Source organism: Globicephala melas, chromosome 14 (assembly GCF_963455315.2).
Source record: "Globicephala melas chromosome 14, mGloMel1.2, whole genome shotgun sequence".
Classification (NCBI taxonomy): domain Eukaryota; kingdom Metazoa; phylum Chordata; class Mammalia; order Artiodactyla; family Delphinidae; genus Globicephala; species Globicephala melas.
In genome coordinates, this window is record NC_083327.1 from 87,809,694 (window position 1) to 88,098,051 (window position 288,358).

General features: G+C 44.6%; 5 protein-coding genes, 1 long non-coding RNA gene and 1 pseudogene across 19 annotated transcripts; 2 read left to right on the top strand and 5 right to left on the bottom strand.

Moving 5' to 3' along the window:
* Window positions 1–21,724: 21,724 nt before the first annotated feature.
* On the bottom strand, window positions 21,725–174,790 carry LOC115851230 (uncharacterized). Of its 2 annotated transcripts, XR_011376691.1 has the most exons (12): window positions 174,777–174,790; window positions 171,368–171,502; window positions 170,326–170,468; window positions 164,639–164,836; window positions 163,865–163,963; window positions 63,511–65,983; window positions 52,322–63,033; window positions 51,155–51,355; window positions 37,143–37,230; window positions 35,679–35,832; window positions 30,424–30,695; window positions 21,725–24,604 (listed from the first exon to the last, which is right to left on the bottom strand). It is a non-coding gene; the product is annotated as an uncharacterized lncRNA (long non-coding RNA). The 2 variants fall into 2 exon arrangements; XR_011376690.1 differs by lacking the exons at window positions 21,725–24,604; window positions 30,424–30,695; window positions 35,679–35,832; window positions 37,143–37,230 and adding an exon at window positions 48,660–50,789 and having other exon boundaries at window positions 51,155–63,033.
* Window positions 113,321–113,916, bottom strand: LOC115851229 (eukaryotic translation initiation factor 1 pseudogene; annotated as a pseudogene).
* Window positions 174,791–184,379: 9,589 nt separating the features above from the next.
* On the bottom strand, window positions 184,380–207,472 carry WDR27 (WD repeat domain 27). Its single transcript, XM_070043452.1, has 4 exons — window positions 207,095–207,472; window positions 200,062–200,154; window positions 189,968–190,160; window positions 184,380–184,706 (listed from the first exon to the last, which is right to left on the bottom strand). Exons 3-4 carry the CDS (start codon window positions 190,151–190,153, stop codon window positions 184,380–184,382), a joined length of 513 nt encoding a protein of 170 aa, XP_069899553.1. The 5' UTR covers window positions 190,154–190,160; window positions 200,062–200,154; window positions 207,095–207,472.
* C14H6orf120 (chromosome 14 C6orf120 homolog) lies at window positions 207,318–210,308 on the top strand. The gene is made up of 2 exons (XM_030852927.3): window positions 207,318–207,440; window positions 207,696–210,308. Exon 2 carries the CDS (start codon window positions 207,740–207,742, stop codon window positions 208,292–208,294), a length of 555 nt encoding a protein of 184 aa, XP_030708787.1. The 5' UTR covers window positions 207,318–207,440; window positions 207,696–207,739; the 3' UTR covers window positions 208,295–210,308.
* PHF10 (PHD finger protein 10) lies at window positions 209,111–228,185 on the bottom strand. 2 transcript variants are annotated; one of them, XM_030852915.3, is made up of 12 exons: window positions 228,041–228,185; window positions 225,027–225,133; window positions 222,423–222,553; window positions 221,673–221,750; window positions 220,649–220,782; window positions 220,409–220,558; window positions 219,691–219,800; window positions 217,507–217,660; window positions 215,453–215,608; window positions 210,846–210,954; window positions 210,392–210,580; window positions 209,111–209,298 (listed from the first exon to the last, which is right to left on the bottom strand). In XM_030852915.3, the coding sequence occupies exons 1-12, from the start codon at window positions 228,125–228,127 to the stop codon at window positions 209,213–209,215; spliced, it is 1,491 nt and encodes a 496-aa protein (XP_030708775.1). In that variant the 5' UTR covers window positions 228,128–228,185; the 3' UTR covers window positions 209,111–209,212. The 2 variants fall into 2 exon arrangements, with proteins under 2 accessions (XP_030708775.1, XP_030708774.1); XM_030852914.3 differs by having other exon boundaries at window positions 221,673–221,756.
* An 8,345-nt stretch (window positions 228,186–236,530) lies between these two features.
* DYNLT2 (dynein light chain Tctex-type 2) lies at window positions 236,531–251,243 on the bottom strand. Its single transcript, XM_070043497.1, has 4 exons — window positions 251,114–251,243; window positions 242,589–242,795; window positions 239,646–239,804; window positions 236,531–237,605 (listed from the first exon to the last, which is right to left on the bottom strand). The coding sequence occupies exons 1-4, from the start codon at window positions 251,219–251,221 to the stop codon at window positions 237,495–237,497; spliced, it is 585 nt and encodes a 194-aa protein (XP_069899598.1). The 5' UTR covers window positions 251,222–251,243; the 3' UTR covers window positions 236,531–237,494.
* Window positions 251,244–251,316: 73 nt separating this feature from the next.
* On the top strand, window positions 251,317–281,583 carry ERMARD (ER membrane associated RNA degradation). Of its 12 annotated transcripts, XR_009558851.1 has the most exons (19): window positions 251,317–251,383; window positions 254,302–254,470; window positions 255,803–255,942; window positions 256,898–256,999; window positions 257,291–257,380; window positions 259,563–259,660; window positions 260,103–260,239; window positions 261,638–261,752; window positions 262,692–262,794; window positions 266,310–266,339; window positions 266,993–267,061; window positions 268,487–268,660; window positions 271,304–271,390; window positions 272,951–273,027; window positions 273,571–273,696; window positions 274,011–274,229; window positions 275,086–275,199; window positions 276,376–277,854; window positions 278,675–281,583. XR_009558851.1 is itself a non-coding variant. In XM_060283936.1 (18 exons), the coding sequence occupies exons 1-18, from the start codon at window positions 251,378–251,380 to the stop codon at window positions 276,557–276,559; spliced, it is 2,040 nt and encodes a 679-aa protein (XP_060139919.1). In that variant the 5' UTR covers window positions 251,317–251,377; the 3' UTR covers window positions 276,560–281,583. The 12 variants fall into 12 exon arrangements, 11 of the variants coding, with proteins under 11 accessions (XP_060139919.1, XP_030708765.1, XP_069899611.1 ...); XM_060283936.1 differs by having other exon boundaries at window positions 276,376–281,583; XM_030852905.2 differs by having other exon boundaries at window positions 271,307–271,390; window positions 276,376–281,583.
* Window positions 281,584–288,358: the final 6,775 nt, after the last annotated feature.

Consider the following 288,358-nt stretch of genomic DNA (forward strand, 5'->3'; position numbering starts at 1 on the left):
TCCCCCTCTCTGGGACCTTCCCTCTCTGGGACCCTCCCCCCCGGGACCCTCCCCCTCTCTGGGACCCTCCCCCCCCGGGACCCTCCCCCTCTCTATTTCTGCTCTAGTGGGTGGCCTGGGTTCAGGACTAGGGTGGGCGCTCCATTTGCTTGCTTGGCTGGGGGGCCAGCAGCAAAGCAGGGAAGACCCGCATGGAACACCTGCTGAGACAGGAAAGGGAGGGACACAGACAGTGCAACCAGTTCTCGTCAACAGGAGGCACAAAGAGGGAGCCGGGTTGCTGGGGAAGGTCTCGGACAGGAGACCGGAGGGGTTGGTGTCTGCCAGCAGACAGGATACATCAAGTACACCAGGCAGAGCAAGGGCCAGGGTCACTGCGCTGGAGGCGATGGAGCCCCAGAGGAGACGAGGCCATGGCCAAGGCCAGCCCTGTGACCCAGCTGCCCAGAGAAGGCAAGTGTGGGGACAGGCCTGTGCCCATCCTGGGGGAGCAGACACAGGGACAGATGCCCTGAAGAACGCTTCATTCCCAGGAGCCCCCCGGACCTCAGCGCCTGGACACTGCAGGTCTCCACACACGAGTGTTGAGGGCGGGTGTGGGACGGAGCCCTGATGCCCTTTGGAGCTGGGTCTCAGAGGATGAGGAGTCTGATAAGAATCTGTGCCCCAAGCCCCTCAGTCTGTGAGGACTCCCCCCACCACTGTGCCAGGGCAGAGCAGAGGATGCAGTCAGGAGGCCCAGCTGGAATCCTGCACCCACAGCACAGCCCAACCAGAAGGAGGAGGCCAATGGCAGTGCCTTAGGTCCATGGGGTTTGAAGGTCCAGAATTGGGACTCAGGGACCTGCTGTGTCCTGAAGGGAAGGAAGAACCCTACTCCTCAGCTCCCCAGATGATGAGCTATGAGACCCCTGAAGAATCCTGAGAGGCCTGGCCACACTCAAGGACAATCAGGGGGCTCCCTCCCACCACCAGGAGCGGCACAGCCTGGTCTGAGCACCCACCATGGCCTCTGGGAAAGCCGGAGCTGCAACCTCCCCTCCCGCTCCATGAGGTCTGGCCCTGGGCTGCCTCGCTGTCGACTGGGTGTGGGTTAGAGACAGCCGTTGATGCTCCCTCCTTTCCTGGACACTAACCCCGTCTCCCTCAGATGTCCAGGCCACCACCCCTGGGATCTGTGACTTGTGTCCTCCATGCCCTTGCACCATGGAATGTCATTCTTGGGAATTTTGAAAAACGTAGAAAGGATGCTCGGTTTGAGGAAAAAGTCTGTAAAAGAGAGTGAGAAACAGGAAGGCGGCAGGGGGACCGAGAGTCCTGTACTGTCAGGCAAGGCAGGAAAATACTTAAACGCAGATGGAGAAGTAACGGGGCCAAAGTTACAGGGAGTAAGTTAGAGTCTGAAGGGTCCACTGGATTCGGCAACTAGGAGACCCGGTGAGCTTGGCCAGAGCAGTTCCAAAGACACTGCAAAGCATCGTCCAGGCTCACACGTGTTAAAGAATGGACACAAAACACTGGCAAGACAGAGGACCAGCACCCGTCATGTGCAAAGAGCTTTTACAAATAAAAAAGAAAAGTGAACACTCCGATAGAAAAATGGAGGGAAAATAAAAACGTGAGCAGGATATTGACAAAAGAGGAAACGTGAAAGACCGAGATAGTAGCCCCATGGCAGATACGCCCTGGCCCCTCTAACAGGTGAGGAAACAGACACAGAGTGGCGTGATGACTAACCATGGTTTTTGCGCGGATTAAGTGAAGCGACCCCTAGGAAGCGCTTAGAGCAGGGGACCCCAACCCCCGGGCTGCACAGCAGGAGGTGAGCAGCTGATGAGAGAGCTAAGCTCCATCTGCCGCTCCCCATGGCTCCCCGTCACTCGCATCACCGCCTGAGCCATCCCCCCCACCCCCGTCCATGGAAAAATTGTCTCCCATGAAACTGGTCCCTGCTGCCAAGAATGTTGGGGACCGCTGGCTTAGAGTTTCACCACCCGACGTGTTGTATGCACACAAAAACCTTTGTTTATTTATTCACTCAGCTACTACCACTGAGTCCCAGGACGCCTGTGTGCCCTTGGTCACACTTGGCCTCACGTACTGCACATGGGTCTTCCCTCTGGGGCTCGGTGCCGTCTGGCTCCTGGCCTCTGACAGGGGCCTCCCAGAGGAGGGATCACACACTCTGTCCGTGAATGAACCTGCTTCTTCCACACAACATGGTATCGACCGGCGGGGGTCACCCCCTGGTTGTGGTTACCACACTGCACTTTTCTCTGCCTGGCTACACACCACATATCCATCCATCCCGTCAGTTACGGGCATCGGGTTGTCACCAGTCTGAGTCTGTTATGAAGAAAGCTGCCATGAACATTCTCGTGCACGTCTTTTGTGGACCCGTTTACTCACTTCTCGTAGTCATAGTTAGGAAGGCAATTGTGGGATCGTAGGATGGGCATATTGTAAATTTAGTAACTATGGTTGAAGAATGTTCCCAGTGAAGGTTGAACCACTTTCTATTGCCACAGTGAAGGGTGGGAGGTGCTGCCACATCCCTGCCAGGAAGCAGAATTTTCAGTCTCCCGGGTCTCAGACACTCTGGTGAGTGTGAGTTCTCCCTCGTTGTGGGCTTAATTCATATTTTCTCAGTAACTAGTGATCCTGACCACCTCCTCGTGCTCAGAGGCTTTGGGGGTCCTCTTCTGTGAAACTCTCAGATTTTAAACTGGCTTGGTTTTTGCTCATTGAGTTGTAGGGGTTCTTTACTGTGGATACAAATGAAGGGCTCCCACGTTTTCACTTTCTTAATGCTGTCACCTGATGAATAGACGTCCCTAATTTTGATGGTGTCCAGTTTTTAAATTATTTTTATATTTTTAATTATTTTTAGTATTTTTGCGTCCTCCTAAGAAATATTTGCCTCCTGAAGACCATGAAGATATTTACAAGAAGAATTTCTAGAAGAAGGTGGTTAAATTTGACTTGACAAAGATGGGAGGAAGCAGTGGGAGACAAAATGAGTAAGGCGTCTTCTTTTCACTTTACTTATTTACTTTCTCACTCTTCCAATTAATTAATCACAGGAGGAAATATTGGTCTAAAAGATAACCACACTCTTATACACTCTTAAAAACCAGAGTGTTTAGAACACAGATTTTGCACAGGGGCAGGGGACCAAGGGAATTAAAAGCAGACTCTCTCATCTAAGAAGGAGAAGTACCCTGCACATAAAAATTCCCGGGAAAACAGACTGTCTCCCTGCCCAGGATGCCAATTTTAAGGAAATGATTTACACAGGTCTTATAAAAAAATGTTCAATCGAAGGACATGAGTTCAAGTGACTTCTCCAGCCTGGCATAAACAACCACGCCTCCCGCCAAGGAAGCTCGGCCAGCCCAGGCCGTGACATTCCGATGTGGACGAGTCATGGTGAGCAGCCCGGTTTCAGGATTTATACCAAATTCTGCCTCTGGACTTTCTTTTCTCTCCAAATCCCGGAGAATGCATTCTACTATGATTGTTTTGTTGTAAAAGGAATGACTTGGATTTCTGGTGAGGAAAATCTGAACAGACAGTTAATGTTACTAAAAAGTTTCTGCTCTAATCACAGCCCACATTCCAGGGCAGAGAGAGCGAGTGATTGTTCTTTTCATTAAATCAAAATCAAACTGTCCCTGTTGTCAGACCCTTCCTCACCAAAAAGCAAAGATAAATGTATGAAGAGATCTTAGGGCATTTTAATATTGTCTTTGGGGAGAAGCGAGACACTTCGAATCAAAACTGCTTTTTTTCTTTTTTCTTATTTTTCACTAATAGCATTTATTAGAAAAACACTTCAGAAAAGGAAGTCTCACTATGACATTAAAATGTCTTTTTAAATATTAAAAACGCATACTATCAATGCATTCCCCACCTTTTAAATTAAAAAAAAGATTATTTTTTCATATCATGTTAGATTACAACAAAGATATAATTGTAAGATGTTCTTAACCTCCCTCTTTCCTGCTGTCACTTCTCACCGATGTCCCCCCTTTTTACGATTAGGACTTTCTTCTCTTTTTCCCGTTAAACAAACCTGGGTTTAATTCTGCTGACTCTGTCACTCATTCTCGCGGCAGTAACTTGACTGAACCCCATGAGGTGGCGCATTCCTGAGTCTGTGTCTGCAGGTGATTCACATGCTTCCTGACTGTGCGTCACTAACCTGCACACGCCACTGGCCTGACCGTGAGTCCCTGCGCCGCTCTTCTGTCAAAGACGCCTCACTTCCCTCTTCCTGTCTGGCCTCCCTGTGCCAACAAGAAGACGGTCCCCGTGGGAGCCTTGCGCCTGAGCCACCTGGCTCTCCTCACCTGCTCGTCAGAGTCACTGCTGTCTGCTCACCGTCTCCCTCTCAGCCGCAACCTCTGCCACCTTCCCGGATAAATCAGTGTCACAGGGACAGGCGGCCCAAGCCCGCTCGCCTCAGCTGAGCTGGCCTGCCAGCCCCCAGCAGCCCTCAGCCTCTCCTCTTCGAGACAGGCGCGGTCCCTGGGGTCACCCAAAGTTTCACCTGTGCGGTCACGAGCTGAAGAGTGTTGGCTAACTGGTCCCAACTTCCCTCCTTCCTCCCGAACTGTGTGACGGCTCCGGTTTCATTGGCTCCTAAGAATTCTCACCATGGACAAGCTGTATAGTGCGGGCTCTCCAGAGAAGCAGAACGAACAGAGGATTGATCTATCATCTGTCATCTATCTGTCAATCTATCTACCTATCTATCATCTATCTATCATCTGTCATCTATCATCTACCTGTCTATCCACCTATCATCTGTCTATCCATCTATCATCTATCTATCCATCTATCTATCATCTATCCATCTATCATCTACCTGTCTATCCACCTATCATCTATCTGTCTATCCATCTATCATCTATCTATCCATCTATCTATCTATCTATCTATCATCTATCCATCTATCATCTACCTGTCTATCCACCTACCATCTATCTGTCTATCCAGAGAGATTTACTTTAAGGAATTGGCTCACAAGACCGTGAGGGCTGGCAGGTCTGAAACCTACGGGGAAGACCTGTGGACTAGAGAGCCAGAGAGGTATGGATGCCCAAGTCTTGAGTCCTGGAAACTCAGGCAAGGTTTCCCTTTACCACCTGGAGGCAGGATCCCTCCTTCTTTGGTGGATCTCACACTTTTTGCTTAGCGTCTTCAGCTTCTTGGAGAGGCCCACCCACTTGTGCAGGGTCATCTGCTTGACTCAAAGTGGGCTGATTTAGATGCCAATGTCATATAACAATACCTTCACAGCTACCCCTAGATGGGGGCTTGACCGCACGCTGGACACCATGGCCCAGCCAAGTGGGCCCTAAAATTCACCATCACACCCGTGCTGGGTTCTTGCCAGTTAGCACCCAGCTTAAAATCGAGGTCCTATCCCTCCTTCCAATGCCCTAAATAAGGTTTCCCCTACCTTTCATCTCACCCACTTGGAGAAAATCCACCCCTAGGTGAACCCAGCTATTCACGTTCTTTTTTGCCTGCATCTGAGCAAACCGGCCCTTCTGGGGAAAACGCACAGCATGGCGGACATCATGAACACCAGGCCTCAGCTGCTCACTGAGTCTCGCGGCCTCGTTCGCACCTTCCAGGCCTGTGCCCACCCTCACGGCAGCAGGCTGCTCTCTGCCCTGCAGGTCTACGGTTTTCACCCCGCTCTGCTTTGCGTGCTGCAACCCCCCTCACCTCCTCCCAACCGAGTAGATGCCCCCTCTGCGACGTGGGCACCTGCTCACCCAGCTGTGCCCCTTGCCCCCTGATTACTCCTCAGGCCTCAACCCCGCTTCTCCCCACAACTCCCTGGAGGCAGCTCCTGTCAACATCCATTTTGCTCCGTATTTCTAAACCCCCGGTGCCCGTGTCAGTGCGATGCATCCCACTGCTGACCTCTTTGTTTTTCGGGACCCCCTGCCCCTTGGCATTTGGGCTCGACCTTCTACTTTCCTTCTGCTTATCTGTGTGGCTTTCCTTCTACTTATCTGGTTAGTGTTTTTTTCATTTGTTTCCCCAGTTATTCTAAAGGCTAATTTTCCTTTTTCAAGGACTTTTAGTTCCGTCATTGCCTGTGCCCGTGTCCCTCTGAACCTGCCCAGGGGTCTCATCCAGCCTGCAATGTAAACACCATCTACTTGTTGATGAGTAAAATACGTTCTCCCAAATCTCTCTTGAGAATCAAAATGGACTGGATTTTCTTCTAAACTAGAAGAAAGCTTCTAGAAAAACAAAACAAAAACAAAAAATAACCACAACTGTCCGCATAGATTCGCTTCAGGACCACAATGGAAAAGAGACATCACAGAAAACAAAACAAGAGAGACCATCACTCAGGACAAAACAGAGCTTTCAGCGCACTTTCCCTTGCTGTGCTGTGGTCCATCTCCCCACTTTCACCATTTGCAATCTTAGATTTTTTTAGGGGAGTGATGACAGGGTGCCTGGAAAATGCCTGTTTCATGCCCTCTGTCAGTGAGACCAGGAAATGCCTTCTTCGTCTCAGGGAAAAGGACAACACAAACAGTATTCACATAGCAGCTGCCTATGTTGCAAAAAGTAGAGATGAGCATTTTTATGAGGACCGCTGGATAAACCACAATAATGAAAATGCAAGTGTGTCCAGAAGGACCTCACACTGCTGCTGTGTTTACAGGCTGGTAGGACCCAGTAGAGATAAGCCTGGACCCCCAAGGCTGCTGGGCCTGCAGCCGAGGCCCAGAAGTGGGGTCAGAGCCTTGGTGCGCCGTGTGGGGCGAGGCTGGCCTCACACACCCAGTTCTTCTGAGCTGCGATGCAGGGGAAGGACAGCAGTCTGAACTGTCTCCTTTCCTGGGGAAAATCAGGTGATGTTGGCCCCTGTTCATGGGCAAGGTCACAGCCCGGAACACTTTGCAAGCAGCACCCAGAGGCCGACTGCCAGGTGAGAGGCCTCAGCACAAAGATGTAGGACGTCTGCTGACAGTGAGAAGCAGAGGGTGAGCGAGCAGCCAGAGCAAAGAGGGACCTGGTGCCGTGGAGCCGCATGGCGGAGGGGCTGGCAGGGCCCACCACAGGGAGCTGCCACCTTGGCTGTGCCCGGTGAGAGGCCCGGACACTGGCCCAAGAAGCAGGACTGTCCTGGACAGGGTTACAGCCACTCCCCGTAAGTGAGGCCGAGCCAGCTCTCTCCTCCCAGCCAAGTGCTCACACCCAGGCTCTGTCAGCCGGCTCTGGCCCAACAGTGGGGTCCCCTGAGCCCAGCCAGAGAAGAGTGATATTAGAATAGCTTTGAACCTGGACCTTCAATCTGAACTCTTTTATTGACCAAAGGTGACCACAAGCAGGATGACACAGGGGCTGGAAAGGAGCTCCAGCCAAGCAGAGGGAGGATGGCCTTGGAAACACCTCACCTTAAACCCACTGGGCAGGGACCCCTGTCCACGCAGGGCTCGCTTTGTAGATTCAACGGAAGGAGCCAACCAGGCTGGAAGTGGTTCTCCCTCCGAAGCCACGTTGAAAGCCTCCTAAGGCCAACGAAAACTGGAATCTGGGAAATTCAGATGCGTTTGGCAGATGTGTGGATGGAACAGTGTGGCTTCTCGGTTTAGGGAATAAAGCCTCTTACACATTAAATAATGTTTAAAATAGTCATCCAATGCCACAAATTTAAGTTATCCAAACATATGGATCAAATTTTCCCTAGAATTACCATGCTTCTAAAACTAAGCAAAAAAATGCCTGGCAAGACTACTGAAATTACTTTTCAAATGGTTTGTGTTTAATTAGAAATGTTTTCTGAATCCAAAAGATTCTCTCAGCCCACCCATCTCAACCAGACTAATCAGAGCTATCCTCACACAAACCTGAACAGCATTGCTGTCCTGTCATCCTGTAGTGATCAAAATTCCATGGATGGCTAAGGATTTCCAACAATACTTTTTGTCAAACTTCATCCTTTTCTTTCACATTGTCTTTTACAATTAAGTAACTTCAGCGATAACACACTCAATAGTCAACAAGGATTTTCTATTTTTATATTTAGTTTATTACATACTTATGATGATCAGAAAGATGATAAGGCTACATTCTAGGTAAAACTATTAAAATAATAACACCATTGTCACATTTTAACCACAATACAGAATTTTAACTATAGTACAGAATATTCTGGTGAGAATTGGCTGTCAGTGCACTCAGTGTGGGAGTCTATCCCTGTCTGAGAAATAAATTATTATGTTGGATTTTGAGTGAAACTTGTTATAAAACAAGTCAGTGTCTTACTTCATACTCACATTTTACAATCAGTCCCCGACATACAACCTTCAAGTTGGGAACTTTCAAAGATGCGCATATGCATCTGGTTCCAGCAAGGAACCAGAACCTGTGCCATCAGCGTCAGGCGTGAGTGAAATGGCAGCTCGCCCTCCGTCTCCTATTGCTGACAATCCTTCAGCTCTGCCATCTCCCACCTCCTCTCCCTCCTCCAGTCAGTAACTCTTCTTGCCTGTTCACTTGATGCCAGCCCCTGGATGCCAGCTGTGTACTGTACTACTGTACTTTTCAAGGTACTGTACTCTAAGATTAAAAATGTTTTCTTATTTTTTGTGTTTGTTTTATTATGTTTTATTTGTGTGGAAAGTTTTGTAAGCCTATTACATTACAGTCCTACGTAGACAATTGTGCTAGTTGGGTACCTAGGCTAACTCTGTTGGATTTACAAGTGAACTGGACTTATGAACATGCTCTCAGAATGGAACTCATCGTATGGAGGGGACTTGCTGCATTTTGGATCAAGAACAGTAAGACCCAGATAGATAGATAGATAGACAGACAGACAGATAGATAGATAGATAGATAGATAGATAGATAGATAGATAGAGACAAAGAGAGATGATCTATTTATGCTTTGAAACAAACTGAAAAAAACACAAGATTTGAGGGGAGGGAATGAAGGAAAATCTGTTATTGGAACTTATATTTAAGGTTCTAATTTTTAAAGGAGGATTTTCAAGTATTATTTTGTAATCAATTATAAATTTAAATTGACTGAAATTGACAGGAAAAAAGTCCTTCTGCAGACAAATCTTCTACCTTGTACCCAGGTGTGGTCAATATCTGGGTCCATGTCTAAATGGTAACTCTTCCAAGTAAACTTACCAGTTACACATGTAAGTGTGGATGGCTGGAGGGTTGTATCCATCTATTTGTACACATGTAGATGGATACATACACAGTGTGTGTACATGCATGTGCTTGTGTAGGTATCCTAAAATGGATGTGGGTGTGTGCCTGTATGTATAGCCTCTATACACATACACGTATGTGTGAGCGTGCCCAGCTTAGCCACAGGAAACTCCGCAGCCAGTACCCACTGGTGTGTGCAGAGGGGTGACGTCACCTCCCCATTACCCCACTGAAAGCTCCCAGGAAAGATCAAGTCTCTGAGTTATGGTGACCTCAGCTTTCCTGAGATGCACAAGGGCCCCATGAGGAGAGCAGTAAGCAAGGCCTCCGGGCTCTGCAGTGTTTGCTAGGCTGTTTTACTTTTTCCTTTTTTCTTAATTGAGGTATAGTTAATTTACAATATTGCATAAGTTTCAGGCATACAACACAGTGATTCAACACTTTTATAGATTATACTCCACTTAAAGTTATTACTAAATAATGGCTAGATTTCCCTGTGCTGTACAATATATCCTTGTTGCTTATCTATTTTATATCTAGTGGTTTGCACCTCTCAATCCCATCCTCCCAGCTTGCCCCTCTCCCCATTGGTAACTACTAGTTTGTTCTCTACATCTGTGAGTCTATTTCTGTTTTGTTATATACATTTTTTGCTTTATTTTTTAGATTCCACATATAAGTGATATTATACAGTATTTATCTTTCTCAGATTTATTTCACTAAGCAAAATATCCTCTAGGTCTATCCATGTTGCAAATGGAAGAATTTTGTTCTTTTTTATGGCTGAGTAATATTCCATTGCATATATGTACCACATCTTCTTTATCTATTCATCTGTCGATGGACATTTAGGTTGCTTCCACGTCTTGGCAATTGCAAACAATGCTGCTATGAACACTGGGGTGCATATATCTTTTCAAATTAGTGTTTTTGTTTCTTTTGGATACATAACCAGGAGTGGAATTGCTGTATCATATGGAGGTTCTATTTTTAGTTTTTTGAGAAAACTCCATACTATTTTCCACAGTGGCTGCACAAATTTACATTCCCACTAACAGTTTATGAGGGTTCCCTTTTCTCCACACCCTCACCAACATTTGTTATTTGTGGTCTTTTTTTTTTTGCGGTACACAGGCCTCTCACTGTTGTGGCCTCTCCTGTTGCGGAGCACAGGCTCCGGACGTGCAGGCTCAGCAGCCATGGCTCACGGGCCCAGCAGCTCCGCGGCATGTGGGATCTTCCCGGACCAGGCCACGAACCTGTGTCCCCTGCATCGGCAGGTGGACTCTCAACCACTGCGCCACCAGGGAAGCCCTATTTGTGTTCTTTTTGATGATGGCCATTCTGACAGGTGTGAGGTGGTATCTCATTGTGGTTTTGATCTGCATTTCTCTGATGATTAGTGATGTTGAGCATCTTTTCATTTGCCTGTTGGCTATCTGTATGTCTTCTTTGGAACAATGTCTGTTAAGGTTTTCTGCCCAATTTAAATCAGATTGTTTCTTTTTTTTGATGTTGAGTTATATGAGGTGTTTATATATTTTGGATATTAACCTCTTATCAGTCATATCATTTGCAAATATTTTCTCCCATTCAGTAGGTTGTCTTTGTTTTTTTGTCAATAGTTCCCTTTGCTGTGTAAAAGCTCTTAAGTTTAATTAGGTCCCATTTGTATATTTTTGCTTTTGTTTCCTTTGCCTTAAGAGACATACCCAAAAAAATATTGCTACAATTTATTCAGTGAGTGTTCTGCCTATGTTTTCTTCTAGGATTTTTATGGTTTCAGCTCTTACATTTAGGTCTTTAATCCATTTTGAGTTTACTTTTGTATATGGTGTTAGAGAATGTTCTAATTTCATTCTTTTACATGTAGCTGTCAAGTTTTCCCAAAACCACTTATTGAAGAGACTGTCTTTCCTCCATTGTATATTCTTGCCTGCTTTGTTGTAGATTAACTGACCATAAATGCATGGATTTATTTCTGGGCTCCCTCTTCTGGACTCTCTACATTGATCTATGTGTCTATTTTAGGGCCAGTACCTTAGTGTTTTGATTACTGTAGCTTTGTAGTATAGTCTGAAGTCAGGGAGAATGATGCCTCCAGTTTTTTTTTTTTTTAAATAATAGAAAAAATCTTTAAAAATATTTATTTTCATTTTATGCACAGAACTTGTTTAAACTTGGAAATTGTATGCATTTAACCCATTATGCAAGATGGGATTTTTAAAATTGTTATTTTAATATACACAGGCAGGCCTCAATTAAGAATAAGTGAGATTCTAAAGCAACTCAGTTTTGTGAAAGTTATAACATATGAACACATTACCTTATTAGCAATCTCATACACAATATTAACATTTTCTTGTTTTGCCCACCAAAGGCTTTTTTTTTTCAATAATGACCTTGAGCCATAGTTATGCACTGAGTGCTTTAATATCTAAATAACGAGAATGAGTTTATTTCTATGAAAAAATATATTCATAAATTCAGCAAGAATCATCACAAATTCAAACTCTTTAGGCTCCTTAATCAGCTCTCCCTTCTGCTAAGCCTTAAAGCTTCTTTGGTGATCCTTTGTTCTAGGTTAAATCTTGGCTAGTAAAGTCAGATACAGAAGTTTTGGAAGAAAATGCAGGATTCTGAATGTAGGAGATACAGAAGTTTTGGAAGAAAATGCAGGATTCTGAATGTAGGAGAAGACTGACAGAGAAAGGAAATGTGAGTAGATGTTGTGACTAGATCTCTTTCATCTTTCTGAGAGTATCTCTTCCCTGACCTCTCTAATCACCCCCTTCCTCTTCCTTTCCACTCCTCCTCCCAAAGAATGACCACCAGAGTTTCCATCTTGGTTACCAATATGCTCCTATTCATTTTAGAACTTTACTCAATGCAACTGTCATTGAGTTTTATTTAAAATTTCTTTCTGAATGCTATGTAATGGCCTTTAAATTTTATTTCATCTTCTTTTATGATAAATAGCAGAGGAAATAAAAATAGTGTATGCTTTTAACACCTCTTTAATCAGAAAATCTGTATATACAAAGTTATCAATTGTCTTTACAAAAAAATGATTTAATGCAATTTTATTGAGCATACAAGCAATTCTGGGCATTTCCCTATGGGGGTTTTGGCTAAACTCAGCTGTACTCCACATGCCCTTCATCTGTCTTTGGGGACTAGTAGGCTAGCACAGGGATATTCTTCTCACGGATTTTGCTGTAGCACAGGATAGAAATCCCAACTGCACGTGTGCTTTTCTAGCCATTGATCAACTTACTCTTACTAATATTCAATAGGCTAAAGTCAGTCATTTGCAAAAGTCAAGGTCAAGATGTGGAAAAATATATTCAACATTTTAAATGGGACAAACTGCAAAGTCAAATAATGGATTGTAGTGGCATGGATGAGTAAAATAGTGAGATCATTAATGTAATCTACCACAGTCCTTAGACACTAATTTGCTGTGATGCCTCCAGTTTTGTTCTTTGTTTTTTCAAGACTGCTTTCATAATTCAGGGCCTTTTGGGTTGCATATAAGTTTTAGAATTATTTGTTCTAGTTCTGTGAAAAATGCCAAGGGTATTTTGATAGGGATTGCATTAAATCTGTACATTGCTTTGAGTAGTGTGGACAGTTTAACAATATTATTTCTTTCAATCCAAGAACATGGGATATCTTTCCATTTCGTTATGTTATTTTCAAATCCCTTCATCAGTGATTTACAGATTTCAGAGTATAGGTATTTCATGCCATTGGTTAAGGTTATTCCTCGGTGTTTTATTCTGTGTGATGCAATTTTTTTTTAATTTTATTTATTTTCTTATACAGCAGGTTCTTATTAGTCATCAATTTTATACACATCAGTGTATACATGTCAATCCCAACAGCTGAATCCATCACACCATCATCCCCAACCCCCCGCAGCTTTCCCCGCTTGATGTCCATACGTTTGTTCTCTACATCTGTGTCTCAACTTCTGCCCTGCAAACCAGTTCATCTGTACCATTTTTCTAGGTTCCACATACATGCGTTAATATACGATATTTGTTTTTCTCTTTCTGACTTACTTCACTCTGTATGACAGTCTCTAGATCCATCCACATCTCAACAAATGACCCAATTTCGTTCCTTTATATGGCTGAGTAATATCCCATTGTATATATGTACCACATCTTCTTTATCCATTCGTCTGTTGATGGGCATTTAGGTTGCTTCCATGACCTGGCTATTGTAAATAGTGCTGCAATGAACATTCGGGTGCATGTGTCTTTTTGAATTATGGTTTTCTCTGGGTATATGCCCAGTAGTGGGATTGCTGGATCATATGGTAATTCTATTTTTCGTTTTTTAAGGAACCTCCATACTGTTCTCCATAATGGCTGTATCAATTTACATTCCCACCAAGAGTGCAAGAGGGTTCCCTTTCCTCCACACCCTCTCCAGCATTTGTTGTTTGTAGATTTTCTCATGATGCCCACTCTAACTGCTGTGAGGTGATACCTCATTGCAGTTATGATTTGCATTTCTCTAATAATTAGTGATCTTGAGCAGCTTTTCATGTGCTTCTTGGCCATTTGTATGTCTTCTTTGGAAAAATGTCTATTTAGGTTTTCTGCCCACTTTTGGATTGGGTTGTTTGTTCTTTTACTATTGAGCTGCATGAGCGGTTTATATATTTTGGAGATTAATCCTTTGTCCGTTGATTCGTTTGCAAATATTTTCTCCCATTCTGAGGGTTGTCTTTTCATCTTGTTTATGGTTTCCGTTGCTGTGCGAAAGCTTTTAAGTTTCATTAGGTTCTGTTTGTTTATTTTTGTTTTTATTTCCATTACTCTAGGAGGTGGATCAAAAAAGATCTTGCTGTAATTTATGTCAAAGAGTGTTCTTCCTATGTTTTTCTCTAAGAGTTTTATAGTGTCCGGTCTTACATTTAGGTCTCTAATCCATTTTGAGTATATTTTTGTGTATGGTATTAGGGAGTGTTCTAATTTCATTCTTTCACAGGTAGCTGTCCAGTTTTCCCAGCACCACTTATTGAAGAGACTGTCTTTTCTCCATTGTATATCCTTGCCTCCTTTGTCATAGATTAGTTGACCATAGTTGCGTGGGTTTATCTCTGGGCTTTCTATCTTGTTCCATTGATCTATGTTTCTGTTTCTGTGCCAGTACCAAATTGTCTTGATTACTGTGGCTTTGTAGTATAGTCGGAAGTCAGGGAGTCTGATTCCTCCAGCTCTGTTTTTTTCCCTCAAGACTGCTTTGGCTATTCAGGATCTTTTGTGTCTCCATACAAATTTTGAGATTTTTTGTTCTAGTTCCATAAAAAATGCCATTGGTAATTTGACAGGGATTGCATTGAATCTGTAGATTGCTTTGGGTAGTATAGTCATTTTCACAATATTGATTCTTCCAATCCAAGAACATGGTATATCTCTCCATCTATTTGTATCATCTTTAATTTCTTTCATCAGTGTCTTATAGTTTTCTGCATACAGGTCTTTTGTCTCCCTAGGTAGGTTTATTCCTAGGTATTTTATTCTTTTTGTTGCAATGGTAAATGGGAGTGTTTCCTTAATTTCTCTTTCAGATTTTTCATCATTAGTGTATAGGAATGCGAGAAATTTCTGTGCATTAATTTTGTATCCTTCAACTTTACCAAATTCATTGATTAGCTCTACTAGTTTTCTGGTGGCATCTTTAGAATTCTCTATGTATAGTATCATGTCATCTGCAAACAGTGACAGTTTTACTTCTTCTTTTCCAATTTGTATTCCTTTTATTTCTTTTTCTTCTATGACTGCCATGGCAAGGACTTCCAAAACTATGTTGAGTAATAGTGGTGAGAGTGGATGTCCTTGTCTTGCTCCTGATCTTAGTGGAAATGGTTTCAGTTTTTCACCATTGAGAATGATGTTTGCTGTGGGTTTGTCGTATATGGCCTTTATTATGTTGAGGTAGGTTCCCTCTATGCCCACTTTCTGGAGAGTTTTTATCATAAATGGGTGTTGAACTTTGTCAAAAGCTTTTTCTGCATTTATTGAGATGATCATATGGTTTTTATTCTTCAATTTGTTAATATGGTGTATCACATTGATTGATTTGTGTATATTGAAGATTTCTTGCATCCCTGGGATAAATCCCACTTGATCATGGTGTATGTTCCTTTTAATGTGTTGTTGGATTCTGTTTGCTAGTATTTTACTGAGGATTTTTGCATCTATATTCATCAGTGATATTTGTCTGTAATTTTCTTTTTTTGTAGTATCTTTGTCTGGTTTTGGTATCAGGGTTATGGTGGCCTCATAGAATGAGTTTGGGAGTGTTCCTCCCTCTGCAAATTTTTGGAAGAGTTTGAGAAGGATGGGCGTTAGCTCTTCTCTAAATGTTTGATAGAATTCACCTGTGAAGCCATCTGGTCCTGGACTTCTGTTTGTTGGAAGATTTTTCATCACAGTTTCAATTTCAGTTCTTGTGATTGGTCTATTCATATTTTCTATTTCTTCCTGGTTCAGTCTTGGAAGGTATACCTTTCTAACAATTTGTCCATTTCTTCCAGGTTGTCCATTTTATTGGCATAGCATTGCTTGTAGTAGTCTCTTAGGATGCTTTGTATTTCTGCAGTGTCTGCTGTAACTTCTCCTTTTTCATTTCTAATTTTATTGATTTGAGTCCTCTCCCTCTTTTTCTTGATGAGTCTGGCTAATGGTTTATCAATTTTGTTTATCTTCTCAAAGAACAAGCTTTTAGTTTTATTGATCTTTGCTATTGTTTTGTTTCTATTTCATTTATTTCAGCTCTGATCTTTATGATTTCTTTCCTTCTGCTAACTTTGGGTTTTGTTTGTTCTTCTTTGTCTAGTTCCTTTAGGTGTAAGGTTAGATTGTTTATTTGAGATTTTCTTGTTTTCTTGAGGTAGGCTTGTATAGTTATAAACTTCCTTAGAACTGCTTTTGCTACATCCCATAGGTTTTGGATCATCGTGTTTTCATTGTCATTTGTCTCCAGGTATTTTTTCATTTCCTCTTTGATTTCTTCAGTGATCTCCTAGTTATTTAGTAACGTATTGTTTAGCCTCCATGTGTTTGTGCTTTTTACGTTTTTTCCCCTGTAATTGATTTCTAATCTCATAGCTTTGTGGTCAGAAAAGATGCTTGATATGATTTCAATTTTCTTAAATTTACTGAGGCTTGATTTGTGACCCAAGATGTGATCTATCCTGGAGAATGTTCCATGCGCACTTGAGAAGAAAGTGTAATCTGCTGTTTTGGATGGAATGTCCTATAAATATCAATTAAATCTATCTGGTCTATTGTGTCATTTAAAGCTTGCGTTTCCTTATTAATTTTCTGTTTGGATGACCTGTCCATTGGTGTAAGTGAGGTGTTAAAGTCCCCCACTATTATTGTGTTACTGTTAATTTCCTATTTTATAGCTGTTAGCAGTTGCCTTATGTATTGAGGTGCTCCTATTTTGGGTGCATATGTATTTCTGATTGTCATGTCTTCTTCTTGGATTGATCCCTTGATCATTATGTAGTGTCCTTCCTTTTCTCTTGTAACATTCTTTATTTTAAAGTCTATTTTAATTGATATGAGTATTGCTACTCCAGCTTTCTTTTGATTTCTATTTGCATGGAATATCTTTTTCCATCCCCTCACTTTCAGTCTGTATGTGTCCCTAGGTCTGATGTGGGTCTCTTGTAGACATCATATATATGGGTCTTGCTTTTGTATCCATTCAGCAAGGCTCTGTCTTTTGGTTGGAGCATTTAATCCATTCACGTTTAAGGTAATTATTGATATGTATGTTCCTATGACCATTTTCTTAATTGTTTTGGGTTTGTTTTTGTAGGTCCTTTTCTTCTCTTGTGTTTCCCACTTAGAGAAGTTCCTTTAGCATTTGTTGTAGAGCTGGTTTGGTGGTGCTGAATTCTCTTAGCTTTTGCTTGTCCGTAAAGCTTTTGATTTCTCCATCGAATATGAATGAGATCTTTCCCGGGTAATCTTGGATGTAGGTTCTTCCCTTTCATCACTTTACATATATCATGCCACTCCCTTCTGGCTTGTAGACTTTCTGCTGAGAAATCAGCTGTTAACCTTAGGGGAGTTCCCTTGTATGTTATTTGTCATTTTTCCCTTGCTGCTTTCAATAATTTTCCTTTGTTTTTAATTTTTGCCAATTTGATTACTATGTGTCTCGGCATGTTTCTCCTTGTGTTTATCCTCTATGGGACTCACTGTGCTTCCTGGACTTGGGTGGCTATTTCCTTTCCCATATTAGGGAATTTTTCAACTACAATCCCTTCAAATATTTTCTCTGGTCCTTTCTCTCTCTTCTCCTTCTGGGACCCCTCTAATGCGAATGTTGTTGCGTTTAATGTTGTCCCAGAGGTCTCTTAGGCTGTCTTCATTTCTTTTCATTCTTTTTTCTTTATTCTGTTCTGTGGCAGTGAATTCCACCATTCTGTCTTCCAGGTCACTTATCCATTCTTTTGTCTTAGTTATTCTGCTATTGATTCATTCTAGAGTAGTTTTCATTTCTGTTATTGTATTGTTCATCTCTGTTTGTTTGTTCTTTAATTCTTCTAGGTCTTTGTTAAATATTTCTTGCATCTTCTTGATCTTTGCCTCTATTCTTTTTCCAAGGTCCTGTATCATCTTCACTATCATTATTCTGAATTCTTTTTCTGGAAGGTTGCCTATCTCCACTTCATTTAGTTGTTTTTCTGGGGTTTTATCTTGTTCCTTCATCTGATACATAGCCCTCTGCTTTTTCATCTTGTCTACCTTTCTGCGAATGTGGTTTTTGTTCCACAGGTTGCAGGACTGTAGTTCTTCTTGCTTCTGCTGTTTGCCCTCTGGTGGATTAGGCTATCTAAGAGGCTTCTGCAAGTTTCCTGATGGGAGAGACTGGTCCAAAGATATAATTAGCACTTCCAATGAGGAGGAACTCACATCTTCACAATCCTAGGTTCTGCATGGTTAGGCGTCCTGATCCCTCAAACTTCATTGACACTTCCAGATCACTGACGTATTATCCAGTAGAACATCACACTGAGGGCACCTTGGTATCCTGCTAGTGTTGGAGGGTCTCCTGCAGAGGCGGGGGTGGCTGTTGCTCACCGTGAGGACAAGGACTCTGGCAGCAGAAGTTCTGGGAAGTACGCCTTTGCGTGAGCCCTCCCAGAGTCTGCCATTAGCCCCACGAAAGAGCCGAGTGGGCTCCAGTTTTGGGTTGCCTCCTGTGTGATGCAATTTTAAAGGGGATTGTTTCCTTCCTTTCTCTTTCTGATAGTTTATTATTAGTGCATAGGAAAGCAACAGATTGCTATGTATTAATCTTGTATCCTGCAACTTTACTGAATTCTTTTATTAGTTCTAATAGTTTTCTGGTGAAGACTTTAGGGTTTTCTGTATATAGTTATCATGTCATCTGCAAATAGTGACAGTTTTATTTCTTTCCTTCCAATCTGGATGTCTTCTAATTCCTTTTCTTGTCTGATTACTGTGGCTAGGACTTCCAAGAAAAAGAAGAGCAAACAAACCCCAAAATCAGCAGAAGGAAGGAAACAATAAAGATCAGAGAGAAAATAGATAAAATAGAGACAAAAAAATAGAAAGGGTCAATGAAACCAAGAGCTGTTTTCTTGAAAAGATAAATAAAATTCATAGACCTGTAGCCAGGCTCATGAAGAAGAAAAGAGAGGACCTAAATAAACAAAATAAGAAACAAAAGAGGTGAAATAAAAACCAATATCACAAAGGCAGAAAAATCATAAGAGAATTCTACAAACAGTTATCTGCCAACAAATTGAACAGCCTAGAAGAAATGGAAAAATTTCTAGAATCATATAACCTTCCAAAACTAAATCAGGAAGAAACTGACCATCTGAACAGATGAAACACTAGTAGTGAAATAAATTTGTTATAATAAAAAAAAAAAAAACCTGCAAACAAAAGTCCAGAACCAGACAGCTTCACAGGGGAACTCTACCAAATGTATAAAGAGCTAATACCTATCCTCAAACTATTCCAAAACATTGAAGAGGATGGAACACTCCCAAATTCATTCTATGAGTCCACCATTACCCTGATACCAAAACAAAACAAAGACACTCCAAAAAAATTAAATTGCAGGCCAATATCTCTGAGGAATATAGATGCAAAAATCATCAACAAAATATTAGCAAACTGAATTCAACAATATATAAAAAGAATCATGCAACCTGAGCAAGTGGGATTTATTCCAGGGATTCAAAGATGGCTCAATATTCACAAATCAATCAATACGATGCACCACATTGACAAAAGAAAGGATCAAAATCACATGCTCATCTCAATAGTCTCAGAAAAAGCATCTGACAAAAATCCAACATCCATTCATGAGTTAAAACTCTCATCAAAGTGGGTACAGAGGGAACATATATTAACATCAACAAACCCACAGACAACATCATACTCAATGGTGAAAAGCTGAAAGACTTTCTGCTAAATTCAGGAACAAGACAAGGATGCCTACGCTTGCTAGGCTGTTTTATGACCAGGCAGAATGTGGGCTGTGTCCTCTGCTCAAGCTGACCTTCCTCAAGCTGCAGGTCGAAGCAGACCACCTTTTAGGGTGAGCAAGTGTCATCTGCTGATCCAGAGTGTGGTATGTGGGGAAGAGCAGAGCCCTCATCTCCCAGTCAAGCAAACCAGACAAAGTTCTAGCCCAGTGCTCTTCAGAGGGGTGGAAAGGGTAGAATCAAGCCTGCAGGGATATAGAGTGGGTGCTCAGCTGTCATCTGGGGTCCGCTGCACACCTCCCCCACGCAGTGTATCCCATTTTCTTTCCCTTGCATATTTTTTGTTTATCCATTCATTTTACTGGAGCATAATATCCACTAGCTTCTTGAGAAATGGTGCCTGGGCAACAAAGTTTTTTAAGATTTGCATGTCTTAAAATGTTTTTCTTCTATCCTGCCATTTGATGGATAATTTTATTGGGTGTGGAATTTCATGTTAGAAATTAATTTCCTTCAGAATCATGAAGCCGTTTTCTCATTTTCTTCTTACTCCCAAGTGTTTCTTTTGCGAAGCCCAAAACCTTTGTGCCTGCCTGTTTTTTCTTCGCGATCCAGTGTCTTCCTCTTGTTCCCAGGTGTTCTGAAGTTTCACTGTACGTGCATCAGTGTGGTTCTGTTTCCATCCATTGTGTTGGGCCCTTGGCGAAATCTTTACATCTGGCAACTCACATCTCACTGGTCTGGAAAATTATTTTGTTGTTATTTTTTGTTTGTTTGTTTCCCTTATTTTCCCTTTCTATAATTCCTTTGGTTTGGATGTTGAATCTTCCGGGCTGATCTTGTAATATTCTAATATTTTCTTTTATATATTCTATCTTTTGTGATTTTTTTAATCTTTCAAATCTTCTAGTGAGTTTTTAATTTCTGCTAGCAATAAAAAGCATTTTTTTCCTGAGTTGTTCTTTTTTCTGAATGTTCCTTTTCTATAATACCCTGTTCTTGGTTCAATGTTTTCTTTTCTCTCTGAGGATGTTAATGACAAGTTTCCTTTTCTTCTATCAGCATAATTCCTGCTCCTTCCAGGTTGTGTTTCTCTACCTGTGCTTTTAGGTCTTGTCTCTCATGCTAAGGCTTCCCCTCAGTGCCATTCCATCCTGTTGTCTGTTCATGATGAGGACCAGGGGATGGAAAAGCTGGCTGGAAGCTCAGAGGGGACGACTGGCAGTTGTTATGTCTGACTTTATTGTGGGTTATCTGGTTGAGCCAGTTGTCAGGGAGCACCTGATATCTATTATTCCAGTTCTGTAGAGGCTGGTGGGTAGGAAGTCTTCTAATTTCCTGCTTGTACATACTGGCTGACAACCTGGGGAGCTAAATGGTGAAGGGCTGGGGGAGGAGGAATCCCTGCCCACAACCCTCAATATGCAAGTGAGAACTGAGTTATGTTTACAGAACAGCAATCAGGCCCTCAGTAGAACCTGGAATCCCTTAAACATCACAGGTTTCTGCCAAGGGAAGGTTGGGGCAGATGCCCAAATACACAGACTGGAGAGAGGGATGTAGAGTACCCTTTGAATTTCTTTTCAAACAATCTTCCCCATCTTGCTTTGTTTCTAGCTCCACCCTTAGTCCCTGATTCCAGGGGTGTTCATGCTGCCCTGCCTGAGGGTTTTGAGGATTCCGTCCCATAACTCAGGTTGGTCTCAGCTTCTCCCACTGCTGCCTTGGGGTTCTTTTGTATCTGCTAAATCAGTTAGCAATAATCCAACTTCGGGCTTCCCCGGTGGCGCAGTGGTTGAGAGTCCGCCTGCCGATGCAGGAGACACGGGTTTGTGCCCCGGTCCGGGAAGATCCCACATGCCGCAGAGCGGCTGGGCCCGTGAGCCATGGCCACTGAGCCTGTGCGTCTGGAGCCTGTGCTCCGCAACGGGAGGGGCCACAACGGTGAGAGGCCCGCGTACCGCAAAAAAAAAAATAATAATAATAATCCAACTTCTCTCCATCTTCCAAAACTTTATTGCTATTTTATTCCACTCCTCTATATCTCATCCTTGTGGCTTTTTCAACAGAATTCTCTTGTCTTAGTTTGGTGTATTTTTGCAAGAGAATGAGATGCGAGATGATGTGCATTTACAACTAATCACCTCTAAGCTATAAATTGCTAAGTTCCTTCCAAATTCAAACTTTTACATACAACTCAACATATCTGGAGATTATTTTGGTACATAATAGAGATAATATTCCAACCTGATACAAACAAAACTTGACTTTCCCAAACCCCAGCTTTTACAACATTCACCCTTTCCCACACTAGAGCATGATGCTGCCATTATTATAAATTAAGTTCTTACGTCTGTTTAGGGCAATTTTAAGATTATGTATCCTTTCCTATTGATCTATAAGTCAATTATCACACCAGAGCATCCAAAACACTCAAACACATATGCAGGCTCACACGGGCACACACACGTTCACATATGCACACACAGGGGCACACATGTTCATGTGCTCACACACACTCTTACACACATGCACATGTTCACAGATGCACACACACGTGCACACACGCTCGATGACTTGGTGTTTCCTCGGGTAACTGTCTCCAGGAAGAAAGGGAGGAAGGCGAGGGCAGGTGGTAGGAAGAGCCTCCTGTACCCAGAAGGCAGTGCCGACACGCAGCATCATGTGACCTGCTCTCGGGAGTCGTCCTGGTTTCTGATGGTGAGCAGACATCTTCTCTCAAGTACGGAAGAAACACAGTGTGGATGGACTACCAACTAGTTGTTCTCACGTTAGCCTACGGCTGCAGCTGAGCAGTTTGTGGAAACTCGCCCAAGATTTTGGGTATTGAAAGCATATTTGGGCAAACACTCCAAGCCCAAACTCAGCACTTTATCAATGTTGTTCAAGCACAGGCTTTGCCAAACAAACAACAGATAAATACATACATAAAAGGTAAATATTAAGACAATTTCTTCTGATTAGACAAACCCGAAGATTCATGCTGCTAATGTAGAAATGTTTCTAGTCATGATTAGTTGTAATATCTTTTATGGTTTTCTTTGGATCAGAGAGGAGAAAAGAAAACACAAAAGGAACAGGAAATTTAAAATTATTTCCTACGGTCTAGGAGGAAGAAATTGCCTATGGCTGAGTTGGAGAGAAACTTCTGAAAACTGGATTTATTCTGCCAGAAAGGGCTTTTGATTCTAAGCTGTCCTAAAGATACAGACAATTCAGTTAAGCATGCAACACAAAGCAATGATTCAGGATGAGCTGGAAAGAGGCCTTCTTGTGAAGGCTGAGATATATGATTAAAAAGTAATTTAAAATAGTTAAGACCATGAAGAGTTTGGACTGGAAGTCGGGAAATTTGAGTTTTAGCCCCAGAATCTGCTTTTAATTAGTTCTGTAACTTAGGGAATTAACTTCTCTTTCAAAGCCTTGGCTTCCTCATCTAAAACGCAGAAGCCAATGCATACAGTCACCAAGGCCTCTTACAGCCCTAAGTCTCCCTGAGGGAAATTTCAGCCAGGACGCCACTGACACACTGGCAATGGAGAATAGGGTGGTCCCTGGGGTGAATCACAGCTGTGAGACACGGGACACGAGGTGAGCGCATTCTTCTCAACCAAAGCCTCATGGAGTCTTTCCTTCATGCATCTAAGAGCTTCCAAAACGCAAAGAGACAGACAGTCCCATTTTACATTTTTTAATTTTTGAGAGAAAGACAGGCAGAGTGATGACTACCCCACCTCTCCCCCAAGTGCAATGGAAGCCTGGGCCCTCCTGGGGTCCCACATGAGGCTTGGAGACCCTCCCACCATGCATCACCTCATCCCACCCCCAAGAATGAAAGGGGGGTGCTCAGAGTGTGAGGAGAGTGCAGGAGGGAGTCCAGATATTATCAGCTGTGAGCCCAAACCCAGTCCACAGGAACGTGCCTGTGAATTTCTAACATCCCATATTTACCAAAAAGTGTAAAGGTCATAGCAGGTAGGGGCATTGGTTGTAAGAAGTAGCAACCCACTTGTCCTGGCATAAAAATAGGGGGCCTTTATTATAAGAATATGTGGTGATGCCTGACATCAAAGGAGGAGTGGAGCTGGGCCATGTGCACAGATCACTCTGTTCCCTGCATGGACCACTCTGTTCCCCACACAGGACCACTCAGTTCCCTTCCCCGCACGGACCACTCTGTTCCCTGCACAGGCAGACTCCATCATTTGCTTCTCTTGCCCATGTGGGAGTTGGCAGCCACCACTGCTCCAAGGTTCCTCGTCAGTCCTGAGCGTCAGTTCCCGATTTCCAGGACGTGTGATCTGATGGGCCCACTTAGGTCAGAAGGTCATGGTTCATCCAACCAGCTGTAGCCCAGGGGAGGGGGACCAACCCTGTGCCTGAGGTGGGAAGTTCCCAGAACCATGAAGCTTACAGGCCCAAGAAGTCCTCCTGCAGAGAGGCTGCCGCATGGGGCAAGGAGCACACGGCATTTTAGTCTTGAGGGGAAAATTTAGAGTTGCTCTTTTGAAAACATTTTCCCTGTTTAGAAGTATTTTTCTTTCCACCAGGAAATCAGTATGATGAGCAGGAGAAACAATTCACCTAAAAGTAGTCCTGTATGTAAAGCTTTATCCCAAATGTTTGGCCATTCCAAGATTGTGTCATCTGTTCATAAAACTATTTCGCATGTTTGCTTTGGGGACCAGCCTGTGCTGAATCGGTGTCAAACGACTGGGACAGGCTGTGTGGTGACCGACGGCCGGGAGCAGGCCAACCCAGCCTTCCAGTCAGGCCACAGGCCAAGGTTGCAGCACTGGATGGCGGCTGTCACATCCCACGGGAACCTGGATTCTGGCTCCCACAGCGCAGGCCCACTGGGGTCACGACCTGAAGGCGGACAAGAACGGAAAGGGATAGCCATTTCTCCCCTGGGTGGCAGGGCGGTCAGCCAGCAGCCTCGGGTCCAGAGCTGGAGCCCGAGGTGAGCAGCGGGGCTTGGGCCCGCAGACGGGGCTGTGACGGCAGGTTACGGCCCAGTGGGAAGGAAGCTCCTTGTTACATCAGCATACAGTCTGCTCCTGAAAAGACATTGTTTCCACGTGGGATGGGGAGAGACCCCGTCTGCAGGAGGCCTGGGGCACGGAGGCAGGTCCCTCTCCTTTTCCCACACCCAGCCTGGGGCCTGGAGGACAGCTCTGGCCCAGCAGCCCCTCCTCTCTGGACCTCTGCTGTTTCCCCTGGGGAGGCTCCCAGGCCCAGGAGTAGCACAGACCACGCGGAAGGACATGGGGCACCTGTGGACCCCCCTTTGTGCTTCTTCTCCATCGAGCCACCCAGGCCACCTGCTGGGGCCACGTGCCCATGCCCACTGCCCAGTAGACTCTCACTGGCAGGACCCAGGCATTTCCCTAACACGCTTGTGTGTTTTCTGAGATGTGGTGTTAACCTCGTAAATGTCTGGATGAAAGTTTGAATAAACAAATAAAATCACCCGTTGTCCTTGACCCCACGTGGACTGGTCTGTTCTAGCTGAGCCATGAGCCTGTCTCTGGAGTGTCTGTAAGCATGGATGGCTGCATGGGTCCACCTGCTGTGCTTCTCCATGTGGAAGCACCAAGCTCATCCAATGAAGGGATCACTTTTAAATCTGACGTTGGCTGTGATCAAGGACTACAGAGAACACGGTCTAGTCAATGAAGACAGTGTGTGAATAGCTGGGTCTCCCGTGTCCTCAGGGAGCGCCTGTGGTGGGACCACATTTAGTAACAAGACGTTAGGAGTGATGGATGAAGGAACTGAGGATTCCAGTGAAGGGGGGAGGTTAAGGGGGTGAATTCAAAGGACGTACCAGCTGCAGTCGTCATTGATTCTCCTCCCCCATGTTTCCTCTCTTCTTTTCCCTGCCCCACCTCCCTCTGAGAGCCCCCTTTATAACCTAGCAGGTCAGCTGCATAAGCCACACTCTGCAACCCGGCCTAACAGACTGGCTTTATGTTTCCCTAGGCAAGCCCCTCGGCCAGTGGGTGTTATCTCACTAGGTGTGTGCTGAGCGTGTTCAAGAACCTGGTTCCCTTCTGTGTCGGGAGAAAAGTCACCATTGCCACCCTTGTGGGTCTTACTCAGCAAGACAGCCTTGCTTTCTGAGACCAGCAATTACGCTCCGTCTGAACAAATGAAGTCAGCGCCCAGAAGGGCCGCATCCCGGTTCACCTGGTCCGTCACTGGGGCTCACAAACCTGCCCAGAAAAAACCCACCAGATCCTCGGAACCACAGCCACTTCTCAGTCTTTCTGCCGTCTCCCGGCTGGGTTCTGTCTTCTGACGTGAGATATTCCCTGTCCCCAAAATATTTCCTAATATCTCCTCAACCCAAGAAAGTTCAAAGACTCTACATTCAGATACCCATTCCAATGCATTTTAAAACCTTTCTGCCTATCACAATTATTGTAGCTGAGCTAAGCGACAAGGTCTAGCGTTTACAAATCATGTCCAATGTGGGCCCTTCTGCCAATTAATCTATTCAGCTGTTTTTCTGTAACTGTTTTCTCTCTGATCGTAGATAATGTCTTTCAAGGTATTAGGGGGCGCCAGTGCATTCCTTACACACTGCCTTACGGTCCTGCAAAGAAAATTCTGTTTACATTATTACTTAGTGAGAACTAAGAGTTTGCTTGGATTCATTATTTCTTCTTTGGTCATGAAAAATGTGTGAATTATAAAACCTACCTTTCCCAAAAGCATACCTTTCCAAAACGTTGCCCAAATCTTGTTTTTTCTCTGATAGTGATTTTCTAAGTCACTTATTTTGGGGGGAAAGGGATGGAGAAAAGTACATTTTTTCCTTTTAATAGGGACCCTTAATATTTAATGGGAAACAATGATTCTAGTTCAATTTTGCCTTATGCCTGAGCCTAGTAAACATCATCATAATATGCATAAAAGTAACAACGACGTGCCAAATGTAAATGACGCCACCTTAAGTACCAAAGTAAACTCCTTCCCTTCAACGATTTGTGAACAAATAGATGAGGGGCCGCTGGAGATGGATCAGGCCAACTGTGTGTCGACTCCACTCCTGTGGGGGAGGGCCCCCTCTGCCACCCCCGAGCTGCCCACGGCCTGCTCCAGGCTCCCAGGCACCCCGGGAGAAGGTCCTGTGTGAGGGGGGGGGGCTGGACCCCCGATGCTGCCCCATCAAGGTCAAGGTGAGCCGGCAGACAGCCACAGAGAGGCAGCCTGCCCCCGTGCCTGGCCATTCCAGAGAGAGCTAGAGAGACAGAGAGAGAGGGAAAGAGAGAAGGAAGGATGGAAGGACAGGAGGAGGCGGGGCTGCGGCCTCGCTCTGCCTGCCGGATCTCACGCCAATTTCTCGTAGTGACTCCAACCCAGACTCATTACCCAAAGGGAACCCTGGACCTAGCTTGGAGAAGCTGACACCACACAAGGCTTCAAAACACCCTTGAACCCAGAGTCAGCCCAGCGACTCCCTTTGTTCACGTCCCCCCAAGCACATAGCGGCTGCTGGGACGATGCAATACAGGAGCCGGCACACGACCGGCCAGGACAGCTGCCCCAGGGTCACGAGGCCGGGCGCCACGTCCTGCTGCATAACCTCTTGTCCTTGCTGACCTGGTGTACACGTGTATTTCCCAATTCCAAGAATAGTAAGAGATTGCTCTGTCCCCTGATGTCTCACCAACAGTGGAGGCTCAACATCTTTCTGTGACTGACACACGTGAGCTCACCCACAGGTGGACCCACCCAGCCCCATTCTCGGGCTCCCACCTCCCGGTCAGCGGGGTAACAAGACGCAGTTCCATTCTGTGTCCTCTCACTCCTGGAGGCGGGTCTGCTTAGCCAGAGGTTTCAGATCAGACGTGTGGGGCTCAGGCCGAGGGCGCTCTGTCCCCGGGCCGCGTCTGTGACCAGCCAGGGCCCTTCTGTCCACAGCACGAGGCCGGGTGCCTGCCGAGGGGCTGTCATGAAGCTTGAGGGCCCGTCACTCCGAAAGCACGCTGCACCAGGCTACGCCCCACGTGCGTGTTCAGTCTCTGCATCCTACTCGGCCCTCGTGACTGGGGAAGGAAGAGGCACCCACCACACGCTGCATGCTGTTCACCCTGAGTTAAACGTGTTGCCACGTGTTCCTTCGTGTTCCTTCTCTCGTGTGTCTTCTCTAGCGATGACCTCGTCCAGGGTCAAGTTTGATCTTTTTATCGAGATGTCAGTTGTTTTCTGCCTTCTTTGTTAAACTTCTCCCTATAAATACTCTTACCAGCCTGTCCTTGGTGTTTCACTGTTTCACGTGAACACTTGGGATTCGTACATATTCAAGCCTAAATCATTCCCTTGATCACATGACTGACCGTGTCAGATACAGGACAGCCTTTCCCACCCATGACTGTATGAACGTTAACCTGTACTTTCCTCTCTACTTCACGGCTAATGCGCTAACATTTACATTTCTGGTCCCCATGGAAGTGAGTCTATGAGGTTTAAAGCAGAATTCTAGCTTTATTTTACTGTTTGCCCATTATTTCCTGCTGTGCTTTTGTGAAAATAAACCCTTCTTCATTCACTGAGCTGAGGTGTCACTTTACTTTTACACCAAATCCCCACATATTCTGGAGTATCTTTCTAGACTTGTATTCTATTCAGTCTCTGTTGCTTTGGTGGGACCTTACAGCTTTACCTAAGCCCTTCTTAAAGTGTGTGACAGTGTAGCACGGCCCTCACACCCTTCCATTTCAGGTTACTTTTGAAAAGCTTAGCATGTTTATTCTTCCCAATGAGCTGTAGATTAATTTTGTCACTGTCTCCTAAAATTGCATTAGGGATTTTCTTTGAACTGTATAAAAATGTTACAGGTTCCTTTTAAAAATGTAAATCTTTAAATATTTTATGTCTTCTCCATTTATCCAGATCTTCTTGATGAAAATTTTTATATTTTCTTCATAAAAGAACTTTACCCTAGCACAGTCATCCCTAGGAATTTTTCATTGTCACTGTGAATAGAATCGTTTTTATTACATCTTATGGTCACACAAGTCTCTCCAGTTTTCAGGCAGCTAGTATTCTCTTCAGCGTTGACAGCCCGGTTTCTCTTCTCCCCTGGACACACACACCACCTGCTTCCTTCTCTTGCCTCTCGCTTACTCTAAACCAGTCCTGCCATTATTCCGAGCTCACCGCTTCCAGGGCCAAAACGGCGACTGCAACATCATCTGTGGGGTTCAGACTAGTGTCCCCTATCAAGACGGAAAGCTGTCTTTATAATTTTAATGAATTATGAGTTTCAATTTTATTAAATGTTCCTTTGGCTGCTGTCAAGATAATCATAGGTTGTGAATTCTATAAATACATTTTTAAATAACAAACACCTTTTTTTCCTGGAATAAGACCAGCTGTGTTTTAATGTATTAATGTTTATTTATTAATATAGATCAACTGGATTTATGTATTAGTACCTCTGCTGTCTTCCCACCGAAGAGCGGCTGGGTGGGCAGGCCCAGTCAGAACATGCTTCTGTCGTTAGCTGACCGCGTCATTCCTTTATCTCCTAGGATTTACTGTTGCAGAGAGGTCTGCCAGATTTTTGTAATCTGTTTTTAATTAGCTTGCTCTCTCAGAATGCTGAAAACATTTTTTTTCTTCTTTTAAAAATCTTTTGCCATGTTTGCTTACTGTAAGTGTTCTTTTATCAACTTTGGAGAAGCTTCTTCTCCATCCAGGAACAGGCACCTGAGCTGTCCCTCTGTCGCCATGTCCCGTGTTGGGCTCAGCATCCCTCACCTCTGGGTCTCCCGTCCCCTCCGGTGTTTGTCCTCCGGTTCAGCCTGAAGGAGATGCTCCAGTGCATCTCCCACATCACTGGTTCTCGACATCATTAATTATGCTTCATTAATTATGCCTGTACTGCCTCCCATCTGCATTATAAATCAGGCCAATATTAGTTTTATTGCAAACCTCCCTTTTATTATTTAGCTCCATTTACCTCTCAGTACTTTTCTTTGTTTTTAGCTGACGTATCATTTTATATTTTATTAATAATTTGAAATACTCCTTTGAAATAATTTTCTGCATTTTGGAGAACATCAAAATCATACTTTCCCTCTATGCCTTAAATATTTTAGTTGTAAAAGTATTTTTATTTAGACTTTTTAATAATAGGCTCCACATTCTACTGGGTATTTTTTTTCCCTCTTTATACCTTTATAAACAAGATAACTGTTTGCAACTCATGCTGTCACAGCAAGAATAAGTACATCTCTCTTGGTCTCTCTGTCCATTGATATAATGACTAAAATCATTTTTCAAAAATAACGAGAGAAAGTAAGGTATCCAGCTACTAGTCTTTGCAATTCTTTATGCTCCTTTACCGTTCTCAGCTTACTTTGTACACTGAAAACATTACCCAGGATGTATACCCAGATGCCTTCCACCAATTCACGTCTATACGTTTACCTCCCAGAATATAGTGGGTCACCATTGGTTTTCCTGTAGTTTACCTCAACTTATTTCCTAATATCTGTAGTAGTGTATCATTTTAAGAAAATGATAAAAGAAAGGGAAGAGAAGAAAGTCATATGCACTTCAGAATTCTGCCTCACAAGCAGTTTTAAAGGCATTAGGGTATGAATTACTATCTACTGCTACACAACCAATTACCCTAAAGCTTAGTGACCTAAACAGCAGACGTTAGTTACCTCACAGTTTCTGTGCATCAGGAATCTGTGCAGAGTTTATCTGGAGGCCTCTGGTTCAAGGTCTTTCATGAGGTTGTAGTCAAACAGCCAGCCAGGGCTGTGGTCTCATCTGGAAGCTGGATGGGGAGGGGTCCACTTGCACTCACATGGCCTTGGCAGGCTCCAGTTCCTCATGGACGGTGGGGATGAGGGCTTCAATGCTTGCTGAGCCACACGGGCCTCTCCATAAGACTGCTTCCAGTGTGGAAATCTGCTTCCCCAGCACAAGCGAACTGAGAGAGCAAAAGTGAGAGAGCAGAAGTGAGAGAGAGCAAGGGAAGCCCCCAGGATGGCAGTCAGGGTCTTTCTAAAACTGAATATTGAGAGTGATATCTCATGATGTCTTCTCTTCTGCCTCGTTCCCCCTTTAAAAGTGAGTCACTGGCGCCACTCACAGCCCAGAGGCAGGGATCACCAGGGTCCATCCCAGAGGATGACTGCAGCTGGTCACCTCCTTCATGGTTGGTCACAGGCAGCGAACACATGGAGGAAGAGACAGGAAAGTACTTTCTACCATTTTTCAGATACTACTGCCAAGAAGTACAACTGGGGTCTCTCACGAAGAAGACCAAGCCTCGGTCGGCTTCTTGATCCATCTTCGTTACTCCCAGTATCTATCACTGAAAGGTTTTGGTATTAGATGGTCTATTGGTTGAAATTTTTAATTTTGAAAATTTCTCTGTCTTCACTTGTATTTGTTGTGATGCTGGATATAAAGTTTTGCGCTGAAACTTGTTAAACAGACCAAACAGAAGAACTTGCACTTCTTCTACCTTGAACGTGCTTTTAAACTAAATGTCCTTTCTGAGGAATAAACAGAGTTGGAGTTACATATCTAAATCATGTGCGTGTTTATTCTAGAAAGCAATGGCTAAAAGCGTCCACATAATCGAGGGGTGAGTTTTGCTTTTATTTATTCACATGTAATCCCATAGGTAGAGAAATCCCAAATATGATAAAGGCATAGTTGACTCAGGTATGATCTCAGGTATGATGGCAAACACAGCAAGTATCCTCAGGCGTTCTGCTGAATTAAAGAAGAAGGTTAGCCTGTTTAATGTTTTTATTTAGCTAAAATAGATATTACAGTTGATATAAACACAATAAAATTACAATAATATCATGAAACAGAGAAAAAGATATTTGAAATAGTGGTAACTCCGCTGGATTAGGGACTTCACTGTGTACATTCTTTAACAAAGCCAGGAATTTTAGCAACAAGAGGAGCTGTTCGTGAAGAGAATCACTTATCCTTGTGTCTTACACCTGATAGTGTAGGCAGCAACAAATCCACAACATGCCTACCATCAATGTGCTTACCACACCGATGAGGGCAGACACTTGGAGAAGCTTAGCGATGGCCCCAGCATGGCCCCTGCTAGCTGGTGGTACTCAGATTTGAACCCAGGAAGTCATACTGCAGAACGCATGCTCCTAACTTGCTATGAGTTGTTGCCTCAGTGAGGAACATGGGAACAGGTACATGATCAGTATTTGTTCACTTAATTAACAAATTCATGAATGCTTCAATGAATGGATGGACCTAGATTTTTTTTAACAAAATCTGATTCAAATTATGGAGTACTACCTCTTTTCTTTGGAAGGTTCTTATCCTAATAAGTGGTGCCTACAGAGAAAAGCTGCTTCGTTTATTTTTCTTAGTCAACATAATATCATGTTCGTGCTATTTTAAGAGGGGGGAAAAAGACAAAAGGAAAATGCATAATCACTACTGTAAACCAGTTTCATGTGTACAGAGGTAGCCATCTTTACCCTCATCCTTTATCCAATTTCAAAAACTTGGCAGTGTGTGGAGTTACCAGTCACCTCCTAAGACTTCTGGTGTTGGAAGTAAGACCCTAACTCTCACTGAATTATGGACTGGAAAAATCTGGTCTCCTTATGTGTTTTCCATATGGTTAGCTGAAGCTTTCTCTGCTCCAACACTGAGAAGGCCAGCATGTCTCCCCTGGCGGTTTTAAAGATTTTATAAAGTGGAAAATATTTTGCTTCCTTGGACTATCAAACTAGAGAGAATGAAAGACACTGCTATCATGTTTGGTGTTCATTTATTTTTCTGAATGTGGTAACCTCTTAAATCGGTGTGAGCTTAGGGGGCTTAAGGTTTGCAATTTGACCACATAAAACCAGAAATGTGTATGTGTTTCTCTGTTAATATTTTGAGGAAAATATCTCCCCATCTTTATTATAGTGATACCTATTTTTCTGAATTCCATTATCTTCCCCAAAATGTTGTGTCTTTTAGTAGAAATAAGAAGTAGAAAAAATGTAAATTAATGTTTCTCCCTAGTGAGAAACAGGAGGAGGATGGAAAGTCATTCAGGAACTGAAACCAAGCATGATAATTGCCACTTTGGGGCTCTCAGACACAGGGCTTGCTTCTGTAGACTTCTTTACCAGCACCAAGAAAAAAAATCAAAAACTCTTACAGCCAAAGCTCTGTGAATATTTTTCCTTTTTATCTCAAGTAGTTCAGTAACACTTCTAAGAACTGTTTAAAAAATGGTGGATTAGATGATCCTGACTAATGATCTATTAAAACTCAGGGTCTGAATGCAATTTTCATCATTTCCAATTGCTTTCCAACTGAACTAAAACTTGGCAGGATCACTAAAACTGCCCTTAAATTCTTTATTTCATCATGCTAAGTTTTAATTTGTTTAATTTACTTGTTGGCCATTAAAAGTATAATTTTATTTTTCCAGAGGTCACTCACATGTTTGTTTAGCCCATCTGACTTGACAGTTTGCAACAAAGAAAATAGAAATTAAAGATAATGGTATATTAATTCAGGTTTTGATATAGTTTTTATTAATATTATTTTACGTTGAGGAGGGAATATTGTTTCAAAAGGTTTGATTTGAAAAATGGTTCTTTACAACTGCTTTGCCAGATGACAGCAAACTGATGTAGAAAGTGGTGGATCAAGGTAGGTGGGGAGGAAAATTGTACTAAATATGATTTTGCAAAAGACAGGCTTCAAAACTGAAATTTATTTTCTAGGAAACTTTTGAGCAAGGTTAAATAGTGAGTATTAAAGAACTTGAAAATTTATATTTCCAGCCACCCAGTCTTATGACATTTTGTTCAAGTAATATTTATTTTTATATATTCCGGTAAGGGGAACTTAGGTCTAAGTCCATACATCCAATGTAAGTGAACACATGAAGAATTTGCTAGGAAAGGTGAGCACACAACACTGAAGATCACTTGGCCCATAAAGTCAGTCTTTGGAATCAATCTATGACAAAGGAGGCAAGAACATACAATGGGGAAAAGACAGTCTCTTCAACAAGTGGTGCTGGGAAAGCTGGATAGCTACATGTAAAAGAATGAAATTAGAACACTTCCTAACACCGTACACAAAAATAAACTCAAAATGGATTAAAGACCTAAATGTAAGACTGGAAACCTTAAAATGCCTTAGAAGAAAACAAGGTAGAACGCTTTTTGACATAAGTTGTAGTAATATTTATTTTTGGATCTCTCCTAAGGCAAAGGAAACAAGATCAAAAGTAAACAAATGAGACCTAATTAAACTTTAAAAAATTTGCACAGCAAAGGAAACCACTGACAAAATGAAAAAACAACATACCGAGTGGGCGAAAATACTTGCAAGTAATACGACAGATAAGGGGTTAATATCCAAAATATATAAATGTTCATACAACTCAATATCAAAAAAATAAACAACCTGATTAAAAAATGAGCAGAAGCTTGAATAGACATTTTTCCAAAGAAGACATACAGGTGGCCAACAGGCACATGAAAAGATTCTCAACATCTCTACTCGTCAGGAACATACAAATAAAAAACACAATAAGATATAACCTCACACCTGTCAGAATGGCTGTCACCAAAAGACCACAAATAACAAATGTTGGTAAGGATGTGGAGAAAAGGGAACCCTTGTATGCTGTTGGTGAGAATGTAAATTGGTGCAGCCGCTATGAAAAGCAGTATGTAGGTTCCTCAAAAAACTAAAAATAGAACTACCATATGACTGAGCAATTCCACTCCTGAGTATATATCCAAAGAAAATGAAACACTAATTAGAAAAGATATGTGCACCCCGATATTCATAGCAGCATTATTTACAATAGCCAAGAATATGGAAGCAACCTAAGTGTCCATCAACAGATGAATAAAGAAGATGTGGTACATACATACAAGGAATACTACTCAGCCATAAAAAAGAATGAAATAATGCCATTTGCAACCACATGGATGGACCTGGAGGGTACTGTGCTAAATGAAATGTCAGACAGAGAAAGACAAATACTGTATGATATCAGCTATATGTGAAATCTCAAAAATAAAACAAATGAATATAACAAAACAGAAACAGACACACAGATATAGAGAACAAACTAGTGGTTACCAGTGCAGGGGGGGAAGAGAGGAGAGGCAAGCTGGGGAGATGGGATTAAGAGATACAAAAACTACTATGTATAAAATAGATGAGCAACAAGGATATGTTGTATAGCACAGAGAATAGAGCCATTATTTTATAATAACTTTAAATGGAGTACAATATTGAATCATTATATTGTACATCTAAAACTAATATTGTAAATCAACTATACTTCAAATAAATAAGTAAATAAATAAATAAATATATGTTAGTATTTCGCCCTGAATTAACTGGGTCCAAGGGACTCTGGCTTTTGCAAAGAGTTGACATTTTGTTCAGGGACAGTGGGAAAGGCTTGTCGTTATCTCAGAAGAGGAAATGGACTTTCTATAATTCACCTCTAAGTACCAGATTTGGTGTCGATTTTTAAAAAGGTATTCTTTAGGAAGTTCCTACAGTATTTCTATTCTTCTGTCCTTACTTTGCTAAGTATATTTATTGATATACAATATACGATATTTATTGTATGTTTACTGTATATCAATGAACATACTTAGTGCAGTTGACTGTATATCAATTTTACCTAAATAAGGCTATTGAAAGCATAGTCAAACTCATTTGTTGCAGTTAAAGAGTGGTAGGAGAGAAATTTATATCTACAATACATACACTAGGGGGGAAAGCTGAGAAATAACTGTCTAAGCCTCCACGCCAAGAACTAGAAAGGGAACACCAAACGAAACTGAGGAAAAGATAAAGGAAATCATAAAAAGCAGAGGTCAGCGCATTATAAACATATGTTTTTGTTTGTGTTTGCAAGCACCTGTTGTCTATTAATCACCTGAGATTCTACCTGACACAGGTTCCTATGCATGACTGTTCCTTCATGTTCTCATGGAAGGAGGTTGGCATTGCTTTCTCTTCTCAGACAGCTGATGCACCACTGACCCAACTTGCAGACTCTGTAGCAAATTCCAGGATGTTTGAGCTCAAGTCTGATAAGGAAAGAAAATGTAGGATTCTAGATACTGGGAAAACTTGTAACTAAATTAAATGTTTTAGTGACATTATAAATCATGGTACATCAAAGTTAGTAAAGCAAAAGTGGTAACTCAAGAATAACAGAGAGGGGAAATTGGATTAACCAACTGTCATTAGAACAAGGTAAAAGTGGGCAGGAGAAGGATGGAGTGGGAGTTTGGGGTTAGCAGATGCAAACTACTATATACGGAATGGATAAACAACAAGGTCCTAGTGTATAGCACAGGGAACTATATTCAATATTCTGTGATAAACCATAATGAAAAATAAGTTTTTTTAAAAAAGAATTATACTTATGTATAACTCAGTCACTTTGCTGTATAACACAACATTGTAAATCAACTATACCTTAATTTAAAAAAAAGTAAAAGTATCTTGGTAAAGACAAAAGCAAAATCAGAAATGTTGACCGAAAGTATGACCTTTCTTAAGAAGGAAGGTCTCCTGCTCTGTTAAGCAAGTGACTATTAACTTCTCTCTTGCTCTTTTCACTCCCCTTATATACCATGTGCTCCTAGTATGCAGGTTTGGTGTCTCACGTTATTCTTAAATTATCCAATAGGGCCTCTTAAGGAGTGGCTGGGTCCTAATGTTGAGCAATGCAAGATGACCCTAAACAACCTTTTTTTACTTTTGCTTTTATCGGTGGTGGTGGTGTTGAGGGGACACTTTCAGTAAGTCTGGAGATGCTAATGAAGACATCATCTTGTCAAGGCCCCCGCAAATGATCTGAGGGAAGCAAATGGCTACACTTGACTAAAACATTTGTGAAAAACCATAAATTTGTGGATTTAAAATGGTCAGGCAATAGAAAATGTGCTAGAAAAATATCCCTGGGTCAAAAAACCCACCGGATTAACCATGAAAACATATAATAAATGACTATGGTACCTGGATATGACTGCCACCAAGCCTCGGGATGTGGATTATAGAGAAACAGACACGTGATTATGATCCTTGGACCAAAGAGCACCGCCCAGGTGGAAGAGGAACATGCTGCCAGGGGTGAGGTAGGAAAACGGGCTCATTTCTGTGCCCCCAGAAGCCGGGATGCAGACACACCACTCAGTCGCCCCAGGGCACTGTCTCCAAGCCCGTCCTCCAGATGAAGGGCCACCTTGCCATCACTGATGGGGTTCAAGAACTAGGGGGACCTCATGCTGGCAAATACTCCCCACGCTGCAGCCCATCCAAGGTCATGGGGAGGTCATTCGGAATGGTGGGGGTCAGCCGTGAGTGTAAATGTACAAACTTGTTTTCTGACCTTTTAATCTTAGTCGATTCCAGTGGCGATGGCACAGCTGGAAACAGTGGGGGCCACAGAGACATGCTACTCCTCGTTCAGCCAGCTTCTGAGATAAACAAGAACAGACTAAGTTGTCAAAGGCTTAGGGTTTGGTTCTCAAGCAAGTTACTAGGTTATGGTAGTGACTGTCAAAATGTGCTCCATGGAGACTAATTCTGGGTGACATTAACACATTACCCGAAAATAATTGGTCCAATGGCCAAATGTGTATGGGAGGGACGAGGGGAAGATGGCGGAGGAGTAAGACGCGGAGATCACCTTCCTCCCCACAGATACACCAGAAATACATCTACACGTGGAACTGCTCCTACAGAACACCTACTGAATGCTCGCAGAAGACCTCAGACCTCCCAAAAGGCAAGAAAGTCCCCACGTACCAGGGTAGGACAAAAGAAAAAAGAATAAACAGAGACAAAAGAATAGGGACTTTGTCTGGTCCCTTTCCCATCAGAAAGACAAGATCCAGCCTCATCCACCAGAACACAGGCACTAGTCCCCTCCACCAGGAAGCCTACACAACCCACTGAACCAACTTTAGCCACTGGGGACAGACACCAAAAACAACGGGAACTACGAACCTGCAGCCTGCAAAAAGGAGACCCAAAACACAGTAAGATAAGCAAAATGAGAAGACAGAAAAACACACAGCAGATGAAGGTGTAAGATAAAAACCCACCAGACCTAAGAAATGAAGAGGAAATAGGCAGTCTACCTGAAAAAGAATTCAGAATAATGATAGTAAAGATGATCCAAAATCTTGGAAATAGAATAGACAAAATGCAAGAAACATTTAACAAGGACCTAGAAGAACTAAAGATGAAACAAGCAACGATGAACAACACAATAAATGAAATGAAAAATACTCTAGATGGGATCAATAGCAGAATAACTGAGGCAGAAGAACGGATAAGTGACCTGGAAGATAAAATAGTGGAAATAACTATTGCAGAGCAGAATAAAGAAAAAAGAATTAAAAGAAATGAGGACAGTCTCAGAGACCTCTGGGACAACATTAAACGCACCAACATTCGAATTATAGGGGTTCCAGAAGAAGAAGAGAAAAAGAAAGGGACTGAGAAAATATTTGAAGAGATTATAGTTGAAAACTTCCCTAATATGGGAAAGGAAATAGTTAATCAAGTCCAGGAAGCACAGAGAGTCCCATACAGGATAAATCCAAGGAGAAACACACCAAGACACATATTAATCAAACTGTCAAAAATTAAATACAAAGAAAGCATATTAAAAGCAGCAAGGGAAAAACAACAAATAACACACAAGGGAATCCCCATAAGGTTAACAGCTGATCTTTCAGCAGAAACTCTGCAAGCCAGAAGGGACTGGCAGGACATACTGAAAGTGATGAAGGAGAAGAACCTGCAACCAAGATTACTCTACCCAGCAAGGATCTCATTCAGATTTCATAGAGAAATTAAAACCTTTACAGACAAGCAAAAGCTGAGAGAGTTCAGCACCACCAAACCAGCTTTACAACAAACGCTAAAGGAACTTCTCTAGGCAAGAAACACAAGAGAAGGAAAAGACCTACAATAACGAACCCAAAACAATTAAGAAAATGGGAATAGGAACATACATATCGATAATTACCTTAAATGTAAATGGACTAAATGCTCCCACCAAAAGACACAGATTGGTTGAATGGATACAAAAACAAGACCCATATATATGCTGTCTACAGGAGACCCACTTCAGACCTAGAGACACATACAGACTGGAGGTAAGGGGATGGAAAAAGATATTCCATGCAAATGGAAACTAAAAGGAAGCGGGAGCAGCAATTCTCATATCGGACAAAATAGGCTTTAAAATAAAGACTATCAGAAGAGACAAAGAAGGACACTACATAATGATCAAGGGATTGATCCAAGAAGAAGATATACCAATTGTAAATATTTATGCACCCAACATAGGTGCACCTCAATACATAAGGCAAATACAGCCACAAAAGGGGAAATCGACAGTAGCACATTCATAGTAGGGGACTTTAACACCCCACTTTCACCAATGGACAGATCATCCAAAATGAAAATAAATAAGGGAACACAAGCTTTAAACGATACATTAAACAAGATGGACTTAATTGATATTTATGGGATATTCCATCCAAAAACAACAGAATACACATTTTTCTCAAGTGCTCATGGAACATTCTCCATGATAGATCATATCTTGGGTCACAAACCAAGCCTTGGTAAATTTAAGAAAATTGAAATTGTATCAAGTATCTTTTCCGACCACAAAGCTATGAGACTAGATATCAATTACAGGAAAAGATCTGTAAAAAATACAAACACATGGAGGCTAAACAATACACTACTTAATAACGAAGTGATCACTGAAGAAATCAAAGAGGAAATAAAAAAAATACCTAGAAACAAATGACAATGGAGACACGCTGACCCGAAACCTATGGGATGCAGCAAAAGCAGTTCTAAGAGGGAAGTTTATAGCAATACAATCCTACCTTAAGAAACAGGAAACGTCTCGAAAAAACAACCTAACCTTGCACCTAAAGCAATTAGAGAAAGAAGAACAAAAAAAAACCCAAAGTTAGCAGAAAGAAAGAAATCACAAAAATCAGATCAGAAATAAATGAAAAAGAAATGAAGGAAATGATAGCAAAGATCAATAAAACTAAAAGCTGGTTCTTTAAGAAGATAAACAAAATTGATAAACCATTAGCCAGACTCATCAAGAAAAAAAGGGAGAATACTCAAATCAATAGACTTAGAAATGAAAAAGGAGAAGTAACAACTGACACTGCAGAAATACAAAAGATCATGAGAGATTACTACAAGCAACTCTATGCCAATAAAATGGACAACCTGGAAGAAATGGACAAATACTTAGAAATGCAAAACCTGCCAAGACTGAACCAGGAAGAAAGAGAAAATATGAACAGACCAATCACAAGCACTGAAATTGAGACTGTGATTAAAAATCTTCCAACAAACAAAAGCCCAGGACCAGATGGCTTCACAGGCGAATTCTATCAAACATTTAGAGAAGAGCTAACACCTAACACCTATCCTTCTCAAACTCTTCCAAAATATAGCAGAGGGAGGAACACTCCCAAACTCATTCTACAAGGCCACCATCACCCTATACCAAAACCAGAAAAGATGTCAGAAACTGCAGTTTGCGGCCGTGGCAGACGAAGGACAGGAAGGCAGGCTGGTAACGGCAGAGCAGAAAGCTGGGAAGACCGTGGGCATTAATTACCTGGTCGGCAGCTCTGTGAACTCAACTTAAAGCCACTCCGTCACTGGGCTTCTTGTCATGTGAAATAGTGACTTTGATATTTTCTTTAAGTCATTTTCAGTTGGGTTTTCTGTATCCAAAAACATGCTAACTGCTCAGAGTAAAGCCAAGATTATATTTATAGCTGCTTATGAACAGATTAGAAAGTATAGAAAATTTCTGCCTCCACAAACATGCATAAGCCAGAAGCCACCCTGGAAATAATCTAATAAACATAAATTTAATAAGAATAAATATAACAAAAACCTATGTACCCACCATTCCACCCACCTCCACTGAATGTCATTTTATCATATTGCTTTGGGGTTTTATTATTGAAAAATAAAATATTATAGATATAACTCAAGCCCCAAGTTTCCTCTTCCCTGGAAAAGATTATAAAAATTGTATGAACAAGTATAAATAAATTATTCGATACAGATGTAACTTTGATAAAAGAACAACCTAAATGATTTTTGCATGAGAAATGGTGACTGACATTGTGTTTAGGGAATGATTTCCTTGTTTCCTCCACCGCTAACTCTAATAAAATCACACTGACTCTAAGCTCTGCCTCCAAAGAGCTAATACACTCCTTTGCCACCATCTGTAAAATATCTAGAATACTTGAGGAAAATAAAAGTACATATATGGCATTTTTCTTGTCATGATGCCATGGATTAATAGGATTAAACCTTGTGTTGTTTTAGCAAAGAACAGGCCTGGGGTTCAGGCTGTTGGAAGAAAATATGGCATATTATCACACGTAAAAGTACCTATAAATAGTGTACAAGAGAAAAGAACACTGTTTAGCTGTTTAGAAAATACAAAATAATTTAAAACTGAACAAATCAACCAAACTGCTAACATCAGACATAATTAGTAGGTACTGAGAACGTTATTGGAAACCATTTTATCCTCAGACGTACATAGGAATGTGGTAACAAGAAATCAGGGAAGAAAACCATGGACGTGCTCAACTTTCAACTCTTATGGGAATAACACCTAGAAGTGTTCACCGAACTGACCCTCGGTTTCTAAAGCTTATGCAAGTATTTGAATTCTACTATCCCCCGACAATCAGTAGTTAGAAACAAATGTGCAAGTAGATTCCACCACTTCACAAGCACACTTGCAATTTGTAAATCTTGGAAGTCCAGGAAGCAAACCAGCTGTAAAAGTACAGGACAAATTAGAACCAACAAGTCGGTGCCCCTGAGGACTGTTCCGTACGACAAGCCTCGTTAATTCATGGCCCACAGAGGAATCCCTTCTAGCAATATGGTTTTGCTCTAAAGATCCCTAACGGGGATTTGAGCGCGGTCCCAAAGGCTGCAGCTTTCCGAGGCGTGACTGAGCGCTACCGTCACGCATGAGTCACGGCCGGACTCTGCCCCTGAGCATCTGTCCCCACACAGGGGAGGCGGGAAGGCCCGGCTGGAGTCCGTGAGCCAACAGCCATTTGTGCTCAGTTATGGGATTTAGAGATTGTGGGTTTGCTTTCCCAGGAAAGTGAGGGATCATTCCCAATTCTTCCATCTGGTGTGGAATCCCCACCATAAATATTTCATCCTCTCCAGCACTGCACATGGACAGCACTCTGCTTTCATCAACAGCAGCTTGTCCGGAGGACACCTGGGAGGGGCTGAGTCAGCCGTCCCACCTGCAGGAGGAGAGAGGACAACCTCGGCCGGCTTTGCTGGTCGTTTTATTGTTCAACAGTTTTTGAGGTTTCAGTATGAAATACAATAAACTAGGAAACTGGGCAAGAAAGAGCAACCGTGGGAGGGAAAAAGAAGAGAGGAGGGAAGTTCTTACTGTTTCGCTTCTAAAGGAAAGGAAGACTGGTCTTAACACACTGTTCCAAATCACCCGTGTGTTTCTTTCAGGAAAACCGATTCTCTGAACTACCTCAGCAGAAGCCACCACAACTTTTATAGCACCTATGACTTTTGTTTAACTCTCATTTCAGGATGAACCCAGCAAACTCTTATCCTCTGGACTCTACCAGGCAACAGTCCCCTTTTCACCGTCTGAGGTCCCCACTCCATGTACACCGCGGCCTGTGGCCAATTCTGAGTTTTCAGTATGTGCATATGCTTAACCTCTCCTTGATGGGGGTCCCCTCCAGTGACGCTCCCTAGTACACAGGGCCCCCCTGTGCTTCCCTCCCTCATAATGACCCTCTGTGTCCTGGGACAGGAGACTTCTCCAGAAACACCCATCACTCACAGCTGATGCTCAACAACAATGAAAAACGCTTCTTCCAGCTTTGTTCTTAGAAGTGCTCCCTGGTCTGTGAGCTCCTGGACATCAGCAATGTCTGAAGGTCTTTGGGAGGCTCTGGTGCCCCAGCAACCCCAGTAGTTTGCGAATATCTGCTATTTATAAGCCAGGTGTTTGGAAGACACGCAATGTGGTGAGCGCAGGCGGCTGTCCATTCACTGAATAATCAATCACACAAACGCTCCTCTGCATCTTCCCCTGAACCAGAGAAGTGACGGCACATCAGGAGAATCAACATCGCTCCTAAGTGGTAACACTGCCAAGGCCTGAGTTAAAATTACTGCTTTAGGAACTGCCTAAGCCTTCAATGCTTTGCTTAGTATTTCTCCAGTCAGAGTATACAGTCATATTATTGATGTATAAGAATCCATTTTGCTTCAAGAGGTTGAAATGTTAATTATGTTTACAGTTCTTGCTCTGGTTGAGAAGATATATTTGGGTCAAAGCTGGCAGCACTCCGTGAGACTCAGTGGTCACTACTTAACACAGTAGACAGATGCACAGTGAAGAATCCACCTTTGTCCCCAAAGGGGTCTGGTCTTGGTCCTCAGCTCCTGGGAGGGATCTGTGTGTGTCTGGAGCCTTGGGCTGGTCAGGCAGCAGCAATGTGATGTGGGGTGTGGGCCCTGAGGCCTTCAGGGGCAGGGAACTTATGGACAGATAAGCCACGAGGACATGTACTCATGCCTACATAACAGAGCCCCAGGAACAATTCCACACCGAGGCTGGGTGACTTCTGGTTGGCTGGCCATCACACACATACCGGCAGAGTCCTGACTCGACGGGGAGAGGGCCATCGGAGGCCCCACTTGTGCATCTCCTGGACCCTGTGCTACACACATCTACCCTTGACCGACTTTAGTCTGTGCCTTTTCCTTGAATTAAACCACAACCGTGAGTATACAATTCTCAGTGAGGCCTTCTGGGACTCACTGTCAGACTCGATGAGGTTTGCAGGTCCCTGAAGTGGCAGAAGTGAGGGGACTGTGCCCTCTGACCTCCTGGTTGTCTAAGCCCTTAGCATCAGGGTAAGGTTTTGGAAAACTAAGTCAAATTGAATCACTTCTCTGCTCTAAACCCTCAACGGTCTCCCATGTCACCCAATGTCCTCTCAGAGGCCCCATCACAAGTCTGTGCCACTCCCTTGCCGACAGGTCCTCTTTGAGGCCATCACCACCCCTCCCCCTCTCTCTGCTCCAGCCCTGGGGCCTTCCTGCTGCTCACTGACCACACTGAGCAAGGTCCTACCTCAGGACCTCTGCATCCAATTCCTCTGCTCTCCCCCCAGACATCCCAACGGCCCACCCTCAGCTCTGCAGATGTCCCTGTCTGTGAAGCCTGCCTAGCAACCCTGAGTAGACCCCTTCTCCTGTCTTTTCTCCAAAGACTCCTAACTTCACATTTACTTGTCTTGTTTAATGTTCTCTCTCCATGAGTTCTGCTCACTGTTGAGCTCACAGCACTTAGAGCAGAGCACACAGGGGGCACTCAGGGAATACTTGTGGATGGCGAGCCAGTGAACGAACGGTGCCTGCCCCTGCCCCTCACAAAGCACCGAGAGGGAGGGAGATCACACCTGAAGACGGGTCATCGCCTTTGGTCCACCTGAACCCAGGCAGGCCAGCAGACATGAACACACTCAGCTGGGAGACAAGAACAAGGCAGAACGAGAGTGACAGGTTCTAGACCCCAGTGCTTAGGAGGGAGACAGCATTTGACTTGCTACGGATGGGCTCAAAGTTCTCATAAACTCAGAGAGCCTGCCTTGTGAAACCTGGGAAAGGAAAATTGGGTGAATGCCTGGAATTGAAAGTTACTGTGGGAAACGTAACTCAGGGTCAACAAGGGAAGAAGAGTGGAACTGACAGAAGTCAGGGGATGGTCAGGGATGCAACCCTGGGAACCTGCTGCTACAGACAGGCTTTACCCAAATTAAAGCAAAAGGCCCTTTGAGCTTCAACAATAGATAAACTAGATGTTTTGGTGGATGGACCTAGAGTCTGTCATAGAGAGTGAAGTAAGTCAGAAAGAGAAAAACAAATACCGTATGCTAACGCATATATATGTATACATGGAATCTAAAAAAAAAAAAAGTTCTGAAGAACTTAGGGGCAGGACAGGAATAAAGACATTAATGTAGAGAATGGACTTGAGGACACAGGGAGGGGGAAGGGTAAGCTGTGACAAAGTGAGAGAGTGGCATGGACATATATACACTACCAAACGTAAAACAGATAGCTAGTGGGAAGCAGCCGCATAGCACAGGGAGATGGGAGGGAGGGAGACACAAGAGGGAAGAGATATGGGGACGTATGTATATGCATAACTGATTCACTTTGTTATAAAGCAGAAACTAACACACCATTGTAAAGCAATTATACTCCAATAAAGATGTAAAAAAAAGAAGAGTCAATTCATGCAAAAAAACCAGATGTGATAGAGAATGGTAGAACTTTTTTTGTGTGTGTGTGGTTCGCGGGCCTCTCACCGCTGTGGCCTCTCCCGTTGCGGAGCACAGCCTCCGGACGCGCAGGCTCAGGGGCCACGGCTCACGGGCCCAGCTGCTCCACGGCATATGGGATCCTCCCGGACTGGGGCACAAACCCGCGTCCCCTGCATCGGCAGGCGGACTCCCAACCACTGCGCCACCAGGGAAGCCCCAGAACTTTTAAACTAATACAGCTTTCTATAATCACAAGAAAGAAGCATTGGATTCCTTTTAAGTTTTTTTTAAAGTTGCTAAAGTGAACCACCCAAAAATTCTTGACTCAATTTTTATTCCCTGCAAATATGCAAATTAGCCAGTTTCATCACTAACTTCATCTTGGAAAAAATCCATTAGAGCAAGAAAAAGGTGGTTCCTCACATGTAATTGAGATTTTTCTGGCAAAATACAAGATCATTTTCTTGACCTCAAAATCCATTCTGTTCTGCTAAACAAGTCTGAAAGGCTCCCAGCTCCATTTCCTAGGACACCAGAAGTCTCCATGTACTTCCCTACTTGCCTTCCACCTCGAGAGACAGAGAATGCCTTTCAGTGTCTCCCAACGTCTTGACTCTGTTCCCACAGCACAGGAATGTGCACAGCTGCAGTTAAAGGAAGGGGTATTACCTCATGGAACATCTCAAAGCTTGTGAGTGGCAAAAAGCAGGTTGTGAGATACACAAGTTCCTTCCCCGTTCCCACGACCCCTTACAGCTGTATCGCGTCAAGTTGGAGGGGCCACCCTGCCCACTTCTCTGTCTGAAGAAAAGGAATATTTCTCTGGGTATGTGGACGTCCTCTGACAGGTAGAGAACGATGCCACGTCGGGCCTCCTGCGTGTTTGGCCCAGAGATGACCTTCTGGGATGAAAGGGGTATTGTCGCTGCTGAGCAGCTGGAGGGGCTGAGAGCAGGGAGACGCTGAAAGGGCCAGTGTTTGCCAACCCACCAATGACCCAAGGGCAGCTGAAGCAGGAAAACCAGTGACAACACATCAGTATGTGAGGGGTGACTCCCAGGAAGGAGATTTGGGTCAAAAAGCTACAGGGTGACATCACTGCACAGCAGGGCTTGACACAGAGCATTTACTTATGTTGAATCCAACTGAATGCCCACCATTCAAGAACCACTTGCTGAGGGTGTAAATTGTAGAAAGCAATCCATGGGGTAAGGGGACAATCTTCCAAGGGGCTGAGCGCGGACTCGAGTCGAGTTGGGGCAAAAGAAAGAGGAAGGACAGGCTCGCTCTGACCGGCACACGCCGAGTGCGACTTGGCTTGAATCCGCCTTCTCGAGACGCTCTGCGGCTGCCCGTGTGACGGGTGTGCTGTGTGAACGTGCTGAGATGCATTCCCGTCTCATTTTCTGTTCTCACGTTGCCATTTCCACCAGAACAAGGAGATGCTGGCACTCCGCATCCTGCTCTGGAAGCGGAGCAGCAGGACGACGGGAGCTTGCTCCAGGCTTTTTTTCCGTGTTACCTGACCCTGCCCTACACGTCACACTGTCATGAGTCATGTCTTCACCTGGTGCCCTGGTGGTGCACTGTCCCCCGAGTGGCCTCCTGTGTGTCTCCCTGCCAGCATCCATGCGCATGGTGGGGTGACAAGGCCAAGCTCTGAGGGGTTCTCTCTGTGCCACCTTCACCTGCAGGAAGATGACCTCATCAACCCAGGCAGGGCCGTGTCCCTCTTCTCTGAGTTTCACAGGTCACTCACAAGGGACATTTGGGTGTGGGGACCGACTTCTGAGAGTCTGGTCCGTGGAATGCTGTCCATCCCACACACCTCAGCCTCCCTGCCCCAAAGAGCCTGGTCTCCCTGCTCCCGCTGGGGACCCGTCAGTCGTGCTGGAAGCCGTGTCTCATCAGGAAAGGCTGATGGGCTCCTCTCATAAACCAGGGGCATACGCTTTTGCACCCCCGGTCCAACCGCACACACTAGCGGATGGAACTGTTGGGTTAGCTAAAAAGGTCGTTCCGGTTTTTCCATACCATCTTACAGAAAAACCCAGACAAACTTTTTGGGGCAACCCAATATTAGAGGAATAAGGATGCCAGGCTTCCCCTTCACCACCAATTCCTCCAAGGGAGTAGAAAAACTCTTTCCTCTCCTTTAAAAAGCCACAATAGCTATAGTCAGTTTGGGCTAAAACAACTTACTTTTATTGCATAACCACACTGTATAATCATTATATTTTTGAGCAAATTTCAGCTTCAGAATTTGACAAGCCCTTTGTTAACTAATTAAGTGCTAAGTAAGATCTGTCTTATTAATTATGTTCATTTGAGCTATAAAATTGAGGCCTGAGTTATCAAAAGGAAAATTAAGGAAGCTGGCTTGGCCCTGCGTGTACCAACTGAATTACACGCGAGATGCCCCTGGAGGCTTCCGCAACAGAGCTGGAACGCAAGTCAGTTGCGAGCACCAGGTTCCTCTGGAACGCATGACGCCAAGGGGGCTGTGCAAACAGCTGCTGCAGCGGAGCCCACGCGCCCCTGGCCACGCCGACTGCCCGGCCCAAAGCTGCCTGACACTCTCTGCCGTACTGAGCTCCCCAGTGTGGGATTTATTGGTTCACTTCTGGATCACGGACCACCCGGGTGAGACGCCACGCCTCATGGTTTTTCGTTACCAGATGAAGGACCAAGTGGCACCAAACAACAGGAGGAAATGAGAAGGCACACGGAGGGCTGGCCACCAGGCACGGGCCACGCCAGCCTCGGTCCCGGGAGGTGCACAGACCGGCCGACGCGGACGCTGCCGGGACGCTCAGCCCAAACCCTGCAGCCGTGCCTCTGGGTACCTCTGGGCCACCGAGGGTCTCCGGCCACAGAATCCAGGTCTCGTCACTCTCATTCCCAACCCTCTTCAACCGGAGGCGGATTTCAGACAGCCACGAACCCAGGGCCGAAGAATCCTGGGTGGGAAGAGCGGGCGCTCGACCCGAGGCAGCAGAACGTGGAGGAAGCAGGCGGCCGCTGGGGGGCCCTCTGCCGCGGGGGTCCCGGCACGCCCCTCGTACACCCCCAGGTGACAGTGACAGAGCCGACCAGGCCGTCCTCCCCAGGGCCCCGCCTCCGAGCCCCTCACTTCTGTTCCCTCCTCAGCAGCGCCCTTCCCAGACCTCCGGGCCCACCACCCTCTGCCTGAAGCACTGCCTCCCAGGGACGCCCGGAGCACAGCCAAACTCCCCACAGAGCACCAGCCCCGACAGGAAGTGCCTGCCGCGCCTCACCCTCTTCCAGGCTGGATGAAGGACGGACAAGGTCGCCGCCCCGGCGGCAGCAGCGGCACCAGCAGCAGCGCCAGCAGCCGCCGCGTGCGCACCAGGCCCGCACTGAGTCCAAGCGGAGCTGCGGCGCGGCCTCTGCCCCCTGGCGGGTGGGCGGGGCCCCACCTACCCCCGCCCCACCCGACTCCGCCTCTATCGCGTCTCGCGGGACTAGCCCCCCTTGCGCCCTTTCCGGGCCCATTTCTGGTCTCGCAGCCGCTTCTGGACGACGTGGGTGTTGCTTCACCGGGCAGAGCAGATGGCCGCGTGCGCTGCTCCGGCGGCCGTGGCTCATCCGTGATGCCTGGTTGGCCCCAGCCGCTCTCACGGCCGCCTGGCCCACCCGGCAGAGTGGCCCTGGGCAGGATTTGCCCAGTGACCAGTGGACACTGTATGGGCGGCGTCTGGCCCGTGTCCTCTGCCCGGCGCTGTGCGTGGCCCAGGCAAGCCATCCGCGGACACTGGGGTGCGATGACGCCGGCCCAGCGAGAGGATGGCCGTGCGCCGTGTGCCTGACCAGGCGGGCATCCAGCGTGGGCGGGGCACCGGAGACCCGGTCACCCGGCCTGGGCGCTCTGGCTGTCTACGTGGTGCCAGGGAAAGTACATGGCTGTGGTCCTGCAAGAGTCTGGACTCTTCCTTAGAAGCCACCAAGCTGTAGTCTTCAAACAAGGAGCTGCGCCGAGCCACTGTCTTCCGGGTTTGAAGGCATTTGCCCGATGCCAGTGGAGGCAAAGAGAGGTTCCAGCTTGCCGACCGCGGCCTGGGCCTGGAACAGAGGACGGGGGCTGCAGTTTGGGGGGCAGTGACAGTGGTCCCTCGTCCCAAGCCTCCACGCTGCAGTGAATCTACAAGGGGCCTGGCTCCGAGGAAGGCGGCTGCGCTGTGACCGGGAGAAGCGCGGTTCTCCCTCGGCTGGAGGAGCGTGTGTCCCTAACCGCAGTCACCGGACGTCTGGCGGGGGAGTGGAGGGCGGGAGGCGGCGCCCACGGGGGACGCAGGTTGGTGCTCCCGGGGCCTCCGGCCAGGGAGCGGAGATCAGCTCGGCTGGACGGAAGCTTATTAGACGTTTTCCGAAATACCTAAGGTCTAATCCCCGCTTTAAATCTCTGCAGATACAAAATGGAAGGCTGAATCATGGTCTCGGTGAAGTCTTAGGAGAAAAAATATAAAGTGGCTCAGAAAGCATAGCAATTTTTATTTTTTTATTTTTTTTACTAAATATTTAGAGTAGAAGCTCCACCCCTTTCCAGCATAGATTTTTCTCTAGGGGATTGCAGGCCTCTCTCTTGCTCTGTGTTCTCTCTCCTCCGATGTCTTTTGAACTTTCCCTTGCATGGCCTCAGAAGTGAAGAACCAAACACAACAAGCCAAGAAAAGGAAGTTCATCCGTTTCAGAAGGTTTAGAGAAACGTCTAGATTGTGGAACCGTAACAGTTCTGGACACTTCCAGTGCATCACCACCACGGTCTTGAAGCTTTAAGAAAGAAATGGGCAGCATTTCCCACACACATGTGATTACAGGAGCTCTTTCCCAAAGCACCTCCTATGGCTTTTGTGCCGTGGACGCATGTCAGGAAATCCGAGCTGTATGGCAGGTGCTCAGTCCTTCCCAGTCCGTAGCATGAGCCGGCATCAGATGAAGCCCTGGGGGGAGTGAACGCATGTACTGAAGACATTCATAGTGTCACTGTTCTGCTCAGTCCTCCCGTAGGTAGCGAAGTGGGCTTGTGCCTGGCTGTGGGGTGCAGGGAGACAGGGAGGCTGGAGGAAGTCTGCTCTGCTGATCTGAGAGAGAAGGAGACAAGCTTCCAGAAATGCTTTGGCAAACTATTTGAGCTGGTACAGGAGGTGAGCGACAGCGTAGGGCCAACTGTGTACTTGTGGGTCAAAACCAGTTTTCCAGAGTAGTGGCGTTCCTCCAAGCCATGTTTCAGGACCAAGTTCCCTTGTGTCACCTGGGTCCCCTGACCTGACTGCAGAAGGGCAGGACAGGAGTTGTGCCCCTGGAGCTGTAGAATTCAGCCTAGGAGTGCAGTCACCCCACCCCATTCCAGCCCAAACGCAGCTGTGGGCCACTCCCACCTGCAGGAGAGCTTGGGCTCAGAGAGGAGCGTGTGCCCAGGAGGACAGGAGAGACGGTGAGCGTCAGCCCGTCTGCTGTGGGGCTCAGAGGAGGCTAAGTCACGTGACGTCCCAGCCAGAGTGTCGGCGTTTGGATGGCTTACGGCAGTGGAGGAGCCAAGCGCAGCTGAGCCCAGGACACCCTTGGAGGCCACGCCAGCAGGATCTCTGGAGAATCTGATGTGTGGTGTGAGAGGAAGAGGGAGTCAAATGTGGACCAGCGTTTTGGAGATGCGACAACTGGAAGAATACAGCCCTGCAAGAGTGGTTCCAAGGCTTTCGTGTTCCTTCCTGCATCCCCATCCTCTGGGGCCTGATAGGGGTTTACTAAAGACCCACGGAAAGAACGGATGCCTGGAGGACAGTGCCTACGGATGCGTGCAGCCACCGCAGGAACGGGGTTAGGAAATAGCTCCACACAGCACGGGAGACACCTGACTGATAACTTTCAAACTAGCCTCCCAGCTGACTTCTGCCATGAAGCTGTCCCTGTCTACAATAATTATTATAAAATCACTCAGAGAAGTAGAAATGAGACTTACTGGTAGAACTGTGGGCTCCATGATCAGCTGGGGTGGTGTTTCTGGGTCAGGGAGAGGCTGTTGTTGTCACATCCTAGGTGGCCCCCTGAAATGCACATTCAAACACCAGCTCGGAAGCAGAATGTCTTTGAAGGAGTCGGCTGCACACCCACCAGGTAGGCCTTCCACGTATGTGTTTTTCCACACGTGGTTGGGACATTTCTGCTAAAACGAAACAAAGACACGATATTTCACCTGAGCCTTTGCCACCCCTCAACTGTGTCAGTCAGGTCTGTAGTCATAGGTTTCACAGGACGCCTTTCTGTGTCCTCACAATATGCTCTCCTGAGGCTAATAACTTAGACTCAGGTATAACTGCCATCATCGCTGGAATAGAAAACCATGTCTACACGCGTCTGTTACGTGCTCTCCGCCCACCCGTCACTGCCCAGTTCACAGGTCATTTAAGGATGGGTTCCTCTGGACGAACGCTCTGCAGTGAGATTTCATAACCCGCTGTCCTCCAGGAGCCCATGTTTGTGGCTCAGGGCATTCGCAGCACAGGTGTCGGTGGACGGCATCAGGGGCCCCCAGATGTGACTGGGCTTCCTGCGAAACTGGAGAAGCGTTTCTGGGCATCACGTTGGCCGCCCGGTGCAGTGATGCTGCCCGAGCCTGCAGGGCTGCCCGTGTTCCAGCCGCATCTCGGAATCCCGGGCCGAGGTCAGCGCCCTCCCAGTGGAGCAGCTTGTCCTTGGGGGAGGGCAGGCCCTTGGTCTGTGGTGGTTTAGACTTTGAATCTTTGAGGCAACCAGACCTTGTGGGAGGTGAAATCTAGGAAAAGGACCTGCATGGCTGTGGACGGCCATGGAGGGCGGACGCTTTCCGGGTGAGACTCCAGCGCTGCTCTTGGTCTTGGATTGGGGCCACCAGCCAGCAGCACAGGCCCATCCTGCCTCACCTTGTCTTCTGCTCCCCTCTCCTCTGGGAGAGTCGGTGACCAACAAGGGCCAGAGGCCCCTTGCATGCAGCAGAGGCTGTTACCCGCCCCCAGGGCTCCCCTAGTTCTCTGCTCCCCCCATAGGCTCAGGCAGGGGGTTAAGTCAGGGCCTAGGAGAGGGCTGGGCGCACAGGGAGGCATGGGCTTGTAATCATCAGCACCTTCAAATGCAGACAACGCAAGCTTACCATGATGGGCTGGAGCTGGGCTGATTAAAAACACCACATCACCGTCAGAAGAGCAGGGGTCACATGCAGACCATAGCTTTGGGGCCTGCTTCTCACGTTTTTGAATGTTTCTGGTTTTGCCTCAATCCTGAGTGAATGGAAAACCTCAAACGTGACTGTAGTGAGCCCACGGCTCCCTTCTGCTGCCGTGAAATCCCTCATCAATGCTCATTGGAGACCTTTCTGGGCTCTCCACTTTGCGTCGTGACTACAAGCCTGCACCCTAGGTCCGGGCTGCCCTGGCTCCACTTCCAGCTCTCAGGCCACAAGCACCTGCCTTGGGCTCAGTGTCCGTGGCTATAACGTGGGGTCGAGAATAGGCGGGAGGCCTGGCTGAGGTAATATGTGGACAGAGGCATGTCTTAGATGGTGCCTGTCACCCAGCAGCACTATATAGGGTTAGGCACTGTTGTTGTTACTACAGATGGAAATTTAAAGACGAGATTAGTCGTCGCCGTGGAACTTTCCCTCCGCCCCAGCTGAAACTGGAACTGCAGGGGTGAGGCGGGTGGTGCAGAGCACGGCTCCACGCCAGCACCAGCACCCGCCTTGCTGCGCCGTCCTCCCCACCCAGCGGAGCTCTGGCCCGGAGCCTCCCGGCTGCAGCCGGAGGTGGGGCTGTGGACGCTCACGGCCCCCGGGCCCCGTGCAGTCCAGCGGTAGCCGTGACAGCTGAACCCCTGAGCTGGGCTGGGCAAATGGGAAGCTTAATTTCCCTGGACTCATGAGCCCCTGAGTCCTCGCGTGTTGGGTCAGGTGGGAGGGAGAATGTGGCAGTGTTGGGGTCCCCACTCCCTCTGCTACCTGAACTGCCCCCCAAATCTGTTTTCATATATGGGGCCTCCCAGTGAGGTGTGCTTTATTTAAAAGCAGGCTCTGTCACTTAGAGAAAAAACATGGAGCCGGAAGACCAGAGAGCTGGCCTCTCCCACATGCGTGGTGGGGCTGTGTGGAGCGCCGGGCACCGGCCCACCCGGCTCAGCAAACAGAACCGAACTGCAGGCATCCGCCCTGCGTAGCAGCTGGAGATGCAGAGTCGTGACATCCAGCCTTTGCTTCAAGGAGTTCGTGGGCTGCGGGAGGACAGAGCTGAGGGGGGCGGCTGGGGTCCCAGGACGGGGAGGGCAAGCGGAGCGTACACTTGGGCTGAGCTCTGAAGCTGGGGACTCTCATGTGCGGGGAGCGCTATGGGAACGGGGCGACTGTTCAAGGATGGTGGTTGCGATCCCGGCCAGGAGGGACGGATGTGCTGCGAAGGCGGCAGGGAGGCCACAAGGCAGGTCTGCTTTTGCGCGTGCCCTGGGCCTCCCAAGTTTCCACACGGCCACAACACAGAAACGCCTGGCTGGCTGGCGCCCAGGGTGAACCGGGGGACGCAGGAGCACCTACGTGGGCGAGGCAAGCGAAAACGCACTCCTCCTTTCTTTATATTATATGACCTTGAGGGAAAAGTGAAACATCAAACATTAGAGAGATCCTTAAATGCTGAGCTGGAACACTTCCAACAACAATAGTTTCAAACTTTAAATGAAAACTTTAGCATGTGCTTGCAAATATCACTCTTTTATATCAGGCTTTGTAAACAAATTGGCTACAGGAATCTGACTCAGAATTTTTGCCGAATCATTCTGATAATCACCATTGCTTAAAAAACAAGTCTTTGTACTCATGAGCAGACAAGGTATCACTTCGTCCTCTAATTGACTGAATGTCCTGTCTTGCCATTAAACAAAATTGGAAAAATTGATCTCATTAAAATAGACTTAAAATGTGTGATCATTTATGAATCTAACTTGCTTTTCTCTCACTGACTGACGTAGTTGAGATTTGTTTTGATGATGCAAAAGGATTTCTAATTCAGCAGAACTTTTAAATTCAACTATTTCAAAATAAAGAAACTCTTCCACAAGAATATACAGATGTTTCTCTACTAATTTTGTTCTTTTGGCTTCAAATTATAACACCAACCACACATGACTGCAAAGCCATCTTTAACATTACTTTTCCAAAGCTGGACTTTTGCTTTACATTTGTGGACTTTTTCACTACATGTTAATATATTTCAATTGTTTACACTTTGGACCTCACATACGTCAATTAAGTGAACAATTTTTATAAGACACTACTATCATAAACAAATCTTCAAAGTAAGAATAGCTCACAAAATGTCACGTTTTTTTTTTTTTCCTAATTCGTTCTTTTTCTTATAAACATTTGGTTAAACTTCCTTAAGCAGTCAGGCAGCTTAGAAATTCGAGTGGTCTTCAGATTACATTTCCTCTCATAAAGATAAAACTGGATGGACAGCGATGGCTTGGATTTTACTAATTCATCATTTAGATAACACGTGTAGTGTGGAAATTAGAGCTACAGGAATATTTTTAACATAAAGAGCTTCTCTCTTTATGTGATTAAAACTGTGCACTCCTTGAACCTTGGGTTTCCAGAGTGAACTCTTGGTTCAGAGCCTTCCATCTCCTCTTACTGCACCCACAGGAATGGTAGACAGACAGACGCAGGTGGGGTTTCCATCGACCTCATTTGTTTCAAACACTGCTTTTGATATTCATCCAGATGCTTGTTATGGTACCGCCTTCAGGACAAATTATTTTCTTCCACGAATTTCTCTTCAGGGATTCTACAGGGGTTTTTAACAATTACTAATGTCTATACACAGAATCATCCTTCTGCAATAAGGGCTTTTTGACTTAACAGTCTTCTGGATTGGTCTTGTCTCTGTGTCAGCGGATAGATGCCTCTCAATAGCACAGAAGAGGCATCTCCTCTATCCCCTTTGCCTTGCTGGGCCCAAACATGGTAACTTCTGCAATTGTGGGAGGCGTTTTGCTGTGGCCACTCAATGGATGAGCTCGTTTCTAGCTTCTTAAATTCACTTTGATAATCTTGTAACTAATCTCTTAAAATAATTTTGTTTACTGAGAAATGTTCGGGGTGGAGGTGAGGCCCAGCACAGAGGTGCCCAAGGGGGCTCTGAGGTCTCCAGCTTGGTGAATGGATGGGTGATGGGGCTACTGACAGAATGGAACCCAGAGAGAGGCCGGCTGGGGATGACAGATAATGAGTCCAGATTAGGATGTCCGTTTGGATTGCGTGTGGGGTGACAGATGGGAATATCCAGCAGGCATTAAGGAAATGAAGAAAAGAATCGATGTCTACGCCACCAGCACATACGTGATCTTCGAACACATCAGTTGGATGCCATATATATATAAAATGTGCTGCACGTTTGTTGGAATGACAGGACAGATTTTACCTGAGCTACTGCAGTAGGGGAGAGAAACCTCAGCATGGAACCGAGCCCAACTCCAGGTACAGCAAGGACAGCTGGGGATCCATAACCGAGCAGAGGGTCATCAGGAATCAACGGAATCATTCCTTCCTCTAATATTAGTAGCAGTAGTTGGACAAGTATTTCTCCTGTTCCGTATCACTGCCATCTGGGAAGGGAACAGGGTCGCTGTGCTGTGGCTGCACTGCTGCTGTGGCTCCTTACTGTCACACGGACACACGTGAGGATCACAGAGAAAAGCGGTTTGTGCACAAATATTGTCTCATCCAAGCCACACGCCTTCACACCCAGCTGCGCGTAGGCCTCAGACAGCTCTCCTGTGCCCTGGAGAACTGTGCCCCCAGCCCCCAGTCCTGGAGTTCCACTGAGCCTCCACAGGGAGAGGTGAATTGGCCATGGTCCTGTGATATACCTTGGAATATGGAGAGACGTGATGCTGGCCAAGGCCACAAAGGGCAGAGTTTGCTGGACACCTTGCACTTTTGCCCTCTGACCCAGGAAGAGCCATTCCAGGTGGCTGTGCGCCCCAGGTGAAGGGACCTCCGCCTGACTCTCAACTGCCCAGGAGCACGGAGCCAGCAGGTATGCGGATCGTTCTGCAGTGTTATCACAGCAAACTCTTGTGCCAGCACTAACTCCCTTTCCAATATTTCTTCCACCTTTCTATGCCCTTAAGATTCACAACCAATACAAAAATTATCACTCGCTTGAAATAAGAAGAATTTTTAAATGAGCCACCTGTTCTATGATTAGTCAATAATCCGCCTACAGCTCATATCGTTTCAAAGGCTGACATAGTTTCCCCAAGTCCTGGTTTCTTGGCAGTCTGGGCGGTGATTGTCTGGAACTGGGACTCTGCCACGTGGAACGTGGGCTCCATATCACATACTTGATTCTATGCAGATTAACTATTCAGCTTCATTGCATCCTGCCCAGATTATTATTTTCTGAGATTTATTAACTCTCCATAAAGTAAAAGCCATCCATTCAGAGCTCTCCTCTATTTGCAGTCCTTGAAATAGTTTATGTCAAACATGTTTGTCTAATATGAAGGAAAAGAGATACAAAGATTTGGTACAAACTCAAGGGAATTCCTGACAAACCTCATAACATTTGAATCTGTTGAGGCAAAAGAAAAACATGCATGAAGTGGTGATTTCCTCTGGTGCAGCACAGCAGACACACCATCACACGTGGGGAGAAGATGAACATTTAGGCAACGTGGAAACAAAAGGCCTTCGGGCCATGCTGACCCCTGCGCCAGCAACGCCGTGCAGGCCTGTGGTTCTGAAGGGCCTGTGTGAGCGCTGTGCTCCTGGGACCCAGCCCCACTGACTCTTGCCTGAATGTTGTTCGGTCGGCCCTTTAGCATCAAGGACTGAAGACGTTAGAAAGGACAGGACAGGGACGCAAGCAAGTTTTCATGTAAAGACAAGAGAGCAAGGGCTCAGAAAACGTGAACAGAAGTGTGGGCCTTCCAACCTAGAAAGGCGTTCCTGGGGTGGAGAAGAAAGAGGTGCACCCACGTGTCCGTCCAGAACAATTCTGTAAACAAACTAAACTAAAGGACAGGAGATGTAGCAGGAAGGCCCGTGTGCACACAGCCAACTGCAGTGATATTTGAGCAACAGAGAGAGGAAGGCAGCACTAGCCCCAGAGTTAAGAAGCTTAAAATGGTGTCGGAATATTTGGGGTAGAAAATTACTCAACATTTTGAATTTCCCCTTTGCATAATTTTTACTTATTACATTTACTTCTCTTACCTCTTTTCCGGAATGCTCACTCATCAAAATCTATTTTTTGCACTTACACCTGATGGAATTAGAGCTCTGGTTTTTGAATGGTAGGCTGCAGGGTAGTTAAAAACATCATCATGAAGACCCCTAGGACAGAGTCATGGTCGTTGCTCTGGAGGAATGAGCCCAGCTGTCTGAGGTGAGCAGCCCGGATGCCATCAAAGTCTCCCACTGAGATGGAGGCGGGGAGCCCAGCCCCCTTCAGGAAGCCCGTCCTCAGGCTGGCTGCCAGCTCCAGAACTGTACGTCCCCACTGCACCGTGGTCTCCCAAGTCCCGGAACAGGGTCTGGAGCACAGCGGGTGCAGGATGCGAGCTGTTAAATAAGCAAATGGATGAAATATTGCAGAAGTTAGATCCAGTTTTACCACTAAAATTGTTGTTTGGTCACATTCCCCAACCATTACTGGAAATATGCACACACATCTGTGTCTGTTTTTCTTTTAGGAAACATTTTATTGAGACGTCATTACATATAGAAGCACATTCTCTTTTCCAAATGCATTCACTCAAGGAACCCACACGGGTGACAGAAGGTGTCCACGACCCCAGAAGGTGCCTCTGTCCCTACCCAGACAGGCCCCTGATGCCGTCTGATTTCTCTTGTCATAGTTTTTTTTGAATTCTTCTGGAACTTCATGTAATGTCTGTCATAGACTGTGTACTCTTTTCCGTCTGGCTTCTTTCACTCAGCATAATAGGTGAGATCCATTAACGTTACTACGCGTATCAGAAGCGTACGCCTGTATCGGTGAGAAGTATCCCCTGTATACACACACCACAGCGCCTCCGCTTTCCTGGTGACGGACCTCAGGGCTTGTTCTTGTTCTTGATACTACGAACAAAGCTTCGATGACCATGCTCACATGAGGTGTTTTGTGGACCTGTATGTTCTCTCTCTTAGATGAATATCTGAGAGTGGAATTTCTGGGACACAGGGAAGATGCATGTTTAACTTTTTGAAAAAGTGCCAAACATTTTCCCAGACTATTCCATTTTACACTCTGTTGGCCATATTTGAGAGTTAGGATCAAATCCTTGACAACGCTGTATTGTCAATCTTTTTAAGTTATTGACATTCTAATGTGTATTGAAGTATCTCATTGTGGTTTTAATTTGCATTTCCCTAATGATTAGTGATATTGAGCAATTTTCCCTTTCATATTGCCATTCACGTATCTTCTTTTGTGAGGTGCCTATTCAACTATTCTGCCCATTTTTGGTTGTTTGTCTTTTATGATAAATTATAGTAGTTCTTTATATTATTGAGACACAAGCTTTTGGTCTGATATATGCACTGTAAATATTCTCTCCCGTTCTATGGCTTGCTTATTGATTTTCCTAATTAATTCTCCTCTTTTGAAGAGCAAAATATTTGTTATCCATTCAGAAAGAAAAATGGTCAACTTAGTTATCCCCCCCGCAAAATTTTTAAAATATAGTTTACTTTAAAACAACTATAGCAAACTGCATGGATTCATTCCATATCCTTGAAAGAAACATCCTACTTCACTTATTTCACAGAAGGTAAATCAGTATGGTTTCACTTAGGAAGGTATTTTTGTTTTCATATTTTCTCATCCATCTGTGATGTATTTCAGTCACCCAGGGCTTATTCATTGAGGATAGAATGTGATTTGACGTGCCCGGGTACTTCTGTCCTACCATCATGTGTGTGGCTCTCCGGGTCCAAAGGCAAAGTTTCAGTTCTTTAGTGGAAAGTTTGGCGTTTTCTTGGTGGCTAGTAAATATTTGTAAATTACAAAAGCAGGGTCCTTTCTGGATAATAGGAGACTGTTGGACGTCGGAAGATCATTATATAAAGGAAAGGCTGCAGCAGGAGAGCAGACAAAGGGCAGCAGCAGCTTGAGTCTTGGTCAAAAAGGAGACATTTCCAGGAAGATGCTACAGCATGATGGGGACTTGACGGAGCCACCCAGAGAGAAACACTGAAAAGTCCGAGACTGGGGAGCAGAGTGCTACCAACAAGAACCACATCAGAGGAGGGTGATGCTAAACCCACCGGAGGCCAAGCTCCAAACGTGGAAATCATCTTTACTGAATCTTGCATTTCAGAGCGAAAAGTATATGCGGCATGCGTACTTTGCCCTGTTAAATTTGTGTAATTTTCCTCTTCTTCCTGCCAATAGCTTGTTCTGTTATCCAGATGGGTAACTACAAATTTAGTACATAGTGATTCAACTGGGAGCATCTCTCTATAAACAGCTGCTACTGCGATTCCAATGACACGTGACAGCCATTAACGGCCCCAGGGTCGCAGCCCGAGTTCACATCCCAGGCTTGCCCACAGTGGCCCACAGCCTGAAGGCACCCAGGCCATGTGGCTGGTCAGCGTGGGCGCCCCTGACCAACGTACTTCCTTAAAACGTTAGCAGAAGTAGAGAAGAGCTGGTCACTCTGATGATGAGAGTGGTAATCTAGCGACAGCGGTGCAATGAAACACCTGCCTCCAGACGCTGGCGAGTGGAGCCATGCTGCCAGGACAGAAATGCCAGGAGGTTGTGTCCACGTGCCCTGGACCCTGCACGTGGAGAGTTAGGATGCCCCGTTTTCTAAGACTCGGGGGTTGAAAGTATTTGTATGGAGAATATACATCTGCTATTGACGCAACTTCACACGCTGGCAAAAAAAAGAGGAGGCAGAGGAGGGGTAGGATGGTCTCCCCTCCTCGGGCGAGCTGCCTCAGGGTCACATCTGAGTGCCCAACACCTGCGCCTGGATACACGTCTCTGCTCCATCACCAACTGCCCCACTGCTCCTCCTCGTCTGTCCCCACTCTTCCTTGAAGCATTCACGTAAGTGCCCATCTTTTCCACGCAACCTCACTTTTCTTGCCATTAATTCCAAACTTACAGACAAGCACTTGTTCCGAGCCAAACTGTACATTTCTCTTCAATATTGACATTAGCTTTGTTACCATTCAGTTCTTCTCCTGGAATCTTTATGTTCTTATCTTTGCCAGGGAAACATAGGAATTAAATTGCTTCCATTCATTTTTTTTAGTCCTCTGTTGAAAAACTCAAATAAAGGACTGCAGAGGAAAGGGCAGATTTAACGGAGTGTGGTCAGTGAATGTGACATACATAGTTTCGTAACTTGAGGTCTCACACCGCAACTGACTCAAAACCTAAATGGCAAAGCAGGAGCGCCATCACTGGAGACGTGTCCCAGACCAAAACCAGAATCTTCATTGGCTCTCCCGATACCCTGTACCTTCATGAGCCAGCTCTTGTGCCGGCAGTGTGTCAGAGTACCATGAAGTTGTCAATAGAAGTAAAATTAAAGTTAAGTTGGGAACATACAGAAGAAACCAATCAAATACATTATTCCTAAAATTAAAGCCTGAAACAAAGCTGGCACTAAATAAAGTTTTTATCAGAAAGTGGAAAGAAAGAAGTCAGAGAGGAAAGCAAGGGTGGCAGAAAGGCAGGCGTTGTCCATGGGTCTGGATCTGTGTATTACTGCTCCCTCTTTAGAAAAACATATTTGGTTGAGCCGTATGGAGCTGCCATTTTGTAGGGTAAAGACAGTCAAATATTGGTAATTTAATATGGTTCAGTCTAATAGTATCAGCACGAAGATTCCTGCTAGACATGTGAAAAAGCTATCTTTTCAAATGTTGAGTTGTCCGTACCCCACTTCAACCCTTCCTTCCAGACGGATGCATCTGTAGGTGTTAGCATATCCCACAAATTTCATCCTTTTCTCTGTTTATCAGTCAACCATTTGCAAAACTAATAATAGTAACCTTTACTATGAAAACACCCAGGCACCTTCCTCCCAAAGTCTGAAATACAAAGTCAGTTCTGCTAACGACACAGAATGCACTCCCACATCTGAAAAGAATGCCCTTAAACAGAATGTCAAAAAGAGCAGAAACTGTTTATTCCAGAATTTGTTTAGACCACCCCTCTGCAGCGAGGCTTGGGTGGACCACAATCACATTCTTGCTTTGTGCCAAACGTTGTGCAAACCCACGACATAGGCCACATAACATTAGTCATTTGATCATTCAAATACCAAAAAGGAATCTTAATAGCTGTTGTGTGCTGGCCCCAGCCTGTCAATAACCAGCACTGTGGCTGAACCGGCCCTTGTGGTTCTCATTATGATGGCAAGACACCCCTCAGCACTAACTATTGGGAAACTTGAAAAACTAAAGGTTTATTACTTACAGGACCTGGAAATTACACAGCACACCTGGTGCCACACTGCGAGGTCAGGGGGATAGAGAGACAGAGAGGTGGAGAGAGAGAGAGAGGGAGGGAGGGAGGGAGGGAGGGAGGGAGGGAGAGAAGGATACTGTGAGCACAGGCCTGGGGTCCTACTTTTACTGGGGCTTGGCGTGGGGGCCTGGGGTTTTCCTAGGCTCACTCTTTACTGGTGAATTTAAAACATGAAAGCAGGAATTTAAAGTGCAGAAAGAGAAAATAAAACAAGTGCCCCAATGGTCAGTCGCTGCAATTAAATAAGATCTTCCAAACAAAGCCACCTCAGTGGGGAAGGTGGCCTGGCTCTGTATCTGGCGTGGCTAATAGCAATGTGCTTTTCCCAGGTAGCCTTCCTTGAAGCTGATGCCCTATCTGAAGTGGGGGCCTGGGCAATCAAAGCTTAAGTTATGCATTTGCGTTACAAAAAGGAAAAACCCCACCTGTTAGGGCTCACCCTACCACCCAGCCTGTGATGCCAAGCCATCAGAGTCAAAGGTGAGGGTGGTGAGAATGTAACTGCCTCCGTAGCTGATGTGCTAAGTCAGGGGTAGGGTGCATTGTAACTCAGAAAGCACATATCTAAATAGGATTCTAGTCCCAAATCCTATAATAAACACACAGACAGCAGTCTGAAATCTCGTCTGTATCCACGGTCCCAAATTTGAAGTGTCCTGCAATAAAACTAAGTCAGTGACCTTGGGGGCCCGAGGAACCTGGTCAAAGATTTGGGTGCCACTGTGGACTACTTCATTGTCTTGGCCACCTGGTGTAAGAAGGTTTGAACCTGTCCTGAGTTGCTGGGTTGTCTTTATCTCATTGAACCCTCTCTTAGTCCAGAGAGTAGGTCAGTTCAAGTAGAGGCTGTGTCTCATTTCAGGAAGCGGCGATGCAGGTGGCTTCCCCAAGTTAGGCCTACATGGCGCACATACTTGCATCAGGTTTTTAATAAAAGGTGTTTCTACGGAAACAAAGGAAAACCAATGGTTAGTGATTGGAGCAGACTATAATCCCGGTTTCTGAGTCCTGAAAGCAGCCAGGTAAGGCTTCTAGATGTGGGGTTCGAAGCATCTCCAGAGGGAGTGAGGGCAGGCAGTGGCAACCTGACATCTTTTCCCTGCTTGCAGCTTGAATGTCTCTGGTGGTCTTTCTGAGTGGCCACACAGCAACAAGCATGAAGCTGCTGCGGCAACGTGAACTGCTGTGACTTCTCTAAGCTTATATCAAAGTGTCCAACTTCAGCTTGCATGGCTTCAGGAAAAAGGCGGGTTTAGTTCTCAATGATTCCAAGTCAGAGGGTGGGAGAAAAACTGGAAACATTAGTTTGGAGAGCTGAGGCCTGAGGTTAGAGGAAACAGGGAGAATTTAGGATCTGGTCTGCTTTACAGGTCAGAAACAAAACCTCAAACACAATTAACAGAACTAGAGTCTAATATCCCCAGCTGTATATTATTGTTTCTACTGAAACATTGTTTTCTGTCTACAGTCATCCCCTTGCTATCAAAGACAACATATAAGACTAATTTATTTACAAATTAAGTCTAGTTTCAATAAACTGGCCTGATTATTTACATAAGTGCAGCAAGAATTCCAACTGACCATATTGGCTCTTTTTAAGTCTGCTTTGCAGGAACTTTTCATAAAGAATCTCAGACTGAGCTCTTAAAAGCCTCCGGAGGCTAGGAAGCCAAGCCGAGGACTTGCCGTTAGGCTTTGCCTGCAGCACCTATAGATTTGAGTTAATTCCTCTCTTCTCAAGGTCCCCAAGATATCCTGAGGTTCCTGCACCTGCCAGGAAGTGACCTCCTTTACTCACCTGATAAGGCAGCCAGGAACCCTGTAAGCAGGCTATAGGTTGGTTTTCCAAACTGTCTGGTCATATCTGAGTCTATGCACATTCTCAAATAATACCTTCCAGTCAAAGTCTTGGGAATTAAATAATGTTTCCAATGGTGTCCTATTACAAGGAGAATAGAATCTTATTGAACTTATGCAAATAACTACATTGCCATGAAAATAAGAAGACTCACTGAGCGTTTTCTAATTCTGGAGGGATCATGTAGGGAGAAAAAGATAAATGTTTCACCTTTGTTCACAAAGATATACTTTACCAAATCGTTGTAAATCATAGATAGCTTAAGAGAATAGGATTCCCTAAATCTGGAAAAAACAAAAGGTTAAAGAACCAACAGTGTTTCAAAAAAAGTCACAGAACTGTAATGACCCTCATCCGTTCATTCGCTCCCAGGTAATTAATTCTCGTTGACCTTGACCTGTGGTTGGCAGTTTCATGAATATAGTGTCACGTAAACTCCTACCCAGGTCAGCGGTGTGATCTGAGCATTACCAGAAACCTATCTTCCAGAATACTTGTCAGAGACCTCTCCGTGAAAATCTCTGAATATGAAACGCATCTGTAAAAAGCGTCAGAGTAAAACAATAACTGTAAATGACAAAAGACCTAGAAATGATCATGATTAAATATCTAATGAGAATTCATTATAATGCAGTTGGCAAGGAAATTTGGTTATTTCTGTGACATACAACATTTTAAGATGATAATGAGAATTACAAATGATAACATACATATAAGATTTCTAGGAATTTCATATAATTTCTGGAACACATATCAATAACACATATCCATACAAGAATATCCATAAAGAAGTTTTAGCATGATTTCTTCTGATAAAACACAAAACCTTTGCTTTCTAGCCAGATTACTTATGGTAAAGAAAAGCATTCTGTAATCTATCAGAAGCATACCAATACTCCAAGAAAACTTTGTCCTTTCAGCTGATGAAAGAAAATTACATAAGCATACTATTGCTATTAAAACTTAGGTTAAAAAAAAAAAAAAACACCCACCTTATAATAATGATCCAAGTTTACCCAACTTTGCTACACAAGATAAAATTCTTTTTCTCTCTCTCTTCCCAACTGTATACCCCATTTTGTCCTTTATTTTCCTATTTCCCATTCTGAAATAACCAGTTTTACTTTAGGACAAATTTATTTTCTTTTTACTTAAAAAAAAAAAAAATCTTCATACGTTTCGTACCCAAAAACACATCTATTTTCCTTGCGTGTAGACGTTTCCTTATTTCTAGACGTTTTAATAACATATATTACTTAGAATTCTTAACCCTTAGAAGCCCAATGGGTTTATCATTTCCGTGACAGTAGTGACCCTAATGACCCCCTCTTTATTTCCAACCCTGAGGAGGGCCTATTTGACCTTGAGTCCAGAGATTTACTTTTACAGGCTACTCCTCCTAATTACAGGAACTTTAAGAATGTTATAGGGTTTAAGATGTTTAGAGATACCAGCGAGTTGGTGCACTCTGGCAGCTGTGAATAATAAGAGCTCATTCCAAACAAACAAAAAATCCCACAAGAGCCAATTCATTCCCCTCTCTCCTTTCTGCTGCATAAAATCTTCAATAAAAGTTTGCATTTTAACTAAGGTGTAGTTTCTGATCTCAGTTCCTATTTGATTTTGTCCTGTTACCTGAATCTTCTGTGTTGCCACTGGAACATTCGGGATGATGTCACTGTGAGCCCCCTTCATAGGCGGCCTCTTTCCTCTCCAGGGTGTCCCAAGACACCTCTCCGGGATTGGGGTCTGCCTCCATTGGGCAATGCAGAGAGTCTTTGGGAAAGGCCGCCAGGCCTGCACAGAGCAACACCCAGGAGCCTTCCATGGTGTTTTGCATTTGTCAAGGAGCTGATGCACCTCCTCAGGGTTCATAGGAAGTGCTGGCACCAGGTGTTCCGGACGTTATATTTGTCCATTATTTTTTAGCAACATCACACCAGGGACTGGATCCATAATATCCCACTGGGTCAGCGGTGGTGCCACTGGCTTCTGGGTACAAGGTTACTTCACTCTTCTGGGTTAGGACACGTAGTCCGGGCGCAACTCACTGAGTCAGAGGTTGAAGGCAGAGGTCTCTCGTCCTGCTCACCTGCGGAATCCTGTCCTCACGTCCTTTAGCCCAGAGCCTCTCCTTGGACCATGACAATAGCCTTGCCATCCAATCCACCTCTTGGCCTCAAGGCATGGAGAACCCTCCCCACATTAATAGTCAACTAAGGCCGTTATAGTTAGTCATTAGACAGATGGCCTTGATCACACTGCTCTTGGGAGAGTGTCCGATGGTTATGGCAGCCGTGATCTTTGGATCAACACCACCGGGAACACACGACAGAGGCGATAATAAGCAGAAGCACATAGCAGCTTGCAACCCCCGCCAAGCAGTGGTCCTTCCCCAGATGGTGTTACTCACCTGAGTCAGATGGTTGTTAAGCAAGTTGCAGGTAAAGAGCATCACCCTTGGTTAATTCCAAGTGCAATCACTACACCAATTTATTGTGTTGATCTCAGCCTATCAATAATCAATGTTGTGGTTGCACTGGCCCTTGTGGTTCTTATTATGATCGCAAGACATCCTTCAGCAAAAATCTTCAGGAAACTTTGAAAAAAATAAAGGTTTACTATTTACAGGACCCCAGGACACCTGGGGCCACACAGCGAGGTCACAGGTAGAGAGAGTGAGAGAGAGAGAGAGAAAGAATGCATGGGCCTGGGTTCTGCTTTTCTTGGGGTTGAGGGTGGGAGCCCAGGGTTTCAAGGCCTCACTCTTTATTGGTGAATTTATTGATAAAACATAGGAATAGGAATGTAAAGCATGAGAAGAGGAAAAAACAAGTGGCCCAAACGGTCAGTTATCAAAATCAACCAGGATCCTCCAAACAGAGGAGCCTCTGAGAGGAAGCGGCCTGGCTCTCGCTAGTGTGGCCACGGTGTGTTTGCTGGAGACCTCCTGCAGGGGAGCAGATGCCCTCTTTGAGGTGGGTGCTTCAGTCAGGCTCTTGAATCACAAAGAAAAGCCAACCGTCAGGCTGCACAGCAGCCATCTAACGATGGGGAACGTCTCTTCCTACTTTTCCATCCCAGGCCAGGCTCCCTGGAGAGCAGTGCCACTTCCCCTGCCAAGCGCTTGCCAGCAGGCTGCCTCACCATCCTGCCTCCTCCAGGCAGCCCACCTGGAACAAGGCCTTCACAGGAGGCTGCCTCAGCCTACCTGCCCGTAAGATGGGGAATGCCTGCCTAGCAAAATCCTAATGGGGTCAAGACGATGGTCTGGCTCACCTCCTTCCACAATGCACCAGATGCTTTTGAAACCACTGGTTGTCATGTATGAGATGTCTTCCCACGGCCCTCAGGAGGTCACCTCTCCAGTCTGGCCTCCTCAGAAGCCTCCTGTGGGGTCTTTTTCTCTCAGCAAGGATGCCCTCCACCCCCTGGTTTCTACCCTCCATGTCACAAGCATCACCCCTCCCACCTCCAATGCTGGTTCCACCAGCAGACACACCACCTGTGCCATCCCAGCAGTCTTTATCCTGGTGAAAGCATCTTAGGAAGCCTGGTGCAACAATGTCCTTCACATCTACCTGACAAAAGCCAGTTCCTCTCAACCTGATTAAACCTATGAATTTGGTATGTGAAAAGAATGCATTAAAATGGGTTTTCCAAGATGAAATTTCATCACTCCTCTCACTGTGACACAGCCTTTGTCAAGTATTTGGAAAATGAAAATAATTCCTATCAAACTCCAATGGTTATTATAAAAATGGGATAATGAAATGAGATCTAGTTAAAAATTAAAAGTTCGATATAAATACATTATTTTTAATACTGCTTTCTGAGGAAGGCAGAAGAACCAATCACGTTTACTTATGGTACACTTGCTCATTGCTTGAAAATGTATAATTGCTTTATGATGCTGATAAAATACGAACATTATATTTCAACAAGAGAGATTTAGGCAGCACCCAATGACAGCAACACCCTGCCCCTTGCTGGTGGTGTGTGCAGAAGTACTGCTGTGCATCGAGACCAGCCGGGGAGGCCTTCTGAGTGCAGAACAGTCCACCCCTAGCCTGAGTCAGCGGCCCCGGAGCCCTGCTGTCCACACCCTCAGCTTGGCGTGGCTGTCATCTCAGCAGTAGCTTTTCCAAATACACTCTGTCCTGCATCTTCCCTTGATAAAGGTCACACATTAGAGGTTTTTCCTTACTATATTATTTAGCTATTTTTACTGACATTAAATAATGTTAAATTAATTATTTTCTTAAAGTCACATTTGATGTAACGGGACTCAGGACTTACTCTGGAGAAAATTTATATAAAAATGAAAGCAATATATAACATAAACTAACATTTAGTATGAAAGTCATACACAAAACTGGCATGTTAAAAACAATAGAATCGGGGCTTCCCTGGTGGCGCAGTGGTTGAGAGTCCGCCTGCCGATGCAGGGGACGCGGGTTCATGCCCCGGTCCGGGAAGATCCCACGTGCCGCAGAGCAGCTGGGCCCGTGAGCCATGGCCGCTGAGCCTGCGCGTCCGGAGCCTGTGCTCCGCAACGGGAGAGGCCACAGCAGTGAGAGGCCCGCGTACCGCAACAAAACAAAACAAAACAAAACAGAAAAACAGAATCTGGTGCACAGTTGGTGGGAATGTAAAATGGTACAGATGCTTTGAGGTTCCTCAAAAAATTAAACATAGAATTATCACATGATCCAGCAATTCCACTTCCAGGTATTTTTCCAAAAGAATTGGAAGCAAGGTCTTGAACAGATACTTGGAAACCTGTGCTCATCGCAGTGCGGTCACAGCAGGACAGTGGCTGCGTCCTTTACTAGGACAGTTGCAGCAACATCTGCCTGAGTAGAGTCCTAGCCATTAGTTACTGCCAGGTCTGAGGACTCAGAGCTTGTTCCTTGCTCCAAATTCCACCCTTGACAAATAGCTAAAGTGTGGAGGCAATCCACGTGTCCGTCAGTGCAACGGAATAGTGTTCAGACTTAAAAAGGAAGAAAATTCTCACACCTGTTACAACACCGATGGACCTTGAGCACATGATGCTCCGTAGAAAGCCAGTCACAAAGGACAAATACTGTGTGCTTCCACTTATACGAGGTCCCTGGAGGAGCCACATGATGTAGAACGGTAGGAAGAGGAATGGTGGGTGCCAGGGCTGGGGGAGGGGAGGGGAAGTTAGGATTTAACGGTGACCGGATATCAGTTTTGCAAGAGGAGAAAGTTCTGGAGATGGATGTTAGTGATGGTTGCACAGCAATGAGACTGTAGCTAATACCACTGAACTGTACACTTAAAGATGGTGTTTTCTATTTTATGTGTATTTTACCAGAATTAAGAATAATATTGCAAAAATTTCTAAATTTTAATGATGTAACTGAACTTAAGACTATTAAATAAGGTTCTATGGGCTCACTTGCCCATAGAACGCTCCATTGACCTATTTTAAACTAGTTTTAAGTGAAATTTACTTTAACAAAGAAGAACAGTATGATTACTATAAATGGATAAAAATGTCTGGATAACTGCAAATGTTAGAAAAATTAAAATTAGTTATGCTAAAATTTTGCTTCTCGTTCTGCAAGAAGTGTGGATATCTACGGTCAGTGTTTGGAATCGCAGTGAGGAGCTCAGGAATCCAGCCCCAGACGTTTCTGAGGGGCTGGAGGGTCATGTCTCTGGGGAGCAAGGGGAGTAGGGGTAGTTGGGGTGCTCGGAGGGGTCCAGATGGGGCAGGAGACACTAGATCTTCACAGGGTGTTTCCATGTGGATGGCCTCCCGTGTTGTTGGTCATTTGTGCCTGGAATTGCTCTAGAAGCATCCTGACTCTTCTGGGATCTGAAAAAGACTTGGTTGTGGGACCTCTGGAGGCAGAGAGATCTCTGAGGAACTCGTGTTGGGGCGACTGGACCCTGTCCCCACTGGACGGTCATCCACAGCAGCAGGGGGGGGCCCGGAAGCTAAGGTGTGTGAGATGGAGGCCCCGGGCAAAGGCCAGTTCACCCAGTAAAACTAGGGCACATCAACCAGAAGGCCTGGGGTTAGGACCACCACAGCTGTGTTCCCACCACCCCAAAGTGAACTCTCCCCCCTCCCTCCCAACCTCTGTCTCTGTCTCTGTCCCTCTGTCTGTGTCTGTCTCTCTCTCCCCCTTCCCTCTCTCTCTGCAAAGTCTAAGTTGTGAAACAAATACTAGGTTATTTCTTATTGAAGAACTTTCTATTTTAACTTTCCTAAACTCTGGGCACAAGTGCTCGAGGCCATTTCCATTCTTCCAGGGCAGGGATTCCTTCTGAGGCGTGGGCAGGCCACGGATATGAGGGCAGCATAGACGCGGCCGGCCGCTCACAGGACGAGCACCCACACACAGGCCCCATGCGGGCCCCCGGCGGCCTCCCGCCCACAGGTCGGCGTCATTCTGCCTGAAACAGCTGAAGCTTGCCGCCCAAGGTGGCTGTGACAGGCTGCGATGGAAAATAAAACACGTGTGGTTTCGATCACCTTTTATTAACTGAGAAACCTATGGGGAGAGTAAGCTTAAGGGGTACGTTTTCCTTATTGCAATTTTCTAGACCACAGAGCAAAACGCATTAAAAATAGTAAGATCTATATATAGAACAGGTGCTATGCTTACACGTGATTAATCCAAACTGCATTTTGTTGCTATTCTAATATTTGTCACTGCCGAGCTCAGAATCAATCCGTCTACACCGCCCAAAGGGGACAAGGGGTCCTTTCTAAACGTCCCACGGTCCCAAACAACCATGAGAGCTCAGGGACCAGACGCACCACATTGGATCCGCGGTCACTGGGACGGGGCCTCCCGTGCAGGGGGCCCGGGACACCGTGGGCCGGGACCCTCCCTGCACCCACTGCTGCCCAGCGGGCACGGGTGGGGCGGCTGGGTCAGGCCCAAGCGCCAGGGTGCCTGGCCAACCCTCCCTCCCACTCGCTCCCCGGGCCCGCGTGGTGGGGCGGCTGCGGTGGCACCAGCCCCGCAAGGCACGGGCTGCGTCTCCGGGAGAGAATTCGGGAGAGGCCCGCAAGCCTCCGGCCCCAGGCTTATGGGCGCCGGCTGCCCTCACAGAGCACCGTACACCGGGGGGCTTAACAACACATCTGGAGGCTGAATCCAAGGGCAGGGTGTCAGCTCTGGTGAGGCCACTCCCCGGTCATGAGCTGCGCTCTCGCCATATGCGCACGTGGCCTTTCGCCCCTTGGGCACGTGGAGGGCGCTCTTCCTCTTAGACGGCTGCCAGTCCTAGGGCCGATTCAACTCTTCGTCCAAATACGGCCACAGAGGCGTCAGGCCTTCACCACGTGAACTGGGGGCAGGGAGGTGGCGGGACAACACGGCCCCAGGTGAGCCTGCCTCCCATCCGCTTTCTCGGCCGTAAGGCTGCTTTCCATTCTCCGTCTCCCGACTCCCGTGTCTAACCGGCCTGACCTCAGATGGGGAAATGAGTGCTGTGTACTGACCCGGGACCCCAGCCTGTGCTGACCTGGCCATAACCTTGGTAGGAACTGGGACCCAGACCGTGTGGGGCTGGGTCCCTGCAGAGCCGGCGCCAGGGTCCTGGGCTTCACTAAGGGCGCCACCGGGGACTGGACCTGCCAGTCACAGCAGGACAGTGGCTGCGTCCTTTACTAGGACAGTTGCAGCAACATCTGCCTGAGTAGAGTCCTAGCCATTAGTTACTGCCAGGTCTGAGGACTCAGAGCTTGTTCCTTGCTCCAAACTCCACCCTTGACTCCGGGTCCTGAGGGGCTGCGCTGAGTTCACAGTCACCTTCGCAAGGTCCCAGGTTGGCTTAAATGTTCTAATCACACCAGCACTGGGCAGGCTTACCTCAGAGACCCCCAGCTATCTCTTTTCCCCAAAGAGTAGTGGATTTAAAAAAAAAAAAAAACAGGATGGGGGCTGTTTTCATCAACTTGATTAAAAAACAAATAAATGAAGTGATTTTTCCTTCTAAAGGCTAAGGAAGCACTGGAAGTCCGTAGTTTGAACACTCTGTCAGCGGAAAGAGATCTCCGTGGCAGGGCCAGAGGGGCCTGAAAAACATGCTCTGAACCTGCCCTTTGCCAAGCGCCTCGACAGAACTACTCTAACATCAGTGACCTTAGCCTTGTCCAGTCAACGGTCATTTCCGCGTACATGACGCATAGGGCTGCCACTCTGACGTTTTTAGGTGCCTCACAGTGACCTCTGATCTGCACTGAAATTCTATATTTAAAATGTTACTCCATCTATGGCCAGTTGGATGTCACAGTATAACTTCAAATCCAGTTAACTCACACTCATCCTACTGTGATGCCCATCTGTCAAACGATATAAAATCTGGATGAAGCTTTGAACCTTCCCTCTATTCAAACGACACACTGAGCATCTAACCATCACTGCCTCTCCTTCCAATACCTGTCGTCGTCGCCTGCTCCCACCTTCAGACGGCCACTGTGCTAGGCTGGGTCCTGGTCCCTCACACTGGAATCACCCGACCTGCGCCTCAGCTTTTGTCCTCATCCACCCACCCTCCTTCTAGCCCATCTCGCAAACGTCCGCCAATACATCTTCCTAAGTCGCTTCAATACTCCCTTCAGTATTATGGTCAAGAATTTAAACAAAATCCGTTAGCTGTCTCAAGGTCAGGTTGACTTTGATCTTGGGTCCAGTGTTCCTCGTGTCTGCACCTGTGTAATAAACACTGTGTCTGCTGTGATGGGGGCAGATGGACCTTCAGAGTTCCCGCAGTCACATGGGGTGCGGGAACTGCATAGAAACCCGCACGCTCTGGCTCTGGGCCCAGAGGTGCTTTGGAGATGGTGATATGGCCCAGCCCAGGGGCCCTGAGTGGGCTGGTGCCAGGAAACAACGGGAGGCCTCTGCACGGATGGGCCACCAGCAGGGGCTTGACCCACTGCTCTAGCTCACTGTGCGTCCTCCAGACACTTACAAACACCCTGTCTTGGCCAGTTCAGGCCTTAAACAAAGCACCAAATGCCGGGCAGTGTGTGAACAACCGACATTGATTTCTCACAGTCTGGAGGCTGGAAGATCAAGGCCTGGTGATTGTGATGACCTGATATGATAAACTGATGCTGACAGTGCAGATTTGGGCCCAAGGATGCGTACTGTTCTAGAAGGAGAACTTAGTTCTTATTTCAAATAAAAGGCTAAAAGAGAGATTTCACATTGGGGCAGAATTGCACTCATTCACAAGATCCAAAATAATTTTATACTCATGGGCCTGTGTCACATTTATTTTTAAATTTCTCTTGAATTGGATTATATCAGAGACAATGATGATAAAGCACACACAACCAGGATAAAAAAAAATAGCTCCATCTGCAAAACACTGCTACAAATCTCATGCTAACAACATCTTAGAACATTAATGACCCTTTCTTAGAACGGATCTTGAAACAACATAAACAATTTTCAGATAGCAGGAGCACTTCTATTTCCAAACTCTTGAACCACTAAGAAAAGAGAAAAGCAGCAAAATCCAGTGGGTAGAGGCAGTAGATCTTATTCACATGGATTTTGTTCGAATTTGGCCAGGAATTAACCTCAGAATGTCAGGTCTCCCTTGATATACTTGGAATATACACTGTACGACCCCCAGTGACTGCATCGGTCCCTGTGGAGCAGGTGTCACTTGGTGGCTGAAGAGAGAAAAGGAGGCAGCAGGGCAGATGCGGGAGCATCATGGAAAACGGAGCTGTAGGAAGACAGCGAATGACTTAGCTCTAGAAGACGCTTTTTTAAAGACGTATAGACATGACCTGAGTCCCTTTGGAGCCAGGTATCAAAGTGCAACCCAGAATCAAGAAAAGGAAAACTCTCCCAATTCATCTGCAGGGAGGACTGGAAAGTCACTGTGAGAACTCAGAGGGGGACATGAATGACTCCTTTGGTTGCAAGGGACAGAAACCCAACTTGGACTAGCTTAACAGAAGGCATTTTATTATGTGTTATGGGAATATCAAAAGAAGCAGAGAACAAAATGGATTTTGGAGTCAGGAAAGGCCAAAGCCATAGACTTAACTGTCAGCAGGACTCTGCCCTCATCACCTGTGTCTGCTCCTTGATACATGAATTCCTTATTCTCCTTTCCCTTTGGAAACCATGTCTTCCTAATTCTCTGGTCCACATGGCCGGAAGAAAACAAAACAAACACAACAGAAATCTACATCACTTAACCTACCAGGTTTCAGCTCTGCCACTGCTTCTTCTCAGCTTCAGTTTCAAAATTTGACCTGAGTGGGATTGTGTGTTCAGCGACTTGATGCACCTATGATAACCATATGGGTAGAAAGTTCCCAGAACAGTGGGGAGACTAAAAGACAAGCTACGAGGGACAGGGTTGACACCATTCCTGAAATAAGATTAGGATACCCAACTGAAGCAGGGATATTGATTCCACTAGCAAACTCTAGGGCAGTTAGTGTGAAGATTACAACAATTCCAGGGTTTGCCCAGGATGCATGAATGTATATAGTTGAGCAGGCAAGAAAACAAGGGCAAAAATGAAAAAGAGACAGTGTGGTAAGCTTACGAGGCACACTCTGTCAGCCTCAGGAAATCACTGGCTTCTGTTTTAAGAAGGGGAGGGACACAGGCTTTACTGGCCATATGGACACAGAAGGCAAGGACTTGGGATCTCAGGAAGGGAGCTGGGACTGAGGAAGCCACACAAAGCCGGAAGGTTCATGTGTCTAAAGCTGAGTGAAGTGTGGACTAGAAAGACCACCCGGATGCCCAGGAAGACAAGGCTACCTTAGCTTGAGGTGAGGAAATTGCCTCCAAAATCCATAAGCACAGGGCTGCTCTTGCAGTTTTAACTTATGCTACATGAAACAAGAATATCCAAGCCAAGGAGCTCACAAAAACAAACAAATGTGGTCTTGGCCAGGAAGACTCCCAGAGCACCTCACAGAGCAAACCAAGACCCTCCTCAATCATTTCTTCAACTAAAGCCATGCAGGACCCACACGATAAACTCTGATCATGGTCATCTTTGAATATTTCCCCATGAAGTAGAGTTGGTGGATACAATTATCAGCAGAAATGGAGTACAAAAACTTTAGACAATAGAGCCATATCATATACAGTCTTTAAATCAATTGTTTAAAATGACTAGAAATGTAATAAGAGTATAGGCACCATAATAAAAAATGGAAAGATTGAAAAGAACCAAAGTGAAACTAGAAATAAGCGTAGTTACTGAACATAAAGAGTCAATTGATGGGTGAAGAGCTGAAGAGCTGATTAGAAACAGCTGAAGATAGGATTAGTGAACTGGAAAACAGATATGAAGAAATCATCCAGAATGTAGCTCATAGAGTTGAAAGGATGAAAAATGTGAAAGAGAGTTTAGATGACAGACTAAGTCTAATATTCATTTAATAGGAATTCCAGAAGAAGAGAAATCCAAGAAAATGTAGAAGAGGGACTATTTGAGGGGATATTAGCTAGAAATAACCAGAAGCAGGGGGAAATTTAATTGTCATTGATGGAACAAAATGAGTTCTAGAAAAGTTAAATAATAATAAATCCATACTTTATACTCAGTCTCCAGGATGGTACACACAATAATCTTTCTCAATTGGTGGGCTTCATTATGAACCTTTATCACATGGTGGTGGGCTCTAGGTAAATACCAGTGCCCATGTCCACTCCTAGAGACTTGGGTTCATTTAGGGTGGGGTGAGGCAAAAACAGGAACACCAAAACACAGGCCCCAAGTGACTCTGAGATGCAGCAAGAATCCAGGTCCACTTTTTCACATATTACTCATTTGTAAGTACTACTGTCAGCTACTGGCCATTAACTTTGTCATGGTGTTCGTCACTGAAAATAGATCTTTAACTCTGATGAAAATAAATTCACCCAAGTTTTTTTTTGTCTAGTGTTTTATACTTTCCAAATTTTGTCTAAAAAGTCTTTCCCCAAACTACCACTGGCATTTTTCACAGAACTAGAACAAAAAATTTCACAATTTATATGGAAACACAAAAGACCCTGAATAGACAAAGCAATCTTGAGAACAAAAAATGGAGCTGGAGGAATCAGGCTCCCTGACTTCAGACTATACTACAAAGCTACAGTAATCAAGACAGTATGGTACTGGCACAAAAACAGAAAAGATAGATCAATGGAACAGGATAGAAAGCCCAGAGATAAACCCACGCACCTTATCTTTGATAAAGGAGGCAGGAATGTACAATGGAGAAAGGACAGCCTCTTCAATAAGTGGTGCTGGGAAAACTGGACAGCTACATGTAAAAGTATGAGATTAGAACACTCCCTAACACCATACACAAAAATAAGCTCAAAATGGATTAAAGACCTAAATGTAAGGCCAGAAACTCTCAGACTCTTAGAGGAAAACATAGACAGAATACTCTATGACATAAATCACAGCAAGATCCTTTTTGACCCACCTCCTAGGGAAATGGAAATAAAAACAAAAATAAACAAATGGGACCTAATGAAACTTCAAAGCTTTTGCACAGCAAAGAAAACCGTAAACAAGACCAAAAGACAACCCTCAGAATGGGAGAAAATATTTGCAAATGAAGCAACTGACAAAGGATTAATCTCCAAAATTTACAAGCAGCTCTTGCAGGTCAATAACCAAAAAACAAACAACCCAATCCAAAAATGAGCAGAAGACCTAAATAGACATTTCTCCAAAGAAGATATACAGACTGCCAACAAACACATGAAAGCATGCTCAACATCACTAATCATCAGAGAAATGCAAATCAAAACTACAATGAGATATCATCTCACACCGGCCAGAATGGCCATTATCAAAAAGTCTAGAAACAATAAATGCTGGAGAGGGTGTGGAGAAAAGGGAACACTCTTGCACTGCTGGTGGGAATGTGAATTGGTACAGCCACTATGGAGAACACTATGGAGGTTCCTTTAAAAACTACAAATAGAACTACCATATGACCCAGCAATCCCACTACTGGGCATATACCCTGAGAAAACCAAAATTCAAAAAGAGTCATGTACCAAAATGTTCATTGCAGCTCTGTTTACAATAGCCCGGAGATGGAAACAACCTAAGTGTCCATCATCGGATGAATGGATAAAGAAGATGTGGCACATATATACAATGGAATATTACTCAGCAATAAAAAGAAATGAAATTGAGTTATTTGTAGTGAGGTGGATGGACCTAGAGTCTGTCATACAGAGTGAAGTAAGTCAGAAGGAGAAAGACAAATACTGTATGCTAACACATATATGTGGAATTAAAGAAAAAAAAATGTCATGAAGAGCCTAGGGGTAAGACCAGAATAAAGACACAGACCTACTAGAGAATGGACTTGAGGATATGGGGAGGGGGAAGGGTAAGCTGGGACAAAGTGAGAGAGTGGCATGGACATGTATACACTACCAAACGTAAAATAAATAGCTAGTGGGAAGCAGCCGCATAGCACAGGGAGATCAGCTCGGTGCTTTGTGACCACCTGGATGGGTGGGATAGGGAGGGTGGGAGGGAGGGAGACGAGGGAGACGCAAGAGGGAGGAGATATGGGAACATATGTATATGTATAACTGATTCACTTTGTTGTAAAGCAGAAACTAACACACCTTTGTAAAGCAATTATACTCCAATAAAGATGTAAAAAAAAAAAAAGTCTTTCCCAAGCATAGGTCACAAAGTTACTTTCCTATAATTTATTCTACTTACTTACAGTTTTACCTTTCAAACTTAGATATTAACGTTATCAGATGTATGCATTTTTCAATAGAAATACAGTTTTATTTCTTTTCAAAATAGAGAGCTAATTTTTCCTAAACACTGTACAAAATAATCTCTCTTTTCCCTCTTGTTTTGTGGTGCCATATTTAATAAATATTAAATCCACAAATATCTCTGAATTCTCTACTGTATTCCTCTGGCTTTATTTCGGTTATTGAACCAATAACATATTGCTTTCATTTCTGTGGTTTTGACGTAGTTCTCATTATCTAATAGGGAAAATATGAAGTTGACTGAGCTTTTATGGGTCTTTTTTCTCCAATATATGTTTTTTGGAACAAGCTTATTGAGTGCTACTGGAATTTTGATTGAGATTGCAATAAATTTATAAAATAGTGAAGAACTGGCATCCTTATAATATTAGGCTGTAACTTAAATTATAGAAGGATGGGGAATACTATTTAGATCTTCTATGTAGTCTATTAGAGTTTTAAAATTTGCTCCATGGTCATTTTTTATTTGTTTTTTGTAGTTCAGCTCCTAGATAGTTTCAAGAGTTATTTGGTATTATGAAGGAAATCTTATTTTTAAGTTTTGTTACTTACTATTGGTGTACTGGTGATTGTAACTAGTTATTACATGCAACAACCTTGCTGAATCATATTAGTTCTAATAGCTTAATGATTCTATTAGTTTTTCCAGTTGAATGACTCAAATCATCTGCAACTAATGAGAGCTTTGTCTTCCCTCTTTCAAGCCCTTTCACTCTCATTTATTTGTCTTTCCTTGTTCTATAGGCCAAGATCCCCAGTATTATGTGAAAAGGAGCTGTCAGAATAGTTACCCTTGTCATGTGCCTGATTGTAAGGAGAGTGCTTGTAAAATTTGTCCATTATGTAAAGTATTTGCTCTAAAATTTGGCATATAATTTGGCATATAAGGAAACTCTCCTTTCCATTCCTACATTGCTAGATTTCCTTTTAATTTTAAACAGTAGTGGATGTAAATGCTTCTTCTGTGTCTACTGAGATAATACAAAATATTTTCTCTTATCCAAGTAGTGAGTTACGTCATTAGATCCTCTGATGTTGAAACGATCCTGCATTTGGGGATAACTATCAATCAGGATGTATTTTTAAGTGCACAGTTGAATGCAGTGGGCCATGGTTTCCTAAGGATTCACACAGGTCTATCCATAACTGAAATGGGCCCATAATCACTTTTTGCTTTATATTCAGCTGTTGCTAGAATAAAAAATACCCTACCCTCATTGTGAAGCAGGTGGAATTCTCATACAGTCACAGCTGCTGGGAACATAGAATTGCATGGTCATGTGGAAAATGGTTTGGAAGTTTCTTATAAAGCAAAACATATATTTAATATATGACCCAGAAATCCCAGATGTAAGTGTGTATCCAAGGAAAATGAAAACATATGTTGGCACAAAGAGCTGTTCGTGGATGTTTCTGTAGCTAAATTCATAACAGGCTAAAATTCAGGCAACCAGAGCATCCACATCTGGTGAGTGTTTACCCCAAGTGTGATAACCATGCAATGGAGCAAACTGCTGGCAGGTGCAACAATATGAGAAAGTCCCAGAAAGCATTAGGCTACACGGAAGAATGCACACACCAAACACACACCGTATTATCCAGCTTATAGGGCTTCCTGAAAAGACACGCAGGGACAGAAATCAAATGTGGCCAGAGCGGGAAGAGGGAATTGACTGCAAAGGGGCTCAGGAGACCTTGGGTGAGAGGAATGTTCCTCAACCCCATTGTGGTGGGACCTGGGAGAGTGGGACGGTCTCCACCGAGATCGTGGTGGGACCTGGGGGAGGGAGATATTCTCTAGGTGTTTTAATGCCCAAAGCATAAAAAGAGACCTCTTTTCAATATCACACACTTTATGTGCATACAATGGAGCAATCCTGAAAAAATAAATAATAACCAGATGGGTTTTATTCTAACAGTAACAGAAGAATACACCAAAACTAGGCAAGCACTGTAGGTTCTAAGTCCAGACTTGGTCACACTCGGTACACATCTAACTTGTAAATCTGTTGCTAACAGCACAGGTTGCTAAAGCGCTAAGTGTTTCTGTTCGTTGCTTTCCTCATAATCGTGAAACATCGCACAGCCTCCATCTGCCTCGATTTCCGTCATTAGGGAGACAAGTGTTTAAATGTGTCCTTTGTGTCAGTGTTTCCACAAGCTCTGAGGCCCGTTTCTTCATTCAGTCAGAGCCATCTTCCAAGTTTGCAACAAGAGGGGCGAGTCAAACAGCTCTGCCTACTATATTTTATTGTCTAAACAGGTCTGAAAATAGCTGCTTTTCTCTAAACACAAGTTTCTCTAGAAACTTCGTACTTTCCTTGTCCCCCATACAAAAATGTACGGCCCACTGTTGGTAGTAGGTGGCAGAGCACAGGCGCCGGGCACAGGTCGGGTCAGGCTGTGGGGTTCAAACCTCGAGCTGCCCTTCAGCAGCCGTGTCCTCTCAGTGAAGTTACACAAGATCATCTGCCTCAATGTTTTCATCCATAAAATCGGGACAAAGTTACCTAACCTCTCTGCCTCAACTTCTTTATCTATAAAAGGGGGATGAGAACAGCATCTACTTCAGGGGATCTGAGAGCTAAGTTAACATCAATAAAGTCTTAGAACAGTACTTGGCATATAGTAAAGACTATTATTTTATCATCTAAATACCGCCCTCCTCTGTGACAGCCAGGAATATCTCCTGCATTTTGGTTAGAATGTGAGAAGGTGCCATGATGTGTAAGTGAGCTCCACGTGCAAACTAAGGAAAGCATTTCAGAGAGAGAAGGGGCACCAGCTTGAAGACAGCAGGGAAAGCCTGGCTTGGCTGGACATCAACCCTCAATCCTTGGCTGACCCGTCAGGAGCCGGACAGGGCCTTCTGGCCTTTGCCTGCTGTGAGAGCTGCCACCCCCAGACAATAGGACCGACTTGCTTGTGAAGGGTGGTAAGCCCCATGAGCGAGGTCCTAGGTCAACAAGGAACTAGGAGAAAGTGAGTAACAAGAAGCAACCAAACGTAAGCCATAACCGTCATGCGAATAAAATCCAAACATTTCCAATGCACTATTTTTCCTGCATGAATCCAGCATAAGATACAATGTTTTTCTAATTTGGCCTGTGGGGTTATCTACAAACCATCCTTTCACTAGATGTCTTTCCTAAATGTAAGTAAATCCCCAAACTCAGAGCATCCTTGCAAAACAAACAAACAAAAGCAAAGAAACAAAACAAACAAAAGCAAAGAAACAAAAAAAAAAAACAAGAAAAATCATCGCATTTACTCTGAGCAGTGAGCATGAGTAAATCTCTATTTCAATCCTGCTTAGTAGGTTAGAGTTAAGGGCAATTAATGAAAAATGCTGTAAAAGAAGCATGTTTAGTCTTATTTGCTTAAAACTATTTGATTTGAAAATCGTCCCAATAGCTGAACACTTTTACACCCAGAGACCCATGACTCCATGCTCTCCGGAAAACCCATCTACCCCTCCCAGCCAGAGGTGACGAGGAGATCACGGGAACGCCAGATGGGAAATCCACCTTCCACACGTCCTGTGACGTGGTGGCGTCCCTGATCATTAACGCCACCGCTAACAGCATGGACGCAAAGGGAGAGAAAGCCCCTATACGTTGCTGGCGTGAAGGGAGAAAGGCATGTCACTGTTTAATTGTCAGACTTGGGTTCCTGCCTAATTGAAACACAAGGCATATCTGTGCCAAGACGAATCAGCTGCCAGACTCTCCGGCACAGCTGTTGTTTGTCTTGGGCCTGGTAAGAATTTGCTTTGCTCACATACTTTGGGAGACCGTGTGGTAGATGAGGGGGCAGGTCTGAAATCTCCATGAAAAACTTACTGTTCAGCCTTGCCCATCAAAAGAGGAAACTTAAAATGAAAACAGACTTTCAAATGTTCTCTAAAGCAGAATTTTAAGATTATATTCAATGCTGTTCTTATGCAGTTACTTCAAACAGGACAGTGAGTAGAAAAGGAGAAATAGCAGTATGAGAATTAGCTCTCTTTATGGGGACAGTATGATGGGTTGGGTTTGACCTTTTTTAATCCACTATTAAACCCCCCTTATCCTATTACATTTCTATATTTTGTTTGGTAGCCAGCATGAAAACAAAAGGAGAGCTCTCCAACTCTCTTTCCCCTTTTTTAACCTGGCACAAAACTTTAGAGGATAGCATGGAATCAAATCGTAAGAAGACCAAGGATAAAGCAACCTAAACGTCCATCGACAGATGAACGGATAAAGAAGATGTGGTATGAATGTACAATGGAATACTACTCAGCCATACAAAAGAACAAAATAATGCCATTTGCAGCAACATGGATGGACCTAGAGATTATCATACTAAGTGAAGTAAGTCAGACAGAAGAAGACAAATATCATATGATTTCACTTATATGTGGAATCTAAAAAAAAAAATGATATAAATGAACTTACAAAACAGAAACAGACACAGAGAACAAACTTATGGTTACCAAAGGGGAATGCGAGGGTAGATAAATTAGAAATTTGGGATTAACAGATACACACTACTTGTGTGTATATATACATAAAATAAACAACAAGGACCTACTGTATAGCACAGGGAACTATATTCAATATCTTGTTAAAAAAAAAAAAAAGCAAGGATTTCCCTGTGATTGAGGCAGAAATAGTGCAGACTCACAGGCAAGTGGACCAGTTACCAGTTATGGAACCTCTGGTAAATTATCCAGCCTCTCTGTATCTCAGTTTTATCATCTGTCAAGTGGGGTCAGTCCTGTAACTGTGTTCCAGGTTGGGGCTTGAGGTACACATATGGCAAGTACTAATATAGGTGCAAACTAACGTATGTAACACCTCCACAGCAGAAACCTTTAACAGTATCTCCACACAGGTGCTTTGCCTTGACAGAGGCAGTTAAGCGCAAGGATTTAGTTTGGATTAAAAGCTAAAACTAGCTTATATTTGAGAGTGTTAGTTTCACAGGCCATCACGGCAGAGAAAAGCTGGAGGAGGCACCGCACCACTGTTCCCCCGTTGCAGCCTGGATGGTCACCTGTTTCGTTTTACAGATTTCAGAAAAGAAAGTCCCACGCTGCAGCATCGCGCATCTCCACGGTATGTAACCTGTCTCTCCCACAGGGCACCGGTCAGATCATGCCCGTCGCAGCCCGTTGTCTGATCATCCAGGCCTCATGGGGGGTCCTTGGCTATTACTCAGATCCCACTCGTGGTCAGTTAACTCAGAGCTTCCGGGATGGGTCTGGGTACCATGGTTTCTGAAATCTCTCCAGACGGTCCCACCATGGGCCAAGGCTAAGCTCTCCAAAGACTTAAATTCTATAATTTAATTACTTCTCGAAGTCTCTAATCCAGGGTAAATATTTCCACGTCGTTTAAGTTTGCTGAAGTCTGACATGTGGAAATATTTTGTGGTTGTCCTTCTGGCTTTGCCCGTGAGCCGTTCCTGTAACTCAGCTCCACCAGCCCCGGCCCAGCTCGGGTCTCTGCCCTGTGCTCTGCGGGAGGCGGCTCTGGGCCTGGGTGGGATTTGGATGGAGACACAGGGGTCTGCCCTGGCTAGACTCCCCCGCACGGCTCAGCACTGAGCCACTAACCCACGGAGGCGTTCACTGTGGAACAGCCCATCCTCCACACAGAGGCTTCAGGATGAGCGGGGGGGCAGGGTCACCCAGCCATCGGGGACGCCATGGGACATTTGCTCCGCACAGAGGCTTCCAGCAGCTGTGTCCTTCCTACCCAAAAACTTCCTGCGTCGTTATTAGAGGTAGTTTGACCCATGTGCCCTGGACTCCTGCAGGGCAGGTAAGGCCAGGAACTGGCTGCTCTCCACCCGGGAGCAGACAGGCCCTGGGGAGGCGAGGGTTACTTAACAGGTCTGCTTGTCTCCAGGAGGCTGTGGGAGTCTGCAGGGTGAGGCCCAGGGAATGAATCCCTGCTGCTCAGGGTCAGCGTGGAGATCTGGCTGTGTCGGGGGTGGGATCTGGGTGTCAGGGGGGATCTGGGTGTGGAGGGGGTCTGAGTGCAGGAAGGGGTCTGGGTGCAGGAAGGGGTCTGGGGGGCAGGTGGCCGGGGGCAGGAAGGGGTCTGGGGGGGGTGGCCGGGAGCAGGAAGGGGTCTGAGGGGGGCCGCGGGCAGGAAGGGGTCTGGCGGGGCGGTCGGGGGCAGGGAGCTTTTCCGACTCCCAGCGCTGCCTCCTCAGGGCTGGGAATGGGTGTGCAGTGCTTCCCGCTTGAAAGGAAAGGATCCACAGACCTGCCAGAGTCCACTCACGGGCCGGCGTGGGACTCCCGGTTCTGCAGCTTCCATGCAGATAGAAGTGAGATGCTGGACCAGACACCATCCCAAGGGCTGCTCTCCCCACACCTCACATTCCGCAGACGCAGCCCACTTGGCATTCCAGACTCCAGCTCAGAAGGGCAGAATCTGTGCTTCAAATAACTAGAAGAACGTGCGGTATTTCTACTTATCCAATATCTCTAAAGAACCAGCGACTCTCTTCATGGCCTGGAAATCTCCAGAGTGAAGCACTGTAACCTTGACCTGCCTAAAGCTTCACCTGTGTTGATGACAGGGCCCAAGTTCAGGAGCTGAACTTCCAAGTGGATAATCAACTTTATGGGCTAGTTTAAACTATCCGTATATCACTGACCACACACACACACACACACACACACACACACACACACACACACACACACTCACACACACACACATGTACTGCTGCATAAAAAGAACTGGACTGAGATAATCACTCACATATTTTATCGAGTAGAGACCCTTCTCACTGTTACAGAACCCAAGAAGTTTTTCTGAAGGAGAAAAAAGTTACTGAACAGTGTGTGGGAATTTCAGGTCCCTGGGAAATGGATGACGTCGGTTTGCAGCCACCACCTGAGAATGAACCGACCAAGGGAGAAGGTGGCCATTTCCTCAACAATAACGCCCAAAATTTTCATAGGTTTTCACAGACTAAGTGAAGTCAAGTTTATGGCAATGAATCTGGAGATTGCCTATTTTGGGGGTAGGGTGAGGGTGAGATTACTTAGGAATTGTTTTCTAAGTTTGCAGACTACATCTGAAGTGTGAAATCCCAAATTCCTAACCTCTCTTACAGTTCTATTATTCAATATCTAAATGAAACTTCTAGTTAAGATCAAGTTTTTAATTAAAGCTTTGAAGCAGCTCCTTTATTTCAAACATATAGAAAACTATATTTAAAATATAACAAGAGAAAAATAAACTGTCATAGCTAGGCTCCAAACAAGGCAGTTCTTCCATGAGCAGAAATGAAACAGAAACACAAGCTTATGCCTTGAGCTCCCGGCTTTGGGCAGGGAGTGAGTCTCCACAAAAAGACTGGAGCCCAGGAATGGTGGGGACTCCCGGGTTCCTGAAGGGAGGCTGACATTTACACTAGGACCTGGTGCTGCAGTTTGAGCTAAACACATGCCTAACGGAGACCCAGAGTCGTCAAGGGAGAAGACCCTGACATAAGCTGCCCGATGACCAGAACTGGGGTCTTCCTGTCACGGGTTCAGCGCTTGTGTCCCAACCAACTTGGAAAGAAGCAATTGCAAAAACCAAATTCAGGGAGAGAGCAGTGGAGAAAGAGGAAGGGAAAGACCAAGCATGTTTCTTGACCAAAAATAAATCTGTAAATTAAAATCATAAAAACACATTTAAATTGAATGCTAAGACAGATAACCAAATAACAGCTGGAAGATAACTGCATTCCAGGTCAATCTGAAATAAAAAACATAGTCTGAAGAGTAATTGAAAATAAGTTATGCTTATAATCCCCAAAGAGATGAATGAACTATAGCCAAATGTAAAAGAAGAAATTATTTTACAAACTGCAGTAAAGTGTAAGAAGGTGGATACGTAAAAGAACATACTGGAAATTTAAAAATGGATATTAAAAAAGTGGCAGAACATTTCCTGCAAGGACGAAACACATTTGAAAGAAGTTGGTTGGAATATAGTATTGAGGAATCACCCAAAATTCAGCTTAGAGAGACAAATTGATTTTAAAATACAAAAGATCAGCTAAGAGCCATGGATGATACTTTAAGGGTTTCAGAAATATATCTAGGGCTTCCCTGGTGGCGCAGTGGTTGAGAGTCCGCCTGCCGATGCAGGGGACGCGGGTTCGTGCCCCGGTCCGGGAAGATCCCACATGCCGCGGAGCGGCTGGGCCCGTGAGCCATGGCCGCTGAGCCTGCGCGTCCGGAGCCTGTGCTCCGCAACGGGAGAGGCCACAGCAGTGAGAGGCCCATGTACCGCAAAAAAAAAAAAAAAAAAATATATATATATATATATATATATATATATATATATATATATATGAATCCAGAACACAATAATAAAGGCAGTTTTGGAGAAACAATATTTGAAGAGGTAACGGATGGCAAATTCCTTACCAGCAGCATTAGATATCAGGAAGCAATAAAGTAATATTTTCAAAGTGTTAATAATAATATTATTATTAATATGTTAATACTATGTCAATCTAGAAATGTATACCAAGCTAAACTATCATTGAGGAGTGACAGCAAAATAAGGACATTTTCAGGTATACAAAGACCAAGAGATATTATCACTTACTTTCAATACCTCAAGGAAAAAAATAAAGAGATATTATGAAAAGATGTCTTTCAGCAAGAGAAGGTAACCTAGAGGAAGAAACAAGACAAAAAATAACAGAGACAGAAATTGATCAAAACTCTAGACAGTAATACCGCTCATGACACCACATCAGCCTCTTGAGATCTTTTTTCTTGTCCAGGTGGAAACAGAGATACAGAGTAACCTTAAATTCTTTCATTAAAATGTATAGTTAGGTATATACATTACAGTATTAAGGGTAATAGTTAAAAACGGGGATTTCCCTGGAGGTCCAGTGGTTAAGAATCTGTCTTGCAATGCAGGGGACGCCAGTTCGATCCCTGGTCAGGGAACTAATATCCCACATGCCTCGGGGCAACTAAGCCCACGTGTCACAACTACAGAGCCCACGCACTCTGGAGCCTGTGCACCACAACTAGAGAGAAGCCCACACACCACAACGAAGAGCCCGCGTGCTGCAACTAAGACCCGACACAGCTAAAAAATAAATAAACAGATAAATAAATATTTTTTAAAGGGTAATAGTTGAAACAAAACAGAACTACAATCTTCAGCTTCCAACCAACACTGGGAAAAATATTTAAAAATCAACCTCTCAGAGGCAGAAAGGGAAACAAAAGAATCAAAGCACAGGATGAAACACAGCAAAACTGATTTGTAAAAGTAAGTCTAAACGTTATATATCAGTAGTCCAAAATATCATGAATGGGTAAATTCTCCAGTTAAAAGGCAGCAACTATAAAATTAAGCAATTCAACTAGAGAGACTGAAAGTAAACAGATGAGAAAATTATGCCACATAAATATTAACCAATATAAAGTTGGTTTACTGCTGTTAATAAAAGATAAAAGAAAATTAATTTAACTCCAAAAACATAAGTGGGAAATAAAATGAATGAAAAATAATAATACAAAGCAAAATCCCTGGGAAGACCAATGATCACAAACTACACACAGAGTGTCAGGACACCTAATGCAGAAGCTGGAAGGGTTACAAGGAAACACTGAAGAAGCATAAATGCAGAGGCAGATTTTAATTCATCCTCATTACAAACCCACAGGTCAAAGGGCAAATGTAATCAATTATAAGGTTTCAGAAGATCTGAAAAACAGCATCAAGTTTGATCCAAAAGATATGACATAATGGATATTAAGTAGAATCCTGTAACAACAGACATATAATATATGCATTTTTTTCAGAAACACATGGAAATTTTATGAAAATTAATCAAGAATCAGGTCACTATCCCAGGGACTAGGTCAGAAATGTAAACAAAACAAAACAAAACAAAGCAAAGCATTCTTAAGTCATTCATTGACTACAAAGGAAACTGTTATAGAAATTTTAAAATAGTTAACACTAAATGAAGACAGAAGTATTTCGTGCCAAAACTGAAACTAAACTGGTACTTTGAGAGAAATTTATAGGTTTAAATGTGAACATTAAGAGAGAAAATAGTCTGAAAATAAGTGAAATATTCAACTGAACAAGCTAGAAACACAAAAATGAATGGTACTAAACATAGGAGGAGAGAAAAAAGACAAGAGCAAAAATTAAAGAAAAAGTAGAGAAATCCTAGTGAGGATCAGCAAGGCCAAAGGCCGTTCCCCTGAAATGACCAATGATGCCCACACCCTTTCCAGCAGCCAGCACTCAGGATGGAGGATGGAGAGAAGCCTATGACCATGAAACAATACACAGGGGTTGCCAACGGCAGCAAATGCCAAAAGTCGGCTCAGAAGCATCTGTCCCACGGCCTTGGAGGCAGCTCCATCACTGTCTCACGAAGGTCCTGAACTCAGGGCACTTCCTCTCCCACCCAAAGTGCTTTTCTCCAAACCCGCAAGTGTTACCACCACTCAGCAGTTCCTAGGTCAAAAACCTATAAGTTCTTCGCCTTCTGTCTGTGGTTACTTGCGCAATAACAGGAAACTGGATATAAAGGCGAACGTTATTTAAAATACCTTAAAGATACTACACAACTAGCAATATGCTAAAAAAACCTCTTTTTTCTGCATGCAGAGAAGAAACTTTATAAGAGCAACATTCATGCGTATGCGTGCTGTTAAATCATATGCCACGTGTTTAATGTGGCTTTTAAAATAATATGTACAGGTATTTGTGAGTTTTGCAAAGGCTTTTGAAACATGATGATCACATCTAGCAACATTGTTAAAATAGGGAAAGATCACTCGATCTTCTGCCCAGCGGATAACCCGGATGCATGTCCCCTCACCAGACAAACACACACGCTCAGCAAGATGCAGGTGTGAGGTCCTCACCTCCTAGGATTCTGTTACTTCCAGCTGCTAGTTACAGAGCGATACGAAACGAACCAGCTTGTTTCACTTGCTTATGTACGTGGGAATGGAGCACAAGGATGTAGGTTTTCCTTTTCCTTTTTAATCAGCTAATCCAAATCCAAAAATGATTTGGTACATGTTATTATCACGCTGCACTTCTAACTATGCTTGGAGACGATGAGCAGTATATTAGTCTATGAAGCCAGACATGCAATAACCAGGCATTTGCCACATTTTCCTTGGAATATATATATATTTAAAAAAGAAAGCTGTATTTGAGTTACGGTTCCATGTGGTATCTTGGGCACGATACCTTCAAGAATCCCAAGTTTCCCTCACAAGAAGTGGTGATAATGATGCCTTTCCCGCAGTGTTGTCATGGAATTGAACAGGCAGGTGTGGAAAGGTGTGAGACCCTCAGTAAGATGAAGGAAGGCAGGTTTGAGTTGGTGGGGATTAAATTCCAGCATGGAGAATTAGCTAGACTGAGAATAGGCACAGGAATCATCAGAAATGTACTTCCTGTAGCACAGGAGTTTCCTCTAGTAAACGGGGAAGAAAACTGTTAAATGAGGATTCCGAACGCGAATAGCTACAGCACTTCCTCTCTGGGCAGAAAGGTTTACCAGGAACGGTGCTGCAGGTAATCGATACACTTGCTAAAACAAGCACAGGGGCATTTATTAGAATGTGCCAGTTACACACTGGGTGACTCACGAGACATAATCACCCCTTGAAGTACTCGCACTGCCCCACACGATGCTGATGCAGAAATTGTACAAACGTTAAATAAAATGTACACCCAAAACTCAAAATTGTACGTAAAATTTTTAAATGGGTAATGGGATATAAAAATTGAATCCTGTAAGTTATAAGTATATAAGAACAGTGGAAGTTAAATATAAACATATATAGGTAAGCTATGAGAAAAGCGTTTATTAGATATACTGCTGATTTATAATTTAAAGTTTCTTACTTCAAAAACTATTTGAAACTGCTAAAAATAAAAGAGGATGAAAATGGAAAACGACCAGCTCATATATTAACTAATGAGGAAATAAATTTATCAGAATCATGACAGAATTGACATCAAAACAGTTGATATGATTTGTTATTTAAGTTTTAAAGAAGACAGTCAGAATACCGGCAATGATGGCTGATTAGTTGGTATATGTAAGTTCATGAGCTGCGTGACTCAGTCAAGATGTCAACTTTCCCCACGTCGGTCTATGGGTTTAATACAATTGTTCTCAAGCGTCCAGCTTTTTATTTTTTATTTTTTTTGTATATATAGACAAGCTTCTTCTAAATGTTATACGGAAAGGCACAAGGCCTAGAATAGTTAATGCTGAAAAAGAGACATAAAGTGGGAAGAATTACCCTCCCCAATATTAGGGCTCACAGTGTTCAGGCCAGACGGAGGGGGCCATGTGTACGTCGGGCGGTTTCCGGCAGCACCCCAGCAGCTCCGAGCAGCTGAGTCAGACCTGTGCCCGGCGGGGCTGGAGGAGCAGCCCCCATAGAGAAGCCCAGACTCTGTGATTTTGGGGTGTGGAGTCATGTGTAACCAGTGCCACACACATCACCATCCCTCCCCACCTAAAGCAGCCCAGAAGACCTTCCCTCGCCGCAAGATGGGGAACCCATTGGTGAGGGAGAATGACATTTCTGAAAAAGCACGTGCCTGGGTGGCTGGCAAACAGGGCCCTCGTTTCATGGGAGATGCCGGGAGCAGCGTCTGCAGAGGCCACGTGGCCGCCTTGACCCTGGGGAGAGGGGTCTCCAACCCAGGGTCTGACCACGTTGAGGCTGGGGCAGCCCACTGACCACGAGGGGTCCCAGTAACACACACAGCTGGACCCACTCGGTCCTGTGCACACGCCCAGGAGGAGGCTGGAAAGGGGGCTCGGTGACAGGTGGCCTCAGCCCGAAGTCCGCCTCACGGTGGACCTGCTGGCCTGTGACTCCCGGGCTCCCAGGTGCACACGTGCACCAACCTGCACAGCCGCTGGCAGTGCCCCCAGCTCCCTCTCTGCGGGACCGGCCATTGGAGGGAAGGAACTAGACTTGTCCTCAGCAGAAGATCGAAGCCAAAAGCAATAGCGCGTTCCCGGGGGGACGGCAGAGATCAGCGCCGCTCTCAACCACTTGGAAAATGAAGAGCTTCTAGTTCCTACGATCCTGATTTGGCCTGCGTGCAATACATGCCCCTTGGAAAACAAAGGCGTATTTTATATGCTTAACAAGATGGGGACCACTGCACACTTGCTGTTCCGGGGAGTTCCGCGCTTGCCCGCCAAGCCAACCCCTGGCCGCAGGCCGTCAACCTCGGCAGAGGCTCCGTGTGTGTTTTTACCAGGAGCCACTTACCCTCACATCACAGGGACAGCCGTGTCCCTTCAGCATCTGAGCTGGGATGTCTTTCACTCAGCAGGAAACCTGACTGCCTCCCCCGTCCCTGGCCTTGAGGGTGTCAGCCAAGTAGGATCTGGAGCCGGAAGTCGTGCGCCCTCTGGAGGTGAGACGTGTGAGTCAGAGCGGGGAAGAAAACCCCGAACATCCAGGGGGCCCCGTGTTTCTCAGCGCCCACGCTCTGGGGGACGGCTCTCCCCTCCGGGAGGAGGACGTGCTGCACCCCCATCCGCGAGAGGGGGGAAGAGGCACAAGGGGAAGCGATGAGCCCCTCAGGGCTGCATCAGAAGGAGCCCCCAGCTGCTCCAGGCGGTGGCGCCAGCCGCAGGCCCCAGGACCAGATGGCGCCTGGCGATAAGGGTTGAGACGGAGCTCACGGGCACCCTGAGCCCTCTGTGCACGCCTTGCGGCAGGGATGCTGGGTGTCTGGGGTGCTCTAGCTCCTAGGGTTTCTAGAACAAGGTCCCCGTCTAGAACCCGCTGGTGTGGGACGGCAGGGTGAGAGGCCATGGGGCTCCCAAGGTTCGGGAAGCAGGTGGTGGCCTTTGGCACGTGCACGATCCCACCTGCTGCAAGGCTGCAGGAGCTGGAATCCCTGCCATGGTTTCCCAAGATTCCTGCACCTCCCTGCATCTTCTGCCATCCGGCAGGTCAGGTCCACCCACGCTACCTGCAGGTCTAGCAGGAGGGCGTCCGGCGTCCCAGTGGCGTGGAGTCAGCAGGCAACCACATAGCGGGAGAACCAGGGGTCGTTTCAGGCCACTGAGCTCTGGGGGGGGGTTTGCTTACGCAGCGTTGTTTATCTTTTTTTTAGCAATAGCTGAGGAATACCTGCTCCCCACGAGCCATGCAGCATGGAGTATTCAGTCTCCCTCCACATGCCAGCGATTGTGCCAAGATGAATAAAATACTTTAGGCCACAAACACAACCCTCAGAAAAAAATTATGCTTAAAGATCTTGAACAACAATTAACAGCCAACAGAAGAAAACGCGACGAACTTTCTGACAAGCAGGAGCCGCAGTGCAGGAAGGTGTGTGAAGAGACGGACTGTTCTCGGGCACTAAGACGTGCGGATATTCTCGTTAGGTGACTCTGGACTAGCAGGGCGTGAACTGACCCTTTATCTTGCCACATCCTGTTCCATAACTATTGCGGACACACGTGATAAGGTGAAAGCGGTGGCTGGGAGTCAGCTGGTCGGTCACCCAGGAAGCCCGGCGCTGCCCTGTCTGGTGGGAACTTCTGGCAGCCGCCCCCGCAGGCTGGTGCGGAGGCGGGTCAAGCGCTGTGTCCCTGGAGTGATCCCGTCCCGTGCTGGGGGTGGGGACCTGGTTACTGCAGACGGCAGCCGGACACTTCCCCAGCACAAAACGCAAGGACAGGACCAAAAACCACTCCAGGCTGACGGGCAGCCGCCCGTGCGCTCGCCGGGCCGTGGGGCCAGCAAACCTGCAGCCCTCTCGCAGGCTGGAGCCGCAGTCCTGCGCCTGCAGGGCATTAACGATGGGGCGAATGAGTGAGCGGCCCAGCGGACAGGGAGGGAGAAGGGGGCGCGTACACGTGCACAGGAGAGCAGGCCAGGCGCGAGACCCCCCCTCCCCGCAGGCAGGATCCCTCTGAGGACCCCGACTGCACGAGACAGGAGACAGTGGGACCGGAGCCCGGGGCCCCGTGTCCTGTGGCATTTATCCCTGGAAAGTTCTGCCACCAAAACGGAGGCTCGACACAGTGTCTGGAATGCGGGCAACTCACATCTTAGGCCTCACCTGGTGAGGTCTGCTCGACACCGCTTCCACTGCTGCCAAAAATAAACGAGCACAAACTTTGTGTCTCAGACAGCAGCAGTTGTCACCACACAGCTCTGCAGGCCAGACGTCCAGAACGGGCCCCACGGGGCTAAGCTCGAGGTGCCAGCCGGCCGCCTCCCCGCTCTGGGCTGACACAGGCCTTGCTCCACCTCTTCCCCGAGTCCACCTCCCCCTTAAGGACGCTGTGTCTACACTGGGCCCACCTGGATGACCCAGGAAAACCTCAACTTCAAGTCCGGTTGATTAGCGCCCCTCATTCCACCTGTCTTAGTCCCCCTTTGCCACACGCAGTAACATATTCGCAGGTTCTGGGGATTTGGACGGGGATGTCTTTGGGACCCTTATTCTGCCCATTCTTGGATAGCAGCTAAAAACTGAGATTCGGGAGGTTAGCTGAGTCTTCTGTAGGTCAAAGAAAACTTGTGGTAGGGCCCCTGAAATCCCAGTAGCTCGTCCTGAAATGTGCACCTGGCCAAAGGGAAGATCAGATGTTGTCCTGTCCTGAGCTTTATCAGGGCACACGGGGCAAAGACACCTGCCAAGTGCTTCTCTGGCTGTGCCCGTAAGCAAGACTTCTCTGGCCACATCATGAGTGGAGGAGTTGGGCTGAAAATATTGGGATGTCCAGCTGGGAAAACTTCTCAAGCCTTCAGACGACAGCTCAAGTGCAAGTGGAGGAGTGAAGGTGTTCCCGAGGTTAATGAATGTGGTGGGTCACTGAGGGGGTCACATGTACAGCCACCACCAAGAAGACTCTGAAGGGCGTACAGCCAATTGCCACAATGTAACCTCCTGAAAAACCTCAGATCGAGGTGGGTACTAACGGGTCCAAAGCTGAAGACGGTACAAATGTATTCACACTCGGGCCAGGAGGACGGTCCTCACCAAGCTAATGACGGGTGACAGGCCCCTCGCCCGTACGCTGTGTAAACACTTCTGGGAAGAAATCTGAGTGCAGGCATTCAGGGGATACGATTCTCTCTCCGGCTTCCCAGAGCCCTCCCCAGACATACAGCCTGTCATCCATCAGCTCGCTACATGATGAGCTCGTACAAGACGAGAGAGTTGGCAAAAAAAAAAATGCAACCTTTAACGTGTAGCTACACGTCTCGGGGACTTTTCAGTGCCTGGGGCCAGCTGACGTTTTCAATTTCTGCTGTATTTCCACAGCTACATAAAGAATAACCAATGGTCAATTAAACTCGAATCGTTAATAATCTTTTTCTCATTACTTTAAACCCATATCAATCTAGCTTGACACTTACACAAGATTTCAGCCCAAAAGCCATAAATTTAAAAGCCCATCTATTTTTTATTATGTCCTTGGTGTAGCATGCTGGGCTCCTATGCCTTTAAAAGGAAGGTTTGCCAATAAGTGGGACAAAATTCCAGTTTAAAATGGTAGTAACTGGTTAAAAGTATAGACACTGAGGTACTGGCAGGAAGTGTACTGATGTGTCAAATTTGCTTTGAAATGCATCAAAAATCAGATTATTATTGAGTGGATAAAGAGAAAGGCAGATGGATAGTTACGTGATAAAGCAAATACGGTAAAATATTAATCCCAGGATCGAAATAATGGGAATTCAACTGCTTACTGCAAAACTCTTTCAACTTTGATGTATATTAGAATACATTCATAATAATTTTGGGAAGCATAGCAGGCTTCTGTCTTAGATGAAGGTATCCTGTTACCCACGCTTAACATCCTCTCAAAGCTTTTATAAAAATCAATTATTTTAGGCTTAGGGTTTCTACAAAAGAAATGAAAACTTTATGCTCTACTTTTCGTGTAATTTGCCAGAGATCCTCAGATGAGATCTATCAACAAAGACAGTATTACTTGGCTGTCATTCCTCATAGTAAGTGGCACATGGGGTTCCATGTGACGATGACCAGGCTACAGCTGAGCAAATTTTCCTATGACAACGAATACCGATTATATAAAAACGTATCAGCCTTAACTTGCTAGTCACGTTATTGTAGAGTCTTCTTAAGACAGTGATAACTTCCGGTCAGTTAAAAATCACTTGCTAATTGTCAAAATCTAGCTCCATTCAGGGGTTCTCTCTGGGCGGAGAGAGAAAGTTAATGTTGAGTGATTTCCCTGGTGTGCCCGCAGCCACCTGGATGAAGCCACCAACCTCAGCCCACTGGGGCGGCAGCAGCAAGAACCCTTCCTTCAGACGTACATACACACTGACCCCACCGCAGGACTCGGACCATCTAAGTGGTGGGTCGCAGGGCAGAGCTGATACTCAGCCCCAAGTAGACAGCTGGCACTCCCCGGCCCAGGCATCGCCCTGGGCCGGCAGCAGTGAACGTCGCTAGTGAGCTTGTTAGAAAGGCAGGGTCCTGGCCCACCCACATCCATTGAATTAGATCTGTGTCTTCAAGGATCTCAGGTTCTCTGAAGGCACTGAAGTCTGAGAAGTGCCGACAGACCCAGTCCCCTCAACCATCGCACCAGTGGCCCCCAGACGTTGTGTGAGCAGAATCACCTGGAGAGCTGAGTACGTATGGATTGCTGGGCCTTTCCTCAGAGTTCTGATTCAGTAGGACTGGGCAGGGGGCGGGGTGGTGGGAAGAGTCTGCATCCAACAAGTTCCTGAATGGTGCTGACGCTGCTGGCCCAGGGACCACACTTGAAGAACCGCTGTGCTCTGCGGCACGGCCACCCAGACACCGCCTTAGGTGCTACGTTTATGTGGAGGATATAAACGCTACTAACACCTTGCAAGCTGTTAAACTGATAGACAGAGCTTCCAGAAGTTAACCCTATGGTGTACACCTGCACTTTTAGAACATCTTCCTGTCTTCTGTGGAACTGCAATTTCTCTGCAAATGTGCAGTATTTCATCTGAGCTAAAAACTGAAATGCTGCAACTCTAGAAGCTACACCTGGAGGACGTCCAGGCACTGATTTTTCCACTTTAGTCACGTTTCCCTTTGATGGAAGAAAACCGGCATATACACCACGACACCTGTATTTCCAAGGAGACAACCATCAGAAGGCACCGTGTCCCATCACAGTCCGCTGCCCTTCATAACAAACCCTGAGCAGCTGCAAATTCCATCCCATTCACATGCTGACAGGACTCGAAGTAAGGGATCAGAAAAGAAAATTCAAGGGTCTTGTTGGTGCCTATCTGAACAGACAATAGTAAGAACTTTTCCAAATGTCTGAATTATAATCTCTAAACCCTGCCTCTCCTCTAATTGCTGTCTGGAAGCGCAAAGAAATCAGAACATTGTACCAAATGAAGAGCAAGCCTGCTTGAATGAGGGCAACTGCAGTGATTCCAAGACTTAAAAGAGGAAGCAGGGCCCAGTGAGTTTACAAAAGCACATTCACAGGATAGGAATGCGGCGGTACAGGCAAACATAGGTAGAGTAGGTAAAAATACCTACAGTCATCATCTTCAAAAAGTACGCCTCTGTTACACTGAGTCTTCCGGTACCTTGCATTGCTAGACTGTACAGAAGTGGGGTGGATACTGTAGACCAGGTGTGCCCTTTCTAGCCTGGGATATGCGTGGGGCACTGACCGGACTGCTTCCACACTGCTCTTCTGATTTGATTCAGACTCCACGCATTAACTTAATATTCTGAAAATGTGTCTTTATCACTTACTGAGGTCCATGGACTTTAAAAATATCTTACTATGCAGCATATTAACTCTACATTTATTGCATCTCTGCATGGATTAGAATTTAGTTCAAACAACACTGCTTACATTTCTAATGATGTAAATAACATCAAAGTAAACATAACTTTTTAAATTATTTATGATTTTTTTTAAAAATTTAAAATATTTTGGGGCTTCCCTGGTGGCGCAGTGGTTGAGAGTCCGCCTGCCGATGCAGGGGACACGGGATCGTGCCCCGGTCCAGGAGGATCCCACATGCCGTGGAGCGGCTGGGCCCGTGAGCCACGGCCGCTGAGCCTGCGCGTCCGGAGCCTGTGCTCCGCAACGGGGGAGGCCACAACAGTGAGAGGCCCGCGCACCGCAAAAAAAAAAAAAAAAAAAAAATTTAAAATATTTTGAATTCTGAAAAACTGTTCTTTCCATTTAAGATTTGATTTTTCAAATTCTACCTTGGGTCTCTGACCTTCTTCCTTAACAGACTTGGTTAAGAATAAGGCATGCACAAAATTAGACGTGTAACCCCAAAGCAGCGTGTTTTCCTCCTTTCTTGCCCTTTTCTGACCTGACCTATTGAGAGGAGGTGGAAGGGGAGAAAGGTAGAGGCAGAGTGTCCGTGAGATGCTCAGGTTGCAGCAGGAACGTCCACAGTCTGCAGGCTAACGGTGGGCCCGCAAGTGGGCGAGCGATGCAGAATGGAGGTGCCCCACGCAAGCTCCACCCTTCACACTTCCTACAGTTCTGACCTTTAGCTGAGTGAAGGCGGACATGGGTGCATAACCAGAGCGTGTGTGACGCCGGGTCAAGCTCCCGGGTCCTTTACCCGGGATGGAGTCCTCTCCTCCCCATTTGCTGACTGCAAACTGTACCTGACTTCTCTGCGACTTTCCTCCGTGAGTCCGCAAACTGGGCTCAGGAACCAGCCCTGCTCACAGCCTGCTTTTGTACAGGCCAGTGAGCTAAGAGCCCCTTTTATGTTTCCAAGTGGTTGAAAACAATTAGGGAATATTTTGTAACCCACGAAAATGGCATGAAGTTCAAATTCCAATGTCCACAAAGAAAGTCACATCCACATGCTCCCATGTTGTCAGTGGACACTTGCTGCCGTGATGCAGAGGGGGTGGCTGTGGTGGCCACCTGATGTGGGTCCCACGGCTCACGTTGTGCTTTTCACACCACAGGCCACGCGGTGCAATATCAATTGGCAGCGTTTCAAGCCCCCCACACACTCCTTACCATGACGTTCTACTTCCTTGTCAAAACAAGAGGACAAAAGTGGACTCAGTGAGCCAGACTGGGGTGCAGGGGCACGTGGTTAGTTGTGTTACAGAACCGTCACAACATCGTGCTTATTTTGCCATGACACTCAAGCTGAGCCCAGAGGATGCCTCATCCACCCACAGGCCAGACTGAGGCTCATCAGAACCCACAGACGGCACGGTCAGAACACGAAGAAAGTTTAAAGCAGAATATCTCAACAAAGCAGAACAATTAACCAATTGTGAGTTAAACAGATCACGGTTGATTGCAGCAGCCGTGGAAGTGGGCCCCAGCAAATAAGCTCGTGGAAGATTGTTAGCCTTTCGACTCAAGGATGTTGAAGAATTGAGGACATTGTGGCAACATCAATAGTTCACTAACAACAAGGAAAATTATCTCAAGAGCTCTTCCTCGACTCCTGACGAGTCAACAAATGTTACTGATAATATTTTCTCAAATGTTGTTGTTGACTTAAGAAGTCAGCAATTCAAAGTGACTTAAGAATTAGTCTTAGTCAATAGTCAGCCTGGATCAACTACAGACGAGAATATTTCAAAAGAAGTTGAGAAAAACATGGATTTGGTACAACCTGAAGTGGAATCCACTAAGATGTGTTATAACTGCTGGTGGTAAAACCTGTGGAGGGAAAAGCTTGACAACACTTTTGAGAATGTAAATTGTGTGAAGTTTAGGGTTATTTATTACCTACTTTGCAGCAGGTATTTTGATCTATCCTATCTCACTGAACCTGCAGTGACAATGGTGAGCTTTAATGCTCTGGTTACCTAATCTTCCCCAGGGCTGTGAAGTCTGTCAGAAATACAAGCTGAGCACTGAATTGCTCACCACACAGCAGCCCAGCAACTCAGCACCAGTAAAGCTCTATTGCAGCTGTTGAGTTCAAGGTGGAGACAAAGTTTTCTAAATGAGAACTGCCTTCTACCATTTTTATCAAACACTGAAGAACCGTGGAACTAGCTTGATACTGTGTCTTAATAAATTCAACCTAAAATTACAAGGCAAAACAATACTTACATGCAAAAGTTATACTGCACTAAAGTCATTTTGATGACAACTAATGTTTGAATTGAAAGTTACAGAGGGTTTGTACATTTCCCATGCTGTCAGAAGTCAAAACAAGAAGTGAGATCTCCATTCTCGTATACATTTGAAGCAGAACTATTTCCCAAGCTCAGCTATTGTAACAGTTCCAGCAGGGCAAAAGAAATTTCCACATTTCAAAATCCATTTAGCTGCATGTGAAGAGCTCCTACCTAACCTTCAACTGAAGGTGATTAATCTGCAACTTAATGAAATATTAACAAATATCAAGAGTAAAATCTAATGGAATTCTAGGACTACTTGCCAAGGAATGAATATGCTCAATTAAAATCAAATATTTGTGGGTTGATATCAGTGTTTGGTAATACCTATCTGTGTGAAAAGAAATTTTCAATGATGATATATGTAGAATTTCATTACAGATAAGCATTAACAGATGTACATTTGCAATTAATTCTGATATAAGGAATGTTAACTTTGAACCCCAATTAAAAAAATATTACCCCTCCCAAAAAATATTATTTCATTTTTCTCATCTGCAGATCTGTATTACAACAAAAATTGCACTCAATTTTATAATTATATTTTGAAAGTCGCTAGTGAAAACATTGTTGAGATTTGTTTCCTTTCCTTATCCTCAATTTTCCTCCTGGCCCACACCTAAAATATTTTCTATCTGGTCCTTCACCAAAAAAAAGTTTTCTAACCTTTGCTCCAGATATCACCTTAGTCCCCAAATTATACTTAGTATTTTTAGCTAATGCCTGTATCTGTCATCATCTTACATGGTTTTAAATTGTCATTCACAGAAAAATGTGTGGATGGATGGATGGATAACTTCCTGTTTTGTAGTCTTAAACACAGCGAGCCATGGCCAGTAGTTTACTGCTGTCCTGAAAGGGAGGTGGAGCCGTCATAAAACGCCTGGGGAAAGCAGGGCCTGGTCAGGGTCTTCACCACAGCCACATGTCTACAGGTGGCAGTTTACATTATTTATTTCAAAGGGCTTCAGTCCAAATTATGGCAAAAATAGCTTTACTGAGCATTTACAAAATATTATGCTATTTCCTTCTACATAGAGAAGCAGGACTGACACAATATACATTTAAAAATTGCCCTTCCAATGGCAATAGCTCATTGTTTTGTCAAACTACACTTTTTGGTAATTCAATATTTTGCCTTTAGACAACAAAATGCTATTGCAACTTTAAATGCAACTGAAGTAAGTTCCTAAATAACGTTTAACTATTGTAGTTTTTAGAGTTCTTCACCCTGGAATCAGCAGCTCAGCAGAATGTTATTATCCCCAGGTCTCACTCAGGGAACTTTTCTTTAAGGTAAACTGATAAACAGAAATGGAACCGTAAGTGGATTCTCTAGTATCAGCTGTTCAAGCTTCCAATGGTAAGTTTTGAGACAACCTTAAGCAAGCCATTTCTCTTGTAATATATTATTGTTAAATTAACAAAGCAAGTCATTCTGTTGCTTCAGTCTTTAAAAATTATGAAATTATCCAATACTAATTCTTCTGCTCCTCCTGGCTGCTTGTTTGCCCTGATGGAAGGAAAAAACCAAATGTCAAGTTCAAGTCATTAGCAGTTCACACCCAATTTTTTGGCTTAAAAAAAAAGGAAAAACAAAACAACAAAAAAACTAACAGGAAGCTTTCACTATAAACAAATTACACTGTCTTCCTGAAACTAACAATTCAATTCAAGGGTCAAGCCTATGGTGGGTCCTTTTTGTTGCTCTTTCCCATAGGGTATAGGAGAGGTTTTACCTAAGGCATTAGCTTTGTGTTCTAGTTCACAAAGTCAATCAATTTTTCAGATTATTTTCATGTAGGAAAGGCAGAGTTAAAAAGTCAAACATTTCAAAACCTACTCATAATGTGATCTCTTAGATGACCAAAAAGTTAAATTAAATTTTAAAATTGAATGAGTTAACAAAAGAGAAGTATAATCACGGATCCCAGATTGTGTTATTCCAATTAGCTGCCTTATTCTAGAGGAAAATAGAATTAGTAAGGCAAAGAAATGTGTAATAACAGCTAGCAAGAGACTGTCAAGAAATCACACTGGCTTTCCAGACAACACACAAGTAGATTTTAATTTTGTTATTTAAAACTTGTTTAAAGCCTGCAGACAGGGCTTCCCTGGTGGCGCAGTGGTTGAGAGTCCGCCTGCCGATGCAGGGGACGCGGGTTCGTGCCCCGGTCCGGGAAGATCCCACATGCCGCAGAGCGGCTGGGCCCGTGAGCCATGGCCGCTGAGCCTGCGCGTCCGGAGCCTGTGCTCCACAACGGGAGAGGCCGCGACAGTGAGAGGCCCGCGTACCGCACACACGCACACACAAAAACAGCCTGTACACATGAGCACTGCAACACTGGATGCAACAGAACCATCTGTGTCTATTTTTGCTTTTTTAAATATTAGATATAATGGCTTGAATCACCTTTGATTCTTTATTAACAGAAGGTCATGTTCACTGTTTCAAGAGAAAATATGTTAAAATCAGTGCCTGCCTAGTAGGCCCATCATAGTCTCTTCGTCTTAAAACAACGTCTATTAAGAGAGAGAAAAGAGACAGTGTAAAAAACTAAGAAATGGGAATGCCAAAATATGGACAAAATCACCACCAACTCAAAAGGAAATGGAAATAGACTAAGAAAATGTATCTTCACGAAATAAAGAATATGTGAAAAAATATCCAAAGATATTCCAATTGTTGCATTACAAGCTACCCCCAAAACTCAGCCGCTTAAAATAATACCCATTCTCTTATATTTCCTGGTTTTGTGGGTCAGAAGCCGGGCAAGTCCAGGTGGGGGACCCCTCTGCTCCATGTTGCACTGGTGGCTGTCACCTGCTGGGCTCAGCTGTGCTGCTGAAGGGGCAGTGACACAGCCTCTGCACGGTGGTAACCTTAGCCTGGCGAGGCTTCCACGGCGGGGCTCAGAGTCCAAGAGCAAACATTCTAGTGGACAGAGTAGAAGCTGGGTGGGCTTCCATGCTGGGCCTTAGAAAGCATATGGATCCTGTGGTCATGCTTCCTTGGTCAAAACAGTCATAAGAACACCCAGGTCTATAAGGAAGGGACAGGCACTCTCCTCTTCATGAAGAAGCATCAAATACTTCGTAGCCATGTTTTAAAATTCTATGTTCAGAACCCCACTGTCCAGTCCCTGATAAGAATTTGTCCACTTTGACGTATTCACATATATTCAGAGGCAACAACTTCCAGAAAGTAACTAGGCCTAAGTAGGAGAGTCTAGGACTAGAATAGGACATTTTGAGCAGTGCATCACTTACAAATGAGGTTCTAAAGGAAGATCTCTAACAGTAAATGTGCTAGAAATTGTAGTCAGTCACTCACTTGTAGACCTACTTACTATATATCAAGGGTCTACTGTTTGCCAGGTCCTGTACTAAAAGATACAGATGCAGCAATAAAAAAGTTGGACATTTTCTCTGTTCTCACCACTCTGAGAATTAAGGTGCCCAAGAGCACAGGTAAGAAATGGGAAACCCTTTTGTCCAGCAGAGCCCCCACTGGACAGTGCATTTCCCAGTAGCTTCTAGCTGTTATCTCAGAGCCACCTGACAGATAACTAATGAAGAAGTGATGGTCAACTGGCAGTCCACACAGTCTGATTGTTTACAAATTCCAGATCTAGATAAGACTCACTTTACTTCAGGTTGAATTAAGAGAGAAAACAATAAAATCAGCACCTACACAATGAAAACCTAACCAAAGTCTTATAAGAAAAAAATTATATATATACCCCACTCAATTGTGAACATAAATTTTTTAAATGCAAAATAAATTATTATCCAAATAAATCCCTCAGTATATTAAAAGTGTAATACATTAAGACCAAGTTGGATTTACTCTAAGAATAAAGGTTTTAAAAAAAGAAAAAAACACATGATCATTTCAATAGACGGAGAAATAGCATGTGTTAAAATTTAACGTTGAGGGTCTTCCCTGGTGGTGCAGTGGTTGAGAGTCCGCCTGCCAATGCAGTGGACGTGGGTTCGAGCCCTGGTCCGGGAGGATCCCACATGCCATGGAGCAGCTAAGCCTGAGAGCCACAACCACTGAGCCTGTGCTCTAGAGCCCGCCAGCCACAACAACTGAGCCCACGTGCCACAACTACTGAGCCTGCACGCCTAGAGCCTGTGCTCCACGGCAAGAGAAGCCACCACAATGAGAAGCCTGCCCACCACAATGAAGAGTAACCCCCGCTTGCCACAACCAGAGAAAGCCCACGCACAGCAACGAAGACCCAACACAGCCAAAAATAAAAACAAATGAATTAATTAATTAAAAAACAACAACACTAAGTGTTGGTGAGTATATGGAGCTACTGAAAAATCTCATTCAGGGATGATGGGTCTTTAAATCGGCACAACATTTTTGGAAAACTGGCTTTATTTACTATAGCTGAAAATACACAAGCCTATGACCCATCAATTCCTGCCCTAGTTACATAAACAACAGAGACATGTGTGAGAATGTGCAAGATAACATTATTTGTAAGTATAAAAACAAAGGAAAATATACTGTGTATCATGTATAAAAAGTTCAAAAACAAGAATATATATATGCTTTAGGGATGTAAGTTTTTAAAATTAAAAATAAAGCCAATGAGGTGATGATCATAAAAGCTAGAATACCATATATATTTTTGGAGAAATAGATATAGGAAATATCCATTGGAAATATGGAAATATCCAATATCCATTGGAAATATGGAAATGGAAATAGGTTCTGTACCTATTGGAACAATGCTCAATGATAAGTCACTGAGGTGTACACATTTGTTTTATATACATGTCTTCAATATATTATATTTCACAATAAAAAAGAAAAGGGGGAAAGAATAATAGTGAAACAAGATTCTACTTGTAAACAGTGGGAGAAAATTCAAGCCAACAATAAGAAGCACACTTAATTTTTGAACTCTGCAGATATTTCTGCTAAACTCATATATATCATATCTATGGTTATTGAAACTTCTCTATGGTTAGAAATTTATTGTTTTATAATTTTAAAAGCTACATCTAAAACATGTCAGAATCAAACAAGAATGCTTGCTACCACCACACTGATATAATAGTACTTGGGGATGTTATCTAATAAAATATTGGAATAGAAAAAAATAAGGAGCATAAATTTGGAAATTAGGTGTCAAAATTATCACTCTTTGCATGTTTACTTAAAAAAAAACTCAAGGATGCCATGTGAATAAAAATATTGAATGAAAGAATTATCTGCAAATTGACAGCTTTTTCTCATACCAACAATATATTCTTAGGAAATATAATAGAAAAATAGGCTTCATGGACTACTTCATTATTATAAAATAAATATAAATATGCATACATATTTATTATACACTTATCTATTATAAATATTTAAAATAAATAAAATAAAAGAAGGGATAAACTTATAATTTATAAAAGAACTATATATTTTTAAATAACTTACAAAGAGACACATAAGCAGAAAAGCATATCATGTTCTTGAATGAAATCTTCAAAATTATAAAGATCTCAATTCACTGAAAATTGATCTACGAATTGAATGTAATCCAAGTCAAAACCTCAATATGAATAAATAACTCTGACATTCAGCTGAAGAAATAAATCGCAAGAGTAAGAGGAAAGCAGCAGAAAGATAAGAAACTCCAACTTCTGCCCCTCCATAAAAGCAACGAAAACTTGGCCGGAACTGTCAGAATTCGCTTTTCTTCAGAAGTCGGAAAATTAATCAAAGGGTTACAGGAACCATAAGAGCATTTACTCAACAAAACGGCTGAATCTCAGTGAGAACCACATGATTTTTGGTGTCTGAGTCACCCCATTCCCATTGCCAACTCCCTTGCTCAGTGGTAGCCGTGAAAATAATTCCCTGCATCTCCTATACTGGATGGAGCAGAACAGACTCATTTACAAGAATTTTAATCATTTATTTTGACCTATCTGATGTCTCCCTGGAAGACTGGCTCAAAAGGCTTGTCTTTGTTTTACCTGATGCAGAACCGGCCCATGCTAAAGCATTTGTCTAAAATTGTTACAGGGTAATGCTTTCTTTGCTGCTGCCTGGATGACAGATAACATTTGGGGCAAAAAACTCACGAACCAAAAACCTTGGAAGGAAAGGCTAGAGAAGGGAATTGCCACAGTCCTGGGAACTGAGAAGTCCTTGTGCACACCTATGCTGTGCACAGGCTCAGGAAAGGTCCAAAAAGGACCTAAGTGCTCACCTCTGTTCTGATCTGAGGCTCAGTGAAGGAGTGAAGCTAAGACAGAGCTGTATACATCTTGGCTGAGGACTGAAGGTGTGTCCACACACACACACACACACACACACACACACACACACACAGCTCCTGTTCCAAGATGGGAAATGATTTGGTTCCAGATATTTAAGGAAATCTCTGTCCAGTCATTAGTTGACAACTAAGTTAACTGTATGGAGACTTCAACGGCTATAAATGACAAATAATACATACAGAATTTACAGAACTCATCCAGAAAGTCACTAAAACACAAATAAAAATGCCTGCTGTAAGCAGCAATAAAAAATTATCCTGGGAAGGGGAGAGAATCTGGTTTCTAGAGGGATCACCTTATAATGTTCATATAACCCGTTTTCAACAAAAAAAGGAAAGTGTGACTCATGCAAGGAAACAAGAAAGTGTGACCCATACACACGAAAGGAAGCAAACACTAGAAACCGTCCCGAGGAAGCGCACACGTGGAATTGTCTAGACCAAGACTCTAAATGTGTTCAGGGAGAAGACGGAAGCTATGCCTAAAACCGAAGGGAAGTTTGAGAATGAGGTCTCACCAAACAGAAATTGTTCGGTAAAGAGTGAGAAATCATAAAGAGGAATGAAATAGAAATTCTGACGTTAAAAAGTACAATAGGGCTTCCCTGGTGGCGCAGTGGTTGAGAGTCCGCCTGCCGATGCAGGGGACGCGGGTTCGTGCCCCGGTCCGGGAGGATCCCACATGCCGCGGAGCGGCTGGGCCCGTGAGCCATGGCCGCTGAGCCCGCGCGTCCGGAGCCTGTGCTCCGCAACGGGAGAGGCCACAGCAGTGAGAGGCCCGCGTACCTCAAAAAAAAAAAAAAAAATACAATAACTGATATGAAAAACTCACCAGAGGGATTCAACAGCAACTCCAGTTGTTAGAAGAATCAATGAACTTTGAGCTAGGTCAATAGAGTACCCATCTGAGGACTGGATGGAAAAAGAATGAAGAAAAAGGAGAAGAGTCTCAGAAACCTGTGGGACACCATCAGACATACCAGCATGACACATACCGGGAGCCCCACAAGGCAAAGAGAGAGAGAAAGAATCAGAAATATTATTTCAAAAACTATTGGCTGAAAAATTCCCAAATTTGATGAAAACCATTATTCTATACATTCAAGAAGCTCAACAAACTCTAAGTAGAATAAATTTATAGATGTACACCTAGATACATCATAATGAAATTATCCGAAGACAAAAACAAAGAGATGATCTTGAAAGCAGCAAGACAGAAGCAATCCATCATGTACCAGTTATCACAAATGAGATTAACGTCAGAAACCACGGATTCCAAAAGGCAGTGGGGTGCCATACTGAAAGTGCTGAAAGAAAAAAAACCATTTCAACCACCCTATATCCAGAAAGACTACCCTTTAAAACGAAGGAGAGGGGACTTCCCTGGTGGCCCAGTGGTTAAAACTCCGTGCTTCCAATGCAAGGGGGCACAGGTTCAACCCCTGGTCAGGGAACTGAGATCCTGCATGCCGCGCTGTGTGGCCAAAAAAAAGAAGAAGAAGGAGAAATTAAGAAACCTGCAGATAAAAACCAAAAGGGTCTGTCATGAGCAGACATACCCTACAACAAATGCTAAAGGGAGCCCTTCAGGCTGAATAGAAAGACACTAGATAATAACTCGAGTCCACATGAAGAAATAAAGAGCACCAGTAAAGGAGACTAAATAGGTAAATATAAAAGAATAAATGTATGTTTGTTTGTAACTCCTTGTATTTTTAATCTGATATAAAAGACAGATATATAAAGCAATAATTATAAATAATAAATATAAATCTATGTTTATGGGCAAGCAATGTATAAAAGAGAGAGAGAAGACACAAACTAAGGAATGAAAGAGGAGACATTATGCTGACCTTACAGAAATGAAAAAGGCTGTAAGGGAATACCACGAACATTTGTATGCCAACAAATCAGATAGCCTGGATGAAATGGAACAATTCCTATAAATGCACAAACTGCCAAAACTGACTCAAGAAGTAATAGACCTATTAGCTAAGAAGACTGAGTGATGATGATGATGATGATGATGAAAATTACAACTTCCAACAAAGAAACACTGAGCACTCAATATATTTATTGGTGAATTCTGCTAAAACTATAAAGAAGAATTAATACCAATCATTCTCAAATTTTCCAAAAAGAAGAGAAGTGAACGCTTTATAACTCATTCTATGAGGCCAGTATTTCTCTGATACAAAAGCCAGACAATGACATCACTAGGAAAGGGAATTATACAGCAATATTCCTCATAAACATAGAGGCAAAAGTCCTCAACAAAATACAGGAGAACTGAATGCAACAACATATAAAAAGGGTTATACCTTATAATCAAGTGAGATTTATCCCAGTTAGTAGAATATAGAAAAATCAATTCAGGTAATACATCATATCAATAGAATAAACATACGATCATCTCAATAGATGCAGAAAAAATTGAAAAAAATGCAACACCCTTTCATGATAAAAACATTCAACAAACTAGAAATAGAGAAGACCTTCCTCTACCTGATAGAGGCCATTTATGAAAAATTCACAGCTAACATCATACTTTTTTTAATAAATTTATTAATTTTTGGCTGAATTGGGTCTTTGTTGCTGCACATGGGCTTTCTCTAGTTGTGGCAAGTGGGGGCTACTCTTTGTTGCGGTCCGTGGGCTTCTCATTGCAGTGGCTTCTCTTGTTGCAGAGCACAGGCTCTAGACATGAGAGCTTCAGTAGTTGTGGCTCATGGGCTCTACAGCGCAGGCTCAGTAATTGTGGTGCATGGGCTTAGTTGCTCTGCAGCATGTGGGATCTTCCCTGACCAGGGCTCGAACCCTTGTCCCCTGCACTGGCAGGCAGATTCTTAACCACTGTGCTACAAGGGAAGCCCCTAACATCATACTTAATGATGAAAGACTGAACACTTTTGCCTAAGATTTGGAACATGACAAGGATGTTTGCTCTCATAATTTCTATACAACATTGTACTGGAGGTTACAGCCAGAACAGTTAGATAAGAAAAAAGAAATAAAAGCCATCTACAATGGAAAAGAAGACACAAAGCTATCTCTATTTGCACATGGCATGAGCTTATATATTGAAAGTTCAAAAATCCATTAAAAATATCTATTATAGCTAACAAACTAGGTCAGCCAGGTTGCAGCATACTAGATGGATATACAAAAATTAGTTGCATTTCTATATACTAGTAGTGAACATTCTGAAATTAAATTAAGAAAACAATTTAAAATAGCATCAAAAAGAATAAAATATTCGTTTTATTGATTAGTTTAACAATTAGCTTATTCATTAGAATTAATTTAACAAAAGATGTGCATGACTTTTACAGTGAAAACTATGGAACACTGTTGTATTAAATAAGATCTAAATAAATCAAAAGAGAATAAAACTGTACTACTTTCTCACACCGTATACAAAAATAAACTCAAAATGGATTAGAGACTTAAATATAAGGCCTAAACCCATAAAACTCCCAGAAGAAAACATAGGCAGTTCTCTCTTTTAAATAAGTCTTAGCAATATTTTTTTGGATACGTCTCTTCAGGCAAGGGAAACAAAAGCAAAAATAAACAAATGGGACTGTATCAAACTAAAAAGCTTTTGCACAGCAAAGGAAACTATCAACAAAATGAAAAAGTCGCCTACTGAATGGGAGAAGATATTTGCAAAAGATATTTCCAATAATGGGTTAATATCTAAAATGTACAAAGAACATATACAACTCAACATCAAAAGAGAAAACAACCCGATTAAAAAATGGGCAGAGGACCTGAATAGACACTTTCCAAAGAAGACACACTGATGGCCAACAGACACATGAAAAGATGCTTAGTATCACAAATCATCAGGCAAATACAAATCGAAACAACGAGATACCACCTCACACCTCTCAGAATGGCTATTATCAAAAAAACAACAAATAACAAGTGTTGGTGAAGATGTGGAGAAAAGGGAAACCTCATGCACTGTTGGTGGTATTCAAATTGGTGCAGCTACTATGGAGGTTTCTCAAACAATTAAAAATAAAACTACCATACGATCCATAAAAATAAATAAATAAACAAATAAATAAATAGACACCCAGTATTCATGGTATGGAAAACAATATTGTTACAATACAAATACCCCCAAAATTGAATTAGAGATTCAGTGCAATCCTTATCAAAATTCCAATTTCTTTTTATGCACAAAAGTACAACCTGGTCCTAAAACTCATATGAAATGCAAGGGACCCGAATAGCCAAAACAATCCTGAAAAAGGACAAAGTTGGAAGACTCACACTTCTCAATTTCAAAACTTACTACAAAGCTACAGTAACCAAGACAGTGTGGTAGTGGGATAGGGATAGATATTTAAAACAATGGAATAGAACTGAGAGCCCCAAAATACATTCATAATCAATGGTCAATTGATTTTTGACAAGGTTTCCAAGACGATTCAATGCAAGAAAACAATCATCCTTTCAACAAACAGTATGGGATAACTGCATATCCCTGAGCCAAAAAATGGATTTGGACCCCTACCTCACACCATAGGGAAAAATCAGTTCAAAATGAATCAAAGACCTAAATGTCAGCACTAATACTACAAAACTCTTAGAAGAAAACATGGGGGTACATTTCTATAACTTTGGCTTTGGCAAATGATCCTTTGATATGACACCTAAACCACAGGCACCCAAAGAAAAAAAGACAAATTGAACTTCATTAAAATGAAAGATTTTTGTGTATTAAAGGATTTTATAAAGAAAGTAAAAAGACAACCCACAGAATGGGAGGAAATAGTTGCCAGTTAACTGTCTGATAAAGGTCCAATATCCAGGATATATAAGGAAATATTACAACTAAACAATATATGTCAAATAACCCAGTTTAAAATGGACAAAGGACTTAAATAAAATTTCTCCAAAGAATTGGAATAGAATATCTCCAAAGGAAGGAATTTCTCCAGAAAAGACATAGAGATATACAGATGGCCAACCAGCACATGAGAAGGTGTTCAACATAATTAATCTCTAGGAAAATGCAAATAAAAACTATGAGATGCCATTCACACCCACTAGAATAGCTATAAAAAAAAAAGAAAATAGAAGATAATAAGTGTTGGCAAAGATGTGGAAAAATCAGGAGCCTTTCACACTGCTATAGAAATTTAAAATAATGCAGCCACTGTATAAAAGTTCGGCAGTTCCTCAAACTTTCTAAAAATAGAATTACCATATGACTGATAAGTTTCATTCCTACACATACACACAAGAGAAATGAAAAGATATGTTTAGAGAAAAACTTGTATATGACTCCTCACAGCAGCATTATTTGTTATAGTCAAAAATTAGAAACAACACAAAAATCCATCAACAGATGAATACATAAGCAAAATGTGGCATACGCACACTGGAATATTTTTCAGCCATAAAAAGGAACGAAACACTGATACAATCTTGAAAACATCATGCTAAATGAAGAGCACCAGACACAAAGGACATATACTGTAAGATTCCATTTATATGGAATATTCAGAAAAGGCAAAGCCGAAGAGCCAAAAGTAGATTAGTGGCTCAGGGGGTTGGCGGTGCCGGAGTTGACACTGATTCTAATAGGTATGGGGCCTCTTTGGGGATGATAGAAATGTTTTGGAACAGATGGCTGGTGAGAGTTGTACAATATACAAAAACGCTCAAACCAGCTGAATTGCACAGTTGAAAATGAAGAATCTTAAGTCATGTAAATTGCACCTCAATAAAAATATCTAATAAAAATACATACTAAAATATTTACAGATGAAATAACATCTGGGATTTGCTTCAAAATGATCTTGAGGTTAGGGGTTGGAGTAAATAATATCAATAGACTGGTTCAGTGTTGATAAACTTGTAGCTGGCCATGGTAAGAGGGGGTTCGTTAGAGCATTCTCCTTACTTTTGGATATATTTGGAACTTTGCATAATAAAATTATTTTTAAAGAACAACTAAGTAAAATGTTTTTAAAAGGATACTGAGGAATAGTTATTATAAAGCTGCATAATCAGAATCAGTGGACTGTGCTGGAAACTAATGCTGAGAAACAGACCTAAGAACATTATATGAAGGATTTGGAATTTTAAATCAGTAAGAAATAAATGATCAGTAATTGGGATACCTAGATAATCCTTTAGAAGAAAAATAAATGGGTTAATAGCCTTACCTCATACCATACATACAAATATAATCCACAAGGATTATATTTTAAATAAAATTAAAAATATATAAGAACAAAGTAGTAAATATGAAACAAAATTAGGGAAATATCAATGAATATGTAATCCTGGGGGCAGTTCTCCTAAGTCTAATAAAAAAAACAGATCTTGGAAATTTTAAATATCATAAACTGAGAAAAAATATTGCTCACATATGGAAAGAGGTTAATAGTTAAAGAGAAAAAGAGGTGTGTGTTTTTTTTAATTTTTGGCTGCATTGGGTCTTTGTTGCTGCATGCGGGCTTTCTCTAGTTGCAGCAAACAGGGGCTACTCTTCGTTGCAGTGTACAGGCTTCTCATTGCAGTGGCTTCCCTTGTTACGGAGCACAGGCTCTAGGTGGGCAGGCTCAGTTGTGGCACACAGGCTCAGTAGTTGTGGCCCACGACCCCTAGAGCACAGGCTCAGTAGTTGTGGCGCACGGGCTTAGTTGCTCCGTGGCATGTGGTATCTTTCTGGACCAGGGCTCGGACCCGTGTCCCCTGCATTGGCAGGCGGATTCTTAACCACTGTGCCACCAGGGAAGCCCCAAAAAAGGTATTTTAATGAAAAAATAATTTAAAGGGTGAACAAATAATTCACAGAAAAATGAAATACATGCCCAAGATACTAAGCACAGTTCCCTTTCTTGCTGTCTGATAACTGAGACTCTTTCTGCTTTGGAGAAGCCCCTTCGTGAGTTGTGGAGGCAAAAATGAGGAACTCCATTCACAAGAACGGAAACCGTAAGTTACTCTCTCTCCTAGGCCCTTACAGTTTGGGCATAGGCCTGTGATCTGGGCTAACAAATATTTTAAAAATAATAATTTCTATTTTTTGATGTAGACAGTTTCTTCACACTCTACTAGCAGATATATAAGTTGGCCCTACCTTTTCGGAGAAAATTTGTCAATATTTATCGAAAGCTGTTAAAAAAGTGAGGGAACTGACTCAGCAATTACACTTCTGAAAATTATTGTAGGGAAATAATCACACAAGTATAAAAATGCATCTACTAGGTGTTCATGATAGCATTGTACATCTCAGCAAAACAATGAGAAGCAGTCTGAATGCAGCACCAGAAGACTGACTACATGAACCATGGGGCACCCCTGTATGAGAACTAGATGCAAACATCGAAGCTGATGACTTGAAAAATTAGACTAAAAGCCAGTATCTGCAATAGGATCTCATATTCCTATGTCCATATGCATGTGCATGTGTTGTATACACACATATTCAGGAAAAAAATCTCAAAGTTTAAACATTAACATGTCAACAGCGCTTACTTCCGGGTGTGAGCACCTAATAACTAAGAGCTTTTGGTTTTCCCTTTTGTTTGTTCGCTTTGTTTTGTTCACGTATATTTTCTATTTTCCAAAATAATATATACTGTTCAAAAGTGGGCACGTATTTAGAAATAATATCTTCTCTGAAGTAAAAAATAAATTTCCACCAACATATTTTTGTTTATCTGTATCTTAAATGTCCCATAAAATGACTTCATACTCTACAAGTTATACTAAGAATAGAGGGTTTTATTAATCATGGACAAACCACACTCATTATATCAGAGCAATGATCCACTTTTTTTTTTCTGAAAACAAGTTTTATATAAATAAGTGTTTAAATACATTACATAACATTAAAACTGAAGGGGAAAAAACCCCAAAGAAAACCAAAAACCAGCTTGTTACTTCACGTGGCATTGGGCAGCCGCTGCTAGTAAGTTGCGAGCTCTACAGCTACGTTGACTGATACATCGGTTTGAAATTTGTTCCCTTGTCCAAAGTTTAACTCTGATAGAAGGTTGGCCTCACATTCTAGTTTGCTCATCGATCAGCTGGGATATGTCTAGTCAGAAAGACCTTGGTGGCAAGCCAGATGTCCTATCACCTCAATAGAACGAAGGTGGCTGCTCTAAGCTCTGCCCTCCTGGTCACGTTGGAGATACCAGGAGATACCAGATCTGGAGATACCAGATTCCCTGACGATCAAAGACTCCCTCTAGCAGTACAGCTGCCGTCGCTGCCTCACCCCATCCTCCACTCTCAGCTTCACCGAGGGCTGTTCAGGTGGCGACATTCTCTTAGGGCAGGGAACTCTGTAGAGGGATTGCTGGGAGCTTCTGGCCAGACATAGCCGTCTGTGATCTCAGGGCTCTGGACTTGGCTGACACATCACTGTTATTGCTTTGTCTCAGGCCGGACCCTGCCAGGCGCCTACTGCTTGACCTCTGTTTAAATGAGGGACTTCAAGACTACACAGCATGGCTGTTTTCAGTTTATTGCGTGAAGCAGTTACACTCGTCCAAGTTAACAGCAGACCCCAAGTGGTTACATTACACAAGCTGCGAGGTCTGTAAACTTGTGACAAGGGACAGAAGGAAAATTCTACTCATGCAAGGAAATCCTCACTTAAGCTTCAACGAGCCAGGAGCACTTAAAACCCATGAACCTTCAGCTGATCGCCCTTAGCCAGTCCAATCTCTGCGAGGAACTGGCATATGTTCTTGCGCTGGTCACCCTGTAGCTGAATTACTTCTCCATATTCTGGACGCTCAATTACAGTTCCCTCGCAGGCAAATTTCTTCTTAAACGCCTTCACTAGCTTCTTTTTATCGTAATCATCAGCGATCCCCTGGACAGTAGTAAGGGTCTTCCTGCCGTTTCTCTGTTGAATTCTTATACGGATATAAGATCATCACCCTTACTTGCATCAGCAAAGGGGTCGAAAGAGTGGAGGTTCTGGATGGCGGACATACGATACGATTCCTTTTCCTCGGTGGAAACGGCCTGCGGAAGGCGGCGGCTGGAGAAGGCGGGCGGGGGGTACGGAGCGTCGGGAAGCGAGGGGGCTCGAGGGGGAGGCTGCTGGGTTCTCGGCGGCGGCTCAGTGACTGGGGCTATGATCCACTTTTTAATTCAACTCTGGCTTGTCCTTCAGTAAGTAAATGAAAGCAGTGAGCTTTGGACAAACCCCGTTTAAACGGGCCACCATCTTAAAGATTCAGGGAGATTTACCACACCAGCACACTTGCAGTAAGGTCTGTGGGCTTTATATGTGGAAACTTTTGTTATTGTACCTTTTCCTTTGGTATTCTGTTCTCTTGAACACCATTTATCCTTAAATGCAAAAAAAATTTTTGCCATATTTTTATAATTCACAGACTTTGCTAGGACTGTGCCATAACTAGTAATAATAGAATTATGTGTAATAGGAATCCTACACGTTGGACATAACTCCAACGCTGCAACTTATTTAAAGATAGATTTTTTTCAAGTTGGGCTTATAAATCATTTACAAAGAAACTGAGCAGGCCTGAAACTACAGTCCAACTGTCACATTCTTGTAATGTGACCACAGCTGCTCGGGGCTGGAGGCCGCAGCGGTGAGGGAGCGCAGAGCTGAGGGCCCCGCCAGACCGTCAGGAACAGAACTCTCGCACTTGCCAGATATTAGATCAACAACCATTAAATATAATATGAACCATCTTCCGTGGCCAGGGCTCAAAAGCTGCAAGTACAAACAGCTACAGATATGTCACTGGAGACGCGGGGCCCAGCACACCGACGGTCCCCAAGCTGCAGGGGGAACCTCGCCTCCACGGCCTCAAGCCCTCCTGTCACAAAGTTCTGGTTCTCTGGACCCAAATGCACAGATGCGTCCACTCTCCGTGAGTTACGCACACACGTCGGACCCCACGTCTGCCTCACAACACATGTACCCATTTGGCTTTTACGGGGGGAGGAAATGGCCTCAACTGTGCAAAAACCCAACACAGGTTTTGGGCTCTCGCCTGAGGGACTTGGTTCCAGGGTGTGTGAACCTGGTGTTCGCTGCTGGTAAAGAACAGCTCTGTCCTGAAGGGGGTCAGAGGTCCAGCGGCCACGCCTCCCCCCTACCCCGCTTACAATGCCTTTTACCTCTCTATTCTGTGGATCAGATAAAAATAATACATCACTTACCAAAAGGTTGAATTTTAACGTTGTCTGAGACACAGGTCTAAAGTCTATGATTAGAGAATTATTTTTCTGAGAAGTGTTACAAACCTACCTAAAACATAACACACACACACACACACACACACACACACCCCCATGATTTCTGAAACAACAGCAACGTCTTTTGCATTTTAGAGAGTTTATTTGTGCTTTGATTTCATAGTCCCCACTCGTGAGGGCCCCTCCACACCAAACCCCACTGCTTTTGTCAGAGACCCGAACGCTGCCCAGCATTAGTTTGGTTTTTTCACATTTACTGTCTGTGTTCTTCACTAGATTAAGTTTTATGAAAACAAGGATCTCACCAGCCTGTCTGTTACTGTTTTTCATGGCACTAAGTAATTTTGATTGAATGAATGTATGAATGTTTGAATGTGTTACATCTGATACATAAAATTATATTCTCTTGACTTTAATATTTTAATAAAAGTGATTGCTGCCAGTTTCCTTAGGTCAGTTTTCACACGCTCATATTTACATATTTATGTGAAAGAGTTAGGAAGCAATGATGTTTTCTGCAATTAACAATGACCTTCAGCCTTTGTATGTTTTCCTGCTGAAGCTCATCCTTGCTGTGCCCCTCCTTGGACCAACAACGACTACTGCAATGTTAACTCTTAGTGGGGAAACAAGTGCATATTAACAACACCTACATTTCAAAATCCTTGATTTTACAACAAGCATCTTCAAACATTCTCCCTCCTAACAGATATGAACAGGATAATGTCCCCACATCACTACCAAGGTGTAAGAGAGGCACAAAGGAAACCGTTCAGCCTCCTCTGTGTAATCCCACGATCGTGCCATCACACGCACATCCACTTAGCAAAGACTCTGGTCTGTCTTCCATAAAGGATATCTGTCATGTTTTCTCACCACTGAGCACCTTCTGAAGACCCTCCCGATGTTAGGGAATCGGCCACCTCTTGATCTCCAGGCAGAGGCCAGGAGGCGGTTTCCTAGCGCCCTGCACAGACGTGTAGGTTCATGGATTCGATGCAGGTGCCTGCGGGATTCTTCAGTCTGGAAGTGAGCAGCGGGTGGAAGCAGTGCTTGTCACCAAGCCTGGCGTATTTTCCTATTTTTATTCCTATTTTCATTAAGTGAGGATTTAACTCCACTGCCAAGCCTTCAGCAGAACACCCAAACTTGCACAGTAATTATATTCAATTATTTTTGAAATTTTGTTAATTTTAGTCATATAAAACTCAGGGCTTTAAGTGTTTTCAATTTTTGATGTGATAAAGGTGTACCTTTCAAGGTCGATGGGTAGAGTATGTTCTTTTCACAGCTTAACTAAAATAAGAAGCTTAGGCTCCTACTTCTGACAATGTCTCAACCAGGCCCCCAGGACAAGGTAACTTCAGAAAAAATAGATGCCTAGGATGAAGGTACGCCTTGAAGGGGAGTTATCACTGGATCTGTGTCACCATGAGGTCCTCTAACTGTCAGTATCAATTCAGCACATACTTCTGAGCATCTGTGGTTTATGGTAACTAATATGCTAGACTCTGGAGATGCAGAGTTTGTAGGAGATGAAAGTGTAGAACAGAAACAGAAGAGTAAGTTAACAGGTCTGTAAAGGATCTGGGAGGTGATCCTCACCCAGAAGAAGACAAAGCCCCAGGGGAGAGCACCCTGGGTAGGGTAGGTAGGGCTTGAAGGACAAATAAGAATTAGGGAGGGGACAAGTGGAGAGAACTTCTCCAGAAAGAAGAGCTAGCACAGGGGAAGGCACAGCTGTGTGAGAGAACAGAGTCTATGGAAAGGGCGTGGAATTCAGCAGGTTGGGCAAAGAGTTTTGCAGGACAGTAGGACGTGAGGTTAGAGGAACAAGTGGCAGATACACAACGGGTTTTATATCCCACGCCCAGGAGTGATCGGGAATGACTGAAAATGTGTTTCTGTGGGAGTGACAACCGTGACTAAATAGGAATTAGTGGCGAATCCTCCTATATCCTGAGGAAGGTCCTAAGAGAGTTCTGCCCAAGTGGAGTCTAGTGGTTTCCTAAAGACGGCAGCCATGCAGTAAGGTCTCAGACTCCTGTTTCAACAGACCATACATCCGTGTTCAAAGTCAGAAAAGTCAGAGGCAAAATGGCATGGCACTGAGATTCCACTTCTGGGCACCCCAAAGGAAAGGAGCTCTGTGTTCGTAGAGCCACATGGGCAGAAGAGACCTTGGGTTTCATCTATCACAATGACTGTCATTTGTTTTTATCCCGAGACACTTGAGAGGGACGACAATCCCATAAGTAATTGGTAATGGATCACCAGCTGGTAATGATTCTCAAGATGTAAATGTGTATGTGTGTTTCCTGCCTAAGTGCCCCAACTAGAACCTCCAGGACGATCACAAATAGAAGTGGCAGGAGTGGACACCCTTGTATTTTTCCTCATCTTTGGGGGAAAGTATCCAGTCTTTCAAAATTAACGATGATGTTAGCTGTGAGTTTTTCACAGATAGACTTTATCATTTTGAAGAAGTTCTTCTATTGTTGTCATGGTTTGAATATTCATAAATGGGTGTTAAATTTTGTCAAATGATTTTTGTGTGCCTATTGAGATGATCATATGTTTTATTTTGTTTATTGACATAACATATTACATTAATTTACTTTTTTGTTAAGCCAACCTTGCATTCCTGGGATAAATCTCACTGGGTAATGGTGTATAATCTTTTTTATATTTTGCTGGATTTGATTTGCTAGTCATTTGTTGAGTATTTTTGTGTCTATATTCATAACAGATATTGGTCTTAATTTTCAGTTCTTTTGATTTTTTTTTTTTAATCAGAGTAATACTGACCTCACTGAAGGAGTTGTGATGTGTTCCCTCTAATTTCTTGGAAGATTTTGTGAAGAAGTGGTATTAATTCTTCTTGTTTGGTAGGAGTTACCAATGAAGCCATCTTGTCCTGGATTTTCTTTGTGGGAAGTTTTAAAATTATTATTACAATTTAGTCTCTTGTTAGAAATCTACTAGAATTTTCTATTTATTCTTGAGTCAATTTCACTAATTTGTATCTTTCTAGGACTGTTTCCGTTTCACCCAAGCTACATACATTACTGTCATACAGTAGCTCATTTGTAAGATAGTCAGTGATGTCTCCACTTCCATTTCTGATTTCAGTAATTTGAGTCTTCTTTCTTTTTTCTTGGTCACCGTTAGCTCTTATCTTAAATTCCCTCCTTGGTAACTTCATATACTCTAATGTCTGGATATACAAATTTCTCATCCAGGTAAAACTTGAAATCATTTGTATTTTCTACTCATCTACAAGAATATTTTAATGTAAAAGATACCTATGAATATCTTTTTAATTCTGTGAACCATTTAAAGTATAATTTTATAAGATGACTTATCTAAAAATTAAGATAGCTAACCATTCACAAGTAAAATTCTAAATTGTACTGAAAGGCTACCACAGTATAGTGGGAAAACACCCACCTAGGATTCTGGAGACCTCTTATAACACGTGCTCTGCTATGAACTAGCTCCATAATTTTCAATAAGTCACTTATTTTCTTGAGGCTATAAATGTAATTCCCATACCTGGCAGGATTGTGAGCTAATACATTGCCATCAATCATAGAGAACTTGAGGAGCAGCAAATGAACTCTGCTCAGAACCAAAGTCTGAGCATAGGTCTCCCGGCACGCCAAGCACAAGGCAGCACTACTTAGTGCCCATATCCCCTTTCCATAATTTTCTTTAAAGCTCAAAGATCTATTATTAGATTTTCTTGGGTTTGACAATTAAAAGGCATGAGAGGAGACCTCATGAACTATTTATATTTATAAAGGAGACCATGAACTACTTCAAATTCTTAAATTCAGCAACAGGGGAAAAAACAGACTCATCCATCAGAAGTTCTTTTTTCTTTCTTTCTTTTATAATATGACATAAATCATGGAAAGCAAAGGCAAAATTTAAAAGCAATAAGATATTTTCCAGTAGTTCACCTTATCCTTGGAAGTGAAACTTACTAGCTGTTACCCAGATGTACTTAATATAGCTTAAAACAACTGTGCTCTGGTTAAAACGTGGTGTAATAATTTCACAATGTGCTATCTGCCTGAAACAAGACCACCCATACTTGGGAAATTTCCACCTTTTTTGAAGTCAGGATAATACAAAACTTGGCAAGTTAGGAAAGGGCAATGAAGGAGGCCAAAGATGAAGTTCAGAGAATGCAGTTTTCCATATAGATTTGTATGAATTGCTAATGATAAATAGAAACAATTATTGTTTAGTTTTCATGCCCAATACATCCACGTTGGAATAGTTGCTTCCAGCAGAAAATAGCAACATTATTTCAGATTTGTGTCTCCATTTAACCCAATACCTTTCCCAAATACTTCCATCTAAAGGAATCAGGACCAACAACCACACACAAGACTGAGGGATCACTTTACAGAAGCAAACCCAGAAGCTGCCAGTGTGCCTGCAAGTCTTCATCTCTGGAAAATATTAAAGTGTCCTTCTGCGCCAGTAACAAAAACAGACTCAAAGGAGCAAAACTGAGGTTCTGTGCTGACAGACAGACTGCTTCTAGAGAACCGTGTGCTATGGAGACTGAAACGGGGCGATAGGACAGAGAACAAGAGAGAAGACTGTTCAGATCAGGTGGTCAGAGGTCTCTCTGAAGACATGATTAAGGAACTGAGATCTGAAAGGCAGGAAGCCGTTCATGAGAAAATTTCTGGAAAATCATTCTAGTCGGGAAGAAGAGCAAGGGCAGAAGTTCTAACGCAGACGGCTTGGTGTGAAACAGAAATGACTGGGAGATGTTAAACTACGCCTACGCGGGTGGAACTTATTGGGCCAGGAGGAGAGTGGGTGGAGGCGGGCCCCGGGCAGGTCTGAGAGGCCACAGTGGGAAGCTCTTATCTTATTCTAGGCAGCGGGATGGCCACCACAGGGAGTAGAAGACTGACACAGTCTGCTTGATGTTTCAGAAAGATGGTCTGGCTGCCGGGTGGACAAGAGGAGGTCACGTGAAAGTGGTCCAGGAGAGAGATCATGGTGGTTGGACTAAGGTGGTAGAAGAAAAACATGGCAAGAGACGGAGGGATTTGTCTTACCTATCAAGACTATGGCCAGGGGTGTGTAAGTTACACCTCAGTAGAGGATGGTTCAATATATATGGCCAAGAGTCCTTATCTTTTGAGGATATTACTATTTACTGAAATATTTACAGCTAGAAGTATACCGTGCCAGAGTTTCCTCAAAATAAATAGAGCATGTGTTGGGGGCGGGGAGCTGAAACGAGAATTGAGTTGGTAACTGTTGACGTTGGGTGATGGGTGCATGGAGATCTACTATGTATTGAATGTATGCTTAAACTTTTTCATAATAAGGTATTTGAAATGGAAGAGTCCGGGGACCGGACTCCTATGGTCATGGGGTTGTAAAGCAACTTGTGAGTTACTGGTAGAACCACTCACCCCACCCATGGCCACTGTAACCTGTGATGCCTGTCTGCCTAGAGTAGGAGGAAAGTTCTTTTGAACAGAACGCATTCTTTTTAAGCCACTTTAATTGGTGGAAATGATCAATTTCTTTGGTAGTTTGGAAGCTCTTTGTTACACTGAGCTAAAAATAAATCTTTCAGAAACTTCCAACCCTGGGACCTAGTTCAGCAACATGGAAGCCAAGAAGCAAGTGGACTCTTCCTACATGATAACTCTACAGACTTAAGGACAGCTCTCCTGTCTTCTACAAGCTGAAACGCTGATCCTTTAAATCATTCCTAAAACCAAAAGGAGAGATTTTCCTACAAATTGTTCTCTTCCTGTTCCTCCTCCTTTTTTCCCAAGCTCAGGTATTCTTAGCTTCCTTCTAGGACCTTGCAATTTCAATTAAGGCCTCTCTTTTCACTGGTTTATTCACATACATTGGCCCCATATTGAGTAAATCCTAAATATATACAGCAATAGTTCTCAATCAGTTTTCTTCTGCAATACACATAGTGAATAACATTTCTGTGATATAATCTCATACACAAATTAAAAAGTACAAAACTACTCTTTAGACTATATAATTTCTAGCATTGGAGCTTGCCCCTACCCACGGGGTAACAGCCAGAACTGCCATGTCATTTGTCCACAGTTAACTGGACCAAGGACAGCAACTGACCCAACAATAATATTCCACTTCATATTGACAGGAAGTAATAATTCAAAATAAAAGTATTGTAGCCAGTTCTTTCTGTCAGTGTTTCATATTAATCAAAGTGCCCCAAATATTGAACTTCTTTCGTGCTCTCAGAATCATGTTAAACGTTCGCCAGCATCCCTTTAGCACAAAAAATCATCACATTAATGGGATGCTCATGGTGATGATGTGTGCGGTTCAGACTTTGTGCTCAAAATCAACACCTGTTCATCTCAGCTCTCCCCACTCACAAGCCCACCACAAAGACAGCGCCTCTCAACAGCAAGGCTGATTCCGTGTTTATAACCAACTGTGCCTCCTGGCTCTCTACTGCAAAAGAACAGAATGTACCTCAGTTAGAACACAGAACTCTCTGCAGACCTCTCGGTCCCGGGGCTTCACAACTATACTGTGATTCGTTTTGTGTGGTCCACAGCGTGTACATCTGTCTACAGCGAGGATACGGGCCATCCCACCATCACAACCAAGCCTCCCACTTTCACCTCTCACATCTCTTAGCCAAATTTTAAATGGTCAAGGTGTCAACAGTTATGTGGTTTCTATAACTATAACCAAATTTTCTATCCTTAGTTTATGGATGATAAGGAAAAATTCAAAATCATAACCAGCCCTTACCTTATGATACTTGTGTAAATATCATTAATCATTCAGTCACGTAACACTCCTTCTCCAAGACCCCACAGGACAACTATTTAGGCATCAGAAGCAAAATATTCCTAGAATCAAGCTTAATCAAATACACACTCTCACGTTACATAAATTGCTAACAATCATGGTGCTTAAACTCATTTTAATTTCTTTCATACCAGGACCATAAATGCTTTGCTTCATTTTCTTCAACTCTCTAATTTTCTTTTTATTTTTTATTAATTAAAAAACTTTCATCATATCTTGAAGATGTTCTATTTTTCAATATCACTGTTTACTGCCTGGAGCCCCTTTCTTCCTGGAGATTTCCCCAGAACCCTCCATCCACATGCAGGAATCTGGGCCTAGTGTTTTCTAAACCTGATGCACAGCTGAAGTCTGGGGATTCCCTTCATTACATCTCGGGTTGGATTAATCACGTTCTGGATCTCAAGGCTTCCCTTTTTTCCCAACCCTCAATTTATTGGAATATTTACTCAAGTAAATTTCTTTCCTCAGAAAGAGTGTCTTGGAGTGAACTTCATACCTATGTGTTACTGAAAATGACTGTATCTAGCCTGCAAGTCAGTTGATTGCTTGCTGTCTACATGAGTCTCCCTCAGAAAGTAGGATAAATTACAAGGTGAACAAGGAAGAACAGACTCAAATAAAAATGCAATTAACACAGAGGGAATTTACCTCAACATAACAAAGGCCATATATGACAAATCCACAACCAACATCATTCTCCATGGTGAAAAACTGAAACCATTTCCACTAAGATCAGGAGCAAGACAAGGTTGCCCACTCTCACCACCATTATTCAACATAGTTTTGGAAGTTTTAGCCACAGCAATCAGAGAAGAAAAAGAAATAAAAGGAATCAAAATCAGAAAAGAAGAAGTAAAACTGTCACTGTTTGCAGATGACATGATACTATATATAGAGAATCATAAAGATGCTACCAGAAAACTACTAGAGCTAATCCATGAATTTGGTAAAGTAGCAGGATACAAAATTAATGCACAGAAATCTCTTGCATTCCTATACACTAATGATGAAAAATATGAAAGAGAAATTAAGGAAACGCTCCCATTTACCATTGCAATGAAAAGAATAAAATACCTAGGAATAAACCTATCTAAGGAGACAAAAGACCTGTATGCAGAAACCTATAAGACACTGATGAAAGAAATTAAAGATGATACAAACAGATGGAGAGATATACCATGTTCTTGGATTGGAAGAATCAACATTCTGAAAATTACTATACTATCCAAAGCAATCTACCGATTCAATGCAATCTGTATCAAACTACCAATTGCATTTTTCACAGAACTAGAACAAAAAGTTGCACAATTTGTATGGAAACATAAAAGACCCTGAATAGCCAAGGCAATCTTGAGCAAGAAAAACAGAGCTGGAGGAATCAGGCTCCCGGACTTCAGACTATACTACAAAGCTACAGTAATCAACACAGTATGGTACTGGCACAAAACCAGAAATATAGATCAGTGGAACAGGATAGAAAGCCCAGAGACAAACCTATGCACGTATGGTTACCTTATCTTTGATAAAGGAGGCAAGAATATACAACAGAGAAAAGACAGCCTCTTCAATAAGTGGTGCTGGGAAAACTGTACAGCTACATGTAAAAGAATGAAATTACAACACTCCCTAACACCATACACAAAAATAAACTCAAAATAGACTAAAGACCTAAATGTAAGGCCAGACACTATAAAGCTCTTAGAGGAAAACATAGGCAGAACACTCTATAACATAAATCACAGCAAGATCCTTTTTGACCCACCTCCTAGAGAAATGGACAGAAAAACAAAAACAAACAAATGGGACCTAATGAAACTTGAAAGCTTTTGCACAGCAAAGGGAACCATAAACAAGATGAAAAGACAACCCTCAGAATGGGAGAAAATATTTGCAAATGAACCAATGGACAAAGGATTAATCTCCAAAATATATAAACAGCTCATGCAGCTCAATATTAAAAAAACAAACAACCCAATCCAAAAATGGGCAGATGACCTAAATAGACATTCTGCAAAGAAGATATACAGATTGCCAACAAACACATGAAAGGGTGCCCATCATCACTAATCATTAGAGAAATGCAAATCAAAACTACACTGAGGTATCACCTCACAATGGTCAGAATGGCCATCATCAAAAAATCTACAAACAATAAATGCTGGAGATGGTGTGGAGAAAAGGGAACCCTCTTGCAATGGGTGAGAATGTAAATTGATACAGCCACTATAGAGAACAGTATGGAGGTTCCTTAAAAAACTAAAAAATTGAACTACCATACGACCCAGCAATCCCAGTACTGGGCATATACCCTGAGAAAACCATAATTCAGAAAGAGTCATGTACCACAATGTTCACTGCAGCACTGTTTACAATAGCCAGGACATGGAAGCAACCGAAGTGTCCATCAACAGATGAATGGATAAAGATGTGGCACATATATACAATGGAATATTACTCAGCCATAAAAAGAAATAAAATTCAGTTATTTGTAGTGAGGTGGGTGGACCTAGAGTCTGTCATACAGAGTAAAATCAGAAAGAGAAAAACAAATACCGTATGCTAACACATATATATGTAATCTAGAAAAAACAAAAAAATGGTTCTGAAGAACCTAGGGGCAGGACAGGAATAAAGATGCAGACTTAGAGAATGAACTTGAGGACACAGGGAGGGGGAAAGGTAAGCTGGGACAAAGTGAGAGAGTGGCATGGACATATATACACTACCAAATGTAAAACAGATAGCTAGTGGGAAGCAGCCGCATAGCACAGGGAGATCAGCTCGGTGCTTTGTGTCCACCTAGAGGGGTGGGATAGGGAGGGTGGGAGGGAGGCTCAAGAGGGAAGGGATATGGGGATGTATATGTACATGTATAGCTGATTCACTTTGTGATACAGCAGAGACTAATACAACATTGTAAAGCAATTATACTCCAATAAAGATGTTTTAAAAAAATGTAATTAAGAGCATTGAAGAAAGGCAAGAAAACAACCAAAAGAAATGGAAATGGTATAAAAAGAAGTAAAAGGGTTAAGAATGAAAATGGAATAAAGTGGGATGAAAGGCAGATGAAAGACATCTCGAGCAACCAGAACCCGAGGAATGGGATGGGGTAAACATGTAAAACTGTCATCTAGGGAGACTTCCCAGGGGAGGAAAGGAGACCCTCCACCCACATGTGGAGAGCGCTGGCCTGACAGGGAACTGATGGGAACAACGGCCCCTGAGATGCGTGCCAGTAAAACCTCAGGCTTCAAAGCTGAAGGGCAACACCCTCAAGGCCTCGAGGAATCAGACAGACATCTAGCTTCTAAAAACAACCACGTACAAAACAATGGAGCACCATTTGCAAAAGTTCAGTAAGAGAACCTGTGTACCAGGCACAGAAAACAGGGTTAAACATGCAAGAACTGGGGTGTTTTGTCACCATGAGCCCTTCTGAGGAATGTAGTCAAAGATAAGCTTCATCTAACCAGGAGATGACTGGAAAGTTTTCAGCAAAAGTGCCCCGTGAATGCAGCCATGAGCCGACCCAGCAACAGGAAAAGAAAAGGTGTTTATTTGTGTTGACACTTACCCGACAGGTGTGTCTGCAAGGACACAAATCAGACAAATATCTTGAGACTTTAAAAAATTTGAATGCAATAACTAATGATAAATCTTAAAGGCCAGTTAACAAAGATTGATTTTTTTCTTAATGATTGACCATTTCTAGTCTTTCTCCTCTTCCAAATAAACAGGAAAAAAATAATAAATGAAAGGGACAATTTTATGATTCATGAATATAAACAAGCTGTTAAATAACTTCACTGCTACTGGCTCAAAACTTTACATAGAAAAGGGGTATAATTTTTAGACATTTGCAGAAATCCTGAGGATAACACTTTTAATTTGTACTGTTTCATATTTCTCATAATTTATTAGAAAACAAATGAGTTTAAAGAAAGGAAGTAAAAATCTATGCTCCTAAATGGCAAAATTCATCAATGGATGTTAAAATTAGTAGGTAAAAGTTTGATGACAAATGAATATTTATATAATTACAAGGTATCCACCCCCAAAATGTTTATTAATTATAAAAGGAAAAATACTGACTTTATAATAGAGAAACCTGATGCAAAGAATATTAACCAAGTTATGAACATAAACAAGATCATCAAAACAAACCAATCTCGTGTTGCTACAATAAGAACACATCACTCCTGACAAAACAAGCATCTAATCACAAGGAAGAAATTTTGCAGAAGAATTGACCTGTGCTCTTCAAAAAGTCAAGGTCAAGACAAAGAAAGCCTCTTCCGAGTTGGAGGAGACTAGAAGACATGATCCTTACGTGAAATGCCTCATCTTGGAACGGGAAGATAGTTATTAAAAATGTTTAAATGTTAATTGGAAATGAACTGTGGATTAGACAAACAGATGATGGTACACTATGTATTAATGTCACATTTCCTGGCTTTGGTAACTGTGTGTATTTATGTAAGAGGATGTCATTGTTCTTAGGAAAGGCATGATAATGTGCTTTGGCACAAAGGCTATTATGTCTCCAACTTACTCTCAATGGTTTTGAAAAATAAATTTATATGGATGTAATTCAATAGAAATATTATGCAAGCCATATGTATAACTCTAAATTTTCTGGTGGCCACATTTTAAAAATCAAAATAAATGATTTAATTTTGATATTTGCTTTAACCCAGTATACAAAAATATTATTTCAGCACATAATCAATATAAAACATTTTAATGAGAAAGTTTATATTTTTTGTACCAAGTTTCCAAAAACTGTTGTGTAGTTTAGACTTACAGATCATCTCAATTTGAACTAGCCTTATTTCAAGTGCAAATAGCTACATGTAGAGAGAGTAAGAAAGAAGGGACATGAATAAACAATAAATCAATTAAAAACAGTATAAAACAAAAATAAAATTATTCTTTAATCTGGGTAAAAACTATATAGTATGTCCATGTATTATTCTTATAATTTTTCTATAAGTTTCGAGCAGTATCAACATTTTAAAATTATAATAAAAATCAAATAATAAAAATGATACAGGATACGATAAACAATTTCATGCCAATAAATTTTAAATCTTATCAAATGGGCAAGGTTTTAGAAAAATATCTTACTAAAATGAATCCAAGAAATTATTTAAAGCCAGAGTAATCCTATCATAGGGCAATAGTTCCTAAACTTTTTGGTCTCAATACCCCTTCAAACTCTTAAAAATTATTGAGGACCTCAAAGAGCTTTCGTTTATATAGTTTACATCTACCAATATTTAGAAAATTGTAAGTTAAAACTAAGAATTTTTCATTTACTTTTGAATTCATTTAAGTTAACAAATCAATCCATTATGTTTCAACATAAATAATCTATTTTGGAAAATTAACTATATATTCTAAAACAAAAATAAATTTAGTGAAATGAGTGGCATGGTTTTATATTTTTCAAATCTCCTTAATGTCTAACCTAAAATAAGACAGCTGATTCTCATACTTGCTTTTGCATTCAAATTGCTGCACTATGTTGTTTTGGTTGAAGATATGTGTTGGGGAAGGAAGAAGTATTTTTAATAGTTCTTTCAGATAATCGTGAATAATCTTCTTTGATGCTACTCCAAAATATGATGAGTGCATGTTTCTTAAAGGCTATGTGAATTGTAGAATCTGAAGCCATATCTGGAAACTTTTTGTAACCTTAAGAATTAAAATCTATTGGCCTATCTTCCACTTTGAATGAATGGATCTTTACCAGTGCATGGTTTTGTAACACCATGCATTAATCATGTGGAAACACCAGTTCACTGAACTATGCAGATCTTCAAATACTGACACATTACATTATACAAAATCAAAATATCACAATCAACCATATCAACAAGCTAAAGAAAAATCAGATGATACCAACTGATACAGAAAAAGATTTGACAAAAACCAACACATTTATGATAAAAAGCTCTCACCAATCAAAGAGGAAAATTACCTCAACTTGATAAAGACCATGAAGAAAATGCTTACAGCAAACATCCTACGTACTGATGAAAGTTGAATGCTTTCCCCCGACTCTGGGAACAATGACAGAAAACCTGCTCCCACCAGAAGCTCCAGCGGTTACAGCGGGGCAAGAATAAGACGTAAAGTACGCACATGTTGGAGGGACAAACTATCCCTATGTGAAGATGACATGACTGTCTACCTAGAACATCCCAAGGAATCTACCAAACACACACACACACACACACACACACACACACACACACACACACACAACAACAACAAACCCCTAGAACTAATAAGTAAATTCATCAAAGTCACGAGATACACTATCACCACAAAACTCAATCTCATTTCTATATACTAACAATGACCTTATGGAAACCATTGTTAAAAACACAGTATCATTTACAACTACTCTAAAGAAAATTATAGGACTTCCCTGGTAGCGCAGTGGTTAAGAATCTGCCTGCCAATGCAGGGGACATGTGTTCGAGCCCTGCTCTGGAAGATCCCACATGCCGTGGAGCAACTAAGCCCGTTTGCCACAACCACTGAGCCCGCATGCCACAACTACTGAGCCTGTGCTCTAGAGCCCGCGAGCCACAACTACTGAGCCCACGTGCCACAACTACTGAAGCCCATGTGCCTAGAGCCCGTGCTCCGCAACAACAGAAGCCACCGCAATGAGAAGATCGTGCACTGCAATGAAGAGTAGCCCCCGCTCACCACAACTAGAGAAAAGCCCGCGTGCAGCAACGAAGACCCAATGCAGCCAAAAATAAATAAATAAATAATTACACAAATAAATAAGAAAATGATATATTAGACACAACTTTTAAAAACATATACAGTATATGTAAGGTGAAAATTATACTGACAAAAGCAATCAAATATCAAAATAAACAGAAAAACAAACCATGTTCATGGGTTGGAAGACTCAGTGAACTAAAAATGTCAATCCTCCCCAAATTGATCTATAGTTTTAATGCAATTCCCATCAAAACCCCAACTAGGACTTCTTTATTCAAACACAAGCTTATTCTAAAATTTATGTGGAAGGGCTCATGCCCTAGAATAACTAAGACGATCTTGACAGAGGACAAAGTGGGAGGAATCGCCCTCCCTGACAACCTAGCTCACTACAGGCCCACATGAGCAGACTGCCCCTTTCCCTTGTAGTTCAGACACATCCTATGAAACATGAAGCAACTTCAGGCCTCAGGACTCCACGTGCCTCCACTCCCACTCAGAACTCTGAGGCTGTGTCCCTTTTCACATGAGAAAACTTCAGGGGTCTTGAACATAGGGCGGAATGCACCCATGTCTCCTCAGCTCTCCTGAAAAGTTGGAAAACACATCCAAACTCACACTGACCCGCTTCTCTTTGGGGATTTCACGAAGTTCCACTAAATCTTGAAAAGGGGACAATAGGAGCATTTTCTCAAATCAGTTGCTTCATGTTTCATAGGATGTGTCCCCCCCGCACCTCCTGCACCTGCTCCCCTGCACCTGGCCGGCCTGTGTCCCCTCATTCTCTCTCCTGATTGGCCATCCACTCCCCCTCCGTCTCCTGTGTCCACTGCCTCCCCACATCTTTATCTTGACTCAGCAGCCTGCGCGGGTCTCTCACCACGGGCACGAGGCTTCTGTAAAGCCCGGTAAGGAGAGATAGGACCGAGGCAGGGCTGCCAACTCTGCCGCTCTGCACCACGGCTGCTCTGCGCCCACAGGACGTGGTTCGGTCTGCCAACCGCTTCCCTACCACGGAGGTTAGCCTCTCCTCGTCGTCGCCTTCAGCGACTCTGTCTCTGGCTTATCCTTCCCGTCATCGTGAGCCTCGGTCTGCCTCACTCACACCCGCAAAACGCACCCAGGACCTGTGGGAGTCACTGTACCTGTGCACCTGGATTGTGTGGGCGGGTGACGTCTATTCCGAACAGCCCTACGCCCCACAGTAGGTGCTTCATTAATATCTGTAGAATAAACACTTCAACAGTGTGCTGTTGAGGAAACTAGCAATAAAAGAGGTCATGTGACTCCCTCAAGGTCACACAGGGTGACCCACTCTGGTGAATAAACGGCTGCCCTGGAACCTCACTGACGTTATAGTCACACATCACTTTCTCTATTACTTACGTCTAAACATTGTTAGTTGAATTTTTATCACCACGTATGTAAAAATAATTAATCTGCATTTCTCTGCGTATTGGGAGTTTTTAACTATTTGAAAAGACCTCTGTCTCTCCAGTAAGGCTAAAATGGCCCCCCTTCCCTGAGGCCTCGGGTCATCGCGGGAGCCTGGGTTCCAGGCAGCCGACGCCCAGGTGCTCGAGGCGCTCCGTGTGTCCCTTGGGTGGAGTCGGCGGGGCTTGTGACCCGGACGGGGAGGCGACCACTCGCGTGGAGTCCACGTGACAACTGCCCACGGCCGCGTCCAGACGCAGCTGCTCTGCGTGCGCAGGACGGCCGTTCTCCGTCGGGCCGGCTCCACGGGCTCAGCTCCTGGCCTGCGGCAGGCGGCCCAGTCAACACCCATCCCGAGGGCCTCCAGCCTCGCCCCTTCTCGCCTACATGCTCTGTCCCCCTGCAGACTAAGCCCTTCTTCCCTTTCTCGTACAAATGTCAGAAGGAAGTGCTGGTGCCTTTTTTTTTTAGAAAGTAAGAACAATATTACAATAGTCTCTGCCAAAGTTTTCTTGAATCTTTATAATGTACCTGAGAATAGAAATTAGGAATTCATTGTAGACCTTAAATATTCTCACCTTACAAAGACGGTAAGTATGTGACGTGGTGCAGGCATCAGCTCATACGCCAGCAGTAATCACCTTGGAACGTATGTCACGTCAGCGCGCTGAGCCTGCACAGTGTTATGTGTCGATTAGACCTCAGTACAGCTGGGGCAGAGTCACAGAGCAGCCCCCACCTTCGCTGGTAGTCATGAAGCTTACAGTCAAGAGAAAGCACTTGCTGTTTTAATGAAATGCTATTATCCAAAAACATTAGGAATGAATTGTCACAAAAGGATGAATGCAATAAGATGGAAAGGCAGAAAAAAGCAGATCAGCTATGCTATCGTGGGAAGTCTCTGGTTTGGGATATGGGATTTGTGCTTCAAAACTGTCTCCCAGCCACTGTGTGACCCTGGGTCCATGTCAACCTCGCTGTAATTGTTTATTTTTCTATAAGAAATTATGACACCTTTCTAGGATGACTTTGAAGGCTAAAAAGATATTTATTTTATGTGAACATGATAACTTGCTATGGAAGCATAAGGATGATTTCTCAAGGTCCTAGAAAAGTGAAAAGCAAAATGAAAGCTATTTCCATGAACGTGGAGCACAAGCCACAGGGTGTCTGCTAACGTGTCAGGGCTGAGTTGGGGTACTGAAGGGAGTGAGGGGAGGGAGGGCCACAGCCTGGATTTCCTGCTGTGCTTTGCCGCACCTTAGCTCTATGGCCCTGACTCTTCCAAACGTGGGGTGGGTGGCTATCAAAAATGGGAAATGAAGAGATGTTCTTTACAATCTCTCAGTCACTGTCAGCTCTACAGCGCGGCGTTCCAGTTCTGTTAAAACCTAACGTGAGCAAAAAGACTGACCAACAAGTCATAATTATCTGAACCAGCAAAGTAAGAACCGCACGGGACTTTCCTTCCCAGTTAAGGCAATCGTGGAAATTTGATACTGACCCGCGTTTCTAAGCCTAGAACTGTGGGCTGGTTTACACAGCCCGGCGCACAGGCTCCCTCAGCCTCAGGATCTGGAAGAACTTAGTGGCTTGGCAGACGGGCACAGATGTACACAGCCTCCTGACGGAAACTTGATGGGCCTGTGCAGGAAGGGGGGCGGGAGTGCAATTAACGCCGGAAGTTCCTCTGATCAAGACGATGTGAAGAAGAGCTGCACGTGCCCCGCGGCTGTTTGCAGAAAATCACTGATGCGCCATGATGAGTGGCCCTGCTTTATGACCCTCATATTTTTATATGTCATTACTGGGAAAATGCAGTTTTAAACACTGAAAGAGTACGGGTGTACCCAAATAAAAATACTGAAGCAGTGAGTCCTTAGAAAATATAAACATCTTAGGATCCCAGACCTCAAACTTTTAAAGCCACAAAATAGATGTCCCTTGTGCAGCCCCTTTTCCATCCAGACCCTAGCATCTCACTCCCAGGGCTGCGGTGCCACCAGCCTCCGATTTAGTCGGCGGTGGACGCGCTGCCCTTTCCACGCTGGTACAGTGAGAGACCCTCTAGTCACATTACAGCCTACATTTTACACATAAAACTCACTCTGTTTCTAACACCTGATTCACCACTTTAAAGGCTTTCAAAGTAGAACGGCTGCACAGCTTAGTTTCCTGGAATTCTGTGTTGTAGAAGCACACCGTTGCCTCCACACGAGGGAAATACCTGCAGAGGAAAAGCAGTGTAATTCCGAGGCAACACGGAAGCAAGCAAAGTCGTCAGAAGTAACGATGCTATTGCAACACATAACACACGGCCAGTGCACTTCTTCCAGAGTCAGTAAGCCGCTGCTCTGCTGGTGACGGGCCTGAGTCTCAGGAATAAAGATAAAAATGAAGATGAAAACCCACCCTCCCGAGGAACCCAAATTCTAGTGGAGAGGGCGACACATAAATTGATCATTTAGGAATGCAGCACCCTATGTGCTCTTTACAGCCGTATCTAAAGCCTGTTACTGAAGTGCCAAGATAGGCAGCCGACTTTACTTCAGGGGAGATGTCACAGAAGACAGCATTTAGAGGAGGCCTGAGGGGCAGGACGGGGACAGGAGTGGTCCCCGGGCCAGCACGGGACCCGCAGTACACAGTGTGGGGTGACAAAGCTGGGCAGTGGGCTGGCGAAGACCCGTTGACCAAGCCAGGGAGTTTGGATGAAATCCTGGAGGACTTAAATTTTCATTTACATTTTTTCACTAAAACCCTAGAGGGAAAATTATACAGTAATTAAGCGAAACTGTGACCATGAGGTCACATTACATGTAATTACCATGAGGTCAATTACAATATTATATTGAGTTATTTTCCAGAATGACATTGAGCGCTCAGTTTTATAATGGAATCACAGGCTGTAAAACATGTTAGAAGTGTTATTAGGCGCGTCCAGAATTTTCCCCAGAAGCACCTTGGCCACAGCGGTTTCACCACGTGACTAACTGGCCACAAGGCAATTCTGCAGTGAAAGATTAAAGAGCTGGCTGACGTTTGTTTGATGGTTTGGTTTCGTCTCTCCATCGATGCAGTGTTCCCGTTCTCATATGACTTAAGTCGAAGCCCTCACGGTCTACACAGTGACAAGTGCATGTGGCAGCCTTAAAACAGGGGACGATTACAATCGTGCATATCAACTTGATAGAAAACATGGGGATAAAACTCACTGGAGAGTGAAATGAGACGTGTAAAGCCATACTGCACACTCTACCAGAAAATGATTAGCACGTCAGCCTGCAAATTCTTTGGTGATTTGAAGGTGCAGAGTTGTCACACGGACATGGGACAGGGGACAGTGTACCCAGAGGACACAGCAGGGTAGAGGCCCTCAGGACACGATGCAGAGCTCAGTTACAAACACCATCCCAGTATCTGGAAGCTGATACCTCTCTTAATGAAGAAAAAAATATGAGCAGAAAAAGAAAAAGTGCAATGCTGAATGAGAAGAGGAATCAAACAAAAAAAAGGATAACATACTATGAAGGAAAGACCTGGAAGGCAGGTGCTTGGGTACAACCCACAAAATAAAGTCGGTTATTAGCACAGGATCGCCATGAATCTACACACATTTCATATTATTTAAATGTTCTGTATTCCACAATAAAGTCTCTTTAATTTTGCTATTCATTTCTTATTATGTACTTTTAAATGTACCTCTTTTAATTTTTGGTTATTTTATCTTTTATGGCAAAAGTGCCTTACAGCCAGTCAGTTATGCAGCGAAAATGTTTGCAGCAAAAACGCTAAGAGCAAAGGTGCTTATGGCAAAAATACGTAGAGCCATTATTAGAAGAGGCAGCAATTTTCTCTGCTAGACAATTACAATGACAACCATACCATTGCGAGTAAAACCAAGTTAATAAACTTAAATATCTTCGCAAATTATAAAAAGATTAGGTATTAAGCAAGCTATTTTACGCACACTTAGAGAGTCAATCGATGTTCAACAAAGACACTAACGAAATCCAACGGAAGACGAAAACATTCTTAAGGACTGTCTGCTGGATCAAAGGATCCTCGTCCGGGACAGAGCGACTCTGCTCTCCCCCCTTCCCCACCCCCGCAAGCTCATCCAAGACGGTGTGAGGGCTACACGGCTTCCCGGTGCTCTCACCCGAGGACACACCTCCCCCCTTGAGAGTAGGTGGCCTGAGCCTTGCTCCCAGCCTGCACACCAGAGCAGATGGGACGGGACGTAGCTTCACGCTGGAGTCTCTCCTTGCTGACCAAGAAAGCAGGTGGCCTTGCCGTGGGCACTGCAGGGCTCTAGGAGCTGAGGGCGGCTTCCGACTGGACTGTAGCTGCCAGAGGTTGGGGCTATCGGTCCTTCGACTACAAAGGTCTAAAACCTTCCAACGACCCGAGGGGGCCTGAAGCCTCAGATGAGAACACGGCCCCGGCCCTGAGAGACCCTGCGGGGAGAGCCAGCTGGCCATGCCCAGACTGCTGGAGCACAGAGAGTGCGAGATGATAAACGCATGCTGTTTTGCCGGCACTGCCGGGCAGCAATGGAGGCTAACCCAGTGGGTCGCAGACCTGAGTACAAGTAGAAACTGTGGATCTTCTAGAAGAAAACGAGAATATCTTCACGGCCTTTGGGCTGGCGAAGCTGTCTTAGGCCACAGAAAACACCAAGCATAAACTAGACGCTGGAATTCGTAAAAACGTAAAACTTATTTTCATTAGAGGATGCATTGCATTATAAATAGACAACCAATAGATGGGGGGAGTCACTACACGCACATCTGGCACGTGACGGCACCCAGAGTACACTTTTTTAAACTTCTACAACTCATCAATAATAATAATAGGCCTATAAACATATAATAAAGTGCTCAGTACCACTCATTATTTTTAAAATGCGAATTAAAACCACAATAAAAATACCATAATAGCTAAAGTTAAAAACACTAACAAAGCCAAACGCAGCTGAGCATGGGGAACTCCTGGGGCCCTCCTGCAGGGCTGGTGGGGGTAAACGCATGGCCACTTGGGAAGCTAACGGCAGTTGCTTTAAATTGAAGCCCGCACACCCCACCACCCGAGGCTACACACCACACGCCACACGAGAACTTGTTATAAGAATTTTCCTAATCATATTTACAATCACCAGAAGCTGGAAACATCAGAAGTTCCCCAACTGAGAAACGGTTAGCCCCTGCTGCACGCGTGCACTGGAACCCTTCTCCACCACGTGAAGTTAGGAACCATGGCGCAGGTGTCAACCTGCACACATCTCAAAATCGCTGAGCAGAGCCGAGGTCTCCATCCACGTGAAGATCCAAGAAGACAAACCAGCCTCTGAGATGATGTTCGAACACTTTTCACCCCGCAGTGTGGACAGGTGGGTGGGTGGGAAGGGTGTGGAAGATCCTGGGGTGCAGGGTGTTGTGTATCTGGAGGGCGAGCATCACACAGGTGTGTGGATCTGCCCACACCCCAGTGAGCTGTGCCCCAAGCTCTGGGGGATAATCACACCTCTTACAGAAAGAGAGGCGTCATCCCGCGTGATTCACCACACACGCTTATTTTAACACTGCTGTGGATAAACGTTCAAAACTTCGTCCTCTTTTACCTTCGATCTTTCCTTTTTATCTCTTATTTTTAAAGTATTTCTTTCTTTTTTTTATATCTTTATTGGAGTATAATTGCTTTACAATGGTGTGTTAGTTTCTGCTTTATAACAAAGTGAATCAGTTATACACACACATATGTTCCCATATCTCTTCCCTCTTGCGTCTCCCTCCCTCCCACCCTCCCTACCCCACCCCTCCAGGCTGTCACAAAGCACCGAGCTGATCTCCCTGTGCTATGCGGCTGCTTCCCACCAGCTATCTACCTTACTTTTGGTAGTGTATATATGTCCATGCCTCTCTCTCACTTTGTCCCAGCTTACCCTTCCCCCTCCCCATGTCCTCAAGTCCGTTCTCCAGTAGGTCTGTGTCTTTATTGCTGTCTTACCCCTAGGTTCTTCATGACATTTTTTCCTTAAATTCCATATATATGTGTTAGCATACGGTATTTATTTCATTTTGATTAAAAATATCAAAATGTAGAAAAACATCTTGCTTTCCCCTCCACATACGTAAAAAAATGGTCAGAAAGGAGGGTTAGAAGCGAAAATGACTGACTTCACTGTAATTTTCTACACTGTACAATACTTTAGACTTAAAAAATACATTGACTATAGTGTAAAAATGCAAGACATATTTTTCAGTGTTCACAGAAACTTTAATGTCTATAAAGCCCTTTCAAATTTATAGTATTTTATGATTTCTAAAAACCGTGAGTATTGAGTAAATAATGTCATCGTATTTCCCCACGTGATTTAATATTTTCTGGGTTCAAACAAGCAAGTGTGACCTGCGTTTCATCAGAAATTAATCTAAATCCAACGTTCCTCTTGACTTTTCCATTTCCTACAAACTAATGATGGCTTCTGGATATCAAATGCTTTCCTCATTGAAGTAATCTGCATTTAAAGTATATTAATTAGTGATTTGGATCATATCTGAATTTAGAACTTTCTCTTTGTTATTTTAACAGGTCAGTCCAATGTGTAACCTACTGGCCTCGGGCAGCATGGATTTCATGCAGGTAATTACGCCCATGTTGTCATTGGCCAGGCTGGAGACGGAGCCTGGCAAACCCAGACCACTGAGCTCAAGAACAGCCCTGGGCTCAGATCCATGTGGATTCTTGCTATCGAATGATGGATGTGGGTCTTCCTAGAAAAATGGGTAGAAGTCAGGGGTTGAAACCCAGAGTTTGGACAGCTGAGTACTGGCGGTCGATCAGGAAGACAATGGATATGGTGGACAGCCTTGCACCACCATCTAGGTAACTTAATAAGGAAGCTCTCAGAGTAGGATCTGATGCCCAGCTGCAACAAAATGCTGATGTCTGGAGAAAAATTCAAACGTCCAGCCTCTTGCATGGATCTATGGAAACAGCACATCTGGGATGGGACACAAATATCCCTACTTTTTTTAGAAACACTCTAGGAGACTTTTATGCAAGTACATCTTATATACCATGATTTTCCAACCCGAGTACTTGTTGCTCAGCTAAAATAGATCCAGTACTTCTCCAGAACACATGAGCCATAAATCTATAGCAAAAAACAGACTTCAGTTGACTACTGTTGGCGAGAGGTAAGTCGTTCACATTTGAGTCCTGGAATAAATTCTGCTACTAACGGTTCAAGCTGAAAATCCTCTGTCTCGTGCTGTGCAACACGACACCCTGTCCATGTGGCTGTTACAGCCTCGTCGACTCGGGCGGTTTCCAGCACAAACAATAATTCCCTACTAGTTTTAGCGTTGCGTTTCCTTCCTCTTCTGTTGCAGAAATTCCATCAGCAACCAGAAATTGTGAAGTCAATACCTTATTTGTTTCATCTTAAATAATCATCCTGACAGATTATGCCTACATTACAGTGAAAGATCAATTTGTGGTACATTTTTTTGGCCATCATAGAAAATTGCTTGAATATTAAAATAAACAATGCAGGGACCTCCCTAGTGGTCCAGTGGTAAAGAATCCGCCTTCCAATGCAGGGGACGTGGGTTCGATCCCTGGTCAGGGAACCAAGATTCCACATGCCGTGGGGCAACTAAGCCCACGCTCCACAACTACTGAGCTCGCGTGCCTCAACTAGAGCCTGTGTGCCACAAAGTACAAAGCCCACAAGCTCTTGAACCCATGCACCACAACTACAGAGCCCACGCACCCTGGAGCCTGCGCACCACAACTAGAGAAGAGAAAACCCACACGCCACAACTAGAGAGAAGCCTGCGTGCCGCAAGAAAGAGCCGGTGCACCACAATAAAAGATCCCACATGCTTCAGTGAAGACCCCGCGTGCCGCAACAAAGATCTGATGCAGCCAAAAATGAATAAATAAATAAATTAATAATAAATTTTTAAAAAATAAAATAAGCAATGTGACAGTAGCAGGCTTCCTACTCCTCAAGTCTATGCTACATTTAAATTTATGGTTTGGCTGTTGACTTTGCTAGAATCTGCAGAACATTTTCTAAAAGGGAGATACTGTAGATTCTTTAGAAGTGAAATTAACTTTTATGATGTGGGCATGATGGGAAAGTCAGGAAGTGTCTAGGAATAAAATACTCTTCAGAACTAGAACACTGTATATGAAAACACATGTTTGAAAGCACTTGATGGCTAAAAAGAGCATTAATGCCACATTAATAGAATATATATTGCCTCTCATAGAATGGAAACAAGCAACTTTTTTGAAATCTTGGTTTAGAATTCATCTCTAGTCAGATGATCTAAGATGGAGAACACACTGCTGGTGCCCGTGTCTCCACTCTTGTTCCTGCCTCTTAAAATCCTGTGCCTTTCAAGCCTCTTTTCTCCTAGGAGCCTTCCGGTCCTCACTGGGGACACTTAGGATTCCTCTCTCCTGTTCTTACACAGCTCATTGGGTGTGCAGGCGGGCACAGTGCTTCCGAAGGTGGGACCTGAAGCCAGTTCAATGGGAAGCCAATCTCAGCATATCCACTTGCCAACAGTAAGGATTGCTCAAGCATGTTAACCTCCTCATGCCTTCATTTCCCTATCTGTAAGATGAGGATAATTAAGTACCCACTTCTCTAGGATGTGGTGATTAAATAAATAAAGCACTTATAATAGTGATATTACACAGTACCTATCTAATAAATAAAAGGAAATGTTTAAATTGAACTCAAACCATTTTGTCTTTGGCTACAAATAAGAAATTAGGCTTGGGCATGTGGCCAAGAAGAGGAACTCTAAATGACATCCATTTTAGCCCAGTGCACAGGGAGGCTGGCAGCAACTTGACAGGAAAACACAAGTGGCATCAGAGGCAAAATCAGAACTGAGAGTTGATGCCCCATGGGTTTGAATCCAGACAAAGATGGGCTTGACACTGGCTCTGTCACTCACTGGATATCAGACCTTGGTCAACTTACCCCTGTAATCCTCAGTGACCTATCCAGTACATACGGTAATCATTAAGATTGGTTTACCGTATATTGTATATAATTATACATGTATATATAAGGTATGGGGAATAAAGAATATATATACATAGATACAAAAAAATACCACACCCACACGTGCACCTGCACACAGAATTCAACACTATAGCAATCCTCTTAGTGGAGAAGAAAGCTATTCTAGAACCACAGAGATCATATCATTCAACAACCCAGTTTTAGAGGTAAGAAAATCAAGGCTCAAGAGGTTTGGTGAGGAATTGCATGGCAAATATATAAGATTTTTCTGTTATTGTTTAAATCTGTTTAAGAGATAACGTTTGAACAAAATTAATAACAACATAATGTGAATTTATAGCATATGGAAAAGTAAAACACCCCATAATCATAGCTTAAAGACCTGGAGAGGAGAAATGGAGGTGAACTTCTACTTACCTGTAAGGTTCTTACTGTAGACAAAGTGGGGTAATATCACTTGGAGGTGGGCGGGCATAAGTTAAAGTATACACTGTAAAATTAATAAAACAAGGGGTTACACCTAGAATCCAGAAAGAAAGAGTTATAAAATAGAAATACAAAAAGTGTCCAATTGAGCCAAAAGAAGGCAAGAAAAAACCGAATAACAGATGGACAAATGGAAAATAAGTAGGCAAAGTGAGAGTCTTAAACACAACCATATCAATAACCACATTAGGTGTAAATGGTCTAAAGATACCAATTAAAAGCCAGAGATCATCATCAGATTGGATAAAAGAGTAAGACAAACTGAATACCACCTGTAAGAAATGCACTTCCAATATAAAGACCCAAGCAGGTCGAAGAAAAAATTTTTTAAGATATACTAGCCTAATGCTTATCCAAAGAAAGCTGGAGTGGCCATATCAATATCAAGTATAGTTCAAAACAAATAAAGAACGAACACCACTTCATAACAATAAAGGGATCCAATCATCAACTATCCTAAACCTAATACAGGAGCTTCAAAATACATGAAGCAAAAGCTGACAGAATCACAAGGAAAAGAGATCCTCTTAGTGGAGGCTCCTTAGTGGAGGGTCTTTACCCAGGAGTATAGTCAGAGTTCTCAGTACCACTCTCAGTGCAGATGGAACACACAGACAGTTATTCTGGATACGGAAGATTCAAAGAGCACTGTTAGCCCACTTGTCTTAACTGATATTTAGAGAAGACTCCACCACCAACAGCAGGACACATTCTTTTCAAGTGAACACAGAACGTGAATCAAAGTTCAATACATTCCGATCGTGCAAAAAAATGTACCAAATGGAGTTAAATCAGAAATCGATAAAAGAAAGATCTTGGGAAGGCCCCCAAATATGTGGAAACAGAATAGCACACTTTTAGAGAATCCACGAACCAATGAAGAAACCAAAAGGGCACTTAGGAGGTTGGACTAAATGAACATGAAAAGATAACATATCAAAACTGCGGGGATGCTGCTATAAAGCAATGCAAGGAGGGGAATTTACGGGGCAGAAACCTCCGCCAGGACCCTTCTGATCACAAAGAGGACTGAATCCAGGGCAGCAGGCAGACGGCAAGGCCAGCCAGCAGGAATCAGGAGTCTGGTCCCACCCTCACACATCATGGCACACGGGGTCTCATCGTCCACGGCAAGCATGGCCATGATTAAAGGGGAGGGGTGAGGGACGGGGGGCAGGAGGCGCGCGACGGGATCTGCTGCAGAATGCAAGTCCAGGCATGGGGAAGGTGGGTAAGAAGTGTCTGTACAACCTGCCAGAAGTGAAGTGGGGAGCAGAGAGGACGAGTGGAGGAGAAATCACACATAGATTGATAGTCGATTGGATTATGTCTGGTGGCGAGTGAACGAGGTGGGGATGGAGACCAAGGGCACGGCTCCTGAGTGGGTGGCGGTCAGACAGTCAAACAAGGAAGGACCCACGCAGGGGCCAGCGCCTGGGACAAAACACTTGGTCTGGAGTCGGAACGTGGAGCTGGAAACGCTGAGGGCTTCCGGCGGGAAGGCCCAGCAGCAAATGGAACCTGGGTCTAAAGGGGATAAGAGGCCCAGAGACAGGAGTCTAAGGTGAGGGAAAGGACAGAGCACTCAGAATCAGCGCACAACGTACAGCCGCCCGGAGAAAACCCGCACCAAGAAGACGGGGTTCGCCCGGGGCCACCCCACCCCCAGCACCCCAGCAAGCAGCAGCCCAGGACCCCCATGACGTGGCCAGGACTGTGGCTTAATCTCCTTGGCTGGGGGATTAATCTCCTCCTTAGGGACGTCTGCTGGGGACCTCCTGCAATTCTAAGAGCATCCAGGGAGGAGAATCACTGACTCAAAGAGGAAAAGGAGGCAATTTTAAAGAAAGGAAAAGTCAGAAGGTGACAGCAAGCGGCTGCAGTGGCCACAGGTCTGACAGGAGCAGCTGCTTCTGATGCAAAGTGATGCCGCTGCTGCAAAGTTCCAACTACACCAAATCAGACTAAACAGGCTTCAATTTCAGAAGTGTGCGTCTGCTGACATCAGTACATCTCTAACTAACCACAGACTGCTGTCTACTGAAAACGTCAAGCAGAATTTTTTCTAACTGTTGTCACCAAGAATGAAAGGAGTCTGTAAGGATCTGTTTTTTCACAAGAGATAAAAAGATAGGAGAAATGGTTCAAGTAGTTAGACGTGGTAGCAAAAGCCTTTTTCCTGTCAATGTAATTTTTAAGGACTGAGGTTAATTAAAATCTAAAAGTTAAAATCCAAACCATGAGGATAAGGAAATCTATTTTCCAAGTTCACAGGGTGGCTTAACTTTGTGATCCTGGGGGGCAGGAGGGTAGGAGGAAGGTTTAAAAGGATAATCATCATTGCTCTAGCTCTTTCCTCAGAAGAGCCAGGCCGGCACCAAAACTGGACCTACGTGACATTTAACCTCCATGACCAGCGGGCAGCATCCCTCGTAAGGGCTGTGCTCTCACTCCCAGGAGGCCCTTCCTTTCATCGCTGCACTGGACACTTTGTGGGTGATCCGCTCTTCCTCGTCCTGGGAAACCTACGGGCTCCACTGCAGGCACCCGACACCTAAATACAGGTGGCGGCCCCTCCGCTGGGCTCTGGCCACGCTGCCCAGTGTAGACGGGGAGCGGCATCAGATGCGGCCAGACGGCTACACACCTGCGCTCCTGTCTGACTCCAGCACGGAGGGCTCAGCTGGAACCCACCTGTCCTGGGTGTGGCCCTGACCAGACTCTCCCAGCTTCTGGAAAGTTCCTCTGGCCCTTGCTTCCCAGCCCTGTGGACACCCTGGCTTCTGCCTGTTTCCTAGCCCGGCTCTGGTGCTGCCACCAGTCCTGGGAGCTCTTGAAATACTCCCGGTAAATGAACAGATCAACCCAGTGTCACTTAAGTCAGCGCCAAGGCCACTGCTCGCAGCTGAGGCTGCAGACGCCGAGATGCGGACGGGCTGAAGGACACACACACTGTCGCTGCCCACGGAGGGGCTCAGGTCCACTGGTGTCACACACAGAGTCCCCGCTCCCACCTACCACTTCCCAAAATGGCCACGTTTGACAAAAGTCAAGACATGTGAATGCATGGCCGTCTGTTGAAATCCAAGCGCAAACAAAACAGAAGGTAAGCCATTGTCTCAGGCGCCCCCTTGACTGAAGGCACAGTCCAGGAGAGCCACTCCAGTTAGAGAAATTACAGCCACGGTCACTCAGCCGTACCGGGCTTCGTGTGACCTCTGGGGGGTAAGCCGTTGTCTCAGGCGCCCCCTTGACTGAAGGCGCAGTCCAGGAGAGCCACTCCAGTTAGAGAAATTACAGCCACGGTCACTCAGCCGTACCGGGCTTCGTGTGACCTCTGGGGGGTAAGCCGTTGTCTCAGGCGCCCCCTTGACTGAAGGCGCAGTCCAGTTAGAGAAATTACAGCCAAGGTCAGGTCACTCAGCCGTACCGGGCTTCGTGTGACCTCTGGGGTTTTAGAAGACGGCAGGTCTGGGAGACGGACCCTCATGTTGCTTGAACGGCACTGTATTTGTCCTGACATACTTTGCCTGTTGGCTGATAAGAACTGGCAGAGAAATGCAGTGCTCCCTTCCCAACGAAATGTTAACTCTGTTTCACGTGCTTCTGCCTGGACTGTAAGGCCAATTCCTAAATGTAGAGCCTAACTTTCTTCGGTAAAATTTTCAACCAAAATGAAACTTTATCCTGAATCAATCATCAGAAGACTGAATTTCAGTATTAGTTCTCCACAATATTCAGAATTAGAAACACCTCGGGCGATTGATACCCTATTCCGAATTAGAACACTGCCCGCCCTGATCTATTACTCGTTTCATATTTTAAGGGGATCGTTAAGTCCATCTACCAAAAATACCTTCCCCAGATATTAAACATCTATGATATATGCAATGACTTCCTTCCTTCCTTTAGCAGTGGGTGCTGACTGATCCCACGGACACCGGCGGGTCTGGGTCTGCACACAGAGGGGCCTCCTACCTCCTGTAACCGACCTGTTCCTAAAACGCTGAGCGCTAAAAAGTGAGCTTTGTAAGCCAAGCACCAGTTTCCCATCAGCCGATACTATAAGTTCCCTCTTTACCTTTATTATCAAGGTTTCTTCAACAGCCCAGTGTTTTGGTCTGCGAATGACCACACATTAAAAGGAACCCTTTGATCAACTAGGTAACAAAGAAAAGCATTTCGTAACGAACAGAAAATAGCACCACTTAATAAAGTGCTACTTTCGATTTCTGAAAATCTTGGGGTTAATTCTGGGAGACAGCAGCCCTCTTCTCCAGCCTGGGGCCCCTGAGAGGGCAGGGGTCAAGTCACCCGTGGGCTGGTGACCCTGGCACCTGCCAAAGTCACAGAGAGCAGGCGTCTCTCCTCCTCCTGGGTCTGCGGACCCAGACCGCATTCTTACGGTGTTCCTGGCCCTCAAAACATGCTACATTCAAAGGAAAACACAGAACTATTTTGAGGATGACCACTCATAAATTTTCACCGAAGCACCAGGAAGGGAGGCCTCGTGCGCCCACCACGCGCGCATCACGTCCTGGGGACAGAGCTCCGCACGGGAGCCCTTCTCCCCACAACGCAGGTGACGAGACAGGTGCGCAGGGCTGAGCGAGGGAGCACACCTTGACGAGGCCACGGCTCCAGGACCACAGCCGAACCACGTTTACATAAAATGTCTCTATTTTACTGTGATTATTACACAAATCACGGAACACCTCTGAGCCCAAGCTCCTCAAAGAGCAGAAACAGCAGCGCTGCTCGCCACTAACTTTTGCTGACACTGTTAGATCAACCGGCACTACGCAAGTGCCCGGCTCAGAGCCTGGCAGTTATAAAGCAGCTGAGGGGGGAGGGGTAGGCCAGGAGCCGGGGGGACGCACACGCACTACTTCACGTGAGACAGGCGACCTACAAGGACCTACTGCGCAGCACAGGGAACTCTACTTAATATTCTATGATACCCTTTATGAGAAAAGAAGCTTAGAAAAGAGTGGATATGTGTATAACTGAATCACTTTCCTGTACACCTGAAACTAACACAACATTGTATATCAACTACACTCCAATAAAATTTTTTAAAAATCAGTTGATAAATATCACTATTATTAGGTTTACTACCTGGTCCTCATCCTAGCACCTCTTCCTCTTTAGAGAGTGGTATCTAAGAAGCAAAATGAAACTGGAGAAATGTTTTCTAAGAAAAGACATCCGACTTCAGTTTGGAGAACTCAGAATGAACGTACCAGCCACGGTCTGTGCTTGACCATAAGCGTGTGCGTTAACACGAAGTGTGGGAATCCAAACTGAGGACTCGACTCGAATGACAAAGGAACGTTTAATATGCTTGCTTGGTTTCATTGAAAGTGTTTCAAAAAGGCGCACAGTGGCCCGGGCAGAGCAGCCCCTCAGACAAAGCGAGAACTGGAGGGAACTGGGCACGGCTGGGGCGGGGACTCCACGGGGGCCTGTGCTGACCCGGCGGTCACCGGGGGCGTCTGGAAGTGAATCAGGGCAGTCGGGCTGTGGCACGACTCCTCAGGGGGCTGGGAATTCCTGGCATCAGTGGGAAAGGACCAGGGATGCCATGAGCCCTGGCGTGAGGGGACTGCTGTGCACACTTCAGGATTGTCCGCTGAGAAACCGATTGAATGCATTTTCCTACGAAAACAAGAAATCCAGGCACAGGGGGCTACCGCGTAAGGCACCCTGACAAGACTGTTTGTATGGGAGGGGACAGGGCGCGTTTCTATCTTGGTACCAAAAGCATTTAAACTTTAGGAGTAACGAAACAGGAATAAGGAAATTCCGAATAAGGAGATGTGTTAGGTTCTCCAGAGAAACAGAACCAACAGGACAGATATAGACTCATTACATATGAGGAGGTTTATTCTAGAACTGGCTCACGTGGTTATGGCGGCTGAGAAGTCCTAGGATCCACTGTCTGCAGGCTGAGACCCAGGGCAGCTGGTGGCGTCATGCAGTCCAGGGTGGAGGCCTGAGGACCAGGCCTGAGGTCTGAGGCGGGAGAAGGTGGACGCCCACCTCAAGGGCAGAGGGGAATTCATCCTTCCTTCCCCTTTTTTGTTTTTTCCAGGCCCTGAGTAGGTTGGGTGAGGCCCTGCCCCACAGTGGGAAGGACAGTCTTTACTCGGTTCACCAGCTCAAATGCTCATCTCTCCTGGAGACACCCTCCCAGACACACCCAGAAATGACACTTTACCAGCTGTCTGGCATCCCTCACCAGGCGTCGACACATAAAACTAATTATCACAGGAGATGTCCTTAAGTTCTTCCTAAATAGTTTTGGTTCTATGGCGACTTCTAGGTTAAAATGGAACCAGGCTCAGGGTTTCCCTGGTGGTGCAGTGGTTAAGAATCCACCTGTTAATGCAGGGGACACGAGTTCGAGCCCTGGTCCGGGAAGATCCCACGTGCCGCAGAGCAACTAAGCCCGTGCACCACAACTACTGAGCCTGCGCTCTAGAGCCTGCGAGCCACAACTGCTGAGCCTGCAAGCCACAACTACTGAGCCCGTGAGCCACAATTACTGAAGCCTGCGTGCCTAGAGCCTGTGCTCTGCAACGAGAAGCCTCCGCAATGAGGAGCCTGCACAATGCAATGAAGAGCAGCCCCCGCTCGCCGCAACTAGAGCAAGCCCGCGCGCAGCAACAAAGACCCAGTGCAGCCAAAACTAAAATAAATAAATTTTTTTAAAAATAAAATAAAATGGAACCAGTCTCAGAATCCCAAATGGTGCCTCCCTAGCAGTCTCCAACCAAAAAACAAATAAATAAAAGATGAAAATTATAACACCACAAACAGGCACCAGCCACAAACATTCGATGCAAAAATCTGGAAAGTGTTTTCCTGTAACCACGAGACTAAAGGAGGTGGACTGAGAAACGAATTTTGGCCTCCACATGTGCCACCCTCTGAAACAATGCAGCTGCCCTGGGCCGGGCGAGACCTTAAGAAGCCCCCGCCCGTGAGCTGCCTGGCTGGCCTTGGCTCAGCAATGTCAGGACACTCTTAGGAACTTCTCCGAATCAGCACCTCTTTTTCTATGTCATTTTGAGGCTGCAACTCCAACAATAAATGAGGCAACTTGAAAAAGAGACGATAAAGCCAGTCTATTCCAGGAGACGTCGACATACAAATTATGGGGGAGGGGTGCATAGAACAAGACAGCCATGGGCAGACTGAAAATGCAAATGCACCTATACCCGCTGAAATCAGTAAAGACATGAAGTTGGGAAATAAATGATGTCACGGCCACCGCCGTGGGAAACCCATTCTCGTGATGCTGAGGAAGAGAACAGAGGGCTTGATCGTTTTCTCTCCCAGGAAAATAAGGTCAAGATGGTTACTTTTCAATAATGCATATTCCTGAGTGGAAACAAAAAGAGATGAATGATTTCACAATTCCTTATGAATTAAGGCACCTTCGCAATAGCTGATGGGGCCTGAGGGTTTTCTTTCCTATGTGTTCTTTGTTGTTTCATCTAAGGTTTCGAGTCTTATTAAGAAGAGGAGGGGCTTCCCTGGTGGTCCAGTAGTTAAGACTCTGCGCTTCCACTGCTGAGGGAATGGGCTCGATCCCTGGTCGGGGAACTAAGGTCCCACATGCTGTGTGGTGCAGGCGAAAAAAAAAGAAGTGGAACTGAGAGAAAACATAGAGTCCTTTCACGTCAGGTCCCACGTATGCAAGCGTTTCTGAGTGGGATGTGGCACTGCACCTTGGGTGTAAAGGCAGAGCGGTGCCCCTGGCGGCTCTGGGGCTGTGATTCTGCCACAGTGACGCACCTTCCCAGCACCCATTCCAGGAGCAGAAGACTCCGTTCCCTCTGTGTGGCCCTCTTTCACCCACACGGCACGCAGTGAATCGCCATCCCACAAAGGAAATATTAATGCCAGAAAGACCAGCAATGCAACCCAGGGTGGTGCTGGGACGCCATGGCAACGTGAGTTTTTGACGTGCCAAGAGGGTTCATACAGAAGAAAATGATTTGTGTTCATTTTCATTTTCTTAACTTATCGTCCAATCTATTAAGGGTTTACATTTTAAAACCTAGTTTCCTAAATTTATGAAAATCTGTTAATAGTGTGGGTTAGATGTACTTATCTCTACATTTAATTCTAAGCACTAAAGAAACACTTTCTGATCTGAAGGAAGTTGGGGTCTCATTCTGGGGGAGCCAGGCCACATGCAGACGTGCAGGTGAGCCCTCTTCATCACGGCGATGATGGCGGGGTCCTCAAGCCTACGCCCTGGAGGGCTCTGTAAGTCTGAGGTCAGGGCACAGCTGCTCCTGACTCCCCTGACCTGTTTGCAGGCAGCTCACTTGCTCCTGACCTTCGGTGACCTTTGCTGTATTTAGTCTTCCTGAGGTGTGTTGCTGTCTCCCCACACTGCCGAGAACAGCTTCGAGTTACGCTCACACATAACTCTTCGTGACCCCCTCAACTTGACCACGTGCTTGAATGCTGCTTCCCTCTGAGCTACTTTTCTGGTCTTTGTGGTCACAACGCACGCAGATCCAGCTCGACTCTCCTGCCTTCTCCTGATTCCACGATCAAAGTCACGGGCACAAGGAACCCACAGGCAGCTTTCCCAGAGAATTTGGGGAAGAGCACAGCCTTCCAGGAAAGTCAACGAGTGAGGACCAGGTAGCGAAAAACCGAACTTTGAACCAGGACAAACACAAGGAGTAAGACAGAAATAAAACGCAGACATTTCAGCACAAATGAGTAATCTAGACCACGCGACCCAGAGAGAAGACAGGGCTTGGAAACGGGGCGTCTTTCTTACCACTTTGCAAGGAGACAAGAAAATCCAGTGTGCCTGGTGCCTCCTGGTCTGGAAACACTTTCAGTAAATCATCTATTCTCTTTACGGAACACAGATGTACTCATTCTCAGCCAATCCTGTGTGTTGTCTTTGAAAAGCAGGACATCTGTCTGCCTGCGGAGGGAGACCAGGACCAGGAGCCCCGGCCGCGCAGCGGTGGTGGGAACAGCACAGCCGGGCAGCAAGGGTCTCGAGGAAGCTCCCCGCGCCTGCCCTCGGCTGCTCCAGACCGTCACAAGAGCAGCTCCTGTGCATTACGGGCGCGCCTGCCCTCGGCTGCTCCAGACCGTCACAAGAGCAGCTCCTGTGCATTACGGGCACTTAGACGGGACTTACAGATCCAAACTGACAAAACAATCATAAATATCACAAACTTTAAATTTAATTCCATTTAAAAATGCCATCATTTCATTAATTATTTTATAATTGACATGTACAGACTTTTTCCACGTATAGACTTAGGTTCTTTTTCCTTGGAAGAGCTAAACCATAACTCTCAAAGTAACATGGCCCAATTAAAACAGGCGATTTAAATTTCATCCTCATATTCTTTAGTAAATAAAATTTTTGAAAGAGAAAACAAGATAATAAAAAGCAAAACCAAATCTGGAAAAAGCATTGACTCTAATACAAAGGACAAAGTGTCAATTTTAAATTAAAAGCTAGAACAATCAGTAAGCAAAACTTTGGGCCCAAAAGATAAAGATATGAAGGATATAACAAGTAATCTAAAAATGAAACAAAGGGCTTCCCTGGTGGCGCAGTGGTTGAGAGTCCGCCTGCCGATGCAGGGGACACGGGTTCGTGCCCCGGTCCGGGAGGATCCCACATGCCGCAGAGCGGCTGGGCCCGTGAGCCATGGCCGCTGAGCCTGCGTGTCCGGAACCTGGGCTCCGCAACAGGAAAGACCACAACAGTGAGGGGCCCGCGTACCGCAAAAAAAAAAAAAAAGGAAACAAATACTCAACAGCATATGAGATAATGCATATTCTCCCTAATAGTCAAAGAAAGGCAAGCCAAAATAATGGGATACTATTTCTTGATAATGAATTTAACAAGATAATGAAGGTATTAATAATCGAAGCTGGTAAGGAAACAAAAAACTCTTCGAGAAATATTTGTCTATATTTATCAGAATCCTTTCAAAGTTTCACTATTTTACTCAGCACCACTACTCCTAATAATCTTGAGAAGATACATCTAGATACAGAAACCCCTGTATACTCAAATATGTACATCAGAATATTACTTACAACACCAAAAAACAACTTAAATGTCTACTGTAAGAAGATAGTGAAGTATCACTTTCTTAAAGCGAAATAATTTTTCAGATTTCCATTTCTTTACTTTCTCCTCTCTTTCCCCGGGTACTGCCAGGCTGCAGGGGAAGGACAGCCGTCCCAGCATCGGGCGCATGTCCCGTAACTACTCCTGGTTCTTCCCCCACCAGGTACTAAACCACGCCGCGCTCTGGACTCCACCTATATCTTGTCTCTTTGCATAAACTATTTGAGGTCTCCCGTGTTTCTCCTCTGTGTTCTAGGGTAACATTAGCGACATGGTTAAATGCAACCCAGTAACGCTGGAAAGACCAAAGCAGAATATTCCATAGTAAACCCCACATGATACAGAAATGGAAAACTGAAAATGAATACCTACTAAATACCCTAAAAGCCACTGTCAGCAAGAAAGGGCTCTTATATTCTTTCATTAATGCCATCATTTCATTATTTTATCATTGACATCAGATGAAATTGGTGATTGTGATATTAATGTAAGATAAATTTGATGGCATAAGGTATATTTGTGACTCTCTGTTATACCTGCCAACAAATTTCATGCACTTTTGTCCTCGGAGGAAATCGTGTGGAGCGGTTTTCCTCCGTGCCTCACCTACAAGTTCCCTGACCTTCTTTCCTGCACTTCTCCCGGGTCTGCAGCCCTACCCCAGACCACACTCTCACCAAGGGCACCCATCCCTCTACATCATGCTCCTCTGTCTTCTTTTGATCTCTGGTTTCAATACCATGCATCTTTTTTTGCCAGAAATCACAGCCTTGCTTGGCTATCACCTCAGCAAGGATAGATTAACTATGAACTTATTCCCACCTCAACAGTGAAGTATCTAAATGGATATATCTTTTCTTTTTTTTTTTTTTTTTTTTTTTTTTTTTTTGCGGTACGCGGGCCTCTCACTGTTGTGGCCCCTCCCGCTGCGGAGCACAGCCTCCGGACGCGCAGGCTCAGCGGCCATGGCTCACGGGCCCAGCCGCTCCGCGGCATGTGGGATCTTCCCAGACCAGGGCACGAACCCGTGTCCCCTGCATCGGCAGGCGGACTCCCAACCACTGCGCCACCAGGGAAGCCCTCTAAATGGATATATCTTAAGACAAATACACCAAAGCCCTCCGCATGTCCAGTAAGCCCAAATCTGACAACCGCCCTCCGGGGCCACACTGGACCAGGCCCACGTGGCACAGCTGCGTTTCCCGGCAGGACTGTAGCGGTATCCTAACAGCCTCTCGGGTCCCAGCCGCCCTGCGGAGGCCCTGCTCCTCCTGAGCTGGTAGGATTCCCCTTTCATTTTCAGAGCCCGACTCTTAGCCGCATGCATTGCTAATAATAATTCCATTAGTACAAGTATAATCTTCTTCCAAAAGACTGACAAGTCTTACTCTGACAACTGAGCAATGTCAATGATGAAAAATACTACTTTTGAACCATATCTCATAACTTATTCTGAGGGGCTCAAATCTTTCATTTTTGAAAGGGGATAATATCTCTCTCAATTAAAATTTATTAAAAAAAGAAAAAACTAGTCATGGGATCTGTCTCCTGCTTTCTCCAAAGTTATGTTATGTCCCTGGAATAAAGTCAGCACCATGGCAGCCACTTTGAATCAGCTCCTGAATAAGTCCCAGGAGCTCCACGTCACCCTCCTGACTGAGATGCAGGAGCTAATGCCCCCTTCGCCGACGCTTATGGACACAGCTGATTCTCATGAGGGCTGGACTTTCGAGCACCCCAGCAGGCATGCGGGGCTGGCGGGTCCCTCTCTCCACAGTCCAGCAAGAACAACCTTGGGCAGGGCTGGGCATCACCAGCCATGAGGGAGCGGCCAGCACTGACCACACAACCAGGAGGAAGGGGCTTGGAGGATTATGGCTTAGAACTACACGCATGTATCCAAATCCAGGGAAGTCACCTGAAATTCATGAGATGAAAAATAATAATAAAGAAAATGAGGAAGGGGTTGGAGGGGGGAGGGCAGCCATTTTAGCTGTAGCATTAAATCTGCAAGATTCAGAGGAATTAGAGCCATGCACCTATCCCACTAATCTGTCACGTGTAACTTTCCCTGCGGTAGTGCACCCATGGTATTACTTGCTTTGCCTCTTGTGGAGAGGGGAACGTTTATAAGGCGCCTACCACAAAGCCAGCCCTTGATGTTTTTACCCTCCTGCCCCTACTAGGAGGTAAGTATCAGCACCCAAGACGCAGACATCTCAGCCGTGGAAGGCGAACCTTCCGGGCCCCTCTCTGTTGGTCAGAAAATGGACCAAGCCACCCTCTATGCCTAAACATGCATTTTAAATGTTAATAGGCCTGGATTAGAACTCAGAGCGGTCTTTTTCTACAAGCAGAAATTTCAAATGGTTGTTTGATGGACCATTTAGTATATGTTTTAAAACCAAAGCTTGAGTCCAGTATTTCGTTCTATGGACACAATTTTAAACATCAGTGTGAGGTGCACCGGAGATTCAATAAAACAGAAGAATACTCCATGCTGAAAAGGAAGCATGAGATTCTAAGGTTCACCCTGATCTCGGAAAAATGTTAGTGAACGGATAGCACGTATCTTAAATCAGATAAATACGGTACTAAGAGACAAAGCCCGTTAAACACACCGTGAGTCTGTTACTGAAGAAGTGTTGCTCCTTCACAGAGATCTTCTGACCATTGTGCTCAGACAAAACACAGGACTTTGGAACAATGAGGGGTTTTGTTAGAAATTTCTATTACAAAGACATTTAGCACTGCATTATTTTATCATCATTCCTCCAATTTAATAGCAGTTCTACAAAAACAAGTGTGGTAGAGAGTATGAACGTTTGAAAACCTTCCTGCAGGTTCTGCGTGGCCTCGTGGTTTCCTGAGATGCTGAACGTGAACGTCGGCTTCTCCAACTCCTGGCTCTAGGGTGGCAGCTCGTCGGGAGCCAGCGCGTCCCTAAGAAGTGCTGGTCCTCCTTCCTCCCATGTGACCCAAATGTAGGTCACATTTGCTTCTTTCATTCATGAAAATAACCTCGATGGCAATAGAGACCTACACAACGTTTTCTAATTGAAAATTTTCAAGTATTCAAAAAAGTTCCTCTGATCAGTTATGCTAAAGGGTATTTTGAGGCCAACACTTAATTTTCAGTATTCCACCTGTCAATCACCACACCCAGCCCCCTGCCACACACCTTACTTGCCTCCTAGCCTAGCTCTTCTCTTCTGGCTCTGTCACTCATGACCACTCCTCAGTATTACCGGCTGTGCTACTGAAAGGCTTCAAAAAGGAATCCAACAATGTCAAAGACCACACTAAAAATTTCAAACAGGCAATTGCAATGCATACTATGAACTAAGAAAAGCTGGTACACTACAGTATATGCAGCACAACCTCATTTGGGGCTGAGTGAAGCCTATCCAGGTGCACATCCCAGGATTGTTTATAAGAGGATAGAAAAATTTAAACCTAAGTACCCATCAGCAGAGGACGCAAAGGCTAAACTAGCTCAGTGATGGATGGGGTACAAAGAACACTTCAGGTGACAGCGATGGAAGCTCTGTAGTCAAGGACACAAGCTTCGTTGATTCATTTTTCCAACATTCGATACAAATGGAAGGTAAACTGTGCTGCCAGGCACCACAACACACCCTGTATTGCAGCAATTCAGTGTCAGGGAGAGGAAGCAGGTACGGAAACAGCATCGATGGTACAGCCCCACGTAGTACACACACACACTCGCGTGTGCAATCGCACAACAGTGGCACTCTCGGAATCAAAGCTTCAAACTTAAAGGGACAAAGTGAAATCAATATTCCCAAATACTCAAGTTTCATTAATATCTAACATTGCTTACATCTTTTACCAAAAAATCTCCCTCTGCATTTTTTTTTTTTTTTTTTTGCGGTACGCGGGCCTCTCACTGTTGTGGCCTCTCCCGTTGCGGAGCACAGGCTCCGGACGCGCAGGCTCAGCGGCCATGACTCACGGGCCCTGCCGCTCCGCGGCATGTGGGATCCTCCCGGACCGGGGCACGAACCCGCGTCCCCTGCATCGGCAGGCGGACTCTCAACCACTGCGCCACCAGGGAAGCCCCTCCCTCTGCATTTTAATAGAAGATCATTCACTTTTCTGGGTTGATTTGCAGTTGATGTTACTTTCTCTTAATCTTTTCTCCTAATTAAGATTCTTTAAATTTTGTGGAACTCCTTCTCCATCTAATTCTTTTTCACAAGAATTTCAAAATCATTTCCTTACTTGCCGCGTATTGCTTTCTTCCTTCAATGTTCCTGTCCATGGATGCCTCATTATTTTTTTATATTTCAGTTAGAGCAAATGTCCATCGGCACCGAATGACAAACACTTTCACTGTAAAAGAAAACACTCTCGATTTCTCTTTCTCCCCAGTAAAGGTCTACTTCCTAAGTTCATCTCCCCGCACTCAATGAATGCTGGCATGTAATCTTTAATATTACAAAATTGCACCAAAATACAGGCTGACAGATAGAAAAGCTATGATGTGAGACTTGTATGAAACAGAGGAGACCATACCTGGGCAGCAGCTGGGCTGAAGGCCACGGCCGTGACCGTGTCCATGCGTCCTGCCAGTCTGCAGCAGAAAGTGCTGGAGCTGGTTTTGTACATGAACGCCTAGACGACAGAACGCACAGGTGTTCCGTACTGCAGACTCAGATGAGCCACAAGGAACTGTGCACAGCGGAAGTATGTTCACCAGCTGATCAGGCATCAGAGCAGGAGCTCGTCGACAAAACGCCGCCTAAGCCACGGAAGTAACTTCATGAAACGTGCTTTCCTCTTTTCCCTTTTAGAAGTTTATCATCTTCACGAATTTACTTCATACTTTCTATTTTCTATCATAAGCTTCCACAATACCCTGTGAACAGCTTTAAATATATGCTCATTAGGTGGATGGACCTAGAGTCTGTCATAGAGTGAAGAAAGTCAGAAAGAGAAAAACAGATACTATATGCTAACACATGTCTATGGAATCTAAAAAAAAAAAAAATGGTTCTGAAGAACCTAGGGGCAGGACAGGAATAAAGATGCAGGTGTAGAGAACAGACTTGAGGACACGGGGAGGGGGAAGGGTAAGCTGGGATGTAGTGAGAGAGTGGCACGGGCATATATACACTACCAAATGTAAAACAGATAGCTGGTGGGAAGCAGCCGCATAGCACAGGGAGATCAGCTCAGTGATTTGTGACCACCTAGAGGGGTGGGATAGGGAGGGTGGGAGGGAGACGCAAGAGGGAAGAGATACGGGAACATATGTATATGTATAACTGATTCGCTTTGTTATAAAGCAGAAACTAACACACCTTTGTAAAGCAATTATACTCCAATAAAGATGTTTTTAAAAAAACACTATTTAAACCTTTACATATTTTTTAGCTTTTCAATTCAAATTAGCTGTCTTGTGTTACCTATTTACATCATAAAAAAATGCAAATGCAAAATCTCATTCAGACACAGAAGAAAAGAGTAATAGCCAATCAGATTTTTTAAATATATAAGGAAAAAACATCTGCTACAATTCTTAGATATCAATAAATCATAAAAAAGATTTACATACTTTCATTCTAAAAATAAGCCATTTAATGATATAAAACAATTCAAAAATATGAAAATACGGCGCTCACTCTTTTGTGAACTGGATGATAAAATGAGTTAAATTCTGCTTGTCCAACACAAGGAGACAGCTACAGGGGTAATTCTCGGAAGAGGTCATTACAATGTAGCAGGATGCTTGCAAAAGAGCATCACTGATGCATGATAAATGTGGCTACGCTTCTCAGTAAGCTCAGAAGAAATCAGAAATGACCTATTTTCTATTTTACTGGAAATAGGACATTTGGGCCAATTGTGATCTGTGCTTCCCCTGAATTTGGACTTGCAGGATGACAGGCCTTACGGGGCTGTGGTTAGTTGGAACTCTTTGATGTACACTGCGTAACTGAACAGAAATTTAAGAAAACAAGCTATTAAAACATGGCGTGAACCTCCGTAGCCTCGAACCCCCGTCCTTTCACCCCATCATATACACTCAGATGTTTACTTTCAGGACGTAAAACCAGCTATTTTCGCATCAAAACCCCTCAGAACTGTTTTTCCCAACCTAACACCTCTCATCCAAGAGCACACCACGCTGAGTCCTGGAACCGCACTCGGCGCTGAGAGACCCTGGGGTCTGCGGTGACTTGGCCCCTGTCCAGTCCCTGTGTGAGCACCTGCCCAGCACAGACGACATCCTTAGCCATTTCCTAAAGCAAATGCACTGAAACTCCTAACGAAAAGACACGCGGTTTTCAGAGAGAGGAATTCTCCCCGCGCTGGCATCCCAGACGGTCACTCATGGCCCAGGAGGGAGCATCTGGAAGGAAACTTCCCAGGACCCCTGTAGGGTCACCCCCCTGTAGGGGCACTGGCTCAGAGAGGTGCCCACTGTGAGGGGGCCTCACAGCACTGTGTGAAGACGGGTCTAGTCACGGCCCACCTCCTGCCTGGACTGCCCCCATGCCCTCCCTGCATCGCCCCGTGGCTCTCTGGTCCAGACATGGCCACAGAGCCAGGGACCAGGAGGACAGGGGCCACGGCAGACGCTGGGCAGAGCACGTGGAATCTGGAGGATGGTCTCCCGGAGCTGCTTTGTGCTCTCCCGAGGGAACGAGGGACCCTCAGACTGCAACTGCAGGACCCACCCAGCACGGGGGACCTGGGAACACCCCCGACAGAGGGGAACCTCGGAGGCTGGCGCTGGGTCCCTGAGCAGGAGCCTGGCTGGGGCTGCCGCCAGTGTCACCAGGTGCCTGCTCTTGGGAGCATGAGGAAGGAGCTAAGTGCAAAGCCCCTTCACCCTCCTGCAGCCCGTTCCCGACCCCGGCCCCGGCCCCCAACACGCAGAGCCGCACCCAGAGGCTGAGCCGGGCCCCTGGCGGCACGACTGAGCCATTTCCAATGTCCGCGTAGACAAGGGGACGCGCAGAGCGCACGCACTCGGGCGCTGTGAGGGCACCGGCCTCCTCCTCAACCCCTCCTGATGGCCCCCCGCCCGGAACAAAACCCTATGTGACCAAGGCCCATGAGCCCAAGGGACTGACCCCTGCCCGGGTCAGCGCCCCCAGTCCAACCCCACTCCTCCGTGACCCCGCTTCCCAAGAGCTGCTCCCCCATCAACCTGGCTCCCTTCCCCACGTCACACACCTGCGGCTCAGGTTACCTGTCAGGGAGGGTCCCCCAAGGGGCTCAGGCTCAGGGTGTCTGACCTGCGTTGAACCCACTTGCTTCTTTCTTTGTAAGACTACAAAATTCTCAAGTGTCAGGACCTTGCTGTGTCATTCACTCATGTGCCCCTGTACTTGGAACAGTGCCAGATACCAGTGGCTGCCAATAGGTATGATACAACTAAAGGGATTCGTTCATAGGTAGATTACTATACATGTGCACACGTGCACACACACGTGCAGGCATATGCATATGTACACACACACGTACACATACACAAAGGTGCATGTGCATATGTACACATAAAGCCTGCGCGTGTGTGTGCACACGCATGTGTACGTGTGTGTTACATGGATATACACACATGTACCCACACACTGGCTTTAAGGCGGGAGTTGTTGAAATAAACACTGACAGAGTAAACCACCCTGGGTTATGTCGACTGAATTTTTTACAGAGAGAAAAGAGAAGCACTTGGAAAACCAGATCTTGACAAAACTTAATCTCCTCAAAGTTTCATGTAAAATCCACTATTACTCATTATTTTTGTCAGAGCTACAAAAACAGGGAGGCTTTAAAAGAAATAAGTCGCTTCTTAAGGTGCATCTCCTCGAAAGGGCGCTGCAGGGTAAGTCGGGCGGGGAGAGGCTCCCGGCGCACGGCCCTGGACTCTGCGGGTCCGCCGGCTGTTCCTGCCCTTCTCCCGAGGCGACCCGGCGGGCTCTGCTCGGAATCGAGCTGCGCCCGAGCCCCCACTGGAGAAAGCAGGTTATGGCCCGACCCGGGCGCAAGGAGAGCTGTGCTCCGCTAGGGCCGGGAAGAGCGCCACCGGCGCGTGCGTGCGGGACAGGCGCGCTGAGCGCTGCGAACCCGCGCCTGCCGCCCAGGGACGGGAGGTGCGCGTCGTAGCGACCCCTCCGGTGGAAGTGACACCAGATCCATGCCGAGCCGGCCCCGGCAGAGTGGGGGGAGACACAGGAGCTCGGCTTCCCGCGTAGGACAGCCAGCCGCCTTCATCTAAGAGAGCAGCTCACCAAGCCCACACCCACGGCCCAGGCCACGGGGTCCCTCCTGCCTGAGGCGAGGCCCCTGACGGCTCAGCTGGGCGCTAAGAAGGAGGTGGCGTCCCAGCCTGGTTAAATACTGCGCCATGGACCAAGGAGTTTAACATGAACGAACAGTGTTTGGGAAAAAAAAGGCAATTTAGAAGCGCAAAAAATGTATTTAAAATGCCAAAATGCCAAAACATAAAACGTTCACAGGGTGTTAAAGGGACTTGACTGACCCCTGCTGAGGTTCCAGCAGAAACAGACTCACAGGCCGCCTTTAGGTCGGGGCCGTTGTGAACCTGAGGCAGGATAGACCCTCCCAGTGCCCCGTGGGCAAACAGAAACGTGCCTCCGCACCATGCAGATGGGCCCCTTAAACTACCCGCGGCAGCCCCCTGGGCTCTGACTATGCAAGGCATTTTTGAGCGCCAACTGTATGCCAGCCAGGTACGGCTCTGTCCTCAAGGAGGTCGGAGTCTCAGGATCTCACGGGGAGGGTGCGTCACACACCATCCCCCGGCACGGAGAGCTTTAGGGAGGCACGGCCGCTGGGCAAAGGAAGGCCCCGATTTCAACCAGACAGGCCAGGGCGGCCTCGTGGGGCAGCGATGGGGCCAGTCTTGACACAGAAGCAGGACTTTGCTGCTGGTCCAGGCCACGGAAGCAGGTGGTGGGAGGCGCAGTCGGGCCATCCGCCAAGACCTCCCGGGGGAGTGCTGTAGACGTGGAGCATGTGAGCTCATCTGTGTTCTAGCAACAGCTCCCCGAGGCTGGACGGGAAGAAGCCGGCGTGGGGACCCTCACCCAGTGGCCTTCCGCCAGGGTTAAGAGCATGAGCTCTGCGGCCAGTCAGTGCCTGAGGTCACACTCACGGCCCACAGGTCTCGGGACTTGCCAATGCCAGGGTCTCAGCCGCCTCGTCTGTGAACTAGGATTCCTGTGAGGACACCACGCCGGAACATGTGGCACATAGGAACCCTCGGTGAGCAGTATTTATCACCATATGCACCCAAGAGGGGACAGGGAAACATCTGGGGTTTGCCCTTCTGTCCTGGTCAGTGCCCCTGGGGCATCTAAAACTTTCCAGGGCTTGGTGCATGTCACAGCAGCGCCCACGGGGCAAGAGAAGGGCCTGGGCCCAGCAATTCGGGCCCCCCTTGGATGCCCAGCCTGAGACCAGAGGGTCCACACCCACACCTGAGGAGACCAGGCAGGGATGAGACAAGAGCAGTGGCCAGAGTCTGCCTGCAAAGTTGATTCCAACTCGGAAGCAGCTGGGCCCTCGAGGAATTTAAAGCCAGACGTTGAAATGGTGGCGTGTGTTTTAGCAGCAGGGTGGCTGGGGAAGAGCCCGGTGCAGACGGGCTGCTTGGAGTGGCAGGAGACGGCTGGTGGGACAGGAAGGCTGACAGAGGGCTGGACCGCACACCCCTGTACCTCCCTTCTGAGGGTCTGCACTCACCGCGGTAACACACGTCAACCCTCTTCCGGGATTTTAAATACGAGTCAGTCTGGGAACAGACAGAGGCCTGGGGAGACCCGGGGACCAGTCCAGACCCTCCAATACATGGGAAGTTAAATGAGTTCAGTCAACCTGCTTCTCTATTTTATGTACCTTCAAAGTCCCCGTAAAATCAAGTTCTGTCTAACAATAGGAAGGACGTGGGATTCCAGCCAAACGCAGCCTTCTCTCATCTTCCAGACAGAATAAATGTCCCAGTCCTCATCGCTATGAGGCGCCCTTTCCTCTCATTTTACGACGCTTAAAGAGTCAGCTTTGTATAAATGTTATTCACGCCCACATCTACCACCTTCTAGATGACAATTTCTTTGAAAGCAGAAATCATTTCTAATTCAGCTTCTGACCTTCTACTGCAGGAAGCAAAATTCTGTGCACTTCTCCTTAAACTCGGGGGAACAAACAAATTGTGTGAAATTAGTTGCACGCAAAGATTGAAAGTTTTCTAAGGCAATGTCCACCAGCCTTCATAAATTTGTATTTTAAAAATGGCTTCCAGTTAATGACTTTAGCATACGCTAAGAAATTCACATGCATTATCTTATTTAATCCTTATAACAGAGAAAAGTATTCTATGCAAAAGGTTAAAACATCTTCTTTTATGAAATGGAAACAGAGGAAGATGTCAGACGAAACAGCATCACGTTACTTTTCAAAATGAAATAACTTCTCTGAGAATATGAGTAAAACTGGTTACCTAAGTTGAAAAGAATCGTCTTTACCATTATTCTAAAGCCAGGGCTTTATTTTTATAAGTAAAAGAGCATCTAAAGCTCCAAAATCATATTTTTCATTTTTAACTTAAACAGATGAAACAAATTTGGGAACCAAACTGAAAAAAATCTCACACTAGGCTCTAATATGCCAAGTTTCAATCAAGTCTTTATGACTCTGTGATAAACTCCAGAAAGAAATAAAGATTAGAACATGCAAAAAAAAAATTTATAGTGGAAATGCTGACAAGCCGTTTTCCACACGCAGAAAATGATGACGGTGATGACGACAGTGATGATGATGATAGCTTCGAAATGACCACCTTTAATAAGTCACGTACAATACATTCAAAAGTTAAATGAGCAAAGAAATCTTTTTCTAATTCTGTAACTCATAATACTTCAGAGACAGCAAGTGTCCGAAAGCATGGAGAGAAGTATGTTTTAAATGTAACACTTAACAGCATTAAAGGAACATCACATGGGAGATTCCTATTTATCTTCATGACTGAAACATTTTAACTGAAGAATGGCAATATTTGGTAAACTTAGTCAATTCTTACTGCATTATATTAACTAAAGACTCTAAGAAACTCTGCAAAAACTGATCAAATATACAACCCATGTAACATTTCAAGAGAGACACTTGGATGTTAGAAATATGTATCTTTAAGATAAATTTTATGTACTGCATTTTGAGAATAGTACATTAAACATTCTAAATGCTATTCGTCAAACTGTAACCCCTAGAGTCTGTGTGCAGACTGGTCTTTCCAAGAAACCCATTGCCCTCAGCACGTACATCTCATTTCCTGTAAGGGACTGTATCCTTTGCTTTCTGTTGGTAACAGTCAGTTGCGACTCAGGTCAGCAGATTCCAGGGATGGACAGCTATCCCGGGGCACAAGGACCTGCGTCTGGAGGTGAACGCCTCTGCCCTTTAAGATTCTGTGCCGGGGCTTCCCTGGTGGCGCAGTGGTTGAGAGTCCACCTGCCGATGCAGGGGACACGGGTTCATGCCCCAGTCTGGGAAGATTCCACATGCCGCGGAGCGGCTGGGCCCGTGAGCCATGGCCTCGGAGCCTGTGCTCCGCAACGGGAGAGGCCACAACAGTGAGAGGCCCGCGTACCGCAAAAAAAAAAAAAAAAAAAAAAAAAACACAAAACAGTAAAAAAAAGAGAGTCCTCTTAAGCAATGTGGTAAGACTTCACTGAAATAAAGAGGATACCCTTGAATCATCATGCAGATTTCAGAAGGCATTATACATTAAACCCTTAATTTAGAAAGCCATTCCAAATATATCAAAAAGCAAAATTGTAGCTGTCGTCCTACAAACAAAGTTTTGTTCACAAGTCTCTTAGTTGTTCTTTCGGGTAACAAAGTGTCTTCTGAACTAAACTATGAGGCAATGAATTCATTGAAGGGGCCACCTCCTCAATTCCCCGATTTTCAACCGTCAGCTGTGAGTATTTTTAAACACATCCTCTGTAGAGACAGACTAGCTACATCCTACAGAGAGAACCTGTGGATTCACAAAGGCTGCTTCGCATTCCCGCAGCATCTCCATGGCTGTCACCCAGTCCGCCTAGCGCTTGAAACACCCAAATGCTCCACCACATTTTAAGTGAAAATGGATTATCAGTAAAATCAAAAACTGGGCCCACAAACTAATCAAAGACAAAAGTGTAAACATTAACATTCCATACAGAATTAAAATGTCTTCTAATGTCGAACATCAAGGCTTAGAAGAATTTCATGCCCAGTAAAAACTACCGTTGAACCTGGCAACAAACTGATTGCATCGTACCTTTGCATCTGCTAAACACTTTAAACAAAGTTGACAAAGGCTGTGCACTGTCAAAAACTCACTCGCTTTCCTTTGACAAATTTGGTGGATGGGACAAGAATGGGCTCCCGCCGTGACGGCGGTGCTGCAGCCGCACTGAGGTCGAAACCTCCAGGGTCCTGCTCCAGCCAGCAGCAACCACGAGGCCTGTGACTCGGTTGGGAACTCCTTCCAACCAGAGACGTACAGATGGATGATTAGGTACGATTCTGAGGCCCAACAGGAGAGGCCTGACCACAGCCCCTCCCCTAGCTGATCCCAGGCAACTGGCCGGAGCCAGTGGGCGCACTGCTCAAACGGTGGGGAGACCCGGGCGGTATGGATTTCCAGGTGGGAAGCCAAGAGTCTACTTAGAGGTAAGTGAGGCTGCAGATGTCAGACACCCCATAATAGAGGTGGAACGGCCGTCCGGCATGTAGGTACTGAGCTGGAAGACAGGTCTGAGACAGAGGTTAGACAGCAAGGCCGTGGGCGGGAGAGACCCCAGGCACAGGCTGCACACATGAAGGACAAGCCCTCGACACAGCACATGGTGGGTAAACTTCATCAATGTGGCATAGGAGGGACAATGTACCAATGACCTAACCTTCAATGTTTAGCCCAGAGCACTGTCTTAAAAAGTATATGTGGGAGGGCTCCCCTGATGGCGCAGTGGTTAAGAACCCGCCTGCCAATGCAGGGGACATGGGTTCGAGCCCGGGTCTGGGACGATCCCACATGCCGCGGAGCAATGAAGCCCGTGGACCACAACTACTGAGCCCACATGCCACAACTACTGAGCCCACGCTCCAAAACAAGAGAAGCCACTGCAGTGAGAAGCCCGCACACGGCAACGAAGAGTAGCTCCCGCTCGCCGCAACTAGAGAAAGCCCGCGCACAGCAATGAAGACTCAACGCAGCCAAAAATAAATAAATAAAATAAAATAAATTTTTAAAGGAAGTATATGTGGCAGAAAAGTACAGAGTAGAAAGAGTACTAGGTTCAACAATAAACCCAATGCTAACACCAAAATACGCAGAAATCCTCACTCAAGGCCAGAATAATCAGGGTGACACATTTCTGCTATAGGTGCTTTTTGGTTGGTTGGTTTGGGGTTTTCTTTTCGCAAAAGGTTCTAGCATAAAAATGTCACATTTCTAACCAAAATATACTAGAACCTGTAACACCTTGTATCAGTCCTTCTGAAATTTCAAGTATAACACTTTTCAAAAGAATCTGACTTAGACCTTTGAATAAATTAAAAGTTTATAAAATGAGTGTCTGAAGCTCAGAGCTTTGCTTCTAAATAAATTAAAATCAGTGCTCTTTAAGTTAAAATGATGATGTTAGCCACAAAAGCTCAAAACTTGAAGTTTTGGAATCAATTTCCTATCAACAGCAACTCCTATAATTTTTCCATCTTCCACATGAAATGGGGTAAACTGTTCAATTCAGCACAGGACGCACATACTAAGTGTAGCAGTTTACTTTTTAAATGTACTAAATTACTACGCTATTTAATAGGCCAGCAGCATCAGGTTATATCACCCTGCTGTATGTCATATGCTCTATTGCCTCCAGTTTTATTTTTCCTTTGAGGCTCTTTTCACGACTGAGATGAAGCCATTACACAAAGGACCATGAGCTCCCCGAGTTCCCGGCGCTCAGCCCGAGCCTGGGGCTTGGACCTTCAGCACATGCTTTTGCTGGAAGGGCAATGGTAAGGATGTGATGGGAGGACAGCAGGAGAAAGGATACAGGAATAAAAATCACTCACTGCTGATAAGCTAGTAATCTTCTGCTGCATCTGTCATGGGGATCCTGAAAATAGGTGTGCACCTGCTCTTCTGTTTATACCTGGAAGAGAATGAAATATGATCCATCATTTTGTTTCCCTTTCACTACAACTAAAGATTCTACCTTTAAAAAACTTGAAAATAAAAAAAAGGTTTTCATGCCACTTAATAATCATATTTTACTAACACTAAAGGAATAAGCGCAGCTGTAAGCACGAAAGGCGCGTCACACGCGACCCCTCCATCAAACCACAAGGACACCTGGATGCACAGCAAATACAGAGCAGGGATGGGAAGCGAGCACGCTGGTCTCGGGAAGAGGAAAGCGAGGGGGGGAACGGGGCTCCGAGGGGAGGCCTCCAGTTTTCTCTGCAACGTTTCGTTTCCTCAAAAAGTTTTGAAAACAAAGACAGTAAAGCATTAATATCTGCCAAAGTCAGGTGTGGCCAGGCAGGTGTTCAGTAGCCCACACAAACGTTCATCTGTGGATATATATGAAATATTCTGCAATTTCAACTTATTATAAACAGTAATGGTTCTACATACGAAATGAGTTAAATATATTGCTGAACCAGGGTGATGACCCCCTTTCCTGAGCACTGGCCACTGGCAAGATCACCCCAAGCCCAGGGACGGCCCTACAGGGAAGCTCCACGTGTGGAAAAGGGGGATTTCTGGTAACGGGAGGCTATTATCACATTTTGGATGGCATTTGTAAATGTAAACGCTTATTTACACATAACTCCTTGTTGCAATGCGGCACCCCGAGTCCAGAGAGGACAGGCCCGAGAGGAGATGACTGCCTTCATGCGGCGCCTTTGCCGGTGTCGATGTGATGCTCGAGCAGCTGAAACTCAAGGCCGAGGACGACAAAATAAACGCGTCTATGTAATAAAACTGCACAGACTGTACAGGCTTAGGAAATGTCTTTGCCCTGCAATGAAAATCAGTAATCATTACTAACAAAATAAATGTCAATAAAAACTCTACTGCTCTAAACATGAAATCCTTTCATCTTAACACCAAACATCTATTTATTCTAACTGTATAGAATGTACTTTGTTAGAACCAGCTTAGTTTTTGGTTTTTCTTCCTGACTTTCTAAAAGATGTTACATGATTAAATTTTACTGTAATGAATGTTTTGAATTCTGGCCGTTTAAAAACTCTAAAATAACTGGGCAGTAAACATATTCAAGCCAAAATTCTAAACCTGTTTTAAAACATAGTTCTGAGGTGTCTGCTGCCTCATTGCACAGCCCATGTCACAGGGTAGAAGCTGATAGGACTAAGGGCCTAAAACAAATTCCCTCTCTCTTCACTGCTGCCGAGCGCCTCACCCTGCAGAGGCCTGGGAATTAACCAACTTTCCCTTCCTGATTAGTTTCCCCAGGATTCAGTCCCTTTATACAAGACTCATAGAAAATAAATGCTAACAGCTTTCTTGAAAATATGCTTTTTGCCAGCACATAATCTGATGAATCGAAGCCGCGTCTCCTGTCATCACCTCTTTTCCGGTCATCTTCCTGTCCCCCTTTCCCATTCTATTTCCAAATGATCTCCTATAAGTTCACTGAAACACGGCATTTTTTTTCCCCAGAAGGTACTTCCTCCACATAGTATCCCTTGGGCATATTTTCATCTGTACTATAAAATCACGTTGAATTTATATTTAAATTATTCCAGTATTTTAGTATTAATTGCTATCATTTTTAGGCCACACAAACAAAAGGCTTATTTAACTGTGTGTACATATGTGCACGCATGCATGTACTTGTGTGCTGTGCACGCATGCGTGTCACGTATGTGTACACACACACGCACGCACACACAGAAGAAAGTCCTGAACCATCGATCAGTGTCACTGTGCTGCCCAGCTGCCCAGGCTCCTGGTTAGGGTAGGACATGGGGACCCTGGAGAAGCTCTGCCCGGACAGCGGACTGCCCGACAGTCTCCCTGGGGTCACCATTACCAGACGCAGTGCCAGCTCTGTCCTGCGGACCGACCACACCTTCAGCGTCCGTCCCAGGAAGCGGACAGTGCTCACTGCTCTGTCGTGACCTGAGTGGGACAGAGCAGGAAGGACCGAGTACCTTCGTCCAAAACACCAGAACCGCACCTCGTCCAGGAAGAAGTAACGCTGGAAGCCAGAGGCATTTCCGAGCCAAGCAACCCAGGGGAACCAACACCCAAGGAGGTGGATTTTACTTCATTTAAAGGCTAAATATGGTTTCTGAAGAAGGTGTTGAACTGTGACGTAACCCATCGGCTTGACCAGCAATTACAGCATCAGAATAATTAAACTTGCAGATAACGGACCGGTTATCACTTACTGCATCCATCCCCTCCTTTTACAGGAAAATAAGCGTCTGCTCAGGAAGGGACAGGCAGTACTGCCCAGGTCATGCCGCTGGCCAGCGCGACGGCCGTCCAGACGAGGGGTCCCGCGCCCCATCGGCCCCAGCGCTGGGCTGCCCGGCCCGTCAGCTCCGTCCTGATGAAGCGGCCGCAAGCGCTGTGGCTTCTGTCTGGGCCCCGTCCCGCCCCGCCCTAGTGACCAACTCGAAAGGCCTTCACAGCGGCGGCGGGGAGGGGCACCCTTAAAGTCATCCCCAGACGCTGCCACCGCCTGCCACGCTGAGGAGCCCGTGCGGCGAGAGGCTTCTTGGAGGTGGGTTCTTGGAGTCTGGGAAATGAAACTGCCGTCCTGCGAGAAGGGGTGCCAAACGGAAAGGGCAGGGCTGGGCTGCCCACTAGACTCCGGCGGGTGCGCCGGCGGGCGACGGGGAGACACTCGCTCCAGAAAACCAGCGATGCTCCCTGTGCTGCAGCAAAGCTGCGCTTCTGAGCCGCTGCCACGCGCTGGGAAGGGCTCCAGCCCCACGTCCTGGGCGCCGTGATCCTGGGCGATCCAAGGCCTCAGATCTCCCGAGTCTGACACTTCGTGACTGAAATCGCAGGGCTAGGAGACATCCTTGCCGTCGCAAGGAGCCTGTGCTCACGTGGGCTCGGCGTGTGAATTACAGATGGTAATTTAGAGATCAGACAGTGACTTGCAACATCACCACATCACACCTGTCAGAAAACTAACAGGAAGAACTGGAAACCCCGGGAAAGATGCACACTGCAGCTCTGTGACATGCCCTCGAGAAAGCTGAGCGCTAAAGTGTACCGAGCAGAAAACTATCCGAAATGGCTCTGCTGCCCTCTGGTGTAAGTTTCCGGGAGCTTCGCCGAAGCACCAAGGCCGGAGAAGGGGCGGCACCTCGGCGCTTCCTCGGGACGCCGCGCCCCCGCGCCCCCCGCGCAGAGACGGCGCTGCGGCCCCCGCGTGGGCGCGGAGGGCCCGACACCGTCCCTTCGGACCTCCAGACGCGCCCCTGTCGCGCTGAGCGGCCTTTCCTCGCACGTCAAACGAGGGCGCTCGCACCACCCACCTCCCCAGGCGGCAAGAGGCCGCGGGGCCACGCGTGGTGGATTCAGCGGGGCACCCAGTCATCCACTGCGGAGCGGGACACCCTCCTCTCGTCCTCCCAGCCCTCCCACCACTGACTAGCATTCCTCCCCAGCTCCCGACGGCGCGGCTGCGGTACCCAAGCAGGCAGGGGCGCCGCGGAGCAGACGCCGTAAGGAGCCTGCCCGGCGCCTCAGGACAGACCCGCAACTCCCAGTGACAACAACGGGACCCCAACGGGACCTTCTCCTCCAAGCTCCGCCTGGGCACACGAAGGGCGGAGCCGGAGGCCTGTGCCGACGCGTGGCCTCGGGGTGAGCGCCGGGACCCCAGGGACCGCAGCCAGGACGCGCTTTCCTCTGTGTCCACGTGGCACACACGTCTTCTCTTCTCTCGCCTCCGAAGAAGACCGATGTGCCAGGTGTGGGCTGGGACACGCTCTAGAAACAGAGTGAGCGACACAAAACCCAGGCCCGCAGTCTTCCCTCCCCCAGGGAGGAGGCTCCCGCCCGGCCGAGGAGCAGGACGGACGGTGGGTGGACAGGGACGGGGCGCGAGGTCCCCCCCAACAGGAAGGGCAGCGGGAAGGGGGCCAACTCGGCAGCGCCCAGACAGACGAAGGACTCGAGACCCAGAAGCAAGAGTTCTCAGCTCAGTTGCATCCTTTTGTAAGAATTCGTGTTCATACAATTCCATAATACTTAATGAAATTTTAATTACTTTAATCTGGCTTTACACCCCTTGCCCTCAGCCCGACATGAGAGGGGGTGGGCCCCCCAGGGACGCGTTCAGACCCACCCAGCCTGTCCCCGCGTCTGCCCGGTGCCAGGCGCAGGCTAAGGGGAGGCATGGGGCCGGGCTCCCCACGTCTCCGTGCCGGACAGCAGCGTGTGGTGGGAAACGACGTTCTAAAGCCTAAAGCATAAACACAGACCCTGTTAGCAAATTAAATATCATTGTGATCCGTGGTTTTCACACGGGACACACCACCTGCTTGTGCTCTCAGAGGTCAGGTCCTCCAGGAGGGAATTTTAACTTAGCACCTAATACTGACCACAATCAAACTATCCAGAACACACTTCTCCTATTTCCCTTAGACGATGATGGAAACAAAAACCCACTTTCCTGCCTTCCGGGTAAACGCTGAGAGACCAATCCTATTTTCAAAGCTGAACCGTGTGCCCATTAACCAACTACCCGCATGGGGTAAAATGCTGTGCTGATAACGGGAAAGGGGGCTAATGATGACTCTTTTCCCCAAAATGGAAATAGAGCCCATTTTAAAATGCAAGCTGGACTATCTACTGCATTTTCTTAACTCAGCAGAAGCCCTTTTGCCAACAATAAAATCCACAGAGAGACGTCCACAACCAACGCAATCACCGTGGACACCCATCATGGGGGTTGCCCGGTGTACGTGCACAAGGGCCCCTAAGAGCGCACTCCCGACACAGGCACTGAGCCCGGCGGAGCCACGGGCCGTCCTGGAATTACATGGGCTAGAGGCTGGGTGGGTGAGGAAAAGAGACGCTGCAAGAAGCACGGCCCCCAGGCCCTGGTCTGCCCTTGGGAAGGGCCGCTCCTTCCCTCTGTCCGGAGCCGGCTGCAGACTCTGGGAAGGGCCGCTCCTTCCCTCTGTCCGGAGCCGGCTGCAGACTCTGGGAAGAGCCGAGGCCGGGAACCCGGAGAGAGGCCAGGGCGTGCTCTCACCCACTGCCGGGTGTGGCCTCCCCACCGGCTGGGGCCAGTGACCCCTGGTTCCTCCTCTATAGTTCGCAAAAACGCACGGACTAGTGAAAGCTATTTTGCTTTTTCGGCTGTTGTTACAATAGCTACCGAGTGTATGTTCTGAAGCAATGCAAGCAGCACAGGAGCCTCACGAAGAGGGGCGAGACCTCAAGGTTTAGGACCAGGAGCCTGCAGGTCCCGGTTACAAGGCCAAAGCGGCAGTGCTTTTAACATCATTGCCCTCAGCTCAAGCCTGCCTGCTTAAAGAGGTTCTTTGCCTTGTTCCGTTCATAAAAATGTTTATTTACAAGCGCTGCCGACTTCCAAACCATGTTTCTGTCCCGTCTGTAAGACGACGTCACTCCCCCAAAACCTCGGGGCCCCTGCCACAAATATGCCCACGGTTCCGGTCTCACAGATTACACTCACCCTTCTTGGTCTAGCGGAGCTCAGTGGAATCTGGTTTGTTAAATCTCATCATTTCATTCCCCAGTTCAAGCCATGGTTCTAGTCTGTCCTCGTCTTGAAGGGAACGAGAGTTGCACTTAGCAACTAATAACAGGACCATAATGAGGCCGAAACCATGCCCCATAGGGTTAAAAGGCCTGTCCAGAAACCATGCCCACAGGGTTAACAGCAATGGGTGACCAACAGAAACCCTCGAGCTCGTCCTACAGAACAGCAGGTGAGGGAAGAGCTGGTCAGGACCCTCACGGGTAACGCGTCCTGACCAAGCTCGCCTGATCTTTGACTCCCTAGCCAGCGCTATAGGTAACGCCTCTGACGTACGGGTTCCTTGGTTACTGGGACTTCAGTCCCCAGCCTTGGGGAGCGAATCTGAGATGTGCTCTCCCGTCTCGTCATGAATAACCCCACGGCATCTCAGCGTCTGGCAAACGGACCTAGTTTGGTAACAAGGCCCACTCATAAATCCACATGAACTAAAATTCTACATTTTACCTGAAAAAACAGCAGGTGTCCCTGATCATCACTGAAGATCGTCATTGAAGACCAGGGACAAGTGGCTGACTAAGCCACAGGCCAGCTGCCGTCCATCTCCTGCTTAAAAACGTGAGAGGAGCTCCTTATAAATCATAACTCAGAGGAGCCACACTTGCAGCAGATAAAATGTAGAATCTCCAGTTAACCTGGTGCTCGTTTCCTCAGGTAGTGAGGAAGCCTGAAACAGGTAACAACACTTTCCCCATCCCCGGCCACCGAGGGCCCGCCGGGTGCCTCACGTCATGGCCCGACTTCTACAGCGAGGAGCCTGAGGGCGGGGAGCCGAGGGTCACGCCCAGGACGCAGGTCTGAGCCCAGGCCGCCCACTCAACAGCTCTTGAGAGGCGTATGCTCGCCTAAGCCATTCCATGTGAACAGTTCCCTAAAACAAGGGAGAAATCAGTTATAGATCCAACATTCAAACTTGAGGGCCCACTTTTTAATCAAACACTCTGTAAGCAAGCACGTTGAGTATCACAAAAATATTCAGTTTCCTGATAACACTACATATCTAATTTCCTAAAATTATTCAAAACACGTCTTTGGCTAGAATTATATGAAAAACAGAAGGAAGTCAGCACAGTTATAAATAACCGTGAGCTTTAGGGATCTGCTCTGCACAGATGGCAAGCACTCATGGAGGTTAGGGTGAGGGGGTGCTGGTGCACGACAGACCCTGGGTTGGGAGCAAAGGCATGTTCTCACCTGTAAGCAAATCTAGGGAGCAGAAATGACGTTTACTTCTGAAAAGAAGAGCTCAGAGTGAAGCTGCCTGGATGAAAACTGCCTCCCAACTTCTTCCAAACCTCACCGAGAAAATTGCTGAGGTCCCAGAAAGGAATTAAAGGCATTCTGATGCACCTGACATCACGGTGCTGCCACGAGGCCAAGAGTGCCCGGCCCTGCGTGCCCTACTCCACCTGGGGGAGGAAGGGCTCAACCCACTGAGGAAGCAGAAGACCAGGCCTCCAGGGGGCAGCTGGTGGCTATCCTGCAGCTTCCCTTTGTCTATGAATAAGCCTCTATGTGCAGCCCTCCTGCCAGGCTCCCTTGGAGCTTATGAAGGAGACGGCCCCACACACGGAGTGCAGACCTGGACCCAGTGCTCGTGTTGCAGGAACTGCAGGGCACACACAGACGCTCTGGGCTAATTCTAATAACGTTCCAGGGGAAGTGAGTTTTGATTTTAATCTCGACTCAAACAATGTCATATAACTTCAAGTAACCAAGATTTTTAAAATCTGTTTAAAATGGAACAGTGGGCAGGTAAGAGACTCTTACAAATGCAGAGAAGCGTGGCTCCGGCTGGACTGTGCACCTGAATACTGAACACAGAGCACGGCAGCTCGGTCGTGGGCCACGGCAAACTGCCTGATGAGCCTGCTTGACAGAGGACTCTCCAAAGGGCACTCCTCACTTCAAGGAGGATAAGAGAAAATAATTGAGATAGTCCAAAGTGGCGTTAGAAATAAAAAATAAACCAGAAACAAGGTGAATGTTTCCCTATTTACATGTATAACTTTACTCCATAACATTTATTAATATGTTTACATAAATTTATATATATATACATACATAAACTCTTATTCAAAACCATGAAATACCACCTATATGCTGCCTACAAGAGACTTACTTCAGAGCTAAAGACATACACAGACTGAAAATGAGAGAATGGAAAAAGCTATTTCATGCAAAGGAAACTACAAGAACACAGGAGTAGCAGTAATCGTATCAGACAAAACAGACTTTAAAACAAAGGCTATAAAAAAAAACAAAGAATGGCATTATATAATGATAAAGGGAGCAATACAAGAGGATATTATACTCATTAACATATATGAACCCAATACAGGAGCTCCTAAATATATAAAGCAAATAGTAACAGATACAGAGGGAGAAATTGACAACAATACAATAATGGTAAGGACTTTAACACCCCACTGACATCAGTGGACAAATCATTCAGACAGAAAATCAATAAGGCAACATTAGTCTTAAATGACACAACAGAGCAGTTGGCCTTAATAGATATCTACAACATTCCAGCCAAAAACAGCAGAATACACATTCTTTTCAAGTGCACATGGAACCTCCTCCAAGATAAATCACGTACTGGGCTACAAAACAAGTCTCAACAAGAGACTGAGGACAGAAATTCTATCAGGCATTTCTTCCAACCACAATATCATAAAACTGGAAATCAATTACAGGAAGAAAAATGAGAAAAGCACCAACATGTGGAGACTAAGCAACATGCCACTAAAAAACAAATGGGTCAATAAAGAAATCAAAGAGGAAATCAGAAAATACCTCAAGACAAATGAAAATGGAAACACAACCTTCCAAAATCTATGCGATGCAGCAAAATAAGGTCTAAGAGGGAAGTTTAAAGTGACACAGACCTTCCTCAAGAAACAAGAAAATCTCAAGTAAACAGCCTAAACTTCCATCTAAAGGAATTAGAAACAGAAGAATAAACAAAGCCCAAAGTCAGCAAAAGAAAGGAGATAATAAAGATCAGAGAGGAAATAAATAAAATCGAGACCAAAAAACAATAGAAAGGATCAATGAAACGAGATTTTTTTTTTAAAGATAGAACAAAATTGACAAACCTTTAGCCAGACTCATCAAGAAGAAAGGAGAGAGGACCCAAATAAACAAAAACAAGAAATGAAAGAGGAGAAATTAAAACCAATGCCACAGAGATAGAAAAAAACATTAGAGAATCCTCTAAACAGTTATGTACCAACAAACTGGACAACCTAGAAGAAATGGACAAATTTCTGGAAACATACAATCTTCAAAACCTGATTCAGGAAGAAATACACAATCTGAATAGATGGATCACTAGCAGTGAAATTGAACTTGTAATTTACAAACTCCCAGCAAACAAAAGTCCAGGACTGAACAGCTTCAGGGGGGAATTCCACCAAACATATAAATAGCTAATACCTATCCTTCTCAAACTATTCCAAAAACTTGAAGAGATGAAACATTCCCAGATTCATCCACAATGCCACCATTACCCTGATCCCCAAGCCAAAGATACTACAAAAAAATCACAGGCCAGTATCACTGATGAATACAGATGCAAAAATCCTCAACAAAATACATGTAAGTTGAGGGCTTCCCTGGTGGCGCAGTGGTTGGGAGTCCGCCTGCCGATGCAGGGGACGCGGGTTCGTGCCCCTGTCTGGGAGGATCCCATGTGCCGTGGAGTGGCTGGGCCCGTGGGCCATGGTCGTTGGGCCTGTGCATCCGGAGGCTGTGCTCCGCAGCGGGAGGGGCCACAACAGTGGGAGGCCTGTGTACTGCAAAAAAAAATATATATATATATATGTATATATATATATATATGCAAGTTGAACTTAACAATGTATAAAAAGGATCATACACTATGATCGAGTGGGTTTATTCCAGGGATGCAAAGATGGTTCACTATTCACAAATCAATCAATGTGATGCACCACATTAACAAAAGGAAGGCTAAAAATCACATGATCATCTCAATAGATGCAGGAAAAGCATTTAACAAAATTCAACATCCATTCATGATAAACTCTCATCAAAGTTGGTATAGAGGGAGCATATCTCAACATAACAAAGGCCACTTACGGTAAACCCACAGCTAATATCATACTCAAAGGTGAAAAGCCTGGCTAATACACGACACCGAAGAATCCCTGCTGGTGCGGATATGCTGGCACCGAAGCTGGGTAAGGAAACGGCAGTGTGCTTTAGAAATGTACATGCAGGGACTTCCCTGGTGGTGAGTGGTTAAGAATCCGCCTGCCAATGCAGGGGACACAGGTTCGAGCCCTGGTCCGGGAAGATCCCACATGCAGCAGAGCAACTAAGCCCATGCACCACAACTACTGAGCCTGCGCGTCTAGAGCCCGTGCTCCCAAACAAGAGAAGCCACCGCAATGAGAAGCCCATGCACTGCAACGAAGAGTAGCTCCCGCCTGCCACTACTAGAGAAAGCCTGTGCGCAGCATCAAAGACCCAACACAGCCAAACATAAATAAATAATTTTAAAAATTAAAAGAAATGCACATGCAGGACGCAGAAGTAGCATCATGTCTGAGATTCGCTTTAAAATGTGAAACTCTTTGGGCTTCTCTGGTGACGCAGTGGTTGAGAGTCAGCCTGCTGATGCAGGGGACACGGGTTCTTGCCCCGGTCTGGGAAGACCCCACATGCCGTGGAGCGGCTGGGCCTGTGAGCCGTGGCCGCTGAGCCTGCGCGTCCGGAGCCTGTGCTCCGCAACAGGAGAGGCCCCAACGGTGAGAGGCCCACGTACCGCAAAAAAAAATAATAATAAAAATAAAATAAAATAAATAAATAAATAAAATGTGAAACTCTTCAGCAAAGGGAAACAAGAACAAACTTTTCTCACAATAAGTCTACTCTGTGCTGGCCACTAAGGAACCACCACCAGTATTTTTCACGTTTTGAATTCCTGTGAATTATACCCAACTCAGGAGAAGAAACGTCAGCACATTCCCCACCACAAACACCGTGTGAAAACACGCGAGAGGCACAGAAAGGAAGGAGTGAAGGAAGAAGAAAACGCTGAATTTGCACTTCGACGAACGTAAATTCACAAAACGACAGAGCGAAGCTAAACAAAGGTAACTCAGACAAGGAACCCCTCTGCATTTTGTATTTCAGACTACATTACACTAACCAGATTGTTTGTGAGTAGCCGGCTTAGTACTTTTTTCCTTAACAAGTCCAAAATACAGCGGAGGAGTCGATAAGACACAGGAGCTAAAATAAAAACACAAAACTGGTCTATGAGAGCAAACTTATATGACGGAGTTATTTCAAGGAGACGTGCAACTTAAAGGCAGTTTTGGACGATTAATTCATGCAGATACAGATGTGCAGCATTTGGAAGTGAGGAAAACCGTCAAGCTTATTCTTATCCTGCTAAAAAATGAATTCCTATTTTTAATAAAAGTCCTGTTGTAAAGTCTACCTTCTATCCTGAAATAAAATAATGTTTCACATGAAAATAAACCACAAGCCATTTAGTTTTAAACAAGATAGGAGCCATGGTGTGAGCAATAATTTCTTTATTGCTGGTATAGCTGGGAGTTTACTAAACTTTACTTCTATTTCTTAAGATAAAAAGGAATCTAAATTCTCCCGAGTGATAAACCCACACGTACACAACCTTCCTGAAAGACTGTACCGGGGTGGCACTGACAGATCCCTTCCCACACCAGGGCGCTGCTGAGACCTCACCGGGGCGGCAGGGTCGACCTCCACCAGGGCCATCTGATTTTCGAACATGTATGTGAGCAAGCAGAAGGCCTGCACGGACCGGTCGTGAGAGAATTAATGATGAACTCGAACTGTGGACACAGCTTTAGCTGTGCTGATAGTCACACGGCTTGCAGAGCCCCGTGTGATCCCCTGAACTCTCACACCCACAGTCTCAGTAAGCAGCCACTACAGCGCCGTTGGGAGAAAAGAAGGATAAAGCACAGTACAGACAGGTGCACTGTGCAGACTCTACGCACAGTGAATGGCTACGACTCACCTCACGACCACTGGTTTTGTTCATCACAGCACACGAGCCAGCAACGTGAATGCGGAGGCTCCTGAAATCTTAATTTCCAGCAAGGAGGAACAAACAAGCAATATGGCAGGGGTGCTCCCTGCGGTCTCCCTGAGTGCCTGCTGCACACAGGCTGGGGCCGGGGGCTCGACATCAGGACACCAGGACATTAGGAGGGAGCAGACAGGCCCTGCCACTGGGGCCCGCAGCTCAAGGCCCGGCCCACGGAGAGCTGACCCGGCCCAAGCCCGCGGACTAAACACATAACACGGCTGTGAAAGTGCTGGGAAGCGCAGCGTCCCTGTGAGAACACAGAGCCGGGTCTAGGGGACATCCAGTTGGGTCTTAAAGGATAGACCAGAGGGATAGGGGGGCAGGCGTGGGCACTGAGGCCAGTGGAGGCTTGGAGAGTTCAGGGACTGTCACATGAGCGGACAGATGACAAGGGAGGGGTGACGTCCCACGAGGAGGTGAGGTGTGGCCTGGGCCCCACCCCAGGCCGGCAGGGATCCCTCAGGGCGCAGGGCACAGGCAGTCGGCTCAGAAGTGGCCTCGGCTGTAGGGCCCATGGGGGGCCGGGGGGGCGGGCAGGAGTCGGTCATCCCCGCAGCTCAGCGGACACCAGGAAGGGCGAGGAGACGTCGCTCAGCCTGACAGGTGTGAGGGTGACCAGGCACCACACGAAGACTGCGGCAAGAACACGGGCAGAGCCGACTTCAGGGTCCCTGACGCGGCCTGGCCGAGCCCCAGGACAAAGAGGGAGGGCGCCGGGCTGCCAGCGGGACTGGGGACGCCAGGAGAGGCCAGGGCGGCGTGGCGGTAACCCGCCAGCCTGGTGAGAGCAGCTGGCGCTGGGGACCAGCGCATCTTGTCCTCCTCACCTCTGACCTCCACACGTGGCAGGCAAAGCAAACTTTTAAAGTTACACAAAGTTCACACCAAAGATCCTTTGAACGTAGGTCTTACCCTTGCAACGTAAAATGGCCTCCAGTTCAAAGTCTGCCAACTTAAATATGAATAAACCCGCTGAGCTTCCAGTCTGCAAGCAGCTGGCATTCTCAGAAGAAAGACTAATTTTAAAAGAAAAAGAGAAAAAAGTGTCCTGATCTTCCCAGCTCCAGGGCACCGAGAATTGCGCTGGACCCACATGAGAGGAACAGGTGATGCACAACCTTGGCGACCTGAGGGTCCCTCTGCCTGTGTCCCAGGGGCCAGTCCGATCACTTATAACCTCTCAGCACATCCCAGGGTCTGGGTTTCCTAGACACCCACTGTCCAGGGAAGACAGGGAGCTCAAAGGGCCACAAGCTGGGCCCAACTCAACTCTGGACGGAGGTTTTTCTCCCCCCTGACGTCACAGGAGGTCAGCACATCGGCCCCCGCGAGACCCCACACAGGTGGGCTTCCCCGCAGGCGGGCTCCATGCCTGCGTGACGGCTGCACAGAAGACCCTGCCGGGCGGTGCTGACAGGCTGGAGACTGACTGACAGCAGCGTGCACATCAAGGCACACACAGATCTGCCATTTCTTCTTTGTTTTTCCGTTTACAAACTAGACGCAGGCTGTAATCTGATTGATCAGCCGCCTCTGGTTTCATCAGACCTGGACTCAGAACGGCCTCCACAGACACCTCTGTCCCACATGCGCCTTGGCATGAAGCCAAACAGCAGCCTCAGCCACTGCCCAGGCTGTTATCGGGTCCTCAGCCTCCAACACCAGCCCCAGGGAGACCAAGCGAGTCTGAGCAGAAGTGGGATCACTGCTCCCTGAGGGACGGTGGGGACCCAAGGCCTCAGACCCACTAGTCAGCTCAAGTTCGGGCCAGGCGCTGTTCCGGACCAGGCAGGGGCACCTGTGCAGAGACATGACTGTCTGCTGCGCAAGCACAGAAGGGCTGCAGCCGCACCAGCAGCCTCCTCAGGTCTCCCACACCAGCAGGGCCAGAGGCTGCTCTTCAGTCATCTCCAGAGCTCTCCAAACTCTGTGTGGAGCCAAGGGGAACGAGGTCACGACATCACCCTTTGCCCTACTGCAGAAGTCAAGATCTGCCTAGATTTGGGTGAAGAAAATTAATCTCGCTTTTTTAATAAAATAGACTTTAAAATAACTGGCTGAGATTATCAACCTTAAGACATAAAATATGCAGTCCTAAGAACACTTACACTTATGGTTATGTCAGACAAAGATAATTCGGTTTATTTTAATCGTTCTAGAAAAACAATGAACCTAATTTAGGAAGGAGGCTTTCTCCATACGGCCGTGGCGGAGTCCATGGTACTTACAAACCACAGTCACAGGGCGCCAGGCTCAGGACAGGAAGTGTCACTTCAATCTCTTCTCCTGTGTCCGGTGCCTTTGTGGAGGGAGGCTGACTGTCTTCTAGGGACAGAATTACTGACAATCTGAGAGGTGACGTTAAAATGATTAGTCAAGGTCAAGGCTAACAGCTGACCCAGTGGGATGTTGTAGGAAATACATGTTGCTGGAAAGCTCAGATCACGAAACAAGAAAAATCCTTAGGCTTATACATTATAAAGCACAAGGTTAGAAATAAACATTAGACCCTATATCATGAGGCCTGTGGGAGAGAGATGGAGTCTCAAGGACAGATCCACAGAAAGGGGGTGAGGAGGAAGTGGTCTACTTAGAGATAACTGTGAATTCCTAAAGTGGGCTTACTACTTCATAATAAATGAGTATTTACACAAGAAATAATGAAAGCCAAGGCAAACACATTAGGAAAACATAGATCTAACGGATAAAGGCAATTTCTGACCTGCTTTAAAAAGAAACCGCTTACAGCCATTTACCTATATATACACACATATACCACAAACTGAAAGAACACCAACCACGATAAATCTGAAGGCGAGCAGAGCAGAGACACACCTGCTGTAACAAGAAAGTGAAGGACGCAGGTGCCTAGGAAAGAGAATCCATGGCGGGATTAAACAGTAAAAGCAGTAGCTTCCCCAGCTCCTCCGGGGGCAGAGCGGCAGACACTCGGCACCTGGCGACGGGGACAGGCGTGGGGACGGAGGGGTGACGAGCGGGCTCAGTGGAAAAGCCGCGGACCCCTGGGCAGCCCCCGCTGTGACACTGCCAACGGGCTGGAGAGCCGCGGCCTGCTGTCCACTAAGACAGGCCTCCACCCGCCCCACCCCGCCGCTCCCACAGGACCTGCCTCGTCCGGGACCCTGGCTTCTCCTCCCCCTCCCTCTACCCCCTGCTAGGGAGGGGGTCGCTGTGGGCCTGAGCCCCGTGGGCAGGTCTGCAGGGCATCACCTGGCCAGGTGCATGGCTTGGACTCCACCCCACTGGTGCGGAAACTCTCTCTTTCCTCAGGTCAACGTGTGTCACACAGTGATAATGGTGTCCTTCCACCAAACCGAAGGTCCGAAGCTGGAAAAGCAAAACACGTCTAGACACGCAAGACCACGTGTAGACACAGGACTCTCACCAGGTGGTCGGATGCAAAGCAGGAAGCCAAGGAGAAGAGTGAGCAGGGAGCTGACAGGGTGAGAGGCGGTGCCCTGGCTGCTCTCCTCTGGCCTCCAATCCTTCCCTCCCTCATGCCCCCACCCGGGGGCGTCCTCCTAACGGCACATTGGGGGGCAGTGCCGACTTGAGGTGCAGACACAACCCAGCGGTCACTCGTCTTCTGCAAAACACTGGACCAAGCACGGTGTGCTCCCGTCCCCAGCACCACACGCCTGGTCTCTCCAAACACAGCACGGCGGACGTAGCCCACACGGAGCTCCTAAAACCCTTGGAATCTCCTGATGAGAGTGACCACGGTGTCGCCTGTTATGTTAATGAGGTGACTTCTGGAAAGCCCTCAGGTCACCTAAGGATGGGGACTGGTTGCCGGGGAACCACTGCTGACCTCGGGGGAGGGGTGCAGGGGCTGGAGACGGACTTCTATCACCCACCGCCAAGGATCGAATCAATCCTGCCTAAGCAATGAGCCTCCGTAAAAACCCCAGAAGTACAGGTTCAGGGAGATCCAGGAGGGCGACAACATCCTCCCTGGGGTGCGATGCCCCCCACGTCCATGGGAACAGAAGCTCCTGTGCTGAGGACGCCCCCAAACCTTGCCCTGGTAGCTCTTCCTCTGGCTGCTCGCCTGTATTAATCAAGCAGAGGAAGGGGCCGTGGGAACCTCTGATTTGCAGCTGAGTCAGGCGAAGTTGTGGGTGACCTGGGGACCCGCTACCTGCGACTGGCATCTGAAGTGAGGGGCAGTCTCGTGGGACTGAGCCCTTAACCACCTCCAGGTAGACAGTGTCGGAACTGGGTTAACTGTGGGACCCCCGCTGGTGTCGTGCTGACTGGCTTCCTGGGGGACCCCCTCCCCCCGGTCTGGGGACAGAAGCATCAGAAGAGTGCGATGTGAAAGCCAAGGAGACGCACAGGAGGAAGACCTGGGTTACCTCCTCACGCGAGGTCTTTCCCAAGTTATATCAACAGCCACTGTTTTTAAAAGAGAACAGTATCCATGCTTTGTGAAGTAAACCTCAATTGCTCACCTAAAATCTGGTAAATGGAATATTTATAAATGGAATATTTCCTGCCATATCAATAAACAAAGGATGTCACAGTCACCAAAGATTGCAGCCCTGCCTGCAACTTGAGCGGAGGAAGCTCAGGGCTGAAAAGAAAGCTGCCGTCTAGCAGCCATCAGGCTGCAGCCACTCCCTGCGGCGAGCCCTGAGGCGACTCAGCGCGAAAATACTGGCCCCAGGTAGCTGAGGTCACGTCAAAGGAATGACTTCACTGAGGCCAGACTCTTGCGTCTTCCCATACATAGAAAAGCGCTGAATTCCTTAACTTGAGATGCCTGGATTTCTTTATTTAACGATAATCCTTTGAGGTTCCGACTAGCTGCCCTTTGCTGCCAAACTCCTGCATACCCTGGCCCTCAGCCTCCCAGCCCCTCGCCTGGTCGGAGCAGTTCTCAGAGTTACCTGAAATGCCACGTCCCGGGCCGCAGTCCTCATTTTGCCCCAAATAAAACTTAACTCACAGCTCTCACGTTGTGCATATTTTTTTAAGTCAACAAAACTAAGTTTTTAAAAATATCAAGTATCTTCAAATTTCTCAAAATATATAAATCTGACACTAGTGGTTGTACGCGATTTTACAGAGGACCGAGCCTCTCTGCAGGCGAGGCCCCGCGGGTATGAAAACCCCACCAGGCGCTGGAGGTACGGCCTCAGCAAAGGATACAAAGCAATAGTGAAACAGAGACCTTTGTGCACGTGTTCACTTAGTCATAACAACGTCTGAAAACTGGAGTTAGCCTGTGGTTCTCACCTGGCCATCCACACAGCCCGTGACCGGCTGCAGCCTTCGCTGGTCCACAAGGAGACTCAGGGGGGGAGAGGCTATTGGAGGGGGCACGTGCGTTCTTAGCTTTAAAGGTGGCTGACGGAGTTTAAACTGGGAGCCAGCACTTTTACTGATGGTATTTCTTTTAGTCACATGTGAACTATTCCAAAGTAAGTTCTTCACCAGGAAGTAGAAACTGTAAGTGAACAGAAATTTTGGAAAGTGCATGAGTGTGGGAAGACAGTGGTCGGAACGGCCCGGGGGAAGCCTGGGGGGGTCATCCCAGCCCCTCCATGAGTCACTAACTCCCGGAGTGAGAATAGCACCAAACAACATTAAACACGCAGCAACAACGATTCTTAAGTAAGAAACAATAAGACTACGGAATTAGTGGTGAAAACAGCAATTAAATGAATGTCTCTTTTTTAAATCGTTGCCTAGGATGTCATTTCATTTAAAACTTACTGTGAATCCAGAGTGTCAAGGATTTAGAAGGAGAGTTAGGATACATGAATATTGAAAACACTGCACGTCCTAAATAAACTTTATAGATGACATCAAAATCAAGTTTATAATTGTTTTCTTAACAGTCAAATAAAGTCCCCATAGTTAATTTCAGGAAAATAATTCCAACATAATTCCAAGAAGTATGCTCTATCCCTGAGACTGATAAATGGATTCAGACCGCCTTGACTGTCACAGCTCTGGCTTACAGGTTAACATGTATGTATTAGGTTACACATAGCCCACGGACAGAAAACAGGTAAAAGTTTTAAGTTACCTGTTAACACTGATGAGCTGTATGTTAATGATTCCATACGATGGTCCCAAACCTTTGGACAGACACACGTTTCTTTAGAAGAGGTAAAAATTTTGCCATTATTGCTATAGTTTGAACTAATACTTCTACCAAATTACAAGTTAATTTATGTGAATGGTTATCTAAAGGACAAAATAATAAGCATATAAATAATAAAACTACAGAAATACAATTAAAGATATCAGCATCATACATACAGGAAATAAACATTTCCAAAAATAACAACCTATAGGTTTGGAAGCCCCAGACAAGAGAAGGTAGGAGACATTTCCAGCACTTCATCAACACTGCCGAGAAGAGGGGACAAGGTCACTGTCACCTGTATCCTGACGAGAAAGGACCAGTTACTAAGCGACAGGCGCACCCTCCTGTTTTCCAAACATCCGCTCTAATTCTCACACCCCTTGAGGAGACGGAGGCCATCATTTCCATTTTCCAGATAAGAGGGGTCAGGCGAGCTCGGTTAATCTGTCAGCAGCAGCTGGTAAGTGGCGAGCTGGGGTTCTGGCCCCAGCAGCCTGCTGCAGAGCTTTTGCAAGTGCGAAATTTCAAGGTGACAACAGAAGCATTTTTACAATCTCTCTCCTCTCTCGCTCTCTCTGCAGATGCCTGTTAATCACCCCCAACTTTTCTTCAGCCACAACATAGGACATCCTCACTTTGTCAGTTAGAAAATACTCACAGTGCACTGACTCGGAGGTGGATGGGAACTGAGCTTGCGTTTTGCGTTATTTCCTTCTTAAGCCTAATTTAGCTCTGAATGAATCTTTCGATATTGGAAAGTGGCCCTGCTGCTGGGCCCCTAGGATATACTGTGGAGGTAAATTAAGGTGCTAGCTCTCCAGGGCCCTGGATTCCAGGAGAAGGAGGGTCCCGTCACTGACTCAGCCCACCTGGAATGCCAGGCCACCAGAACGTGCCACGAGCCCCGGCCCCCAGAGCCGCCCAGCAAGCAGCCAAGACATCGGGCTGAGTCCAGGACAGTCACCCCTCGGACGTTACGCGTGTGGCAGTGACCACGAACCAAAAGCACAACACAAATCGTTCACACACCACCACAGTCTAACGCCCGTCCCGTACCTCGAAGCTTCTGTCCTCGGACACCGCGATGATGACACGCGCCTGCCAAGTGCAAAACGCGGCCGCGGTCACTGGGCCCTGGGGACCCTGCAGCTCGGCTAGGGCAGACCGGCTCTGGGGGAATCGGTGAGGGAAGACCAGGCACCGAGTGTTCTGGTAATTATTATGTTTATTAAGAAGTCCTATGAATCTCACAGAAAATAGTTTCTATTAAAATTAATTCTACTTTACATAATCTCCTGGTCCGAATTTGGAACTTCCTGTGCATAACGCTGGAAGCTAAAGTTCAGGGGCTGAGCCGAGAGGGAAGCGCCGCGGTCCTGGCCCCGGGAGCAGCGACTGAAGAAATGAGACTGACCAAGGCCGACACCCCCGTCACGCCCTGAAGCAGCATCTGGGGCGCCCCACCTCCCCACGGCCCACACCCCGCACACGCTGCCCCGCCGCACCCGCCGCCGGGCCGGCCCTGCAGAGGCGTCCGCACTCCATGCCAGGCTCATCATTTTCTCTTTCGGGAGCATCTGCCTTCCTTCAAACACTGTACGTGCTAAGTGTCGTCCTGCTCATCCTGGTTTACCTTCCCCTGACGTGAAGATGGTGTTTGTTAGGTATGGGGGGTGACCATCAAAAGGTGTCTGCACAAAACGTTTTAAATATTTACAGCTCAAATGCCAACGTGTCGCTGAACAAGCTCACAGCCCTGCCCTGATCCTAGGTCACCTCCACCATCTGACCTTTCGTTATGTGCGACCCTCAACTTCACAATCTGGCCCAAAATTGTTTGAAGACAGAAACGTCCACTCTGCACCGCAAACTGCCTGGCACACCTGAGGCCCCATGGCTTAACCATCAGTGAAGGTTTGGTGCACTAACGTCCCTCCTACGCTAGGTTTTGACAGTGGATAATGGCAAGAAAACGCCTTGCAGGCAACTAGCTTTGCTGACTGCATTCATCTGGCAAACGGAAGACAAGACACGACACCAGGCCCTGGAAGGTCTGTCTCCAAGCTGCGTCTCGGGCGGAAGGTGAGTTCTGAGGAAGAAGCCGCCTGCTCTCCAGGCCTGGCGTCCGGCCAGCGCGTAGAGCAACCAAAGCACAGAACCCGCAAGAGGTGGCAGGCCTACTTAAACGCAGCCCAACTGAGAATTAAGGCAGAAGAGGCCAATTCTTGATGAACAGCGAATTTGCTAGAAGAGATAAAAGCACTATGCTTTCCAGGCCTTGAAGAGACCGCTCAAGTGGGAGCCGACCAGAGAAACACAGTTTACCACACGTGTGCTCAGTGAGCCTGGTGTCCAGACTTCCTGGAAAGGTTTCCTAATTTACACAGAACAGCAGTATCTGGGTCCAGTGCTTTCCAATCGCAAGATAAAGAAATGATTTCATTCGCTGCCCCTCACATCTTTACAAAAACAGGCCCAGTTACAAACCCTGCTGAGAAGAGGCAGGTGAGGCCCAGCACCGGGAGCCGTGGGCGTCGTGCCGGGGAACTTCACGCGGTGTCGGGTCTTAGCTCAAAGTCCAGTGTGAATACTTTGTTTCCAGCACACACCGCAGTAACATGATCGGTGGGACTAGGCCTTAAACACAGCACCTTTCCCAGGAGGGTGCCGAGGACGGTCCCTCGTGGAAATCGCCCTGGAGGGAGTTGGGTCATTAGTGTAATGTCCGAGATGACCTCATGGGAGATGCTGAGAGCGTAACCCTCTATTCCAGGATTACGTGCAGAATGACGTGAGCTTTGGTTTGATTTTGGCTCTTTGAGAGCATTAAAAACATTGAAAAGTTCTTCTGGAAACACGTGGAACACGGGCACTGTCTGTAGGGAAGACACTGCATCACGAGGATGACGGCGTGTCTTGCGGAAGGCCACGCGCACAGACGCCAGGTGAGTCGTGCATCCCGTCCTCCCTCCTCCCTGCATCCGCCGCGGCTCCACGCCTGGCCAGTGACCTGCTATGGCCCGTGGCAAGCAGGCAGAAGGGACACTGTGCCCGTCTGAGCAGAAAGGTACTCAAGGAGACAAGACCATTAGGTCAAAAACAAGAGAAATAAGAAATGATGGAAAACACCCACAAGTCGTTTAGACCTTGAAACCAAACCAGAACTGATCCAGGTGTCACAACTACTAGATAAGGACATTTAAACAGTCATTATAACTTCATTTCATATGTTCAAAAGGTTAAACAGAGGCTTAGAATATATTTTTAAAAGACCCAATTCTAACTTCAAGAGATGAAAACTAAAATGAAAGATGAAAAACACACTAAGTGGGATTAAAAGCAGATTAGACATTGCAGAAAGAGAAGTAGGTAGTCTAAATAGGCCTATATCTGTTAAAGAAAATGAATCAATAATTGATAACCTTCTGAAACAGAAAGCACCAGGCCAAGATGGGCTCACTGGTAAATTCTACTAAACATTTAAGAAAGAAATCAGACCAATTCTCCAAAACGTCTTTCAGAAAATAGAAGAAAAATAAGAGGAAACACTTCAGAAGCAACAGAGGGAATACCTCCTTACTCATTCTATGAAGCCAGTATTACCTGAATACCAAAACCAGACAAAGACATGACAAGAAAAGAAAATTACAGACCAATACCTCTCATGAACAGAGATGCAAACATCAACAAAATATTTAAAATATTAGCAAATCAAACTAAACAATGCATAAAATGAATTATAAACCATGACCAAATGGGATTTATTCCAGGTATGCAAGGCTGGTTCAACATTCAAAAATCAACTAATCCACCATATCAACAGGCTAAAGAAGAAAAATCACACAAAAACATCAATAAAGGTAGAAAAAGCATTTTAAAAATCCAACAACAATTCATGATAAAAAAAAACTCTCAGTATACTAGTATCTAAGCATAATAAAGAATAGCTACAAAGTATCAAAAGTTATCATATTTAAAGGTGAGAAACCAGAAGTTTTCCCACTAAGATCAGAAACAAGGCAAGGATGTCCCCCTCACCACTCCTTTCACCATCATACTGGAAGTCTTAGCTAATGCACTAATACAAGAAAAGAAAAGGAATAGTGTCTGAGAAGGAAGAAGTAAAACTGTCTTTGTTCACAGATGTTTCCATGACTGTCTATGTAGAAAATCCAAAAGAATGAACAAAAAACTCCTGAAACTAAGCAATTTATAGCAAGTTTGCAGGACACAAAGTTAATATATACAATTCTGTTGCTTTCCTATACTAGCATTAAACAAGTGGACTTTGAAATTAAAAATACAATAACATTTACATTAGCAAAAATGTAATATGAAATAGGTACAAATCTAACAAAATATGCATAAGATCACCATGAGGAAAATTATAAAGCTCTGCTGAAAGAAATCAAAGAGGAACTAAATGAATGGAGAGATACTCCATGTTTGTGGACATGAAGACTCAACATTGTCAAGATGTCAGTTCTTCCCAACTTTATCTACAGATTCAATGCAATCCGAATGAGATCAACAAACTTACTCTGAAGTTTACATGGAGAGGCAAAAGACCGAGAACAGCCGCATAATACTGCAAAATAACACAGTTGGAGGACTGACCTACCTGAGTTCAAAGCTACTCCAAAGCTCCACCAATCGAGACTGTGTGATGTTGGCAAAAGAAAAGACAAACAGATCACTGGGAGAGAGCAGAGAGCCAGAAAGAGTCAACCGACCTTCAACAAAGGAACAAAGGCAATACAGCGGAGAACACTATACACTTCTAGAAGGTAACATAGGAGAAAATCTAGACGACTTGCGTTTGGCAACGACTTTTTAGATAAGACACCAAAGACATGAGTCATGAAAGTAAGAATTAATAAGCTGGACTTCGTTAGCATTAAAAAATTCTGCTCTGTGAAAGACACTATCAAGAGAATAAAAAGACAAACCACAGACTGGGAGAAAATATTTACAAAAGACATATATAATAAAGGACTGTTATGCAAAATACACAAAGACCTCTTAAGACACAACAAGAAAATAAACAACCCAATTTAAAAATGGGCCAAAGACCTTAACAGACACCCCACTAAAGAAGATACACAGATAGCAAGTAAACATATGAAAAGTATATGTCATCAGGGAAAGTCAAATTAAAACAGCAGTAAGATACTACTATCCACTTGTTAGAATGGCTAAAATTCAGAACACTGACAACACCAAATGCTGGCGAGGATGTGGAGCAACAAGAACGCTCATCCTTTGCTGGAGGGAACGCAGAGCGGTGTGGCCACCTTATTAGAGTTTCTTACAAAATGAAGCATACTCTCATCACACAACTCAGCAATCCTGCTCTTTGGTATTTACCAAAGGAGTTGAAAATTTATGTCCACACAAAAATTTGCACAGAAATTTATGTTTATAGCAGCTTTATTCATAATTTCCAAAACTTGAAAGCAACTAAGATGTCCTTTAGTAGGTGAATGAATAAATAAACTCTGGTCCATCCAGACAGTAGAGTATGATTCAGTGCTAAAAACAAATGAGCTATCAAGTCGTGGAAAGACATGGAGCAAAACCTTAACTACACATGACTAGAGAAAGGGGCCAATCCGCATGACCCCAACATACAACATTCTGGAAAAGGCAGGACTCTGGAGACAGTACAAGATCAGTGGTTACCAGAAGCTGGGGTAGGGAGGCGCGAACAAGCAGAGCCCAGCGGAATTTCAGGCAGTGAAAACACCTGCGTGGTGCTAGAGTTGTGGCTACATATCACTGCGCACTTGTCCAAATCCACAAAATGCACCGCACGGCGGGGGAACTCTAAGGCGAGCGATGGACTTCGTGTGAAAACAATGTCAATGTCGGTTCATCGACTGTAACGGATGTACCATCTGGAGGATGCTGAGCACGGGGGAAAACACGCATGTGTGGGCGCATATCACGGGGATATAGGAACTCTCTGTACTTTCCCCTCAATTTTGCTGTAAACCTAAAACTGCTCTTAAAAAATAATGGCCTCAAAATACAAAAAGCAAGTAAAAAGTAGAATCCAAAGAGAAATGGGTAGCCAAAATTCCACAGTAAGAAACGTTACCAGGGATAAAGCATGTCACTCCATAATGTTAATGGGGCCACTCCACCAAGAAGACGTAAAGGTACTGAACATCTACGTGCTTAACGACAGAGCTTCAAAATACATGGGGCAAAACGGATAGAAGAGAAATAGACGAATTCACATTCAGAGTCATAGATTTCTATATGCCTCTCTCAATAACCGATAGAGCAGGTGGTCATAAATAGAAGACTTGAAGAACGCTATGAACCAGCTCGATCTAACTGACATTACTAAAACAAAAGACACACAAGTATTCATAGCAACTTTCTTTATAACAGTCAAAAGTGAAAACAACCTGAACGTCCACCAACAGGAAAATGGATAAACAAATTACAATATATATCCATACAATGGAATACTACTCAATAATCAAAAAGAACAAACTGTTGATACATGCAACAATGTAGATAAATCTCAACATAATTATTCTAAGTGGAAGAAGCCAGACGAAACGAGAAGCTGCCCGATTCCACTTACATAAAACTCTAGAAAATGCACACACACCAATGCAAAGTTTACATTTAGGTACATAAAGAACCCCTTCAAATCAACAGGAAAAAGACAGATAATTCAGTAGAAAACTGGCAAGAGATTGAACACATACATCACAAAAGAGAACGGCCAAATGGCCAATAAACGTGCACAAAGGGAACTGCAAATCATCATTAAGTACCACTACACCCACCAGAAGGGACAACATTAAAAGGACCAAGTGTAGGTGAGGATGTGGACCCACCATGTGAAGAAGGACAGGTTGGTACAACCACTTTGGAAATCTTAGCTTTAACTTTTAGACTAAATATATGCATTCCTTAAGACTCAGCAATTGCATATACATGTGCGTCAAAAGACATATAAAAGAATGTAGCAATCAAAATATGGAAACCAACCAAACCTCCAATAATAGTAGAATGGATAAAGTGTGGTCTAGCCATACAACGCAATACTGCACAGCAATGAAAACAAGCAATGTGGATAAATCTCATAAGCATAATGGCAAACCAAAGAGACCAGCAAAAAAGAATGTGTGATGTGTGACACCATTTATACAAAGTTCAAACACGAGCACAGCTACATGCTGGAAGTGGGGCCAGAGCCACCTCTGGGGACGAGACAAGGGAGCACCAGCCGAGGCAGAGCCTGGGCGGTGCCGCCCGGCTGTGTTCACTTTGGTATTATCACTACAATGTGCACTTAACACCTGGGACACATTTTTCTAAGTATTTTATGCTCGATAGAAAAACAAGAGAGATCAAGCCAGAGACCGGAATGTAGGGTCAACTCATCAATGCAAGTTGTGTTGAAGAAACACATAAAAACCTCTCTTAACTAAGCGGGAAAGAAATCAAAATACAGATTTCCCTTCAGCAATGATGAACAGCTTCCACTATTAGTAAAGTGTTTGCCAGCATAATTGAAAGTTAAAGAAAATTTCAAAGCAAATACGGTTTTGGTTTGCATGTACTGTCATCACTGTTCTCAAACCCCTGAAGCCCAAAATGAAGATTAAAACTATCCCAATACCAAAAACGTTGATAGACTTTTGCTTTTTTATTTTTTACAAAAAAACCTGTTTTTAACAGTATTAAGATAATTATATTAGTCATAAAATAACCTTTAGAAAGAAAACTGATGTCTTTAAAACCCTATCAGTTTGATGTTAAAGATTCTGCAATAAACACAATAAACTCCTTTAAATGTTGTATTAAAAATCTACAATTAAAATTAAAAGTTCAACTTGTCTTGATTGTGTTAAGAAGAACCTCTTCTTGTTTATATTCTTACTCAAGAAGAAATTTTAAATGATTTTAAAGTATTTAAATTTATTTTTAAATAAAGTGATTCCAGTTTATTTCCTAAGTCAAAACTTAATATGCTTTGTTTTGTTAGCATTTTTCTCCCGTAGCTGGTAACTGAATCCATAAAGGGCAAACTCACCCAAACAGCATCAGAGGAACAGGGCTTGACGGCAAATTTCTGTGACTTAACAAAAAACATGTATAACTTTTTAAATACCTGGTGAGGAGGTTCCTTGGCGTCCCATACACAAAGTGCGTTTCTATCTAAGGCGAAAGCACAGGACTGCCCACTGCAGGCGAGCTGAACGTGGGATGCGGACTTCTTGGAATCCACCAGGTATTCCACGACTATATCACCTGCGTGGCCATCATTTATGGAGAAAATCTCTTGTGGTTCTTCCATCTTCAACCTGAAACACAAAGTACATATAAGCGGACTATGGGTATGGTATTTCATGCAGAGGACAGTCTGTTGTTTACTCGTAATTACCAGTATGATCACACACACGTCACACCTGGTGACTCGTCTTCCCTCCCCACCCCCAAGAAAAAGAAAATCACTGACATCCCGGAAGTTCCCTGTCATGACTGCTCACTGCTCCCACAGGCTTTCAAGTTAAGCAGACCTCGGTTCCAGCGCCACGGCTCCCACTGAGCAGACCTTGCTTCGACGCGGAGCGCCTGCTCCCCCACTGGGAACGGAGGGAACGCCAGCCACACTCACAGAGGCCTCGCGAGGACCAAACGATGCTCCAGCACCGGCACCAAGAAGTGCTTTCAGAGAGCCACGACCAAAATCGAAGACTGTCAGCGACGATTAAGATGCAAAGTTATGGGCTTCCCTGATGGCGCAGTGGTTGAGAGTCCGCCTGCCGATGTAGGGGACGCGGGTTCGTGCCCGGGTCCGGGAAGATCCCACGGGCCGTGGAGCTGCTGGGCCCGTGGGCCATGGCCGCTGAGCCTGCGCGTCTGGAGCCTGTGCTCCGCAACGGGAGAGGCCACAACAGTGAGAGGCCCGCGCACCGCAAAAGAAAAAAAAAAACAAAAAACAAGATGCAAAGTTATGTTCTACACTGATGAACAAAGTCAGTGGTGAACTACAAAACAAATCCATACCCGTTGTGCATCTGGGACTCGTTCAACTAGTTCACAACATTCTAGGTCGTTAAAGTTGGTTATCTCGGCTTATACAACCACTGGTTCACTGGCTATGTCTTATAAAGCATCAATCAGCGACACACAGACAGAAATGAAAACAGTCTCAGACCTGTCCCACTTCACAGTCAGTAACTCCGTAACGGCTACCAGGTTATACACGTGCGGCAGTAGCCCTGGGTCACCCCTGATTCCGCACCGCCTCACGGGCACCAGACACACCTGAAGCCTCAGCTACAAAGTCGTGAGCAAAGCACCTCGCCATCCGGCCACCAAGCTGGTTGTTTAGATTCAGAGAACCCAGCCACGTGGTCACCATGCTGGCTGTGTGGACTCGGCCTGGACAGGCATCATGGGGGAAGTGGTAGTTAACACAGAAGAAGACTCTGGACAGTTACCAGCAGAGATGGGGTGGGGCTAAGAAGTGGGGGCAGCTGATGCTCCCAAGGGGAGATCCTGGGATGGTCGCTGCTCAACAGACCGCAGAGCAGGGCTCATCCTTATGCTCAGGTGACCCTGGGGAGCTAAGAACTGAGTCAATCAGGGCTGCCCGTCCGGAAACACACACGTCAATCTGGCCGCAGCGCCGGGGGTCAGAGTTGAGAGGGGCTGGGTGGGGACGATGGGGCTCAAGCCAAGTCCAGGCCTGGGGTCTGGCCCAGAGAGCCTGGTCAGTAGCTCTGCGAGGACAACGGAAGGTCAGCCAGCACCTCAGTTTCCACCCTCTCCTTCCCTTGCAGACCTCTCCTGTCCCCACATTTCTCTTAACCGCACAACCGTTTTCCTAGTTTCCAAGTTTCCAGGCACAAAGCTTGAGTGAATATTAATTCCTTCCTTCTTTTGCCCTCATATCCAATCCATGCCCAGCCCTTTCTTTCTTCGTGGGGAATTTCAGATTTGTCCCTCAAACACCCAGTGAGTGAAGGGTCATGCCAATCCTAAAGGTATAATCTGCTGCAGACACCTGGTGGATTACCTGCTAAAATTGCAGTGATTCTCTCTTTCGGGGGCCAGAATCCCATTAGCACAGAAGCAAAGAACGCGGAAGCCAAGGGCAAGCGGGATGCTGCCGTGGGGTGTGGAGCGGAGGACGCGCTGTGTAGAGAACAGCAGGACTGGGTCTGGGCCACTGGGTCCCAGCATTTGGTTCTACTCCTTCTGTCTTGAATTCGGTGGGGTTTCCCTTCATCTAGGCTATTCTGTTATTTCCAACCAGAGAGCCCTAAATAATGGACTATCTGATTTCATTCCAACTGTGAAAAGAAACAGCACACAATCTGAGACAGCGGGAGCGCAGGACCTCAGAGGTGGGAAGTTCACCGCCAGAGGGGACCGGCCGAGGGGCCTCAGGCTGGGGCACCCACGCAGCACGCACCCTCACGACGAGGAATGTACAGATCTAGACTCCCCAGGCCACTTCATGGAGGGTGACCCCCCCAGCATACACCTCCTGGGTCGATGGGTGGGGCTGTAATCACCTCCCAGCCTACAGGTGCAGGGGTCGCGATTTAACAAGACAAAGGAGACAAACAAAAACATGCTACCTAAGAAACTCTGTTGGAAATAACCCCAAAGAAGGCAGGAAGCACTTCCAATAGGAGGTGGATAGGAGGCCTTATTTTAGCACCTGTAAGGCCAGACACAAGACCCAGTCAGGCCTTGTGTGCTCCCCGATCTCCCCAGGACACACATTCTCTGTAGTAATAAATCAGAGACTTTGAAAGACTTGAGAAGCCTGCGATGTTTGGAGAAAACAAAAACAAAAACAAAAATAAAATGTGCTGAATATTTTAAAGCACATTCTTCTCTAATTTACAAATTGGTTTTACTTACTTATTTTACATTTTCCAAGGTACAGCAGAGAGCTTCATATAAAAAATAGCTAAATGTTTCAAAGCTACCATGATTTGCTTTGCAAGTTTTATAATTGTAAAGTACCCAGTGCCTAGCACTGCTGGCACGTGGAAATGATGGGTGTACGTGTCCCCAGTGGATGAAAGGAAGTTACTGTGCCTCCTTCCGCTGTGTTTTGAAAGCATAAACATTTCAAGAAACACATGAAATAATATATCAAAAGTCACAATTGTTTCAAAATTTTTAAGAATCCATCCATCAAACTGTGATAAACTGTATTGTATTTGCCTTATTTCAACTGTCTTAATCTCTTCTGTAATTCCTATAGAGTTTATCACCATGATTTGCAAATAGTACTTTCATAGATATTAACATGTAGATTTGTGTTTATCAATAATACATTATACCACTTAATTCTTACAATAACCCTTTAAAATGGTTATATTTTTTCCCATTTTCCAGAGAACAAAATCAGAAAGATTAGAAAGTGTTAAGACTAGTCAGTGGAATCGCCACACCTACACTTTCTGACTCGTGGTGGGTAGCACCTCCACCAGGTGCTTTAATGTAACCTCACAGCCCATCTGGTCCCAGAAAGCGTTGCCTCAGCAGAGAAGGAAACACACTGAGGGGAGGAGCGTGGGTCTGGTCTGCCACTCAGGGCCACCTCAGTGGCTTGGCATCTATGCCCACGGCGGCAGGTGACCATGCTCGGAGCTGCCACCTCCAAACCTACTCACCCTATTTATTCTGACTTGAGCCCCAAGAGGATTTGCCAACCCTCAGGACCAAATGCACGGTTTGGGCTGGTCTCTCCCAGGACACAGATGTGGTTTTCCTTTGCACTGAGTTGCAGCCCATCCCAACTAATTCTAACCAACAGGCTGAGCAGAGCCCAGGACAGAACTCTGGACAGACAGCTGAGCTGGGATACAGTATGAAGGAATATCACCCTGAGTGTAAGAAACAGACCATTTTAATTTTCAGGGACTAGACAAACACTTGGGAAATAATAGCAAAAACAACTGAATTTCAGATGGATTGCAGGTTACCAAACACAATTAAAAAATAAAAAACAACGAAGGGTTCAAGATGGTGGAGTAGAAGGACGTGTGCTCACTCCCTCTTGCGAGAGCACCGGAATCACAACTAACTGCTGAACAATCATCGACAGGAAGACACTGGAACTCACCAAAAAAGATACCCCACATCCAAAGACAAAGGAGAAGCCACAATGAGACGGTAGCGGGGGCACAATCACAATAAAATCAAATCCCATAACTGCTGGGTGGGTGACAGACACTGGAGAACAATTATACCACAGGAGTCCACCCACTGGAGCGAAGGTTCTGAGCCCCACGTCAGGCTCCCCAACCTGGGGGTCCAGCAACGGGAGGAGGGATTCCCAAAGAATCAGACGTTGAAGGCTAGTGGGATTTGATTGCAGGACTTCAACAGGACTGGGGGAAACAGAGACCCCACTCGTGGAGGGCACACACAAAGTAGTGTGCGCATCAGGACCCAGGGGAAGGAGCAGTGACCCCACAGGAGACTGAACCGGACCTGCCTGCTAGTGTTGGAGGGTTTCCTGCAGAGGCGGGGGGTGGCTGTGTCTCACCATGAGGACAAGGACACTGGCAGCAGAAATTCTGGGAAGTACTCCTTGGCGTGAGCCCTCCCAGAGTCGCCATTAGCCCCACCAAAGAGCCAGGTAGGAGCAGTGTTGGGTCGCCTCAGGCCAAACAACCAACAGGGAGGGAACCCAGCCCCACCCATCAGCAGACAAGCGGATTAAAGTTTTACTGAGCTCTGCCCACCAGAGCTACAGTCAGCTCTACCCACCACCAATCCCTCCCATCAGGAAACTTGCACAAGCCCCTTAGATAGCCTCATCCACCAGAGGGCAGACAGCAGACGCAAGAAGAACTACAATCCTGCAGCCTGTGGAACAAAAACCACATTCACAGAAAGACAGACAAGATGAAAAGGCAGAGGGCTATGTACCAGATGAAGGAACAAGATAAAACCCCAGAAAAACAACTAAATGAACTGGAGATAGGCAACGTTCCAGAAAAAGAATTCAGAATAATGATAGTGAAGATGATCCAAGACCTCAGAAAAAGAACGGAGGCAAAGATGGAGAAGATGCAAGAAATGTTTAACAAAGACCTAGAAGAATTAAAGAACAAACGGAGATGAACAATACAATAACTGAAATGAAAAATATGCTAGAAGGAATCAATAGCAGAATAACTGAGGCAGATGAACGGATAAGTGACCTGGAAGAAAGAATGGTGGAATTCACTGCTGGGGAACAGAATAAAGAAAAAAGAATGAAAAGAAATGAAGACAGCCTAAGAGACCTCTGGGACAACATTAAATGCAACAAAATTTGCATCATAGGGGTCCATAGGGGTCCCAGAAGGAGAAGAGAGAGAGAAACGGCCCAAGAAAATATTTGAAGAGATTACAGTCAAAAACTTCCCTAACAGGGGAAAGGAAATAGCCACCCAAGTCCAGGAAGCACAGAGAGTTGCAGGCAGGATAAATCCAAGGACAAGACACATAGTAATCAAACTGACAAAAATTAAAGACAAAGAAAAATTATTGAAAGCAACAAGGGGAAAATGACAAATAATGTACAAGGGAACTCCCATAAGGTTAACAGCTGATTTCTCAGCAGAAACTTTGCAAGCCAGAAGGGAGTGGCACGATATATTCAAAGTGATGAAAGTGAAGAACCTACATCCAAGATTACTCTACCCAGCAAAGATCTCATTCAGACTCGAGAGAGAAATCAAAAGCTTTACTGACAAGCAAAAGCTAAGAGAGTTAAGCACCACCAAACCAGCTCTACAATAAATGCTAAAGAAACTTCTCTAGGCAGGAAACACAAGAGAAGAAAGGACCTACAAAAACAAATCCATAACAATTAAGAAAATGGTAATAGGAACATACATATCAATAATTACCTTAAACATGAATGGATTAAATGCTCCAACCAAAAGACACAGGCTCTCAGAATGGATACAAACACAAGACCCATATATATGCTGTCTACAAGAGACCCACTTCAGACCTAGGGACACATACAGATTGAAAGTGAGGGGATGGAAAAAGATATTCCATGCAAATGGAAATCAAAAGAAATCTGGAGTAGCAATACTCATATCAGATAAAACAGACTTTAAAATAATGTTCCAAGAGACAAGGAAGGACACTACATAATGATCAAGGGACAAATCCAAGAAGAAGATATAACAATTGTAAATATTTATGCACCCAACATAGGAGCAACTCAATACCTAAGGCAACTGCTAACAGCTATAAAAGAGAAAATTGACAGTAACACAATAATAGTGGGGGACTTTAACACCTCACTTACACCAATGGACAGATCATCCAAATTGAAAATTAATAAGGAAACACAAGCTTTAAATGACACAATAGACCAAATAGATTTAATTGATATTTATAGGACATTCCATCCAAAAAGAGCAGATTACACTTTCTTCTCAAGTGCGCATGGAACATTCTCCAGGATAGATCACATCTTGGGTCACAAATCAAGCCTCAGTAAATTTAAGAAAATTGAAATCATACCAAGCATCTTTTCTGACCACAAAGCTATGCGATTAGAAATCAATTACAGGGGAAAAAACCCACGAACACATGGAGGCTAAACAGTATGTTACTAAATAACCAAGAGATCATTGAAGAAATCAAAGAGGAAATCAAAAAATACCTAGAGACAAATGACAACAAAAACACAATGATCCAAAACCTATGGGATGCAGCAAAAGCAGTTCTAAGAGGGAAGTTTAGAGCAATACAATCCTACCTCAAGAAACAAGAAAAATCTCAAATAAACAATCTAACCTTACACCTAAAGGAACTAGACAAAGAAGAACAAACAAAACCCAAAGTTAGTAGAAGGAAAGAAATCATAAAGATCAGAGCAGAAAAAAATGAAAAAGAAACAAAAAAAAAACAATAGCAAAGGTCAATAAAACTAAAAGCTGGTTCTTTGAGAAGATAAACAAAATTTATAGACCATTAGCCAGACTCATCAAGAAAAAGAGGGAGAGGACTCAAATCAATAAAATTAGAAATGAAAAAGGAGAAGTTACAACAGACACCACAGAAATACAAAGCATCCTAAGAGACTACTACAAGCAACTCTATGCCAATAAAATGGACAACCTGGAAGAAATGGACACATTGTTAGAAAGGTATAACCTTCCAAGACTGAACCAGGAAGAAATAGAAAATATTAACAGACCAATCACAAGTAATGAAATTGAAACTGTGATTAAAAGTCTTCCAACACGGCTTCCCTGGTGGCGCAGTGGTTGAGAGTCCGCCTGCCGATGCAGGGGACGCAGGTTCGTGCCCTGGCCTGGGAAGATCCCACATGCCACAGAGCGGCTGGGCCCGTGAGCCATGGCCACTGAGCCTGCACATCTGGAGCCTGTGATCCGCAACAGGAGAGGCCACAACAGTGAGAGGCCCACGTACTGCAAAAAAAAAAAGTCTTCCAACAAACAAAAGTCCAGGACCAGAGATGGCTTCACAGGTAAATTCTATCAAACATTTAGGGAAGAGCTAACACTCCTGCTTCTCAAACTCTACCAAAAAATTGCAGAGGAAGGAACACTCCCAAACTCATTCTATGAGGCCACCATCACCCTGATACCAAAACCAGACAAAGATACTACACAAAAAGATAATTACAGACCAATATCACTGATGAATACAGATGCCAAACTCCTCAACAAAATACTAGCAAACAGAATCCAACAACACATTAAAAGGATCATACACTATGATCAAGCGGGATTTATCTCAGGGATGCAAGGATTCTTCAATATATATGCAAATCAATCAATGTGATACACCATATTAACAAACTGAATAATAAAAACCTTATGATCATCTCAATAGATGCAGAAAAAGCTTATGACAAAATTCAACACCCATTTATCATAAAAACTCTCCAGAAAGTGGGCATAGAGGGAACCTACCACAACATAATAAAGGCCATATATGACAAACCCACAGCAAACATCATTCTCAATGGTGAAAAACTGAAAGCATTTCCTCTAAGATCAGGAACAAGACAAGGATGACCACTCTCACCACTATTATTCAACATAGCTTTGGAAGTCCAGGCCACAGCAATCAGAGAAGAAAAAGAAAGAAAAGGAATACAAATTGGAAAAGAAGAAGTAAAACTGTCGCTGTTTGCAGATGGCATGATACTGAGAATCCTAAACATGCCACCAAAAAACTACTAGAGCTAATCAATGAATTTGGTAAAGTTGCAGGATACAAAATTAATGCACAGAAATCTCTTGCATTCCTATACACTAATGATGAAAAATATGAAAGAGAAATTAAGGAAACACTCCCATTTACCATTACAACAAAGAGAATAAAATACCTAGGAATAAACCTACCTAGAGAGAAAAAAGACCTGCAGGCAGAAACCTATAAGACACTGATGAAAGAAATTAAAGATGATACCAACAGATGGAGAGATATACCATGTTCTTGGAATGGAAGAATCAATATTGTGAAAATGACTATACTACCCAAAGCAATCTACAGATTCAATGCAATCCCTATCAAATTACCAATGGCATTTTTTACAGAACTAGAACAAAAAATTTTTAAATTTGTATGGTAACACAAAAGACCCCGAATAGCCAAAGCAGTCTTGAAGGAAAAAAACAGAGCTGGAGGAATGAGACTCCCTGACTTCAGACTATGCTACAAAGCTACAGTAATCAAAACAATATGGTGCTGGCACAAAAACAGAAATATAGATCAATGGAACAGGATAGAAAGCCCAGAGGTAAACCCACACACCTATGGTCAACTAATCTATGACAAAGGAGGCAAGGGTATACAATGGAGAAAGACAGTCTCTTCAATAAGTGGTGCTGGGAAAACTGGACAGCTACATGTAAAAGAATGAAATTAGAACACTCCCTAACATCATACACAAAAATAAACTCAAAATGGATAAGAGACCTAAATGTAAGACTGGACACTATAAGACTCAGAGAGGAAAACATAGGAAGAACATTCTTTGACATAAATCATAGCAAGATCTTTTTTGATCCACCTCCTGGAGTAATGGAAATAAAAACAATAATAAACAAATGGGACCTAATGAAACTTAAAATCTTTTGCAAAGCATAGGAAACTACAAATGAGACAAAACGACAACCCTCAGAATGGGAGAAGATACTGCAAACGAATCAACGGACAAAGGATTAATCTCCAAAATATATAAACAGCTCATGCAGCTCAGCTCAATATTAAAAAAACAAACAACCCAATCCAAAAGTGGGCAGAAGACCTAAATAGACATTTCTCCAAAGAAGACATACAGATGGCCAAGAAGCACATGAAAACCTGCTCAACATCACTAATTATTAGAGAAATGCAAATCAAAACTACAATGAGGTATCGCCTCACACCAGTTAGAATGGGCATCATCAGAAAATCTACAAACAACAAATACTGGAGAGGGTGTGGAGAAAAGGGAACCCTCTTGCACTCTTGGTGGGAATGTAAATTGATACAGCCACTATGGAGAACAGTATGGAGGTTCCTTAAAAGACGAAAAATAGAATTACCATATGATCCAGCAATCCCACTACTGGGCATATACCCAGAGAAAACCATAATTCAAAAAGACACATGCACCCCAATGTTTATTGCAGCTCTATTTACAACAGCCAGAACATGGAAGCAACCTAAGTGTCCATCGACAGACAAATGGATAAAGAAGATATGGCACATATATACAATGGAATATTACTCAGCCATAAAAAGGAACGAAATTGGGTCATTTGTAGAGACGTGGATGGATCCAGAGACTGTCATACAGAGTAAAGTAAGCAGAAAGAGATAAACAAATATCGTATATTAACACATATATGTGGAACCTAGAAAAATGGTACAGATGAACTGGTTTGCTAGGCAGAAATAGAGACACAGATGTAGAGAACAAACGTATGGACACCAAGGGGGGAAAGTGAAGGTGGGGGGGGGGCGGTGGGATGAATTGGGCTATTGGGATTGATGTGTATACACTAATATGTATAAAATGGATAACTAATGAGAACCTGCTGTATAAAAAAATAAAAATTCAAAAATTCAAAAATAAAATAAAAAACAAAAAGTATTGAAAAAATCTGAAACAATAAAGACAAAGAATCAACATCCTGTCAATTGAAGAAAAACGCACAACCTAAAAGTTGAGAGTTAAGTTTTATTCAGGGAACTTACTGAGGACTATAGCCTGGGAGGCAGCTTCTCACATGGGTCTGAGGACCTGCTCCAAAGTGGTCAGGGAAGAGCCAGGATATACAGGAGTTTTTGCTGAAAAACAAAACAAAACAAACGAACAAGAAACCTGTAGTCGAACAACGAAAGATTACTGCTAATCACAAAGAACAGACATCTCAAGTTAATGCTTTTCGTGCTTTTATATATATAGGAAGATGCAAGAGTCTAGGCTCGTTGAAATCATTCCTTAGGTATGCACCGTACCTACCTAGGGCCAGTACCCTGGTTTTCCCCACCCTGAGTCCCCTCAGGGTGCACCGTGGCAGATGGCTTGATGGCAGACAACATTCACTGTTTACTGGGATGGCAGGTGACATTCTTTATCCACTATCCTTAAAAATTAGAGAGCTATTATAAATAAGTGAGAAAAAGCTTAAAACCCATTATCATGCAGCCAGGAAAACATCCCTTTTGAGGCTAAAATCTGTATGATTTCTTTCCTTCTGCTAACTTTGAGTTTTGTTTGTTCTTCTTTCTCTAGTTCCTTTAGGTATAAGGTTAGATTGTTTATTTGAGATTTTTCTTGTTTCTTGACGTAGGACTGTATTGCTATAAATTTCCCTCATAGAACTGCTTTTGCTGCATCAAATAGATTTTGGGTTGTTGTGTTTTCATTGTCATTTGTTTCTAGGTATTTTTTTATTTCTTCTTTGATTTATTCAGTGGTCTCTTGGTTATTTAGTAGCGTATTGTTTAGCCTCCATGTGTTTGTATTTTTTACAATTTTTTTCCTGTAATTGATATCTAGTCTTATAGTGTTGTGGTCAGAAAAGACACTTGATATGATTTCAATTTTCTTAATTTACCAAGGCTTGATTTGTGACCCAAGATATGATCTATCCTGGAGAATGTTCCATGAGCACTTGAGAAGAAAGTGTATTCTGTTGTTTTTTGGATGGAATGTCCTATAAATATCAATTAAGTCCATCTTATTTCATGTGTCATTTAAAGCTTGTGTTTCCTTATTAATTTTCAATTTGGATGATCTGTCCATTGGTGAAAGTGGGGTGTTAAAGTCCCCTACTATTATTGTGTTACTGTTGATTTCCTCTTTTGTGGCTGTTAGCAGTTGCCTTATGTATTGAGTTGCTCCTATGCTCAGTGCATAAATATTTATAATTGTTATATTTTCTTGGATTGATCCCTTGATCATCATAGAGTGCCTTTCTTTGTCTCTTGTAATAGTTTTTATTTTAAAATCTATTTTGTCTGATATGAGAATTGTTACTCCAGCTTTCTTTTGATTTCCATTTGCATGGAATATCTTTTTCCATCCCCTCACTTTCAGTCTGTATGTGTCCCTAGGTCTGAAGTGGGTCTCTTGTAGACAGCATATGTACAAAAACAAGTACAGTCTTGTTTTTGTATCCAGTCAGCCAGTCTGTGTCGTTTGGTTGGAGCATTTAATCCATTTACATTTAAGGTAATTATTGATATGTATGTTCCCATTACCATTTTCTTAATTGTTTTGGGTTTGTTTTTGTAGGTCTTTTCCTTCTCTTGAGTTTCCTGCCTAGAGAAGTTCCTTTAGCATTTGTTGTAGAGCTGGTTTGGTGGTGCTGAATTCTCTTAACTTTTGCTTGTATGTAAAGTTTTTAATTTCTCCATCAAATCTGAATGACGTCTTTGCTGGGTGGAGTAATCTTGGATGTAGGTTCTTCCGTTTCATCACTTTAAGTATGTCCTGCCACTCCCTTCTGGCTTTCAGAGTTTCTGCTGAAAGATCAGCTGTTAACCTTATGGGGATTCCCTTGTACGTTATTTGTTGCTTTTCGCTTGCTGCTTTTAATATTTTTTCTTTGTATTTAATTTTTATGCTTTATTAATATGTATCTTGGTGTGTTTCTCTTTGGGTTTATCCTGTATGGGACTGTCTGTGCTTCCTGGACTTGACTATTTCCTTTCCCATGTTAGGGAAGTTTTTGACTATAATCTCTTCAAATATTTTCCCAGACCCTTGCTTTTTCTCTTCTTCCTCTGGGACCCCTATTATTCGAATGTTGCTGTGTTTAATGTCCCAGAGGTCTCTGAGACTGTCCTCAGTTCTGTTCATTCTTTTTTCTTTACTCTGCTCCCTGGCAGTTATTTCTACCCCTTTATCTTCCAGCTCACTTACCCGTTCTTCTGCCTCAGTTATTCTGCTATTGATTCCTTCTAGAGTATTTTTAATTTCAGTAATTGTGTTGTTCATCACTGTTCATTTGCTCTTTAGTTCTTCTAGATCCTTGTTAAATGTTTCTTGTATTTTCTCCATTCTGTTTCCGAGATTTTGGATCATCTTTACTATCATTACTCTGAATTCTTTTTCAGGTAGCTTGCCTATTTCATCTTTATTTATTTGTTCTTGTAGGTTTTTACCTTCCTCCTTCGTCTGTAACATATTTTTCTGTCATTTCTTTTTTTTTTTTTCTGACGGGTGGAGCTGTATTCCTGTCTTACTGGTTGTTTGGTCTGAGACGTCCAGCACTGGAGTTTGCAGGCAGTTGGATAGAGCCGGGTCTTGGTGCTGAGATGAGGACCTCTGGGAGGCCTCACATCAATTAATACTCCCTGGGGTCTGAGATTCTCGTCAGTCCAGCAGTTTGGACTCAGAGCTCCCACCACAGGCGCTCGGGCCTGACCTCCAGCCTGGGAACCGAGATCCCACAAGCTTTGTGGAAGGAAAGAAAGAAAGAGAGAGAAAGAGAGGGAGGGTGGGAGGGAGAGAGAGAGAGAGAAAGAAAGAAAGAAAAAGAAAAAGAAAGAAAGAAAGGAAGGAAGGAAGGAAGGAAGGAAAGAATGAAAGGAAGGAAGGAAGAAAGGAAGAAAGAAAGAAGGAAAGAAGCAGTACAATATCAAAGAATAGAAAACAAAATAAAATTAGAAAGATAAAAAATATATTAGGAAAAATAAAACTATAATTGAAACAACCAGTCGCTCGGGGTTCCTCCCATCCCCTTTGGTGTCCGTGGTCCCCCACCGGTGCCTGGTAGGTGCCCTGGCTGTGCAGAGACGCGAATTCCACGGCCTCCTAGTACTCCATCTTCTCCTGCTAGTTTTTCACCAAAAAACCCCTTCCACTTTATCCCTACAGCCAAACCACATTTCCCGGCCTCTCTGGAAGTCGCACAACCCAGCTGAATGCAGGGAGAAGCTGCAGCCCTACGCACAGGCTAGGCCCCACCGGCACGAGCCTCCGTCCACCGGAACACCAAGAGAGGGCGCTTAGTGGAAAGCACCTGGTCACCTGAGCTGCTACCCAGTAGGGTTCACCCGACCAGCAGCACTGGGCTGGAGTGGTGAAAAGCAGGAAACGAACTTCTACCGTGTCAGGCACTGAAACGTGAGATTATTTGCAAAAGCCCGCCCAGACGCACCAGAACACGGTATGCAGGTGGTCCACGGTGACGGAGCACCTGGTTAAACTCCACTTTGTAATGACCTGGAAGGCAGACCCCTCTCTCTGATCCTGCAGCCCTCAAGGAAATGATGGGAAAGAACCAGCATTGGTAGCCCACACTTAAAGTTGGCTCAAGCAAGCAGAAACGAGTGGAAACAGAAAGTATCCAGAAGCCTGGGGCCTTCAGGGAGGCAAACTGGAATGGGCTGCCCCTCAAAGCTCCAAAGAGACCAGGGACCATCTAGACTCAGCCTTCCCGGGAAGGTCAGGTCAAGGATGGTTACCTTCCCACTCAAGCCTTTAGTTCCACATAACCTCCAGGTCTCAGCCATTCAGTTTCAAGAGAGACAAGAGAGCAAGTACGCACAAAGAAAAGAAAAAGTCGGGCTTGAACAGCACACCCGGCGGGACTGAGGTAGAGCTGCCGGCTGGCAGGCGGAGCTGACAGGACGAACAGAGCCAGGAGCCCACGTGCTCCTGGGAGAGCCAGGAGGCCAGAGCAAGGGCACAGCAGGCACGACGGCTGACTGCTTAGGACTGAGCGTCTCTGGGCCCCCGTCTTCACGGCTGCAGGAGGGGGACCACGGCAGCCCCCTCCTCACAGACCACTTTACACGAGGCCATGGAGGGGAAGGTCTGAGGGGAGGACCAAAGGCTTCAGAAAACAGCCGTCCCGTCCCCAGGCAGCAGAGTCAGGGTCCACTTGGGAAACTCCTCCAACACCCACTCCACCCGATTTCAGCACTGCTATGGCCCTGTCTCCCTTAGGAAGGGGAGAGTCTCTGGAGGGGGAGCAGTTCATGGGTCACTGGGCCCTGAGGAACCACGTCCGGGGCTGACGGGGAGAGCAGTGCATGCTGGGAGTCCTCTGTGTCCCGCTGGACGCCCTGCCCAGGTTGTGCCCCGGGGAGGTGGGTTCTGCTTGTGGGCTCGGAGCCGAAGCGGACTTCTGGCTTTAGTCAGATAACGGAGGCTGCCCCTGTTCCCCGAGCCATTCCCTTCCCTTCTGGAAACTACAAGACCCAGCTTCCTTGGAGCTAAGTGCCACCACGCGGTTGAGTTCTGGCCAGGGCAGCAGGGGCAGGGAGTATGTGGGATAAGCAATGTAGGCCACTTACAAGCCCAGCCCAGAAAACCCTCCCACCTGACTCTCTTCCCTCCCCCCACCCCCTGGCTAGGTGGAGAGGCCTTGGAGGGCCTACTGAGGAGGGAACCACCAGGGGAGAGATGCTGAGGAGTGACATCCGGCCTGAACAGCCACAAGGACCCTGTAGGCAGGGAGCATGCTATTATCTGTCAGGGTCCTGTGCTTCTGCACTAGTCTACCCACACCGACAGAAATCGTTTAACCCTTTTCATGTACAAAAGCAATACAATGCAAAATATTTAAACAATGCAAAAATAATAGAGTTGGCCTTTCCCTCCCTACCACCCCTCCTTGCTGTGTCTTCCCCCGAGGAAAATCAATGTAAGAGTCCAGTATGCGCATCACAGGAACAAGTCTGAGAGGACACACTACAGTTAGTTTTAATAAGGTTCTCGTGTATCTCAGGCTACAGAAGCACCTTAGGAAAATCTGGAGACAGTGGCTGCTAGAGAGACCATTGTTTTAAAGTTAAGTCAGTAAATCCCAGACAGCTAGAGGCTGTATATTCAAGACCCTTTCACTGATACAGCAGAGCATGTAAATTGCACAAAATTAGAAAATCCAGACTAGAAAAAAAAACAAGGGGCACCACTGTTAAAACCTGGCGCATCTCCTTTTTTTTTTCATTTGTATAAATGTGTATATGTATATTTTTTAGAAAGAGAAAACTACTCCGCTTTGAGTAAAAAAGATCATAATCTTTCTCTTTTAGCAGCTAAGCCAGCCAGAGATGTGCCAATTTATTCTTGAGTTAGGAAAACACAGTGTGGTAGTCAGACAGCAGGTTGAGTGCCCACAGGCACCATAATTAAAGTACCCTTAATGGCTTACTTTGTAGCAAAAGAAAATATAAAGTTCTACACATTCGCCAGAACCAGAGACAGGTTCTAATTCTAGCTACTTTGAGGACAGAACTAGTATAAAAATGGAGTAATGGCTGATCACAGAGGTATGGGAACACTACCAAATTATACTCAGGCATTCCCGTGACTTTAAGTCCTTTCCTAAGTTATTAAACACTTTAAAAGGTATTACTACTCTTTATATTTAGCTGCTTTAATTAAAAATAAAACTGATACACTCTTTCTGTTGGTCAGGCTGAGTAAAGCCTGATTTCACAAACCTGTGGTTCTTGAAACACGAATTTTGTACTTCTAAGCCATGTGAATGAAGAAAGCTGTCTGCCATATCAGTAAACACAGGATGTTGCAGCCATCAAACCGTCACATTACAGCATCCCAACGGTGCACCCTGAGGGGACTCAGGATGAGAAAACACAGGATACTGGCCCCAGATAGCTGAAGTGCATATCAAAGGAATGATTTCAGTGAGCCCAGACTCTTGCACCTTCCCATACATAGAAAAGCACTAAATTCCTTAACTTGAGATATCTGGTTTTCTCTAATTAACAGTAATCTTTTGATGTTCCAACTACCTGGTCTTTGTTACAAAAGTTCCTACATATCCTGGCTTCCCCCTTGCCTCTTCGCAGCCGTCCCTCAGAGCTATCTGAGAGTCCTGTCTCCTGAGCTTGAAGTCCTCAGAATGTCCACCGAATAAAACATAACTCTCAGCTTTTAGGTTGTGCTTTTTTTTTCAGTCCACACCACCATGACTTGTTAGGCAAGCACAAATCACTGACTACCAATAGCAGTAATGATGCTAAAGTTTTAAAGTCAATCTTTTCCAATGATTTAAAACAGATCCAGATGTATCTCTATAACCTACACACTCCCTTGTATTCCAGTCTGATATGCTTTCTTGACAGGAAAATGTTAAACTTGGAACAGCCCCGGTTCAGCGGGTGTCACATGTAACCAGATACTTCTTGCAGGAGGAAGTGTTGAGGTCCACTAGTGCCATCTCATCATCAACCCAAACCAGTAACTACCCACCTGGATACAATTTCTCCTAACTTCAGGCAAATCAACCCCCCCAAAATAATCAGCCTTAAGTCTGTCATGTCTCTTTTACATGCCCAAAGGTGACAGCAAATGTAACTATTCAATGCGGCAACAGACATATTCTTTCACCCAACACATGACAATCTCCTTAGCAACATGACCAACCCACATCTTGTAGCTACTTAGCAGAGTTCAGGTTTTGTAGAAAGGAGCACAAGGGTCACTGCCTGTTTTTAATATTTACACTCCACCTGTTTCCACAAAAGTGATTCATTAAGTTCTAAAATGAAACACAGGAATTGGAATCAACACGAAAGTGTGATACTAAAATGCACATAATCTTTCTTGGGAGAATCTTTTCCAATGGCCAACAGGCGTCCATTAACACCATATTCCAAATTAACAAAATAAATGCTGAATATAAATACAACTTCAGTCTGAAGCCTCTCTTAGGAGCATTTCGAGAAGTAACACAGTTAAGAGAAAGAGAGAACAGGTAACAGGCGCCCGGACAACGGTCCCTCGGGCGCACCTGTTTCTTACCTGGGGACCCTCTGGGACCTGACGCTGAACTCACCAAGTGGACGCGCAATCCAGGTGAGCACCCTGCGGCGTAGGGCTAGCGCCCCGCCCCCGTCGCCCTGGTTACGAGCCCCCGCAGCTCGGCGCCCTCACCACCTCGCCATTCTCGCGAGAACCCGGAGTCTACGCCCTACCCCATTTCCGGGCTTTGCCTCACTTCCGGGCGCCGGCCAACTACCGGCTTTCCTCACTTCCGGGCGCCGTGCCACCTCCGGACGCCTTATTTCCGGGCGCGCCTCACTTCCGGCTTCTCCGGCTCGGCCGCCCGGTCCTCATGCTGCCGGCGCGGCGCCTGCGGGGAGTGGAGGTGAGTCCAGGGGCGGATACCGGACCTGCCGCCCGCGCCCACCCCGGCGGACCCTCCGCCCGACCCCGCGCCCGGTGGGTCCCCGGCCCACTCCCCTCCTCTGCCCCTCCCGCCCCGCCTTCGTGCGCGTCCTCCTCCCTGCGGGTCCCTCCCCCGGGCCGGGGGCGGGGCGGGCCGCCGAGGTGGCCGGGACCCGCCCGCAGTCTGCGGCTCCGGACGCGCTCAGCGTGTCCTTCCGCTGTCGTGTGTCCGCAGGACAAGTCACAGATGAGGAAGGCACCGCACTAGGCGCCCCAGTCATGGCAGCTCCGTGGAAGAGCGCTCTGCTGCTGCTTCTGGCATCTCAGGCTGTCTCCTCGTTGAACGCCTCTGACGAGGAGGAAGTTCCAGAAGAATGGATCCTTCTGCACGTTGTTCAGGGTCAGATAGGAGCTGGGAATTACAGCTATTTGAGGTTAAATCATGAGGGAAAGATAGTTCTTAAGATGCAGAGCTTGAAAGGTGATGCGGACCTGTATGTATCCGATAGCACCCTGCACCCGAGCTTTGATGACTACGAGTTACAGTCTGTCACTTGTGGCCAGGACGTGGTTTTCATACCAGCGCACTTCCAGCGCCCCGTGGGAATAGGGATTTATGGACATCCATCTCACCACGAGAGTGAATTTGAAATGAAAGTGTATTATGATACAACGATCGAACAGCACCCCTTCGGTGAGACTGCTTATTCAGACGGTACAGATACGAGTCGGAAGCAGGCTTATGCTCCAGAAGATGCATCTCAAGAAGAGGAATCTGTTCTTTGGACGATATTAATTAGTATTTTGAAATTGGTACTTGAAATTCTTTTCTGATTCTTTGAACATACTGTGGAGTATAATACCCTTAATCTGTGAAGCTGAGTGCAGTTCGCTGTGAACCTAGCTACTTGTACCTGGTTGGAATTCTGGTTACCTTTCCTAGATGGGGGATGGAAAAATAAAGCCATACAGTTTTGTTACCTCAGTCACCCCAGAAGTATGAACAGCATCAAGCACGATATTTATTTTCTCTCTAAACATCAAAATTCCTGTAAAAGGAATGTGCATAATAAAATGTTTAAACCCCATTTTGATTAGTTTGTCAGGTGACTAAACATGATTGCAGTGACTTATGAAGTTACAAAGTGTCAGCGTTGAAGAGTTAACTAAAAGCAAGTCTGAAATGTAATGATTTCTCCACACTTGCCTGAGCATGGACTAAAGTCCCATGCCTACACCCCAAGCAGGGACAGCACCTCCTGTCCAAACGGCATTTCCTGGTAGGCAGGTCCCAGTTAAAGACGGTTCTAAACCCAGCTGCACCAAATCTCATCAGGTCATTTGTAATTTTATCATCTTGGGCTCCTATTAAAAGTCTTCCGTTATTAAATAACTTTGCTATGCTACCTACCCATGGTAGACAAGAAAGGCTATAGATTAGGAAAATTTCATGAAAATAATAGTAACTTTTAGGCTAACAGAGTAATAAAGTATTTCAAATTAAGCTGCATGATATTACCACTGAATTTCTGGAAAGAGACAGAGTACTAAGATAAAGCCCTTTTGGAAGATGGAACTATTCTTCTGCCTGAAATTGGTTTCAAGGGTAAGAGTAGCTTATAACAAAATGAATGAACTTGCAGATTTTAAGCACACAGTTTCAGAAATCTTTTATTGGCATAAAAATGAGAATGTTGTAAACTGGCACCAAATACTTCATTTAAATGCACGTTACAGTATTGGGGTCAAAACCTATCCCTCTTTGCTGTTCTTCCCCCTTCTGCCCACCTTCCTGGGTGTTGGGGGGGCTTGCTGACAACAGGCACAAATCCAGCGACCTAGGAGAAAAATTGTTAGTTAATACAGGATGGAATTTAACTTTTTAGGACTGAATTTTAAACCCAGTTAGCTCTCCTTCTTTAGCAACGGCTACTGATAATCCTCACTGGATTTCTGGTGGGACGGGCACTAACGAGTTCCTTAATTTAAGGAGAAAAATGCAAACTTCCCTTAAGGTAATCAGTGTCATCAATGCCCTGTGAAATGCACAGGGGGAGGGAAGGGGTCATGGGAGGAACTAAATGGTAGGGACCTTTAAACAGTTGAAGTCCTTTCTGAAATTCAAACACTATCATACTCTGAGAGTTCAAGCATACAAATCCCAATATAAAACCTGTTACTGACTTTCGCTTAGTTTCAGCCTGTGCTGCTCAGCGGCAGCTGTGCGCTCCTGGCATCCTCTCAAGTGCTGGTGTGCTGCAGTCACACAGCACTGTAAAGTGTGTCAAGTATCTGACGGCATTGTGATGAGCTCTACAACATACTTGATCTCAATCACTGAACAACTCTGAATAATTAAGTTGCTTGCATCTCAACAAGTCCCAGGAAACCTAGGCATATATTTTATAAAGTATGAGACAGTGTCACCCATGCAAATAAGTTCTAAAGTTACACAATTATGTGTGTAATGTTTTAGTCCGATTACTGTAATTTATTCTTTGATTCTGTGTTCATTCTGAAGTTACCTGGAATTGTTATGCTGCCTCAATTTACAAAAATCTGGTTTAATATGTATAAAGGCATAGCAGTCATTTTGTTAAGTTTCTAAATGACTTATAAAATCAAGGCTTTGAAACAAATTGATGCTACTCCTTTAGCTATTTCAGTAGAACACTGGCTCAATCTATATACACTGAGCTCTACTTCCAAAACTTATAGGCAGTCTGATATCTCACTTGTCCTTTAGTCAGCTTGTCTAAGGATGAAAAACAGGTGGACATGACCACAGCTTTGGTCACTTCTTGTAAATAAAAGGATCTCCAGGCCCTTCAGGTGATTATGGTGTTTATGCAGCCTCAAAAAAAAAAAAAAAAAAAATGCTGGAAGAGTCCCTTCACTCAAAGATAACATTCCTTCTTTTTTAATCTTTACCTGATGGAATAGCACCAAGGCCCACACAAAAAGTATGATAACCTCTGTCACACACATCACAGAACATCATTTCTTCTTCATGGTGGGGTTGTCCACATATAATGCAAGTCTTACACTCCATACACTGCCATGGGTAGGTCTTAATCATAGAAACAAGCTCCATGGTCATATCCAGGCAAGAAGGATGGCCTAAACCAAAACCAGTATTAGTTGTATTTCACACAAGAATTTGTAACTTAATATGGCATAATAAAATGCTAGTTTGCTTGGACGTCTCAAGAATGGCTACAATGTTTAACTGCCAAAGAGGAATGAAAACACACAAAGTCGAAAAAAATACATGGACTTTATATATTTGATGACTCTTTGGTTCAGGTCTAGCTGACAACTAAGAATCCTAGTTTTCGAAGCAACAAATAGGGTGGTTAAAATGTGAAGCCATGTCAGTACTTACCACTGTTATCACACTGGGAGCAGTGTATAAGTGATTCAGCTTTCCCTTTCTTGTTGGACTCCTTACCCTTCAGACAAATTCCACATAGAGCATTTGGAATGACCTTTGGCTGGAAGGGTAGAAGAGGGCTATAAATTCATGCCAGAAGAACTTACTATGGGTTCAAAAGGAATTATCACTGTATTGCCTTATCTTTACTCTGGTTAACTTGCTAATGAGGACCTTCTTGAAGGACATAACCTGACATGAATCTGCCTTCAACATACAACAGCCTACCGACTAAAGCCTTAGATTTCATTTTTAAATTTTGTCAATGGCATGATCTCATGTTAGGATTAGATATAGCATTCTACACTCCCTACATGCCCAGTAAGATCTGTATAATGAACTGGAAGGGAAGACTAATACATTGTCAAACTGCAGTATTAACTGAAAGAGAAAAATCCAAGTACTGAGTGACCATTACACGGAAGTTTTAGGCTTGTTCCCAAAGAGAAGACTCCATTGTAAGCAGCTTATATGCTCATTTTGTTTAAAAAACCTGATATTCTCCAAAGTTGCAAAACTAGATCTGTAAAATCTAAGTTACAAAATCAATGTTTTAACATTTTTAATTGCAAGATGTCTCAGCATACAATCGTGCGCAAAAAAGGTTTGTCGGAATCCGAGTTGTGTCATTATTCCCTTTGCATATCTAATACATTAATAAAAGAGCCTATATTTAAGAGAAAAAGCATTCACTATGACATACAAAACATGAAAGAGAAAAGTAGTTCTCAGACAGGCAAAATATGAAATTATCACTTAAAAGTATGCAGACACCCTGTTTTAAGTACCATTCATTTTTCAGATTAAAAACAGGCACTATCCAATGAAGGCATCTGGGCTTTAAGAAAACACTTGGCAACACATGGAAAAGAACAAAGAAGAAGGTTCACTACACCTGAAATTGGGAGGGGAAGGGGACATTGGAAGATCACAGCCTTGACCGTGGTAACATGATATTCACTGGCTCCACATGAACATGGGGCAGTGGTAGGAAAGGAGAGCAAGCCGGGGCCAGGTAGGAAATGGGGGCCGGGGGCATGTTCATTCACTCATTCATTCATTCATTTATATAAAAACTGGGAGAAAAGGCATTTTAAGTAGAAATATTGTATTTCTGTTTAATACAACCCAGCCAAATGCATCTTATGTTTCCCTTTCCTAAGTTACTGAACAAAAGAGGAGCCTAAACAAAATTCCAACTTTGCATACTGTATTATTCCAGCTTTGAAATGTCTCACTGCCACCTTCAAAACCTGCACAGCCTAATTTGTTCTTAATTCTTTAGGTTTTTTTTAATTTTTTTAATTATCTTTCTCTACAAAAGATGACAGAGGCATTCAAAAATAATTTTTGGCTTATTTATTTAAAAAAGTCAACCTTATACATAAATATAATAAAAACAATAACTCTAAACAATCACAAATGTCTCTACAAAATAATAAATATCATGGAAGTTAAAACATACATATAAAACTTTACTGTTGACTATTCTACATCTCCTGTATATCTTTATACCCTGCTCCCCAACAAAAGGATAGTGTCACATGCTCAAACCTCTTAAGTCTTGCAGTGTAGTTACCCTCTGTTGTTACTGCTACATTCTAAGCATAAAAGGTTCTCATTGTGTTTTCTCATACCTAAATAAAAAATAGCTAGGAAGTGCACTTCTATGATCCAAATTCTGGTTCGGTTATGACCAAATCTGTAACCGCCATAATATACAGCAGAAAGCTACCTCTCAATCCACCAAAAAAAGAGATATCTTTTGGTTATGGTACCTGCACTAAACGTAAAAGATACACCTATTTAATACTTATAGTTCAAGTTAGATACTGGCATACTAAGTACTTTAATATTTTTCAGTAAAGTCAAGGAAGTAACCACACAGTATTGAAATCTAAATCAAGAACTCCTCATAGGAGATCCTTTACAAAAATTCAAAAAGAATAAAACACAAAGCTAGTCATTCACATTCTAGAGCAGTTCAAGTTCTACAATCATTAAAATATACATTGAACACCTATGATAAAAGGGATACCAAGAAAATTCTAGGTTTACTTCTAAGCTTAAAATCATAATATTTTGTTAAACCACTTAAAATTTTTCTTACCCAATAGTCTTCATCTTGATGAAAAGAGGGAGAGACGGGTGGAGAGGGAGGGAGAGAGACAGAGAGAGAGACAGAGCTTTGCAGCATTTTCTATGATGATGCCACAGCTCAATATAAAAAAATACTTTGTTCACTCAAGCACTCTCGAGCTCTCTCAGAAGCCACACTGCTCACATCGAGGACTGTACACGTCGGGTACCAATCGCTGATTGGGAAGCTCGTCTCTCGGGCTTTGCAGTGGTGTGGAGGAAGGGAACAGTGTATGGAACTCTCTGAAGGTTAATGAACGGAACCCTCCATACATGTCTGATGGAGACAGCCCTACTTCGTAACAGCAGAACATCAAAATTTCACTGCTGACAAGAAAAAAATAATCTCCCTAAGAGTTCTCAGCATCTCAAATAAAAGGCTCACAATACACTTATTTTCCTGCTTGAAAAACAACCAAAGATAGTGAGACTTTCATGTTAGCATTAATATAGTATAGATTTTAATTATATACTTTTAACATAGGCCTGAATCCTAATAGTTATGCTGCAATTTCAGGTTAATGTAACCTAAACAATACTGTCCTACAAGATTAAGGGCAAGCACTAGTGAATCTTATTAAGCAAGACATCAAATACATTATAATTTTTCTTAACTCCCATATTTTAAAACATATTTATATATATGACCTTCAGCTTAAAGTACCCTAATATTTAGGCACATCTTGGCTTATTAATACTTTTCATAGAGAGGGTAGCTTTTAATAAACATGTTCACATTAATGTATTGTCTAGATACTGGTTATTCCAAACTTTGAAATAACTGAAACATTTTTAGGTACTAAAAATATTCACAGATTATAAAATGTGCATTCTGCGTATCGACTCCCTTGAGTACTACCAATTTAGGTTAATCAATTCATTTCTTCTACCTTAAATCAATGATAGCATTGAATAGTTCTTCATTTTCAGCCTCTAAACATCTGTTTCAGTATTTTTTCTTTTTTAACCCATGATTAATCCAGGCTTACTTTCGGAAAGGTCTATGTAACACTGACAGTGTGCTTTGAGCTGCAACTCCCATTCCAAGCTCTTCCAGGACCAGAAGCACACTGTTTAGCAAACACAGCAGGCTAACTTTCCAAAATTTAATCTCTGGAGTTCATTTGCTTTCAATTATTAAGCATTAATTTAAATCTTTAGTTTAAAACAATTAGATTATGTATGTAAAACAAGAACAAAAATCACATGGCTGCAGCCTAGTGCAGCCGTCCTTGCTGAATGAAGCTGGGCTGAAAAAATATATACTTGAAAGCTGATGACATTTTCTGATTAGGCATTTTCTAATTAAATATGGAATATGCTAATTTGTGAAGTTGCTTTTTTACTTCAGGAAAAGAAAGGCAATGGACTGTTAGCAGGGCTCTGCTTAGGCTGAAGGGACACTGGCCAGCGCCCACTTGAACCCGTGCTTCTGGATTATACACCACAACCCTGACCTGACATACACAAGTGTTCAGCAACTCCGCTCAGCAAAACTTTCTGATCAACTTACTCTAAAATGCTCCTTCAAAACACCTTCATAACCACATAACAAGCATACTGATACATGCCAGACTGAAAACTGGGTATTTTACTGTTACCACTCAAAACATAAAACTTGCAGCTAATTCTACTCCTTTTATGATCCTCTTAAATCCCATACATGAATAAGGCTACTCATCTCTCACCCGACCCTCTGAAGGGGAAGGGGCAGACGGAAGGAGGAAATGATCAAAATAAACCTATTGCTGACAGCATGCTACCTGACTCTGAGAATAACCGGATCAAAAAGTTAACAAGTGCATCTAAGCCAAAGCACCTGCTAGATAATGTGTAAATCCTTGTCACAGAACTGCACAGGCTACCTGCCAAGGTTAGGCTGAAAGCCACCACAATGTAGACCAGTTTTACTGTTTTCCACCAGAGGGTTAGCTCAACGTGGCCAGTGAGTGGACCCAAGAGTTCCTAGACTGAACCCAGATGGCTCTTAGTGAAAGGCACTGCAGAAATGCAGCCTGGCCTAGGGGCTCCCTCCCCACTGCATGGCTCAGCGGGCCCAGCTTCACCAGTACCAGGGCACTTTCAGCGTCAGACCATGATGCTTTTTAGTCTGAGGGAACAAGTATAAAGTTCTGCCTATTAGACCACTCCTTAAAAACCCATACTTGCCTGGTTATTATTTAAAAGAACAATTGTACATATACAGAAAACAGAAGCTGAACCATAGCCACAGTGATAGAAAAGCCACCAAGAAGATAAAGCAAAAAGGAAGGGAGGCCGACAGAGGGCACACACCACAGAAGAACAGCTAGTGAAGTGCAGCAGGCAGGAGCTCCACGACTTTGAAATTCAAAGTTAAAATATTTCAGGGAGAGAGGCTGGTCAGGAAGGAAGCTGAGTCAGGGGCTTTTTTCTTCTACCTTGTACCCAGGAACTGACTTGGACAGTACAGAACGTTTGGAAGCATCTTTTCGTGGAGGAGCAGCCTTGTCCCTGGACCTCTGTCTTCCCTGCAGAGGCTCCTCCTGGCCTTCAGGAAGGCCTTCCCCCTCAGACACGTTGCCAGAGGAGCTGTCCTGCAAGCCAAAGGCACAAACAGAGGTTCCTTGGAACTCATGCAGATTTGAAAACTACAGAATATATCCAAGAAAAGTTTTAAAGTTCCATCAATTCAAAAATAAAAAGATAATTCTCATCTATGAAAACATTTTCCAGTGTGAGACTGAAAGAAGTCATGGTAAGAATCATTTATCCATCTTACATTATAGCTAGTTCCATTTATATCAGCAAGTACCTTAATCGACTTTGTTTTCTGACCTAAGTCAACAGTAACAGAATTATCTACTTCAGCTATTATTACACGACACAGCTTCAACACCATTTTACCATGTCACAAGGGAGCATATTTGTTTCACACAAAAATATTCTTTAAAAAAGAAACTACTTTAACCAAGTGTGGGTATTTTTACTGAGTAATAAAGGTTATTAAAGAAGTTCTTCAAGCCCACACCTGTAACCTCCTAATGTTAAACTAGGCAGAGGGCCAATGTCGGCAAGCATTTACAACAGTATCAGACATATTGTACATGTTCAAAGTTTAGGAGTTCAATAATCACTTAATTCTTCATTTTTTCATTTAAAATTTTCTAATTAGAATAAAAATGTTACATTCATATAAATTATGAAAATTATAAAAGACCAGGTTATCCATAACCACCCTGGTAAATATCCTGAGACAACGCCTGGGAACGTGATGTATCTCTTTTCTAGTTACGTGTTTGTACAAATACCCAGATTCACACACTAACACACACACATCCTACCTACATGTGTGCCCTCATTTTTTAAAACACAAACACAAAGCTGAATTACATTGTATGTGTGTGTGCATCTGCGTTTTACTATTTTTAAGTGTTATGTGCATTTCATCACATCATTAAATATTCTTGGAACTGCATTTCTACCATGTAAATGTAATATATAACCCACTGTGGACATGATAGTTCTAATTTCTTCTATAGAAAATAACACTCCAATGGACATTTTTTCATTGGATTTTAAATTTTGTTACCATCTGATCAGGTTCTTTGGATAAATTCTATTAGTGTATTTGCCAAGTCAAATTCCATGGAAGTTAAAAATCTTGGTACAGACTGTGAAAACACTTTCCCAGAAAGCTGTATTAACCAACACTCCCACTAGCAGTGTAGGAGAGTGTCAACTTCATCACACCCTCGTCACAACACAGCACCCCTGTACCAACGTGACGGAAGAAAAGCAGTGTCGTCACTTTAGTATCTGAAGAGCATCTTACTTTAATGTGACATGTATCAGTAAATATGTTTTAGAAGCTGTTAGTGACAAAGTGTAGTGCCCATTAATGCTAACACAACCCCACGTTCAGGTCGGCTAGAAAGATATAAAACGGCCAGCTGCTTAATACGCCATGCTAAATAAAAATCAAACCCCTGACTACTGTTTTCTTTGTTCTCCTTCAGTTCCACAGAGCACATCAACTTCCCAACTGTCCTGCAATTGCATTTTGCTACAAAAAAAAAAAGTCATGCAGGAAAACCTAACTAACAGCACAACATGCTGGTAACCTTAACATTATCCTAGAAGAGGCCGAAGACTATTAATTAAGCAACAGGAACACAAGTTAATGTGCTCCCCCTAACCCAAGATGGTTAAGCATCAGATTGTAAACCAATGTCTAGTACCCCACCTAACCTGCTCGTGAAAACCAAACAGGGGTAACTTTAAGGATAAAACTTACCAAAGGCCACACACAGATAGTCCGTATCAACACACACAATCAATAACTTTTCCTGATGGAAGCTTTTGGAACTTATATGCAACTGTCCTTTTTCAAAAAGAGGGTAGTGATACAAGTTCAATTTAACACTCCAGGAAAGCTACCAGCAAAAGTTCAAAGGAAAAGGAGACACCTCCTACTGAAGATAAACGTTCTCACCGAAGTGCCTTTATTTTTCCGTTTCTCATCACCTCGACCATCTTCGGCATCATCTGAATCACCATCGCTATCGAGAGCAGGGAGCTCAGGATCCAGGGGGGGCTCATAAAGCGCTGTGTTTAATGGCAAATACCGCAGTTCATCTGGCGAGTACCTACAGTTCAGAGAGAGGATTTTCAGTTTTCGTTTTTTTTTTTTTTTTGGCTGTGCCACACGGCTTGCAGGATCTTAGTTCCCCAACCAGGGAGAGAACTGGTTCCATCCCGTGCCCGTGCCCGTGCCCCCTGCAGTGGGAGCTCGGAGTCTTAACCACTGGACTACCAGGGAAGTCCCCAGTTTTCCTTTATTGTTAAATATATATGGACTCATTTTGAACTACGATAATAGCCTTAATATTAACCACAAATACTTTTGAAAAATGATTAGAGGCAATAAATACTTTTTTCATTTTGGTACTCAAATAGGGGCAAGGAATAAAAAAAAGCCTAAACATTTTTTCACCAGTCTAAGAGTATAAAATGTGTATTTGATTCTTGTTATCAAAAGATTATGTCTCTCTCCTTTACCCTCAACACCCTCCCCCCGCAAAAAATGTCAGCAGACAAGGATGAAACTGTGGCAATACAGAATTCTGCCTGAGCACCTCCATCCTCCCACTTTCCTGAGTCCTCACTGCCTGTGCACTGCTGCTGCTTCACCTGTAAAGCAGGTATGGTAACAAGTGCACCTCACAGAGTGAACGTGAGCATCAAATAAATTAACACAGGTAAGTCACGGCGGTGCACGGTACAAGATACCATTTAAGAAACAAAATTTCCAGCAACAAATTATTTTAAACCAATTTGTGAAGCATGTATTCTAACAAATGTAATCATCTCTTTTATCTGAAACTAGGGATCGGCAACCCCTTCCCCAGGTCAATCAGCACACGGCCCGCGGATGACGTCCGAGCCATCCCCACAGGATCGCACCATCCTGTGGCGGCTATGATCTCGGAACCTCAGTAGGGAGAGGACACTGGATCAGCATCCTGCTCACCTAAGACGTCACACCAAAAAGCACAGGGGTTGGGACACAGGCCTATCACTCAATAATGTGCTTTGCCCAAAGTGAGAAAATGAAAATTTGCTGACCCATGATTTAAGTTTGACTTTCAAATAGTGTGATTGTATAGTCTATTTTTTTAAATTTTATTTATTTATTTATTTATTTTGGCTGTGTCGGGTCTTTGTTGCTGCGCATGGGCTATCTCTAGTTGTGGCGAACGGGGGGCTACTCTTCGTTGAGGTGCGCGGGCTTCTCATTGCTGTGGCTTCTGTTGTTGTGGAGCATGGGCTCTAGGCACGTGGGCTTCAGTAGTTGTAGCACGCGGTCTCAGTAGTTGTGGTTCTTGGGCTCTAGAGTGCAGGCTTAGTAGTTGTGGCACATGGGCTTAGCTGCTCCACGGCATGTGGGATCTCCCCGGACCAGGGCTCGAACCCGTGTCCCCTGCATTGGCAGGCGGATTCTTAAGCACTGCACCACCATGGAAGCACGTATAGTCTATTTTAAATACTACTGTCTAAAGAATATTCGCTATCCTAGAAAGCATAAGGTTTATTTATGAAGTAAAAGCTGAGATTTTGACACAAGTGACGCTGTGGGCCCTGTTTTCAGTTATATCCAGCTTGGAAAGGAGAGACAAGCAGCGTTCTTGCTACAGGAACGGAAGCAGTGGCAGGCCAGGGTAGCAGAAGCTCCCAGGTGGCCATGCCTCCCCACAGCCACTCTGTGCCTTCCTTCACGCCCTCTACATCTGTGAAAATGCAGACGCCCAGGCAGAAGGTCGGGGGCGTGCTTGAGAGTCTGCATTTCCAATAAGCTTCCACATGACACCAGCAATGCTGGGCCATGGACCATACTTTAAGGATGGAGGTCTGGAGAACCCCTGGCACCTGTCCACAGAAACACAAACAGGTGGGCAGTGAGATGGCACCCCAGGCTTTGTCAGCAGATGTTCAAGTTCTGTAAAGAGCATTCTTCACCACAGAACCATAGAAGATAGAAAAGACTGATACAAATCTTATACATCTTATGGTGATGCTTATAGAGCTAAAAACTTCTAGAAGACAAACACAAGGCTTTGAAGTCCCTCACCAACACTGATGTTCATGGTAAAAAAAAAAAAAAAAAACCACTAAGTACCTTTTGTAATATTCCTGGAACTGTCCAGGGATGAGGGCCACCGGGTAAGAACTGACCTTGGTTCTCTCTGTCGGCAACACTTTGTACTTCCCTTGAGGCACCTGGATAACCTGGTTTAACACAAAGAGAAAGACACACCCGACTCCATGCGAAGAATCAAGGCTTTAGGAAAACAGCTCCCTCTTGCTCTCTACAGTATTTCTCCCCCCAAAAGCTAAAAATATAAGAGACATTAGGAGCTATGACCTAAGGGGGTTGGTATTCCTAGTTCTAGTGAGTTCGTCTGGCTGTTTACCGTGGCCATCATTTCTGAGGAAAGGCAGTGTGTCTGCTCACCACTTAAGGGCTACTTATAAAACCTCTGGGGCTCAACGTCCTCATCTATGAAACGGAAATAGTAAGTTTTAACCTCATGTGGTAAGGGTGAGAAGTATGTGAACTACTATGGAAGTCTCTTATACCTACCCCTGGGACACACAAGGATGCTATACAGCTACTAGACTCCTTCAGTAGCATGCCAACCAAAAAGCAAGAGACATATCACACACACGCAGAGAAGTGAAGCAAACAGTATCAGGCACATTAAAAACGACAGCTTCGGTTCTGGGGAAGAAAAGGACATACTGCTGGTACAAAACATTACGGTAAAGGTGTTCAGTAGCCTACAGTAAGAAGCAATTAGCGAGGTTCAGGGATTAATAAATGTAAGAGATCCTACATGTGTCTGTAAGTCAAAATAAGCTCTTCTTTCTTCCATACGTTCCCGGTTTAAGTTGCTGTTAAATTCAGCTGCTTTTTTGGCAGCTTTCTTAATGTACTCAGGCACTTTGCTGGCTTCAACTTTCTGAGTATTCTGTTGTTGCATTTGCTGAAATAAAAATATTAGAGTTGGAAGTCACATCTAACTTTATAAAACGTCATTCCCCCAAACCAACACGGTGGTCACCTAGATACTTACAGAATATTCTTTATAGTGATCTGTAATTCGTTGGCGCTCTTTTTCTTGAAGAATGACAGAATATTCAGCATGTTTGGCTGGATATTCTTTTATCATTAAATCAATTACTTCATCACTGCGCAATGCTGTTAAGCCTGTTTCAGACCAAAGAAAAGGTAAGGAAGCTTTTTCAAGGCTAAGTGAACATACCACTTTTCAAAATTTGCTTTTCCTTCAAACTACTCTACATTTAAGAAGTTTTCCAATAGTCAAAGCAAAATAGTTTAATACATTCAAAAATAATAAAAAATAATACTCATAATACAAAGTCAAACAATTAAAAAGAAATAGATTACCAAAGTTGCAAAGGCAAATAAATCAATTTTTCAACCAAAACTTTTTTAAGATTCTACATACTATATATAAACATATATCCCTTTACTAGAAACAATTGCTAAATAATGACACACACTAACCACTGGCAATCAACATGGGACACTAGAGGAGAAAAAGACTTTTTCAATATACTTCAGTTCTTAGTCTTCAAATTCGATATACTAGAAATATTATAGAGTCAATTCAAATTTCACCAAAAGCATCAGCACACACACATAAGTCACACAGGCAATTTCTGAAACTCATGGTATCAGATTATACCAACTGCTGAGATGAACTCCCATGGTTTTATATTAAAAAGTTGCCTTAATATATTTATGAAGGGAAAATTACAAATAAAGCAGGGAGATAGATAACTATACATAACTAAAAATTGAGCAAAATTTGCCTTTTAAGAGACAAGGACCAATACTTTTAAAAAGTACTGTACAAATTTTGCACACAAAACATACACACACTTTGACACTTCTGTTAAAGTTATTAGAAAATGATAGTTATAAAACATCATTCTCTTTTGTATTTTAACAATAATCAAAAATGAAGTTAACAGCTTAGCATTTAAATAATTCAATCTATTTATTAATTCTGTAAAATATTTTGGGAAAGAGAATAAATACTCATCCGGTATCGCCTAATTAATGTTCATTACCTAGAGTGCACTGTGTTTCTGTAATGACATTCAGCTCTCTCAGGTACAGTTTCTCCTTATGAGACAAATCTCGTCGCTCTAAATCTCCAAAAAAAAAAAAGAATAAAAGACTATCAAAGACTTTTGTCTTTTGCATTTGTAAAACTTTTAAAAGCTTAAAAACTTTAAAGCTTTTGCATTTGTAAAACTTTTAAAAGCTTAAAAACCTTTAAAAAATGTTTAAAGTTAAAATCTTCATGGATTTAAAAAAGTATTCCCTGTTACATATTCCAAATATTATTAAAAGACTACACAAAAAAGCTTACAAATTAAAAAAATGAAAGTTAAAATAAAACTGAAAACAGAGTAATCCAAAGCCAGAAGGTAAGACAAATAACTGTATTAAACTAGCTGATGAAACACAGCCTCTCCAAGTTTAGATATAGCTGATGTGGCTACCTCCATCCCTAAGGCCAAGAAGCAACAGTCAAGAAACAAAGCCCTCAGTTCATTCATGTGGCTACAAAATGATTTCTCCCTGAAGTTTTTCCAGGAAATTCATCTTCCTCATTTTGCTTGTAAGTCAGTTTACAAGACATAAGAGAGATGCTGAACGAATGAAAGCTGCAAATAAAAATCAGCCAGCAGACGAATATAAAACACGTTATAGACAATCCGTACTCAAGTATTCAGCACTTGACAACCTATCAACAAGAATTACTATTAGTTAAAAGCTAGATTTAATCTGTTATATAAACTAAAACTTAATACCTGGATATTTCCGTTTAAAGGAGGTCACACCCAAATATTCACTGACTTGTTCCTGAAGCATATAGTATTCTCCTGTTTCATCAGGCGGCCATTTGTACTCTATCAAATTTTCTGCTGGATAGTAGCTAAAGCTAAGCACAGAAATATATATTATGCCTTAAATGTAGCTGTTATAACACTTTAATCATTTTTGTTTTAAAGGATATTCATTTTTAAACATTTTTGAGAATATGTTTTAAGGATTTGGAAAAACTATTTTAATTATTTAAATTCTCAGTCTTCTATGATTTTGTAATACAAAGAAGTTCTTATGATTTCATGTGCATCAATGAAATTACAAAAGAGGTAGAGATAAAAGAAACAACCATCTGGAATACCAAAGCAAAAAAGTACACTGGAGGACTTCCCTGGTGGCACAGTGGATAAGAATCCGCCTGCCAATGCAGGGGACACAGGTTCGATCCCTAGCCTGGGAAGATCTCTTCCCACATGCCGTGGAACAACTAAGCCCATGAGCCACAACTACTGAGCCTGTGCTCTAGAGCCCACGAGCCATAACTACTGAGCCCACATGCTGCAACTACTGAAGCCCGCATGCCTAGAGTCCATGCTCTGCAACAAAGAGAAGCCACCGCAATGAGAAGCCCGTGCACCGCAACAAAGAGTAGTCCCCACTCACTGCAACTAGAGAAAGCCCACGCACAGCAACAAAGCCCCAACGCAGCCAAAAATAAATAAATGTTTTTTAAAAAAAAGTACACTGGACATAACATTTTCCACATATCACAAAGAACAAAGTCTCACAACTGTCAGGAACAAAGGCAACGTTTTTTAGCTTTTGCAAATCGGGGTAGTGATACCAGTTCTCAATTCTTTCTCATGGGTTAGCACCCATAGCCACTATTTCATGCACCCAAAGGATAAAGTAATCAACTTCTGTTTCCCATCTTCTGTTCAGTGAGTCACAAACAGCAGAGAAAGCAGAACTCTAAAAACCCATTTCTCAATAAACTGAACTATAAAGCACATAGACTCCACATACCCAGTGCACTGCAGATCAATCCCCAATCCTGAACAGTAAAGACTACAGATGTCTGGACCTGGACCAATGCAACCTCTGAATTTCATCAGTGGATAATACAGGCAGAATATAACACCATGTTATGCATCTATCCAATTAAAAGTAACAGGCAAAAGAACAGTTTTCTCAAAAGTGGTGCTAGGAATTTGGACAACCAAATGCAAAAGTATGAAATTGAACCTTTACCTCATATCACACAGAAAAATTAATTAAAAAATGGATGGACGACCTAAATGTAAGAACTAAAACTAGAAAACTCTTGAAGAAAACATAGGGGTAAATCTTCATGATCTCAGATTTAGCAATGGATTCTAGATATGAATCCACTGCTAAATCTGAGCAGTGGATTCATAGCATGAGCAACAAAAGAAAGAGTAAATAATTTGGACTTGAGCAAAATTAAAGATTCTGTGTATCAAGACACTATCAACAGAGTGAAAAGTCAACCCACAGAATGGGAGAAAATATCTGCGAATCATACATCTGATAAGAATGTCTAAACAACAACAACAACAAAAAAACAATTTAAAAATGGGCAGAAAACTTGGACCGACATTTCTCCAAAGATATACAAATGGCACATGAAAAGACGCTCAATTTGACTGGTCATTATGGAAATTCAAATCAAAATCACATCAAGATTCCACTTCACACCTTTTAGAATGGCTGTTATCAAAAAAAAAAAAAAAGGGAATACAACAAGCTGGTAAGGATGTGCAGAAGTCAGAAACTTTGTACACTGCTGGTGGGAATGTGAAATGGTGCATCCGCCGCGGAAAACAGTTTGGCAGCTCCCAAAAAGTTAGACACAGAATTGCCATGTGACCCACCTGTTCCATTCCTAGGTATATACCCAAAGAAGTCTGAACAAATATATTTATACACCAATGTTCAAGGCAGCATTACCCACACCAGCCAAAATGTGGAAACAACCCAGCGTCCATCACCAGATAAAGAGATGAACATAAGATAGAGTATATTTATAGCAATGGAGTATAATTCAGCCTTAAAGAGGAAGGAAATTCTAGCACAAGCTACAACATGAATGAACTTTGAAGAAATTATGCTAACCAAATTAAGCCAGACACAAAAAGACAAACACTGTATGATTCTATTTACATGAGGTAACTAGAATAGGCAAATTCATAATGACAGAAAGTAGAATGGTGGCCGCCAGGGGCTGGGGATACGCGAAATGGGAATTTTATTATGTAAAAGTTTTGGAAATGGATGGTGGTGATGGTTACACAACACTGTGAATGTAATTTATGCCACTGAATTATGCACTTAAAAATAGTTAAAATGGTGAATTTAAGTGTATTTTACCACAATAAAAAAATTTTTTTTAAATTGCACTAAGTAGCAAAAAGCAACTTTGCTGTCACGTTGTAAAACACAATTAAAAACATTCTACAATCTTTAATAATTGCCTTTGCCAGGGCTGGGGGATGGGGAGCAGGGAGCTAATGCAGAGAAAAGACACGTACCACAAAAAACATTATTAAGCAATAAAATGACAGTACCCAAGATCCTGACTGGAAGTGTCACAGCTCCTAGAGCTATCTCCTGAGCCCATTCGCCTCCTTTTGGATGGTTGGGTCCCATCATTTGAATTATCTTCATTATCATCCTAAACATTTAAAAGATTCAAAAGATAACAAGACAAATAAATAAGGAAAGATTTAATTATGTATCCTCCCAGACTTGCTAGAAGGCTCAACTTAAAGGCTTTCTAAGGACTATACAAATGTTAACGTCCTACTATAATTAATGAGGGACAAGAATCTGGAATGGGCAAGATCTGGGAAAAACTAAAAACTAATCTTCAATACAAATCAAAGTAAGAAAATTTTCAATAAACTTGTAAGTCTAAATCTACTTTTGCTTTCTTACCAAGAGGTTAAAATGCCTCCTGCTTTAGAGAAACACATAAAATTGCTGCAATACTCTGAAATTAAAGCAAATCCTCCTGCCCTAGCTAGGATAAAAATGTACGGATCATGTAGTGTTTAACTCAACTTATAGCTGGTTTATTGGACTATTCTAACTGGCTACTTTAGGTACTTATATCCCTGTGAAAAGGGGACACAAAAGGACTGAAAACAGACGATCAATCCTGTCAATTTTTTTTCTTACATTGCAAAAATTTAGCAAAAATATACCCTAATAAGAGTCATCAATCTATATAACACCACACACTACCTCCCAAAAAGGAGAGGCTTAAAAAAAATTTTAAGCAACATCTTCCACTACGTGACAATATGAAGAGCTGTTAAGTTAGACCGTTTCATTAAGGCAATGAATGATGTTATCAAGTGTCAGGAAATTAATTTAATCGCATATTAGTTAAGACTTTAAAAAAATAGATTAAAAAATAAAATCAAGGTAATGTAGCTTCCTAAGACAATACAATTTTGTTAAATACCACGGTTCTAAGAATACAGAGGTAGTAAGTATGTTGGTCAAGCATGCCAAAGCTGGACTGCCTGGAATCTTACTGGGCACTGCCCTTCACGGGCTGAGTGGTTATCCTCTGTGATCAGCTCCTTATCTGTAAAACTGGGACCCTAATACTGCTTCCAATACTTGGCTAATGTAGAGATTAAATGAGTTAATACATGGGAAGCCCTTAGAGCAAGGCCAAGCGAACAATTAAGTGCCCAGTAAAAGTCAGTTAATATGATTATGATGATATGATTATAAAGTGTTAAAAGGCTCCACCTGGGCTTCCCTGGCAGCGCAGTGGTTGAGAGTCCGCCTGCCGATGCAGGGGACGCGGGTTCGTGCCCCGGTCCGGGAAGATCCCACATGCCGCAGAGCGGCAGGGCCCGTGAGCCATGGCTGCTGAGCCTGCGCGTCCGGAGCCTGTGCTCCGCAACGGGAGAGGCCACAACAGTGAGAGGCCCGCGTACCGCAAAAAAAAAAAAAAAAAACTCCACCTGTTAGGAATTTACTCAGATTCTTTACCAAATAGCAAAAAACGGGGAATATTCTCCTCTTCAGTTCTTACAAAATAAGCATTCAATTGAAGAGCTCTGCATACTCCTATAAAGAAAAGCAACCAGGTAGGAGATGGAGAACAGTCTAAATCCATTCTCCAAAAACTTACACATAACAGTAATTCTCCCAAGTGAAACATTTCATATTCAATAAGCATTCGAGTATCATTTATATTTTACTTGCTTCTGAGCACTTTAAGGATTTTAATATCCATTGAAGCACATTTCCCTTGGCTAAAAAATTTAGACACTCAAAAAGAGACAAAAAGTTAAAAATGCTAAGTCCTCAGAAAAGCTGAAACCACAATTTCACAAGTAGTGTTTGAATTTACTATTATAAATTCTAGGCAAATGTGCTATTACATAAGGTGAACAGCAATATATACCTCCTAATATTATGATGGAATACAATTAAGTTGAAAGAACTTCGCTTGCAACCTCGATATTGACCCAGAAGTCCTAAGCTTTAAGGCTGCCGAAATCTCCGGTATCAGCTATCTGCATTTCAGAGTCACAGGCGGCTCCCACCTTGGGATTAAACCCGTTTCTGGGGGTCCCACACTTGCTTCAGACACGCTCCTGCAGCTGGGCCTGGACTCGGGGGGCCCCGCCACACGCAGGCCAGGCTTCAGGTTCTGCGAGCACAGCTGCGTGGAGACCCACCGCTGTCACCGGTCGGGGCACCTGAGGGCCCTCGTGCACAGAGGACCGCACAGGAGGGGCTCCTGGCAGGGGCTGCCTCGCCATAGGACCGAAGAATCGTCCCTATGCCAACGCTGACCCCGGATCAGCGAAGACAAGGGTCCTCGGGGTTCCGGTTCCCATCACGTTGCAATTCCAACTTTTCACTTACAACTGAAACACTGGGGTTGTACAACTCATCGCTCCATTGGAACCTTCTGTCACAAACTAGTAAACTAACTTTGAAAACAAAATGTTTTAATGCACGACATCCTACCGCTCATGTCGATTCCTCTCCACTCCTCTCGGACTTTAAAACACTAAGTCTGTTTTACTTCCTTAAAACAGTGCAAACTACAAAACTTGAAAACAAAAAAGTCGGCCTGAAAATAACAGAACGGTTATTTGTTCTCAAACCAAGTTCATTAACTGGCTGGCTTGTTTTTCCACTGGAACACATTTCTGTTTTTTAGGAAGAGCTCAAATATTTCAGAAAGATACTCCTCAAATGAAGGAGCTTTTAAAAATACAGCATCCCAGACTAACGTGAAGAAAACTCTCTCCGTTTCTGAGGAAAGTTTTATTTCTACGCGGAGCAGAAAGTCCCCGGGGGACGTGCTCAGAAGCTCCTTCGGCGCAGAAACCGCCAAAAAGACTTCGGACCGAGGCCGACTCGCCCCCGGACCGCGCGGGGCTCCGCGACTGTGCCAGGGCTCGGTGGGCCGGACGGGCCAGCCCGACGCCGGGTCCCCGCCGCCCCCTCACGGCCTCCTCACGGCCGCCACCCCCGCCCCCGGCCCGAGGCCGCCCCCAGGCCCCCGGGCCCGAGGCGCCGCCGCCGGTCCGCCGCTCCTCACCTTCGGGGACTGCGCTCCGGGGGTGGCCGGATCGCTGTCGCACGGCCGCGGGGACAGCGCAGCCCCGGGGCCGCCCGCCGCCGCCATCAGCCCGAGCGCCCCGCGCCGCCGCCTCCGCCGCCTCCGCCGCCTCGTCCCGGCCGCCGCTGCCGCCGCCGCCGCCGCCGCCGCCGCAGCGCGGGCCGCCCGCCGCCCGGGCCCCGCCCCCTCCGCCCGCCCGCCGCCCGGGGGCCGGCCCCTGCCTCCACGCGCCCCGCGGCCCGCCAGCGCCGCCGCCACCGCCATGGCCGCCGCCAGCGCGCCGCCCGCCGCCGCCGCCGCCGCCGCCGCCGCCGAGGACGCCGCCCGCCGAGCCCGCCGCCGTGCGCGCCCGCTGGGCCCTCTGCTGCCTCGGCCGCCGCCGCCGCCGCCGCCGCCCGCCGCGCCCGCTGCCGCCGCCGCCGCCCCCCGGCCGCTGCCTTCGGCACCGCGCGGCCCTAGCCCGCCGCTACCCCGCCTACCAGCCGCCGCAGCCCGGCGCGCTCCGCGGCCCCACCTCCCGCCGCTCCCCTCGGCCCCCAGCCCCGCCCCGGCCCGCCACCCTGGGCGCGCTCGCCGCCGCCCCCTGCCCGCCGCCCCCGGCCCAGCCCCTCACACGTCAGCCCTCTCCTCCCACCTCGCCCCGCCCGGGGCTCCCCGCCCCTCCCCCTCCTCCTCCATCCCGAGGGTCCCTCCCCGCCCCTCCCTCCCAGGTGTCCGCGACCCTGTCCCCACCCCCTCCCTCCCGGGGCTTCCCTCCCCTCCCTCCCCTCCCTCCCCTCCCCTCCCCCTCCTCCTCCTTTCTGAGGGTCCCCGCCCCCTTCTTCTCCCTACAGGGGTCCCTCTCCCGCCTCTGCCCTCCCCTCCCTCCCGGGGTCCTCGCCGCCCCGCCCCCTCCTCCTCCTCCTCCTTCCGGAGTCTTCACCCCCATCCTCTTCCTCGTGGGGGTCCTCTCCCTTCCGGGCGTCCTCTCCCTACCGGGGGTCCCTCCCCAACCCCCCTTCCCGGGGGCCTCGTCGCGGTGGACTGTGGGGGCCCTGCCTCATCTCCCGGTGTTCCCGGTTCCCAGTCGCTGCCCGTCGTCCGCCTTTGTTCTCTGCTCGCGGCCTCGAGCTGTCTGGGGCTCCTGAACCACCTGCCATGGAATGTGTACTTTCCAAAGACATCCTCAGCTTGCTTTCATTTGAAAAGTTTATCCACATTCACCTCAGTGCGTGCGGAAATCATAAAACTTACAAGTTCACGTTCGACTTCGTTGGGATGTAGCTGCTGCAGCAGCTCCCACCCAAGACGGGAGAGCGAGCCTGCGGAGAGGGAGGACAGCGCTTCCGCAGCGGAACATTTGGGGAGTATACTGGCCTCCGCTGGATTCTGCCTCGCTTTTTCTGGCTGCATAGCCTAGCCGATCATTTATTGAATCTTCAGGGTTGTTGTAAAGTGCGTACAATGGTAGACCCATAAAAGTCACCAAGAAAGAGACCTATTTTATTTGAACTGAATTTATTATTAATCCGAGTTCTTAGGCTTCACCTGGTCACTTTTGGACTTCACCAAAAATTAAAAGAAAAAAACAAAGTAACTGAACCTTAAAAGAACACGAGAGACAGCTGTGTTAAGATGACAATGGTATATGACCCAGCAATCCCACTACTGGGCATATACCCTGAGAAAACCATAATTCAAAAAGAGTCATGTACCACAATGTTCATTGCAGCTCTATTTACAATAGCCCGGAGATGGAAACAACCTAAGTATCCATCATCAGATGAATGGATAAAGAAGATGTGGCACATATATACAATGGAATATTACTCAGCCATAAAAAGAAACGAAATTGAGCTATTTGTAATGGGGTGGATGGACCTAGAGTCTGTCATACAGAGTGAAGTAAGTCAGAAAGAGAAACACAAATACCGTATGTTAACACATATATATGGAATTTAAGAAAAAAATGTAATGAAGAACCTAGGAGTAAGACGGGAATAAAGACACAGACCTACTCGAGAATGAACTTGAGGATATGGGGAGGGGGAAGGGTAAGTTGTGACAAAGTGAGAGAGTGGCATGGACATATATACTCTACCAAACGTAAAATAGCTAGCTAGTGGGAAGCAGCCGCATAGCACAGGGAGATGAGCTCGGTGCTTTGTGACCACCTAGAGGGGTGGGATAGGGAGGGGGGAGACGCAAGAGGGAAGAGATATGGGAACATATGTATATGTATAACTGATTCACTTTGTTATAAAGCAAAAACTAACACACCATTGTAAAGCAATTATACTCCAATAAAGATGTTAAAAAAAAAAAAAAGATGACAGTGGTGCCAGAAATGTGTTAAAGTTGACCTCTCAGCAGACGCTTTGTATCTGAGAGTGTAGATGACTTGTTTTATGGCAACAGAGAAGATTCTTGGATTTAGAATGCAAGATGGCTTCCCTTTCCTTCATTATTTTCGCTTACACTCAGCAGACAAGTTTGGAAAGATAAGACAAAGGGATTGTTTCTAGCCCATCACGTTGACACAAAGGACCTCCTTTGACTCTCCCAGCCCACCCTTTCCTGGCTTCTCCACTTGCATCAGATCAGAGATGGCATCACCAACAACTCAAGACTCACAAGCTGCTGCTAATCTAGACTTTGCTTTATCTCACAACCTCAGTCAGAGCAGCTCCCCATTTCCCTGTCAAAAGCCCACTGAAGAAAATGGCCTAATTGTCTGAATGAGCCAAGAAGAACCAACATCTTTCCCCCAAATTCCCTCAACCCTCAGTTCCCAGACCCTCAGTTAGATTCTCTGGATAGAGTTTAATGTTAAATGTATATTTGTATATTCAATTACTTGGTTCTACTCATGTCCCTTGGGTATTCTGTCTTTAGATCCAATACAAAGTTAAAACTCTTCATTCCAAGTCAATAAACACTGATTCAGCCTTTCAACATGAAAGGTAAGGCATAATATTAAGGTGGCACTGTGCGGATTACAATCCCTGCACATAGGCAGTTTCAACACTGAAAGAATATGATACAAATATACAGTTGTACTTAAGGCAATTTAGGTGTGTTGACTGAAAAAAAATGCACAACCTAGAAGTTTAGAGTTACGTTTTATTCGGTGGACATTCTGAGGACTTCAAGCCCAGGAGACAGGATTCTCAGATCACTCTGAGGGACAGCTGCGAAGAGGCAATGGGGGAGCCAGGATATACAGGTGTTTTTGCAACAAAGACCTGGTAGTCGGAACATCAAAAGATCACTGTTATTTAAAGAAAACCAGATATCTCAACTTAAGGAATTTAGTACTTTTCTATGTATGGGAAGATGCAAGAGTTTGAGCTCACTGAAAGCATTCCTTTGATGTGCACCTCAGCTACTGGGGACCAGTATCCTGTGTTTTCTCATCCTGAGTTTCTTCAGGGTGCACTGCCGGGGTGGGCGGGTGCTTCAGCACCTGACTGCGGGATGGTGGGGCATCCTGCCGCCATCCTGAGTTCCCCCAGGGCCGACTGTCGGGTGGCCATAACGTGATGGCTTGCTGGCTGCAACATCCTTTGTTTACTGATATGGCAGGCGACATTTTTCGTTCACAGGTGGGAGAAAATTTACTTGCAACCAGAAAAATTAAGATTTTAAGGTTGACATAGAATTTGAAAAGTATCTCAAGAGACTGGTAGGACAACTTCCTGTAAATGTGCAATTAGAAGTGGAAATATGGGTTCAAGCCTGAAAAAGACTGAGAGGTGGGAAAATAAGAGGCATATTCAAGTGCAAAGGTCATTCCATTGTGGCTTGAGAATAGGGTAAATGAAGGTGGATTCTTGGAGTTAGGAGTGAAATATACAGGGAGGCAGTTTGATGTAATGGCAAGAACAAAGATTTGGAATTAAGACCAAATGACTACCAGCTGTGCCACTTATTAGCTGTGTGATCGTGGATAAATTATTTAATCTTTCTGACCCTCCATTTCCTCATTTGCAGGATTAGAATAATAATGTCCATTCAGTTATTTCACAAATATTTTATGGAAACCAACTAAGAACTATGTTAGGTGATAAAAATACAAGGAATCATTTATTCACTCATTCATCAAATACTACCTTACTATGTATTAAGTTAGGCCCTGAGTAAAGCACTGGCAATAGAGTGGTGAAGAAAAAAAGCCACAAAACTGTATGAGGTCACTTAGCATATGTAGATATAGGTGAGAAAAATGCCCAAGTTCAAGAATTCCAGAGATACTGGCGGAAATAGAGAAGAAGGGAGAAAACTATCAAGTGTTGTGAGCTGAGAGGGTAGAGTGCCTCAAACAGGGGACTGATCAACATGTCAGTTGAGAAGTTGAGTAAGATAAGGACAGGAAAATGTCCATTGTATTTAGAAATTTGGTAGTAACTACCAATCTTTATTGTCCCAAGCTGTTTCAATGGTGTGGCGATTTCAGAAGCTAAATTGATGTCGATTAGGGAAGGAATGGGAGGCTAGGAATTGGAACCAGAGTGCTGCACAGAGAGAAGTGTGAGTAATAGAGAAAGAGGGTGGGTGGAGAGGTGGGTTGCTGTCGTTTTTACTACAGAAGACACTAGAGCATGTTTGCATGCTGACAAGATGACTCAGTAGAATGGGAAAATCATGATGCAAGAGAGAGAGGAGATAGGTGCTGGAAAGTGCCTGCCATGAGAAGGATGGAAGGCAGCACAGACGTTGGGATAAGCCTTTGATAGGAGGAAGCACAGTCCGTTTATTGTAACCAGACGGAAACCAGACTGGCTGCAGATGCAAGTGGCTTTGGAGATCTGGTGGCGGGAACTTGAGGGATTTTTCCTCTGATACTTCTTCTTTCCTTGATCAGGTGTGAGGTGAGATCATAAGCTGAAGGTGAGCAGAGGAGAGGAGTATAGGAAACTGGGGGAGAGAGGAGGTGTGGGGATAGGAGAACAAAGCTTCTAGGATGCCAAGTATTTGCCCACTGGAGGTCTGTGGTCGTGAATTTAAAGTGAAACCAGTCAGTCAAGTTCAGCTATTTGAACTCAGGCTTGGACAAAGCAGACAAGGGGATTCGGGATTGTTCGGGAAGGGGTGTTCCCAAAGGAAGAAGAGGGGCAAAGGAATTTGGAGTGTGTTTGTCAGGGAGTGACTGTACAGCAGTTATAAAGATGGGCCATGAGATCTGAGGCAGAAAACAAGAGAGCTGTGAAAGAGCGAGGAAGGTCAGTGAGCGGGAGGGTTCAACAAGACTGAAAAGTGACTGTCTTCAGGGTGTGCCAGGTGGTGAGCTGGAAGCACAGGAAACCACTGCATGAGAGTAACCTGCTCGAAACTGAGATTTCAGAGGTCATACTGATCTTGAGGCTAACAAGGTCTACAGGATGAACCAAGGAGCAGATGCCCGATGTGTGCTAGATGAAAAGGTCCTTGAATGTGAGTTGGTCAAGGAACTGGGAACCTAGAGCACAGACAGTCCTAGTTGCATGATAGCCCAGGGCCATAAAAACAACCATGGAAGCTGGAGTCGTACAAAGTAATCTTATTAATCAAAGAGAAAAAGTAGAGTTCTTCTACGACTTTAAAAAGCTTTCGTTAAAAAACTGAAAACTCCCTTACTGACAATTATACACATGTACAGAATTTTTTCAATGTAAAACTTCTATTTAGTGCACTGTAATTTGAAACATGACAAACATTGAGAATTAGTATTTTCTTTTAAAAACTTTACCAAGAGTAATTTAAATTGTGCTTGCCTTTTTCTCATCCTGTAACTTATCTTTCCTATGCCTTGATAAATTGTCATACTTCTTTCGAAGTTTGGATGGCTTCCAGCATTTTATCTTTTGCATTTTCAATGTTGTAAGTAATCTCCAAGAGTCTCTTTAACGTGAAGTCTCTTAGCCTCCTTTCCTCTGGACACCTCCAACCTTTTCTCACAACAACTGTCTGTAACTAACCTGTGACATCTGGGTGCATATTTCACAGCAGATTCACCAGATAGATCGACATGAATCAGTTCATGTCGATGCCTAAAAGGATGGAACCAGCCTTTACTTGCAGAAAAAGGTTGGTTTTCTGTCTCTTTGTAATTACAGTTTTCTTTCAACAGAGTAACTAACTTCAACGCTTTCGCCTGAATGCTAGCCAAACTGATTGCGATTTTTTTAAATTATTATTACAGTTGATACTTGAACTGTGCAGGTCCACTTATACAGATTGTTTTCACTAAATATATCTACACTACTACACCATCTGCCATTGGTTAAATCCGCAGGCGTGGAACAGCAGATACCGTACAGTTTTCTATCCAAAGTAGAAGGAAGTCTTTCACAACCACAAGTGGCTTTCTGTTCCTAGATAATTTAAGCTAACAAGATGTTGACGCAACCTCACCTTACTTTTCTTACTTATTGGACTTTCTCCCCATGATTCCTGCAGTACTTCCACGCGGGCTTAGATCTCATCCTATCTTGGTTTTGCTGTTGTCATGTTCAAATTTCCTAACGAATTTCATTTCTAGCATCATCACTTCTTCTTTGATGCACTTTCACCTTATTTTTGCCCCATTTCCTCTTTTGGTGGTCCATTTTTGTAAAACATCATGTGGTTTTGTCACTGGGAGACAAGGAGGCAACACAACTACATGATTTGCTGTCTTGTGACATGAAGAGCTGAATACCAGAAGTGCAGTGACCAGTGACTGACGGACTTTGACAGAAGGCTCGTGACGCCCACCTGCTATTTACGTAGTGACTTGAGGACTGAAGAGCTGGCTGAGGAGTTTGTACTTTATGAAGTTACTCACGGTTAATATACTGTGGTCACTGAAATGTGAACCATGTTGTTGGGGGACTGGTGTGATTCAACTAAACTGTAGTAGCTACAACTTGTGCAAAGCGAGAGCTGCCTTACTGGATGATTATCTACGTGGATATTGAAGTCACAAAGAATGACAGCAGGAGTTGAGTGGAGATGAAGCTTGCAATCCAGTAGCTCAGGTTTTCAAGAAATGAGAAGGAACAGGCCAGGGGACTAGTAGGCAGCAATGACACACAGAAGTAAAGAGCTGTATATCCAGATAGCATAAATTTCCAGGAGCCTGAGCTTTTTAGTCAGTGGGGTTGCCTACCTACCTCCTGGCTCTGAGGCATTAGCGATGAGGGATGAGAGAAAAACTAGCTTTTACTTGAGAGGGCTGCAGTGGGACTCTTCCTCAGGGAAAAGTCAGGTCCTTGTTAAGGAAAGAAACTCGGAATGCATCTGGAGGAGCGGGTGGGATGACAGAGGAGTTCTGTGAACCATGTAAACGATGGTCAATAACCTGCTATAAAGCTTTGAGAAGCAGGGGATCAGATTGGGGGTATTCAGATTTCTGTGGTGACATATGTTGAAAAAAACAATTAACACGTGAATAAATAAAAGAAGGACTATCGAAATAGTTGTGAGAGAGTGAGGACCCAGGCAAGAGATATCACAGCAGGTTTTTTTTTGAGGTGGACCATTTTTTAAAGTCTATTGAATTTGTTACAATATTGCTTCTGTTTTATGTTTTGGCTTTTCGGCCGCGGGTCATGTGGGATCTTAGCTCCCCCACCAGGGATGGAACCCTCACCCCCTGCATTGGAAGGGGAAGTGTGTTTTTGTTGTTGTTGTTGTTTGTTTTTTGCGGTGCGCGGGCCTCTCAGTGTTGTGGCCTCTCCCGTTGCGGGGCACAGGCTCCGGACGCGCAGGCTCAGCGGCCATGGCTCACGGGCCCAGCCGCTCCGCGGCATGTGGGATCTTCCCGGACCGGGCCACGAACCCGTGTCCCCTGCATCGGCAGGCGGACTCTCAACCACTGCGCCACCAGGGAAACCCGGAAGGGGGAGTCTTAACCACTGGACTGCCCAGGAAGTCCCAAGGGGATGATTTTGAGTCACTTCAAAAAAAAAAAACAGAATCCATAGAATTTAACAATTAAGTAGGAATGGGGGTTGGGACAAGGGCAAGAGAAAGCAGAACTGAAGGTAATTCTGAGCTGTCAAACTGAATGATAACAGGTAACATTTCATTTTGGTATGCTCCAGGGTTATGCTAAGTGCTGGGCATAAGTGCCTGACTATATATATTACCTCACTTAATTCACAAACCAACCCTAGGAGGAAGGCATAATTCTCACTTTACAAAGTCACGTTTATAAGCATCTGCTCTATACCAGGAAGTGTGCTTATCCTGAGGAGGTCATCATTGAGGTCATCATTGCTTAACAGAAGCCCTTCGTAGGTTTGTTATTACTGATTTTTCTGTGACCAAAGTTAGCAAACAATAAATCCTGTTTTAAAGATTCTTTGGGCTACAGCTATCATGTCTATGCTGTATAGTATGGAACTGCCAGTCCTGGATTATCCAACGCATTAAAACACACAAGTGAAAAGAAAACTCTCCTCTGTCTTTCTGTTTTCCTGTTTATAGATTATTCAACTAATCAGTATTTTTACTGTCCATTAAGTTTGGCATGCGTTTTCAAGTTCTGACTATAACTTGAAAATAGTATGAATTATCACAGACATTACTACTTGGCTCACCAAGCCCACCCCCTGCCTCCTTGCAGGAGAAGCCCCGATTGACAGTGGTGTCCATTCTCCACATGGCCGTGTGCTTCAGGGAAGGTGAGCTCCAACCCAGCTCAAGGAGTGAATCATGATGATAAAGCCATGAGAACATGGTTTAATTCTACCAAGTTAAACTCGTGTACATAGAATCTGAGGGGAGCGCAGGATGACAGAAAGAACCCGGATCCTTGATCAAATGCCTGAGAAATACAATTTTCTTCTTTTTAAAAAATAATTATGTTAGGTTTTTCGGTTCTTGCAGCTAAAAAGAGCTTAACTAATGGACTAGCAAATAGAAAGACTGCACACTTGGAAGTGTTTTGATTGGAGGGAGAGGTGTTAGGGAAGTATTAAATATATCAACATCTTTCTTTCAAACTTGGTGACTTCTTTCAAAAGAATGCATGTAGTATATTAAGATACCATTCAAAATATCTGCCTTTGGGAGTTTTCCAAAAATCTATCTTAACATTTACTTAATTTGACATTTTACAAGGTTGCATCATAATATCCTGTAGCAAATTCTAATTTTCTTAAACCTAACTAGGATGATAAATAATTCCCCCCTATTATAATCCATCATAAGCATTCATGTATTCGTATATATACATGAAAAAGGCATATACATATACCTCTTATACTTTTATACTTCGGGGTAATACAATGTTAATAAATATGATAACTAGTAAGTATAAAGGTAGAAATCCAGCTTTAACTTTGTTGTTAAAAGAATACAAGTAAGAAGCTTCAATTGGAGATATAAAAATATAGCTAATCAAAACTACTATGAGGTTCACAAATCTATAAATTTCATGTATTTTTGAAAAGTTGAGAAGTAAACACTCTTTAGTACATGTAACAAGCTATTCACAGTAAAGAGCAAATACTAAGGCCAATGCCACGTAAGTTTCAGTTTCGTGTTTCGCAGCAACCCAGCTGTCCCACGCAACATCCCAGATCCATCTGCTGGCAGTCTATGAGAGAAATGTTTAGAAGACCCACTTTAGATCGAACATGTTAAGTAGTAATTTTTAACTCTATACAATGTTTGATACTGTTTAGAAGATGCATCACTATCTCAGAAAGTTATATTTTAAAAGTAATTTGTCCAATTTTCCCTTTGCTGAAAAGACTTGACAGTGATGCTTCCTGGGTCCATCTTTTCTTTTACTGGAGCTGGTACGTTATCTAACACAGAATGACCCTCCCTTAGCAGAGAGTGTCCAGGGGCAGGAACAGGAGGCACTCTGTAATCTGGGTCTAGTAGTTCTGCATGCAGTACTACTCTGCGGTGTTATAGTCCGTAATAAGGAATTATTCTTCCCACCCTTAAAAGATTTTCGACTGAAAGTTTGTCTTGAAATTAAAAAATGGTATTGACTTTGTGAGCAGGCTGTTAAAAGAGAAACCCTAATTCCTTGCTTCACCTGCAAAGCCACACATAATCTTTTTCTGTGGTGGCTCTAAAATGGTCAAAAACCCTCTGTGGCATCTCCCATCAAGAGGCTGTCTATTTTTCCACCCTGTGAATATGAATTGGCCTTGGGACTTGCTCTGAGCAAAAGAATGTAACACTGCAACTTCCAAGAAAGGCCTTAAGAGGTCTTGTGCTCTCACCTCCTGGAATGCTGTGAGGAGCCCCGCATGTAAGGAAGCCCATTCAGTCCACTGGAGGATGATGGCTCCTGTGCAGGGGGACCCAGGTGCCCCAGCCAACAGCCAGCACCAACTGTCACACCTGTGAGTGAGGCTGTCGTGGACGTCTAGGTCCAGCCGAGTCACTGGATGGCTACCAGAGCATCCGTGAGACCAGCAGAAAATCTAAACAGCTAATCCAGGCTAAGCTGACCCACAGAATGGTGAGCAAATAGGCTGCTAAATTCTGGGGTGGGGCTACCTAAATACACCACAACCTCTCTGGTTATTAGTCAAGCACAGCGAGTTCGCCCATCTTAGCGTCTCTGCGCTCCGTGTTTTCTCTGCTTGGACATTCTCCCTGATCTTTGGCACGGCTGGTTTCTTCTTGTCATTCAGACATCAGAGGCCCTTCCCCGTCCCCAGACAATCCCAAGTAGTCACTCCGTCCGTGGAGCACTCGTCACTATCTAGAAGCGTCTCGCTCCCCGAGTGTGCACGTAGGCTGTGGTGTAATTCTGTCCTCCCCAGAGCCTTGCTGACTGCCCTGTGGGCGGCAGCCTTCCGCCCAGCCAAGTCCTCCTGCCAGGCTTCCTCATGGAGCCCCTCAGACTGTCCCACCCCACACACTCACGCTCAACTCGCTAGAAACGCACACAGCTCTCGGGGTATTGCAATCTTACTTGTAAGTAATAGTAATAAGCCTTTCTCATGTAGGAATTGCTCAATAAATATTTATTGAATAAAAAAAATAAGCCTTTCTGTTTATTGAGGACTCTGGGCTGGGCACTCTGTTAAGGATTTTAATACGGATAAGCAAGTAGGTTTTATCGTCCCCATTCTACAGAAGAAAAAACTATGTCCAGGCCAGAGGCAGTGTGTGTTGCTGCCAGGATTCACATCCAGGCCAACTGGACGCTAAAACCTAGGCTATTACATTCTCTGTATCATTTTATTTTCTTACACTCTAAACTGTGTTGCTTTATTTTCTTGACTGGAGTAAAAACTCCTTGGCAATCATGGTCCATGTCATATAATTTTCTGTATTTTCCTCAGTACCTATACCTATTATTTAGTGCCCTAAATCAATTTACTGGTTAATCAATTATTAAATGACATTAAATTGTCAAAACTGTTATGGTCAAGGAACAGAATACCCATACAATTTAATAAATTATTAACAGAAAATTACCATTTCTAGCTTAGTATTTTTCAAATAATTCATAGTGAAAGAAAATATAGTTCACATAATTATCCTTTCAGTCAAGATGCACCTCAGGATCTGGAAGTGCCTTTGAGACATTGCAATAAATATCAAGTCACTTAGAGGGGAGACCTCATAGTTGAACTTGGTAGATGCTGATCAGTGAGGTACTTACATTGATTGCCTGACCCGTCTTTTGAATGAGTAATACTTTTATAATGAACTTATAACGGTGGAACCCAAATTCTTTGACTGCTAACAATATGCGATCTGCTAATTCAAGCGACAAATGAGAGAAGACTTTGTCATCATATTTGACATCTTTAAGATTTTCCTTTAAAAAAATTAAGAAAAATATTTTAATTTTCAAACCAAATATTTTCTAAACAAAAATTGAAGTAGAAAATGTGTCTGATTAATACATATAACTTTTTGAAAAACATACATATTTCTAACCAAGTAATATTAAATGGTTGATATGTTTACCAATTTATTTCAATAATAATTTTGAAGAAAATTTAGTTTTATTTATTTACTTATTTTTTAATATTTGGCTGCATTGGGTCTTTGTTGCTGTGCGTGGGCTTGCTCTAGTTGCAGGGAGCAGGGGCTACTCTTCGTTGTGGTGCCCGGGCCTCTCATTGAGGTGGCTTCTCTTGTTGCAGAGCATGGGCTCTAGGCATGCGGGCTTCAGCAGTTGTGGTGCGTGGGCTCAGTAATTATGGCTCACGGGCTCTAGAGCACAGGCTCAGTAGTTGTGGCACATGGGTTTAGTTGCTCCACAGCATGTGGAATCTTTCCAGACCAGGACTTGAACCTGTGTCCCCTGAATTGGCAGGTGGATTCTTAACCACTGCACCACCAGGGAGGCCCTAGTTTGGTTTCTAAATTATGTTCAGTTGCCCTTCATTAGCAACCCTTAAGCTTAAGTTTTCCTTTACTAGATTACTGTGCCAAGCAGTTACTAGGGAGACACAAGAGGAATTTTAAAACAAAGCTTCTAGGAATTCTTAGGTAGAGAATCTTAAATGTTTTTCAAATTTATGTATTTGCTAAAATTCAGGAGCAGAGCCTGCATTATGTTTTTCCTGTCTCTTTTTTTGGCCACGTGGCACGTGGGATCTTAGTTCCCCGACCAGGGATCAAACCCACACCCCCTGCATTGGAAGGGCAGAGTCTTAACCACTGGACAACCAGGGAAGTCCCTATTCCTGTCTTCTTGTCTCCACAAATTAAAGGCCACTTCTTTCTAATTCTGCTTCTATGGCTTCTCACTCTACTGCTTTTTTCTGTGGCCTCCAGGAGAATATCAAGGAAATCAAAGATTTCTCATGTTTGTTACTAAATTAATATATAGCTGGGGGCAGGCGGGGAGACAGATGTGGGCCATGAAGGACTACATTTTCCTACAAACCATAAGCAGACCTGAACCAGCTGGTGAGCAGGTGGTGCCTGGCTTTGATTAACTGACTCAGACCAATGATAAATTAACCAATGTTCTGAGTTCTAATGACAACAAATGGATGCCTACCTGGTAATTTTCTAGGCAAGTAAAACCAAATAAATTACCCATTTTTTGGTTTTGGTTCCCTCCTAGAATGGTTCTGGATCTAAACTGGGTCTAGAAGAATTTAGTTCCTTCAGGCAATTGGCTCAATCTTTTGGACACTTAGCGACATCCATTCTCCCTTCTGAATCTGCCTAAGAGATCCCAGGCTTTATCTACATTAAGTGTTCATTTTTAATAAATAAAGAGCACGTGCTATAGGAAGATACCTATAAGCTCCATCAGTATATACTGTTTCTGTGTCTAGAACTGTGTTCAATGCTCCCTAAACGCAAAGGAAAATCCCCGGCCTCTCTATGACCCCTAGCCTTCCACCTATATTTCCAATTAGCTGTTCCAGACCCCATCATGCTCAATGCAGTTCTATAAGCTATCACATGCAAACACAATTTGAAATTCTACTATAGTCAATAAACTTGAACTCAGTCTATGTAGTAGGGCTGAGTGACACACCAAAATGTATACTCAATCACAAATGCTTGCTATTAGTGTTTAGATCAGAGAATTAATAATTATTTTATTGTATTGAATTTATTTCCTGAAGTTATGAGCCATAATATCTTTACCAAATATTATCTGATAATTATTAATTCAGCTTAGAAATGTATCTATGTCTATGGTGGTGGAGGGAGGTTGGAGGGTGGGTTTCCTAAATATTCTTCCGTATTAATAAAGGTTAATTCATTTAAGAATTAACTTTGATACAATTAAAGGGCCATTAATCATTTATACAGAATAAACTAAACATATGCTTTCTTCCCAATAGCTAGCTTACATCAGTGATTACTAAAGGAGTGCATCTTGTAAATTAGAGGTGGGGGAGGGAGATTAGGCTGGGTAGAGTCCCACAAAGGGAATCTGGTCATCAGAAAAATCCTGGGTGCCTGGTGCCCAAAGGTGAAAAGGGGATTCAGAAAAAGTGGTCCCTTAAACAAACATTCTATAATTAAAGTTTTTAATTTGGCCCTTTATTAGGAAAGATGGTGAAGGGAATTCTTTCCATCTGAACCATGTAGTCTTCAGATACCAACACTAGCATAATTAATATTGGTATTCGTATTACAGTATTAATTTTGTAAAATTGAAGAAGCTTTGTTGGACTAGCCTGAAAACTTGTGTCTGAGTTTCACACTGTCCTAAATGAACTTTAGATTCCAGCTGGTTTAATGAAGAAGAAAACCGACGCATAAATTGGGGACTGCCTGTTCTTAAGATGTTTTAGCGTCATCATGAATCAATTTTTCACACATACTCAATATGTGTTCTTTAATTCATTCCTCCAAATACGGGAGACACATGGAACCTGAAGGATAAATAATTTATGGATAATTAAGAATTAAATGAAATACCAAAAGAATATTCCTTTTGGTCTAGCTTTAATCATAGCATCAACATGAAGATTATTGAGTATGACTCCAAAGTACTTTCATATTTTCAGAGATAAAAGCTACAAAAAAATCAATCAGGGTAACTATATGGCCATAAATCTTAATATAGTTTATCAAACCCCCAAAGCTAAGATATTACTATCATATGTATCTATCAACCTACCTTTAATATCTGCTGGACTTTCGCTTCTACTGAATAAGCCTGGAATTTTTTCAATGGCTCCATTCTATATGAATTAGCAAACTTTAGTTTGGCCAGGGTACTCTTCCATTCTTTACCTATGTCAGCAATTGCGTCATCAAATGGTGGCTCTACGTACTGAACATCATGAATTGATTCTCTCAGTCTTTCTTTTAAAATCTGTGCATACTGAAAGGAGGGAGAGAGAGACAGAGAGAGAGAGATTACTTTTTTAATTGTAAAATGAAATTTCGTTTTTAAGAACCCTGGTGCAATGGGACAGGACTGACACAAAGCTTGGAAATCCATTATAAGACTTCAATGATTATGTGGTTGCTAAATCCTAGATTCATTTCTGGCTATCAATTTGGTAAAAGAAGAAAAAAGAATATAGCTATCATCTATCTATTTATCTATAAACAGAAATACACACAAACACAAATTTGAATGCATATATTTAGAACATCCATGGAAGATGCAAAAGAACTAGAAACAAGAGTGGCCCCTGAGAGGGCAACTGAGTGGCTAGAAGACTGGTATGTAAGGAAAACCTTTCATGTTCCCTGCCCTGACATTATGAAAATATTATCCTTTATTGTCTTCTTATAATTTTATCTTTGAATAAATAATACAATTATTTACATAACACATTTCTAAGTCTTAAATTGAAAAGATAACAAAAGTGTATTGATTTGGTATATACATCTTTCTGTGCTTTTTACATTCAACATTTATTGCCTGACATTCAACCTGTCTTAAAGAACTACTTATTTAGTGGCTACTACGCTTCAGTTAAGTACTCTAGGCTCTGAAGTTACAGTGGTGAACTTCATTATAATAACCAGGAATTAATTGTTTTACTTGTATTAACTCATAATCAAGGACTCTGCACTCATGGAGTTATCCTTCTAGTGGGGAGGAGGACAGACAATAAAAACGTATATACGGTAATGAATAAGCCAATTTAAATAGTGGTAATTGGTATACAAATAAAACCACATGACTTGATAGAAACTCATCATGAGGGCCTAATTTGGACTGAATAGTTGGAGACGTCCCTTCAGTCCGGTTTGGGCTGAAGTCTAAAAGGAACAGGGAATAGGAAGGACAAAGAACATGTTCTGAGAATAGACGTGTGTTTGGTGTGTCTGGATCGTTTAGAGTGAGGAAAATAGTAGTAACAGAATAAGGTTAAAAAGGTATCATGGGGCTTCTCTGGTGGCGCAGTGGTTAAGAATCCACCTGCCAATGCAGGGGAAATGGGATCGAGTCCTGCTCCCACTTGGCGCGGAGCAACTAAGCTCATGCGCCACAACTACTGAGCCCGAGCACCTAGAGCCCATGCTCCGCAACGAGAAGCCACCGCAATGAGAAGCCCACGCACCGCAATGAAGAGTAGCCCCGCTCGCCGCATCTAGAGAAAGCTCGCGCATAGCAACGTAGACCCAACGCAGCCAAATATAAATAAATAAAATAAATACATTAAAAACAAAAAGGTATCATGCAGGACTAAGAGTTTGAAAAGGAATTTGAAACTTATTCTCAGAACAATGAGGAGCCAGTGGAAGGATTTAAACGGGCAAGTGATATTTTCTAGTTTACAGTTTTAAAAGATTATTGTGGCTGCTGTATGGTGAATAGATTAGAGGGAGATCAGGGTCTGAGGTAATAATTTATAGTTTAAAATACTTGTTTATAAATAATGTTAATGATAAATAACTTCGTAAGTGTACAATAGCGTTTCAAACCAGGAACATGGTTTGCTTCTGCATTTACAGAAGAACTTTTATTTACAATTAATTTTTTATATTACAAGAATTTCTTTCAATTTATTCTGAAGCATTAATTCCTGTGATATTCTTTCAATGTCCCATTTAAGGTGATTTAAAAACACATTTTATGTTTTTAGGAGTTGTATAACATAAAAATACCATTGTTCCCTACTAAAATTTTATTAATTTTAATGTTTATTACATCTTGATTTTCCTACAGTTCTACATATTTCTATCACTCCTCTTCATTTTTCACACCTTACTTCATAGACCAGTAGTTTAAAGTGTATACATTAAACATCATATTCCCAGGAATACTATGGGAAAATATTTATTCTCTACCATTGATGTTTCTATGTGGCAGAAACTTATGGAGCAATAGTTCCCCTTCTTTGCCCTCTGATTTGTTCCTCTCTGAGGGAGCTTATGCGATAAGCAAGTTAGGAAGAGGAAGAGCATGTTTAGTGCAGAATCTCCCCACCTCTCCTCTTGACATCTAATTATAAGTAGTACATATTTTCTGTTCCACCACTGCATATGCTTTACAGAGATAGGACATCATCTTAGATATATGTCATCATCCAGCTAGACCCATGACTGGGTGAGCTGCTTTAATTTAGGTAGAAATGTTACCAATTTCCATCCTATTTTTCATCCCTAATGGTTTGTTAATACGGTGAGTTACATTGATTTTTGAATGTTAAACCAACCTTGCATTCCTGGAATAAACCACACTTGAGCATATTATTATTATTATTTTACTGAAGTTTGTACCTTTTAACCCCCTTCACCCATTTTGCCCACCCTCCAGCCCTTTCCCCACACCCCAACCTCTGGCAACCACCAATCTGTTCTGTGCATCTGTGAGCTTCCACATATAAGAGAGATCATATGGCATTTGTCTTTCTCTGACATTTCATTTAACATAATGCACTTGAGACGCATCCATGTTTTTGCAAATGGCAAGATTTCACTCTTTTTTGTATATATACACCATATCTTCTTCATTCATTCACTCATCATTGGACATTCAGGTCATTTCCATATCTTGGCTACTGAAAATAATGCTGCAATGAACATGAGGGTGCATATATCTTTTTGAATTAGTGTTTTTGTTTTCTTCAGATAAATACCCAGAAGTGGAATTACTGGATCACATGGTAGTCCTATTTTTAACTTTTTGAGGAACCTCTCTACTGTTTTCCATAGTGGCTGCATGAATTTACATTCCCACCAACAGTGCACAAATGTTTTTTCTCTACATCCTCACCAACACTTATCTCTTGTCTTTTTGTTAACAGCCATTCTAACAGTTGTGAGTTTTGATATGAAACTTTCCTGATGATTAGTAATGTTGAGCATATTTTCATGTACCTGTTGGCCATCTGTATGTCTTTTTTGGAAAAATACCTATTCAGATCTTCTGCCCACTTTTTTCATCAGATTTTTTTTTGGAATTGGAATTGGAATTTTGATAGGGATTGTATTATATTAAATCTGTAGGTTCTTTTGATACTATGGAAATGTTAACAATATTAATTCTTCCAATCCATGAGCATGAAATATACTTCTATTATGTCTTCAATTTTTTTTCATCAATGTTTTACAGTTTTTAGTGGACAGGTCTTTCACCTCCTTGGTTAAATTTATTTCTAAGTATTTTATTCTTTTTGATGCAATCATAAATGAGATTGTTTTCTTAATTTCTCTTTCTGATAGTTCATTATTAGCACATAGAAACCCAACAGAATTTCTTATATTGATTTTGTGTCCTGCCACTATACTGGATTTGTTTTTTAATTCTAATGTTTTTTTTTTTTTGGTAGAGTCTTTAGGATTTTCTATATATAATATCATGTCATATACAAAAAGCAACAATTTTGCTTCTTCCTTTCCAACTTGAATGCCTTTAATTTCTTTTTCTTACCTAATTGTTCTGTCTAGAAATTCCAGGACTATGTGAATAAAAACAGCAAAAGTGAGCATCCTTGTCTTTTTCCTGACCTTACAGGAAAAGCTTAGTTTTTCCATTATTTTATGTTAGCTGTAGGCTTTTGATATACAGCCTTTATTATGCTGAGGTACATTCCCTCTATAACCACTTTGTTGAGAGTTTTTTTAAAAAACCATAAATGGGTGTTAATTTTTGTCAAATCTTTTTGTGCATCTATTTGAATGATCGAGATTTTTATCCTTCATTTTGTTAATGTGGTGTATCACACTAATTGATTTGCAGATGTTGAACCATCCTTGCATCCCTGGAACAAATTCCCTTTGATCGTGCTGTATTATCTCTTTAATGTGCTATTGAATTCAGTTTGCTAATATTTTGTTGAGGATTTTTCCATCTATGTTCATCAGGAATACTGGCCTATAATTTTCTTTTCTTGTGGTGTCCTTGGCTGGTTTTGGTATTAGGGTAATGTTGGCCTTGAAAATGAGTTTGGAAGTGTTCCCTCCACTTCTATTTTTTGGAAGAGTTTGAGAAGGATTGGTATTAATTCTTATTTTAGTATTTGGTAGAATCCACCAGTGAGGCCATCTGATCCTGGACTTTTGTTTTAGGTAGGTTTTTGATTATTGATTCAATCTCCTCACTAGTAATCAGTCAATTCAGATTTTTTCTTTCTTCATGACTCAGTCTTGGAAGGTTGTATGTTTCTAGTAGTTTATCCATTTCTTCTAGGTTGTCCAACTAGTTGGCATAGTGATCTCTTATGATCTTTTGTATTTCTGTGGTATCAATTTTAATTTCTTCTCTTTAATCTCTGATTTTATTTATTTGAGTTTTCTCTCGAGTCTTGGTCAGTTTGTCCCCTCTCCTCACTTAGGGACTCCAAAGACAATAAAAGTTTTTGCCTGAAATTTCCCATAGCTCATGTCAGATTTTCTATTGCTGTCTCTAAATTCACTAAGCCTGCTCTGCAGTGTCAAATCTGCTGTTAATTCCACTGTTTATTTTACATTTCCAACATTATATTTTTCACCTGTAGAGGTCTGATTTGGATTTACCACGCTTAATCTTTTCTGATTTTTTAAAAAAAATATTTATTTATTTGGCTGTGCCCAAGTCTTAGCTGCAGCAGGCGGGATCTTTGTTGCCACAGGCAGGATCTTTGTTGCCACATGCAGGATCTTCAATGAGGCATGCAGAATCCTTAGTTACAGCATGCAGGATCCTTAGTTGTGGCACGTGGGATCTAGTTCCCCGATCAGGGATCGAACCCAGGCCCCCTGCATTGGGAGCATGGAGTCTTAACCACTGGACCACCAGGGAAGTCCCTCTCCTCATTCTTGAATAGAACATACTAACTCTTTTATAATATCAGTATTTTATAACTGCTTTAATGTGATGAAAACTAATATAATACAATAACTATTTTATAATAACCACTTTAGTGTCCTTTTATACTATCTTTTTATCATTTCTGGGTGTTTTGTTTCTTCTCTCCATTTTGAGTTGTACTATTCTGCTTCTTTGAAGGTATGCTAATTAAATACCAGATATTGTGAATCTTACCTTCCATTTTTGCTGTATATTTTTGTATTCCCACATGCATTCTTGAGCTTTCTTCTAGAATGTAGCAACTTGGAAACATTGTAATCCTCCTCAGACTTATTACGAGGCAATTTAAAATCCAATTTAAGCTTTGATAGGCTGAACTAGAGAAAACCCTAAGTCTAGGGTCTTTTTCCCCCAATACTTAGACAATACACTTCTTAGCACTCTAACCAATGCCCTATGATTTACATGGTTTTCCATTCTTACTGGTGGGAAAAAAAAAAAACTATTTTGTGTGAGTCCAAGGATTTTTTTCTGTTTCTTTTGGGTGGTTCTTTCTCTAGCCACACCTGACTTCCTCACCAGATGCACTGATGTACTAAGCTGAAGACTTGAGGAAAATCCTCTGCAGATCTTGGGAACTGTTTGTACAGCTCTCTCCTCTCTAATACTCTGCTCTTATATCACCCTGAACTACCCTGACTCCCAAATCATTCTCAACTAAGGGAGACATCTCCATAAGGTATGGGCTGGAAGCCCTCACCAGGCAGTACATTAGGGGAAATCTTGGGGCTCACCTTTCTTGTTTGTAATCTCTCAAAGATCACAATCCTGTCTTGCCTTACATCCAGCCAGTGGAAATAAGTACTTCATACATTTTGTGTAATTTTCTGTAGTTTCTGGTAGGAGTTGGCTTCTAGTAGAAGTCCTTAATCAGAAATAAACCTGCTGTTTTAATCATCTGTCAGACTGCTTTATGTTTTAGTTGTGGAAGAGAAGCATTATAGCTCCCCAAACCTCTTAAAAATGAAATCTTTATTTTGTTCTTTTTGATTAATAGAATGCTTCTCCAGGGTACTGCCATCTTCTTTTCCTCTCACAATACACCCAAGGGATACAACTATATTATATCATTAATAGTGGCTCTCAACTGCAATGAATTCCTTGGGGATAGGGCATGCATTTGTGGTTTAAAAATAACAATCAGAGATCCTAATATGCTGAAAACTCACATCTCTGCCATTTCTTCCATATATATATTGGCTTTCTGATTTAGTATTCTCTTTATTAAGAGTATTTTATCTCTTAATTAAGGAAAAATCTTTGTAGTCACTTCCAAAACTTAGAAATAGGCTTTAAATATGAAGAACTTTTTGGTATCTACTAAAACAATCTGAGTTTAATTATTTAACCTATTGATATGGCATTTCCTTATGTTGAGCCTACAATCCTAGAAAAAAAAGAGCATGGTCATGAGATGCCATTACATTAATGTATTTCTAAAACCTGTTTGCTAGTATTAAAGATTTTCAAATGTACGTAGACAAGTGACACTAACCAAGTTTTCAATTTTCAGTAATTTGTTTATGGTTTTGGAATCTTTGGTTGCAAGCAATAAGCACGGAATTTTGTTAACCATATACATAACTAATTGGAAAGATATGGAGTAGCTCACAGAATGGAAGAGAAGCCTAAAGAGTCTGACACTTGAGGCAGTTCAGTATGCCGCCTTCAATTTAAATTAACCTCAATCATTTTCTTTAATTATTACAGGAAGAGTTCATCTAATCAGCCTAGTTTTGGTCTCATCCTCACCACAAAGTTAAGGAAGGTGACTGACAGTCCCACCAAAACTCTATCCAATAGGGAATTAGTTAATTCTCCAAAGGAAAACTGAGTTGCTACTAGTAGAAGAAAATAAATGGATGCACGAGAGAGAAAATCAAAAAACATTTATAACCATTAAATTGTGTGTCCTAATCTTTATTATGCTCAGGATCATGAGAATAATCAGCTACCTGAAAGTTAGGAATGACTAATTAGTGACTCACTGCCCTCAGGCACATTTAGTGAGCATTTGTGAAATCTTTTCTCAGTCTCTTCCCAATTCAAATTTCTTACCTGTAGAAGCCCAGATTTTAAAGGCAGCTATGGTTAATCACATTCATAGCAAATAAGCAAGAACTGCCTTGGTCCATGTTCCCTTTTCCCCAGATTCTGGCCTATATACCAAGTGAACCTATCTGTCGTCCCTCCTTTTGGATTCAGACTTCCTCACTTTTCAAGACTTCAGATCTTCAGTAGACAGTAAGTTTATAAAAGGCACCTCAAAATACAAATATTTTTCATTACTGCAGGCGACCTATCTTTTTCTCAGACTTATTACGAGGCAATACAACAAAGTTTCTGGGAGCATGAATTTAAAATCCAATATATTAAGGTTTCTGGCCTTGCTGTGCTTTTGCTTGGTTATGAGAACTTGCCCTATTTATTTTTCCTCCTTTTGTTTCTCTTTGCTCTGTAAAATGTAGACACCAAAGAGCAGTCATTAGAACCCTGAAATGTTGCCATGACTTTTTTTGGGGGGGGGGGTTGGGAAGGATTCTGTTATTTGAAATAAGGATCTTCAAAAATTAGTGTTTTGGGCTTCCCTGGTGGCGTAGTGGTTGAGAGTCCGCCTGCCGATGCGGGGGACGCGGGTTCGTGCCCCGGTCCGGGAAGATCCCACATGCCGCAGAGCGGCTGGGCCCGTGAGCCATGGCCGCTGAGCCTGCGCGTCCGGAGCCTGTGCTCCGCGGCAGGAGAGGCCACAACAGTGAGAGGCCCGCGTACCGCAAAAAAAAAAAAAAAATTAGTGTTTTGCCTATTATCTCTCCTTCATCCTGTTGATTACGGGTCCCATGAAGTAGGTATGAAAAGAAACAATTATAGGCAAGTGGACCAGAAGTCCCAGCTCTATGATTACAGTTTTGTACTGTAATGGTTTTCACACTATGCTCATACAGAAATCATGGTGTTACACCACCAATAAAACTGAATGTCATTTTGCATTAATTTCAGACAGTAAGTTAATGAACAGAATTATTTTCAATTTAACTTTCTCGTACGTTCCTCAAGTAGTGAGGCTGCTGCTGTTTACAAAAACTCAAAACATCTCATTGTTCTGCTTGTTATAACCAATCCAAATATTATTATTATTATTATTATTTTGAAGCACAGCACACGTACACCTACTTCTGGCTGGTAAAGCTGCGGTTTGTGTGGTGGCACTAAACACACTAAAATTACGTATTTCTGGGGAAAGCGCCTCTTAGGAAACCTGGGCTGAACAAATCTGAAGAGAACTGAAGAAGCTGTTTCAGTCAGTTAGCGCGGTGGTCTAGGGTCTACACCACAAAAGCCGGAGCTCTGCAGCCTAGGGGCTGGCCCTCGTCCCGAGTCTCCTCACTCACTGCCTCCTTCTCGAACATGCTAGGCCTCCTCTCTTTCCGAGGCATCATCAGCGGCTGCTGAGGCGCCGCGGCCGAGGGCGGTTTCCCACTCCAGCTCCGCTTCTCCATCGCGCAGGCTCTCGCGGACGATTTCCGCGACAGGGTTTCGCTCGCGCCTGCGCCGCGGGAGCCGGAAGTGCGCCGCAGGGAGGGCCGTGACGTAACGTGACGTGGCATGGCGTGGCTTGCGTCATCCCTCGGCGCCGTGGACAGGAGCCGTAAGTCATGGAGGTAGAGTTGCAGTCGCCGGTTCTCCTGAGCGCGCCCCTCGGGGTGCGGCGCGGGAAGCGCCGTCCGGGCCGCAGCCGGTGCCGCGGCGGAGGGCGGCCGTGCCTGCGCTGGGTGGCGCCTGCTGGACCCGTCCCGCCCCGCCCTCCTGCTTCTTGGCGCCGCCCGACCCCACGTCGTTCCTGGGGCTCGAGGTCCCGGCTGCAGTCCGCGAGGACGTGGTGTGGGGGCCGAGGGGACGCCTTGCACGCGTGTGGAGGCTCCGTGGCCGCGACAGCCACGGCCCGGAGCTGTTTACCGGGGCCGGGTCGTGCACGCACAACGCGCCGTTGGTTATAGTTTTTGTTCTGACTGGCTTTCGCCCCAAGGGAAGTTTTCGCTAGGTGGTACCCTGAGCAGTGTGGGAAGTATGTGTAGGAATACTCGCCTCTGGCTCACATTTGCAAGTCAGAATTACATTGGACATTTTTAGGCCATTTTGATAACGTAAAACTAAATCACAAGGGTCTCATTAACTGACCGTAGATCGGATTCAGTGGGGTTGCCTCAAAATAAGGATTTTACTTACATTCCTGCCTCGGGGAGTTCAATGTCAGTCATCTGTCAGCAGTTTTAGCACTAGCTGCTGCTTTCTGAGTACTGTGTGCCAGGTGCTTTTCAAGTATCATCTCTAATTACTGCAACCAGAGAAGGCGATAATATTTTGCACCGCTTTACAGTTAAAAGCCTCGGGTATGTTAAGTAACGTTTTCAAGGCAAGAGGTAAAGAGTCTGAGAAAGGATTCAAACTCAGATCATTCTAGCTGTCAAGCACAGGCCGTTTGCACTACCCCATGCTGCTCTGGACGAGACACTGAAGTATCAAAAAGGGCGTGGGAGGTGCACACACATGTACATAAACATGCAGGGTTTCTGGCTTCTGGGGGGGGGACAGGCATGTTCCTGAGTGTAATACACAGGATGATGTGTTTATTGTCATGAGTGACAGAGCATTGCAGCATCTAATGTTTGTTGATTTGAGGTTGGATTTTATTGTCCAACAGAGTATGGGCTTAAAAGTTAACCTAGAAGCCAACTTGTAGAATTGTATGTGTGTTGGTAGGGGTAGCATATAGCCATTCCTCAGATCTGAAGGTCTTGGAGACCTGGAGAGGTGTATTGCAGCTCAGGGTAGGAGGAGCCAATCATTCATGTAACTCTTATTTTTCATTTATTGTGTGCCAGGGTCTATGCTGTGTCCTGGGGTTACAGCATTGTATAAGGCGTGGTCTCTGTGCTCTAAGATCTTACTGTTTGGTTGAGTCTTAGGGACAAGTGTGTCGATCCAGTGCCTACAACCAAAAGGAACCCTTTTTACAACTTCAGGTGCCAAATCCAGGGCCCATTCTGCTAGTGGAGTAGATGGGCTTTTGTGCAGAAATATCATTTCTGTCTGTCACCTGTCACTCCAGAACTACAGCTCATTCCTTTAGAGTTCGAATCCTTTTTAAAAATGCAAGGAGTCCCTTTTGATGTGAATGTGACCTTTTAGAGTTATATTTCTGTGTTAGTCCAGAGACAAACCACACTAGTTTTTGCACTAAGATAATTTGGTATAAAGAGTTAACTAGGTAAAAATTGTTAACTAGTTATCTGAAAGGATAAAAAGGGATCTCTGCAAGTAGTATTGTGGACACGGCAGCTGCGGGAAGCAGTCACTCCCCCTAGGACTGAGGGAGCTAAGGGAAGTGGTCGGAATTTTAGAGCTTAGAAACTTAGAGGAGGGCCCCTGCCTGGCTGAAACTCAGGGGTCTAAGGAGGAAACTGTGCTGCCCAGCTACGTGTAAGGGCCTGGCAAGTCTGGGAAACAGAGTTCTGAAGGGAAGGCACTGACGCATGGTGGTGTGTCTGTGGTGGGCATTCGGTGGTAAAGCTGGGCCTACAGGTGTCGGGAAGACTGCAGACTGAGTTCAGCTGCTGCTGCAGGGCGGTGCTCAAAGGAATAGGAAGCGCACAGGAAGCCCCAGGCTGCAGGCAGCGGGAGCAAGTCCCCTCTCCCCTGCCGTCCCGCAGTGCTCCTAGGGGTGTGCACCGACTGGCTGAGCAGGTGTCCCAGAGGACCACTGAACATTCCACACGAGTCTCTCGGGCAGCACCTCACCTGCTAGGGCCTGAAAGGATTGGTTGACAGTCAGGCCTGAGAGGGGGAAGTGAAGCCTTTGGGGACAGGAATAGCGGGCAGGATAACAGGGTGATGCTGACCGGGATGGAGGAACTTAAGCTGGCTGGCTTCCAAATCAGGGAGCTGCCAGGACTTACTGATGTTAGAACACAGAGACCCCTGAACTTGGTACATCACATAAAGACCCCAGGTCAGTTTTAGACCTAGAATGTGATCTCTTTGCAGCTTTATAAGATGAGCTTCATGTAATGTCGGGAAAATTATGAAAATTTGGTTTTATTTAATCCTTCATGGAAAAGCAGTGTGGTGTGCTGCTTTTTACACCATATAGGGAGTCAGAGTTACGGTTTTTCCTTCTCTTTTAACTCATTATGCTTGATTTTCTGTTTTCCCACTCCTCATTAAAAAATGCTTATTTTGATAACTTTGGGATAGCAAAAGAATGCTGAAAGGAATAAGGCACTATCCATAAAATATACTGAGCTTCTGTAAATTCTTAAATACTATGATTAATAAAGTAATTAAAAATCTTTAAGCATTTACTTGGAAATATTTGCATAAATAATCTTTAGTTAACATTTAATCACAATGTTTTAATCATATAGTTCTCATGACATTCGGAAAGTGTATTAACGCAGTAGCTATACCTGAGTATATTCTATACTCAGAATAGACAGAATAGAATTTTCATGCGACTTAAATATATACTAAAATTAATTTTTACTTCATATTAAACAGTGTTTTATGTTTTATATTTCAGATATTAATAGAGGATCCTATTACCACGTGTCTTTCTCCTTCAGTATATGATATGATTTGTAAACTCGGGTTTGAAGCCAGAGAAAATTGCGATATCAGTAGTATTGTAACTCAAAATGGTGAAGTATGCTGGACGACAATTACAGACTGTGTGGTTTATACAGAATCAGGTTTGTACTTTCTCTGAAGCCCAAATGCCCGTCAATACTGTTGCATTTAAAATGTCTTGACCTGTAAAATTTCCCTCTCTGCTCATTGCTTTTTGGGTTAGGAGATGTTATAGTACAGCCTTAATTTGAAAGAGAAAAGGAATCGGTGTGGAAAGAGGGAATGAGGCAGAGGAGCATAGGAGAGTTAAGGGAAAGCTGGGCTCTGAAAACCAGGTGTGAGGAGGAAGGGGTCGGGAGGCAGTGAGGGCTGAGGGGCTCTCAGCTTACGGCCTGTGATCCAGGTGGAAGAGGGAAGAAGATAGAAGTCATAAGAATTAAGGGTGTAGAATGACCAGTGATATATACAATTATTTTAAATGTCTTCCAGGCATTCTTGTATGTCTTTTGAAGTAGGGATGTGGGATGGGAAAAATAATAATAATTGTAAAAATTATAAGGGAATGTGCTGTGGCCCAGCAATTCCATCCAGGAACGTACAAGACAGGCCCAGTCACAGGTATGAACGTGTGTTTGTGCCAAGTTACTGCAGCATTTTGTAATAGAAAAGAAAGAAAGAAAGAAAGAAAAAAGACTGGAAATAGCCAAATGTCAAGCAGTAGTGGATTGATTAAATAAATTATGGGAAAAAAAAAAATGCATGCAAGGGAATATTATGCAGTGGTGAAAAAGAGTGAGGAGGCCCATCTTTCTGATCCAGAAATCTCTCTGAGCTGTATGGCTGAGTGAAAAAATAGGAGGAGCACATACATGTATTATTTGCTTGTGTATGTATAAATATTTCTAAATACACCCAAGGAATTTATAACAGTAGCTGCTATAGGAAGGAGAACTGGTGGCAGGAGGGAGGCTTTCACCGTTTTATATTTTTTGGTCGTGAACCATGTGAATGTTCAACCAAAACTTATCAAAACAACAAAACCAAAAATTCATATTCTAAATACGTTCCAAAATAATAATAATAATTATTAATAATGTCATTGGAAATCTCATAGTCTAATAATGTTACATTAAAAAGTCAAGTTAAAATATTATATATAACAACATGAAGCTGATTTTGTACAAACTTATATACAGATAAAGAGATTGAAAAAATGAAAAAATATTTGAACCTTTATTTTTCAAACTCGCTAATGAGAGTTTTTCTTTTATAAGCAGATAAACACTATGTAACTTATTTTCAACAACATGAGTATCTTTATTGTAAGTCCAATTATAAACTGGTTGCCAACTTTATGGAAATTTCGTAATTAAAGCCCTTTTTCTTTGATGATTTAGGCATTTGCATCACACGATGTGGAGCTGTGGTACTAACTTGCTTTCTTATCCTTGAAGCCCAGGGTCTGGATTACGGGGGAAGCGTGAGGCTGCTGGGCCCTGTGTGCCAGGCTGTCCACTTACATCTGTCGTCTCTGACCAAGGGGCAATTTGAGACGCGATATTCATCGGGGTTCCAGTGGACAGGTGTTCCAGAGGTTCGGCTTTTTAACAACCTTTAGAAATAAAAGACTTCAGATTCCACTTAGAGGTCCTTAGTACTTGCTGATTTTAAAGGGGTCTCCTCCATCCTCTGGGCCCTCAGCTGTAAGAAGGCTTGAGTGTTGCAAGGCAAAGTTGGAGCTGTTGGCAAAGCCCGCAGAGCCTGAGCTGAGACATCCTTTGACCAAAGGAAGTTTTTGGATGCAGTGTCAGGATTGGGGTTTAGGGACGTGGGTTGGTGCATGGGTGCTCGTCCTGGGACAGAGAAAAATGGACAGCTCCAGAAAAAAAGAAAGACTTTACAGACTGGTAGTAAGGTGTTCTTGAGACGGTGGGACCGGGAGACCGGAGGTGGGGATGCTTGGCTTGTTGAGGGCGAATAGAAGGGAGGAGGAATTGCTTGGGGCCCAAACCTTGTTTTGGATGGCTTGATGGTTGGTTTGGTGGTTGGTTCAAACCAACCATTTCACTTGGAACATTAAATTATTACAGTAGAGCAGTAACTATAAAAGAGTCTAATTCTAAAATACTCTGGATTTCCTAATGGAGGGTCAAGGGTGTTCCCTTTTCCCTGTGTAGTAGCTCCCTTAAGTGGCAGGCTGAGCTGCCTTATGTTTACCTATTTTTAAGAACTAATCAAAATGGGAAATAAGATTAGGTCAAAATATTTGACCTTTCAATTTACAGTTACGCCAGATGTATTGCTTTTAATAAACATTTAAGTAAATAAAGAACTTTCCAAAAACTCCTTAGATATTGAACGTCTAACGAGTTAAACATCTCTCTGATTCTTTGGATATTGTTATATAGAAAATGTTTACCTATACCAAAAAAGTCATTAAAATATGCCAATTGAAATCATCAGAGGTTTGAACTTCATTAATAGAACTGTGCCTTTGAGAAATAATACTTATTGAACACGAATTCTAACATATGTCTTATTCTAAACAGTTATTTCCTGAAATGTTTGATGCCTTGGGAAGTCTTCAATCTTTTGCTATTTCTCTTAGCTTAATGAAGCTGACATCATGTCTGGAGCGAGCCCTGGGTGACGTAAGTGTGAGGACTCTTTCATTGTTGGTCCAGTAAAGTATCAGAAAGAACATTAACCTGTTTTGCAGTTTAGCTCAGATTTCTTGATTTTAAGTATTGTTTTCCTATACAATCACTTGGCATAGATTTTTTAAATATTTTTCTTTTTGAATGATTATGAGATCAAAAACGTCAGTGTCTTCGGTACTTTTGTCCTCTCATTTGTACAGACACTTGCTTTATGGGCGATTTTTTTGTTAACATCATCTGACTCATAATACGATTGTTACACAATATTTGTTTGAATTTTAGGTGTATTTACTGATTAGGAAGGAATGCCTCTTTCTTTTAAGAGATCTGATTGCATCTGAGGAGCTCTCTCAAGTCTTTGGGCAGTCTGTGGTAAGCTTGTTTGCCTAAACCTGATGGAGTAGACACAGCGCAAAACAGTCGATGTTAGCTGTACTTCTGTTCTTCAAAAACTGATGCTCTGGGCTTCCCTGGTGGTGCAGTGGTTGGCAGTCCACCTGCCGATGCAGGGGACACGGATTCGTGCCCCGGTCCGGGAAGATCCCACGTGCCGCGGAGCAGCTGGGCCCGTGAGCCATGGCCGCTGAGCCTGCGCGTGCGGAGCCTGTGCTCCGCAACGGGAGAGGCCACAACAGTGAGAGGCCCACGTACCGCAAAAAAAAAAAAATTGATGCTCTGTTAGGAAAAAATTAATTTCAGTGATTCAAGCATATTTTCCTTTCCCACATCCCCTTTCCAGCCAAAAGACACACCTCCCTCTTGTCCTGAGTGTTAATGTGGTTTGATAATAGCCTCTGGTGTGATGACTGCTGGTGTGAGGGCCTCAGGTCTGAGAGCCTCAGGTGTAGTAGTAACCTTTGATGTGATGACCTCTGGTGGGATAGCCTGTGATATAATAACCTCTGGGGGGCCAGGCAAATGAGCAATTTGAAGTCTTTTGATCCACTAATTATGTATTAATTATAATGCTAATTCTGCAAGTTATAGATTATAATACTTATTCTAGAATAAAATTTTAACCCTTTAAAGAGTGATATTATAGTTTTATTATTAAAAAGATCAATATTTTTAAGATCCGAGAAATTACACCTTTTGCAGCTGTTCAAACTTACCGTGGAAAAAAAATTTAGATGCCAATTAAAAAACATGCAGAGCTATGTACGTTCTCAAACCTTCTAGAGGCCACATGATCAAGATCGTTTAAGACCAGTGAATAACCTTCAGGCAACTGAATAAGGCTGGGCTGAGGTGAAGGGGGAAGCCAGGGTAGTGCCAAGCCGGGAGGACACTACAAACAAGACATTAAGAAATCCGTTGTCAGTAGAGCTTTCCCACTCTTACGGTGGTGGTTCCTTACCCCTTGTCAGCTTAAGGATTGTTTTCTTTGGTGGAGGGTGTGGAGGGAAATACAGACTGCTTGGTGTCATGCTGAATTCTTAAGTTCCGTCGTTTTCTTCTGCTCTTTATTTTCTGCCTGTGTTGTGCAGTGAGCCTTTTGCCTACCTGCAGCCCTTTTAGCTCCCAGATAATTTTCCTAGTTGATTCGCATATATATTTCTGATTTCCCAGATGGTATGAACAATTAATTTAAAATAATACTAAATTTAAAACAATATTAAATTCTTAATATTATAGTCATTAACATTTAATTAAGGTAATAGTAAAGTATTTAAAATTAGTGTAGAGCCAAGACTTCCCAGAATAGCGTCAAAGGACCGGCTGTCAAGCTTTTTGACATTGAGTTGAAACCCCTCTTTATAAACGTCCTGCCCTTTGAGGGAAATCCAGAATGCATCTGTTTCCTCTTCCCAGCGAGTCTTTAAGTTGCATGAAGACAGCTTCAGTCCTCTCCTGAGTCTCCTGGAGGCTCAGCTCTTCTTTCATGTGACGTGGGGTTGAGTTCTTTTAGTCTCTGAACGACTTCCGTTTTTCTGAATCTCCTAAGGTGTGGTGCTCCAGACCCAGAGGTAGCCCATGGAAAGGTATAGTTATTGCAGTCTGATAAGCAGGGTCCTTGTATTGGGAGGGTCTTTGCTTTGTAGATAGAGGGACAGAGCAGGTGAACGGTGAGCTTCAAGTCAGAGAAGAGGCTGGCGCCTCTTGGTCTGGCTCTTCGTCACTGCCCTCTGTATTTTATCACGAGCACGCACTGTTTACTGTGGAGTTTCTGTTTATCACTTTCTGTTTTGTTTTATCTAGATACTGGCCATGTTGATGTATGGTATGAAAGCAGTGTAGCCTGGGTGGCATCTCATCCCTCTTTGTGGCTTTGTGGCCTCTGAAACCTTGGTCTCACCTCTCCTTGCTTATATTTTTCTCTTCTGCATAGTGGGAATAATAGTACTTTCCTCAGAGGTTGTCCTGAGGGTGAGTGAGTAACAAATAAACACAAAATGTGTCTGACATGTTGAATGCTCAGCAAGTGTCGGTCTATTATTATTGTTATCATTACTATATACCGTTGGTTCCATTAATTCCAAGAAGAGAGCTCACATAATCCCAGTGTTGTATTGGTTTACTCAGTGACCCGGTGATCTGCCCCCTCACTACCTAGATGGACGTGCTCAAGGTCTTCGTGGGCTCTCCGCGTGGACTCAACCTTCGCAACGTTCTGTGGCACGGCTTCGCGGCACCTCAGGAGATTCCTCCAAAGTAAGATGCTGGGGGAGGGATTCTCTCTCTTTTTTGATATACTTAAGAGTTTGTTTTATTTTGAATTTCACATCAAGGAAATATGTATTTTGAGAAGAATGAGAGTTTGGGGACAAGATTTTGAAGATAAAACTGAATGTTAGTGGCAGAATGACTGGCGTGATAGGGTTATGATTTCGCTGACTTGCGCCCCAGAAGCTCAGGTGGTGACGGGCACAGCACCCTGGTGTGTGGGAGACCCGAGGTTCAAGCTCACAGGTTTCTGAGATGCCACTGGTCCTCCCGACCACTGCACAGCTCCATCCCCACAGCCCGTGGAGTTTCCTGCGATTTAATGCTGTTTTATTTTCTTAATTTTAAACTTCTTGTTTTTGAAAGTAGAGCTTTTTGTATGTGTGCTGAGTTCATTTCTCTAATGGATCTCTATGGTATTTCCCACTAGATACTGTTCAATGATGATATTGCTGACAGCAGGATTGGGTCAACTACTAAAGGGTTACCTTCAACAAACTAAGTTCACATTGGCACATCGACCTTTCATAACTCTTACAAGCTTAGAGGATTTGATCGTTTTCCCTGGTAAGTACCACATGCCACATTTTTCCTGAATATATCTCTGTAAAGATATTTATAGAGTTATTAAATAGCATTGAGACTTGAACTCTGTAGGTGGAACAGTTATTCTCCAGGGGCAAGATGCCTTTGAAAGTTTCATGAAGAACCTCTTAAATTTGGCCACATCAACCCTTACCTCTTCCCACAGTGCCCCCGGGGTTATCTGAGGGCCATGGCTACGTGACTCAACGTTAATGATAAAGTTAGTTCATCGTGCAGATATGTTGGCATACAGATGGCTTTGGACCAGTTTGTAACGCACTTTCCCTTCTCCTTTTAGCTCTCGTGTCTTTGTACTCATAATCCTTATGCCAAAAGTACCACTAGCATAAATGTTCTCCTGTATCATCTTTTGTTTTCTTTTCATGAGAAAGCCATTTACCAAATTAGTGGGGTTGGGGGACACAGGACTTTGAAAGAGCAATTAAACCATGTGTTTGCTCCAGGCTCATTCTTTTCCACTTTGGCTGAAGTGTTGTGTCTGTATTTGCTGATGTTAATCCTGGAGGGAACAGTACGGATCATCTTGGTCCCGGCAGCCTTAGCCTTTTTGTATCACGGATCCTTCTGGTAGTCAGGTGACTGGCAATAATGTATATAGTCTTTTTTTTTTTTTTTTTGCGGTACGCGGGCCTCTCACTGTTGTGGCCTCTCCCGTTGCGGAGCACAGGCTCCGACGCGCAGGCTCAGCGGCCATGGCTCACGGGCGCAGCCGCTCCGCGGCATGTGGGATCTTCCCGGACCGGGGCACAAACCTGCGTCCCCTGCATCGGCAGGCGGACTCTCAACCACTGCGCCACCAGGGAAGCCCAATGTATATACTCTTTAAGACTTTATTTTTGTAGAGCAGTTCTGAGTTTACAGCAACATCAAGAGGGAGGTGTGGAGATTTCCCATCCACACCCCCCTCACCCCCGCCCTCGCATAGCTTCCCCCATTATCAACACCTCCCACCAGAGGGTGCATTTTTTACCAAGGATAAACCTACATTGACAAGTCATAATCACCTTAAGTCCATAGTTTACCTTTGGGTTCACACTTGATTCCTGTATCTTCTGAAGATATTTTTAATTTTCTTGGTCAGTGTGGTCAGCTTGTTGACCCTGAACTCCTCTACTCAAAGTTGTTGTAGCTTAAAGAGATGTAATTGCCCACGTTTCCTTTTTCCAAGGGTGCCTGTGGTCACCTGCAACCCTGGCGCTAGTTCAGGTGGTCTCACGCTTAGGTGGCACGCTGCCCAGGGCCCACGGTTTATTTTCCTGAAGAGGTCGGCTCAGTGGCATCACTCCCTAAGTGTGTTTACACCTTTTTTTTCAGTTGATTAATGTGGTTGTGCTTAAAAAATATTTGCTATTTTTACAGATGTTACTTATGAGGTACTTTCAGTATTAGAAGAAGTGATGAAGAAATCCACTTTTATACTAAAAATCATGTTGCCATATTGGGAAGTTGCATTACTCAACTTCAAGTCTCACAGGTACCTGAAGTGTGGCATTACATAGTGGTCATTGGCAGCTTGGAGGCCAGGCCTTCTAAAAACCCTAACCTTTCTGCTTTGTCGCTATTGGAGTTGGAGCAGGTAGGAGCGGGACTGACTCAAGAGCAGACCCGAGCATAGAATATCTTCATATAATTAACTAAAAGGCATCTTGTAACTGTGTTTTAAACATTATTTTTTGTACTGTTTTTGTGCAATTAATAGAGACAATTATTTTTTATTTAACTAATGAATTTATTTTTATTTAAAAATTAAAAAAAATTTGGGCTGCATTGTGCAGCTTGTGGGATCTCAGTTCCCCCATCAGGGATTGAACCCGAGCCACAGCAAGCAGTGAAAGCCCGGAACCCTGGCCACTAGGCCCCCAGGGAGCTCCCTGATGATCAGTTTTCAGAATCAACTTATTAATAGTTTTTTGAGTTCTTACTGTGACTGAAACATAGTGTCCAATGTTAGAGAATCATGAGAGAAAGAAGATGACAGTTTGTCTCTATGTTCCCTGGGGAGCAAGCCCAGGAGTGGAAGCATCAGGAGGTCAGTGGTCTTTACTTCCTTTCAAGTTACCTTATCCTGATATGTACATTTGATTGGATACCTTGAGAACCCACTGAAATCCTGGTTTCTGAGTATTTCTTAGAAGGGAAGAAATAGGTTTAGCAGATCTTTGATGACACTTTATTCTCCTGCAGCTGCTAAAAGTGCTGCATCATACATTAAGACACTGGAAAACAGTTTTACAGTCGCTAGTCTAATGAGACTTTGATTCTGTTTTTGTTTCTCATATTAGTGAGTAATGTCACTCCTCCTTGCTTTGGACACATATTGGTAGTATCTGGAATACAGCACCCTTATTATGGTGTTGGTGCCAGTGTTTACTTTGAAAACATGAAGTTTTGCTTATTTCCTTCAATTTCACAGGTTTGCTGACTGTGCCATATTGTTATTGGTGCAACTAGAGACTGGACTTAGGAAAGTTTTTGCCACAGTTAACAAATGTCCAAAGAGACTTCTGACTGCTGAGGTACGCTGCTTTAAATGGTTGATGGTGACTGTTGTTGCTGTATTGACATTTTTCCGTGCCTAATTAAAAGCTTTTAATATCATATTTTTGCTTATTGTTAAATGAATTTTTTAGCTAAGAACTTTCTTTGGAAGGCCTGACTGTCATTTTTTGTGGCTTCCTATTGTGATTTTATATGTTATATATTTATTTTATTTGTGATTGTCTTTGAGGGTTCTGTCATATTTCCAGGTAGTCTTTTAAACCTAATGGTGTCATCAGATGCGTTGATGCTTGTGTTTCCTCTGTAGGCATATTTACTGGTACTATTGTAACCCCATGAGGTGGGCCGTGGGTGGTCTACAGCATGCCCTTCTCGAAGGATACTGCTTCCTTTTGGCCAGAACTGCCAGGGAGGCTTAGCAATGTCTCTGGGTGGCCACGGGCCTAGTTAGCTATGGGAGAATCCATTAGGTAGGGGAAAGGAAGAATATGTATTATGGGACAAACAGCAGCATCTACCATACTTGGGATTCTTGTTTCTTTCACTAGTTCAGCTTCCTCTTTGTGCCCCTTTATATAGGCATTCCTCAGAATTCTGTTCTCAACCCTGTACTCTCTTTATATTTATTCCTTGGGAGACCTCACATAATACCATGCCTTAAGCTGTTACCTGTGTGGGAGCAACACCAATTAGTAAATACTTTGAAACTAATAAAAATGAAAGCACAACATGGCAGAAGTTGTTGATGCAGCTAAAGCAGTGCCAAGAGGGCAATTTATAGCATTAAGTTCCAGCAGTCTCCAAGGCATTGTCTCTAACTCACGGTTCTTTGATCTCCTGAGTTAGGTTTACACCTGTTCGTTGAATATCTTCATATGAGTTTTCCCCAGCATCTCAAATTTACTTTATTTCAGAAGAGCAAATTTTTTCTTCCACAAATTTGTTCTCTGGTATTCCTTATTATCCTTATTCTCTGAATTGCTCTGCACCAAGCTTTAGCACCATCTTATGCTCTGCCTGCACTCCATTCTCTTCATGGACTTGCCCTGCCGATCAGTTCTACCCCTGATTTGTCTTGTGGTCCTTCAGTGCTGAGGTCTCACCTGGCTCCCCATCACGCTCACCTGGTAACTCATCTTCCACAAGTCTTCATGATTCTCCTTCTCTAATCCATTCTCACACTGCCACTAATTGTTTTCTAAACTCACGAGTATTCCTGTGTCTTTTATGGTTTCCTCTGCTTAGAAACCTTCCATGGCTCCCAGCGCCTGCCTGCAAGGCTCACGCTTCTGCATGGCTTGTAAGGATGTCAGAGTCTGGCCTCAGCCTTTCTCCAGTTTGTTTTCCCTCTGATTCCCAGCATAATTTAAGCTCCTCTCCAGTTCCTGAACATGCGTGACTTTCCTCTCACTTTGCCCACTGTCCCCTGCCTGACCACTCCCGGCCACAGTGGTGACCTCCCAGAGCCACATCTACTTGGATCTAACAGCTGCTTTTCTCTGCGTTCTCTTTCTGTCTTATCTTGAGGCAGTTCTGCTTTGCCTTATGTGCATTTTTGTAGAGGTCTCTGGTGTAGGCCCCTTTGGAGTGGGTCATCCATATATGTCCGCTGGTGCCCACACCCGGTGCCTTTGATGTAGGCTCTGCCCAGTCCAGTGTTGTGGAGTGAAGCCTGGGTCTTCCAGCAGAAACTAGAGCCCCAGTTGTCACAGCTCTCACTCGAGTGCTCTTACAGTTGACTTCATGGTAACCTGACCAGTCACTGCACGGCTCTGTGATGCTATGAATTTGGTTATTTAGTTGTTATTTCACTGCACAAATAAATAGTGTGACTGTTTCTACAGAGGCTGTAGTTTATCGAAGAATATCTTAAATTTTAGCCCAGGCTTTTATCCAGAATAAACATAGCATCAATTTATTTACAAAGCAATACATACATGAAAATTATAAAGTGCTGTGCAAATACCGTAATTATTTATTGAATACTTGTTATGGCATAAGGTCTCTTCAGAATCAATGCAGGATATGAAGATGAGCAAAGACCTAGGGACTTTTAGAAGCTTGTGTGTATTAGGGGTGAGAGATAAGACATTTATACCAACTCCATAAAATAAGGTAGAAGTTGGGCATTCCCTGGCAGTCCAGTGGTTAGGACTACGCAATTTCTCTGCCGTGGCCCAGCTTCGATCCCTGGTCAGGCAACTAAGATCCCGCAGGCTGCACGGCGTCGCAAAAAAAAAAAAGGTAGAAGTTAATTCACATCGTTTTTGGAGATGAATGAAAAGTTCAGCTTTTTTGAGGAAGTAGTGGGGATATTTAGTAGGCAATTGAATATTTAGAATAGAGCTTGGAAAAAATTTTAGGGTCAGCAATACATGGGCTTTAGAGTCATCTGCACAGTAATAAATGTTCAGGAGTATTTGATAGTATTAAAATGAAAATATGTTAATAAGCATTAATAAGTTTAACACATTTCTTGAGCACCTGAATGTAAAATCCTACTGAATTCCCCAGCAGCCTTTGAGATGGGCATTCCTCACTTACACTTCTGCAGAGAAAGCTGAGCATGGAGGTGCTCAGGGTCTCACTTGTAGGAGGTGTGGAGTTGGGATTAGAGTGCTGAGGCAGCCTGGCCCCGAGCCCTGTCTATAAAGTCTGGGCTAATTATACCAAGAAGCATGAAAAACAAAGGCTATTTGTTGGAGAAAATATTCAGTTGTGCTCACTTGCACACAAATACCAGCCATCAGTAGAAGTGCTCTGTGTGAGTAGTGATTTGTGAAGTTGTGGCATCGTAAGTGTTAGAGGTATCTGAAAGATGTTAAAAAAAACAAAGCGGGAAGAAATGCTTGGAGGGTAAAATATTTAAGTATGCTAGTCAAGTGTATGCTTTAACAGCCCAGTTTGTATGAAGAAATTGAGCAGCCATTTTACCCTTAATTTGCAAAATAAAAATGCTATTTTCTTATCAAGTCCTTAAACTCAATTATACACTTTAAATTCAAATCTATAAGATCATAAAGACCCGTTAGCTGAGATATGCTGATTTAGATCAGACCTCTGGAAATCTGGACTATGATACTTCTGACTTTTTTTGTCATTTCTGTCTAGTATTTATTACTGCTTTCACTCAGGCCTGATTCTTAAATATTGGCATTAACCTAAAATGGAGAGCTAATGATTGAAGTCACAAATAAGCCAGATACTTTCTGTCTGTGATCAGTAGTCCATGAACAATAAAAAAACATTTCTCAACAGAAAAGAAAAAAAAAAAAGAAGTATCTGAGCTACAGTCCTTGTTAGAGCAGTATTCTAACATGGCTAGACTGCCAGGGTTGCTGTATTTTCATGTCTTTTATATTGTGTTTATGTTGTCAATGACATTCTTCCCAAAGTGTTGCTAGATAAAGATTTATTTACACAAAAGGAGGTTTCATATTTGTGGCCCTGTGCTAGAATTTTTTCCTGCTTGAATAGTGTCACACTACTTGTATTTTTCTTTTAATTATTTCTTTTATTTCCTTTTCTGAAGTCAACAGCTCTTTATACTACCTTTGATGAGGTAAGTAAACTTATAAGGTATTTTGAAACAAATAAAACATTATATTCTTTTAAAATTAAAATTAAAGATCAGCCATAAATCATATGCTTACAGGAAAATGTTGATAGTCATATAAGCAAAAAGAAAAAGAAAAAGGTGATGATAGTGTTGAATATAATTTTCAGACTAATTGAGACCCAGTCTTATTAACCTAGCTTCTGAAGTTATGGAAAGGCCATAGCATACATATATACACATATACACACGTATATACATGTACACATACACAGTGTTTGCAAATACACATAAACACAATATACACGTATACCTGTATACACACACTACACATAAACACACATACACATATACATATATATGCACATAAATGCACACAGACATGTACATGAATACACATGTACACACCTGTATACATGTAAATATACATAAACACATACACACAATTAAGAATACATACATATATCGTCCTAAAGTCATTGTATTGGTTGAGAAAACCTTTTCTGAACAGGTGGTTGCTATGTTCTTAAGACTGTCCTTATTTCATTTAATCTGCTTTGGACTTACACAGCATGTCATACCAAATGTACAATATCTTTTGACACTGAAAGTTCTGTATATGTACCAGTTAATCACCTTACTTCTTTTTGGTGTTTTAGATATTGGCAAAACACTTGAATGATGGTAAAATCAATCAACTTCCTCTTTTCCTTGGAGAGCCTGCAATGGTAAAGTATTAGGCATTTACGATCTAACATCCTTGTATTTATGGATGTGATTAGCACTTCTCAAAAATGATGTTAATTTTGGCTTGTGACGTGCCCATAAGAAATGCTTCTGAAGCCCCCATGCCTGAACTCCATTGTCTGTGCAACTGTCATTCGCTGGCTCTGAGCCCAGCTCAGGTACTGTGCTTCATGCTTTTGTTTAAATGTCCTTCTCCTAAGGCCTGATGACTTAGCTGACCTGATTCTGAGCAATATTTGAATTTGTGGGTTTTGTATTGCGCTGGTAGCAGGGACTGCATTTGCTTCGTGAATGACAGCAAAGTCAGATGCGACTAGTAAGACAGAGTGTTGGATGAGAGAAGGTAGTTATTTAGAGCCATTTTCTATTTATCACAGTTTTGTATTTTATGAAGTTATTGCAGTGACTACTTTGGACTGTAAATAGAATTTTCATATTTTCTCCTTTTAACTGGGAGTTAGCAACCTAGGTTCCAGTTCCGGCTGTGTGACACTAGTCAGATTCCATACGCTCTCTGGGCGTCCTTTCTGCCATCAGGAAATTAGGATGATTGAAGTAGTTTGTCTAATTCTGTTTGTCCATCAGCAATTTGCCTGGGTCAGCAAATTGGGTTTTCTGACTTATTTTCCTCTATGTTGTGGAAGAGTCCTTGGATTTTTGCCATTAAGAAAGAAGCAGTGTCTTCATAGGGCTTCAGAAGTAAACGAGTGATGTGAGAAAGGACATGTAAGAAGGAGAGCCATGAGGGGAAAGAAAAATGGTGTTGTCCGTGCAGGAGCACAGCAGTGGATTCTTTTATTGATTGGAAAGTTAGCTTCCAAATGTGGTCAACCCAGTTCTCGTTTTTCACGAGGGTGAGAATGAGAAAGGGTACTTTTACTAAGCACTGGAGCCATGCAAGCAGTTTTGCAGCCCTGGTGGTGAGTTCTACAAACTTCTTAGGTTCTTATCAATCAGCCAAGGAGCAGGTACAGAAACAGGGCTCCCCAGGTTATCCTACCTGAGGAGCAGGCTGTACAGTTAGACAGCAGGGTGCCTCAGGGGAGTCCTGCCTGAGGGGTGGGGTGCAGTTACAGACAGCAGGGTGCCCTCAGGGGAGTCCTGCCTGAGGCTGTGGAGTGCAGTTACAGAGGACGGGGTTTCCTCAGGGCCATCCTGAGCTAGTGGGGTGCAGTCCTGCCTGAGGTAGTCGAGTGCAGTGATAAAGCCAAGAGATCCAGGGACTATCGTAACTTGATACTTTTCTGTTGCGTGACCTTGAATGACTTTCTTTTTCAGTCTAACTTTTCTGTAATGAACATTGCTGCTCCTCAGATGTTTTGGGCTTGCCCTTTCTGGGCCTTCGGACTTTCCTTCTTTCTGCTGAGAATACTAACCAAATATTTTCTGTGTCCTTTTTTTGATAGGAATTTCTCTGGGATTTCCTGAACCATCAGGAAGGTCCCCGTCTAAGAGATCGTTTAAGCCACGGGGAAATCAGTTTACCTGAATTTCCGAAAGAAGCAGCCAATCAGTTGCTTGCATTTTCCTTTGTACTTTTACTCAGATTTATTGATGAAGATCTATTATCAGTGTTTAAGGTAATGTGTAGGAAAGAAAATTAATTAAATTCACGGTCATTAAGTTATGAAGGAATGTAGTTTATTTTCAGATGTAATTATATTTTAATCATCTTTTAATTTATGTGAGTACAGTGTACCTCCATCTGAACATGTGTGCATGTGTACAGGCATTGTCTATAACAAATAAATCAATATTACTTGATCTCACCAAGAATAATTCAGCCTATTTCCTAAGCATACATTTGCTTGTGTTTTTAACAGTGATGGGATATTGCAAACCAGAGAACAAAGTATAAAACAGGATTAACTAAATAAATTGGAAAAATTTACAGAGGACTATTAAATGAGAGAGTAGAATATTTGCATTTGTCAATAAACTAATTCTTTTATATATTAAAAGAAATAGGTTAGATTGTTAGTTATATTTTAATCTTTTTTTCAGACTGTACATGTAACAATTATGGGAAAATTTGTTTCAAAATTCCAACAGGATAGAAAAATTAATACAAAAAGTGAAAGTTCTCAGGAATCCCTTCTCCCAGAGGTGACTGCTGTCAGTAGCTGAGTGTCTCTGCTTCCACATCTTTCCATGAGCCTGCAGTGCGGGTTCCAAGCAGGACATACTCTGTTTTATAACTAGCATTTCATTAACAGTTTATTTTTGGCAACTTTGTTCTACCTTACTCTGTCTCAGCTGCTTGATACCCCATCTTATCAATGTGTCATTATTTGTCTAAGCTGTCCTTCATTGATGGGTGATTTAGAATTTTCTCTGCTGTGGAAAATGTCTAACTATGATGCTGAAATTCTTTTGTGAACTTCCTGTTAACATCTTTGCTCTGTTTTATTCAGTTTCATTTTCCTCACTGGTTTATTAGCCTTATTTGCCATTTTCAGAGTATGTGTTGCTTGTTACCAGTCTTTAGGTTTTGATGTTTTTTCTCTCTGACTTATGCATTTGAAGTCCTTAAAAGACCCTTTGCTTTCCAAAATTATAAATGTAATATGTTTTCCTGTATAGTTTTATAGCTTTTTACATCTATTGATCATTTACATCTATTGATTTACATCTGTTGATGTAAATTTTACATCATTTACATCTATTGATTTACATCTATTGATGCAGCTGGAATTTATTTCAGCTGGGAGTAAGTTAGAGAATCTAGCTGTACTTTTTTTCTTTTTTTAACAAATTGCTTGCAACTTGGCCAAACGCCATTTAGAGAATAAATATCTCTATACTGTGTGCACTGGACTCTCTTTGCCTGTCTTTAATAAGCTTCATGGTACGGTTTGATATCTGAGAGATTACTTTCCCGCCCCTCTTCTTCTTCAGAATTGTCCTGCCTCTTCTCTAATTGTTATTATTCCAGTGAACCTGTGTAGTTAAACACAAAGCCCAAGCCCAACCAACCAGCCCACAGGAATGGGCTCCTGATGGATTAATGTGGGGGTAATTGACATTTTTGCAAGATTGAACATTGTTCCCTGACACAGGCCAGTCCCCACTCTTCACTCTCCACGTTCAATCCTCTACCTCAAGCTGGTGCCCCAGATCTGCATCCCCCCTCCTCTGCCACCCCCACTGCTCCCCTGAGCCCCTGGGAGGGGTGTGGCCCCCATGTGTCCCCACTGTGCTCTGAGGCCCTCCTGAGGTTCCTGTCTCAGGGGAGAAGCCGTGTGTGCTGTGGTGGCTGCCGGCTCGTCACTGACTTCAGGTGTGAGTCCTGGCGACCCCGCCGGACGTTCACCACACAGTGAGGGCTGGTTTTTCTCTGCTCCGTGTAGCACCCGTGTAGGTATCTGCGTGAGTGAAAGTTGAGTGCATCTCTTCTCCAAGTAATGACTAACTATATGAGTTGTTTTGTGCTATTGAGAGTTCTGGGTAGTTACTGCTTATACGTAGGAAAGCTCTTGACTTTTGTGTATTAAATTTGTCCACTCTCAGCTCACTGACTAGGTAATAGTCTGCCACCTTGGGTTTTCCAGTTATACGGATGCGTCAGCTGTAAATAATGTTATATTTACTCTTTTAAAAATGTATGTTTGGCAATTGAGTGTTTATAGTATGTAATCCTCTTTTAGTTATATTGATTTTTAATGTTTAAATTCTTATGTCCTAGTTTTTTAGGAGAATCTCTTACATTTTCCAATTGTTTGGCATCTTTTTTCTCCCATTTATTTCTTGTTTTGCTGCATTGTGGACAGAGCGGCCTTTGTAATTTATCATTGTTAATCAGCCTCATTTAAAAATTTTGTTGGTTATGGTTTGACTACTATGTTAGACCTTTTTTTTTTTTTTTTTGCGGTACGCGGCCCTCTCACTGTTGGCGGCCTCTCCCGTTGTGGAGCACAAGCTCTGGACGCACAGGCTCAGTGGCCATGGCTCACGGGCCCAGCCGCTCCACAGCATGCGGGATCTTCCCGGACCCGGGCACAAACCCGTGTCCCCTGCATCGGCAGGTGGACTCTCAACCACTGCGCCACCAGGGAAGCCTTGTTAGACCTATTTTAATGAAGAGTTTTGCTTTCTTTTAGCTGAGAGAATTATGTGAAGGAAGCCGATTGGAAATTGGGACTCTTAAATGACCTAAGATGCAATAGAAGAAAAGTAGGAGCCTGACCAGAAGTTGTAGTAACAATTATCTGTTTTCTCTAAAGCAGGAAAAAGCAGCAGTGAGAGCATTGGTGAGCATTGCAGAAGCCTATGGCGCTCGCTGCCATCCAGTTTCTCAGCTTAAAAAGCAGGTGTGTGGGGAGGGGCGTGTGCAGGTCAGTTGTTGCAGAGATTTGAGAGGTACAGGCCGGCCTTGTCCAGCCGGGCTGCAAGTCCGCAGAGCTGGCTTTGTAGCCTGCGTTCACCTTGGACACATGGCCTTGGCCAAGCCACTGTGTCTTTCTAAGGTCCAGCAGTTCGGGTTGTGGTGGGGTTTGTGTCCTCGGCGTTCTTGGTACTTGATGGGTGGCTGAGTGCTGGTAACCCGGGATCGGTCACAGGTGTTGCTTTTCGGTGGTGAGGGACGCCAGCTTTATGAGGCCAGCCTTTGTTAACCTGTAAGGTAAACAAGCAGGCAACAAACTTTCTTAAGCATTTCTACCAGGAAGTTAAATTTGGCGAGTAGCCTAGAGACTTTATTTTCTGTATGGTAGGCGGTACGAGGGGGCAAAAATGGGGTCGTCTCCAAGAATATAATAATCATGATAGTTGCTAACTGAGAAATTCTAAAAGGAAGCTGTAAAGTCAGCACAGAATGGATTGGGGAGATTTGCGGTGGCGCCGGGGAGAAGCCGAGCCTGGAGAAGACAGGTCCTGAGTAGCATCAGGCAGGAGGGGGTTAGCAGCAGCTGTGCAGGAGCAGAACCCAGCGGCGCTCTGTCCTTGCTGTTTGCGGGAAGGAATCAGCCTGAGTTCCTGTGTCAGCGGGTCCTGTTTGCGACAGCGCGTCGGGCTGCTCTGGTACCTTTATCCACTCGCATCACACTGTCTGCCCATAGTGATTCCGAGCTTCCAGAACAAAAGCCGTTAGAAGGAGGACCCAGAAGCGTTCAGGGAGGGAGGCTTCAGCAAAGGACGGAAGGTTCTGGAAGGAAGAGAAGCTTCGGGGGGCCAGCCTTCCTGCTCCTTGGCTGCTGCTTCCAGGTCCCTGGTCAACGCCCCTTCCTTTCCCCACAGTGGGCGTTCTGCACGTTCACCTTTTCCGTGGCCTCGTACTCCTGCCGCATGTGATTTAGTCACCTTTTATTCTGCAGCCAATCTTGCATCCTGTTCTTTCTAAGTCCGCTGCTCGGGATATCAGCTGCGTAACAAAGTACCTCATTTGGTGGCATCAACAACAACCACTTAATTTGCTTGTGCTTTTGTGGGTCATAAATTTGGGACGGACTCTGCCGGACAGGAACCCATCTGAGAAGTGGAAGTCTGTGCTGGGTGCTCGGCCAGCTGCACCCGAGCAGAGGTGGGGATGAGGGGAGGGGCCCGTCTCCGACCTGCTTCTCCCTGTGTTCTCAAGGCCACAGCTATTCGCCATGGCTGGCCCCAACCAGGGGTGGGGACACGGACCAACTCTCATCAGGAGGTGTCAGAAGAATTTTGGACACTTCCTTGGAATCCCATATTTCACCTGCCTTCCTTTACCTGATTTGATTGAGTAACAGACCCATCACCTAGTTATAAAGTGTGGCATCTGAAACAATTTTACAGATATGTCTTTTCTTGGAAGTGATGACAACATCTGTAACAACTTAAAAACATGTTTTCTAGAACATTATTTAAAAATTTTGAAAAGCAGTTGTACATTGTCCTGTCAGGTGCTGAGCTGTGAGAGGAGCATCGGAGTTTGGCCTCTGCTGCCTTTGCCTGAAGGATCCGAAAGGGAGGCTCAGCGGTGAGTGCCCCCCAAGTCACGCAGGCCTCGCGGGGGTCCGAGAATGTCAGCCTCTGAACGATTTTTTTTTCTCTGGCAAGCCTGTTGGGAGACAGATCCCAAGGAGGGGTTGCTAGGTCTTGGTGACTGGAGGGCCAAGACTGGGGGTTCAGGGCCCGGTCGTGGGGGAACCGTTTGCAGAGACCAAGGGCACAGGGACGAGAGGCAGGCCTTGTGGGGAGGAGGGTGGCATCTGGCAGAAATGGCTAGCGGACAGTGTGACAGCGGGTCTGAAGCTCAGGAGAGGAGTGGGCGTGGACACACTGCAGAGTCAGCTCGAGGGAGGACTCTCGAGGGTCACAGGGCATCTTCTGACAGCAGGTGCATCGCCCACAGTGTGTTGTGTCGTTTCTTTTTACCTCTCCCTCTGATGGTGGCTTTTTCATTGTATTTTTGGGGAAAGCGAGTTGCAGATTGAGTGCTTTGCCCAGCGAACCACTGAAATAAATATTATTTTGCATCTTGCTCATTGTCATGTATCTTTAAATGTTTTCTGTTTTTCAGATCAGAAGGTAATTCTGAAATAAATGCCTGCCACTCTTTAATCACAGAAATCGTGGCTGAGCTGTGTCACCACGTGCCCGAGACCCACCGCGTTCCTCACGCCTCGGAGCACCTTCCCCCTGAGGAGTAAGTTCGGGGTGTCCTGGGGGAAGTATTTTGGGGTCGCCGACCTCGCAGTTTTCTGTGTTTGAAGTCTTACACGTTGAAGGTAGTGTTAGAATCCCACTGTGTCCCAGGAGGAATTATTAGATAAGCCCTGATGGTGCGTGCGTTGGTCTGTCTGACGGACGTTACAACACACGATCTGTTCTCACCATCGACACCCGCCCGGTGTAACGATTGCAGCAGGAAGCCGAGACCGCGTTGGAGGCCGCGGCAGGTGTGCAGGCCGCGGAGGACTGGTGACCGTAGGCCCTCGGGACTCTCGCTCTGCCCTGCAGGTGGCCCCAGCTGCTCCGTGAGCTCTGCAGCATCCCTGTCCGGACCCTGTTCTGCCCCAGAGCCGTCCTGGAGGTGCTGGCCGTGCTCCGGAAGATCGGCGCCCACTGCCGCCGCGTGTGTGGCCAGGTGGCCGCCTGCGCGGAGCTGAGGCGCCGGCAGTGGGAGGACAGGAGCCTGCGCTCCCGGCAGCGGCGGAACTACCTGCGCCTGGTTCACAGGTGCGTGGCTCGCGGGTCTCGTTTAGAGGAGCTCTGCTGGGCAGCTCTTACCTCAGGGTACACTTCTACCCCTGACTTCAGAGAAATACTTATTTTCAGGAGAAGTTACATATGTGTCACTTAAAAATACCATTTATAATTTTGGGATATGGGTTCTACGGACCCGGATTTAAAATACGACAGCAGATTTACCTGGGGATGCCAGCATTGTGTATTTTAGAATGTGCTACATCCTCATGAAATTACCATTTTGGACAAATTCCTAGAATTTCTGGGTTGAATGGTATCTGCGTTTATAAAGCTTTTTAGTAAGTATTCCTTTGCTTTCGGAAGGTTACATACAGTTTACACCCTTACCGGCAGTTTATGAGATGATGTTGTTACATCACACATCCTTCCCCAAAACAGGATATATTTTAAAATTCCTCCCGGGAAGACTGGAGTCTGACTTTAACTGGAATTTGGTCCCAGAGACGTTGAACCCATTCTCATGTTGAAGCCATTTGTGTTTCTCCTCTTGGGAGAGTCCTTTGCTGAACGCTGACTTGTAAGGAAGGAGCTGCCACTGGGCAAAGGGACCGGGTGCCGACCTGGTGGAGCCTGGTCCTCAGAGCAGGCAGGGCGCCTGTGGGCTCAGAACCAGGCGAGGAGCTCAGGCCCAAGGTTGGGGGGCATCCCACACAGCCTGCAGGGGCCAGGGCTCACGGCCACTGGGATAACGGCTGTCCACATAAGAGTGTTCTTTTGAGAAGTTTGGATTTAAGGACTTTTGAAAGAAGGATTGGTTAGGTGAAACATTTTTCTCCTTATAAAGGTGATAAATACTTACGTTTATTAACTTTTACTTTATTTTTAGTATTAAGCTTCTGTCTCCTATGCTTTATCTGATTTTATTGCTGATTGCACTGGAATTGGTCAACATTCATGTGGTTCTTGGGAAAAATACTTCGGAATATCAGCAGTATCTAAGGTCAGTGCCCTCACGTACAGGAGACGCAGCTGTGTTTTGCTAATTCTGAATCATGTTCACTCCTGTTGGTTATTTTCTTGGTGATTTTTTCAACCCCACAGTCTGGTCCTGAACTGTTCTTCTCTGTGGACTTCAGTGCAAATTTGTGAGCCTTTAAAACTGACATGTTTCAGAAAATTTAATGTGATTTACATGGGAATGATTTCGGAATTCCTCCCCCTGGTGTAAGAATAACGTCCAGACAGTGTTATCGGGAGGAAGCTGGAGAGGCTGCCACCGTCTCAGGCAGCTGTGCGGATGCCTGGGGCCAGGTCACGGCTCAAAACCGTGGACTGTCTCTGCCGCGGGTCTGCCCCGGGTACTGTAGGGTGGTGCCCTCCACCCACTAGATGCCAGTAGCCCCCAGTTGTGATGACTAAAAATGGCTCAGATGTTGCCACAGTCCTCTGGGGGCAAAATCACCCTAAGTGAAAGCTACGCCTCTAGACAAAGGGTCTGTGGATTTTCATCGTATTATTCTTTTAACTGTTCCCTAAGTTTGAAAATTTCAAAAATTCATAGTTGGAGAAAATTTTAGGCTACTTGGGAACCTTTGAGGAGAACTTGGAAAATGTGAAAATAGCGCTTCTTCCCATCAGTCAGAGGTAATTCCCCTGTGAACTTTCTGACGAATTATCTTTCAGGAAAAGCCTTTCAACAGCAATAGCTGCTCCAGGTGGGACGTATCTCCTTTGAAGGGGTGGCCCCTCTCTCCGTCGGGTGAGGCTGGTCATCAGGGTGGGAACAGGAGGCACAGCCCCCGAGGTCCTGTGTCCTGTGGGTTTATTACGTGTAAGTGTGGTCCAGACGGCCTCTAAGGTCCTTTCTGGAACCGAGTCCCATCAGCTAAGAGCATCCGTCATATGTGGATTTGGGAGAGAAAGATGGAGAGTATGTGAGCTGTGTGGAGTCTGGGTGTCTATCCCCTCCAGTGACACTCTAGTTCGGCGTTCTTCTCCTTCATCCAATTTGTATTCTCTCATTTCTGTTTTGAATGTATTTCTTTTTCTTGAATCCTCAGACAAAAATTAACTACAGAACTTTAGTTGTAATTTCAAAATGAAGGGGATACATTTAAATCATTATTGCATTTTACAAGGGCATAGATAAAGAAATTAATTTCTTTCTTTTAAACAGGTTCTTAAAGTCCGTCTTGCAGTACACAGAGAACCTGGCGGCTTACACCAGCCAAGACAAGAACAAGTGGGATGAAGCTGTCAATCTCACACAGGTGGCCTTGTTGAAAATTTGGACTTTTAGTGAGAAGAAACAAATGTTAATACATTTAGCCAAGAAATCCACGAGTAAAGTAGTCCAATAAGTCAGGATGCTTTGGGATCTATCAGAAAACCCGACCTGAGTAGACTTTACAGCATGTGAGTTGAAAATCCAAAGGCAGGGTGGATTCCAGGTACTGCCTGATCAGGGCACAAGGTCCGTTGCTCTGCAGTTTCCTGACTTGCTTTTCCCAAGTTGTTGGTGTGAACCTCAGGCTGAATCCCTGGGAACCAAATGGCTGTAGCAGTTTTGGGCCTCATCTCCCAATGCATACTGTCCAGAGGAGAGATTTTTCTCACCCAGCTCTCACCCAGGAATGGGCGGCTTCATCTTACTGGCCACAGGCCTAATCTTGAAACGATGGCTGTGGCCAAGACCCTGCCCCGCACTCACCAGTCAGGCTAGGTGGACGTCTACTCCTGGACCGGCCACTGGGGCGTAGAGGGAGGGCTTGGGCTGGTCACCCTTGTCCCTGGAGCTGAGAGTGAGGTTGATATGATTCAGATCTCGAGGGAGAGGGTTGGGGAGGAACAGCTCCTGGAAGACGCTGGGCAGCACGCCTAACAGTCTGCACGTCCCCAGGTTTCCAGGTCTGGCGGGTTTAGTGCAGGGACCAGGAGGGCGGAGGAGTGAGGGCCAGGGCTGCAGCCAGAAGAGCCAGGTCAGCCCTCGCAGGAGGCCCTGGGTGTCTACTGCAGGAAGCTCCTCGTCCGCTTCGGTGGCAGCAGCAAGGCTGTGTTTCTCCAGGAACCCCTGCAGGGCTGCCCCCAACCCCAGTCTGTATGTGCTCAGCTGCACCCACCTGCCGTGATGCACAGCCTCCTCCAGCCCTGCTGGCAGGTCTGGCCTCCCAGGAAGGACTTCCCACAGCCTGTTCTGGCTTCTCAGCTGTCAGAGATGAGTGTGGAGGCCGCCGTTGGGGAGGTGGGGCCGTGTGACAACAGCCATCCGTGTTCCATCTGTCGCTTCACCAGCCCAGTACCTGCAACCCCCTTGTAAAGTGAACTTGTGGGTAAAGACAGTGAAACCTGCTTCTGCCTGATGTGATGCCAGACGCCCACGTCAAGTGTCCACTTCTGGAGAGGTGCTCCTGTGGTCGGTCACGGCCTCCTGGGTGTGGGCTCGAAGGCTTAACCACTCCTAACCCTCCTGGTGTTGGCGCTGGAACGGGCAAGGGGGAAAATGGACTGATCTGTACTCTCACCAGCCAGTGCAAGATCTGCAGAGCCCCGCGGCCACTAGGCTGGCGGAAGCTCGTGTTAAACGCTGCTGCTCTACAGCTCATCGCGTTCCTTTGCCCTCAGCTGCCCACCTCTGTTGGTTGTGGGTCTTCACCTGGTAGGTTGACCCAAACCTCATTCCTGAAAGGGCTTTCCCGCTAGCAATCCTCCTAGTTTGGGTAACTAGTTTTCTGTTGACTTTTATCCCTAGAAATGGGCATCCTTTCCCATGGGCCCCCAAGTCCCCGCCTGTGGCCGCAGCCCTGTCCTCAGGGGCGTGGGGGGCGGTCACCCGCATTACAGGCGGCCCCTCTCGGTCCTTTGGTTCCCTGACACAAGGCCAGCACTGCGGGCGGGCCCTCAGTCCTGTGTAAGGGCTGCCTTGGGGGCCTAGCCTCCCCACAAGCCGTGGCTCCGAGGGGCTCACAGCGATGCTCCCCCCTCACCTGCCTCTTCGATCGACCATGTGTCCTGGTGGCTCAGAGAGGAGGGCGCCTGTCGGGTGGACAGCAGCCCCCGGCGTCCCCGTCTCCGCCACGTCCTCCAGGGGCTGCTCGCGGGGCTGCAGCGCCTGCTGAGGTCTTGGAAGCGGTGCCAGGAGAGCCACCCAGCGGATAAGGCTTCTGTGCCGTGGTGATGGGGTGTGGTGTCCACAGGTCACCGTGTCACCCGACGCCAGCGGAGGGTGCTCTCGTGGGACAGACGTCAGCATGCTGTGCACTCACCTCCTCACGCCCACGAACCACTCTGATACCTCTGGCCCTCGCCTTCCGGTCTCGTTGCTTCCAGGCCCCTGACCACCTGGCCACACTTACCAGTTGCTTCCTCCGTGTAGACCCACCCTCACGGCCAAGGGTCCTTCCCGGCGCTTGACCTGCCCCCCGAGACTGGGGGGGGGGCTGCCCTTGAGGCTGTAACACTACAACTTTCTCCTTTAGGTGGTGTCAGTGGATTTTGCAGAAATCAAACAACTCGTACTTGGGGCAGCCGGCCGTAGGAAGCTCTCCTTAAGCCTGTGGGCACACGGCGAGGAGGTGTGGGCATGTGAGCCTTTTGTCTCTGACCTGGGCCTTGGAACGTGAGCAGCCTGGTCCTGCGTGGGCGTCTGCGGTTTCAGAAGGAGATGCTCCAGCAGGCGCCAGCCCGATGCCGCAAGGGCTCGGACGACACCTCCCACCATCTCGGTCACAAGGACGCTAGGAGCCTCGGTGGAGTCGGGGTTCTAGCCGGTACACGGTCCGGAGGGCAGCTAGGAGAGTTACTGTCACGGTTGTGTCCCAGAACCCTTGGGTCTGTGCTGTGGGCCTGTTTGTGGCTCAGCCCCAGCACCGCACAGGCCGCGCTCGCACACCAAGATCCTCTGCGAAGGCTCGACACCCACACCCCAGATGCCGGTGCTGGCGACTTCAGAGTCACATTCGGCCGTCACTTCGCAGTCAGCTTTCCGTCCATTCTGCCCCAAGACCATCTCCTGTCCTGCCCAGGACTCTCGCCGGTCTTGGTCTGGCCTTCGAGGTGGGGGAGGCCGGGCGCAGGCCTGTGTGGGTGCTGCCCCCGTAGTCCGAGGACCCCAGCGTGTGCTCCCAGAGGGAGCGGCGTGCATTCTTTTGGTTTGGCGCTGCGCTTGCAGGCCCTTCCCGCGGCTCCCTGTGGGCAAACGGCGGCAACGTGGCACCCGTGACAAGCGCTGCCCTTGCTGGGGTGCCGGGCGCTAGGGCGGTGTGGCTGGTGCCTGCCCGCCCTCGGGGAGGCCACGCCGCTCCCGGCCGGTGCTGGGCTGGGCACTGCGCACGGGCTTCCTCCTCTCCGCCCGGTCTGTTTTCTCTGTCCGCCCTGCTCCTGCAGAACCCCTGCCTTGATCGGATGCCTCCCTGCGTCCACGTGGGTGGCAGCCGCAGCAGAGGGGGCCGAAGCTCATTGTTTTCCTCAAACAATGTCACATGTCTGCTGCTCTTCGCCGTTGAGCTGATGGAGAACTTCACTCCGAGGGGCAGGCGTCCTGAGGGCTGTGCCACACCAGCTGTCTAGCCAGCGGGAGTCGCCAGGGTAACAGGCGCCGGCGGCTGAGGGTCCACGACCCGATGGGCACCGTCCGTCACGGCTGAGGAGGCCAAGCAGCTGAGAAGCGGCCAGAGGCGCCTGAAGTTAGCGAGTCCGCCTCATGCTCCCCCGGACGCTTTTTATTTTCTCTGCTGGCCGAATACCTTCAGCAGATGGAAATTGCTGCGAAAAGGAAAGAAGTGAAGATTAGCTAAATTTGTTCTCCATCAAAAGCTCGCCAAGCCATTCGAGAGCGAGCCCGGGAGGGAGTCAGCTCGTGCCGGCCTCAGGAGCGCGGCCGCAGAGGGCAGAGGCCACAGGCTCGGACGCTGGACACAGGCTGGACCCCGGCTCCGCCACGTCCGTTCACGGGCTCAGCCCCCCACACCGTTTTCTCGTGGGTGACGTGTGGAGGGTACCGTCCCGCCCCATTAGGTTGGCGTGACGACCGTGTGCGGGCAGCCCCCAGCCCCGTCCTGACCCGGGCGTCGGTGGCCCTGCCAGGAGGAGGGACTTGGGTGCCTCCGTGTGGCAGCCGAGCTGCGTGCCTGAGCCCGGGGTCCCCTCCCCCCACCGCAGCCTCCGGGTCTCTGCGGGGTTTTCGGTGAAGGAGGGGGCGGGGAGCCGGCCGCTGCCCCCCGTGTGCCCGTCGGCGCTAAGGACAGCTCGGCCTCAGCCCGAGCGGCGCCGCAGGACCGCACCGGAGCCACGGGGGCGCCCCTCAGGTGGGTGTCCGGTGTGCCCAGACGCGCGCACACCTGCAGGAGGGTCGCTGGGTCGCGTCCCTCGGCGCCTCCTGCCTCGCTGTGCTTCAAGGGTTTGGTCGCGAAGCTGCTCTCGCGAGTAAACTCCGGGTTCCTCAGGCGAGGGCCTCTCCGGAGCTCTGTGAGCGCCGTCGCACGGGCTGGGCCCGCGCCTCACGGGGTTGCGCTTCTCTGTCGGGTCGCGGGGCGGCGCTCTTCAGCAAAGCAAGGCCGCGGCGGCCGCGGGATGCGCTGGAAGCCTCTGAGGGGAGGGGCTGGGGGATCATGGATCCGGGCGGCACCTGCTCCTTCCTTCGGCCTTCCCTGCAGCGGGCAGAGCCCGGGCTGCCCGGGAGGGTGAAGAGCGGCCGCCCGCTTGTCGCAGGGCCCACGGGGCTTTCCCCGGGAACGAGCTTTCACTCCGGCCCGGCGAGGCAGGAGCTCCCGTCCTCAGGGAGGAAAGCCCGGGCGGGATTGACCGTGTAGCTCAGAGAACGAACCGCAGGGGAGAAGCTCTTTGTTTGAAGACTGAGGTTGATTTCCTGCAGAGGACGGTGTTCGGCGCGGAGGTGCCGTGGAAGTGGCCCCCTGACGGCTCCCCTTTACCGCGAATTCCCAGCTGGCGTTGCGGCGTCTGGGGGCGGCTAAGAAGAGCCCGCGGGGACGCAGGCCTCCGCAGGGCGTGGCTGCGGCCGGTCTACAGCCACGCTTCGCAGTGCCAGTAAGACGACGTCGCTCTGTTGGTGCCCGTGCCCCCAAGTCTTCGAGGCAGACATAACCTGCACCTGGACCCCTCAGGGTCCCCGGGGCCCTGGATAATGTGACACCAGAGTGAATCGATTTGGGACCGTTTACAGCCCATCTAAGATCAGTTATTAAGTTTTTCCAAAGAAGACCCTGGATGATGCAGGAAGTTCTTTTGACACATCATTCAATTACTTTAAGACAAGAGTATTTTAGGGTACATTCAAAAAAGCCCGTCACGCACTGAGCCCCGCAGCACTGGTTACAGTCGGGGCGGGCGGTGGCACAGCTGCGTCTGTGTAAGTACCGGGTGGGCGCCTTGTTCCCAGAGTACCCCGAGGTCCTTATTGTTCACGTCCGCCCCCTCTTCACCCGCACCCACCCAGTAGGACAGCTCCTTCAGGAGCGAGGGGGCCTGAGAAGGCATCTCCTCGGGGGAGGAGGGCGGGGCCGGGGTGGGGCTGGTCCTCTCCCCGAAGGGGGCGTGGCCAGCGTGGCCCGTGCCACCTGGCATCTCCTCTCCATCTCGTCACAGCCCCGTTTCTACAAGGCTTTGTAGGTGGGTTCTCCCGAGAGCGAATCCCCACAGCAGCACTGTGAAGGCGCAATCCCGCCCGCTTTACAGGGGAGAGAGCAAGGACCCGAGAGAGGGGCTCCCAGCGTCGCGGAGGGGAGGGTCTTGATGCAGGCCTGCGTTCTGGGCCGGGGACTCACCCAAACGGAGGCAAGGCCTGTTGGGTGGCGGCACCGCCTAAGCGTGTTCTCTGTTCTACTACGAGACCCCTGAGGGTGCTCAGGGGTGTTCCTGGGCCTTCCTGCAGCTCTGCGCGGGAATTTAACTTGGCAGCTGCAGCCCATGAGTAACTGTAGTTCACAAAACCTCGCCCCTGAGTTACTGCAACTCTCCCCTCCCACTTGTAAGACGTAACACGGCTTTGAGTGTCAGTGAGGAAATGTCACGAGCCTGCCCTTCCTGTGAACGTGTGTTAGCGCTGTCAGCGCTCTGGAGGGGCCCAGTTTCTTGCTGGAATCAGATTCCTGTATTTCAGCTCATTTCTTTCTTTTTCTTCCCTGTAGTAGTTGATAATTCCGATTTCTCTGGCTTGGATGAAAGTTACATAATAAATAGAGATAACTAATCAGAAAATAAGTACTTCATTCCACTGTGGGCAAGACATTCTGCTAGGGAGGCTGAAGGGTCCCAAGAGGCTGCAGAGGGAAGAGGCCATCGCCGTGGAGGGCGGGGATGGATGGCAGGAAGTGCCGTCGGAGAGGCGCTGGGTCTGGGCTCAGCAGGGGCCCCAGGTGCCATAAGGTCCTGCTGTTTCCCTCTCCATCCTTGGTCTGGGTTGGAGTCATCAGATTGGCCTTGGAGGGTATGCCAGGTGAGGAGAGAGGTGAGGACGAACCCTTGGGAGGAATGATGGTTAGAACAAAGCACAACCAGGAAGGCCAAGAAGGATCCAGCCGAGTGCAGGAGGGAGGCCCCGGGGGTTCAGAGGAAGACATGACCCCAGAAATGTCTCGGGACGAGGCTGGGGAACGTCCACGGCTCTGGCAATCGGGGTCAGGTGGGCGGGAGGGGGCAGGAGGCAGGAACCACAGACTGTGTCACCGGGGGTTCGCAGAGAAGGGGAGGGGCCTGGCAGGGGCTCTGCTGGAGAGCCCAGAGGGCCGGGGAGACCAGTGCATCTCAGGACTCAGAGTGTCTCAGGACTCAGAGTGTCTGAAGGAGGAGAAAATCCTGGAGCAGGTGAGATGGACAGATGTGCGGAGCCCTGCGTGAGGCCGCCTGAGTTCAGAGAAGAGGGAGGGAAAACATGGTGCAGAGGGTTTCAGGGAGGAAGGAAGCTGAAGAAATGGACACAAAGCAGCTAAATGCCCTCGGTGAAGCAAGAAGAGAATGGGTCTTCCAGGAGCGGAGAGGTCGCAGGAGGGGCTGAGGGTGGGGATGTGGGACCAGGGCTTGGAGGAGGTGAGGGCATCGGTCAGCGGAGGACAGCACTGCCCAGGAGCCGGGGGCGAGGAAACCTGCCGCCGCCCCTCTCAGGACACGGGAGCGAGCCGGCTCCATCCTCCCGTTCTTTCTCTGTGGACGGTCGACCTCGGTTACTTACGGGTCGGGGGAGCCCTGTGGCCCTTTTAGCCTGGCCATCGCCTCCACAAGTGGGGATTCAGGACGGGCTGGTGCTGGGGGCACCTGGGAACCAGTCGAGGCCCATTTGCTTCGTGCTGTTTATCGTGGCGCGGCAGGAACGCAAGAAGGTGTGAGAGCGACCCCGGTGGGGCTGCGGCGGCGAGACAAACGCTGGGGTGTCACTGCCTGTAAAGCCTGTTGTGTCCAGATGGCTGCCGCCCGTCCAGCCCCGTCGCTGTGTTTGTAACACGTCCTCAGAGCACCCCCCTCCGCTGCCCCCAGCTGCCTCCCGGGGCCACCGAGGCCCTGCCAGTCCGGCTCTGCTCGCCCGAGTCCCCGCGGCTTCCTCCACCTTCTGCCGGCGCCCGACGAGCATCGGAGGGCCGAGGCCCCAGGGACTGACGAGAGGGCGTCTCCATCCCGAGAGGGACGCCCCCTGGAGGCCGGCGCCGGCACTGCCGACTCCACGGTGTTCGTCGCCACAGAGGTTGCCACGTTCTCAGCTGTCACTCGTGCAGAGCAGGTGCTCTGTGAACCCAGCGGTCCAGGCACGCCCTCCGCCCGCGTGACAGCTCTGCCGTGGCTACCGGGACGCCGCCCGTCGGGTCCGAGAAGAAGCGGCTAACTTACCCCCACCGTCCCGTCTTTTCTAGGGCATTCGTGACAGGAGGTCTGATTGCTGAGGATGTGGTGGTGAGGCACTTTTCACACCAACTTTCAGACCAATCGGCCGCTCACTGAGGCAGCGTCTCCCCAGACCCCTTGCTCACCCTGCGAGCACCTGTGGGGCCGCCGCGTCCTCGGGTCCAGGTGGAGGCTGAAGTGGGTGGAGGACAGGTCAGGCCCTGCTGCTCCCTCTGTGTGGGGGCACCGCGCCCACAAGGCCTCAGTGGGCAGGAGGGGAGCCGGCGGGGCAGCCGCCGGGGCGGGGGGCGGGGACACCCTGCAGAGGGCTGGCAGCGGTCAGCCAGAGCCGGGGTGTGTTTCAACCTCAGAGAGTGGGCCGAGCATGACCCCAAAGTGAAGGACAAGGGCAGAAGATGCTGCAGGTGCCAGAGGGACCCCACGCGGGGTGAGCGCGTGTGAGACGGGAATGGGACCCAGTGGACAAAGGCAGCAGCACGGTCACCGTGGCCGAGGTGGCTGGACGGGAGGCTCCTGTCTGACCCAAGCGCTCGGCCTGGACTGGATGCTGAGTGAGGCCTGCGGGTCCACCTGAGGATGGAGGAAACCAAGCGTGGCCAGGCCGTGGGCTGTGGCCTGTCAGCCCTGCAGGGTTTGGAACTTCAGCCTCTGTGGGACCAACACAAAGTTCCCAAGTCCACTGGGTTCGATTGACAGTTCTGATCTCTTCTCTGGCTGGCTCCGGGAAAGAACTTTTGCCAATATAATAGGTTTTGTATTTTTATAGTAAGTTTGAGCGTCTGTTTGTATTTTTTTCCCCTGGACTATATAGAGGTTTTGTCCATTTATCTGTTGGGTTGCAGATCTTTGTCTTGTTGATTTCTAGGGGCTCTTTATATACTAAGGATATAGCTTGTGATAGGAAGTATATATATATATATATATATATTCACACACATATATATTTTTTCCTCATTGTCTTCCCTTATTTCTTAATTTGCTGATGGTAGTTTTCTTTTATGCAGAAGTTTTTATTTTTGTGTAGTTGAATTTATAAATCCTTCTTTTACTGCTTTTGGATTTTCAGTTTTAATTAGAAGAGTCTTTCCTTGACTGCAAAGTTATAAAGGAATTTGCCCATGATTTCTGTTAGTACTTTTCTGAGTTTATGTTTAACATTTAAATATTTGACTCATTTGGAACTCATTTTGACATACAGTGTGAGACATGGTTGCAGCTTTTATCTTTTCTCATTTATTTTGTTGGATAGCTACTCTGTTGTCCTAATGCTGTTTATCCCGCGGTTGCTTTTTCACTACTGATCTGAGATGTCACCTTTACTACATACTAATTTACCACATACTTCCAGCACAGCAATGGTCTAATGATTAACACTGGATTTGCCTACCTATTCTTGTTTCTTTTTCTATTTGAACTTTCGAATCAAATTGTCTAGTCATCTCACAATAAAAAATTCAATGACCCACCTCCTAGAGAAATGGAAATAAAGACAAAAATAAACAAATGGGACCTAATGAAACTTCAAAGCTTTTGCACAGCAAAGGAAACCATAAACAAGACCAAAAGACAACCCTCAGAATGGGAGAAAATATTTGCAAATGAAGCAACTGACAAAGGATTAATTTCCAAAATTTACAAGCACCTCATGCAGCTCAATAGCAAAAAAACAAACAACCCAATCCAAAAATGGGCAGAAGAACTAAATAGACATTTCTCCAAAGAAGATATACAGACTGCCAACAAACACACAAAAGAATGCTCAACATTATTAATCATTAGAGAAATGCAAATCAAAACTATAATGAGGTATCATCTCACACCAGTCAGAATGGCCATCATCAAAAAATCTAGAAACAATAAATGCTGGAGAGGGTGTGGAGAAAAGGGAACACTCTTGCACTGCTGGTGGGAATGTGAATTGGTTCAGCCACTATGGAGAACAGTATGGAGGTTCCTTAAAAAACTACAAATAGAACTACCATATGACCCAGCAATCCCACTACTGGGCATATACCCTGAGAAAACCAAAATTCAAAAAGAGTCATGTACCAAAATGTTCATTGCAGCTCTATTTACAATAGCCCAGAGATGGAAACAACCTAAGTGCCCATCATCGGATGAATGGATAAAGAAGATGTGGCACATATATACAATGCAATATTACTCAGCCATAAAAAGAAACGAAATTGAGCTATTTGTAATGAGGTGGATAGACCTAGAGTCTGTCATACTGAGTGAAGTAAGTCAGAAAGAGAAAGACAAATACCGTATACTAACACATATATATGGAATTTAAGAAAAAAAAATGTCATGAAGAACCTAGGGGTAAGACAGGAATAAAGACACAGACCTACTGGAGAATGGACTTGAGGATATAAGGATGGGGAAGGGTGAGCTGTGACAAAGCGAGAGAGAGGCATGGACATATATACACTACCAAAAGTAAGGTAGATAGCTAGTGGGAAGCAGCCGCATAGCACAGGGATATCAGCTTCGTGCTTTGTGACCACCTGGAGGTGTGGGATAGGGAGGGTGGGAGGGAGGGAGACGCAAGAGGGAAGAGATATGGGAACATATGTATAACTGATTCACTTTGTTATAAAGCAGAAACTAACACACAGTTGTAAAGCAATTATACCCCAATAAAGATGTTAAAAATAATTCAAAATCAAATATCCAGAAAAGCCTCAATCCATCCTTATTTTTGTTGTGGTTGCATTAAGTTATGAAACAGGTTGGGGAGACTGTGTCCTGTGATGTTGAGTCTTCCTGGTGAAGAACGCGGTAACCTCTCCATTTGTTCACGTTTTCTTATATGAATTTTTTAGGGTATTTAAAAATGTCTCTCAAATAGATGTTAATTTCTTAGGTTTATTCCTAGAAACTTTATCTTTGTTTTTTGGATAATTAAATGGAGGTAATTTCTTCCATTATATCTTTTAAAGCTATTGGTTTCTCTATTTTAATTTTATACACTGATATCTTACTAAATTTTCTTATTATTTGTAGAAGGTTTTCACTTCGTGTTGTCTTTGGGCTGAGATAGATGTATTTTGCCATGTTAAGGAAATATTTAATCCTATTTTATTGAGGGTTTTTTGTTTGTTTGTTTGTTTGTTTGCGGTACGCAGGCTTCTCACTGTTGTGGCCTCTCCCGTTGCGGAGCACAGGCTCTGGACGCGCAGGCTCAGCGGCCATGGCTCACGGGCCCAGCGGCTCCGCAGCATGTGGGATCTTCCCGGACCGGGGCATGAACCCGTGTCCCCTGCATCGGCAGGTGGACTCTCAACCACTGCGCCACCAGGGAAGCCCTTTATTGAGGTTTTTAATGCTGAATTTTATGAAATACTTTTTCAGCTTCTCTGAAGATGATCCCATTAGTTTTTAAATCTTTAGATCTATTAAGAGATAAAACAAATTACCTATAACTACTTTTGAAACCAGCTTTTTAAAAGTTTTGAATTTTATTTTGACATGTAATTATGTTTAGCTGAGCTCTATAGCATGTACTATTGAAAACCCAGTTTTCCATGAGGACGTACTATTTTCTCAAGCATCTGGAGTTCAGCAGCATCTTGAATTCATTTAACAAAGCCTTATGGCAAAAAAAACCCCAGAGCTGTGCAGTCATGCCATTATTTAAAAGCTGACATTCGTTCTCTGAGTTTGAAAAATAATAGATATATATATTTTAATGAAGAAAGTGACATACAGTATGCTCGTGTTAAACAAAGCAAGCGTCTTAAAGCAAGAGTGCACAGAAGTAGGTATGTAGGAAGCTAGAAGGATTAGATAAACATTGTCAATAAATTTAAATTGACGGGATACACACTTTTAAAATGCCTTTTAAAAATAACATAAGAAATAAGTTAGAAAGCAAATACGTAGGAAATCGAAGTTCACAGATGCCTGCTATCAGACGGACCTGCCAGCACGCCAGTCTCCATGGCAACAGCAGAGTGAGGGACCGGAGATGGAGGAGCCGCCACAGTAAGCCTATGGATCCCCTGAACACCTTCATTTCCGAAGCTTGCTTGTTGCCTTTCAATTTTACAGAATCACATTACAATTTTGTGGTGACTGGAAACCAAGAGGAGAAAAGATTTCTACCTCCAAGATGGAGCAGGCACTCACCACTGAAGGGGAGCGATCTTGAGGCTTTTTACAAAATATTTAGCCCCCGGGACTTTGGTCAGGTGCAAGGAGCCCAAGCCCTGGGTCTGGATGACACGCAGGACCCAGTTTCTGATATTATGTGTGTCGTGGAGGTGCCTGTAAATGGGCTACAGACACTGACTTATGGGTTATTTATT

Bases quoted from the DNA above. Each gene is read 5' to 3' on its own strand.
- WDR27 (XM_070043452.1), bottom strand. From the start codon at position 190,153: ATGGAAGAACCACAAGAGATTTTCTCCATAAATGATGGCCACGCAGGT. The intron at 184,707-189,967 runs GTATTTAAAAAG...TCTTCCCTACAG, and splicing joins CCAAGGAACCTCCTCACCAG to ACAGTGCCCGTGTTCCACGT.
- C14H6orf120 (XM_030852927.3), top strand. From the start codon at position 207,740: ATGGCAGCTCCGTGGAAGAGCGCTCTGCTGCTGCTTCTGGCATCTCAG.
- PHF10 (XM_030852914.3), bottom strand. From the start codon at position 228,127: ATGGCGGCGGCGGGCGGCCCCGGGGCTGCGCTGTCCCCGCGGCCGTGC. The intron at 220,559-220,648 runs GTAAGTATCTAG...TTTTTATTTCAG, and splicing joins ATCACTATAAAGAATATTCT to CAAATGCAACAACAGAATAC. The intron at 215,609-217,506 runs GTGAGAACGTTT...TTTGGCTTGCAG, and splicing joins GGAAAAATAAAGGCACTTCG to GACAGCTCCTCTGGCAACGT.
- DYNLT2 (XM_070043497.1), bottom strand. From the start codon at position 251,221: ATGGAGAAGCGGAGCTGGAGTGGGAAACCGCCCTCGGCCGCGGCGCCT. The intron at 239,805-242,588 runs GTAGGTTGATAG...ATTTTTTTAAAG, and splicing joins AAGTCCAGCAGATATTAAAG to GAAAATCTTAAAGATGTCAA. The intron at 237,606-239,645 runs GTAAGTACCTCA...TTTCTCTCATAG, and splicing joins AGACGGGTCAGGCAATCAAT to ACTGCCAGCAGATGGATCTG.
- ERMARD (XM_060283936.1), top strand. The intron at 255,943-256,897 runs GTTCGGCTTTTT...TATTCTAAACAG, and splicing joins AGTGGACAGGTGTTCCAGAG to TTATTTCCTGAAATGTTTGA. The intron at 271,391-272,950 runs GTGTGTGGGGAG...TTGTCCTGTCAG, and splicing joins TTTCTCAGCTTAAAAAGCAG to GTGCTGAGCTGTGAGAGGAG.